The sequence below is a fragment of the Vidua macroura genome, chromosome 15 (assembly GCF_024509145.1).
Source record: "Vidua macroura isolate BioBank_ID:100142 chromosome 15, ASM2450914v1, whole genome shotgun sequence".
Classification (NCBI taxonomy): Eukaryota; Metazoa; Chordata; class Aves; order Passeriformes; family Viduidae; genus Vidua; species Vidua macroura.
This window is the reverse complement of record NC_071585.1, coordinates 1,831,144-2,073,618: the sequence shown is the minus strand read 5'-3', so window position 1 is coordinate 2,073,618 and position 242,475 is coordinate 1,831,144. Positions and strand designations below refer to the sequence as shown.

At 48.5% G+C, this 242,475-nt stretch overlaps 3 protein-coding genes and 2 long non-coding RNA genes across 7 annotated transcripts; 2 read left to right on the top strand and 3 right to left on the bottom strand.

Moving 5' to 3' along the window:
- The first annotated feature begins 255 nt into the window (after positions 1-255).
- Positions 256-99,105, top strand: SIL1 (SIL1 nucleotide exchange factor). 2 transcript variants are annotated; one of them, XM_053991168.1, is made up of 10 exons: positions 256-298; positions 22,214-22,328; positions 24,664-24,799; positions 50,135-50,255; positions 59,603-59,699; positions 61,904-62,095; positions 66,553-66,674; positions 94,572-94,668; positions 96,699-96,863; positions 98,603-99,105. In XM_053991168.1, exons 2-10 carry the CDS (start codon positions 22,224-22,226, stop codon positions 98,951-98,953), a joined length of 1,386 nt encoding a protein of 461 aa, XP_053847143.1. In that variant the 5' UTR covers positions 256-298; positions 22,214-22,223; the 3' UTR covers positions 98,954-99,105. The 2 variants fall into 2 exon arrangements, with proteins under 2 accessions (XP_053847143.1, XP_053847142.1); XM_053991167.1 differs by lacking the exon at positions 256-298 and adding an exon at positions 321-537.
- Positions 53,950-54,665, bottom strand: LOC128814875 (uncharacterized). Its single transcript, XR_008439494.1, has 2 exons — positions 54,430-54,665; positions 53,950-54,316 (listed from the first exon to the last, which is right to left on the bottom strand). It is a non-coding gene; the product is annotated as an uncharacterized LOC128814875 (long non-coding RNA).
- LOC128814874 (uncharacterized) lies at positions 56,052-56,641 on the bottom strand. The gene is made up of 2 exons (XR_008439493.1): positions 56,532-56,641; positions 56,052-56,418 (listed from the first exon to the last, which is right to left on the bottom strand). It is a non-coding gene; the product is annotated as an uncharacterized LOC128814874 (long non-coding RNA).
- Positions 99,106-103,419: 4,314 nt separating the features above from the next.
- CTNNA1 (catenin alpha 1) lies at positions 103,420-221,380 on the bottom strand. The gene is made up of 18 exons (XM_053990875.1): positions 221,295-221,380; positions 204,748-204,854; positions 202,708-202,903; positions 195,150-195,316; positions 194,263-194,382; positions 192,213-192,479; positions 189,022-189,225; positions 151,827-151,907; positions 150,903-151,055; positions 134,922-135,014; positions 124,152-124,308; positions 118,820-119,020; positions 117,595-117,746; positions 114,870-114,980; positions 113,222-113,403; positions 112,386-112,491; positions 107,044-107,178; positions 103,420-104,563 (listed from the first exon to the last, which is right to left on the bottom strand). Exons 2-18 carry the CDS (start codon positions 204,850-204,852, stop codon positions 104,276-104,278), a joined length of 2,718 nt encoding a protein of 905 aa, XP_053846850.1. The 5' UTR covers positions 204,853-204,854; positions 221,295-221,380; the 3' UTR covers positions 103,420-104,275.
- On the top strand, positions 159,300-161,883 carry LRRTM2 (leucine rich repeat transmembrane neuronal 2). Of its 2 annotated transcripts, none has more exons than XM_053990878.1 (2): positions 159,300-159,683; positions 160,468-161,883. In XM_053990878.1, the coding sequence occupies exons 1-2, from the start codon at positions 159,654-159,656 to the stop codon at positions 161,566-161,568; spliced, it is 1,131 nt and encodes a 376-aa protein (XP_053846853.1). In that variant the 5' UTR covers positions 159,300-159,653; the 3' UTR covers positions 161,569-161,883. The 2 variants fall into 2 exon arrangements, with proteins under 2 accessions (XP_053846853.1, XP_053846852.1); XM_053990877.1 differs by having other exon boundaries at positions 160,019-161,883.
- Positions 221,381-242,475: the final 21,095 nt, after the last annotated feature.

The window sequence follows — 242,475 nt, the reverse complement described above, 5'->3', positions numbered from 1 at the left end:
GGACAAGGCTCAGGCCGGCGAGCCGAGCCTGGGACACGGCGAGGCCAGGGCAGCGCCAGCGCCGCCGCCGCCGCCGCCTGACGGGGCACGGGCGGGGCCAGGGGGCGGGGCCAAGGGCGGTGCGGACAGAACGGGACAGCCCAGGGGGTGTGGCCAGGATTGGGGCAGTGCTGACTGGGTGGGGCGGGACTAGGGGCGGGGCTAAGGGCAGGAGCTGGGCCAAGGACGGCGCTGATTGGCTGTGGCGGGGCCGGGGCGGGGCGGCTGGGGCTGGGCGGAGCGTGCGCAGTGCGGAGCGGTGAGTCGGGGTGGGGGGGTCGCGGTGGGCGGCGTTGCTGGCGGCCCGTGAGGGCCGGGCGGTGGCTCCGGGTCGGGACCCGGGATCCTGGATAGAGCCCTGGTTCCGGCCCCGTGGGCACCGGCCGCTGCCTCCCCTCTGCGCTGCCCTCGCGCGAGCGGAGCCGGCGGTGAGGCCTTGCCGGTGAGACCGCCGGCCCGGTTCCCCTCAGAGCGGCCGTGGCCGGGCCGTTAGGGACGGTGCGTGCGCGGCCCCGGGGGCTCGGGCAGGCCTGGCAGGACAAACAGCTGCTGCGGCTGGAGTGTTGCTGCAGGGACCGCAAACGCGGGCCCTGTGAGGGGCACTTAGGCACACGGTCGGGGCAGGACAGGGATCCCTTACACTGAAGGGTTTAAAACAAAAATATTTACGCGTAAGTTTCCCCCAACGGGCACAGTTTGGATCCTGCCTGGAGCGTGAGGGTGGGCTGGGTGTCCTCTGGCCTACTGTGTACCCAGGCTGCTGTGGAATAAAAACGTGCTGGAAAAATTGGAATAGTTTTGGGATATTGAAATGGATGTTTCTTCAGGGTGTGGGCTCTTTAACACGAGGTCTGAATTTTAAAACTGTTTTAGTTGTTTTGGTACAAACCTGCATATAGTTCTCTGGCTGAAGAACTGGTAAAACGATGCGTTGCACAAGGCCAGGAAGGGAGTGCTGAGCAAATGGGATTTTGTATATAAACGCTGCTTGGAATGTTGCCGTAAAATATTTAAGTTACATTTAGAATGTTCAGTGGTTGACTAGCACTTGTCGACAGAGCACTGACGCCACCCGCCTTCAGGAGGGTCTGGGTTTACACCAAGTTCTGTAGACACAATTTCTTAAGGCCAAGTTATTTATTCTGCAGTGTTTTTCTGCTAGAACTAACCCAGTCCCAGTGCCGTGCAGAGGCAGAGCTGCCTGCACCAGTGCTGCTCAGTGTGCCTGCCAAAGGAGGATAATCTGCAGAGGCATTTCTGTGATGGAGCTTTCTGTGGAAGAGGCTGCTCCGTGCATAGCCCGGCAGGAACCTTTGAAGTGCAGATAAGTGTCCAGAGGGCGTTAGAAGAAGATGACACGCCCTGTCATTTACTGAACGTGCTGCCGCAGTGTTCCTGCTCCCTGTGATCATTTGAATTCATTTCTCTGGGAGGAGCATTGTTAAGGGATGGACTTCTAATTTTCTCTTTCTTTCTTTTCCTCAACCCTGCCTTAAAATGACCCAGCCTGGTCCACTTTGCTTTTCAGCAGCCTCTAGGGCATTTCTATGGTGGAAGTATCCAAAATACTGTCCCAGAAACTTCAGTGTAGGAGTCCCGCTACCAGAGGTGGGAGAGCAGTGTTGCGAGTTCCTGGAGGGTGCTGTCTGTGTGACCCTGTATTTACCATATTTGAAGGGATACAAATACGATTCTTTGGAAGAAATCAGATGGAAGCAGTGAACTGGTGAATTGCTGGTGAACTGTCAGAACAGCCTTTGAACCCACAGTGTTGTCCCTGTGTCCTGAATCAGCACAAGAGCAGGGTTGGTGCTACTGCCACCACCTTCTTCATTTTTGCAGTGGAGAATTCCTTTAGCCTGAGCAATAAAACACCTGGAAAACTTCAGCACCCCCAAACCTGTCTCTGTCTGCTTCTGCTTGGGTTGGGCAGATGGGGTTGAAAGCACAGCAGCCATACTTTGAGAATTTGTGAAGCATTGGGTTATTTGGATAAATTTAGGGATAATAGTCAGCCTTTACATGTGCTCATCCTGTGTGCTACTGACTCCCTCTGTGACTTTTATAACCCACCTCAGCTCTTACACTCTGCGTTCTCCTCTGAGAAATAACTCTCGGCTCAGGCTCGTGAGGGAGGTGAATCAGCTTTAATTAAGATCTGTCGAGCACTTTGTTGATAAGTTCTCAATAGCTGGTTGCTATTTTTTATGAACACGCAGATATTCTTAGCACCTGCAGTGGGAAGTGACACAAGGCTGGGGATCTCTGCAAGCAGCCCTGCAAAGGGAGACGGCGCCTGCTCACCAAGGATAGATCCATTCTGGCTGTGGTTCGCGAGGCAGCTCAGCAAAACCCCAAATCCCTCTGAGTCTTTGGGAAATCTGAAATGTTCCTGAGAGCTAAGCCCTGCTTTTGCATGAGATCTGTAGCTTTTGCCCCCTCGCTGGATTTCTCCCAAGCTGCTGGTTGGGTTTGGTGCAGCTGTTTTCTGGTGGCACCAGCTGCTGTCGCCTGCTTTGTAACACCTTGTGGCAATGACTTCAGTGGCTTTCAATGACTGTCCTCTCAAATTCAGGTGTTTGGGGTAGGCAGGGCTGGGTGATGGCCCATGTGGGCTTCAGACAGTCACAGAGGTCGGTGGGGCTGTGTGGGGTGGGAGGGGAGGAGGGAAGCCGGGAAGCCGTGTCTTCCCCAGGGCAGCATCCCCTTCCCTGCTGGCTTCTCTGCTGCAGCAGCGAGGTGGCAAATGAAGCTTGATGAGCTTTGTTTGTGAGGGATAAGGAAGGTGTGAATGGAAACGGTCACACTGGTGCTGGGTCTGTGTTGTGTGGGTGCCCCTCAGCAGGATGAGGAGCTCTGTTGTATTTTGGGGAAGAGAAAGCTGTTCATTTGGCTTTGTCACTGCTGTAGGAGTAGCCAGATGGAGGATGCTAAAATGAAATAGAGGGCTGGAACAGCCTCCTTGTCCGTGGCCCTGTCCTGAGCCAGGTGAGAGATACTTGGCTCCAGGGTGGACATTGGTGGATGGTAGTGCAGATCTGGACAGGGCCCAGTTCCCTCTGGGCCTTGATGGAATCCCACTCTCAGAGCCTGACAGCTCATATAACTTGCCCTTGCAGCAAACTGAGCAGCCAGTTTGTCTCTTGCCTTCATAGAGCGGGGAGCCTGTGGCTGGTTGTCCTTGTAAATAAACCCTGTTAAAATCTGGGAGCTGGTACTGGCTCTGGAGGGAGCAGGGATGGAGAAACCTCTCCACAGCTGGTATGGGGCAGCATGTTTCATACTGCTGACTGCTCCTGCTGGCTGCCCAGACCCTCTGGTTTGTCTGTAACTCAGAGCTGATACCCAGCATGGAGCCCAGAATTGGGTATTTTATGTTCCTGGATCACAGGGTGATGTTCAGCTCTTTGGAGCTGTGGTGTCACAGTGCTGGCACATTTAGTCTGGTCTCAAGTTTTCCCCAGGTTCTCTCTGGAGAGCTTTCCCCTGGACTCTGTTTGTGTGCTTGATCTCTGTTTGTGCTGTTTCCAAGTGCACTTCTTTGCATTGTTCTCCTTGCTTTTCTTTCTATTGATTTGTGGGTGTTTTGGGAACTTTTCTTCAGTTTATCAATTCTGATCATGACCTCCAGAGTGCTTCCAGCTCTTAACTCCTGGGCATCCTTTCAGGTTTTATAAAAGTGCTTTCTCTTTCGTTGTTCAAACGATTAATGGAAAGGTTGAACAGAAGCAGACCTGGGCTGAGCTCCCAGGGCCCATACACAAGGATTTCTCTTGTGCTGACAGGGAATTGCTGATAGGTACCCCTCAAGTGTGTGGGCTTAAGTTGCTTTGGTTGGTCTTTTTTTTTCTTAGTTAGTAATGAGCACTGGGCCTTATGAAGGTGATCTTGCCCAGACCCAGCTCCTCTGACTTTTGAAAGCATCAGATTGATAGAGTGAAAAGCCTGCTTTGTTAGAGGTGTGATGGGCAGGTCTCTCTAGTGGCAGACTGTGCTCTCCTTCTGAAGGCTGAGGTGATTTTTAAGAGCTTTCGTGAACTTTGTTCACCTGGGGCCTCTTGCTGACACTTACTGGCACTGGCACAGCTCGGAGGCAATCCTCAGCCCTGCTTCCCACTCAGAGCTGCCTCAGCAGTGGGTTGTGCATGGGGGAAGCTGTGTCCAGCATCTCCTGCTCCCCTTTTCTCTCCATAGGTCTCGCCTCAGTGAGAACTGGACTTGTCTGTATGTGGCTAAGATAGCAAAAATACATTTTTATCCTCAAGCAATCCCAAGTTCCTTGTGTGGTTGTTCTTCTCAGGAAAAGAGAAAACTACTTGTTCTGGAGAAATTAATGACGCTCAGTTTTAGTCCTAAATAGTGTGTCACGGTGGGTGTGGTTGCAGGATACCTCATTGCACCGGGCCTTTGCTGTCACCTCAGTGCCAACTGCTTAAGGAAGCGGAGTTACTTGAGCTGAAATAGATTTCACTGGAGCAAACGTCTCTGCCCAAGCAGGACCAGCTCTACCCTCCCTGAATTCTGTGAGTACTGAGCTGCTGGGCTCAGCTGCCTAAAGTTTAAGAATTGGTCCTTTTCTGAAGTGCTCTTCCACCTGCTATTCCATCTTTCTTTGCACATGGGTCTAACTCTGGGGTGAAATTTGGGCCCCACCGAATTTAAGGACAACAAAGGATTCCTCTGTGGTGTTTGTGTCTTCCTCCTCTCCAGGCTGGTAACTTGTGGTACCCAGCTGTTCACTCCAGCTGTGCTTCAGGGACACCATCAACAGGATGGAGACACTGTGCCCTCTTTGTTCTCCTGTCTTGGTCCATGGCTGATGGTAGAATCATGGAATCATGGAATATTCTGAGTTGGAAGGTACCTACAAGCATCATTGTGTCCAACTTGGTGGATGCCCTGACCTAATTTCAGTTCCAGGGCAGAAAATTCAGTCTCCCTAAAACATTCCTATGGCTTCTGTTGGAGTCTTCTTCACTTTTTTTCCAGGGGGCTGTGTGCTGTAGTTAAATATGGACGGAAAGGTTGTGTTCCACTCTGGATTACAGCTGAATCTCAGTGGTGGATAAATTGTCTAGTTTGCAAAGCCCTTTGGGCTTCATGGGCTGTAGGAAGCTGTATTTTATTCTAGATGTGTGTTTGCTGATAATTCTATAGGATTTGCAGACAGCAGGTTGTAAGAGCCCTGATTATACTGGTTCCCTGTGCAGTCAGACTCTGCCCAAATAATTCAAGTGCCTGCTGCAGAGAGAGGGAAAGGAAGATGGAAGGATGATTTAGAAATCTCTGGAGTAGATGGGAAGAAGATGCAGATGTTGATCTGAAGGAGATACCAAGCCACATATATGCCTTTAAACATCTAAATAAAAGTCAGGATTTTTTAAATGGTTGCATACTTTAAACCCAAATAATTCCTTTAACAAGAAGTTTTAAAGGTTTAACTTAATTTTAGAATTTTTATTTCAAGTGTACTTCCATAAAATTAACTTTTTGAATGCAGAATGCTTTAATGTCTTCCGTGTTGGTGCTCATTTGCAAGAAATCTCTGCACATTTATTTCTTATGTACCAGTTAAATCTATCAGCCAACAGATGTCAAGTGTAGCAAAAATGCTATAATAATATTATGGTCTAATAATAGTTATAATGATTCTAATTACCTGGTGCAGCTTTAAAGAGAGGCAGATTCAGAGATGAGTGCAAAGGAGGTGTTTAACCTTGAACTGCAGAAGCAGGGCACTTCCAGAGGTGCCTGTGCTGTGTGTGCCTCCTCCCTATTGGACATCCCCCTCCCTTTATTTCCTCCAGCAGACGGGGAGCAGCACTCTGGTGTGTTTTTAATGTTCAGGCCTCATTCTGGCTGTGTTCAAAGAGTGCTGGTGAGCTGAGGATGAGCACGTTTCCTGCAATACCTGGGAGAGTGAAGCCTGCTCATTTTCAGCCCCTGTCTGCCCTGCTCTTGGTGTGCTCCCACTGCCTGATGATTGTGGATTGCTCCCACCTCGGGAAGGCACGGAGCCTCAGCAATCTCCATCCCCTATGCAAGCTGCTTGTGCTGCTCTTAAGTGACAGGGGAGGCTTTGCCACAGCCTGGGAAGCACAAAGCCACAATCTCCTGATGGGAGAGCATTTGGGGGTGTGCAGGTGAGTGGCTGTGAGTTGTTGATCCCCATAGAAGCTTTGGTGTGGGGGTAGGAAAGCACTGGGCTGGTGCTTGAGTGCTGTGCTTGCCTTGCCTTCGACAGTCTGGCCCCACAGAGCCTTGTCAGAGTCTCCTTCCCCAGCTGCTCTGTGTGCCAGCTCTGTTACATCACTCCCAATGCCCTTTCACCACCATATTTTTCCTTTAGGAGGGATCCTGGGCTGCATTTGCTGTATTCCTGTGGCTTTTGCCCAATGTTGCTGAGTGCTGTTTGTATCTTGGGGTCCCAGTGCTCGTTGTTGCTGTAGTGTAATGGATCCCCTGTGGCACAGCTGCTCATTTTAATCCTGTGACATGCAGGGGTGAGGAGTCCCTGGCTCACAGACCAGCAGCCTTTCCACAGAGGAAGCTCTGCGTGGGCTGGATGTTGACAGCTTTCAATGATTATACACTGAACCTTCTTCCTATAAATAATTGATTCACAGACTGATGAGAACTACAGGAACTTGTCTCTCAGTTGCTTCTCCCTGGCACGGACAGCAGCTGGAAATCTACTGTTTTCCTATAAAATTGATCTAGAGGTGCCCTTGCAAGGTTTTCTTTATTTCCAGCCTGCTTGTAGGCTGACATGCTCTGCTTCTCGGACAAGCCCCGCCTGCCAACACCTGCAGCACACCTTGCTGAGAGCTCTGCCACCTTCAGCCTTTCCCTTGAGGAGGTTCAGCCTTTCCCTTGGGGAGGTTCAGCCTTTCCCTTGGGCAGGTTCAGCCTCTCCTTTGGGGAGGTTTGCCTTCTTGCTGGAGTCAGTGTGTGTGTGTGTGTGTGTGTTGGTGCATCACCATGGAGATGAGGCCACAGGAGCTGCAGGGTGCAGGCTTTTCCAGGCTCACGTGAAGAAGGATGCAGTAATGGGCTCCTCTTATTTAGGGAAAATGATTTCTTGGAGTAAATAAATTGTCAAAGAACATTTGGCATCAGCCCAGGTGCTATTAAGGAGAAGATCTCTTGAAGCCAGAGCTGTGAGGCTCATGCAATATTCACCTGCTTTGCTGTGTTCCACATCAGGCGTTGCCGCTGTGCCCAACACTGGCCCACTGACCCACTTGTACTTTTACTTACCCTGAGATAACAAAGCTTCTGTTGCTTTTGTCCTCCCTGAGTATGTATTTCTCATCCTGCCACAACAGCACCTTCCTGATCCCTTTCCTTGGCCACTGAGTGTCCAGGCTTTCAGTGCTTCGAGTGGTTATGAGGCTTCACTTCCCATGGCTGCTGCTGCTTTGGCTGGGTTTGCAAAGGACATGCAGGGTGTGTGGCTGCAGTGAGCTCTCCCCCATGCAGAAACACCTCTCTGGGTGGAGAGGTTGTGCCAGCACACCCCAAATGCCTGGTCTGGTCATGCAGACATTCTTGGGGGGTTGGGGACACTGCCCTTTCCATGTGCATGGCCCTGGCACACTCTTTCCTTTCTAGTTTCTGGTACACAGAGACCTCCCAACAAGGTCTGGAAGAACCCTGTGGCAACTCTGCCTCATTGCCTCCATGTCTCATTCCTGACTTCATCTGTAAACATCTCTTTGCCCTTGCTAAAATCACTGTCTCTTAATTTCTCTATGCAGGAGTATTATTTAATTTGTAACAGTTTTAGGACGTTATTTGAAAAATCCAATATGAAGTTGTATTTCATTTACTGTAATGATCCACTAATGCAGGCATATTTCAAAGGCAGGTGATGCAGTACTGTGGGGTTTAATTAAATTTTGTTTTTCAACTGAGCATCAATAGACAGACAATAACAAATGGTGGACAATATGCATACAGAACAAAGTCTCTTCATTTTCCTTTTCAAGACTGTGGAAGTGAAAATGTATAGCCCTTAAAATGGACTTGGCCTGCTCACAACTGCTGCTTTAGTGTAGTTAACTCACTTCAGGAGGAGCTTTTTCTTCTTACTCTGCCTTAATTAATTTTCTTGCTCTCTTCCTGCTCACAAAATAAACTCTTACACTGTGGAAAATTTCCAGCAGGAGCTGTGGGTGATCTTAGTGCTTCTGCAAGTTCTGGATGTAGTTTTGAATACTGTGTTGGTACCTAGTGTGTGATGGCTCCTCCAGATGGGCCCTCCTGAGGGTGACAGAACAGAAGGGCTGGGTGTGAGGTTCCTGTCTCTGGGAACTGGACATAGCATGTGCCAGCCTTGGAAAGAGAGGGAAAAATAGTGTTGCTGCCATGGTTGTACTCAAATCAGGAATCAGCAAGTGGCTCTGGAGTGCATTCTGTTCCTCTTCTCCCAGCAAGCATGGGGTAATCAAGTACAGAGTGTACGTGGGGAAGCTGGGGAAGAGTGTCCCATGTCAGCAGGAGGCTTCTGGGAACCATCCCAGTACTCAGTGTGGCACTTGGACACGTGTTCTTGGGTAAAGAAATTTGTCACTGGTGCTGTAAATGGGCTCCTTTGTTCAGATTTGGGGAACAGGGTGAGATGGGGTGGCTGAGGCAGATTTGGTTTTCTCCTGGTGTCTGGAGAATTTACCATTGTTCAGGAACAGAACCAGAGTTTGCTGAGGAACCCGATGCGAGTGTGACTCCCACTACACTCCAGCCCTTTGATTCTCAGAAATCTCTCAAAGGCAGAGAGCTGAAAAAAGCATTAATTTTTCAGAGGAAGAGTCTCCATTCAGAGATGTGAGTTCAAGCCATGTCCTGGGTTGACGCCCAAAGCTTTGCCTGCTTAACCTGCCTTCAAAGGCTGGGGGCAAGGGCTGTGCCTGGAGCTGGCACTGCTTTCCACCACTGAGCTGGGCTGGATCACAGTCCAGAGAGCTGCTGGCTGGAAACTGGAGCATGCAAAGGCTGGGAATCTGTGGGAACCTGACTCCTGATGTCTGTGCAGCTGTAAGTGCCTGAAAAGCATGGCTGGAAATGACAGTCTGGAGTCTGTAACCTCCTCCTCCTCCCTGGGATCTCGATGTAACACTTCCTGCATTCCAGGCACAGCCTGTGTTTGCTCCTTGCTGGAAGCAGTGCTATGAGTCCTTTGCAGCTCTCCTGGTGCCTGGGCCAGCTGAGAATTGTGTTCTGAGCTGGGTGAGAGCCTCCTGGAACAATGGATGGAGTCCTGTGCTTCGTGCCAGTCCCTGTGGCTGGAGAGGAGTCCTGGTACAGATAAAAGGGTATAAATATAACTCATCACCAGGCACTGGATGCTCTTTAAATAAACTGGGGAAACCCCACACAGCTGAGGTTGGTACTGGCCCTGCTAATGCTGGGGGAATGCCCTGTGCCTGATTCCTTGTTCTTCCCTTGTTCCTTGCTTTAGGCTGCTAGATTTCCCATTTGCTCACTTCTCTTTGTTGATAGGCAGTGTCGAGGGTCTGTTGCTGGGGTTTGGGGCAGGAGGTTGCTTTCTGGTGACTTGAAGCAACACCTCCAGCTTCTCCTGTCCTTCCTTTGCATCTCCTGCCTTTCTCCCTGTGGCTGCTCTCACTCTGCCATAAACTAATCTCTTTCCAGTCAGGAACCTCAGGCCTCTCGCAGACTCACTTTTATGGGGCCATTGTCTGTCATCTACAGAAGGAGAGGCTTTCCTGGCTACGGTAGGGCTCAGGTGGCTGCTCCCAGATGGAGCACACTGGAACATCTGGAGCCAGCAGCTGAGCCCTGGGCTGAGGGATGTGCCCTCTGTGCAGACCAGGGACTGCTTGAGCCTGGTCTTTGCAGGAGCAGGTGAGTGATTTAAGATCCTCACAGTACTGCTGGCATGATTTATTCTTGCAGAAGTGCCCACAGCAGTTTTAGGGGTTTGTTCTGCCCAGCAGGATCACAGACAAGGACATGCCTTGGCCCTGTGCTTTAGTGGCTCTTGCAGGACTGTGCAGCAAACGGGACTTGCGAGGGGCCTCAACACAAGGGCACAAGCCCAATGCATGGGAAACTGCAATGGTGCTTGAGAATGAACAAAAAAAAAAAAAAGTCTCTAGGACCATTTAAAATGAAAAATTAGTAATCTGTAATTCAGTTTTGAGGGAATTATTGTAGCATGTGCTAGCTGGGAGGGAAGAAGCACTTGCTCAGACAAGTGATAATCCATTGCAGCCCATTCCAGACACCTGACAGGTATCAGCCTTCCTCAGGCCTCCGTGGGATGAGCAAGGTGCAGTGCCACTGGATGAGGAATGTGGAGTTTCTGGACTATGCGGAGTGTTAATTTAAACACCAAATCCTTGTTCCTAATGGGAACTGCTGGTGGCTGCCTGACATGGGGGTGCTGCACAGGAGCTGATGGCTCACAACAAGAATTGTGCTGGGCTCCACAAGCACTTGGGCTGACACTGGCCGGCTCACTTCCTTGGATTTCTCTTTTGGAGTTTGGCAGCCGTCTGCTTCAGGGAGCACAGTGGCCTCATAAGAGTTTATTTGATCTGACACATGACAAATTGTTTCTGCTGGCGGCTACTTGAGGCGCAGTCTGTTCGCTGGCAGCCGCGGCTCTGCGGGCGCGGGGAAGTGGAGGAAGGCAGCCCTGCCTCCTCCTCTTAGGAAACATCAGCGCAGGGAGCATTGCTTTGACCCCCCCCGCCATCCCAGCCTCCCTTCTGCAGGTTGATAATGGTGCTGTTGGCATGGATTATTATTGATGTTTGTGTGCTGGGTGTGTCTGCAGGTGCTGGTTGTGGTTCCCATGGCGTGTTGGCTGTGGGGCAGAGGAGAACCTGTGTTCTGGAACCAGACCCAGTTGCCATTAAAAATGCTTTGTTAAGTTCCTTTTTTTAGGACACCCTTTTAGCTCTGCAATGAGCAGCAGAATATTACATTCCTCAGCAGAATAAAAAGTACATGTCCCCTGTGAGATAGTGTAAATACATTTTATCTGTTCTATTACCTGCAGTTTTCAGAATATGTCCCCTAAGCATTTTAATCTTGTTTTCCAGAGTTGTCTCAGGGTGAGGAATTGCTCCTATTTGCAACTTTGGGAATGATTACTTGTTCATTAATTTCTTCCCTTTCTTGCTGTCCATCTATTATTGCTTCCAAGAGGAAAAAAACTTCTCTGTAAATCTCTGCCGGAACAGGGCTGAGTGCCTGATTAGACAGAGAGTTATGTGTGCTGGGAACGTGTTCCTGGGAGATCATCCTGGAGCTGTGCATGGAGCCCTGGGTGCTGCTGTTCAGTGCCATTGGGCACACAGAGCCCACCAGGTGATGCCTTTTCCTTGGTCTTAAAATTAAGAGCCAGACACGGTTAGGGGATAAAGGGTTTTTATCTTGGTATTTAATAAGACTCTTTATGGTGCACCACTTCACCAAGGTGGAATGCGCTGAAATGCACACACACACGGTAGATCATATATACAGTTTTATAGACCTTGCAAATTAGAGTATTTAACAAAGATGCCTCAATGAGAGGCTTGAAGGAATAGCGTGGTATCTTCCTATTTTGAAGTATTCCTCACTAGATGGGCTTAACTTTAGTTTACAGGATGTATTTTAGAGAGGACCTTGGTTTCTCAAGATAGTGTAGGGCTTTCCAGCCCCCAGTTGAGAGGCCTTTAAGATGGTTAGTTTTCTGGCCTAACAGAATGCCAGGTTTATGCTAAGTTATCAGATTTAAGGAATTACAAGTGTGCATGTTAGGGGCACTGAGAATACATAAAAGGTATATAAAAGAAAAGGCAAAAAATCATCATGGCATCACAGGTGCCCGGGCTGGCTCCCTGCTCCTTGCCCTGGGATGAACAAGCCCAGCAGGCAGCACGTGCCAGAGCAGCCGGGCACACCTGGAGCACACCTGGAGCACACCTGGAGCACACCTGGAGCACACCTGGAGCACTGTGGCAGGGCAGGAGCTGGAGGTCAGGGCAGCTCCAGCACCCAAGCAGGGCTTTGCTGCTGCCGTGCTTTGCCTGCAGTGCTGGGGCTGTTACGAAACAGGAACAAGATGGGACAATGTGGAGCAGTTCCTGCTGCCACGCTTTTGTCCAGCAGCTAAAAGCCAGTTCAGCTGGTTTTGTGGAAGCCTTGTTTGCTTTGGTCTTTTTTTGCTCTTTCTTTAAGTACAGACTTAAAAGAGCTGGAGACTGGAGGCCACTGTAGTTATTATTTCTTCCTGAATAGCACAATAAATGTACCATTTGTTCCATAAATGACAGGGTCCTTGCCTCAGAAAACATGTGGCCTGTTCCCACTGCTGTTCCCTTTGACATATGAGGAACTGCCCCTGCCTGCCTCTGGGTGTGTGGAGATTTCTCACTCCCTCATTGGGGTCGGTGCCAAAACTTGTCTTGACATGTGACGTGTGTGGTCACTGGAAGTCACTGTGGAGGCTGTCACTGAAACAGCCTGGACTCACAGAGCAGCTTCATTTAGGTGGCAGCTGATGGAGGAGCTCTGCAGAACAGCTGGGGATAAAATCTGTGTGCAGGAGGGGACAGCTGAGGGCTGTGGTCATCGTGGCAGAAGCTCAGACATGTACAGATGTGGTCTGGCAGACCTGTGGTGGATGAGCCATGTCCCCAGCTGCCATGGCACCACCAGGATGTACAGGCAGCTGCTCAGGATATTCTGGTGTCTCACAGCAGAGAGGAAGGTGCTGCAGGTGCCTCTTTGATCAGAGCTGAGGGTGTGTGGGGGAACAGCCTGCTGCTCACTCTGACAGCAGATTTCGAGCTCTTGGCTTTGCCAATCATCTCACAGCAAACACCGAGACACGGAGAGTGAAAGTCCCTGTGTCCTTTGGCTGCTGCTTGGGTGTTTGCAGAGCCAGCAGGTGCCGTGACAGCCAGGACTGTCAAAGGAAGAACCCTCTGTGGACCAGTGCTGCTCAACTATTGCAATATGCCAGTCCATGAAATGGCTCTTTATAGGGTGTCTCACCAAAAGGATTTTCCTTTTGAGTGTCTGGATCTCCTGCTGTTGGTCTGAGCTCCAGATGAGCAACAGTGCATTGACTGGAAGGTACTGAGGTAACAAACAGAGTAATTGTCCCTTGGAAGAGAAAATTGCAGAGGAAACCCACTCAGTTCTGGTCACATCTCTATTCTCCTCCTTCCTCAGAGCAGGTTTTGGAGTGCTGTGGCTGAGGGGCTTTAGCTCAGGAGCTAAAGCAGTACTTTACTCCTGAGGGAACCCCACAGCTCTGAGGAGCAGGGAGCCTGGTCATGGAGCCCAGGAGGGACCTGTGGACTGGGAACTTTACTGCCTCTTTAATTCTCTCTCCATAACCCGTCCGTGCAGATCTCCCTGGGGCAGCACAGCGTTCCTGTGAGGGGAGCCTGGTGAGGCGGTGCTGTCGTTCCAGTGGCACCGCGGGGTCCCGTGGCAGTGCAGGCAGTCACAGGAAAGCTGTTTCATAACCTCTGCTGGGATTCATGAGACATTCAGAGACAGGTTCTCCACTTAGTCAACGTTTTATAAGGATTTAAGGCTGAGGAGCTCTTTGAAGCACCGATGCAGCTTGTTCTGCCATGACAAGGTGGAGATGAATGCTAGCGTGACTTCCATTCCCAAGGAAATTGCTCTTTTGCACGGATCACAAGCTGTGGCTGTGCTGCTGTTTGAAGAGACCAGAGGAATCTCAGATCCAGGCACTCAGTGCCACATCAAAGCCTTCCAGTCTGAAGTTGAGGTGCTGGGGAGCTCCAGCTCCATGTCCTTCGTGTTTGGGCAGCAGAGGGAGAGAAGGTCCCTGGACCAGGAGTCGCTTAGGGGATCAAAGCTCTGCTTAGCAGAAGCTGAGGAGGCAAAAAGCCAGGATGGCAGCAGGAAGGACACAAACCCTGTGGAAGATCTGGGCCATCTGATAGCAGACCTCCAGAGGGGCCTGGGAGACCTTCTGCTCTGCTGGAGGAGTGGGGCCAGCATCTCACCCCGAGGAGGCAGACCTGCAGTGTCCTGGGCTTGAGTGGAGCCATTCCGTTGTGCCTGAGGGATTGTTTAATTAAAAAGAATGCTGCACCATCACATTTCAACTGTTTTCTCCATACATTGCTGCAAGTAACATCTAAAATAGCTCTAAAAGGCAACAAACCATTCCCCAAAGCAGAGGTGGCAGATGAAGAACAGGAGAGGGAAGGAGTTATGTTCTCTTTCAGCTTTCTGTGTCTGTGCATTTGCTTCTGCATTTGCAGCCCCTAGGGCTTGTTTTAATTTAAATTTCCTTAGGAAAATCCCTGCTGAAGGAGTGCTGTCTGTGGTGGCTGGCTGTTCTGCTTTGGCTTTGTCTTGGGGAAGCTTTGATGGTTGAGGGGCAAGAGTTGCTTTTCAGTCTTGGTGGGAAATGCCTGGATAGAGGAATGACAACCACCATGAGAGTCACTTCTGCATGGTGAGACTGATGGTCTCTCAGCTCTCCCTTCGTGCTCATTCCTGTCCCAGGGCTTATTTAATTGCTTAACAAAGGCATCCTCTGCAACCACTGAGAAAGGACCAGTTCAGGGAGGGAAAAAGCAAACTTGTATCAAGCCTTTCATCCAAGCACAGGGAGATGTTGCTGCTGACCTCAGTGTTTGTAACTGTGGTGTCTGTGTTGGGAATGGAGCAGCTGAGCCCCAGCATGGGGATTGATGTGTCCAGATTAATGCAGGGACTGGGGACAAAGCGAGGACTGGTCCTGAGGGAGCCTGCGTGGCAGCACGTTGTGTTCATCTCCAGAGAGCTCCTTATTCCCCTTCAGGGGCGGGTTTGAGATTGGCCTGTTAGGGTTTATCCCAGGTTTTGCTGCCAGTCTGGCAGCTCCTGACTGGGTTTGACCCACGAGGTGGATCCCAGTGACCTCTGCCTTTTCAACTGGGAGCTTGCCCCAGAACTGGGAGCATGTGGGAGCTGAGCCAGGGCTGGACATCCAGCCAGGCATCCCATGCAATCAGTCCACAAGCTGCTGTGCCATGTTATTCCTGACCACATTTCCAGAGCACGCAGCAGGTGAGCCCCATGTTTGCTGCCCGTGTGCCATCCTGCTCCCTGTCCCCTGGGTTGTCACAGGGTGTCAGAGCTGTCACCACTGACTGGCGCTCTGTGGAGAGGTGAGAAAATGCATTTTTCATAAAGCTCACAGCTCATGGTTCCTGATGGATCGATAGGGCAGCTGGAAGAATACTTTGCCTGCCCACTGTTGGGGCACCTCTGTTCCAGGTGCTCTGCAGGGAGTGGCAGGGGGTTCCTTGGCTTGGCAGTCCCCATGGGAAACCTCCAGGCTGAGCTGGGCCTGGCACAGAGGGTCCTGGCTGGGACAGGCTGAGATTCAGCCAGGGGCAGGGATGGTTGTGCTGGGCAGGCGGTGTGAAGTGGGTGCTGCTGTGGGAGTCGTGTGCTGGATCCATCACTGCTGGATTTCTATAACACTGAGCAGGAATTTTTCACGGTTTCTTAACCTCTTAATTGAGTTTCTTTATAGGGAAGCTGGCATCTGACAGGGGAAGGAGGTTGTTATTCCCTATGAGAACCACGGGTGAACAGCAGGAACTTGGAAAAGACAAAAAGCTGTTTCCAGAGAGGCTGGGAATAAGCCAGTTAAATCTTTGGCAATTCGTGGGCTCAGCTGCAGTGGGATATCAGGATTCTCTGGGACCTTGCTAGTACAGGTCCCGGAGCACTTTCTTTCCTGTTAGATTCTCTAAGCTTGGGAAAGCAGAGGGGATAAAACCACACAGAATGCTGTGTGATTCCTGGGATAGTGTGAGGCAAGGTGTCACCTTGCAAACAGGAACTGATGGAAAGGATAGATCTGAATGGGGGGAGAAAACATCACTTATTGTATGTGCTGTGCTTGGGAAATTGCAGCAAGGAGTGGGAGAAGGGAATAGGTACAGGCAGGATGAGAGGTGTTTTCAGCTGGGAGTTGGGGTGGTGGGGAGGTGAGGAGGAAGGGAAAAACTGTTTCATGTGACTGAGGTCAGGCAATGTGACAGCTTTCAGAAAGATGTTTGTCCTGAAGGTCCCTGTGCATCTCTCATCTCCAGGCAAGTCCTAAAGTCCTAAATTGGAGCAAATCAGCACCAGTGCTCTGGTGTGGGCCCAGAGGTCCCTGCCAACCCCAGAGCTGTGAGGAGCGAGAGCGTCATGTGGTGTGCAGGCAGTGCAGAGCCCTGTGAGAGCAGCTGCCAGAAATTCAGATAGATGCACTGCTTATAAATAATAAATGATAAATTCAGCCTCTGATCTCCGAGGCACGCTCTGCTACTGCACACTCCATGCTGGCAGAAAAGACTCCCCCATCCTGGACTCAGCGGTCTCTCTCTGGCGTGGAGGGTCTGAGGGATGCTGGGGAGGCAGCTCGTGGAATTGGGGTCGTGCTGAGCCACGGTGGAGCGTGGCCCCTTCTGCCAGCAGCGCTAATGAGGGTGGCCCCTGTGCCACGGCTGCTAACGAGCGGTGGGGAGGGCGAGGGCAGCCTTACCCAGGCTTCAAACCACCCCAGCTCAAAGCTGTGCTCCTGCCCTCTGGAGAGCAGCGTTTTGTGTGAATGCAGCCTGCTGAACGAATTAATTAAGTCAATTTAAATGATAGACTAAACGATGCTTAGTGTTAAACTGTGCGAGTTGTATAAACAGCAGGGTCATCAGGGTTGCTGTGGCCGGGTAGAAGGGGCGGTTCTGGCTTTTTCCAAGTGATGCACAACAACTCCCTCCCCTGCTCTTGGGGGAGCTGTGGCAGTGCTGGTGAAGCTGCTGGTGCCAAGAGCTGTCCCTGCCGTGCCTGGGCACTTCTGGGCTGTCTCCTGCTGCTGAACACATCCCCGTTCTGCTCCTGGCACCTGGCAGTGCTGCCAGAGCTGTGTTGGGTGGTGTCATGGCCAAGCTGCTGCTCGAGGGGCTGATGTGAGCTGATGGCTGCACAGGTAGCCCGGAGGGGTTATTAATATTTATTGTTATTATTTGTTAGCAGCGGTTGCAAAGGTTGTGTGAGTGCTCGGTAGATGCCAAGCTCTGTAAACATGTGTTTGTGCCATGGTTATCCTGCCCCTCCCACCCTGTGCCCGTGTTACAATTCCCTCCTGTGGGCTGGTTCCAGTTTGGAACAGGGCTTCTGCTGCAGGTGGGAGCAGGACCTGCTGCTGTGCTCAGGCTGGGCCCAGCCAGCCCGGCTTATTCCTGCCAGCCTCAAAGTGTGGCTTCCTTGCTGTGTGGGTTCCCTGTAGGCAGCAAGAAGGTGTTCCCACAACTTTTCCCTTTGTGTAGGAGTGTTTTTAACACGCCAGAGCAGAGTCCTAGTAGGAGTAAATGATGAGGAGCAAGCAAGAAGAATAAATGTTTTTTTAAAAGCAATTTCATAAGTGACATGAATGGAATGGTCTGTATGGCAGCTACACCCTCTCCACTGAGATCCTGGAGGTGTGAGGGGGCTTGGAAACAACTGCTGCTCCCTGGGCTGTCCTACTGTCTGGGGCTTTGTGCCCAGGCAGGACCCTCTGGCAGGGCTTGGGGCTCTCCCTGTAGTGGGGCTGGGGATACCCACTGGAGGCACTGGGGTGCTTTCCTGAGGACAGGATGCTTGAAGGAGCAGAGCTTCTGAGATCATCACGGGCATTGACCTCAGCTAATGGTGTGTGCAGGTTGTCCTTCTTGAAAGCACAGGATTGTGCACACCTAACTAGTGACTGGGGAAGGACATTAGTTTGTGGCCTCCCAATAATCCTCTGTGGTCTCACAATAGTCCTCTCTTTGCCCACCAGCTGTTTCCTCTCCTAGGCACAGGCTGAATTTCAGTTCCAAACCTCCTCTTTCTCCTGTTGGTGTAGCTGTGCAGTCATCAAGCAGGAGGGACAGCTGGCCACAGGGTACTCCCAAGGTGCCTGTAGCATACCAGAAAACGTGAGTGCTCCTCACAGACCTGGGACCCTCTTGCTCAGAGGAGGAAAATTGCAGGTCAGGTCAGGTACATTTCCTTCTCTTTCTCTGTGGCACTGCACATCACCCAGCCTGTCACGGTGGGCTTGGCCGTGGGTGCCACCCATTAAAAGGACATTGTGTGTGAAGGGGATCTTGTCTTGCTGTGAGTGCACTCTGTGTCCTGAGAGCCTCTCCAATCCCACAGCCCCTGTGCATTGCTGGCTAGAGGTCATTCCCTGAGCGGCTGTTGCCCAGGAAACTTCCCCTTCAGCCGCAGAGGCTGCGAGTGCCGGCAGGTCTTTGTGCCATGGTTCAGCTGGAGGTGCCTGGGCCGTGTTCCTGAGGGTTCCCATCTCTGCCCTGCACTCAGCAAGGGAGCTCTGCTGGTGCTTTGTGCTGGGAGGCACACGATGTGCTGCTGGTGCTCCCATTGCCATCTCAGCGAGGCTGCCTGGACAGAAACCTGGCCTGAATTTGTTCATCTGCAGGCAGTTTTACAAGACTGTAATACCAATCCTGCTCCCTCAGGTCATCCCTAGTTGAAAACAAGGATTAGCTTATTGCTATTGCTTATTCTTAGAGATAATTGGTATTTTTGTATCAACACTGGGGTGGCAGCAGGACCAGGACAGTGCCTGTCCCTTGTGCTGGCACTGCTGAGGGACCTCCAATCTTGTATCCAGTTCTGAACTCTCATGGCAAGAAAAACATGGAGGGGCTGGAGCGTGTCTGGGAAGGGAACGGATCTGGGAAGGACTGGACAGTGCTGTGAGGAGCAGCTGGGAAAGGGACTCAGCCTGGAGAAAAGGAGGCTCAGGGGGGATCTTCTCCAGGAGGGTGGAACCACGTTGGAGTCGGGCTCTGCTCCCAGGGAACAAGGAACAAGACAAGAGGAAATGGCCTACAAGCTCTGCCAGGGCAGGCTCAGGGTGGACATCAGCAGGAATTTCTCCATGGAAGGGGTGGTCAGGCCTTGGCAGGGGCTGCCCAGGGGGGTTTGGAGTGCCCATCCCTGAAGGTGTCCTGGATAGGACTGGAGGTGGCACTGAGTGCTCTGGGCTGGGGACACGATAGGCATGGGGCACAGCTTGACCTTGATGGTCTTGGAAATCTCTTCCAACCTCAATGATTCTGGAATTTGGCTTCCAGCTGGCTGCAAAGTCAGAGGCTGATGTTGGGGCTGTGGAGCTCTGGGATGTCTGTGTTCTCTCCTGGAGCAGCAGGTCAGAGCTCAGATGAGGCTCCCGGCGGATTTGTTGGAGTGGCACAGGACGGGCAGCGTGGGCTCTGTGCCAGGATGTGAAAGCACAGCAGGAGGCATTAATGAAATATGCTCCTCTTGCTGGCTTCCTTGGAGCTGTCACTGTGACTGTGGGAGCTGCGTAGCTCCCTGTGCACAGCTCTGCCCTCAGTGGAACGTCCCTGCTAATGGGGAGCACAGCTCTGGGCTGCTGTTTCCCACAGACAGGGATTTCTGGAGCTGTGGAGCAGAACCTCGCAGCCAGCAACATCTCCTCCTCTGACAGGAGGGTTACTGCCAGCAGTGGAGACTTCTCAGAGTCTGACCCTTTGCTCTTTCCCTAGTATCTGATTTTGTTTGACAAAAAAGGATTATTAAGAAAAAAATCAGCCCCTCCACTCTGCACAAGGGGAATTTGTGGCCTCCCTAGTCCAGCCTGGCTGCTGTATGTGCTGGATCCCCAAAGATGCCCTCAAATCCAAGCAAACATTCCCTGTGCAGATGGGGTCACCATGACCACCCTTTCTGCTTCACAGGCTGCAAGGGTTGTTTCTGGACATCCGTTGTGTCCACAGAACACTCAATGTGGAAATCCTCTCCTGCCCTCTGTGTGTGTCTGTCTGTAAGGAGATGTCAGCCTGTGCAGGCTGCTCTTCAGGAGCTCCAGAGCCCCCTGTTGCACATGTTGGCTCCTCCTGCCTACCTGGGACCGAAGCAAAGTGCTAATTGTTGTGCAGATGTCATCTGCCAGGCAGGCAGGAGGCTGGAGGCTTGAAAGAGGCTGTGCTGTCATTTGCTAGCAGCCTCCTCGGTACACGTGAGCTCTATTTTTATTGGGAGTGTGCATTTGCTTTCAACCACTGCTTTGTTGAATTTCTTTTTCCTTTTTTTTTCCTTCTTTTTATTTCCAGGCTTGCAGATAAAGTTTGAGGGATACATCTATTTTTCATTATTCCAGTTTTGCTACTTGTTTTATAACTGAAAAGAACTCAGCCAAACCCAAAAACCTGTTACCTGTGTAAAAAGCAGCAGTTCATTCTGAGATGAGAAGGAATTGTGTGTTGTGGTCACACTGGACTGAGGTCATGACTGTGGGACTGTCCAGAAGGGCACAAAGATCAAGATCTGCTGGGAGCAGAGGGCGTTTGAGGCTGTGCATTGTGCTCTGGGTGTGCCAGCTCAGGAGCCTGGGTGTTGGTTGTAGCCTGGTTTTTCTTGGCCCTGTCCCAGGAGAGAAATGGAGGCTCTGGCCACCTGTTGGCTTATGAAAATAGGGGGCTTTTCTTCTACTCCAGCTGTGGTTTAATAAGGGCTTGTGGGTCCTTGAGGTGGTTCTTTGACCGTTTAGAAAAGAGGAGGCACTGAAGGGGGAAATGGGAGGTGATGCTTTCCTGCACTGTGAGTTAAGCAGGGGAACTCATTGCTCAGGGATGCTGTGGGTATCAGAAATCCAGATCTGTTCCAAAACCAATTAATGAGAAAAATCCCGTTGATGTGGTAGAGGTGGCTCAGAGGTAGAGGCTGCTGTTCAGGAAGACCCTGCTCAGGAGTTTCTGGAAGATGCAGAAGTACATCAGGTGCACTGTTACCTCTGCTCCCTGCTCTGTCCCTCTCCTGTCCACCACTGACCAGTGGGATGTGGGGGGTTGCTTTTTCTTTTTCTGGCAAAAACCGAGCAGGGAGAGGAAGAAGTAGCAAAGTGGAGTGGAGGGACAAGGTACCAGTGAAAGAGTGGAAGGACAGGAGGCTTCCCTCCATGTCCCTGAAGGCTTCTGGGGGCAGAGGCTCTTTGGGGGCAGGAGCTGGTGTTGGGTGCTGCTGTGGGCAGGTTTTCTGCTTTGTTGGGCACAAAGTGGTTGCTTCAAGGAGGGAAGACTCTCCTATCTGATGTGCCATCCTGATGGACAGCAAAGCAAGATATTTCGGACTGTGTGTAGGGGAGGAACTTCTTTAAAACCTGGATAGGAGTAGGAGCAGACTTGATGGAGGGATGAGTAATGAAGGAGTGTTTGAACGGAACTAATCAGTCCTATCTTCTTTCAAAAGACCTCATTTAGTTTAATTTAGCAGCATGTAAATTTAGAGCCAATCAAAGGAAATACTTGTGCAGCCTGTGTGCTGGCAGGCTGCTGCACTCCCTAGCCCAGCAGCGAGCTGAGGGCTGTAGGTGGATCCTGAGCCTTGCGTGAGGCACTGGGGGCACACGTGTGCGTGCTCACATGCAGGGTGGGCACACCAGCTCCGTGCCCGGGCACTGGCACCTGTGACAGCAAAACCCTTCATTTCCCCCCTCTTTTGTTCAGCAGGAGCTCTGTGGTCCATCAGGGTGGCTCTGTGGTCCATCAGGGTGGCTCTGTGCCATGGCTCTGCTCCCTGGTCCCCTGTGAGCCTGGTCAGAGCCAGTTCCTGGCCCCATGGCTGGCTGAGCCTCTGCTCTAAACAGCAGGGAAAGCCTTGTGCTGTAGGAACCACCAAGTAAACCTTGCTGACCTCTGCAAAATGTTGTTTTTCCCCAAGAAAAACCTACATATGGATTAGATGAACCCCCGATCCTTGGACAGCTGGTGGTTTTGTTTAATTTGAATTAACGCAGCTACTTCTGTGCTTAAAATGAGGCACAGGCATAAAAAGCCTTCACGGGATTGCACTGCTTTTTATTTTTCCCTATAGCTGTCATCCATTGCACTGACACAGTGATTTTAAACAAGTCTTGCAGGTCTCCACATATTTTCCAGGAGAGCTATTATCCCCTGTGGGGTCAGTATAAGCTGCTTGGCATTACCTGTCACAAACCCCATTAGCAGTGAGCCCCCCTCGAGCCCTGTGTGCTCACACCTCGAGGTGTTGTGCTTCCTGCCGTGTCACACCCCTGATCCCACGCTGCGTTGCAAAGTGTTGTGTAAAGAGTCCTGAAACCTGTGAAAATGGAAAAAAAGACCAGTTGGGTTTGTTTTGCTTTTCATTTCAGGCTGGTGGCAATGTCTCCTTGGGCCGGGCTCCTCTCCACCACTGCCAGAGTCAGCCTGCTGCTGCTGCTGGGGTCTGTGCTCTTCTCCTGCTCCAGCCTGGGCCACAGAGTGCCTGTAAGTTTTGGCTGCTCCAGCTTGACTTCACACTGATAAAACATGGATGTTTTTTGCCTTTAAGGAAATGCCCATTATTCTTTAGGAAATCTCTTTCTTCTGCTTGAATTATGAAAACAAAACAGAAAGGGTTCTACTGATTTCTATGTAAATGAAGAATCGCTTGTATGGTGCTGCCCATTTTTGCTGGAAATGCTAATGAAAATGGGGTGTTGCAAAGCAACTGTGGCCAGGCAGTGACAGCAACACTTAAATGAACCAAGTCACATCCTTTTATCCTTACTGAGCATTTAAACCCCAGCACTCTTCCTGAGCAGAGCTGGTAAACATCAGCTGTCTCCATTATGTGTTTGAACAGATCCAGCACTGGGAGGCCTGGTGGTAAATTTACAATAGCCTGTATCACTAACTCCCTCTTGGATAATCACAGAGCTGTGGAAATCAGCTAAGTAATAACTGCTCCACTCACTGCATTTTAGTCCTGTTGAGTCTTGGCTCAGAAAATGTTAACATTGATTTTCATCTGCAGAACCTGGGCTCTTATGGCTGCGATTGTTCCTGAGCTTTAACCATTTGTTATAATTTGAACAATTCCAAGCCCGTAATGCACTCAGCAAAACCAGGAGTTAAGATCTGGTTTCTCGTGCATTTCTGAAATCGCAGTCCCTTTCCACAGCTGAAACAAAAACATTCTATAGGTTTGTCAGCCATCTTTGTGTGTTACCACAATCAGGGAATCATGGAATGGTCTAGGTTGGGAGAGACCTTTGTGATTATTGAGTACAACCTTTAACCCAGCACTGCCAAGGCCACCACCAACCCTCGTCCCCAAGGGCCACATCCACACTGTCAATGCTACTCTGTGTGTTTTGCTCAGGTTGACATTTCTGTTGCTCAGAAAGACTCTTCTAGGCTGGAAACGGATATTTATATGCAGAGCATCCAAATTCTGACAGAAAATGTGCATGCATTTTTTTCCCAAAGAGTGGAAGAACTGAAGGCAGAATGTGTCCCAGAATTTCCAGTTAACCTCTGAATTTACTTACATTTTTCCCTGTGAAAACTTCCTAAGGATTAAGACCCAAACACTTCATGAAGTGAGCTGTAACTCCATCCTAATTGCAAACAATTAGGACTAATCATTCCCTGTAGGGTGGTTATCTCAAATTGTTCAGTAGTGACTGAATTGGTGATCTCAGAAGCTGAAAATATTCCCTTCAGCAGACACTGAGCTGTGGGGATGATAAGCCTGAACCAGTTAATGTGTTCCTGTTGGAACCAGAACAGCTCAGACCCAGGAGTCAATGCCTGGTGTGAGAGTACAGGTCATTTCTGTGCACTCTCCAGAGTTTTTTGTGACTCCCACCAGCTCCTTAGGGAAGCTTTCCATTGAACACCAAGGTTTCCCTCACAGCAAGGATTTTTTTCCCCTGCTGTTCTCCCCTGCCCTCCCCTTGGTGTAACGTTGAGCCGCTCGTGCTGGCTGCTCTCCCACACCTCTGCCAGCCTCGTGCTGCACTTGCCATGGAGGTGGTGATTAAATCCCTGCCTCATTGTTTTAAAAGGCTTGGAGAACACTGGGAGCGGGTGGAGAAGAGGATCCTCACATTTGTATCATGTGGGCAACTCGGTGTGTTTTTTCCCGTGTCCTATTTTGGAAACAGCTGAACTATTTTAGCTGAAATCTTCTCCAAGCCTGAAATAAATGCATTTAAGAAAAAAAAAAAACAAAAACAAAAACAAAACAAAAACAAAAACAAAAAAAAACAAACAAACAAAAAAAACCACAAAAAACCAAAAAACCAAAAACAAAAAAACAAAACAAAACAAAAAAAAACAAAACAAAAAAAAAACCCCAAAACCCCCCAAAAAAACCAAACACAAAACCCCCCAAAAAAAACAACCCAACCCCCAAACCAACCAACAAGCCTTGAGGCATTCCACTCCTGTGGAAAATTTCAGCTGAAAAAGTTAAAAGTTTGACATATTTTTAGGCAAGGGAAAATGGGGTCTTACAATGTTACACAACCCTAATAATAGCCAGGGCTCCTGCCTCTGACTGAAATACAGGTGAGGCTCTGTGAGAGCTGGTTTGAAACCTGCAACCTGCTCTGGAATAGGAAATAAGCTGCATTGCTTTGTTCAGCACAAATGTCATGCTAGTTATGCATGTTTAACCTTTAATATACTTTAAATCTAAATTTAACCATGTGGAAAAAATCTCGGATGTCAAAAAAAAAAAATCTGCTGGCGAGGGAAAAAATTTTGTATTCTCAGCCAGCACTAAATTACCCAGATGCAACTGCTAATGAGCTGAATCTCTTCTCTCCAAAAGGAGTTTGCCCTTACAAAAATAGAAGAGAGCGACATAAAAGATGACAGTGGGAAGGAGCCGGGGACAGAGGATGACGCTGATCCTGAAGACCTGGAAGTGTTTTACCCCACAGATCAGTGGCAAACCCTGCCTCCAGGTAACTGCTGCTGGCTAATTATAGCATGCCTCTGGAAGCCACCTGCCAGCACTGACAGGAGCCTTGCAGACACTCCAAGAGCTGGTTGTTCCCATAACAATGTGTGCTTTTGCTGGTGTACACATAAAGAGAAGGATGTGGTGACGCAGTGCAGGGACTGGAGGCCGTGGGCAAAGCGTCCAAGGAGGGCACTGGAGCAGGAGGAGTGGGCTGCCAGCCCCCTTGTGGGTGGGAGCTGTCTCTGTCACTGGCTCCACAGCCTTTTCTCTCTTCATTTGTCAGGGGCCAGGTTTTATAACATTTGCTGGCACGTGGATTCCCAGGTCTGTTGTGCTCTGGTGTGGAGCTGCTCAGTGGCAAACTGATTAGGAGCTGTCACTGGAGCACTGCACAGCTTTTAACAATGGGTTTTCTGTTCCTTGGCTGTTTGAAAGCTAGCTTTTATTTCCATCTGTGCAAACCACAAAAAACCTCTTCCCTTTCTTTGGGTTGGTGTCTTTCATTAGACATGCTGGGACTCTGTGGAGAGAGGAGCCCAGCGGAGCAGCTTGGCCTCTGTCTGCTGGGAAGGCTCTGGAGGGGCCAAACCCATTCAAACACACACAGACGCACGTGTGCATACATATTCCAACAATTAGCCTGTCCCTGGGGTCCTGAACGAGCTGTTTAATCCACTTGTGCTTTGGTGTCCTCATGTATATGCAGGTGTAATACCTTCCCACCTCACAAGGGTGAACTAAGTAGTAATTAATTTTTATAAAGTGCTCTGAATTTAAGAGCTTTATCCTATGCTCAGTATTATCATTGAATGAATAAGTATGGGTTCCATTTGTCTTGAAATTTCTGCCAGATATAGCAGAATGACTTTTCCAAATGTAAATCTTTATATAACATAAATGGCTACAAAAGCCCCTGTGTTCCACAGAGCTGCAATATATACTTATATTCCATTTCTGTACCATTATGTATGGAAGGCATGTGGTGTCCCTGCTCATTATTCAGCCTGGCAGATCCCCACCAGCTTTGTTGGAGCAGAACATGTACATACTTGCAATCATTAGAAACCTCATTGCAGGGTTTGTTCACAAGCACCTTCTCCACTGCTCGGGTGCCTTATTCTGCTTCATTTTTGTAGTTATTCCATGTTGGGCACATGCAGTGAAGGGTTTGTGGAAGTGGGGAGCTTGTCAGTATTCACAGAGGAGAGTAATTTTGGTTACTCTTGTAAAGACTTTAATGGTATCCTGCCTCACGCTCTGACTGCTACAGGTCCCAGCACTGGCACAAAGAGGAGCCTGCCTTGATCTCCTGCTGCCAGCCTGGGTTTCTGTCTCCTGGGGTTCCTCGAGTGAAATCCCTGTGAGGACTGGCACTCACACCTTCAGCACGTGTTAGCCAAGGCTGGGGACCCTGCTGCCAGCATGAGCCCATCCCTGTAGCCTCTGGCCCACACTTTGCCAGTGTGAGCACAGCTCTGGCTGGGCAGGGAGCTGACCTGGCACGAGGGAAGCTGCTGCTGTGGCTGCACAGGGATGCACCTTCTGGTCCTGCAGCAGAGCCACGCTCCTTGGCAGCGTGTCTCATCCACTGCTTCTGCATCTTGCCATGTTTTCCATGTGGTTGCACTCACTGGCAACTGAGCAAAGCCTGGCTGGGCTGGGCTCAGAGTTTGCCTTCTGCTGCCCATCTCTCCAAGACACTCCCACTCCCTCTCCCGTTGTATCCCTGCAGCAAACTAGGCCAGTCTCTCTGGGGGGAAGCAAATGATTGAATTTAGAACTGATCTGCAGTTCTGAACACTGGGAGGGAACTTGGAGCTGCGCTTCGCCCATCTCACTCCTGTTTCAACTTGTTCCTGTTCTGAGCTCACGCAGGAGTTTTGTGCTTCTCTACAATGGTGCAGCAGCTCATCTTTTATAGATGTATTCCCAGTTTTCCTGTGCTGAGTTTCCAGTTCCCTGTTGCTAATTGCATCAATCCACATTTCCACTGGGACTGCAGCAGTGTCATCAACCTGTAACCTGTCAAATCCACCCCAAATTCGATTGTTATTGTGTCTGTAACGCTTTGGGCGCTTGTTCCTCGCTGTCTACAGTGTGAGCTGGATTTTGATCAAGTGCTTCCTTGCACTTTGAGCACACTTCAAGCTGCTGGAGGTAGCTGGATGCAAACACAGAGAGACAGTTGCCCTAAGAGCTGTGCTGCCTGTAATCTGGAAGCAAGATCAGCTGTCTCTTCTGCCAGGCAGCTGGAGCTGACGGCTCTGGAAAGGTTGGTGAAACTTCCCAAAGCCCTTTAACACTTCGTTAGGCATTGCTTCTTTCTCACTTGGCACTAAATAATGCACCAGGTGCAGGGCTCACACTGAAAGGAGACGTGTGCCTCGGAGAGGCTTCCAGCACCTCTGCTATTGGACTTCTGGGCATCGTCTGTGGGGCTTTTCCTTCTGTCCATGGCTGGAGTCCACAGGAACCTGGAGGGTTTTTGGGGTTTAGTGAGTGGGATTGCTGTGTCCTCTGAATGAAGGTTCACAGCCCTGCTCAGACTCCTCATGGTCAGGTCACAGAGTTTGTTTGAAGTTGTGCTTCCTCTGCTCTCTTTTTTGTTCAGAATACACTTTCTCCAGGTGATAGTACCCTTGGGAGCTGGAACATCTTTTTTCTTTTGTTATTTGGGCACCAAATTTCCCAATATTTTGTTTAGCATTCCTGATGATGATTGGAAGTTGGATTGCTCTGACCATCTAGTTGTATCACTGAGCAGCAGATTTTTCCATCCAGCATTAGGGTGGGAAATTTTCCACCCAGCAGGGGCTCCACTGGGAAGACTTTGCTGTGAAGATTCAGAAAAAGGATATCAGAGACAGGGGTTTAATTGGGAAAGGAAAAGGGTGTTAATCACTACCCCAGCAGTGAAGAGTGGAGAGCTGGGGCTGCACAGGGCCTCTGCTCTGCCCATCCCCATGGCAGCAGCACTTTGCTGCTCCCTAATGTGGTAGAAACCCTCTGGCAGCTTTTCCAGCTGACAGTTGGGAGTTAATGAGTCCAGTTTCCAATCCAGATGGACAAGTGAGAACCTCCTCTGCCCAAAATATCAAAATATTTAGATTGCTCTGCAGACAGGCAGCAGTGGGGCAGAGAGGCTGCCTTTGCTGCAGAGCAGCTCCCTGCAGACTGGAGGGATGGAGCGGAGCCTGGCACTGTGACTGGCATGGTGCAGCGTGGATCTCTCTGGGGTTTGAATGGATGTCTCAGGGCAGAGCAGAGAGCTTAGCTGGCCTGCACCTTCACTGTGGTTAAAGCTCTGCCTTGCAGAGCTGAACCTGCAGTGACTCCTCAGGGTTTGTGCTGCCCAGAATAATTTTCTAAAGTGCCCGATTATTTCACAGTTAAAAACCAAGGAGCCATGGCTGCTGCTGCTGATCAGGCTGCCAGAGTGAAGCTGATGTGAACATACTGTTGGTGCTGCTTCTGCAAAGATGAAACCATCTTATGTTCAGCAGGGAGCCAGTGATACATTGCTTGGCATTTAAATATCCATGGCTGCAGCTCTCAAGGATCCTCGGGCTATCTTTGCTGCTCCTGCTTGTCACAGGTCTTCTCCCATCTCATTTGCTGCTCAAACAAGGTTTTACACCTGTGGAAACACAGTTCTCCAGGCAGCCACGTCGGGGAGGTGTTTCCAGAGGCTGCTTTGAAGGACTTGCTGTGGAAAGAACAGGGCTGAGGATGGGCAATAACTCGGTCCAGTTTCATTGGCAGTCTGTCTTCCAGGTGACTTCAGTGGCCAAATGAGGCAGCCCTGCTTTAGGCTGAGAAGAGGTTCTTGAAGCAGGGGGAGGAAGGAGGCAGGAGGGATCTGTGCCAGGCCTGTCTCTGTAGGAATCCAGGGCATCCCTGTGGCTGCCCTAGAAGGTCTAAAACCCTGGCAGGGGTCAGAAATCCCCCTGTACAGAGCCCCGAGAGACACTGTCTTTGATCTCTGTCCATGGAAAAGAGTTTTCAATCTTACAGGATGAATTACAAGCTCTGAGTGTTTGATGTAAGTAGTAATTAGTGTGGCATGGGTGCAAAAGTAGAATTTTAGGATTCTAGATAAGGGGTTCAAAGGGGGCAAGATGGAGGAAAATTGGGCATGCCTTGTCCTTTTTCTTCTTCTTCATGCTCTCCATGTTTCACTGTGCTGTTGGCATTTTTCTGTTGGTTTGGGCTGGGGACACACTGTTCAACATGGGTGATGGATATTGGCACGTTATTGTAAATATAGCACACATAGTTTCTAGTATAGAATGTTTGTAAAACCCCACTGAGGGGCAGAGCCCCGCACGCTGCCCTGCAGGACAGACCCGCTGCAGGTCAGAGAGAAAATATTGTAGATAAGAAAGAATTAACAACCTTGAAAACCAGCACAGATGAATTATGACCCCTTCTTTGGCAGCGGGGCTGAAAGACAAAGACTTCTACAATCTCGGGATCATTTAAATATCACAGATCCTGACATGTCCCACAGCCCGTGGTGGTGACGTGGGTGCTGCTGAGGGTCCCCTCACACCTTGTCTGGGGGACCTTGCTCCTGCTGGGATGTCCTGAGCTGCAGCAGCTCTTGCTAATTGCTTTGCTGGATTAATCACTGTCCAAACCATTGGCTTCTCACTGACCCGGACCTAACTCAGACAGTGGTGGGCAGGTCTCTGAAATATTTATGGCAGCATGGTCAAGAGAGGGCTGTGAAATACAGAGTGAAACCACCAGGGTATGCTCGTTTTTGCAAAGTTTGACATGTCTGATCCAGGAAATAGGAGCCTCATCAGATCAGCACAGATTTGCATATAGAGGGAAGGCAAATGGAATTTAAAAAAACCTCATCTATACTAGATGAAATGCTTCTTCTCTGGGTTTCTTTATAAAATGACTTGTTAGTGATGTGCGGAGGGGAGAAATCTTGAATCTGGGGTTGTTATAATCTTGTCTGGCCAGCAACAGGAGAGCTGGAGGATGATTCCAGCAGGTAGGAAAGGCCAGGCTGACTTGAGAGGAAATGTTCAGTGCTTGGAAGCTGAGTTATGGTCCCTGGTAGCTCTCCCTCTGCTTGTTTTCAATCTGACCTCTTGCATAGGAGGATTTTCATCTCCTAAATGTATCTCGTGCCTGTCCTTTTTATTGCCAGCTGCCTTCATGGGCTCCTCCCTCAGCTTCCTACCCTCGTGGGCTTTCCTTTGCCTCTCATCTCCACATCACAGGATGCACAGTGTCCCAAACACTGGCTTGTGCCTAATTCCAAGCCCTTGGCAGAAGTGCCAGGGCTGAAGCTTCAGGTGCTGCTCCTGCCTTGCATGTGGGGCAGTGCCCGGCAGATGTGGCACACCAAGCACATCCTCCATGCCCTGCTCCTGGTCTGGGTAAGGGGGATAGTGGTGTTTCCCTGTCTGCTCCAGGACTGGGGCTCAGGAGGTGCTGGGACAGTGAGCAGACAGCAGACAGGGGTTCCCAGCCCCCTGCTCCAGCAGGAGGACTGTTTGAAGGCTGCCAGCTCTGGGCAGGGAGACACGGCACGAGTGTCCCACCCTGCGCTTGGTTTCAGCATTTCTGTGATGAATTGGGAGCCAGTTTTTGCCCCCCAAATGCAGGTGAAACTTCTCTCATTTCCAGAAGTGGCAGTGTCCTGGCAGCACTGGTGTGGTGAGAAAAAGCCCTACATTGTTTGCTCGGGTTTAGGAGCAAGGTGAGCTTGGGGTGGGTTTTTGGTGTGTCCAGTCAGTCCTGTCCCTTACTGGCCGTGATGTTACTGGTTTCCTTAAACAAACTGGTTACAAAAGACTTTTGCAGTGATGCTCTTCTGCAAAAAACTAACTGTGCTTCTGAGCAGCCAGAATAAAAGTCTGAGCTTCTCTAACATGCAGCCATGGGCTAGGGATGTGGGGCACTGCCAAAACAAGGATGCAGTGCTGTGTTTTCATGAGCCAAGCCATTACTCCTGCTAGTGGTTTGTGGAATTCTGAGCCCTGCAGGGTATTCCAGGTGCTCTGGAGTGGTCATAAACCAGGGATGAGGTGCTGAGAGTCGAGCAGTGGCTTTAGTGCAACAGGAGGGGGTTAAGCTGTAGCTTTCAGAATAATTTCAAACTTCACTTTAATGATGCTCAGGCTGCTAGTGGTGTAATAGCAGTAGACATCAGCAGTGGGAATCATTCCCGAGGTTAAATGTACATTGTTTGGTGGGGGAAAAGTGCTTTGAAAGAAGAGGGACTGCTTCCCAGAGAAGACATCTCTCATTCCTTGCTTTTATCTCGTCCCTGCCAAGCCAGGGATGCTGTGAGCTGCTGAGAGGTGCTTAAATGTGTGCTGGGTGATGAGGAATGCCTTGCTGTGGTTTTTATGTGCAAGCAGGCTGGATTTCCTGCAATAGCTCCAATAACCTTCGCGTGGCTGTTTAGAAGGATGAACCTCATTAAAGAAGAGGTATTTAATAACAGGCCTATTTTTATCTCTGTCTTTATCTAACAGTCTGCACATTTATTTCAAGCTTGTAACAGTGCTTTGGAAGAAAAATGTTTTCCCTCCTCTAAAATGTTTTGGCAGTGTCTCCAGCCTTGGTTATCTTGAATTCCAGTTTGGCTATCATCCCTCCTCCTTCCACACCAGGCCCACAGCTCCAAGATTTCCTTGGGGAATGGGAAATTTCTATGGGCATATGGTTTCAAAACGTGGGACTTGGGTCCCAGGGTCACTGAAACAGTTCTGAAGGTTTGATCAAACATAATCACAGCAACTCCCTCAGGCTCCAAATGTGTGATCTTGGGTGGGACAAGCACTGCAAGCATTGCAGTGTTTGCTGCAGGATATGATTGACCACATGCTCTGGGAGAGGCTGGCAGCTCTGGGGGTCAGGCATTCCTGCTGAGATTTTTTTTTTTTTTTCCTAAATTTGTCAACTTTATTCTTTAATTTACAAATTAAACCCTGACCTATAGATCTCCTGCAGGCATTGTGTTTTCAGCCCACTCTCCTGTATTTACTCTCAGTTGCTGGTGGTGATGGAGGCAGCCCCAGCCCCGAGGGGATGCGCCATCTTTCCAGCTCTTTCCACATTCATCCCTTTGGCATTGCTGGCTCTGTATCCAGACCCTGCCCTGGCTGAAGGTTCGCTGGAGCACAAGTGCCTGAGCCTGTGGCCAGGATGACCATTTCTGAGCCCTTTTCCCAGGACACATGTGGCCACATGCTCCAGGAGATGCTGGATCTGGGCCCTGGGATGTGTGTGGCAGTGATTGCAAAAGAACTTGGCTCTAGGCACTAATCCCTGGCTTTTCCTTGCTGTTCAGTCTGGATCATGTACATCCCTTAGCCACAGTTCTGCAGCATTATCTTGTTTCCATAATTAAGGAGTATTTTCCATGGTCTTGCTCAGGCCCTTCCTCCCTGCAGTTTTCCCCCACGGGCTAAGGCCTGACTTACTGAAACTTCCACAGAACTGATTCTGAGTGGACAAGGTCAGAGGGTTTTTCAGGCAGTCAGCACAGTCAGATGGCTCCTGTGAGGAATATTTCACTTGCTCCTTCACAGTTCTTGCCTGCAAATTGTCCTCTTGCTCAGATGGGGCTCCAGCTTTTTTTTTTTTTTCCCTCATTTTTCTTTCCTAAGTTATTCAATTTTCCATACATTTATTTATAGGGTTACACAAGCAACAGGTCTGCTTTTTCCACAGATCCTCCCAGAGCCATGTGCTGTGCCTGCTCCATTCTGGTGCAAAAGCACCTTGCTCCTCTGAGGAAAACTCAGAATATCCATCCAGCTGTCTTGACTGAGCGAGGCATTTTCTCTGAACCCTACCCTCTGTTCATTTCAGAATCTGCAGGGAATTTGGGACATAAATTAAAAAGCTATTTGATGCTACTTGAGGTCTAGAAGCTGGTTTTGCATTTGTTCTTACTTGAACGTACACTGAGACAAATGGCTCTGTTTTACTGAAGCTGCTTCCTTTAACATCCTGAGGAAACTTCCCAGTTAAAAATGGCTCTGTTTTTCCAGCCCTGCTTTACCAGCAAAAGCTGGGGAAGAAAATGTAATCTCCTTGGGTCTGTCCTGATGTTTTGTAGAACTAATTCCCATTTATTGGAAGAACTCTTCCACGCTAGATTCATGTTTAATTTTTTATTATGTGTTTACATTTTGGAAGGAGTAAGGGTGGTGGTGTTGGAAATTCTAATGAGGGACAACATTTCTGATTCAAAAGACTCAGGCTCATCTCTCCTGATTTTTCTGCCTGCTCCTAAAGACTGCAGGAAGTTTTGCTTGGGTCATTCACTTGCAACAGGATGTCATCTGAATACAGAATTAATGTATGCAGCCTGTCACTTGGAATTGCTGCTGTTCTGCTGCTGGAGAGCTCCCGGGGTTGCAGAGTCCTTGCAAGCAGCAATAACAGGAATGTGCCTGTGATCCTGCAAAGCCAGAGGAGGAACAGGGAGCTGCAAGTCTCCCCCATCACTGCAGGGTGTGAATAAATAGATCTAATCAACAATTTACATGTTAGCCCCAGACCAGGTTTTATTTTTAGGATGTGTCATTCAGCCCAAGTGAAACCTCTGCATCTCGGGCTGGTGGTGTTTCTGAAAGCACCTCGAAGTGATCACCGAGGCTGGATTTTAAGCTGCATTTACATTTTGATAGAATCTGCTGCTTTCCTTATCTGAAACAAAGCCCACCTGATCTTCATTAATTACATGATCATTTCACCTGCTAACCAGGGTGCTCCTAATTACAGTTATCTCTCTGTTCTTCACCAGATAATACACAAAAAAATGTTATCCCAGGCTGTATCTGGATTAGCTGGAGCTGCGAGGAGGTTGCACATGGTGATGGTTTTACAGGTGGAGTGAAGGTATTTATAGACTGTCTGAGGGAACGCTGGAGGAGTGGCTGCTGTCCCGCTGGCTGTGCTGCCATTCCAACACACCTCCACGGCAAAACACACAGAAAACACTGCTTAAACATAGAAAAATCTGGTTACTGCAGGGTGACTGGGGCAAGTCAGCTCCACAAGAGAGGTGGTGGAGTCCTGGGACATCCCAGACCCTCCTCAACACAGGCCTAGGGCTGGAGGGGACACTGCTTGAGCAGGGGTTGATCCCAGAGGTGTTTCCAGCCTCAGCTCTCAGGGACTGTCTGGCAGTGCCTTTTTTAAGACAGAAAATCTCATGGTGGCTTCACAGAGAGCTGCAAGCCCTGGTGGTGGTGCCGACTGCTCCCCCACTAACATCAGCTGCAGTCTGAGTGGGGCAAGCACAGAAGGGTCTTCTCTGAAAAGAGGCAGCAGGAAATGTCTGAGCTGCTGGGGATTTGTGGGTCCAGAGGGCTGGAGCCAGGAGCCAGAGGCTGCAGGGAAGACGCCCCATGAGGGCAGAGCATTTGCTGGAAGAGAAGTCAAGGGGCTTTCACTTGACTCCTGTTTCATCATCCTTCCACACACTGATCTCTTCAGATGCTCTCTAAACCTTTGGGTTGCTTTCTGAAGGGGAAAGGACTTGTCCTGGAGGAGGAGCAGGGCCAGGCTGCTGAGGATAGCTGGTAAGCTGTCAGCTGGCAAGAGGGGAGGGACATGGAGGCTCCTGCAGCCCAGGCTGTGCTCAGAGGTGTGAACACTGCATGAGGAGATGCACACACTCTCCTCCATCCACTGCGAGTGTTCTCAGGCCAAACACACCTGCACTGCCTGTTTGTACTGTTTGCTATACTTGATAAATGATATATGCGACTTTGGGGGTTTTTGTTGCCTTTTCTTAATCTGAAGAGAACTAAACATAGTTCACATGATTTCTTTTGTGCCTTCTGCAGTGCAGGTGATGCAGGCAGGGATGGAACAACGGCATCTTTATACTTGTCAAGTCTCTATCCACACCCGAGGAGCTGCCTGAAGCTCAAAGGTGATTTTCTTGCAGGCTTAGAACACTACACCAGCAGTGTAGTGAAGAAGCTCAGTGGAGATTGTGCTCCAGAAAATCTGTTTCTGTGGTCCAAAAGCTAAATATGGAACCATGGAAGTGCACACTGCAGTGGCAGAGGAGCTGGGAATGCTGAATGGGGAGGTTTCCTGCCCTTCTTGCACGAGGAGCCAGGGGTCCTCTAGTTTTCCATGAGGATCTCTGGTTCTCCATGGTCCTCCATGAGGACCTCTGGTTGTCCATGGTTCTCCCTGAGGACCTCTGGTTCTCCATGAGGACCTCTGGTTCTCCATGGTTCTCTCTGAGGACCTGTTGTCCATGAGGACCTCTGGTTCTCCATGGTTCTCCCTGAGGACCTCTGGTTGTCCATGGTTCTCCATGAGGACCTCTGGTTCTCCACAAGGACCCCTGGTTCTCCGTAATTCTCCACAGGCATGTGCTGATGCCCTGCCCAGAGCTTGCTGTGACAGCAGGCAGTAGTTTCAGGTGGGGCTGCTCTGCTGGCAGGGTTATGGTGCTCCCAGCAGGGCAGGGCAGGAATGCTCCTGTCCCAGCAGGTCACTGGGCATGCAGGTACCACCCTACAGCAGCTGCTCCTCCTCTGCATTGCTTCCAGGGACAAAACTCCTGTCCTGGAGGGACAGGAAGCCCTGCAGAGCCAGCACGGAGGGGATGGGCTGGGCAGCACCTGGGCAGCACTGGTTTAATCATTTCTGCCTGTTCCTGCCACGGAGGCTGTGTGCTGGGTGGAGATGTGTGTGTTTGGGGAGGGTTGGCCGACCATTAGCTTGTCAGGGTTTGCAACACTGGCAGCTGGGGAGAAAACTGTTATTAAGTGTAACGTGGCACCTTGGAGGTGGAAGCATGGGGAGACAATAAATACAGCCTTCCATAATGCCATTTTATGGTGTCACTCTTCAGAATTTATTAAGACTTAGTTGCAGCCATGCCTGCAGCCTCCTGTGCTGGAATCAGTAAATTGTGTTCATTATCTCCAGCACTTGCTCTGACCTGCTGTGTTTTACAAGGGGGGAGACACTGAAGGTGTGGGGACACTTCAGCTGCTTTCTGCAGCTGTTTCCTTGGTGGAAATCCAGCTTTTCTGGGGTTTCTGGGACACCCCAGGCAGTGTGGATGGGCCCCAAGTGTGACGTGGTGGTTGAAGAGAACACTGAAGGACTGAGGACCTGCCAAAATTACCACAGTTCCACGGGGAACGGGGAAGGAGCTGGGCGAGGAGGGATCCCATGGGCACCTTGGAGCACACTGGGACATCTGTCACTCCACTGTGGGACCACTCCAGCAGTCTTGGATGTGCTGAAGATGCTGGAAGTGGAAAAGGGTTCACAGGAGCTCCCTGAACTGCAGACAGGGAGATGCTACGCCCCCGTTTGGTGTCCTCTTGCACCAGGTGTTTTCAAATGAAAACACAAATGAAACCATGCTCCTTTCTCCCACTTTTTTTGTCAGGACAAATCCCAGCAGCAGCACGTTTGTGTACCTTCATCCTTATCCCCAGCATTTAGGTCCAGGATGGAGGAAAACAAGTTCAAGCCCAACCTCCTGATAATTTATTATGTTCCTTGTGCTTAAGGGCAAAATTTAAGTTGCCAAAAGCAGATGTTTGCATGGTCTTTTTTTAGCTCTCAAAGTACTTTCTGTGTGCCTGATTGATGGACGTCCCTGTTACATTAATAGCTGGGCTTTGCAGAAAGCTGTTATTACCAGGAGAGTCTGGTGTGGGTTTCAGTTTTTCTTCTTGCATTGAAAATCCATTATTAATGTCTTTCTTAGGGGGAAAAAAAAAAAAAAAAGGTTTCAATTCAGGCATTTTGCTTTGCTTTCTCAGGCTTCTTCTCAACTGTCTTCACCAAGGTGCTTTTAAAATCAATATTACAAGTATTCTTTCTATTTTACTGGGTGGTTGAGGGTTTCTGCATCTTGCTATTGATTTCTAATTGTATTGAAGGACATGTAGGTGCACACAAGTTGCTCTGTGATGGATAACTTCATATGTGTCTTGCTAATCATCGCTGAATTACCTTCTGCATGTTCCCTGTTGCTGGATGCTGCTGCTGAGCTTGGAAGGCACCAGGAGAGTTCTGAGTGCAATCCTGAGACACCATACTTGTGGGATATTTAATTTGGGTTCATTTAATTTGGGTTTGTTTTTCAAACAAACACAGGGGTCACGTGAGGCTTGTGGAGTCTCCTCTTTTGTGTTGTCTTTGCAGAGTTCTTCTGCCCTGGCTTCTCAGGCAGCTTCGTGTTCTGCACAGTAGGAGCTTAACAAGTCATTGTCCTGGCTTTGTGTGGGGTGGTCATAATGCACCTTCAGCTTCTGGCCCTTGGGGCAGCTCTGCTGGCAGATCTCAGCATTTCAGAGGTGCAGAGTCATTGGATCCTAGAATGGTTTGGGTTGGAAGTGGCCTTAAATCCCACCTCAGTCCACCCATGCCATGGCAGGGACACCTTCCACTGTCCCAGGCTGCTCCAAGCTCCAGTGTCCAACCTGGCCTTGGGCACTTCCAGGGATCCAGGGGCAGCCACAGCTGCTCTGGGCACCCTGTGCCAGGGCCTGCCCACCCTCCCAGGGAACAATTCCTAATTTCCAATATCCCATCCATCCCTGCCCTCTGGCTCTGGGAAGCCATTCCCTTGTCCTGGCACTCCAGGCCCCTGTAAAAGTCCAAGTCTCAATGAAGTCATAGAGAAGCCCAGACTGCACTGGTAACTGCTGTAAAGTTGGATTTGCAGACAGAGGCTTTTGGAACACATCAGCACTGATGGCACAGTCTGTGAGAGAGCTTGTTGGCACCAAAGGAGCCTGTGAGGAGTGACAGGACTGTGGCCAGCATGGGTGCTCCAAAACGCCTCCACGGCTCCAGGTGGGCTGTAGCAGAGGAAGAGCTCTGTGTGTGTGGGCACAGTCCTTCCCAGTCTGCATGCCACACAGGCTCCACGTCTGCCAGGGGCTGTGGCTGTGCCAGCAGGCAATCTGGAGAGGGCTGGCTGTACACGAACCTCTGCTGTACACAAACCTGGGCTGTTTGCTCCTCAGGCTTATCCTGGACAGGCTCCTGCACCTTCAGACATGGAGGCTACACCTGGCTTCTGAGGAACTGGTTGTTGCAGTTTGTCTGTCTGTGCTGGGGACCAGGACAAACACTGGCACGGGAGCTGGTCCATTGTCCCCGGGAGCAGCAGGGCTCGGTGGTGGCAGTGCTGGCAGGGGACATGGCAGCCCAGCCCTGCCTGGCCCGGCAGAGCTGGGAAGGGACAGGGCTGGCATGCATAACAATGGGCAGGCTCTGACCTTGCCGCTGGAACTCACTTAGCAATTCTGTTGATGTTCTGGGAACGAAAATATAATTCAGGCCACCTTCTCCTCCAATCTGACCCTGAGAATCTGGGAGAAGAGCTACTGAATAATTAGGGGCTTTTTTTCCCCCTCCTTTTTGCTGGAGTTACTGCTCAGTGTTGAACTGTGCTCTAAAGTGTCATTAGTTCCCTTGAACTTACTGCTCCAAGTGTACTTAGCATTAATATAATTATGTAAATTGCAGTCTCATTAATCACCGGAGGCTGCAGCACATCCCTGTGGTGCTGTTTTGTGGGTGGCTTGGCTGGTGGGAACCCCCTGGCCAGGGGTGGAGGCTGTGGCTGGAGCACTCTCCCTCTGCTCCTGTGCCTGGTTTGGTTGAGCTTGGTGTGATCCCTGCAGGATCTGGAGCATTTGCCAGCTCTGCCAGGATTGCAGGGAGCAGCCTTGCTGCTGCAGAGGAGAAAAGGGAAAGGTGGGTCTGTCCCAGGGGAGTTTGGCTGGACCACATCCCTGCTGCTGTCACTGTGATTTGGGTCTGTGGGGTCCCAAAATGCAGAGCCCAGCCTCGTGGCTTTGCAGTGAACGCCCGGAGCCCGAGCTCTTGCGCAGGGTCTGCTACAGGGCTGTTTGATGATGCTGTGCCTCTGTCTCTGTGGCAGGGCTCTCAGCCTTCCTGGCAATGTAAATTCTCCTGGCTGCATGCTAAAATTACACTGAGTTATTGATTTATCTTTGAGAGGATTTCCTTCCCGAGGGACATTTCTGGCTCTTGTAGTGATTTAGTTCTTCTGCAAGTGCAGAATCCGTGGCAGAGCAGAGCCACCCTCCTGCCCTCGAGCCTGCAGCTCAGGGCCGCGCTCCCTCAGGCTTCCTCTGCAAGCTGATTTCTGTTCCAAGGCTGGACAAGGTTACATGGCTGTTATTTCTGTGTAACAACGGCAAACAAAAGGGCATTTTCAACTTTCCACTGCAGAAGCTGCAGTCTGGGACAAGCCTTTGTGCCGTGGCACCAGCATTATTTTGGGAATGTCTCAAACCCAGCCCCAAGGCTGGCGTGTGGGAGGTGTGGAGCCATGACAGCCTTAATACACTCGTGCTCCTGGGAACGCTTTAGTTCTTCAAAGTGGGGTATGATGGGAGCAGGAGCATGCTAACACTTCTCTCCTAAAGCTGCAGGGTACAGCCTCTCTTTGCTTTCTGTTGACTCACCATGAGCGTCTCTAAAAACCAGGCCAGGCAAGTTCCTGCTGGTGGTCTTGAGGAAGACAAGCCAGTTCTCTTCTTCTGTCACCAGTTTTCTCCCCTTGGCCCTGAAATCCCACCCCACTAGCTGTGGCTCAGCTGGTGAACACCATCAGTAGAAGGACCTGACCCTTCAGGACGTGGCCAAATGTTTCAGCTACTCTGTGGCTGGAAAATGCCCAGCTCTGTGTCCTTGGGTGCCCATTTGAAGCACATCCCTGTGGGTTCCTGTATCTAACCCCACAGTGGATTTGGCACCGATCTCAGCTGCACACTGATAAAATGTGAGGCTGCTCGTGCATGTGGTGTTATAAAACAGCATCCACCAATTAGGCCCAGGGAGATCGTCAATTTATTTTCCTGTGAACCAAGTGTGGCACAGCTCCTTCCTTTCCCAGTGATCTATCTGTGAGATAAAACACATCTTTAGTGTCTATCTTAAATACTGCAGTGTTGACAAGTTCTCTTGACAGAAATTAGGCTAATGTCCCTTACGACTGTAGAAACAAGGCTTTAAATTGAAGCTTCGCAAAGCGCTATTCCAGCGCGCTCTCCAAGGCATCTTCTTATTCCAGCTTTTATTATCCAAATTTGTTCTCACTCTGCCTTGGCAGGGGGGCTGGCAGGCGGCTCCTTCCATCCACACTGCTCGTCTCGCAGCCAAGCGGGTGGGGCCAGCACCTTCCAGAGCCGGACTGGGCAGTGCTGGCCAAACGTCTGCAGCTCCGGTGCCCTCGGCTCCGGGCTCGGGGGACGCCGCTGCCAGGACGTGGCTGCGGCTGTGGGAGAGGGGAGCCAGCTGACACACATCGAGCAGAGATGGGATCCAAGGCAATCAGCTGCACGCCCTGACAGCAGCACAGCGTGTCCTGAAATGCTCCTGCTGGGAGCTGGAGCTGGGAGAAGGGAGTTTGTGTTGTACATGTCTCATCCTTGCAATTTCAGCACTGAGTTACAGACTCAGAAGCTGAGGATAGGAACAGAGAGTGCTGAGGCCTGGTCATGAACACCCTTCTTGAGATTCCCAGCCCTCCCCTGGAAAATAGTTTCCTTTTTTGCTCCTTTGCCCTCCTCAAGTTGAGCACTTTTAGCCTTCAGTTCCTAGTTTCCAACCACAGATTAACCATGGCCGTTTTAAACCTCCTGATTCTCACACTGGTGTTGGTCCTGATGGATTATCCCTCCTTCTTGTATCCTTCCTGTGCCTCCACATTGCCAGGTTCTTTGGTGGCCATCTCATGAGTCCCTGAGAGAGGAGGAGAGGCTCTCTGAGAGTGACAGATGTGGGAGACATGACGGTTGATGATGTTCTGGAGGTGCTAACCTCCATCATAGTAAAGAAGCCTCTCTCAAAAGGAATTAAATGCCTAAAATACCACAAAATTAATATCATCCTCAGTTCCTTTTGTCAGGTTCTCAGTTTTCCTGGTAAGCTGCCTTGTCCTTCTCTGCTTACATCCTGCATTGATTTTCTCTGAATGTAGCCAAGCCTTCAGCATCCCAGATGGGCTTTCTGGAGTAACAAATAGACCTGAGGAATGAAAATTATTGAATGGATTGTAGCATTGGCTTGGGGATAAATAATGTAGTGAGTTGGAGAGGGATTAAAACTGGCTTTTGTAAATAAGCTTCTCATGGATGTTGACTTGGGGACATGGTGAGACAAAGGTCACTGCAGTGTCTCTGCAGCCTGGTGTGCCACTTGAGAGATGAAATATCAGAGTGTTTCTGGATATCTTTGGTGTCTCTGTTTCTTCTGCTCAGACCTTTGTGGGATTAAACTCTCTAAACTGCTGCAGTTCCCAGACGTCAAGCCCAGTATCAGAAGAAAAAATAAATCAAGTGCCTCGTATTGAATCCTGAGCACCCGGCTCCTGCTGCACCCGGGGCTGTGGTAACTCTCCACAGTGCCTGCCTTGAAACGGGGGAGAAGGGTTTGCTGAGAAAGTGAAAACGTTGTGCCCACTCTACAAAAGGACAACCCTTCTTCTTCCTGCCCTGTGGTTATTTTTTTTCCTGGTGTGTTTGCTGCGGCGGCACTGCAAGGCAGAGCAGCCCTCGCTGGAGGGAGGTGGGAGGGCGGAGCACTTGCTGGAGGAGCTCTTTGCCACGGGAGCTTTTTGCTGCCTCCTGCAGCAGCAGCAGCAGATACATCAGCAGATGCTGCAGCAGTGCCTCCATCAGAGGCACTGTATTTCCCTCTCGAGCCCTCCTGTGACCCCTCCTCCCCTGGCACCTCGCTGGCCTCAACCTTCTCTTCCATCACTTCGAGACTTCCCAGGGGGCCCAGGCACCTCATGGGAGGGCCACACTGTGCCCCGTGTGTGACAGGCACCCCTCCTGTCCTCGTGGTTCCCGTGCACGAGAGGGATGAGGTTTGGTGTGTGTTCAGCAGGCAGCTGGCTCAGCTCTGGGCACAAGGCTGAGCCACGTGTGCCATCATCATCACTGTCACCTTGGCTGCCAACGAGGGCGGGTGGCAGTCACAGGGACCTGCTCTGGCACTGCCAGCCAGGGCCCTGCCTGTCCCCATGGGCTCACCTGGCCCTCCTTCCCTCTTGCTGCAGGAGCTGCAGGAGAAGCCAAACGGATTTGGCAGGTGGTGTGAGGAGTGAGCCCAGCCCAGCCTCATGGGCTGCCTCTGGTTTGAACAGCAGAGTTCAGAGCACTCAGCACCAGCTGATCAGTTGGGAGAACATAAATCCCAGTGCCACAGGAGAGCCCTGGCTCAGGGAAAAGGGCCAGTTGTGAGCACTGTCCAGCCCAATGTCCAAATGGAATGGTGCTTTCACATCTCTAATCAAGGGTTACTTAGTGGGGAGCCCCTTCCTTGTGAGTCTTTGTTCTCTGCTAGCTGTGGATTGAATCACGGGAGGAGGGATTGGATTCTGGCATCATTTTAAAAACGTTTTCATTCTATTTGCTGAGGGCAACAAATTACAGAGAATACCTCTCAGCACTGTGACAAAAGAGTGGCTCTAAAACCCTTTTCAGCCAAACAATTGTTTGAGTTGAAGGCCTGATGGATGGTGCTTAAAGATGTGGTTATTGCAGCAAGGTTGGCATTAAAAATCACAGGGTGCAAGAAAGTTCTCCCCACACTGTGGGCGTGTGTCTCCCTGTAATCCTGGTGTGAGGAGCCCTTACCACCCTCAGTGCACCCAGTGAGCTCTGTGGCATCAGCCACAGGAGAGCAGTAGCACAGCAAGCACCAGTGGGTCGCTTCTCTCTTGCTAAATGAGAAACTGCAATGGGATCAGCCCTTTTGGGGTGGCATCTCTGCCTGTGGCAGGAGGGCCGGATGATCCAGCTCCAGATGATCTTTAAGGTCCATTCCAAGCCAAACCATTCAATAATTCTTTCCCTGCCCCTGTTCAAGTGGGGTTCAAGTCCAGCAGAAGGCAGTGCTGCTGCTTTGGGACCTGTGAGGAGCCTGGGCAGGAACACACCTGCTGTTGGGATGTATTAGAACAGTGTGGCTTTGGGGCTTTCCCAGGAATGCCTTTGCTGCCAGCAGCAGTGCTGGGTGTTGAATGGGGGACAGGTTTATCTTTGGCAAGCTTGAAAGCATTTCAGATGGCTTCTGTCCCTGCTCCACTGCAGCACAGAACAAAATCAGTGTTGGAGAAGATGTTGTACTTAGACATCGCCTTTTGACAGGTCGATTTCCAGGATGTTTATTAACATAGCTTGGAATGTCACAGACGGGTTTGTCAGATAAACTAACCAACTGAAGTTCTTACATGAGACTTCCTTGGTTTTGTTGAGGTGCTTTGAACTCTTCATTCAGTCTCTCAACAATTCATCCCTTTCTGGAAGGGCCTCTGTGAGGTCTGTGGCTGGGGGATCAGGCCCTGCCTGCTCCCTGTGTGTCTGGGTGCCCTGGGAGGCAGAAGGGAGCAGCAGTGCCAATTGTTTGCTCATGCTGGAAGGACAAAACTCCTCTCTTAGGGTTTCCTCTGCAATCCCAGAATAGGAGGACATCTCTGTCCTTGTCAGCCCTCTGGGCAAAGATCAAACATAACAGCAGCGATGAAACCAGGCTGGCACACCAGGGCTGGTCAGTCACAGGCAGAGGCAGCCCAGCTCCTTCAGCCCAAGCTGGGCAGTGCCTGGGAGAGGTGGTCCATGGCACTGGGCATGGTGCATCACTCCAGGGGTTCGTCCTGCATCCCATCCCCTGCAGAGCTTATGCTTAAGGGACACTTTATGAACGCGGACAGCAGACAGTGATTTTATAAAAGAGTTTTGTCTATTATTATTTGCAGTAGGTAACAGAGCCCCTGCTGTCACTGGTTACCTGAGAAATCGAGAAGCAGTGGCCAGGCTGGTGCTTCTCTGAGGAGCTGCTGCACTCAACAGGCAGCTGTGGCTTCCCAGCAGTACAGTGGGAGGAAGAGCTGCCCAGGGAGTGGATTTGTAAAGCATTTCATCCAGCATCACGGGAGTTTGTACTTGGGATGTGCACACAGGTGTCTGAGCTTCCTCCCTGCCCGAAGTGGGGAATGCTGGGGCTGCTGGGGCAGCTGCTGGGGGAGCTTCCAGGCCTGGTGCTGTGAAACCTCTCCACCAGCTATCAAGAGGAGGTGACATAAAGCATATTAATGACATTTTCCAGTGGCACTTAACTGGGAGGAGCAGTGAGTGCCAGACAGTGAACTAATGCAAAAGGCTATAGCTGAGTGAAAAAGGGACAGAAAGAAATAAAATGAGATTCAGGCTCTGGGCCTCTTCTTCCTGTGTCTGCTACATGTCTTCCTTTTCTGTGTAAAAATGTTCTGTTTTGAAGTAACAAACAATCTGGAGAGTGGTAGGACTTGCCTTTGTAGGAAAGAAAGGAAAAAAAAAAAATAAAAAACAGAGGCAGGCTTTGCTACTTCCTTGCTCAGCGGCTCTAACCAGAGTCTGGGGTCAGGGTGTGAGCTGAGCCCCCCAGATGGGCCTGGCTCCTCTGTTTTCCTCCGAGCACCCTGGTGTGGGACATCCCATCCACCCAGGCACAGCTGGAGTCAGGCACAGTGTCCCCTGTGTGTCACCAGCACAGGATGCCCTGGCCTCAGCCAGTATCCCAGCATGGCACTGGTGGCTCCTGGAGCTGGGGACGCAGCTGTGGGCAGCTCTGCTGCTCCCTGGGATTTGTCTCCTGGTAGTTTTTAGTCATTATTTTATTAATGGAGAAGGTGCGGTGCCATCAGATAAGTTATTATGGATGCTCTGGCAGTGTGATTATTTCAGTTCTGCAGCACTGCCGATGTGTTTTGCTGGAACATTCACATACTGATTCCAGATTCCTTTGTTGCCTGTACTAGAAAGAAAGTCCCTTTTCTCTCACTCCCTGTGTGGAGAGAAACAAAGAGTAAAGGAAGGTAGATGTTATCTGAGGCTTGCTCACATACCGAGGTAATTTTTGAGAGCTGCAGAGCCGCTTACTGACTCATAACTGGGGCTTGTTTTCAATCCCTTGATAGATTTTTGAATTCTCTAACAATGCCAAACAAGGTTGCTCACTTGGGGACAAGCTAGAGATTTGCCTCAGCGAGCTGGATCACCTTTGTTCTGCTTGCCCCAGCCTTCCCAGGGGAGATTCCTCTGCCACGGGGACAGGGTGGTGCTGCAGGGGAAGAGTCTCGTGTCCCTCTTGGGCTCCTCTTGATTGGCAGTCAGTGGCTGGCAGCTTTGTCCAAGGGGTGGGGATGGGATGGGATGGGATGGGATGGGATGGGATGGGATGGGATGGGATGGGATGGGGAAGGCACTGCCAGAAGTGCAGTGAGTTACTGCACAACCTTGGTGGGAGGTTTGCAGGTCAGTGTGTGATGTACAACTTCCCAGCCTGTAGCTGTGCCATGAGTTGGGGCTCAGCCCTGTCCTCATGCTGGAACACAAACCCACTTGTGGAATGTGGAATGATGTGCTGGAAAGGAGCTGGGCAGGATGAAACCTTTCTCCTTTAGTGAGGAAACACAGCTGGTCATTTGGTTGGTCTAGAAGAAGAGAGATGGGGTTCTTTGGACGTCACTGCATGCTGCATATTCCACACAGCAGCCCTCTGCTTTTAGTAATGTGGTGCACAACGTACCTGATCCTCCCTCAGTTGTGAGCCTGGTGGAAGCATGTCCTGTTTTCCATTTGTTTATTAATTTATCATCGTGTTTTTAGCCTCTGCAAAGCTTGATATTGGTATAGAGCCTGGGAAACGTGCACAGAGTGGAGTAACAGATAGTTGTGATTTGGTTACAAGGCAATAATTTAAGTGGACAGGTTTAGCTGATAACATAAAGCACATGAGAGAAATCGCTTCGGTTTATAAATGTCAGCAGAGCCCCTGTGAGGGAGCTGCTGCCTGGTGCTGCTGCTCCAGCCAATATATTATAAGGAGATATAAACAGATGTCTGAAAAAATCTGGCTGACCAAGATTAAAAGAATGGGGCTATAAATTAAAGTCTTCCTTGGCGTCTCTTTAAGCAACTTTATGGACAGAGTGCATCCAAATGAAGGAGTGCTAAAGCTCAGAGGGACCTCCAGGTGCTTTGGGCTGCAGAGGCAGCACCAAGGGGTGGGGACAGCTTGTGGGGACAGCAGTGTCAGTCAGAGCTGGCATGGGAGACCAAAGCCTGTCCTGGTGCTTCTGCAGCTGATAAAGGGATTAAATCAGGAACAGGAATAACACCATCCCTGCAGTGTCACCACAGGATCAGTGTCTCCTGCTTGGAAAATAAATGCTGTCGCTCTGCTTTGACATTTATTCCCAATAAAAACCTTGTCATTTGTGCAGTGACAAGGGTTTTATCCTCTGGGTACTTTACCTGTTGGACGCTGTCTTTTTGGCTGCAAAGCAGCTGAGTGACTGAGGGGCACGTGGGTGACACGTTCCCAGCAGAGGCACTGGGAGCTCTGCTCAAACCCTGTGGCTTTCTCTCAATCCATCACCCCAAGGCAATGCAATAACACCTATTCCAACTGAGAGCAGGTTCTGATTGGATATTAGGGAGGAATTCTTCCCTGTTGGGCAGGCCCTGGCACAGGGTGCCCAGAGCAGCTGTGGCTGTCCCTGGATCCCTGGCAGTGCCCAAGGCCAGGCTGGACACTGGGGCTGGAGCAGCCTGGGACAGTGGGAGGTGTCCCTGCCATGGCAGGGGTGGCACTGGATTAGCTTTAAGGTTCCTTTCCACCCAAACCATTTGGGGATTCTGTGATCTTATTTTTAACTGATTTTAATTTATTTTAGTTGTAGTTAAAAAAATCCCAAGAGTGAGATATTTTTTAAGGGGTCCAAACCATTTGTGGAGGCAGGAGTTTGCCCCTTCCCCCTCCACAGCTGGAGCCCTTCTGGTAGGTTTGTGGAGGAGATTTCACAGCTATTTCTGCTCACTTGTAGTTGATTTAGAGCTGAGAAATTAACTAGAATGGAAAATCTTCTTTCCCTTTATGAGGAGCAAGGAATGAGGTCTGGCAGCTGTAGGATTTGCAGCTCTCAGGGAAGAGGGACCATTCAGTAACACATCTATGCAGTGCGTACCTGTGGATACAAATCTTGTATTTGTCTGAGGTGTCAAGGAGAAAAAATGTTTAAAAATGCCTTAAATAAAAACGTGGTTTTTGTATTTTTAATTGAGTTTCATTTCCCAAATGCACCTTAATGCAAACAATAAGTAAAAAATTAATTTCTCTCGGGAAAAAGCTATTAGCAGAATGATTCTGTTTTAGCAGCATGTGAAGCTATGTAATTGCTTACACATGTATTGCTCCAGTGTGTGCTCCCAGTTGTTGAATAGTATCAAATTATAGGAATCAAAGAGAATCAACTATTTTTAAGGGAAATGTCTAGAAGCTACATACTGAAACATGATTAAAATTCAGGATTTCCATCTTACTTGTCTAAATCAGCAATTTTAATCACATTATGCAAGTCAACCCACCCTCAAACACACTGTTGACTTCAAAATACCCCAAACTAAATAAGACAGAAGACCTTCCTTGAACAGCTGTAACATTTTTAAGTGTCAATGTCAATCTTTTTGTTGAAAACAGAGATGTTTTTCATGGTTTATTTATTAAAGCAGTGCATCTGTCCTGCTGTGCCATGAACCTGGGCTGCTGTGCCGAGAAGGGAGGGAAATCCCTGGAGCACCAAGAGCTGCTTAAACACATCAAGGCTGCAAGTTTTGCTCTGGGGTTCACATGCTCTTGGTTAAATCTTGTTTAGTGTGCAGAGCAGGAGCAGGAAGGGTTTGTGTCTTGGCTGATGCAGACACTGATTTGGCTGTGTTGGATGTGCAGCTCATGAGCACCATGCCTGGGTTTGGTTTTATTTCCTTCTTGCTTATGTGACAGATGAGTGATGCCGTGGCTGACTCTCACAATTCAAAGGCAAATATCCTGTATATCTGTTAGGAGAAGTTTTACAGATTTATAGTTGTGTTTTATCCCCCTTGTGCTGTTATCAGGGGTGCCTGGGTTTGGGATATTTGGGAGGGTCGGCTCCTTACTGTGGCAGCACCTGACCTCCAGTCAAGGTGTCAGGAAGTGATCTCCAGCACTGGGCAGAGCAGGAGGAGTCGATGGACAGAACTTCGGGGGAGATAAAGGGTTAAAAGGTGAAACCTCCACTGTGTGGATGAGCACATGGTGGGGAAAATCCTCTGCTCCCAACACTGTAATATTTTCTCTCTTCAGTCTTCTGTTGTGTTTTTGATAAGGTTTAATAAACCTCTTAAATTTTTTGGAAGCAAGTAGTGTTTCTCACACTGAGAACAGGAATGGGAGGGCTGAGCCCCCCAGCCCTCCACCCTTCTGGAGCCTGCTCCCGTGCTTTCCTTTTGGGTGATTCCCTCAGAGGAATTCCGTCCACCTCCTTCCTCTCCCCTGGCAGGCGGGAGGCTGATGTGGCTGGATGCAGCTGGAGCTCAGCTGTGCTCCCTGTCAGGGGCCATTCCCGGCTGTGTGACAGCCCAGAGCTGCTGCAGTCACTGTTGGGGCTGTGACCTGGCCTGCCCAGCGCTGGTGATGCGGCCAGGAAAGCTTTGGGCTTTGGGGGGAGACAGCCAGCTGGGCCCTGGCTCTGCCCCTGAGCGCCTCGGTGTCTGCAGATGAGGGGATTGTCCTGCTGATCCCCTCCTGCCTCTTGCTCAGCACGCGATGGCATTTCATCCTACAGCAGCTTGGCCTGGAAAGGACCTTAAAGCTCATCTCGTTCCACCTCCCTGCTGTGGGCAGGGACATCTCCCACTCCACCACGCTCTCATTGGCTGTGTTTTCCTTGCTGGCAGAGCCCTGTCCCGGTGTTGCCCGAACGGTGTTGCCCTTTTCATGGAGATCCTACAAACTCCTCTCTGACCAGCATGTCCCAGCTCCACCACCAGCAAGGAGCACAGATTGGTGATGGCACAAAATTCCTGCAGAGCCCAACTTCCCAGCGTGGGAGGATGCTCCCATAGATAGACAGAGATTAAAGGTCCTATGTATCACAAGTTTAAGGAGCAGGAGGAGGTTGGGACATGTCCATGGAAAGCACTTCAAGTGTGGAGGAGGCACATCTAGCCTGTCCTCCCCTAAAATGGGGAGATAATCACACCTATCCTCTCACATATCCAACCAATGCAACTTCCAGTGGGCGGGACTGATGGAGAGAAAGAGAGTCTGCCAGAAATGCAAACCTTGTTTTCATAGGAAATCCTCCAAGATGGATTTTTCTGCATTTTCTAACTGCATTTATACCTACTGGATGACTACAGGCTTTGAAATGTTTCTGTCTGAATTGTCACAAACATCCCAGTCTTACATAAGAAGCACCAGGTCCTTTGATCAGGGAAATGTCTCTTTGGTCTTGAACAGGGAGGGATCAATCCAGTTGTTCCTGAGACCAGAGCTTTTTGTCTGCAAGTACATGTATTTATTCTACAAAATAATTACCCTTGTCTTCCCTTTGGTAGGAGATGCTTCCTGTCTCCTGCAAGCTGTTACTCTATCCCAGGTATATGTTTAGGTAAAAGGAAGAGAGAAAGGAAAGGCTGAATAAGGAATCCTCAGGAGGGAGGAGGGTGAGCAGCTATGGTCTGTCTGTCCATCTGTGAGCAGCTCTGTGGCTGTTCAGCTGCAGCCTTGCTGTCCTGGGCAGGCAGAATTCCTGCACTGAGAGAAGAAGAAATGCCATCAAGAAGTAGTAACCAAATATTGCCTCCTCTTCACCCCAGTGCTGGGCTGGCCACTGAGATGTGTTTGTGGTGAACTGCTGAAAACCACTCTGAATTTCCAATCTTTTCTGAATTTAAAACCAAAGCTTAATGTATTCTGTGTATTTTTGTTGGCAGATAGCAGTGATCATAAATTCCTTTTAATACAGTATTTCCACACCAGCGCAGCCTTGATGTGCAGCGTACCTGGCTGTACTCTGCGGGATGCTTTGATTTCCCTTTGGCAGCTTCATTTTATTCTGTCTGCCCCAATCAGCAACAATTCCCCTTTCTCCATGTAGCCTCCAAATCCATTCCTGGTGTGAAGTTTTAGTGCTCTCCTAGGACCTGGGCCAGAAGAGAGGAAGGAACCAGTGTCTGCTGGGCTCAGGGTTCCACCTCCACTGTGGATCAGAGCCAGCCTGGCAGTACAGGGACACCTTTGGTGGCTCGGGTGGCATTTCTGGGAGGAAAAAGCAGCACCTTAGGGGTGCTGCTGGATGGGAGGGGCGTCAGTGGTGAATATCCCACTCCTCACAGTATGGGATGAAGCTTTTCTCCCCTTCTCCCAGGGAGGAGCCTGTGCCTTCAGCTCCCAGTTCCTCCCAAAGCTGGAGTAATGCAGCGCTCTGAAATAACGTGACCTTTGTTTGTAGGTCAGGCGGTTCCTGCAGGGTCACACGTGCGGCTGAACCTGCAGACAGGAGAGAAAGAAGCCAAGCTCCCGGACAGAGAAAATGGGGAAAGTGACAGGAGGGAAGAGAGAAGAAGGAAAAGGTAGACATGCAAGGCATTGGGGTGGGTGGGCTGTGGCATTCATGACTTTTGTTAAGAGGCCGGGGTCCCTGGTGCAATCAGTTACTGCCTCTTCCTGGGACTCAGCTGCTGGGTTAGGAGCTCAGCAGTGCTGAAAGCAGAGCCCTGTCCTTTGTGATCCCTTTGGGATGGCAGTGGAGGTGCCCTTAGTGCACTTTCAGTGGCACCTTCATGGCTTCTCATGCGTTGACACCGGAACAAAATTGATAACATGGCTACTTTGAATGACATTTAGTCCTTTGAAATATCTGCAGCAACTGGTCTGAAAGTGCTTTCTGAGCCTCCCCCTTGGGATCAGCTGTGAGGGGCTGAGGGCTGGCCTGAGCCCGGTGCTGTGTCCCGCTGGGAGCAGCCCCACAGCCTCAGCTGCACACCAGGCACTGCCAGAGGCCCTGGAGATCACACCTGCCCTGCAGCCAGCTTTGTAAAGGTGCTTGAAACGTCAGCTGGTGATGACTTTCCCCTTGGAACCCTTGGTTTAGTTCCTACGGGGAATTTCTCCCCTGAAGTAGGTGGGATTACCCACTGCCATCTGTGATGGGGATACTTGGGGAGTGTGGGGATTTGAGGGCAGCTGCCCCACAGGGGCTGAGCTTGGGGCCCTGTTAGGTTCATGGCCCCCAGCAACAGCAGCACCCACAGGCCCAAAGCCCCCCGCCCCCTGCCCAGCACAGCCTGCCCTGCCCCTCCAGCTGTCAGCTGAGTGGGGGACAGGGGCCAGTGGCCGCTGCCAGCAGCAGGAATGGGGGCAGGGTGAGGATGCCCTGGCTTGGCTTTTGTCTCTTGATCAGTGCAGGCACAGGGCAGTGCAAGGCGGGCTGGCAAGCGAAGCCCGGAGCCTTTGGAGGCTCCAAGCCTTAAACATCAGCCCCTGCAGCAGCCCAGATCCGGGTCCCGCAGTTCCCAAGGCTGCCATGGCCTTCAGAGCACGAAGGTGGATTTGGCATGCCTGTGGCCCGATGCCGCCTCCCGGTCCAGGAGTCCCCGTGGCTCCAGCAGCAAGGGTGGCTGAAGGCTTCCTGCCTGCTTTGGGCCATTGCTGCAGGGGCCACTGCTGTCAGAGCCCCCTCTCTGCTGCTGACAGCTCTGCTCCTGGGGACACTGCTCTGGCCCAGCCCAGGAAGAGCAGCAGTGCCCAGTGCCAGGAGTGGTGTCGGTGGGACCCCCTGTGCACAGGGACCCCCAGCCCCGGGGCGGCCGTGCCAGCCCCGCCAGGGACCTCCAGCCCCGGCAACCCAGAACAAGTGGAAAGCACAAGGGTGCAAACGCCGCCTGGGCCCAAAGGCATTGCAAAGAGAACTGAGATTTTAAAAAGAAACAGTATTTTTTTCCCAAAGATAGGCAAAAGCTAGGATTTACAGAAGATGTTTCATTAGGACAATCCTTATAAAAACAACAGTCTACAGAACATGTTTACATGGGTGCTTATAGACTAACAAACTTCCAAACATATTTACATGGGTACCTATAGTCTAACAAACTTCCTAACGTATTTACATGGGAGCCTATAGGGTAACAAACTTGCTAACATATTTACATGGGAGCCTATAGGGTAAGAAACTTTAAAACATATTTACAGAAAACCTCTAAACCTAGAACGTAATTACAAAGGGGTCATATCAGTGTCCATCATCTCCCTCAGTCCTGGAGGAAAGGATGCAGCAGCGCTGGACTCTGCTGCCAGCAGTGGCTCAGGTGGGCTGGGCGTGGGAAGCATCTGCTTCTCTTGCTCGTGGGGCTCCATCTTCATCCGAGGACCATGGGCTCCTCCTCATCCTTCTCATCAACCTCCATTTCCTCGGTGTCGTCCTCCACGTCCACCTCCATGTCCTCGGCAGTGTCTTCTGTGTCCACCTCCATCATTTCTTCTCCATGCACCACCATGTCCACTTCCATCTCCTCCAGGGTGTCTCTGACCGTCTGCAAGAGGCAGCACAATCTCACGCTGGGCTTGCTGTCCCACCCCATCCATTCCCATCCATGGCTGCAGCCTGCCCAAGCAGGGTGCCCCCCTCCCTGGAATGGCACTGTACCTCCACTGGGGCAGCAGTGCCCATCCTGCCGGGATTGGCTTCAGAGCAGGTGTCAGGAAAAGCCCAGGCAGCAGCAACAGCTCGGCAGTGACGGGCAGAGCGAAGGGCGAGGGAGAACTGGCCGCTGGCAGCAGGTGAAGTGTCTGCTGTGCTCGTTTCCAGGACCTGGACCTTCCTCCTGCAACACGCTGGGAGCTGTGATGTCACAGAAGTTTCAGGGCCACTCCAGACGGAGAGATGGGGATCATGGAATGATCAAATCCTTGAATGCTTTGGCTTGCAAGGGCCCCTAAGGATCATCTGCTTTCAACCTGAGCAACTTCCCACCACACCAGGTTGCTCTGGACCCTGTCCAAGCTGGCCTTGGATGTTCCTGGTGATGGGGCATCCACAGCCTCTCTGCACTGCTCCCTGTGTCAGGGACAACCACCCTCCCAGGAGAGAACTTCTTCCCATCATCAAATCTATTCCAGCTCTTGCAGTTTGATCCCATTCCCCCTTGTCCTGTGACTGCAGTTCCTGAGAAAGAGTCCTCTCCCACTTCCCTGTAGGTCAGGCAGTTCCTGCAGGGTCCCACGTGCGGCTGACCCTGCAGACAGGAGAGAGAGAAGCCAAGCTCCCAGAGAGAGAAAATGGGGAAAGTGACAGGAGGGAAGAGAGGGAAAAGGTAGACGTGGGCCCATGGCCCCCAGCAGCAGCAGCACCCACAGGCCCAAAGCCCCCCGCCCCCTGCCCAGCATAGCCTGCCCTGCCCCTCCAGCTGTCAGCTGAGTGGGGGACAGGGGCCAGTGGCCGCTGCCAGCAGCAGGAATGGGGGCAGGGTGAGGATGCCCTGGCTTGGCTTTTGTCTCTTGATCAGTGTGGGCGCAGGGCAGTGCAAGGCGGGCTGGCAAGCGAAGCCCGGAGCCTTTGGAGGCTCCAAGCCTTAAACATCAGCCCCTGCAGCAGCCCAGATCCGGGTCCCGCAGTTCCCAAGGCTGCCATGGCCTTCAGAGCACGAAGGTGGATTTGGCATGCCTGTGGCCCGATGCCGCCTCCCGGTCCAGGAGTCCCCGTGGCTCCAGCAGCAAGGGTGGCTGAAGGCTTCCTGCCTGCTTTGGGCCATTGCTGCAGGGGCCACTGCTGTCAGAGCCCCCTCTCTGCTGCTGACAGCTCTGCTCCTGGGGACACTGCTCTGGCCCAGCCCAGGAAGAGCAGCAGTGCCCAGTGCCAGGAGTGGTGTCGGTGGGACCCCCTGTGCACAGGGACCCCCAGCCCCGGGGTGGCCGTGCCAGCCCCGCCAGGGACCTCCAGCCCCGGCAACCCAGAACAAGTGGAAAGCACAAGGGTGCAAACGCCGCCTGGGCCCAAAGGCATTGCAAAGAGAACTGAGATTTTAAAAAGAAACAGTATTTTTTTTCCCAAAGATAGGCAAAAGCTAGGATTTACAGAAGATGTTTCATTAGGACAATCCTTATAAAAACAACAGTCTACAGAACATGTTTACATGGGTGCTTATAGACTAACAAACTTCCAAACATATTTACATGGGTACCTATAGTCTAACAAACTTCCTAACGTATTTACATGGGAGCCTATAGGGTAACAAACTTGCTAACATATTTACATGGGAGCCTATAGGGTAAGAAACTTTAAAACATATTTACAGAAAACCTCTAAACCTAGAACGTAATTACAAAGGGGTCATATCAGTGTCCATCATCTCCCTCAGTCCTGGAGGAAAGGATGCAGCAGCGCTGGACTCTGCTGCCAGCAGTGGCTCAGGTGGGCTGGGCGTGGGAAGCATCTGCTTCTCTTGCTCGTGGGGCTCCATCTTCATCCGAGGACCATGGGCTCCTCCTCATCCTTCTCATCAACCTCCATTTCCTCGGTGTCGTCCTCCACGTCCACCTCCATGTCCTCGGCAGTGTCTTCTGTGTCCACCTCCATCATTTCTTCTCCATGCACCACCATGTCCACTTCCATCTCCTCCAGGGTGTCTCTGACCGTCTGCAAGAGGCAGCACAATGTCACGCTGGGCTTGCTGTCCCACCCCATCCATTCCCATCCATGGCTGCAGCCTGCCCAAGCAGGGTGCCCCCCTCCCTGGAATGGCACTGTACCTCCACTGGGGCAGCAGTGCCCATCCTGCCGGGATTGGCTTCAGAGCAGGCGTCAGGAAAAGCCCAGGCAGCAGCAACAGCTCGGCAGTGATGGGCAGAGCGAAGGGCGAGGGAGAACTGGCCGCTGGCAGCAGGTGAAGTGTCTGCTGTGCTCGTTTCCAGGACCTGGACCTTCCTCCTGCAACACGCTGGGAGCTGTGATGTCACAGAAGTTTCAGGGCCACTCCAGACGGAGAGATGGGGATCATGGAATGATCAAATCCTTGAATGCTTTGGCTTGCAAGGGCCCCTAAGGATCATCTGCTTTCAACCTGAGCAACTTCCCACCACACCAGGTTGCTCTGGACCCTGTCCAAGCTGGCCTTGGATGTTCCTGGCGATGGGGCATCCACAGCCTCTCTGCACTGCTCCCTGTGTCAGGGACAACCACCCTCCCAGGAGAGAACTTCTTCCCATCATCAAATCTATTCCAGCTCTTGCAGTTTGATCCCATTCCCCCTTGTCCTGTGACTGCAGTTCCTGAGAAAGAGTCCTCTCCCACTTCCCTGTAGTTCAGGCAGTTCCTGCAGGGTCCCACGTGCGGCTGACCCTGCAGACAGGAGAGAGAGAAGCCAAGCTCCCAGAGAGAGAAAATGGGGAAAGTGACAGGAGGGAAGAGAGGGAAAAGGTAGACGTGGGCCCATGGCCCCCAGCAGCAGCAGCACCCACAGGCCCAAAGCCCCCCGCCCCCTGCCCAGCACAGCCTGCCCTGCCCCTCCAGCTGTCAGCTGAGTGGGGGACAGGGGCCAGTGGCCGCTGCCAGCAGCAGGAATGGGGGCAGGGTGAGGATGCCCTGGCTTGGCTTTTGTCTCTTGATCAGTGCGGGCGCAGGGCAGTGCAAGGCGGGCTGGCAAGCGAAGCCCGGAGCCTTTGGAGGCTGCAAGCCTTAAACATCAGCCCCTGCAGCAGCCCAGATCCGGGTCCCGCAGTTCCCAAGGCTGCCATGGCCTTCAGAGCACGAAGGTGGATTTGGCATGCCTGTGGCCCGATGCCGCCTCCCGGTCCAGGAGTCCCCGTGGCTCCAGCAGCAAGGGTGGCTGAAGGCTTCCTGCCTGCTTTGGGCCATTGCTGCAGGGGCCACTGCTGTCAGAGCCCCCTCTCTGCTGCTGACAGCTCTGCTCCTGGGGACACTGCTCTGGCCCAGCCCAGGAAGAGCAGCAGTGCCCAGTGCCAGGAGTGGTGTCGGTGGGACCCCCTGTGCACAGGGAGCCCCAGCCCCGGGGTGGCCGTGCCAGCCCCGCCAGGGACCTCCAGCCCCGGCAACCCAGAACAAGTGGAAAGCACAAGGGTGCAAACGCCGCCTGGGCCCAAAGGCATTGCAAAGAGAACTGAGATTTTAAAAAGAAACAGTATTTTTTTTCCCAAAGATAGGCAAAAGCTAGGATTTACAGAAGATGTTTCATTAGGACAATCCTTATAAAAACAACAGTCTACAGAACATGTTTACATGGGTGCTTATAGACTAACAAACTTCCAAACATATTTACATGGGTACCTATAGTCTAACAAACTTCCTAACGTATTTACATGGGAGCCTATAGGGTAACAAACTTGCTAACATATTTACATGGGAGCCTATAGGGTAAGAAACTTTAAAACATATTTACAGAAAACCTCTAAACCTAGAACGTAATTACAAAGGGGTCATATCAGTGTCCATCATCTCCCTCAGTCCTGGAGGAAAGGATGCAGCAGCGCTGGACTCTGCTGCCAGCAGTGGCTCAGGTGGGCTGGGCGTGGGAAGCATCTGCTTCTCTTGCTCGTGGGGCTCCATCTTCATCCGAGGACCATGGGCTCCTCCTCATCCTTCTCATCAACCTCCATTTCCTCGGTGTCGTCCTCCACGTCCACCTCCATGTCCTCGGCAGTGTCTTCTGTGTCCACCTCCATCATTTCTTCTCCATGCACCACCATGTCCACTTCCATCTCCTCCAGGGTGTCTCTGACCGTCTGCAAGAGGCAGCACAATCTCACGCTGGGCTTGCTGTCCCACCCCATCCATTCCCATCCATGGCTGCAGCCTGCCCAAGCAGGGTGCCCCCCTCCCTGGAATGGCACTGTACCTCCACTGGGGCAGCAGTGCCCATCCTGCCGGGATTGGCTTCAGAGCAGGCGTCAGGAAAAGCCCAGGCAGCAGCAACAGCTCGGCACTGACGGGCAGAGCGAAGGGCGAGGGAGAGCTGGCCGCTGGCAGCAGGTGAAGTGTCTGCTGTGCTCGTTTCCAGGACCTGGACCTTCCTCCTGCAACACGCTGGGAGCTGTGATGTCACAGAAGTTTCAGGGCCACTCCAGACGGAGAGATGGGGATCATGGAATGATCAAATCCTTGAATGCTTTGGCTTGCAAGGGCCCCTAAGGATCATCTGCTTTCAACCTGAGCAACTTCCCACCACACCAGGTTGCTCTGGACCCTGTCCAAGCTGGCCTTGGATGTTCCTGGCGATGGGACATCCACAGCCTCTCTGCACTGCTCCCTGTGTCAGGGACAACCACCCTCCCAGGAGAGAACTTCTTCCCATCATCAAATCTATTCCAGCTCTTGCAGTTTGATCCCATTCCCCCTTGTCCTGTGACTGCAGTTCCTGAGAAAGAGTCCTCTCCCACTTCCCTGTAGTTCAGGCAGTTCCTGCAGGGTCCCACGTGCGGCTGACCCTGCAGACAGGAGAGAGAGAAGCCAAGCTCCCAGAGAGAGAAAATGGGGAAAGTGACAGGAGGGAAGAGAGGGAAAAGGTAGACGTGGGCCCATGGCCCCCAGCAGCAGCAGCACCCACAGGCCCAAAGCCCCCCGCCCCCTGCCCAGCACAGCCTGCCCTGCCCCTCCAGCTGTCAGCTGAGTGGGGGACAGGGGCCAGTGGCCGCTGCCAGCAGCAGGAATGGGGGCAGGGTGAGGATGCCCTGGCTTGGCTTTTGTCTCTTGATCAGTGCGGGCGCAGGGCAGTGCAAGGCGGGCTGGCAAGCGAAGCCCGGAGCCTTTGGAGGCTCCAAGCCTTAAACATCAGCCCCTGCAGCAGCCCAGATCCGGGTCCCGCAGTTCCCAAGGCTGCCATGGCCTTCAGAGCACGAAGGTGGATTTGGCATGCCTGTGGCCCGATGCCGCCTCCCGGTCCAGGAGTCCCCGTGGCTCCAGCAGCAAGGGTGGCTGAAGGCTTCCTGCCTGCTTTGGGCCATTGCTGCAGGGGCCACTGCTGTCAGAGCCCCCTCTCTGCTGCTGACAGCTCTGCTCCTGGGGACACTGCTCTGGCCCAGCCCAGGAAGAGCAGCAGTGCCCAGTGCCAGGAGTGGTGTCGGTGGGACCCCCTGTGCACAGGGACCCCCAGCCCCGGGGTGGCCGTGCCAGCCCCGCCAGGGACCTCCAGCCCCGGCAACCCAGAACAAGTGGAAAGCACGAGGGTGCAAACGCCGCCTGGGCCCAAAGGCATTGCAAAGAGAACTGAGATTTTAAAAAGAAACAGTATTTTTTTTCCCAAAGATAGGCAAAAGCTAGGATTTACAGAAGATGTTTCATTAGGACAATCCTTATAAAAACAACAGTCTACAGAACATGTTTACATGGGTGCTTATAGACTAACAAACTTCCAAACATATTTACATGGGTACCTATAGTCTAACAAACTTCCTAACGTATTTACATGGGAGCCTATAGGGTAACAAACTTGCTAACATATTTACATGGGAGCCTATAGGGTAAGAAACTTTAAAACATATTTACAGAAAACCTCTAAACCTAGAACGTAAGTACAAAGGGGTCATATCAGTGTCCATCATCTCCCTCAGTCCTGGAGGAAAGGATGCAGCAGCGCTGGACTCTGCTGCCAGCAGTGGCTCAGGTGGGCTGGGCGTGGGAAGCATCTGCTTCTCTTGCTCGTGGGGCTCCATCTTCATCCGAGGACCATGGGCTCCTCCTCATCCTTCTCATCAACCTCCATTTCCTCGGTGTCGTCCTCCACGTCCACCTCCATGTCCTCGGCAGTGTCTTCTGTGTCCACCTCCATCATTTCTTCTCCATGCACCACCATGTCCACTTCCATCTCCTCCAGGGTGTCTCTGACCGTCTGCAAGAGGCAGCACAATCTCACGCTGGGCTTGCTGTCCCACCCCATCCATTCCCATCCATGGCTGCAGCCTGCCCAAGCAGGGTGCCCCCCTCCCTGGAATGGCACTGTACCTCCACTGGGGCAGCAGTGCCCATCCTGCCGGGATTGGCTTCAGAGCAGGCGTCAGGAAAAGCCCAGGCAGCAGCAACAGCTCGGCACTGACGGGCAGAGCGAAGGGCGAGGGAGAACTGGCCGCTGGCAGCAGGTGAAGTGTCTGCTGTGCTCGTTTCCAGGACCTGGACCTTCCTCCTGCAACACGCTGGGAGCTGTGATGTCACAGAAGTTTCAGGGCCACTCCAGACGGAGAGATGGGGATCATGGAATGATCAAATCCTTGAATGCTTTGGCTTGCAAGGGCCCCTAAGGATCATCTGCTTTCAACCTGAGCAACTTCCCACCACACCAGGTTGCTCTGGACCCTGTCCAAGCTGGCCTTGGATGTTCCTGGCGATGGGACATCCACAGCCTCTCTGCACTGCTCCCTGTGTCAGGGACAACCACCCTCCCAGGAGAGAACTTCTTCCCATCATCAAATCTATTCCAGCTCTTGCAGTTTGATCCCATTCCCCCTTGTCCTGTGACTGCAGTTCCTGAGAAAGAGTCCTCTATCTATTCTCTGTAGCCCCTTCAGTCACTGGAAAGGTGCTCGTAGGTCTCCTGTGGCTCTGTGTACAATGCTCATAAGCTGAAATCTCCAGGTTGAAGCTTGCAAGACATCAGCAATGATTTGGTGGCACAGGGTTGCTTCCTGTATTGCAACATGAAATTCTGAGATATTGATTCATTAGCTCTTTGCATTGTGGTAGTACTTGAGATTTTGTGTCAGCAGAACCCCTGACTGTCAGGCTGAGGTTTCTGCAAGCCCCACAGAGAATCCAGCACTCAGACCAATCTTTTCCTGAGCATGGTGTTTTTTTCCTTCCTTTCCTCCTGTCCTTAGCCATTGCTGGAATGTCACAGTGAAAATAGAATATTTAATATATAATAGAGGCAGTTGTTCACTCGTAACATGTTCTGGTTTGTTTTGTTTCTTCTGCAAGGCTGGGCAAGGTTGATGTTGATGCAAATTCATTCACATCTAAGGAGCTCCAACAGGCCTTGGCTAAAATGAAGGAAAGTGAGAAGGCAGAAAGGAAGGTAAGTTTCCTGTTTCTAAAGCAATGCACAGTGCAGGGAGGTGAACACACCCTGTTACACACTGCAGAAATACAATGGTTAATAAGATTGCTTGGAAGCACTGTGCAAACTAATCTTGTGGTGCATATGGACCTAAAATACCTTTGCTAACCTCTTAGTGATATTGTTCCCTGGCTTTTCTGTATGACTCTAAGATTCTGTGAATGGTTTGGGTTGCACAGGACCTTAAAGCTGGTCCACCTTCCACCATCCCAGATTGCTCCAAGCCCCATTCAAGCTGGCCTTGAACACTTCCAGGGATCCAGGGGCAGCCACAGCTGCTCTGAACAATGTAATTTATCTGCAATTTTTCACTGCAGCTCAATTCACAAAAATGTCTGCAGACCCCAAAGGGAACTGGTTTGCATCTGATGGTATTTACAGAGGGTATTTCCCTTTCACTACTCTCCTTGCTTTCTGTTTCCAGCCTTGTGCCCTGGATAGCAACACCCAAATGGCCATGGTGAAGCAGGGGCTGACGTTTCATTACACAAAGCTCCAAGTTGTCCATTTAGTTACAAACAACCCACAACCCGAAGTAAATAGGTGGGATGATGTGTGACTCATCAGGTGCATCACAATCTCTTTCCCTTCTCCCCCTCAGCAGCATTTCCTTAACCCTTGCTCCTCCTGCTGCCTTGGTGTTGGCTCACTCAAATGAAAACTGAAAGAGGAGTCAAGGCTCTAAAGTTTTGGTGTCACAGAAAGGCTTTTTCTCCCCTTATGTGGCAGTATGGCATGATTTCATTTGCTGGGAGATTATTTCCGTAGCAGCATTGCTGATTGATTGCAGGGCTGCTGGAAATGAGGATCATTGAAATGCAAAAATTAGTGATACTTTATTAGGTGAAAATAAGCCATATTTTAACCCCCCCACTAGAATAGCTTTTGTCCCAGCAACTGGACTAAAAGCAGCTACGTCTAATGGACCTAAAGTATTCCACTGCAGTCAGTGGATTTGCAGAGGGCAAATCCATCCTTGAAGGCTCTGTGTCAGAGGAGATGGAATTACACTGTGCTCCGGCAGAGGCAGCTCGGGGTGGGGCGGGTTGGGTGTGGTACCTGTGGTAATTTGTCATTCCACTGATACAGCTTTCACCTCCATTGCTCACTTGGTTTTCCTCCAGCCCTTTCCGATCCCTCATGGGGAGCAGGACATGTGCAAACCCTCCAGCTGGGGCTCACTCTGCATACAAACACATCTTGGTATTTGTGACAAATCCCTTCCAAAAAGGGCTTTCTGCCTTTCTCCTGTCCTTGGGGCAGCCCAGCTCCAGCCTGGCCTTTCTGCTGCTTCTGTCCCCTGCAGCAGCAGGCTCTGTCCCCAGTGCCACCAGTGCTAAGGTTCCTGCACCTCTGGGGCTCTCTGAGATCTCTGACAGATCCTTTCCTCCTCACCACATGTTTTGTGTCAGCTCTCTTGGTTCAGGGCAGCCCTTGGGGTGCTGTTACTGTGAGGGAGATGAGCCATGCTCAGGACAGGCTGTCTGCTGGCCAAGCCCCGTGGCACAGCACGTCAGCTGCCCCCAGCTTATCACTGCTCCTCCTGCTTCCCTTTCTGACAGCTTCTGTCCCCACACCTCTCCCTGGGAGACAGAGCCTTCCTGGGATGTGTTCAGTGCTTGGAATGGTGAAAGAGTCTTTGTCTGTGTCCGAGATCTCCTTGGAGTCAGTGGGCACTTTGGGCTGGACGGGACCTCTGGAGCTCTCCAGTCTCATGTCCAGTACCTGAGAGGTTCAGCTGTAAGGTCAGGGAGGTGCTTCAGGGGTTTTTGCAGCCAGGTTTTGAGAACATCCACTTGCAGGCAAACAGAGAACAGCAGTACTGCTGCCTGTGGGCTTCATGTTGAGCTGGATGGAAATGGGATGCAAAAATGGTGCACAGATGCTGTCGAGATGTAGAAGTGGTGCACAAAGCCCTACTGCTCACTCATACTGTGGGTATCTCACAGTTAACTGGGTTTCTGGGCTTCTCAGAAGGACCCTCCAACCCTGCCCCTGCACCTCTGATGCACAGCTGCACTTCTGATGCACAGCAATAAATCCATTGGCACAGACAGCCAGGTTCCCTTTGTGAATTTGGGGCTGGCGTTCCTTTCTGTGTCTGTCTTGTCTCTCTCTTCATCTCCTATCTTCACATCTGGTTTCCTCCTTCTGTTTCCAAGGCCCGAGAGGAAGAGGTGAGGAAGAAGTTCCGGCCCATAGAGCAGCTGAAGGAGGAGTTTGAAAAGCTGAACATGAAGATAGAAACAGATTATGAAATTATGGTTAAATTAATCAGCAAATTCAACAGCTCTGCCTCCACGCTGGATGAAAAAGTCGCGGCGCTTTATGATCTCGAATATTATGTTCACCAGGTAACAAGAATGCCTCAGTAACTACTGTGTAAAATCCAGGGGATACAGTGTCATAAACGGGGTTTTATTTTTCTTATCAGTATCAGGTAATACAAATTGCTTAATTACCATAATCCTGGGACAATAACAGACAGCAGAGGACTAGTGCAGGTTTATTTTATATCCAGGTTGGAATTAATCATCGCTTGTGCCAGGAGCCAGCAATATCCTAGTGGTTGCCTGATTTGTTGTCTGTTCTCAGGCTGGTTTTCTTATCCTCACTTTTTCCTCTTTTATCTCCTTAATGTTACAAAATGGGGTTTTAGCTTCCATTTTTGGGTAAGTAGAGTGGTGGCTGCTAAGAAAATAATTATTTTCTCTCTGCTTCCATGGAAAGCTGCTGTGATTGATGGTAGGTGCCCTTACATCAGTTCACAGAGAATGTCTTTGTACCAGGGAAGGCGACAGCCACCCAAAACCCCCTATTTTGTCTTGGTGTGAGTAAGCAGTGGCAAGCAGAGCCTCGCTGTGCTAATTAGCTCTGTGTGAGGGTGAACATATTTCCTGGCATCTCGCTTCCTCAGGTTTGTGCTCACACTTTTCCCCCCTCCCTCTGATCTCTCTTGCTCTGCTTTCAGCTCGCACATTCCTTCCTCCTCTTGGATGCAGCTGCAGGCACAGAGCTCTGCTCCCCTGGGCTTGGTGCCTGCCTTGGTGCCACCCCTGGGAGGGTGTCTGGGCATCCAGCCTCTGCTCTGCTGTGTAAGAAGGGACTTGGCTTCTCCCTCCCCAGTGACTGGGAGAGTCTGGAGTGCACTGGGACAGTTTCCAGTGGCACTTTGTCATTTCAGATGGTGAATAAAACAACTCTTGGGAGGTGCCAGTGCAATCCCTTTCACTGGAACACCACTTGTTGAGCCAAATGTGGTATTTTGGGGGGCAGGTAGCTGAAGTGTTGCTGCTGTGGGAGAGGGAGTCCATGTGCCAGCTGATAGAAGTGTTATTTACAGGGCTCTTTGTCTTGAATTTCCACTCTGAATTGCTGTTGTGGGCATGCAGAGGCTTCCTTGCTGTTTGTTCTCCCTGCTTTTGTGTCACTGACAGCATCTGTGTGACTCAGAGAATAACTGTGAACAATAGGCACCCAAAGAGCTTCATATTTGTACTCAGGGCTAATCTTGCCTGATTAAGGGTGCCAGAGCATCAGGCCAGCATGCTAAAAAAGCAACCCCCAAATGCCCTGAGATGCCTTGGATTCCAGCACAAAATCCCTGCACAGGATGGGACAAACAATTTCAGAATGGCAGAGGAGCAGGGACTGGAGCATCAAAGGGAAGCACATGCAGCATCAAAGGGGTCAGAGAGGGGGAATGGCAGGAGGCTGGCGGGAGCACAGGGGCTCCTTTGTGCGCTGATCACAGCGCTGCTCTGTGCCCGCGCTGTCGGGGCAGATGGCTGGGCAGCACCTTCTCGTCAGGCAGGAAGCTGATAAGAAATATGACTTGTCTCTAAGCCAGCATGGCTTTTCCTCCTCTTTCTTCTTCCAGTCAGTTGAATGCGTCCAGAGCATTATCTCTGCTTGGGACTGACTTTAGCAGCACTGGCTTAATGTAATTACTGAACAGCAGCCAAAGGATGCTTGTGCCGCATAACCCTGGAAGGGCTGAACTGTCAGGACTCCTCGGCAGTGTGTCACAGCCCTGCCGTGGGAGCAGGGGATCCTTGCAGGTGTGGGTGGCCCAGGCCACGTGTGGGGCCACTTTGCTGGTCCCACCTTTTCCAGCCTCCATCAGAGCGGTACTGTGCCATGGCTTTTCATAACTGTTCAGCTCCCAGCCATCCTACTGCTGCCTCCAGGGCACGGGATGCCCAATGGAGTGGAAAATGCCATGCCCTGGAGGGTGTGCAAGCAAAGGCTGCTCCCTGCTCTGTCATGGTCACCCTGGAGCAGCGGGTGTAGGGCAGCTCGTGCCTCGGAGTGCGCCGTGGGAGCTGTGGCCGGTGCCCAGCCTGGGGAGATGCTCCCTCCTGCCTTTGAAGAGTCAGCCCAAGGGCTCTGCCTTTGCTCAGCTTTTGGTTGCCAGCTCTGGTTTGCTTCTCTTCAGCCACGATTCAGCTTGGCGTGTTCGGGAGCCTGTCTTGGAGAAGGAGTAGGAGGGTTTGGCTTGCTGGGTTATCTGTAACGCATAAAACCCAAATGCAAATGTGAAGAGGGCAGAGCGTAACTCATAAACAGCATTCACAGTGCTTGCACAGCAGTGTGTGGAGCCAAGACCCGTTCTCAGGCATTACAGGCTCTTTCTCTCAATTATTTACTCTGCTTATCTGCCTCTTTCCTCTCCTCTGACATGCTACACCATCTCTCTCTGCTAATTTCCTCTCCATCACGTGCAGTTGACATGCTCCTTTTCCTCGCTCTTATTTTCTAACATTTTCTCTCTCACCTTCCCTCCCTATTTTCTTTCCCCTCCAATTCAAACCTGCTCCCTGAATAACTGCTGTCATATTTGCTCTTCTCCCATCCCTCCCCTCGCCTGTTTTGCCTGTGTACTTTACTCAAGAGCTCTTTTGATCTTTGGTTTTTCTTCTGTGCTGATTTCAGTGGACTGAAGCGAGGTAGGAGCTGCTGCCTCACAGCATCCGCTGTTCCCCAGAGAGGTTAATACCTTCAAGTTGTTAAGTTTGGGGATTTTGTTAGTTTTAGAACTGGAGCTCTCACGACAGACTCTGGTTAAAAAAGATAAACACATCTTCAGAATAAGCTTTACAGCACAATTTACACAATTCTGCCATTGTGGTGTCTTGCTGATGCCGGGGCAGCACGAAGGACTCTGGTGCTGCTGAGGTTACAGCAGTGGCTGGTTTTACCTCACCAGGGGCTGGATGCAAATTCTTGCCTGTCCATACGTTCCCTCTCATGCAGAAGTCAATGTCCTATTCCAGCACTAAACCAGTTTTTATAGAGGCTGAGTAATAAAAGGACCCACTGGCAGCTGAAATTGGGTTGCTGCATAGATTTCTTTGTAGATAAAGATGGGTCTGCAGAAAAGTGAGAGATCTGGCAGGCCTGGTTTATAGGAACAGTTAAAAGAACAGCATCTGAAAGCATACAAAAGCTGCTGCAAATCCTGAATCAGCCCCAGCAGACCTGCAGAGAGCAGCTTTGCAGAGGGACAGGTGGGTATTGTCCCGTTGGGGAGCAGAGATGAGCAGGAGCTCCCCAGGTCCTGCTTTGGTTGGTAACGACAGATCCGTAGGACACAAAGCTTCTTCCTTTTCCTGGGTACCTGAAATAGCTGACTTAGGGCCAATTTTGATGAAGGTACGTGGTTGAGATAAATATAATACTGAGCATGAAGTCATTGACTAGAAGAGTGTCCCACATGCCCTGGCTTGTGGTCCTGTCCCACCCCATCAGGGGGTCGGCTTGCCCTGCTGATAACTCATTTTTATATTCTGTTTCCATCTGCCAACGATTGCTGTTGTCTCCCTGTCTTTCAGGGAGGAGAAATGTCGAATTTCTAAACCTGATTTTTCTGTGCAGGCAGTTCTGAGCATTCATGAGATCCCCTTTTAAACTGAAAAAAAAAAAAATCATTGAATACCAAAATGCATCGATTTGACTTTGGACTGAATTTTGTACTTGAAGTAGTTTGTGCTGTTTCTCTAAATTTTGTCTGTGAGCACTCAGAGCCTTTTCTGATCTCCTCTCCAAGAGCAGATGCCCGCTGGGACTAAGCCTGGCTAGCCCCTGATCCACTTAGAGCCAGAGGCTGATGAATCCCCACTAATGTGTAAACTTTTCCCTACTGGCAGTTAATCCATTATTGTTTGCTTAGAAAAGTCAATGTGGGGCTGCTCCCTGGGGAAGCTCCTGGCTGGCCCCTCCAAGCAGGGACTGGATTTTCCTTCCTTGTCCATGGGAAGTTGTTGAAGGAACTCATGGAGAACTCCCAGAACTGCCCATGCTTGTCACTCCAATGCCACCTGTGCACCCTGTTGGTGCTGACAGGCTCCTAAACATCCCTGACTCCTGGTGCTACAATTACAGCATCAATTAATTAACTTCATTTGCAAAACATGCAATTCCCTGGGTCCCCAGTAAAGGCCTGCTCAGGGGAGAGCAAAGAGCTGGAGTTTTTTGACATCAGCAGATATATCGAGTTTTTGACACCCCCTGAATTACCAAAATACGTGTCAAGAGCAGTTTTGATAGCTATAATCAAAGTATTTGAGTTTCCAGCGATGCCTTCTAAGTGTGACAATGTCCTCCCACGAGGACACTGTGCCTGTGCAGCCATGGCATCGCTGCTCGTGGGCAGGGCTGTGCCGAGCTCAGCCACAGCCGTTCCCTGGGAGTTTTTAATTCCTTGTAAAACTCCCTGCGGATCAGAGCAGCAGGGAAGGGATGCTGTGGGCGTGAAGGGAGGTTCTCCAGGGGCTGGGGGTTTGTGCTGATGGAAGCTGCTCTCTCCCAGGTGGACAATGCCAAGGATTTCCTGTCCATGGGTGGGCTCCGGCTGGTGATCGATGGGCTGAACAGCAGCGAGGCCTCGCTGAAGGAACATGCTGCCTTTGTCCTGGGAGCTGCCCTGTCCAGGTGAGACCTGCCCTCAGCTGGGCTCTGTGTCCCTCTCCAGCTGCCTTGGCTTATGTCTGATAGCAGAGACTGAAAGCTGTGTTGTGACACACCACAAAATTGTCTTGTCCCCTTCCTAGCCCTTGCAAAACCCATTTCCCCTTTTCCTCAGTGTGTCCTTATCTTGCTCATTGGACATAGCCAGAAGTAATGTGATGTCAAATCTATGATTGTTTCTTGATTTCCCTGGGCTCCCTGTTTGTACAAAGTCCAAGGGGGAATAATTCTCTTTCTCTCCTGCTGACAGCCCTCACTGGGGGAAGATGTGATGAAGGGTACAGTTGCAAGCACTCCAGTGAGCACCTTTGTCCTTCCTCATCCTTGCTCCTGGGCTGCTCCAGGATGGCAAGGTGCTGATCTGAGCAGCTCCTGTGGTCTTCAGAGAGGGGTTTGGGCCCCATGGACACGTGCCCCTGACATCAAAGGGCTGTTGATTAGACATGGGGTCAGGAATAAGGGTCAGCAGCCAGAATCCAGAGGAGACTGACCTACAGGATGTTTGAGGTTCAGGGGAAGGAGCCTGCTCTGCCTCATGCTGGGCTATCATGTGTAGTGCTGCAGGAGGTATCCCATGGGCTCCATGGGTTTTCTTGGTGTCCCCTTTTTGATTTATGGGTTTTGGGGCTTTGCAGGGGGTGTGTTGCACATTAAGAGGTGCAGAGGCTTTAGAAATGCATTGGATGGACTCAATCTTCAGGATCAGAAGTGCAGAGTGAAAATTGAAGGTCAGGACTGTTTTATCTGCATATTTCTACACCTAAAAATACAGTCACCTTCTCTAGCATCATAAATTATTTATGGCTTAGTCTAACACATGGTCCACAGACCTGCATTTATTTGGCAATCTTGTATGCAATGCAGTTGGCCCTCAGCGTGTGTGGAGTGATGGGGTCTTGTGGACAGGAGCAGGTACCCAGATTTATACCAGGAAAGGATCCAGCTTCTAGTCTGAAACAGAGCCTGACTTAGTGGTGACAGGAAGATATATCAGAAACAAAACCTGCTCTTCATATTTTGGTGTATCTCAGTCTTTGAAACAATACCGGAGTGGTTTGCTCAGGTTCTTTATGTAGACTCTTTCTACATACAGAGAAGATCATGCAGAGGGTTTGGAGACATTTGCAGGTAACTTGTGAAATGACAGGAGCTATTAAAGAGCTTCCTTCCAGATGTACCTGCCATGACTTGGTCAAGACGCCAAAAGATTCATTGACTTATGGTACCTGACAGTGTAGCAGTGGCCACGAGAGTCACACTTTTGTGTAGTATTTCTCACTCAAGTGCAAAAATCTTTGGAGAGAACCTCTCATCTGATATGACAACATTAAACTACTGCTTTGCAAACTTGTGGACCTTTTTTCTTTGAAGGACATTCTGGCAGATGGTAATTTGGAGTGGTTTGGATGATACATTGTCTGAGAGCTCTGCTCCAAAATGTGAGGGATATTATGCCTTGGTTTGAGTTTGCTTTTTCTCCCCTTGCTGTGCTTAAGCTTTCTCAGTAGACACCTACATGCCAACTTGTCTGCTGTGTGCTCACTGCTTAATTCGTTTGTTCATACATTTTCTCAGCTTACTCCATGCTCTAGTTAAACTGTTGGGGGCATTTCAGGTACTTCACACAGCATTTTGTGTTTTTCTGAGGGCTTGTTTTTTATTTCCTTCCCTCATGGTTGTTCCTGGGAGCCTTAGAGAGGTTGTAGGGCTCTCCAGTAAATTCCCAGAGGTGTCACAGCTCGCTGGGCTGTGGGGACATGATCTGATCTGTGCTTGTGTGCCTGGGGCTGGTGTCAGATCCTGTGCTGGATGCTGAGCCTGGGAAGCAGCAATGGCCTGCTGCTCACCAAATGGGTATGTGGCCACCTCCCAGGTCTCTTCAGGCAGGCTGGCTCAGGCCAGTGGTTTCAAGCCAGGCAAACATTCCCAGAGGGAAATCAGGGCATGATGATAGCAGCTCCAGAGCCTGGCAAGGGAGGTCAGTAACTCCTGGCACAGCTCAGTCTGGAAGAGGGAGTTTGGCATTGTCTGTAGACAAGTGTTTAACACAGGAGGAAACCACTGGACACAGAGTGATTCCAGACGTGCCTGGGTCAAATCCAGAACTTCTCAGCTCTCAGAAATACCCAGATCTTCTCCAGGTTTGCATTGTCCTTAACTCTGCTCAGGTAGTGAAGCAGGTAAGGGATGGAACAAGCAGCTGCAGCACCCAGGTCCTGCCTGCACGTGGTCCTGCCAGGACCTGGCTCAGAGCTCTGGCTGTGCTGGAAGCCCATTGGAATAAAAGGGTTTTCCAGGGGGTCAGCATCTTCAGCCAACAGGCCAGGAGGCTGGCCAAGACTTGGATCAGCAAAGGCGGGAGGAGGAGAAGGCACAACAGGGCCAGCTCAGGATTTCTCCTTCCTGATATTGCTCCTATTTATTTGGCTTAAAGCAGATTTGAAAAGCAGCCATGGCACAGCATGACTGGGACCTCGGGGCACAGGGTCCCAGATCCAGCTGCCAGGGTCTGACCTCCTGGCATCCATCTGCCTCTGGGAGCCTCTGCCATAGGAGAGGCAGATTTCTTCACCTGACAGGGAGAAAATCAAGGTTTCATCTCATGTTTCTCTTATATGTCCTTCACTTCAGGCATTTGGGTTTTAATTGCTGAGTCTGTGACCAAATCAAACATCGTTCCATCTGGTGGAGTTCTGTGAGCAGTGCCCTTATTGCAAGTCTAAAACCTCATCACTCTCTTTACTGTTTTTAAGCCTTTAACAAAATGTTTTTCCATTCAGCAGTTTGCAAAAGTAAACTTCATTTGAACAATCCTCAAGTGCTCTGATTGCAAATAAAAGTTAAATGCACTAACAAAAATAATTGCTAGGCATGTGGGGTTGTACATTTAGGTATCCATAATTCACTAACAGTATATGCCAATACACAGCATTATCTGGATTTCCAGTGATTGCATTAGCATAAAAGCATGTTAGAATTTATCCTGTGGTACTAACATTTAAATATATATAAGTATGAAATATTAAGATCCAGCATTTTGGAGGCAAGTGAAACTACTGTCTGTAAAATGTTCCTGCATATTTTGAAGGTACACTCCAGTATCTTCGCATGACAATCAGCATTCGCACCATTGGGTCCAAACACTACAAAAATGTCAATGTTTTATGCAAAGAGGAGCTATATTAAGCTAAAAAAGATTGCTGATGAGAGAAGTGTCTTCTGATGTCCTCTGAGCTATTTACAGGCAGCATCTCCCTTTGTTCATGGCACAGCCAGGCCTCTGTGCAATCTGTATCTCCATGTTTCACAAGACTGGAAATGTTAGCCAGAAAGGATTATGCTTGTGATTAAAACCTCCATTTTTGAAAACTTTACCAACAGGAAACATTTTTCCACACCAATAATTTGAACATTTTAGTATTTTGTAATATAAGGATTTTTGTAATCCGTTTAGAAGGGGAATAATAATTTATGTTGAATACCTTCTTGAAGCTTTATCCCAAACACTCCCCGTGCGCTTAGGGATGAGTTGGAGGTGAGGATGGAGAGAAGTTAAGCTGTGGGACCTTCAAGGCAAAGGGAAGCAGTTTGTATTTCATGGGGACAAGGCAGAAGGCTCAGAAGGTGAGATTTTGGCCTGGCCAAAGTGGGGAACTGGGAGGGCAGCCACTTGTGCAGCTGCAGTGAGAGATTTGTGGCATTTTGGCCCGGCCTTTAAAACCCAGCCCGTGGGATGGCCAGGGACAAGGATGATCTGACATCTGCCATGTGTCCTAGAAGGGCCCAGGACAGTCCCAGCACAGCCTCTGCCCACAAGCCCAGTACTGCTGGGCTCTCACTGTTCCCATTTGGCCCTGAGTGCTGAAATAATGTCACAGGGCTTGGTAAAGGCTTGGGAGTAAATTCATCACTGGTGAGAACTGAAGCATGATCATGTAGCAACACACATGAGTTTTCCATGGATTGTGTTAGCTGTTTCCCGGAGATTAAACCCCTTAAAGGATGACCATGTGCATCCTGAATATCCCATCCAGCATTATTTGTATTACCCAGCTCCAAGGCTCATTCAGAGCTTGGCGCACTCTGGTAAAGCCAAGAGAGGCACAAAACATGTGTTTGCTTCTCCAGAGAAGCCTCAGAGAAGCTCCCTGAGTGATGGGCTCTGATTCCTCCTGCTGTGCTGGAGTGTCCAACAGAGCTCAGCATCCTGGGGTCCGCCTGGTTTTGGTTCTGCTTTCCCATTGTTTTTTCTGAGGGAAGAGGGATGTGGGAATGCTGTCTCCTTGCTCTGTCCATCAGTCCCCTGGTGGTGTCCATCCTCCCAGAGCACAAGACTTTCCTGCTGTGTTGGAGAAGCAGCAGCAGCAGCTCCTCCAGGACGCCTTAAATTCCACCAGATTTAAGGGCTTTGAGTTAGGTCCAGCTGTGCACTGAAACTGGTTGGTGCTCACTGGTGTTAAATAACACAGAGGCCCAAGCAATAAACCCGGGAAAAGTAAAATTAAAGACCTTGCTTCGATGCTGTCTTGTAAGGACATAAGAATTTCTGTGCAGAGAAATAAATCTGGTTAGCTTAACAAGCACTGTCCCTACCCATTTATTTCCAATCCATCTTCATCCCTTCCTCCTCCAGCTTCTCCTTTTACATCCTGCAGCATTTGCCCATCTCTTTATCCACTTTTCCTGATTTTTTCAGTGGCCCTGTTTGCACACACCATGTGTTTGCCATCTCCCAGTTGCAGTAATTCCAGCTCCACTCCTTGACTGCTTATAATTTCTTGCTTTGTAGATTGTCTCCTCTATTTTTATTCGAACTCCTGACTTGTGTGAAGTTATCAGCCTCACTGCACTTAATTTCAAATTAATTTGATTGGGTCACCTCAATTTTTTTTCTGCAATGATAATGAACTCAGCCTATTTAGCCTTTCCCCATTATGAATAACCTTAACAAAAACTGCAGTGCAGTATAAATGGGTGTTTCATCATTGTGGTTAATTACACAGAAGAATAAATCCCTAAACATTTTTCAGCCTCTGAAATCTAACAAGGAAGTGTAATTAACAATTAAAGAGTAAACTGCCATCCTTGTGCTCTCAGGAAGACAAGGAGGGAAAAGTCTAGAATCCAAGATGTGCTCCTGGGTTCTTGGGGAGAAATTTTTGGGACAATGCTGATGGCTGGAAGTGGCAGAGGGTGGGGTCAGGACCTTGTCTCATGCCAGGTGTGTTTTCCCCAGCTGCCTGTGGCTGCTGGAGACTGGACAAGGTGGGATGGACATCTTGGCTTCAGCCCAAGGAACTGGGCTTAGGCTGAGGATGTTGTCCTTTCTGTAAAACATGGGAATTCTGGAGTGAGCTCTCTGAGTTGGGCTGGTGCTGTGAGAGGACACAGAGGTCAAGCAGTGAGGATGAAATGGGAGTGTTTGGCCTCACACCCCACGTGGGCAGTGAGCTCCCACACGCTCCCCCAGCACTGAGCTCCGTGGGCTTCTCCCACTTACCTGGGGCTCAGGCAGGTGGCCTTGTCCTCCTGAGTCCTTCACAGAGCAGTGGGTGCTCCCAGAGCCTGCAGGGCCTCCTCAGTCCACAGCTGCTGGTGTTCTAAGAGCTGTGGGAGGTGTCCTGCCCCACAAACACAGCCCCACAGAACAGCCACTGCTGCCCAGGGCTGTGACAGGCATAGGGAGCACCAGGAAGCTGCTCCAGCAGAGCTTCAGCAGGGAGGGAAGGACTCATCACAGCCAGCTCATGCATTATATAAAACATGTTGTTTCTGTCTCATCGTGTTTAGTAAATGCTCTCTGCTGAAGCCTTTGAGTTATTGTGGTGGTTTCCATTTAAAATACATGTTCAGGCTGGTTACCTAATCACTTTCTGCCAAAAAAACCAGCCCAAACTTGCTGTTTCCCAGTGCAGACGTGGTTCTGTAGCTGGACACAACATGTATTCCTCTGTCTCTTCAGCCACTATTTATTCATCCTTGCTCTCTACAATTCCCTGGCAGGAGGGTGGAGCCAGGCAGGGGTCGGTCTCTTCCCTCAAGTAACAAGCAATAGGAGATGAGAAAACAGCCTCAGGTTCTGCCAGGGGAGGTTTAGGGAAATATTTTTCACTGAAAGGGTTGTGAAGTCCTGGAGCAGCCCTGGAGGGGTTGAAAAGCTGTGCAGATTTGGCACTTAGGGACACGGTTTAGCAGTGAACACGGTGGTGTGAGATTAATGGCTGACCTTGATGATCTTGGATGTCTTTTCCAGCCTAAATGATTCTGTGATCCTATGTTTTCTGTTTATCCTTTTTACTACAGCCTGTACACTCTGCTAATGCCTTCACAGGCTTCAGAGATTTTCCTCCCTAACCACCTACATTACTTTCCTGACCTGCTGTGACTTTCCCAGGTCTTGGCATGTTCTCTGCATTCCCTCCAAGCAATAGGTGTAAAACTCTCCCCAAGAGGAGGCATCTGCCTCTGCTCTTTGCTCAGGGTGTGCAGGAGGCTGTGGCAGCCCATTGTGGTGTGTTTCAGAAAGGAGCTTGACAAAGTGCCTTGAGTAGAAGAAAGAAGGGAAGAATAGGAGACTGGGGGATGAACAACAGGAGTGGGAAATGCAGGATCCAGCCTCAGTGAGGACCTGCTCCCAGCAGGGTTTGGGGTGAACAGCACTGACCCTTATGACTGCAGCCATTGTCTGAGCCCCTACGGGAGGGTGCAGATCCCATCTCTGCCTCTGTGGGTCCTGCTGTCTGCACCCTCCTACCCCTTCCTGATGGTGGCTTTTGTTGGATTTCATTGCCAGCTGGCAGAACTGGGCTGTTAGAGGGATGTCAGAGGGCTGCCCATGCCTCTTGTGGCCTCTCTTCTAGATTTAGCCGTATTTTCTCCCCCACTCCTCTCTTTGTGCTGAGGACAGGGCAGCAGAGCTTTCACAGGAGGCAAAATAACATAAACCAGCAACTGCAGGCTCCCATGGCATCCAGGAACAGCCCTGGGCTGTCCTGACTGAAGAGGGATCAACCTTGCTTCCAGGTTGGCATCTTCCAGCCTACCTGTTCACTTAATAGAGTGCTTTGATAAGCTTTCTCTCATCTGTCTATTCATGTGCTTAAAGATTCATTGAAACAGGTGATTATTCATCCATGCAGACAGCTCCTCAGGCCTTCCACCAGATTGCTGCCAACCTCAGCTGCTTCGAGGCTCTCCAGGTGTTTGCACGGGATGATGAGAGAAAACAACAGCTTACTGGAAATTATCTCTTTCTGAAGAAACTCCTCATCACTGTTAACTACTTGCTCTTCCCTCAGGTGCTGACATTCTGTGTCTTCTTCTGAGCTGGGTTTTGATGTCCCTTTATTTTAGATTATCTTCTTTCTGCTTGAAAGGAGATGTCCAGCAGAGGCCCTCGGAGCAGCCTGGCATGTTTTGGGAGGGGATGATTCCCTGCTTGGCTGCCTGAGCAGCCGTGCAGCCCTCTGAGCCCTGATGCTCAGGGCAGCTGTCTGTGGCCACCTGATGTCCCCGGGGAGCTGGGCCGGTGGCATCCCCTCCCTGAGGACAGCTGGGGTCCCCACCCGAGCTGGAGGAATGCTCTCGCAGCCGCTTCCCACCGAGGCTCGGCCCCTCAGTGCCACTGCGGGAGCCCTGAATAGATTTGAAAACTAATTTGCTGCTCAGAGCATCAATAGATGTACGTCACTTGTCCTTTCTGCTGCATTTAATGAGTTTCCAAGGTACTGCAGCCAGTTCCAGAAGGCTGCCATCAAAGGATCTTGGCTTCCATCAGAATCCTCGTGCCCCTCAGCGCTCTGCACTTCTCACGTCTCACATGTCTCTTATGAATTCAATGCAGAGCACATTGTATAATTTCTTGCAAACATTCTTTCCAGCCTGTCTCTCCTTTTTTTCTGAATGCCTTGAACTCATGGGATGTAAGAGAGGAAGGGCTCTTCCTGCAGTGAGGTGGTGTTAGCTGGAGCCCAGGCGAAATGTGGGTCATGCTAAACATCCTGTCACTGCTGCTCTCCACAGTCATGACTGCCTCAGTTATTCCCTCCCGGTGCTCACCATAACTGTTCCTTTCTTTTAATCATCCTGAAGCTGGCTTTGGGCATTGCAGTCTCAGCTGTCACCATGTGGGACAACACCTCCATGTGGGTGAGGAGGGAGGGGATGTGCCAGTGCTGCCAGACTGGCAGCCAGGGGATGATGGGCACAGCCCTGCAGTGGCAGTTCCAAGGGACAGGTCATTAATCCTTGGCTGCATCTGCTGAGATCAATAATTAGGGCTGTTGTTTTGTATAACGCACCAGATCAACATGAGAATTGCCTTATTGAAGTGGACATGCAGGCCTGGCTGGCTGGAAAGGCCCCGTGGGGGGATTGCAGAGGAAGGAACACAAAACCCAGGTGCTAACGGTGTGCTGACATGTAAATGAGGCTTCCCGAAGCCTTGAGCAGCTCAAACCTGCCATACACGATGAACCACAAGAGTTCTTGGGTTTTATCTATTTCTGTCACTGCAACAGGGAGGGTTGGAGAGGGTTTCTGGGTGCTGGTCCATGCCTGGTGCAGCAGGGTGGCTGCTGCCAGCCTCCCTCTGCTCAGAGGCTGCACATGGGAGCCTGTGTGAGCTCCTCTGCATGTTCCTCCTCTCCTTCTGGAAGCAGGTTGTGTCATATTTCCATACATACTTTGTCATAAAAGCCCCTAAATATGATTGCATGTCTTGCAATGAGCAGGAACTCACCTGAGTTGATTTCCAAATTAATACCCTGCTGCTTTTACTTAACAAGGTGTTTTTCCAAGCTGAGAACAGTAACGACTCTGAGATTTCTTTTTAAAAAATGCATTTTTTTCTCAGGTACTTCATATTGAAATCTGTCTTAATTTCAGTTCAGCTAGTGTGTGAAAACACATGGTGTGGCATTATTAGTCCCTGAAGGAATAAAGACAGATGGAGCCCAAAATGGAATTGGCTTTATGATTAATTGAAACCTTCAAGAGTGCAGTGGAGTCAGGGCTTGGTCCTACCCTGGCAGCACCTGGGGATCAATGCAGTTGGCATGAAGAGCTCAGGGGGAGACATACAGATGTCACCTGGCAGAGCCAGCCCCAAGCTGTCCCTCCCAGTGGGACTGGTGGCTGGAGGAGGGCAGGGGTGGCCCAGGTGTGGGCCGGGGGGAGGGAGGGATGGTGGTGTGTCGGGGTCCTTGTGTGGATGATGTATGTGGGTAATGAGCTGCTATTTCTGCCTCAAGCCTCCGCAGCTGGGCACGATGGCTCCTGTGTCCCTGCACAGAGAGCTGAGCAGGCAGCAGGAGAATGTTTTGAGGCACGCTCCAAAAAAACTCGGGAATGTGGAGGTATGGGAGTGGCATGGGGTCTTGAGCTCTGCTCTGGGTTCCTGCTCCATGTGTGACTTGCACAGTTTCCTCAGGTTTCCCATCCTTGCCTGTGAGAGGGAAGGGAATAATGAAGAAACACCAGGTAGTGTTATATGTGGTGGCTTCAGCATTAGTGGATATTTCTGGGGTCTATAGCCACTGACATTTACAGCATTTTCTGCTGGATAGGAGGAGAAAAAGGTGTTGCAGAAAGGAGAGTTCTCCATCATGTTTTGGGAGCCAGTCCTCCCTGTGCAAACTGGCTTTACTGCTCATGGTGGTGCTTTCATGGTCAGCAAGTCCTGAGCAGCTCTGGAGCTGGGGAGATGCAGCAAGTGAAGGCAAAGTTGCTTTGCAAAAGCAAACTGGGATCTGTTCTGGAGCTATGTCAACACTTCTGTTTGGAGAGAGCATGAAGGGGATGGTCAAGGGCAGTAGTGGCAGCCCCAGGGGATTCCCAGTTTCCCACCTGGTGCTCACTGCTGGTCTGGCCTCTGTGTACAGGCTGTGCTGCCATGGCCCATGTGCCAAAGAGAGGCCTGTGGGTGCCTCCCCATGAGGCAGCTGAATGGGGCTGAGTGTTGAGAATAATTTAAAGAAGGATTTTGTGTGGGAAGTTGAAATTGGCTGTGGAGATGATGATTTAAAGTGTGGACGTGGCCGGGGGCCCATGGCTATGTGCGCTCAGCAGGTGTGTGGGCACTGAACTGCTCTTGCTGGGGCAAACTGGATAACAAATGGCATTCATGGGTCCCTCAGCTGGGAAGAAGGTACAGGGGACATCTCCTAGATGCAGCCAGGACAGTCTTTTCACAGGCACCAGCACCCCTTCCTGTGGTGCAGTAGCAGCCCTCCCACTTAAGAAGGTGATTGGGACCTTGCTAATCGTCCTGATGAGTGGGAGCGCTGCTGGAAATGAGCTGATCCTGCAGATCTGTGCGGAGCTGAGCTAACTCCTGGGCCATCATACCCAGCACCTCACCAAACATCCAGCGTTCGCTCACTCTGACAAATGCAGTTTGATTTTTGTTATCCCTGAGCCCCCCTAGGATGGCAGCAAGTTTGCTGAGGTGGATTTTGTACAGGGAGGAAGGCTCTGTAGCTGAGCTCTTTCTGCAGGAGCTGGCCAGAAGTCGTGGAGAGATACTATATACTATGGATTTTCTTTTCTTTCCCTGGGGACTCTGGGGATTGCAGATCAGCGGATTGTGGATTAGCGGATCAGGAATTAGAAATGCCTTTTTCATTCTTATGTTACACACTAATGAACTGACAAATTTAATTTCTTTAAATCCAGCTATTTCAGCTGGAATTGGAAAAGTCATCTTCTGTCTCTTCTGGTACCTTGAGAATGGCTGAATCCTGATCTCTCTGGGGTCACATCATCCACATTCACTTCTTTGTCTTTAGCCCGTGGCTATTCCAGAAGTGCAGAATGCTCTCCAGGAAGAGCCCATCCCTCGTGGGTGGTTGCAGTGTCCGGGCACTGCCAGGGGCTGCAGCTCTCTGCAGCCACATCTGCCTTGCCAGTGCAAGGAGGGGAGCTCAGCTCCAGGGAGTGGGGCTGGCACCAGCCTGGGGGCTCGGCTTGGCTGTCTGAGTCCAGTAGTAGCAGCTCAGGTATGTCTACCAGGCAGACACCCTGTCAAACCCCATGGCTCTGCCAAGTGTCTCCGTGGCTCAGCACAGAGTGTTTGCCCAGCTCCAGGTGCGAGGTGTGCTTGGCTTAAGTCTGGAATCAGAACATCCTGAGTTTAAGGAACTCACTGGGATCATCCAGTCCAGGTCCTGTCCCTGCCCAGACACCCCAACAATCCCCCTGTGCACCCCTGGTGTCCAAAGGCTCCTGGAGCTCTGGCAGCCTCGGGCCGTGCCCATTCCCTGGGGAGCCTGGGCAGTGCCAGCACCCTCTGGGGAAGAACCTTTCCCTGATGTCCATCCCAAAGCTCCCCCTGCAGCCGTTCCCTCCTTCCCTGAGCTCTGCCCTCGGCTCCTCTGCTGCAGCTGAACCAGCCCAGTGCCCTCAGCTCTCCTCGGGTGGCCCCTGCAGAGCCTTCCCCAGCCCGGCCCCTCCTTTGGACACTCCGGAACAGCTTTGGCTCTCTGATGTTGTGGCACCCAAAACTGTCTCAGAACTCAAGGTGAGACCACTCCAGTGCAGAACAGAGCAGGACAATCCCCTCCCTTGCCTGTCTGGTGATGCTGGGCCTGATGCCCCCCAAAAAGGACGAAAGAAAAATCTAATAGATTTTTTTTGCCCTTGGGCTCATTCCTGTGAACAAAGCTGAGATCTTTCCCTGCTCTTTTCCATCCCTCTGTGGGGAGGGTCCCGTTCCTTGGGCAGCCCCTCCACTGTCACAGGCTGGGATTTGGATGACACTGGTGGCTCTGCAGCCTGCAGTGGGCTCCATGTGCCTCTCCTTCAGCTGCACTGTTCTCCAGGTCTGAGGCAGCACCTCCCTACCCAAACCCTGTGCCAGGGACAGCAGAGAGCAGAAAAAGGCGTTTCTGCCGCTCAAAGCCGAACGGCCTGCGCTGTGGGACCCCGTCGGCGGGGGAAGAGCAGATCCATCATTACCCAGAGCTTTCAATGAGGACTAAACAAAACGGCCCTGGCTCTCCAGAGCAGGCTTTATTCCTGCATTCTGTGATGCTGAAAGTGGGTCTGAAAGGCGGCCGGCTCTCCACGAGCCCCGGCAGAGCCGTGGGCCGGCCCCCGCCGGCAGAGCCGCTCCCGCTGCGGGGCAGGAGCGCAGCCCGGGACATCCGTCACTGCCCGGCTGATGAACGGCTCTGGGGCTGTGCCGATAATATCTTGATTAACAATTAGCATGATGGAACCGGGAAATATATCTCGTTCCTCGCCCCAAGCCGACAGGTGAGGATGGATATATGTTGCCTGGTTGATTGCTGTGCCTTGTTAGAGCCTATTTAGGATTGATTGAAAAGCAGAGGCTTTGTGTGAGGACAGACCTTTAATCTCCTGGCAGAGCCAAGTGCGTTTCCCATCAGGAAGCGTTCCTTCTCTACTGCTTATCTCTAACCCTGCTTTAAACCTGAGCCTGGCGGAGACCAAAAGAAAGGCAGGATCAAAACAAAAATAATTGGGATCGCTGGCTTCCGTGGGCAGTCTGAACCCGTTATTCCTACTTATCAGCTAGTTATTCCTATATAACTCTTGCAAGAGACAATTCAGCAGTGGCAGCATTTCCTTGATGAAAAGCACTCCAATGAAATAACCATGGCAACAGTTGCTGAGGGCTGGCATGGTGAGGGACAGAGATGTGCTCTCCAAAGGACTCCGGGCCCAACTGCCCTGACAAACGGCCCTGCCGAGCACCAGGAGGTGATGTATGGACAGCTCTGTGTGCTGGCTGTTGTCCTGGTGGGGTCCCAGCTGTCCTGGGCATGCAGGCTGCCCCAGTGGACCCAGTTACAAGTCACATTTTGTTAACCTTGGGCATCTTCCCCTCCAGGTGGAAGGGGAGCTCATAACCTGAAAGCTGAGTGGGATCATGATAACACTCAATCAGGAAGAAAAGGCCAAGGAGGGATCCTCAGGGAGGGACACCACCTGTGATCCCAAAGCCATAGAGGATTTCTCAGGGTTTGGATGCCCTGGGAAAGGCTGTGTCTCTCTGCTGGTGGTGCCAGAGACTGGTATCAATAATAAACACTTGGCATGTCTAATTTCAGAGCAGCTTCTTTTTAAACCCACGCTAAGACTGTGTTTGATGCTCTACAGGAGAGGTGGCAGAGGCCACGTGGTGTTGCACATGGAGGAGTTTGGGCATTTGCCTTGAAGAGTTGGCCCATGGTGCATGGAGGAGCCAGCAGAGCCTGGACTGAGGCTGGAGAGTTTGTGCCAAGGGTCCTTCACCCCTGGCTCATGCCCTCCCCCCTCCAGGGGTCTTCTAAGTGCTGTTAGGACCACTCTTGTCCTACTGCTCTCCAAATGCTCTGGTCATAACCCTGGCTGGGGAGCAAGCATCCTATGGGATGAATGCCTCTCAAGTAGCTTTGTGGGCATGGTAGTATTTTTGTTAGGCACTATTCTCTCATTGTTGTCTTCCTTAACTTGACATCTATAAGCCTGAAAAGTAAAAGAAGGAACATTCACCAGAAGAACAGAGGAGCCTGCTGAAAAGCAGCATTTGTACAGATTTCTAAAAAAGGGCAGTAAATACTCCACCTCTGCTTAATAATAATAATAGGCAGACTAAGTATCTCTAAAAATATAAAATAACATGGGCCTATTTGGAATAGTCAATGTCCTTATCAGCCTGCTGCCATCTCTGCAAACAAGTTTCACTAGAGATTCTGGGCATGATTTTCAATGGCTCAGAGCAGCTGTAGCTTCTTTGACTTCAGTGAAAAGTCTGAGTGCTTGGCACGGTGGCAAACCAAGCCTCTTCCTTTCTGCTTCAAATTGGGGCTTGATTCTAAGTGAGATGAATTTTCTCCTCCTGATAATTCTGTGCATCTGAAGTGATTACAGCTCCGCGTGAGTGCTCTTTTAGGAGATTTCAATGCAGCGTTTTCTTCCGTCTTAAAAAGGTTCCTTCAAGCCGTATGATGCTGGAGAAGGGAGGGGAAAAAATAAATCCTGGTGGAAGCCGTTACATCTTCCTATGCAGATGAGAGATTAAAACTTGTATTTTTATAAAACACTCACGGGGGCTAAATCGGAGAAGTTCTGTTGAGGCGAGCGGGTTTTGGCTGGTGGGAACGTGCTGCTAAATTCTTATCTGCCGATGGGGAGGCAGAGCAGGGAGTGGTATTATTTGGAGTTCTTAGAGAGTGAGCTTTAATGTTTGCTTAACTCCACTAAAAATAGACACCACCCTCTTTTCCTAATAGGCGGCATTTGTCACACTTGATTCATTTCCTCTCCCAAACCGAGCTCCTTCATGAATATTCATCTCTACTCCCCAGGAATCTGCCTGTCCTCAGAAGTTGTACTCGCGGCGACCGTGCCGTAACAATGCGAGTCAGGCTTCCAGGGCTCCCGAATACCTGGCCCGGTGCAGCAAAACGCGCTGGTACCAACAGCTCCCATTGATTCCTGCCTCCTCTCGGAGCCGTGATTGCTGTTATCCCTCTCGATGAGACCCTTAACGAGGCTCCCGTTCCTGTTGTCATAGCAGCGCCGCATCGCCCGGTGTAGCGAAGTCTCCGCGGCTGCTAATTGTGTGATGGGAGGATCAGTTTGGCAGTTTTTCTAGTGGGGATTAGGCCAAAAGGTCCCTTCTGAACTGTGATGAATGCAGCTTCCTTCAGAAGACACTAAAACTTGGTAGTTAGAGGGGATTTCTGACGAGGGAAGCTTTCCACAGCAGAGAGGGAGAGCAGTCCTCACAGAGCTCTTCCATTCGTGCTCTGCCACTGCTTAAAGCAAGAGGAAACCAACCAGAAATGCCAAAGGAGGATGTGAAACGGTTGATTCCCTAGTAAGGAAGTCTGTCAGTGCCTCAGACCTTCTAATCTTGGGGAGTCCAGAGCGTGTGGAAGGTCCCTGCTACTGTCATTTGCTGCTGGAGAGGGAAAAATCTGCTCCTGCCTGGTGAGTATTGAGGAAGCAGGGATCAGTTCCTGCTCATTCCTCTGGTGCCGTTGCTCAGCACCACCAAGGAGATTTTCAGCCACGTGCAGGAAGAGTTTTATAGGGGTTGCTCTGGCGTTGTGGGTGAGAAATGTGCACAGCAGAAGGAATGATCTCATCACACCTTTGCCCCTGTGAGCCCAGGAGCGCTGTGTGGCAGCCAGGGTTGCTTAAAGAGGGCGCAGGAGGCAGAGGGATGTTTGCTGCTTGACCCTGAGGAGTGATTTATCAGCCAGGATGCTCTTGTTAACTGGTAGGACCTGTGCAAGGCTCAGCATCCCTGTCCTGGCATGGAACAGCAGCATGGGGTTTGCCTGGAGCTGGAGGGCCAGTGGCTGTGTCATCCCCAGGGATGGTGGCTCATCTGTGGGCTCCCTGCTGGCTCAGCATGGAGGCAGGAAGGGCTGCAAACAATTCACAGTTCCCACGTGCCAGGGGATGGGGATCAGCTGTGCATGCTCCCAGGGCCCTACTCTTGGGATGCAGAGGGCATATTTGTCTCCTGTACCTTTCACTATTCCACAGTGCTGAAATGTAGCCAGGGTAATCTGTGACCTAAACGTGGGCATGAGTGGTGTTCTTAGAGAATGAAAAGAGAAAAAATAATTCCTCACCCACCTCAATCTCTCTCCCCAAATTAAAAACTCCCCTGGCCAAGCCCTGCAAATGAGTTTTTGTTGTTTGTGCAGTGAGGAGCCAGATTTTTAAAGGCTGGCTTTCAATTTTACAGCCGTTTATTACAGGCATGAATAATTGCTGGCACAGTGCTACCACTGCTGTTGTTTGCTCTTAAGGTTCGGCCAATTACATATGTAAGTCCTTGATTTACAAGCAAAAGCAGAACTAAAGTAGCTTTGTGGCCTACATTTCAAGAATGAGTGATGTGTCCATGGTCAGCTGTGGGTTCCCAAATTTGTGCTGTGAAACACAGAGGTCCATGGCCATAAATGTGTGGCCCAGATTGTCCAAGGCATCCTGTGGCATGGGCTGTCACAGCACAACATGAAGGACATAAACAGGGAGCAGTGAGTGAGGCCTGGGAACCTGCCCAGATTCATCCCATGGCAGGAATGATGAAAGACTGTGCTGCATTTGGGGAATTCACAGTGAACACACAGAAAAGAGAGGGAATTGGAACTGAACACAATGGTTCTGCAAGATGGACTTAAACCAAGCCTGTCCAAGTCCTGCTTCCCAACATGAGAACTGATCTGTCTCCAGCCCCTCTGTGCAGTCTCCTGGGAGAGGAGAATCACAGAATCCCAGAATGGTTTGGGTCGAAAGGGACCCTAAGGCCCATCCCATTCCATCCCCTGCCATGGCAGGGACACCTTCCACTATCCCAGGTTGCTCCAAACCCCAATGACCAACCTGGCCTGGGACACTTCCAGGGATCCAGGGTTAGCCAAGCCACAGCTTCTCTGGGCAGAAGGGTCTCATTTTCTTCCCAATATCCCATCTAACCCTTCCCCTGTCATGTGAAGCCATTCCCCCTTGTCCTGTCACTCCAGGCCCTTGTCCAAAGTCCCTCTCCAGTTCTCCTGGAGCCCTCTACACAGTGGAAGGGTTTCCTCAGAGCATTCCATTCTCCACTCCACCTCTTTCAGCCTATCTCCAGAGCAGAGGTGAATCCACAGAATAGCTGCTATCCACTGTGAAACTTAAAAATGGCTGATTGAGATCAAGCAGAGGATTTTTTCTTGCTTTTGCACAATAGGCAGAGAATGGGAAGGAGGTAGGTCAGTGTGTGATGGCTGTTCTCCATGGGGTGATGGTTTCCAGACATCACCCACAACCCCTGTGAGCTGGACTCTGTGATGCCCAGCGTGGGGAAGGTGTCACCGTGCTGTGCTGGTGCCACTGGGTGCCATCAGCCGTGGGGTGAGGTGGGAGCCAGCCCAGCGTGAGGGAGGGTGAGGAGCTGTGCTCCTCCGCCCTGGCCTGGTGGCAGGCCGGTGTCCTTGCTGCTGGGGGAGCAGGAAGGGCAGGGTGTGAGTAAGGGCAGGAGCAGACAGGATGTTTGTGGGCACTGATGTCATTGCCACAAATCAGTCGTGGATGTTGTCAGCGGGAGGCAGCGGCAGCTCGGCTTGGGAAGAGGCCAGCGTGTCACACCCCGGGGGCTGGCCAGAGGAGCAGGATGTGCTCATGTCCTCACTCATCACACAGCAGGTGGCTTCTGAGCCCCCTCCTGCAGGGTTTGTGTGGCCAGCTGGAGGCCGTGGCCACCTCCCTCGTGTGCATGGCCCGGGCTCAGTCTGAGTCCTGCTGATGGACCTCGGCATGGAGATGCTCTGCCCCAGCTCAGCACAGGCTGCTCCCACATGGAGTCACAGACATTCATCTGGGCAGGAAGCATTGGTGCATGACCAGTGATTTCTGAAGTGATTTCCTGAAGCTTCTGAAGGCAGAGGAAGCACCCGGTCCCGCCAGGGCTGGCAGACCCCGTGGTGTGCACTCTGGCCCTGGCAGACCCCGTGACAGCAGAGCCATGGGGAGGCACAGCCAGATTTGTTTACGAGGCTGCAGTCAGCCTGGCTTTTACACCCCAGCAATTACTGGCAAGGCCTGGCTCCTCCTGCGCCTTCGCAGCACATGTGTGAACTCCTGGTTGTGTCACCTCCCATCCTCTCCTAGCGGAGTCTAGCAGTGGGAAGTGATCATCACAACTCACATTTGCCTGGCGTATGTCTTTCCACAGTTCCAGAGTGTGGAATGAATTGAACCCGCTTCCTCCTTCACCTTCAAGCTGTTCCTGGATGCAGGCAACTCAGCTTCCACAACCACGCTCAGCTCTCGGAGCTTTCTTCTGCCCTAGGGATGGAGCCCTTCTTTCCTGCCTGGCACAACCTGCCTGGATGCTCCCCCTTGCAGAAATGTTGTTCATCTCATGATCTTTGGCCTTTTCCTAACCCTTCCCTTGCCAGGCTGAGGCTTTCTGTCCACTCCTTCCTCCACTGTGGCAAAGGAGGGCTTTTTGTCTTTGCCTTCAGAGTCATTAAATCTTAATTAGCACCTTGGATTTCTTTGTCAAGGTATCTGCTCTCTCCATCCATCAGTGATGTCGGGCACGCTGGTGACATTCTCTTCCTCCTGCATAATTATCTTATTCCACTGCATCTTTTTTGCAGAATCTTCCCTCCTGGAAGTGCTTCTGTCCCTGCTCCCACTCTTCCTGAACACCCAGTTCAGCTCTGGTACCTGCCATGGCCTTGTTTCTTACACCTGCATATGAATCCTTTGAGTTATTCCTGTATTTTATTAACTACCTTGATCATTTTGGCTCTTTGAGAGCTTGATTCAGGCATTCATAGGTGTTTCCTTCACCCTCTCTCTGAGGATGGGATCTGTGTCACCCAGCTTCAGTGCTCCTACACGAGTGTCCACCTGAGCTTGCTATCCAGCCAGGGACAGGGAATCTTCCAACTGGCAAATCATTCCAGCTTAAGGCAGGAGTCAAAGGCAGCCCTATCTCCCATTAGACAAATCATCTTTTCTGCTCGCTGCTCCTGACCTTGAATTCCTCAGATGCTTTTCAGAACAGTTGCAGCCCCCTTTAGAGTGACCCTAATGCTCTGGGTAGTGGATTTGCCTCTCTGGGTTAGCCAGGGCGAGTCCCATGGAAAAACAGACACAAGGTCTCCAGGGACATGCAGACCACAGGTCAGGACATGTTACTGAAGGAGCCCAGGCAGTTTTTATGGGTTGGATGTCTTAATTGTAGCTGTCTGATGTTAATAGAGATAAATCTGACACTTGGAAAGGTTTGGGGAAATGTTTTCTTCTTCATTTGTATTTAGGAAATGTAAAGGTATATAGTGAATGTTTAAAACCCAACAGCAACAGTAATAACAGTAATTTTAGGTGGGCACAATTTGCTTTTATCTTTTAACTGAAGTTGCTAGAAAAAATGACTGCTGTGCTGCTACTTGGCAGGAACACTGATGTGAGTACCCACTTGTTTCTGAAAAACGCTGTGGGATTTTTAATGACCATCAGCAGCACAACCTTGATTTTTAAATGTCATCCTAAATGTAGCAGTTACAGCCTCCTCTGCCGTGGCATGTGGGTGGGTGAGTAGGGATGAATCAGAAAGCAGAAAGAATTGCTGGTGCTTTCTGTGGCTCCTAAGTTTTCCTCGAGGGCTTCCCACCTAGGAACTGGCTGGAATTATCTGTGGGTTGTGTTGCAGTCCCTGGTCCCATGGCATCTCCTACTGTTGCTCTCCCCTCTATTTATCCATGATTAAGTCACTTGATGTAGAATGAGTTCATCAGGTTTCTTCAGGAGCTGGTATTCCACAGGATATCCTCTCTGTTTATCAAAACAAGATAAATGAAAAAAAGGTTTCCTAGCTTTTGCAGATGCAGTTTTCCATTCTCCCTCTGGCTGACAACATTCCCCAGGCTTCACTTTTGGAGCTGAAATCTGTGCTTGGCATTTGCAAGATGGTGATTTGCTTTTGTAAATGGAGCAAAGTCTTAGTACTGAGTCATGACTCAGTGAAACAAGCCTACTTTTATCGACTAAACCGATTCTAATAGCACAATTAAACCCGCTGGGACTGGGAAGAGCCAGAAGGACACGGCAGTGGGGTGGGTCCAACATCTTCCCTGGCCTGCCAAGGAGCGGGACGGGCCGGGATGAGGCTCGGGAGCCCTGAGTGGATGGGTGTTTAAGGAGCATCCCCTCCCTCCCGCCGTGGTAGCCGGGCTGCTGCGGGGCACGGCCGGCAGCCGGGCGGGAGGGAGCGGACGGAGGCTCCGCTCGGAGCAGCGCTCTGCCTGCCCGGGGACGGGAGGAGCTGCGAGCAGATGGCAGGGTTAAAATAGGACATAGCTGCGCCGAGCTGCTGCTGCAAGGGAGAGGAGTGAAATGCCTGTTCTCACACTTCGCTTTGTGTCTCGGGAAGAGCTGCGGAGTGCCTGCGCTCCGCTGGCATTCCCAGCAGGAACGCGCCAGGCAAAGGCTTCCTCGGGTTTTTGATATTATTAGCACTTGTCTTAAAGAAAAATCAGCTCAAATGAGCAAGCAAACAAATAAAGCGAGTAACAATGGAAGGGCTCAGCCTCGGGCCCCCTTTAGCATCTCTCGGGATGATTAGTGGGATGTGTCACATCGGCACCACAGAGCAGGAGCGTTCCGAGCGAGGCTCTTGTGGTGCTTTCAGACAGCTTTTTGCAGTGTTTTCATCTCACCTAAGGCGTGTGAAGAGGTTTTGTTGAAATATCCGAGTGATTTGGTGTGCCTGGAATGATGCCCAGAGTGATTCAGCATGCTCGGGGGGAGAATTCTGTGCAAAGCTGCCTCACTGCGGGGTATGAGGGGCTCGTTGGGGGTCCTGCAGCAGCAGCAAAGGGCTGGGAAGGACCTTGGGTGTTCTGCCACCATCCCGGACCACTTCAGATTGGGAGCCGGGAGGGTGGAGGCGTGCAGAGAACAGGAATGTGAGGAAGAGGAGGAGCAGGGAGGCAGGAGCCAGCACTCACACTCGCACCCTGAGGCGGCTGCCAACGCTCCTGGGAGCGCTTCAGTCTCCCCATCTATAAATCAGGGGGTGCTTTGAAGGCTCTGTGATGAACAACTCGGAATGAGCTCGAGGCCGTGGTATTAATCCTGCACTATTGTTCTTGTTTCTTGCTGTGTTGGGATTTTTTTTTTTTTAAATCAACACAATTTTTGAGGGCTCTGGCTAAAATGGCACAGAAATAAATGAGTTCTGCTCACACTTGGAGAGCATCTCCTCATTTTTATTAATGTAGCCTCTGATGAAACATAGCCCATCCCCCAGCACCGATCCCTGTCTGACCTACAGTAAATACCAGGCTTTCAGGAATCCATGGGGAGTGTTTTGTAAGTGTAGCACATAGAGCCATAAGGTTGATTTACCCTCAGAAACAAAGCATCAGTTTGGGTGATTGAACACTGTGGGGATTTCCTGGGATGCCTTTTTCCATGCACTGTGGAGCACTTGCCTGTACCTATGTGAAAGGATCAATCACTCACCACGCTGAGCTGGAAGAGAGCTCATGCCGCTCCTGTGACCACTGCAGGTGGGACACGAGTCACCTACTCCAGCCCTTGTGTCACAGAGGGGTGACAAACCCTCAGAGTGGCCTGCATAGCCCATCCTTCACCATCAGAACAGACTGACCTTGATGGTGCTGACATGGGGGTGGCAATTGTCCTGAAAATCCCCAAACCTTTGCTTTTTATCATAAAATAGTCTGTGGAGTGTTGATTAAACCCATAGAAGCTGAACTGCCAGCTCAGGCTCTTGAAGCTGCCCCCCCCCCCCCCCCTCCACTTGCCCTGGTGTCTGGGAGCTCCAGGTGCAAAATCCCCCTGGAGCAGCCCAGTGAGGGTCAGGGAAAGCACTGGTGTCCTTGGAGCCAGGGGTTCATGCTGGCACTGAAATACAGCTCAGAGAAAAGCTGGTCAGAAGAAGGGCTCTGGGGGTGTCCTTGGAGGCCTCACTCCTGCTGGGGCAGTGAGATTCCTGCCTGGGCTCACTTTGGGGCTGTCTGTGATCTCCTGTCTGGTTTTGTGGGACCATTTTTTCCTACGGCTGTAAATAGAGCCAGTCAGTTTGTTGTTGGTGTGTGTTCAGCAGCACAATCTGGTGTGATTGGTTTTGTTCTGGCACCTGAGATTTTACTGCCAGAGTTGATATTCAGTCTACTCTGCTCTCCAGAGAGGTGAGGAAGAGGAAGGGACTCAACTCAGTTCCCGTGTTCCCATTGCTTTCTCTGTGCTTTGGGCAACTCCTTGATTCTGCTGACTCACACAAGTGCCCCAGCTCCTGCATCCCACACCTGGAGTGCTGGGTCCCAGCTGCAGGGGCTTTCTGCAGCTCTGCAAGGTGTCTTGCTGCAGCAGATTTGTTATTCTGTATTTTTATTTAATTATTTTCTTTTACAGCTCTTTGTATAAATCTAATTATCCATCTGTTACTCTGCATTGGGGCATCACAACTCCTCTGATTTTTTCCTGTTTTAAACACTTGCCCTGCCTGGGCTCAGGTGAGCTGTGTCTCCTCCTTGCAGGGCTCCCAGTGGGTCCAAGGCTCCCAGTGGCTCCTGACCACACCAAGCTCTGCACTTCCAGCTCAGCATTGTGACTGCAAAGGGCCAGGAGCTCGCACGAGGTAATTCCCACTTCCATGGCGTGCCTGGGAGCAGCATGTTCCCAGTTAAACCCGATGTCACTGTGCTCCCAGGGAGCCTGGGGCTCTCTAATGGCATGTTACAGCCCTCTTGTTTTCCGAGGGGATGCTGGAGGGCTCACAAGAAGCTCACCTCTCTCTTGCCTGGGACACAGATATGTGGTTGGAAGCCAAGCCAAGGTTCCTCCAGCTTTTCCCAGGTCCCTGCCATGCTGTTCCTGCATCTCTGGGATGATTCATGCTCCCAGCTTTGAGTATCACATCAGCCCATCAGAATCACAGAGCCACGTACTCAGCTCCTATTTCTTCTCTGCAGTTCTGTTCTCCTCTTAGCAACAAATACTCCATAACCTAATTGCTCATTAAAGGCCGTGCTGTGTGCCTGTAATCCAGGATGTCACAGGCAGCCGTGGTGCTCTCCCAGGGATGCTGCTGCTCCCCCGCCATGGTGGCGAGCGCCTGGCTTGGTAGAAAGTGAGAAGGCAGCATTGCATTGAAGTGGAGATTTTCATCTTCTTGGGGATTTTTTTATATCTCTCCTATATTCTCGGTTTTTGAACATCTAACATCTCTTTCATGCTTCACATCTTTCATATGAAATTGTTGTATTGTGTTGCCTATTGAAACCTAGTTTTCCTTTAGTCAGGTTTTCCCCCCTCACCCCTGCTTTCTTCTCTGCTGTATTTTGATCGGTGTAACGACTTAGGGCTCCATTTTTCTGGGTGGTTTTTAATCTCCTTAAGTCATATCTCTGAAGGCCTTTGTCTGTGATAAACTCAGGTCTGAGCTGGTTCTTGGAGAAGAGGATTTTTAGGCCAGTTCTGCTGCATGTGGCCCTTGGGGGAGGCTCTGGGGATGGCTGTGCCTCATCCCTCCTCCTTCTCCCTCCAATAGTCACAGGCAGCCTTGGTGGCATTGGGTAATTTTATTATCCTGTATCTCATATTGTGCATGCAAATGTCCTTTTCCATAGCTTGGGACTGTGGAAAGCCTCAGTTAAATGTGTATTTTGTAAGGGATTCACCCACCCTGTGCTTAAGTGTCATTTACTAGCAGAGCCAGGGCATCATTTTGGAGAGTGAGGAGGCTGTAGGGCTGTTGATACAGAGTTGTCCCGGTTATCCTCCTCTTAGGAAGGAAGCTAGGAAGTTCGGAAGGAGATGTGGATACCTGGCAAGTCATGGATTCAGAGCCATCTGGCTCACTGCAGCTGCTCCATGGTCATTTCCCACAGGGATAGTTCATAGCCAGAGCTTGGAATGCAGAAGGAAGCCGTGTTCTCCTTATGTGTTGCTTCTCACTTGAACTGTTTTAATGCTTTTATTTTTTTTATTCTTAAACCTGTAATCTGAAATTCAGTCATGCAAGTATTAACGAGCTGCTGATCACCCTGTCTCTTTTCTGCCCTTGTTCAGTCTCGGATTTACAGCTCTAGTTCAGGATGGAATTACTGACACTGTAATGATCTGTTTTATCTCTCTATCTATTATTTGTCAAATAATTTTAACATGACAGTGCTTACAGGAGCTGCCAGAAATCCTCCAAACACTGAGAAGGATGAAGAAGTCACTGGCCTTTTCAAGTGCGACCCTGGTTGTGTTGCTTTGTTTTCAGGGCTGACGGAAATGACCTTTTCCATTGCCTGTCAAACTGTGACCCAGGTGTGAGGGTTTGAGAGCCCCAGGAGCCAGACAAGGCACATTTCAGTCCTGCTGGTTCGCTCTTGTTTTCTCCATTAACAGATTTTGGACTGAAAACCAGGGAGGAGAAGGGAAAGAGGGGGAGGGCAAGGTAAGCAATGCTGCCTTGCTGCCTGTTTCTGATCCTCAGGTTACAGCACAAGCTAAATAGACTACACTAAATTTTTTAGGCTGTTTCACAGACTTACAGACTTTGATCCCCAGCTTTGATTTCCCAGGCGGCACCGCAGAGTGCTGGTTCTGAGCAGAGAAGAGACCCATTAAGCCCCGTCTAGCCCGGTGATTATCATGCCTTTGCACCAGCACCTGGGCTTTCATCAGAGCTCAGCTCTGCAGCCTCCGCTCCCTGTACCTGGGGCGATGCCAGGGCAGGAGGAGCACTCTGCCAGCACCCAGGCAGGGGCAGCCCCTCCATCCCACTCCCTTCCACACCCCTGCTTGGTCCTTCCCCACCTGGCTTCAGCAGGATGCCCAGGAGAGGAGGTCACCCATTCCTTCCCAAGGTCTCATGCAGTTTCTGCAACAAGCAGGCCATGAAATAAACATTCTGTGTGTGTCCTTGTCAGAGCAGTAGAGATGAGGGCATTTGCCTGCCTGCCCTGCTCTGTGCCTCCAAGTCTCTGGGTCCCTCTGCACCACTTGGCTTGCCTTTTTTTTTTTTTTAATTTAAATCTAATTTTGCTGCCTTATTGTAAGTTCCCACCTAACTCCAGAGCTGCTGTCGCCTCAGGGCTGTGTTGCTGCTTTTCAGTCTTCCCACACCCATCGCATGTGCAGTCTGCAAAAACTTTGAGAAGTCTCTCCTAAATTTGTGCACTTGGGGTCGTCCTAGGAGGAGTGGAACAAGGGTGTCTCTTAGCAGAGAGCACTCTTGAAAAACCTCTTTGTCTGCAAAGTGGGAACTGCTTCCATGCCAGAAGTTGCCAGTCAAAATGCACAGAATGTGGGCAGCATGGCTGGGAGGCACAAGGAGCTCAGATGTGTAGCAAGGGCCACATCTAGAGGGGATGTGCTGTGACCCCACAGCCAGGCTGGGCCCCCCCAGGGCAAACCGGGGCTGTTCAGCACATAGGGGTCTCTTGGGAAGCTGCATGGGCCTTGTGTTGAGTCCCTGCAGCCTGTGGCTGTTCCTCACCCAGGATAGGGGCTGGTTAATCTCATCAGTGCAGCACACCCAAACCTGTGCCATCACTGCAGCATTATGGGATGTCACCATAGGCTGGCCCAGCCCTGGCCCAGCCTCAGACTCCCATTTCAGTGAATTTTGTTGCAGATGCCACCATCCTGTCGCCATTAACAGATTAGCATGGCTGAATTTCCCATACGAGCGCTCCACAGTCTGTCTCATTGTGTTTATTTTGTTCAGGCTGCTTTTCCCTGGGCTTGACAGTGTAATTTGTACAGATCTCTGCTGAGTTTTCCAAACCTTCAAACAAGCTTTTTTGTTAGTTTGAAGCCAGGACCATTGATAGCAGAGACAGAGCAACAGGAGCATTGAGAAGCGAGCGGCACACCCACCAGCCAGGAAGGCTCCCTCACCTCTGGAGCTGCTCCTTGGCAAAAGCTCCATGGTTCAGAGATTTTAATTAGATCAAATCCTCCAGGTGACCAGCCAAGTATTAAAGGCATACCAATTTCTCAGTTGTGTCTCTTGCTGTAAGAGTTTTTATTATTTATTTTCAAGAGATGTGACAAAAGAGCTTGGATATCCCAAATGTGCCGTTCTCCTTGAATGGCACCAGGAGGTCTCCAGCCCAGGGGATTGTCCTTCCAGTGCACTTCTACTCAGCAAAGTGCCTTCCTGCAAGCTGCTTCTGCACTTGTCAGGTCTCCATTGCCCAGAGGGACTTGCATATGAAATGGGATCAGATTTTTGGACCACATGCTGTTGGGGCCATGGCTGTGGCTGCAGGTTTGGCTGGAGCTCAATGAGAGTCACAGCTGTGGGCTGAGGGAAATGGCTTTGGGCCCAGGAGTGGCCTGGGGAAAGCTGAAGTTTTAGGGCTTGTGCTGTTTGCCTCTGTTGACTCCTCAAATCAGTGCCCAGCCCATTCAGAGGTGCCATCGAAGGATCATTGCACAACATTTGCAGGAGGAGACCCTTCTGCACCTCCTGGCATGGGGGAGTTGGGGATGGACTCCTCATGGTGGATGTGTCAGGTCCCACCTGACCCAGGCACTGCAGAAGCTGGTTTGCTTCCAGGGATTATGCAGGGCTGGTACATGGGGGTCTGAGAATTGTGCTGCAAAAATCTCATCTGCAGGAGGATCCTCGAGCTCCTGGGTTTGTTCTTTCTCCCTCCTGCCCTGTCTGGGCAGGTCACAGACACCCCCACCTCAGCAGGGTACCTGTGCCATAGCTGTGCCTGGATGTCTGCTGCAGCAAGCAGGTGAGGAGGGAGAAATCAAAGGTGGCTTTCAACAAACGCCCTTTTCCTGCCCTGAGGTCAGCCTGGGAAGTCAGACATTGCCAGCTGGGAAGTCCCACACCAGATTTGCTCTGAGCATTGGTTTTAACTCCAAGCTGCTCCTTGCCCAGCTCCATTTGTCTCTGGTTTTGTTTCTTTATGACCCTGCCTGCCTCTGTGTCTCTTATTTCATGGAGGGGCTGGGCCGTGGCTGCTGCAGCAGCTCCCTGGGAGCAGCGGGAGCTGCGGGTGCTCTAGCAGGGCCTGTGACCTTTGTCTGGCACGGTGCAATTGCTGCTTCAGAGCCCAACAAAGGTTGGAGTGCTGGAGCTGCTCCTGGAGTGTGAGTGCCGGGATCGGGGATCAGACAGCTGGCACACTGTGCCCTGACTGTGAAAGCCCAGCCAAAGAGGGAGCCTGGAGTGTCTGATGGCTCCACCACCTTCCAAGATGCATTAGAAGTGGGCTTGCAATGTGTCAGCGTGGATGGTCTGTCTGTCTGTCCCTGGGCAGCTGCTGACATCCTGACCTGAGGTTTCAGCCTGTCCTGGCAGGCAGGAGGGTGGATTTATCCACAGTAGTGCTTGGAGAAGAGCCCTTGCTGTGAGAGGTGTGTGGGTGATCAGCACGCTCGCAGCAAGTGAGGAGAGGGGGAAGCAGGAACTGGAACATGAAGGCTGTTCAGGAGTGGATGTGATGTGGAGTGAGAGGATTCACGGAACCAGGGAGCCACAGGGGAGGGCTCCTTGCTAGAGGAAGCCAGGTGGGATGGGGGATGTGGTGGGGAGGACCAGGTGACCCAGTGTGCCCTCCCCACACCTGCTGCCTTCATTTCAGGTGTGTTTGAGATGGCTGCAGGGTTTGTACCTTCTCCATAACCATGACCCAGCATTGGTGGGAGCTGAGGGATTTTTTTTGGGGATCAGGCTGGATTGACCCTTGTTCATGTCCACTGTGGGGTGGAAATAAAATTAAATAGAACCACTGAAGTTGGAAAATCTTTCCCAGACCATTGAGTCCAAGCCGTGCCTGATCCTCTCCTTGTGCCCAGCCCAGAGCACTCAGTGCCACCTCCAGCCCTTCCTTGGACACCTCCAGGGATGGGCACTCCAAACCCCCCTGGGCAGCTCCTCCCAATCCCTGACCCCCCTTTCCATGGGGAAATTCCTGCTGCTGCCCACCCTGAGCCTGCCCTGGCCCAGCCTGAGGCTGTTCCCTCTCCTCCTGTCCCTGTTCCCTGGGAGCAGAGCCCAACCCCCCCGGCTGTCCCCCCCTGTCAGGAGCTGTGCAGAGCCACAAGGCCCCCCTGAGCCTCCTTTTCTCCAGGCTGAGCCCCTTCCCAGCTCCCTCAGCCTCTCCTGGGGCTCCAGCCCCTTCCCAGCTCTGTTCCCTGCCCTGGACACGCTCCAGCCCCTCCAGGGTTCTCTGGCCATGAGGGGCCAGAACTGGGCACAGCCCTCGAGGTGTGGCCTCAGCAGGGCCAGCACAGGGACAGGCCCTGCCCTGGTCCTGCTGCCACCCCAGTGCTGGTACAAGCCAGACCAGGGTGCCTCCCACCTTGCCCTGCCCCACTCTGTTGGTGACCTGCCTTTTGCTTTCATCCCTGCAGCAACCCCAAAGTGCAGATCGAAGCCATCGAGGGGGGTGCCCTGCAGAAGCTCCTGGTTATCCTGGCCACAGAACAGCCCCTGGCTGTCAGGAAGAAGGTGAGGAGTGGGGCTGCACCTCTGAGCAAAACTGGGTTTGTGCTGAGCTCCGTGTAAACCCTCAGGACATCACGGGCATCTGGGGGGTGTGGGACCCCTGCTGCCCCCCAGGCTGGGTGGGCTTCACTCCCAGGGGTGCAGAAGGGGGGCCCTGGGTACCAAACCACCTCAGCAGCACCGGTGGAGCCTGCACTCCCCTGGCTCTGTCGGTGTCCCCCCAGTGCCAGCAGTGGCTCTGCCAGCCCGCAGGGACAGCACGATGCCACAGATCCTGGGGACTACAGGCGAGGGTCCCCACGGCAGCACAGCCATCACAGGCTGACAAACATGGGAGCTGACGTTTGGAGGAGCTAATTGCTGCAGCCAGCCCTGTGTCCTGCCTTTGGCAGAGGCTTTGGAGCAAGGAGCAGCACCAAGAGCCCCAAGCCAAATGTGCAGCGCTGTCCATCGGGCTGGGGGCTTCCTCGCCCCCTCCCTCCCTCCGTACTGTATTCCCTGGAGCATGAGATCCCATTACTCTTACTTTAGTGTGTGATGCCACCTCTGTAACACCACCTGGCTGCTCCCAAACCCCCAGCCCTGTTTTCCACAGGCCCCTCCTGCATGAGGGGTCCAGCAGGGTGGGGGGACCCCTGGCTCTTCCTTTCACCTGTAATGAGCTCCCTAAAATATGTTCCCTTTAACCCTGGTAAGAGTCCTCCAGCAAGTGAAAGGCACAGGAGAAAGCTGTGGAACCCTGCTGCATTTGGCCATGGATGTGAGGAGATCCTACGGGATGCTCCACACTAAGAAAGTCCTCCCAGGAGTACCTGTGGCTCAACCCAGAGCTCCTTTAGGAGTGGGGAGGGATGGCTGGGCATGCAGGGGCTCTCATAGCATTGCTGTGAACTAGAGTAGTTCTTTCCAGTCAACCTGAGTGCATCGTGCTGGCAGCCCCTGCAGAAATGAGAGGGGTGGGCTCAGTATTGTCCACGTTCACACACAGCTGTAAGAGACCCTCCAAGGGTTGTACAGAGGTTTTAATTTCCAGTTCCCGTGCTGTGTGCAGTGTCCTGTGTCTCCAGACTGGATCCCAAGGCCAGGCTGGTGCCCCAGCCCGTTCCTGCACAGGGCAGCAGCCCCGGGCTCCCGCTCCGGTGGTTTTTCCGCCCCGCTGCTCACAGCCCTGCACGGCAGCGAGGCCAAAAGTGCATTTCTTCCCTCCGCCGTCCTCTGGCCTACGATTCAAAAGGGAGACAGCAGCATCTCAAATTCACCGGCAGCAACGCGGAAAATGGAAATAGAAACAAAGGCGAGCGGGGAAGACGCGGCTGTCAGCTCGGATCTGTCGGTGCGGAGCGGGCGCGGCCCGGCCCCGCGTGTGGGGAGCCGGGCAGGGCCCTGCCCCGGGCGGCCCGGCCGTGCCGACGCCACGGCGCTGTCAGAGCCAGCCAGGGCGACAGGCAGCGCTGGGCTGGCCCCGAATTGCCTCCTGGGCTCCGGGCCGAGCCCCTGGGGCACCGCGGGGTGCTGGGCTCTGGCTGGTGGCTCATGGGGCTGCACCCTGACAGAGCCTGGGCCGGGGCTGGGGGACATCATGGCCTTGTCCTCTGACTGTGGGGGTGTGGGGACATCACCCCTGGCATCCAAATCACCTCGCAGGGACCAGGCTCTGCTAGTGGTGCTGGACACTCCTCACCCCATCCCATGGCCGGGCTCTGTGCCTTGTGGGGGTGAACAGGGAGAAGTGATGGGGCTGGGTCTGTCAGGGGCTGGCCACAGGCCCCTCAGTGACAGCCCAGACTGGGGTTTGGGTGGAAGTACCCAAGATTTAGCAGCCTCACAGTGCTGGGGAGGATTGGGATTGCAAACAGGACTGTTGGAGAGGTCCCTGAGCAAGGAGAGGCTGGGATGCATTTTCCATGGAGCTCTGCACACTGGGCTGGAGCGTGAACGTCTGTCGCATGTCCCCATGAGGTGCCATCAGGAGGGGCTGTGCCACATAGAGTGGCCATGGCCACCATGCTGATTGCCCTCTCTCTCTCCACCAGGCTCTCTTTGCTTTGTCCTCCATGCTGAGGCACTTCCCCTATGCCCAGCAGCAGTTCCTCAAGCTGGGTGGCCTCCAGGTGCTCAGGAGCCTCTTCCGGCAGAAGGGAATGGAGCCCCTCCATGTCCGTGTGGTGACACTGCTCTATGACCTCATCATGGAGAAGGTGAGGGCCGGGGTGAGGGCACCTGGCCAGGCACTCCCCACCTTCACCCCCAAACCCAGCCAGGCCTCAACATCCTCACAGGATGAGGATGAGGAGGAGCCAGCCCAGCTTCAGTGGGGATGAGTCCCCTTCAGCCCCTTGGCCAACACCACATAAGTGCCTGGGGGAACCCAGAGGAGCTGAAACCTTTGCCTTCAAGTCACTGCCACCATTTCCTCCCGAGGATGTTTAAACAGCAGGGCACTGAGGACGTGAGTAGGGAATGCTGGCCCTGGGCTGTGGTGTCCAGCCAAGGCCAAGGGACAGGCCAGCTCTGCTGTGTCCCTGCCTGCCAGAGAGCCCTTTGCCTGCTGCACATCCCTTGCTGGAGCCCAGCCCATTCCGTGTTTTATTTTCAAATACCCTGGATTACTGCTCTAAGTGTCAGTTTAAAGCCTGTCTTTCCTTGCCATGGCTTGTTGTTCAGTCTGTGCGTTTCCCTGACTCCAGAGAATGGGAATTAAATCCACTCTGGCTCAGTTTATGGCCAATTTGCCCTGCGGATTATGGCTGCTCTAATACCTGGGTTGCAGGCACGGCAGAGCAGCACCTCTCTGTTAAATCAGTTATTTTCCAGGAGACTTTGTAAAGGTGCAAATTATTTTAGCAGGTCTGAAATCTTATCAGGTGCTGACTCTAACATGATCCTGTCAGCTCCATGGGAAAGGAGCAGACAAGGGCATTTTGACTCAAACCATTCCCATTTGATCCTGCTGCTCATCTCCCAGCTCTCCCCTCTGGCAGCCCCATCTGTTCCTACCTCTGTGGGTCTGGGGCAGGCACAGCCTGGCAGATTCTTTGGTTTCTGTTAAAACAACGATTTTTAGCTGCTCTTTGGATTGGGAATGCTGTACCCTGGGTGCTGGGGGGCTGCTCTGAGCTGGGGTGGCAGGCTTGGGATGGGCTGGGTGACTGTCAGATGGATTGGTTTGGAATCATAAAGTTCCCTGGCAGCTCTCAGTGCAAAACAGGACTCACTGGTGCTCTGAACGGCTCCTCCTGCCACATTCCTTCCTTTTCACCCCAAATCCTGCCTGCACTTCAGCAGGCAGCTCTCAAGACGACCAGCAGGCACCCCTCAGGAGTGGGGAGGTCTCCTTGGTGTCGTCCTTCCATGTCCCTGTCTGGAAATTTCATGCTATCAACAGCCTCTCCACCACCTGAGCCCCAAAGGGCTCACAGGGTGATGTGGGGGAGTTTCCCTTCCTCCCCCAGCCCCCATGCCATCTGGGCTGGTCTCTCCCATTGTAAGGGATCCAGCCCCCTGCAGAATTCCATTATTGGGGTTTTCTGGACCAGGCTGGGAGGGGAAGGTCTGGCTGTGGTTGGAGGAGACTGAGATCCCCATCTCTGGGAGGAGCAGCATGGAGCCAAGTGATGATGTTCATTAGGTGCTGCAGGCACCTGTCAGCAGGAAAAAGCTTCAGACCAAAGACTTTACAAGTCCTGCTGAGCTTCCTGCCCCTGAGTCCCCTCCCAGGTTGTGTAACACAGAAAACCCCAGTCCCTGGGAGTTTTCCAGGGTGGACGAACAGCCCCTGTGGCCAGGGAGCCAGGACACAACCTCGGTCTGGTCTTCTGCGGCAAGTCCCCGTCCACGGCAGGTGGTACAGGACACGCATCCTCCTCTACTGTGTCACCTCCTGGGAGCAGTTCCTCTCTGACAGGGACATTAATCTGTGTTCCACCACTTCCCACAGATGCTGCTTGAGGACTCCCAGCACGGAGAGCAGATGGAGGAGAAAATCCAGCAGTACCAGCAGGTCAGGCTGGTGCCGGCGGTGGTGGAGCAGGGCTGGTGTGCCCTGGTGCCCAATCTGTTGGCCATGCCTGAGCACGACACCCGCGAGAAGGTCCTCAAGCTGGTGGGGGTCCTGGTGGCCTTCTGCAGGGAGCACTACCGGGGGGACCCCGCCCTGGGCACCACCCTCAGCCTCCTGCGCAGCGAGTACGAGGAGCTGGCGGCCGAGGAGCAGAGGGAAGGTGACAAGGATGGCTACTTCAGGGAGCTCCTGGGCTCTATAAACACCATCATCCAGGAACTGAGGTGAAACTGGGGGTTCTGTCCAATTCCAGGGAATTCAGGGTGACAGCAAGTTTGGATGGCACTGGTGCAGGTACACTTTGGAATAAAATGCTGGACTAAATGAGATCCCAGCACTGTGTGCCAACAACTTCTTTATTAAAATATATTGGGCTGTGGGGAATGTCTTGTTTTCATGGCATACTGCTGGAAGAACAGAGGTGCACAGTGGAGGGAACAAGCTGGGGGCTCAGCTGGGGAATATGGGATTTGCAGAAAGGGAACAAGCGGTGTTCTGTGCCGGCCGTGCTTGTGTCACTCCCAGGAGGGGATGTTTGAATCCCTGCACTTCCTGCAGGCCTGGCAGAGCCCAGCTGGTCCCTTCCATCCCCCAGCCCTTGTAGGGGTCTGCCATCACCAGGGATGGGCACAAATGCCACCAGATCCATCCTGCTCTGTGACCCTGCAACCACCAGGCTTTGTGCTCAAATATTTGTGGCTCCCTTGTACAGTGTGTTATTTTTCACTGTTAAGTAGCAGGGCTGATTATAACGATTGATCCTTTTTTGATCTTTTTTTTTCTGGGGGGTTTCAGGCTGTTTTGCTGGCATTAATTTTTTTTTTTTCTATTTTTATCTGAAATGCATTCCCAGCCAGCCTTGCCAAGGCTTTGCTTTGTAGGTTTAAAAAAAATATATATCTGCTAGTAACAGCCAGGACAAGGATGGGAAGGGGCTTTTCTGCTGGAAACCTGAGCCTCTGGAGTGATGCCAGGCCAATCAGGGATCTAGCAGAACTGGAGGGGATCAGCACAGGGATTTCTCAGGCCCTGCCTAGCTTTGTCACTGTGTCACAGCTGGATTTAAGGTGGGGATTGTGTAACACCTCCTTAGGGAATGAGCCAGGGAGAAAACCACTAGCAGCCCTCCTTGTCCAACCCCAAAGCCAAAACCCCACTCACTCTTCCTAAAAGTCTTAAACCTGGCAAGTTTTTGAACAGGGGCATACTGGGGATGCCTGTGCTGGCCCTGAGGATGGAAAGGTGGGCTTCCAGGGCAGCTTGGGAGGGAGCAAGTGGTGGCTCCTGGTCAGTGCCACTCAGTGTCAGCCCTGGGATGGCCCCTGTGGCCTGCCCAAGGGGCTCCAGGCTCTGCAGGAGGGTCAGGTCTGCAGGAGCCCTAGGAGGGGTGGCCAGAGGGAACCCCTGGGCTGTAGCCACCTCCTCTCTGCAGCTCCTGCAGGTCTCAGGGGTCATGTCCAAACACTGACAGTGCAGCTGGGCAGCGGCACAGAGAGGTGGTGACAGCCATGGAACCTCGGAGGGCACCAAGAGCTCAGCTCTTGGGGGCCGCAGCCAAAGAGGGGCATCCTTCCTCCGTGTGTATGGCCATGTATCCCCAGAGGGTGACAGAAGTGCAGGCAAGCCCTGGGCTGCTTTCCCTGCCATAAATGCCAGCCCAGGCTGGTGTCCCCACTAATGACAGCTCTGTGTCCCAAACGGTGCTGCTGGTCCGCAGCCCAGGGTAATGACAGGGCTGCTGCAACTGCCTGGCCCTCCTCCGGCAGGGCCAGGGCCAGGGCCAGGGCTGAACCAGTCCTGCCCCAGCCCCTCTGCAGAGCCAGCCCCGCTGTGCTGGGAATCCCTCAAATTCCCACAGGCATGGAGCAAGGCAGGGCTGGAGGGGCCCCAGGGGTGGGAGGTCCTGGGGCAGATGGAAACCTTGGGTAGGGCTCACTGAACACCCTCCCAGTGCAGGTCTGGGAGGTGGGACGGGCACTTCCATCCTGAATTTTGGAGCTAACAGGGTCCCCCCATTCCTCCAGCTTCAAGAGGGGTCAAGCGTTAAGCGCTGCAGTCACACAAGTGGCCAGGCCAGGACCAGCTCCCGCTCCTTCCCCTTGCACCCACAAGAGCATCAGGAGGGACGTGCTGGCTCAGCCTGAGCTCCCCAAATCCTGGCAGCCTTTAGGCAGGGAGTGGCTCAGAGCAGAGCCCACGGGCTGTGTCTCCCTGGGACACTTCCCAGCCCCCACCATCCGCAGCACAGGCGGGGCCTGAGCCCACTGGAGTAGCTGATGTGCCTTAATGGATTTTTCCTTTTCTCACCCATTTGTTGGGGGTTTAAATGCACTCGCGCCTCCCCACCCTCTCTGCTCTCTCCTCAGTTTTGTGTTTGAGGTTTGGCTGCCGTGGCCTGGTTTGGACCCAGCAGCCGTGCAAGCAAACACAGCTCGGGGTGCCCCGCTCCCCTCTCCTGTCCCGCTCCCGACACATCCCCAGAGGCGCTGGGAGCAGGGAGAGCTCGGAGTGGGAAAGGCGCTCATTAACGGCCATTAAATCGTGGCACGGAAACTTCACACGCAATTAAAGCGGCATAAATTCAACGTGGCTCCATTCACTGCGGAATTGAATTAAGAGCACTTGAAATCTGGAATAAGACTTATCTCCTGAGGATTTAATGTGGTTTCACTAATACACTTTAGAAGATAATGTGGGTTCATCTTCCTGAGATCCCTGCACTGCCAGGTCTGCCGGGCTCTGGCACGGACCCAGCAAAGCTGCTGTCCCTGCACTGCAAAAAAAAAAAAAAAAAAAAAAAAAAACAAAAAAAAAAACCAACCAACCAACCAAACAAACAAACCCAAAAAAACAACAAACCAAACCAAACAATAAAAAAACACTGCAAAAAAATCCCCCAAACCCCTCCAGCAAGTACTCCGGCGTGTGCTCCGTGGGGAGCAGCCGTGGGCAGCTGGCAGGTAGGGAAATCCCACAGCCCTTCCCTGCCCAAAGCCACGGCGGGTTCCCCCATCTCCCCGGAGGGCAGGGGATTGAGAAGGTGGGGTTTGGCTCCTCGCTCACCGCCGGGGGGAAGCGGCTGAAGCATCCCCGGAGCTCTCCCCGCCCGTTCGCTCCCTCCCGAGCCGAGCATCGTCCTCCGGCAGCGAGAGCGACGGCACGAGCCCTTCCCCAGCGCGTAATTACACGGAGCAGTAATTACTGTAATTCTCTCCAATTGGCTCCCTAATAAAGTCACAGCTTTGCTGGCGGCCGGACCCCCCTCGCCGAGCCGCTGCTGCAGCGCCGCTTTCACACGCAGGGCTGGAATTCCCTGACACGGGATCGGCGCCTTTGGGTTTTGAACTCCTGACCCGCCTGGGTCTTGGGCTGGTGCTAAACAGCCCGGAGGGGCTGGAGGCACCAGGACCGGGGCTGGGGTCGCTCCGGGATGAGGAACTGCCCTGCACCGGTCCCCGCTCCGGCCCGAGGATCCGCCGCTCTCCAGCCCCGGTGTCACCACCACATCCCAGCTACTGAAATTGGGATTTCGTGACACAAAATCCCCCCTCTTCTAAGGGGAGAGGCGTTTTCTCCCCTCCAGTCGCTGCTGCTGCACTTCTGAACGCAGCAATTAAGTGCTACACCAATAATGATTCACCTCGATGCCCTTCTCTGCTCCAAACCCAAACGCAATTCCCAGAGGAGCAATTCTTGGGTATGAGTTGAGGTTTTTTGGCCTCCTGTCCCCATCGCGTTCCTGCTGCTCCTGCACCTCCTGGGGCTGTAGCTCTCACCAGGATAACCACTTTTAATTTCTTGATACTCAATGGTTGTAGCATAATTTAAACTAACATGTATTTAAAAGATAAATAAGTGTAAATTTGTCTGTACATCTTAAAAAAGGTTATTTTTAAAAGCTCATTAATAGATTGTATTGGGGGAAGCACTGGATGTACTCCCTAAACAGCCCAGGGAATGTCACCTTTAAGACAATACCAGTACAAAAAAAACCCCCCATATTGTATAAATTCAGTTAATAATTATCTCTAAAAGAAGACCTACAGCCTGTTAACCCCCAAATGGCAGTGGAGCACAGCTGCCCCTCCAAGCCTGTTTACATATTAAGGGTGTATGAAAATAGCCTATCATTCCACTGTTTAATAGCTATACTCAAGAGGCTAAAATGCTTGAAAACATAATACATTTGGCAAAAATATTTCAAAAACTATTTAGCTTAATTACTATCAGCATTACAGTAACATGACAGCAATAACCTTAATATAGTAAATTATGAGCTGATTGAGATAAATAAAATTATAACATTTCAGTGCCAAGGTTCAGCTCTAAAATGGAGCTGCATTTTAGACATTGACTCTAGCCCAGGCTTTTCCAACTCCACAGGAAGAGGCACCGCGGTGCTGCCCCGTGCCGGCATCGCTTCCCTGCACTCGACTCGACTGGGACGTGTGAAACACACTGAAATTCATAAAATTTAAATAAGACAGCGAAATTATACCTTGTAGCTATAGTTATCACAAATAATGTACAGTCTAAATTGCAGCCTGAGCAAACACGATTTCCTGGGTGCCTCTGGAAGCCCAAGGCGGGATGCAGAGCAATTATGAGGAATGAGCACAAAGCTGATTTGCATCTGAATGGCGAGGGGGGGACGATGGGCGGGCTGGGCCCGCTCCATTCACAGTACCACAATGCACCAGCTGGGAAAAGCAACTTTATTAGTGTCCCGCAGCAAAATACATTAGTAATTTGTAACCAGGCATTCCAATTCCCGTCCGTGTCCCGGGGAGCGATCGGCCGCCCACAGCGGGGGAGGTTTCCGCAGGGATCGGCCCCGGGAGCTCCCCCGGCAGCGGAGCCCCTCCGGAGGGAGCGGTGCCAGGAGCACAAGGGAACCCCCAGGGGGCTCCGGGGCAGCCCAGGAAAAGCAGCATCACGGCCCCAGGGCACCACCGAGCCCAATTCTGAACACGATCCTCAGCAAAGCCCGGCCCAGGCACGGGTGTAGAGTTTTTCCAGCTGTTTTCCAATTGTGCTCACACAGCCGGTGCATGCTGCAATTTCAAACTCCTCTGAGCTTGCTCCCTCTCCACCTCCACAGCAGAGATACACTATCACATACAATACTTTATCATTAATTTTTTTTGAGTAAAAAATCTAATTTTTCTCTCTCGATCACCATGAAAAACTGAGTCTCTGAGTAGCATGATCCAGTATTAGTGTTAACCGTTAGTGTTACTGTAAAATCCTCTTTGGTTATAGAATATTTCATTTAAAGCAAGATTATAAAAAACAGTTTCCAGCTAGAAATCCACCCTTGTAAACTAAAAGCCATCTAAATTACCACACTTCTGCAGGCTGAAGATACACTGATAGGACTTAGAAATTTAAGTATCTCCCCAGGTAATCTAAACAGTTATCAAAATTATATTAAGTAAATACATTTGGAGGAATAGTAAATTTTTGAAAAATCCTTAGGGTATTAAAAGTAGAGTTCTGGAAGTAGCAGTAGTGGGCTAGAGAAAAACACCCCCAAGCCAGAGCTCTCCTCTAGATACTCTCCATGGCCTTGAACTCGCTGAGGGCCTGCACGGGGTTCACGTGCTTCTTCTGGGATGCCCTCTTGATTTTCGTCTGGGTCTCGTCCTGTTTCTCCCTCTTCACCAGGGGTTTCTTCTCCGGAGCCTTCATCTTCCAGGAGACGGCCGGGAGGTTGAGGGAGGCCATGCCCTGGGACTTCTGGTACTTGGTGGACGCCACGTAGGAGGCCTTGACCGTCTGCACCACGGCGTTCATCAGGTTCTTGGCTGCCTGGATCAGGGACATGGCACTGTCCACCTGCCAAGGGACACAGAGTTACACACCACGGAACCCCCAAACACAGCGTTCCACTGACAGCACGACGGGCATGCGGGTAAAACCACTTGAAAACTGATTTATATTTTTCCTTTGAAACCTGAGGCTCCCAGTTTGAGGCAGGATTTTTCTTGGGATGTTCAGTGGTTACAAACCTGATCTGTGCCACCAACACAACAGCAGGGTTTGCCCCCCTGTATGCATTTTCCATATCAATGGCAATTGGCAACATTTGTATTCTGCCCTTTGCTTTTATGACTAAGCTTTAACAGTTGCTTATTCTCTAATGAGATTAATAAAGCTGTAGTAATATCTTAATCACTGATAATAAATATTTAAATTGCCCTAGAATACTAAATGTATTGGGAAGGAAGGATCACAACTGCATCACCAGCCAGGCCTGGAGCCCTTTCCCAGCTGGTTCCTGATTTACAAGAGCATCAAACCAAGGAAAAACATGAATTTGTCAAAACTGTAGGGCACAGCAGGGACAAAGAGCTGAGACCAGGCCTGGGTGGTCTGGAAGAGAGAGGGGAGGAGCACTGTGGTGACCTCAGCTGGGACCCCCTTCTCCAGGGGCCAGTGTCCTGGTGGGATCCCCAGCTTGTCAAGGCCAAATGGGCTGGGACAGGGGTTTGATCTGGGGCAGGGTTTGGTTCTGGTGGCTTTTATGGGGCACTGTCCCCTCCCTTCTGCCCCACTGTGCCCCAAGTGCCACAATGGCACCTGAGATCCTCTGGCAAACCCCTGTGCTCTGCCCTCCTCCTCCTGAGCCTGGAAACCACTGTGCTGGAGTGTTTCCATGAATCCTCAGAGGAGTCATCGAATGCCAGGAGAGCAGGGAGGTGCTTTTCTGAATGACCTGTCAGACTCTGCAGGTGCCAGCTCTGCCCACCTGGGCCCTGCTCTGCTCTCACAGCATTCTGAGCATGGGCAGGGTGTTAACACTGGACAGAACTTTCCTTTCAGAGTGGTGATGCCTCTGGACTGGCTGAGGTCTTCATCTGATTATCCCGTGGAGCTCACCCTCAGCCCCAGTGGACAGGCTTGAGGAGAAGGGATAAAACCAGGAGATCAGACTACAGATGCCAGGCTGTTCTATCACTAATTTATGGCAGAGGGGATGTAAATCCTGGAGACACTGAGTAACTGCAGTGAAGCCCTGGAGTCTGTATTGCTGCACAGTAACATATCTCCTGCTTTGACAGCACCATGCCTTCAGCCTCCCAGCTCCCAGGACATGAACAGCAGCACATCCCACCACATCCCTGGAGCTGCTCTGGGGGCTGGAAAGGGACCAGGGGGGGCTGGAAAGGCAGCAGGAGGGGCAGCACAGCCCCATCACCCCCAGCTGGGCTCAGTTCTTGCAGGGATATCTATTGCTGACTGCTCCTGCTGCTGCTGCCCCAAAGCTCTCCTTCCACAGCTCTCCCTGGTTTTTGGGAGGAAATCTGTGCTACTAAATTTAAACAACTGAAATATCAAACAGGGTTTCACTGGAAAATATCAGTGGCAGAGGATGCCCAGGGAAGCTGTGGCTGCCCCTGGACCCCTGGAAGTGCCCAAGGCCAGGCTGGACAGGACTTGGAGCAGCCTGGGATAGTGGAAGGTGTCCCTGCCCATGGCAGAGGGTGGCACTGGATGAGTTTTAAGGTCCCTTCCAACCCAAACTGTTCCATGATTCTGCGGTATCAAAATGGCAGAATGTGAGAAGTTTTTTCCATTTGCTGATGAGGATTCAGGGAGCAATTCTGGACTATTGGCCAATTCTGTCCCTTCTTCCAACCTCCTTCCTCAGTCCTGACACAGCTGGGCAAAAGCACCAAAAGTGACCAAATGTGCCTGTGCAGGACAAGGAAGAGGATGCCAGAAGAAATTAAGAATTTAGCTCCACTTCCTTCCCCCCAAATATCTGTCATACAGAATTGTCTTAGGAGGCAGCATTTCATGAACTACAGTGAAAAAAATTATTTGCAAAGTAATGGCTGGAATAAAAAAGCAAGCTGGCCTGGGGCAGCTTCCAGCTGTCAGAAACCAGAGCAGCTGCTAAAAATCCCTGCACTCTTCAGGGCACAGCTATCCTGAAATATTAACATCTCTGGGCGTTGCAGGACCCCAGCATGTTGCAAGGCTTTGCAGAGACAAGGGGCAGGTTTAGCTGTGCTGATAAAGTGATTTAACCTTGCTAAGAGTGAAAAGCAGTCTGGAAAACGGATTACACAGAGGTGAAGTGAATCTGTCTACAAACACTGTTGAGTAAGGAAATGTGAGGTCCCTATTTTCACAGCAAGTGTTTCTCCCCAGAACAACGAGGCAGCAGCACAAACTCTGCGTCCATGAGAAATCTGAATGCTCCAGCATCTCCACTCTCTATTCCGTGGTGTTTAACACAAAAGCTCAGTGTGGAATAACCGTTCCCTGTGGGAGCAAAGCTGCCTGAGGCAGGCGTGTGCCATACGTACCCCGGAGACGACGAGCTCGCCGCCCAGGTTCTGCACCTCAGCCTTCACCTTGCTGCAGATGTTGAGCTGGTGGCAGTAGAGCGCGATGCGCTGCAGGTAGGCCAGCAGGTCCTGCTTGCACGCCGAGTCCGGGCACTGCGGGGCGACACGGGCACGTCTGGCTCTGCAGCACCAGGAGCCAGACACACACTCCAGGCACCTCCCCTGGAGCAGGGGATGGGCCAGGACAGTGCTGCCCTCCCTGCTGAGCCTGGGCTTTGAGACAGCTGAGCAGCGAGAGAGGCATCTAAAACCCAGGAGCCACGAGCAGGGCCAGCACTGCACAGGCTCCTTCCACTGCCCTTCAGCAGCCGTCCCAGGGAGGAGGGAGAGGAGGAACAGAAGGAAGAGGAAGAGAAGGACGACTATTTACCCTCCTCAGAGCAGGTCTGTCAGCTGTAAAAGATCCTTCCTGTACTGCTCAGGACACAGCAGCAATGGTCTGACACCCAAGATCCCAAGCTGCAACTAGAAGGTGTTACCAATTCCTCCCTCAATCCTCAGTCTTAAGTATTCCAAGCTCAAAAACTATAAACCCAACAGTGACTCAATTACATGCAGCAAACAGAGATTTTCCTGACTTCTGCTCCCATTTTGTAGCAGTGGGGAAAACAAGTTCCTCACCAGGCACAAAATGACATTTTTAAGGTACTTGCTGCAGCAGTTATCCATAAGAGAAAGGCAACTTTTTCAGCTTTGCACACAAGGCTCTGCAGGAGTCCCTCTGTGCAGTTTGGGATGGTGGCATTTTCTGGGACAGAACCAAAGAATGAGCGATGGATGAGCCAGGCTCAGGCTGGATTTCCAGACCAGAGGGGAGCCCAGCTGAGGAGCAGCCACAGTCCAGAGCAGGCTCTGTAGCACAGGAAGGCTGTGGGAAGGGTTCTGCTGCTCACACCAGCCCTGCAGCCCCTTTAGGAGCAGCAGCAATGGGGTGCCAGCAGCAGGTCCCCCATGGGCCACTTCAGCCCCAGGGGCACCCCACATGCTCACACACACAACACCTACAGCTTCACATCCATGTGATTTACAGCACACTGGGTCACATCCCATGTTGCTTAAGCTCTGCTCTGAACCCCAGAGAAGCATCAGTTGTTGTACCCCACAGACAGCTCCTGTTCCATGGAAATGGTCACTCATCATCTCATCTTCCCAGCCAGCATCCACAGGCCTCCTGGACAAAACCACCATCAGACTCCCACTGATCCTTATCTCCTGCTCTGAGGCAGGCTGCACTGTGCCCAGCATTATTTCAGCTGTAGCAGTGGAATTCACCTGGCATTACACCCTGCAGGGATCTCCTCCCTTCTGGACAGCTTCACCCCATCCAGAGTGATTTAAGAGCTCTTTTTCACACACCCCTGTTCACAGCAAAATCTCATTTCACCTAAGACCCTGATCCTGTGCAATGGACCATCTGATGAAGATTCATAATGGACATGGCATGACTGGAAGATTAATCTTCAATGTGGCACCACTTCATTATTTAATGCTTCACTCCAGCTGAGGGTTGTTGCACTGGCATGCAGCTTCTCCTCCCCTTTGAGGGCAAGGTAAAAATCCCCTCCTGGCTGTGAGCAGCAGGCTCTGAGCCCTGATTCTCCCAGCAGATTTTCTCTCCTTAGCTATGAGATGGAAGCAGAAGCTCTCTTCTTTGTATGAAAGAGGAGCAGATAGTGGTGCACACACAGGGATGTGCAAGCAGGGTCCCACTCACATGGAGCATTTCCTTCTCAACAGCACTCAATCTGCCAGAACAGGCATTTCCCTCTGCAGTGAAGGCGAATGCAGCTAACACATCCATTTGTTTTTTTCCAGGGCCAGAACAAGCAGATTTTGTAAGGCAAAGTGGTCTCTGTGCTGAGCAGAGGTAACGCAGGTGCTGCAGTGATGTGCACACAGAGCTCACGCACACACACACAGGGGCACTGCACTGGGAGATCTGCATGGCTTTATGGCATCTGACCCCACCAACAGTCATGAAACCACCTTCTTAGTCCCAAGGAAAATGATGGAACACCCAAAGTAATTGCAACTCTCGACATGGGCACGCAGCTTCCATCAGTGCAGTGAAGCCCTGCCTAACAAAGCAGCAAAGCTTGCAGGTTAATTTCTTAAGCTAATCGATATTAGTCAGCAGTACAAAATGTTTAAGAGCAAGTCCACAAATAGCCCTGGCCAAAGAACTAATGAAAAGCCCAAATTACCATTTTGGAAACTGCTCTCCATCTCCCAGAGAGCTTATCTAACACAGCGAGTGAGCAGCACAGCAGTGCAGGGGCTCCAGGGCTGACAAATGCCCAGTACAGCACGTCAGGGGGATGGCTCAACAATTCCAGCTACTCTGTCGGGCTGTGAAACCCTTCAAGGAAAGACTCTCAAGGCAGGAGGCTGCTGCACCATCACCAACAGCTGAGGAAGGCAGAAAACCTTCGTGGAATAGGAATCATCACTGGGCTGTGTACATCAGTATGGTGTGAGATGGAGACCCAGATCCTCTCCTGTGTGTGCTGTTTCTGCAGGCAGGATCGAGGACTCAGCTCAAAGACAGATGAGGTTTAAATGGAGATGTAACACGAGATAAAAAAGAGCATCAACAAAAGGCACTGCGGGTGCCTGCAGGAGCCCTGTCCTTTTCTAGGCAGGAGCACTTGGATACAAATCAAAAAACCCAAAAGGCAACAATTTGAACACTGATCAGGAATTACGACATTACTGGACTAACCCACAGCCACAATCCCCATCTGCAGAGCTGATATGGGAGGATTCCCACAGCACAACCCAGCAGGGAGTGCAGTGCAGATGGAAATAAACATGTTGGGGGACACCCCACCTTCTCAAACCCCCAAACTGAACTGCTGCCACAGACTCAGGGAAGGTTACTGGCAAAAGCTAAACTGGCTGCTCCAGGTCAAATCCAGGCTCCATCCTGGACACAGCAAACACCCCCCCCCCCCCCCACTTTCAGTTCCTGCTGCCCCAGCTGAGCCTGCAGAGAAGCAGAATCACCCTTTTCTCTGTTTTTGCAGAGAAAAGGGGCAGGGGAAGACAGCAGAGCCCTGGTGGTGTGTGCTGATGCACACAGCCCATCCCCAGCGGCTGCAGGGGAGAGTCAGCAACCTGAGAGCTTCTTCCTCCCACTGCCTCTCCCTTGGAAATGGGCCCTGCTGCACCAGGATTCCCAAAACATGCCCCTCAGCCCCGGGTGTCAGTTGGGCCCAGCAGGAACTGCCAGCAGCTGTTTTGGGGAGGCAGCTCCTTGGCAGGACAGGCACTGACCATGTGTGCCAGCAGCTGCCACCAGCCTGGCCCAGGGTCCCCACCCCAGCCCCCCCAGCCAGGGTCCAGTCTCCCCAGCACGAGGCTGCTGGAGCCTTTTACTGGGAAGTGGAGCAACCCCTACTCTCAGCCCCAGCTGCTTCTCAGTGGATGATCAGAACTGATGTAACCTCAGCCTCCCACCGCTACGAAAGGAAAAAAGGAACAGAAAGTTCCTTTGGCTTTGTAGGTGTTTTGACATTCAAAAAATAAATAACAGAGAGAACCCTTGCTGCAAATCATTGTCATCTGTGTTGTGCTCATAACTGCTTCATATTCCCCTGTTCCCAGCAAGCAGCAGCTGCTTGGAGTGAGGGATGGAAACCTTGGGGAGAACCTGCAGCTGATGGCAGAACTCTTCCCAACAGACAGGGAATTCCTGGGACAGCAGCTCTTGAAGCTCCAGAGGAATGTGCTGCAGAAGGGCCCAAAGGCAGAGCTGGGAGGTGCTGGCACACTGACACAAGGGGTCACAGCTCTGGTGTCAGCCAGCACACAGGACACAGCCCCTCCATGTGCTCCCAGCCAGGAGCAGGGAGAGCAGGAACCAGTGCTCGGGGCTGTCCCTGCTCTGTAGCTGTCACACTGCTCCACATTAACACGTTTCTAAAGAGTATGGAAGCACATCTAATGAAATATGCAGGTTCAAAGTATTAGCAGAGTATGGAGTCAGGAAAAAGCTATATTCTTGTCAAAATGACTAACTGTACAGTGCTGCTCATATTTATCTTCAAACACGTGCTTAATCTGTTACATTTTTAAGGACCTTGCTGCTACTAAAAGTAGTTTTCTTTTATATTTTGAAATGGCTTGGTACAGAAAACCATATACCAACTTTGCATAAAACATGTGAATTAAATAAAAAAAAGAAAAAGGCATTGTAAACCTTCAGCCCAAGTTCCCCTAAGACCTCGAACACAAACTGCTCCTTGCTTCATTTAGCTACACCAGCAGCACACCTGGTTCTTGCAGAAACAAGGCTGTCAAAATGCTGTAGCAAGGAAAGCCATTTGAAAAAACACTTATCAAATTTATCTCCCCATTGAACACTTCTCTCTGCATCATTAATAAAGGAGGGTGTAGACAAGCACCTCTGAATGCAACATTAAGAGAGAGTCCTTCACTGCAATGATTTACTTTCAAAGTGACACCAGTTCAGTTAAAACCTTGCACTACAAATTTCCATCCTGAAAAGGCCTGGAAAGCAAGTGACCACTGGAGAAAACAAAGTTTAGTCCATGATCTCAGACTTAACCTCCCTGAATTTCAAAGTCTCTCTGGAAGGTGGAACATTATTACTAACTGTTGATGTTTCCCTGCTATTTGGGTGTGGGCTGTGGCCAAAGGTGCTCTTGCTTGCCCCAGTTTCTAAGTGGCTCAGGACAGGCATTGCATAAATCCCTGAGCTGGCCATGCTCATTCAGTCCTGTAAGAATTCCTTCCCAACACTGGGACAGCACAGCCACGCTCGGGTCACTGCAGGCCTTGCTCCAAGCCTTCATCAGCTCTGACTGGACAGTGGAAAAAACACCAGAGAGCTTTGACACCCTCCTCACTCAGTCTGTGGAAACTGTTAATCTTAAAAAGCTGCCTCAAAACCGGTATTAAAGGTTGTGCAATAGGCCAGGTGCCATTGTACAGGTGCTGTCCCTGCAGTCTGTGCTTTGGGAAGCACCAGGAGTGCTCTGGGTGTGACGTGAGCCCAGCCTGGGTCCTGCTCAGCACTGGCACTGCCCTGGCTCTACGTGACCTGAAGCAGGGCTGGCACAAAGTCCCAGGCGCTTGCTTCCAGCCAAGCTGCTGTGTCACTGCTCAGGGAGGCAGGAGAGCAGCTGGAAAGAACAGAATTTTCTAGCAGCAGATCTGGAAAATCAGTTAAAACACCCCAAAAGCAAACACATTTTCATCTGTTCATCATGCCTGCAGGATTGAAAGATCTCTTGCTCCTTGGTGCTCCAGGAGGAGGCTCCAGGACTGTGACTTACGTGGTCAGCAATGGTCCGGCCCAGCTTGTCCATCCTGGACCCGGCCTCTGCGATCTTCTTGGCTGCACTGATCACATCTGACGTGTTCTTCAGAGGACCTTTGCCCCTGCAAAACAGAGCAGACGCTCCCTCCTAGCACCAGGAAACCACAGCAGTGAATTCTATGTCCTTTTTCTGTTCCACACTGTGCTGGCAGTGACTCCTCACCCAAAGGGCAGGAAAAGGCTGGAGCAGCCATTACAGCACCTTCATTTTCAAGAGTTACCCCCTTTCAGCTCTTCCCCACATTTAGCTCAAATCTAGGAATAAAAACATCTTAAATTTTACTGCTTTGAGCAGCTTAATGATGATAAGAGATAACATTTTAGAAGACAGATTTGCAATTTTTATGGAATGGAACATGAAGTTTAAAAAACAGTGTTATATAAAATCTGGTAAATTAATTTCAAAAGGCATCAAAAACCCTCTCTTTCCTCTGCAAATAACTGTACTAGGAACTATTTCTGCAGTATGGCAATATTGAGAAGCCCATAGAATTTAATGCTGTAAAGAACTGAGCAAATATATATATATATTCCTGGGGACAAGAATCACCCTGAAGAAAGAAAGGAAGAAAGACATGCAATAACTGCTGTGTATCTGTAGATCAATTTAAACAGTTATTACCACCCAGCCACTGCACAATAATGCATCTCCCCAGTAAATATGCAGCTGGAACAGGGCACCATTTAAAAGAAATTATAAGAAGTGAGATTCTTAGGAGAACTTGCACGGTGTCTCATTGAAAGCCCAGCAGCCCAGGCAGCTCGGAGTGAGCACAAATGAAAAAGCCTCACCTGGTGAAATCTGTCATTTCCATCATGATCATACACATCTGTTTGGCCAGGACAATGATGTCATTGCCACTGTCGTCCCATTTTGACACTTCAGCATCCAATTTACTCTTCTCCTCCTGGAAGCTGGCAACCTGCTCAGCAATCTTGGCTTTCTGCTCTTGAGGGAGCTGAGCCATGATAGCCTGGAAGAGAAGAGTTTTCTCACATGGCCTCCTGCTGCCTTGTAGAGGCTTTTTGGAACATTTCACTAATAACCAATTTCAGTCATGTAGATGGGGGATAAAACGTTAATAGCAATCCTCTACCTAGAGGCTTTACAGAGCCATTTGCTTCCATTTTGAACCAAAGTTTATACTCTTTTTTAAGAAAAAGTGCCCAGAAAGACAAGTTGACACTTAAAATATGGGCCTTTGCATGATAAAGCTGTTAAGACTCCAAACAAATTTGCCACATATTACCATCCCTCAAAATAAAACTGCATGAAGAAGGAGGACTTGTCTTTTACAGAAAATTTCAACGTTTTAAAATTAAGTTCCACTTGGGTATTGAGGATAATAAGAAGTATTACCAGTCTCTTCCCTGCAAAAAGCTAGCTGTACTCTTTTGAAACATGTCTGCTGAGGAAAGAGTAAGTGAAAATAAAGAGCATGTGCTTACTCCCAAATAAAATCTCTCAGACTGGGTTTATAGCCTGTGTAAGACTCCATGGCCTTGCCTTCATAAATACTGGGAGCACAGATGCCTCCAGGAGCAGGCAAAAAGGAGCCTTTGGTACTAAAAATCCTCTGGCAGCTGCTGTGCTAAGAGGTAAATGAGCAATGTCTGCATTTAAATAGAAGGGGGTGAGGGTCCAGGCATAGAAAGTGCTTGTGCAAGGGAGGGGAGCATCAAAATACTCCCAGCTGGTGCAATTCCCAAGCCAACGTGGCCCAAGTTTGATAAATAAGGTCTGACTACTTCTTGCCTGGCAGGAAGGGCCTCCACAAAAAATCTGCCATGGCACTTTCCCAAGAGTGTAAATTGTTATCGATCCAGAGGGGCCGTGTCAAATAAAAGCAATAGGTAAGGCTTGGTCTTCTTTCAATGCACTGATTTTAGGGTTTCACCTCTTAATGATTATATATTGCCAATCAATGCTTTCATTTTTGAGTCACAGGAAATGCAGTTAGTTGAAATGATTTCATTGTTGAGTTCCTCTCAATGTTGTCTTGATAAATGCTCAGTGACCAAACACACACCAGCACGTGTGTGAGGAGACATTTTGGGAAGATTTTTTTCTCATAAAGTTAATGTTTGTCTGCTGAAAATAACATTAATCCAATGGAGTGATCTGCCCTGTACATCCCTGCAGAAGCTCACCTGATTACCATCTATGTGATATCAAAATGTGATGTAGTTTCTTGGTCCTAAAAGGAATTTGATCTTTCAGAATACCCAAAATAGAACACTGATGTTTCTCACATCCATCAGACCAACTGCATTTCACTCAGCCTCCTTTTCAGAAGAATGCTGAATACAAAGAATGCCAGTTTTCTGATCCAGCAATTTTTATCACCACCCTCCCAAATTTAACCTGGGTTTTCAAAGCAAGCTGAAGTGTGTCTTGAAGGCAGGTCTCACTTTGATAATGCTGAGGTTTGTGCCTTACCCTTGCACTCTGTCCAGCAATGAGCTGATCATCCTCAGTCTGGATGCTGGTTCTGCTTCGGACATCGAAATCCTCGGTCTCAAAGTCAGAATCATCCAGCTCTTCAGGAGTCTGAGGAAAAAGCATTCAAGCAGAGTCAAACTACAGATTTCACAGCTCTGAAAACCAACAAGAATATTATTTTTCAAGTAGAGAGAATGGAAATCAGTGGAGGTAAAAATTATTCCATGTTTTCAACAAAAAGGTAAATATAGGGATTGTATCCAGCTCTGAACACGTGTGATTTGATGTGCTTGACTGCTCCTGTTAAACACCATAGGGATCCCCAGAATCACGCAGCAGTAACTAAACAGCTGAGATTTGTTAGGACATTAATGCACTCAGCATCTGAAAGACAGAAAAAAGTTCTTGCAAAAGGAACAGTGCTTTTGCAAGTTGATTAAATGTAAAAGCTTCATTCGAGATTCTGAAGCTGGAATTACACACAGCTCTGAGGGCTGGTTCAGAAGCACAGACAAGTGTCTTCAGCACAATTATGAATCAAAGCATTGACTAAATTAATAACAGATAAAATATCTTAAAGTTTATCCTTATCCCTCGGGAAAAGCTGAAAAATTTCAGCTAGTAAGGGCCAGCTTTTATGCTGTAGGCTAAACACATCTGACCTAGTTCCTGCTTGCCTAGGATTTATTTTTGCTACTGCCAGTCTGTAGCTGGCGAACTTTTTATAAAGCCTATCAAGTTTAAACAGCATGTTTGTCAAAATACTACGTCTTTGCTAAAGTGGTACTTCATGAAAATTCTCCAGAGCTGGGTCAAAAAAGAACTTCACTGAAAGATGCAATAAATTGTGATTAACAGATAAGATGCAAATAAAGTCCCTGTTCTTAAGATTTTTTTCCTATGCTTTGAATTTCACAGACTTGTCTTCCACTACAGACACTTTGTGACACAGTGAAAATAGAGATGGACATGCAAAATAATTGCCAAAAAGCAAAGGTGAGTAGGGTGACAATCAAGACTTTGGGTATTTCAGCCTCCTCTCCAGGCCCTGGAGAACAGGGTATATCCTCAAAATCAGCAGAGGGACACACACTAAAAAGTAGCTCAGTGTATCAATATTTAAAAAAAAAAAAAAAAAAAGAAAAAGCATAAAGAAAACAGTTCTGCTGTACGTGATTTCTCAGTGACTCCTCTCTGCCCATCCCTCCCAAAGCCCAGGGACACACAAAGTGTAACTCTGCCTTTCAAGTGCCACCAAGGGCAGAAACTCCTCTGGAGTGACCAGCCTGGGCAGCAGGGAGGGGGGAAGAGCTTCTCTTCAATAAATACAGATATAGTGAGATGGTAGTTTTGAAAATACCCTGCATAAACACAAAGAGGAGGTGTTACAGTGGCTTCTCCTGCTGGTCCCTGTAAAGAGCAAGAGCTTCTGGACAAAGCTGAAGTGAATGAGCCCCTGTGAGCAGGGTTACACCAAGGCCTGGAGAGCCCTGGGATCTGCATTTGGATGGCTCTTTTATCCCAAAATAAACTCTCTGGATGACAAGTGCTAATATTTTAACTTCCTTCTAGGTGGCTGCTGTGTGGCCAGGGCAAACATCAGCGTTCCTGGCACTGCCAGCCCAGGTAATTGCTGCCCACTGGGACTGGCAGCCCAGCCCCTGTCCTGAGTAACAAGGGCTTCAGCAGGGGGGGAATCACACCCTCTGTGTGCACAGCAGGAAGGCTTTGATATCCTCAACTACCACTGTCTGTCTATAAATCCTGAGCTTGTCTGAAAAAAATTCCATGGAGAGCACAGGTGTGGTTGTCAGCTTTTCTCCTGGATTCTCATCTGATTCTTTGCTTTAAGTAGCAAACATGAAAGATGCCATTGCAATGGCTACTGTAATCACATATCTTCAGGGGCTGTACATTCTTGATTTACTGACCACCAAGCTGCATCTGCCATGGTCACCAGTCTGAAAGACCAAGGCAGTTTTTGAGAGTCAAAGGAATACAAGGAAAAGAAAAAAAAGAGGAATAAATCCCCTATATTTATCTTCATTATGCCTGGCTCCTGCCCATTTTTGCCCCAGTAAGATCCAAGAAATAGGTCCATGGATCACCTGCAACCAGAAGCATCCTTTTCTGCATCCCTTCAACCAACTGTGCGCTTCTGTGTCTGGCCTACCAGAAATTAGGGCTCCCAAGTCACACCCACTGCAAGCACACAGGAGTCAAGGCCTCTGTGAGCTGCCCCTGTTTACCCAGGTTAGCCAATTAACAAATTACATGCTCTAGGAACTACAGACTGAACTCATCTGAGCTTCCTTTTAACTAGCTAACATTAATTCTCAAAATTTACGTAATGAAGAGCCATTAGATTTTATTTCTAAGCTCTCATACCATCAACAAGCATCTATAGTTCTGAATTAATTTGCTGTTGTTAACTGAAAGGTCACTGATTTTAGCACATTAATGAGCCAGGAATTACCATGAGATTACAAAAGATGCATGAAGGGTATTTAGCAACACAACTCTGGCCATCGTGGATGCTCAGATCTGGTTAATGAATCTGAATCCAAAGGCACAGCTCAAGTGCTCCACAGCGATTAGCACATTTTAAGACTCTGAATGTTAATAGGAGCTAAATGAAAATTTTCTCCTGTCTGCTCTCCATTATCCTGACGGCTGTCAGTTGAAGAGAGGCAGGGAAAGCTGTGGGGGAAGTTGTGCTCACCCGGATCATCAGCACAGCTTTCCTGATGTCGCGGATGCCGTCGTACACCAGCCGGGAGGCGTCGATGAACTCGTTCTCGTCCATGGGCTGGGCAGGGTCGGAGCTCAGCGCTTCCACTGCAGCTTCCACTTGCTCCGTGAAGCGTGGCATGACTGGACCCAGAGCACAAAGCTGGTCACAAAGCTGGTCACAAAGTTCCCACCCCAAGCCACTCTCTGCTTCCCACTCCTGCCTTGCTCTTAACTGTCCTGGAAGCTGTGCAGTCCTTCCATTGAAATCACATTTGGTACAGGTGGCGAAGTCTTAATCCAGCTCCGTTTCTGCTTACACTGCTGCTCTTTGTGTTTTCCCCTTGGACAGCGAAGTTTATCAGACCCTTCTAATGGACAAGGAGAAATAACCTGGGAAAGCCCTTAGAAACTATGGGATAAAATATTAATTGTTTGTTTGATGTTCCCTGCAGATTTACATCATTTTTTGGGGGGGGGGGGGGAAAAGTCATGCTACCATCAGGAAACTCAAGTTTAAGAAGCACTGGAAGGGGGCAGGTTGCACTGCTGCATTTCAGTGACTCATGGTGCCCCAGGAAGAACATGCCAGAACCAGTTAGAGTCTGCAGTCTCTTCAGTGTCACCCTTGATTCCTCATCAAAGTAATTAAAGCAAAACCAGCAACGAGTGGCTAGCACTGAAGCAGCCAGAATCACCCCTCACCCTTATGGATGTCACCAGTAGTTCATAGGGAACAGCCTGATTAGGTGTTTATGTGTGGGGCATTACAACCTTCAGTGCTCTTACAACAGCTGTAAAGATACTTTAGAAAATTTACCCTAATTATTACCCTACATTTATTCTGCTGAGGGAATGTGATCTTCCTTCTGGACCCTGAATAGCTGCAGAGCCTGGTGCAATATTCCAAGATGAGCACAGCACAACTTCCAAGCCTTCACTCACGTCTGGGACTCATTCCCGGTGTTTTTGCTTTCCACAGCCCAGTCCATGACAGCGAGCACACTCAGGGACACCTTGTGCACAGCTGAGCTTTGAGCCAGTCAACACAGCAAAATCACACTTCTCACTTTGCAACAGTTTTGCAAACAAGTCCCACTAATTTGCATTACAGCAAATTGAGTCTTTAACAGATTTCACAGGTACATGGGTACCCAGCTGCCCACAAGCTTTTGAGCAACAGCAACTCAGGGCTCCTGGGAGTGAGCGACCCTTACCTGTGTTGGACAGTAACTTGGTTGCTTCCAGGACCTTCTCAGTGTACACTCCAGGTTCGTAGTTGTCCATCTCCGAGGTGACCACGTGAATGACCCGAGCAGCGCGGCCCCGGATCGCGCCGGCCGTGCGGTCTAAGCCATCCACATCTTTTTCTTGGAGAGCGATGACGCATTTGTTTACATCTTCTAAAATGTGATTCTCTGGAGGTAAAAGAAGGAGGATTTAGATGGCAATGTCTTTTCTGTCGCAGTCATCAGCATGGCAAGCGCTCAGCGTGGAACCTGCTCTACAGAAGCTCCATGGAGATGCTGTCAAGCGTTAATGTGAAGGTCACTACAACCAGCAAAGAGCTGCCCTTCCACAGGAGGTGTCAAAAAAACACCAATCCATTCACCAATTGGCCTCCAAACGTCCTGCCCCTGTTTGTACTCTATTTTACCAACAGGAAAGCTGAGCACTTCTGAGTTCTCCCCTGGTTTCTTTCCATATTTCTCCCCTGGATTGCCCCAGCCCTTATTTCAAATACCTGCAAACCACTCCCCTGCCAGTGCACGTGGGATGATGGGCACCTCCCCAGCACCACACCTACTCTCCTCAACACTGCAACAGACACTTGGTGCAGTTTCCAGCTTCCTCCAGAGTGTTTTCCTACAGCCACACACATTCCATCAGAGCACATTACACTGTCAGTCGCCCATTCCCATCTGAGACACGTAATGTATGCAGTGAATAATGTGGAAAGCATTCCAGCCACACAGCACTCACTGACTGTTCAGAAAACAAACAAAAAAAAAAAAATAAAGGCAAGACCTCTGTTTGCAATTAGCTTTTAAAATATACCTTTTCTGGTTTTGTAAAGAGATATTTTCCCTATTCATCGAGTCCAAGGAGCCCAAAATGGGAAAAACCCTCTAAGAGATTTCTGAAGATGCCTAAAGAAATTGGGATCCTTATTTGGGGAAACCTACCCTTAAGATCTCCCAAACTATTATTATAGACTTCCAAACTCTGGTAGAGAACTCTTTAATGTACCAGGACTAATATTTCGGTGTCATCATCCAACACCAGCATTTGGGCTGCTTGGTAAGAAACCAACTTGGAAACATTTCTGCTCTGTCACTTAAAATAGTTTCCAGTGTTAATTACCATTGACTTAATCTTTCCACACTGCCAACCCGTGCAAGTGGCTTTTATTCCCTCTGCAGGTAGTAAAAGAGCTATTTTGCAAGAGTTTGTAGAGACAAGAAGCTCACAGTGCTGGCTGGGAGAGGATTTGGAGGAACTGCCTGAAAGGATTGCTGTGGGAAGTTACGCCTGATACACATAAAATTAACACAGCCAGGTGCAATATTGCGAGACTTCAGTAAGTAACCTGGGCAAAAATTACACTTGTGAAATCCCTCTGAAGCAACTCAGCCTGAGCAGGTTCAGCTGAGGGCAGAATGTGGCCCTGAGAGAGCAAAGAGCAGGTTCATTAGTGATTTGACAAGTCAGTGAGCAGGCACAGGAGCCACAGCGAGCACAGAGGGTATTTAAAGAAGAGACAGCCCTGGGAACTGCAGGAGCCCAAAGAAAAAGCTTTGGCGGCAGGCCAAAACATAGACTGTTTATTGCTTCAATTCCTAAATGAATAAATTAAGCCACAGACCATTTAAAAGCCTCTTTGGATTATCCGAACTTTAATAAAAAGCATGGACAAAATGAAGGTGAATATTTAAATGTCTGCTGATCATTTAATGCCTTTTGCAGACGTGAAGTGGCCAGAAAGTCCCTTCTAGAGGGAGATAACCCACAGGGCAGTTTGCAAAGGGTCCATGGAAGTGCAGGACTGTCAGGTCTATCTGCTCTGGAGATATTCTCCAGCTGGATGATAACAGATAAGATCTGACACCGTGCTGAGTCCTTGTAAATACACCCAGTGCTCCCCATCCTTCGAGCACACGGAACACGGGTTCCCCACCGGCACCTCTGGGGATGGGAGAAGGCTGTTCCACATCCAAACCCCCCTGTCCTCCTGCTGAGCAGGAGAAACTTCCCACAGCAACACAACACAGCACAGGCAACAGCAAAGAGATCTTGTCCCACCAAAATAGCTGCAGGGAAAATGGTGTGGTTGGGCAACAGGGTAAAAGGAAAGGTATTTTTCCACAGTAATGATTTTTAGACTAAACAAGGAAATACATTAAACTGTGAAAAGCTACAGAATAAAAAGTCACCCATGACTGTCAATCTTCAATCCACGCCCACCAAACACCTTCCACCTCCACCCACCTCCACATTAAACGGATGAAGCAATGCTTTTCCAAACAACCCCAGCAGCCTGTGAGGGAGTCTGAGGGCTACAGGAGATCAAAATCAAAGAGCAACAGTCGGGAGATGAAGCCACAGATTCATAAATACAACTGTGCTTCTCTGCTGCACCTCCTGTGGAAGGTCTCAGAACCATTTCCATGCTGAACCTCTGCTGCCAAGGGGCACTGCAGGAGCCAGGTCAGGCAGCACATGGAGCAAACACTGGGGACTTTGCATTCCTGTAAATACAGTGTTCATCCTGACACTATTCACTGGGAGGCTCTTCAGAAAAAACAGTTCCACTGAGATGGGCAATCTGTGGCATAAACCTCTGTCAGCAGCAGAGGAACAGAAGGCAGCAAGTGGAATGGTTTTTTAAGAGAGTTTCAAAGGAGATTCAGGTAATTTCAGAACATTGAATTTGACAATTACACGGTGCTATCAGCAACTGCTCTAAAGAACAGAGACAGTGGGCACACCAACACCCAGAGTGCTTTGGGAAGGTACTGGTAAGTGATAAGAATTACAGAAGGTACAGGAGATCTTTGAAATGAGGAATAATGAAACAGGCAGAGACTGTGCAGTCAGGGAAGCAATGACTGACAAAGGGCATGGCAGAACTCTGCATGTTTACAAACAACATGAAGAGAAAGAAGGGGGGAAAAAAACCTCTTCACCATCTTTAGTACAAGTAGGGGCATCAAATGAACCAAACAGGCGACAGTGCAAAACAAGGAGGTTCTTCACAGGGAGCACACTTCAGCTGTGAATCTTTGCACAGGATGATGGAGGTGCCAGCAGTTTAGTGGTCGAAAGAACAACTAACACCAGCTTAAATGAGAAAAATCTGTCAAGGACTGTTCAGGAGATAGCACCTCTGACGCTGGAGCTCCCTGAGCTGCACATCACTCATGGCTGGAAGCACACAGACATCTCTAGGCTACAGGGCTCCTGTGCCATCCACCTCCCATCCTGACAGTGAGCCTCCCCCAGACCCTGCCCTAACTCAACAGGGCCCTTCTGCTGCTGTACCTAGGAAAGTGCTGTCACCTGCAAGCTCACCTGCAGCACTGTGCACTGACGGATCCTTCTTCTACATGTTCTGCTGTTACCTAAACCCAGCATCTCTTTCATCAAGCCTTTACTTGTGGATAATTGATACAATTCTGTAGCATGAGCTGAATGGTGAAGCCTTTACTTCAGCACACCACACAGTAGGGATGTGGGATGGCTTACATACATATTTATATATGCACATACTCATGCACTCACAGGAACTCCTTTAAATTCTGCTTACAGCCCAGTTAGTAACTGATATAAACATCCTAATAACTCCAAACAGCACTTGATATAAATCATACCCAGCACGACTTTATTCAAAGTGAAGTTCAGACTTTTAGCAGATGAATTGGAGTTGTGGCATTATATGGAAAACATTTATCAAAGTTCAAACAAATAATGTTTAAAAGAGTATTTATTGCTTTAATATTTTTCTACCATGTCTTCAATAACACACACATATAAAGAATTACTGAATGCACTTGAATATCTGGAGATGTCTCAAACTACATTTCCTTGGCTCCATTTTGGGTGGTGAGCACTCACTCGAGGTGAACTCCCATGAGTCAATGTGCCACCACCCCAGGAAAGAAACCTCTGCTTACTGCCAAGCTCCTGAGAGTACAGCCACGCAACAGATTTGGTCATTTAGCCAAAACCCCAGTTCTGTTCTAACCTGCATCCCTGCAGAAGATGGGGTTGTCCTGCCCACAACTCACTTGAGTCTTATGGTGCTAAACCTGGATAACAAGGGAAGGAAAGTGATTTTGACAGCTCCACGTAGGCTGTGTTTGTATGGACACCCAGCTTTTCCTTCTCACATGTTTGTACACTTGTGGGAAAGCTTCAAGTGGAGCCTCTAACTTCAGCACACAATTCCCTCTGCACAGATTTCCCCAAACCAGGCTCCTCCCAGCTGTGCAATTCCAGCTGCTGCTGCTCAGTAAGCACACACGGATACAACGAGCTGGGACACTGAACTGCCCAAGAAGTTTGGCAGTTCCTCTTTGCAATGCTCATTCATTGCAAAGAGGAATTTTACAGAGAGCCCAGGAAGCCACAATACAGTGTGTATGACAATGCAGGTGACTCATCACAGGAACACCACTTGGGCTTTTCTTTGGTTTATCTTAATAATAAAAAAAACATGATCTCTTAATTCAGAACCTTGATTTCTCATCTACATTTTCTGTTCACCTGGTTCTTCTGACTCCACACATCCTCCTGTGAAATCACTCTTTACAACTGGAGGTTTTAGGTCACTTTAGATGCCCAAACCTGCTTGCACCACGGAAATTAGAACCCCAGCTTGCACTGGTGATTTGTGAACACCGTTGTAGACACAATTCACATGGCTGCATCTCCATGTCCTCTGACTAGAGTGCAATTAAAGGATGTGGAAATAAAAATGCCCCCATTATTTTTAGGTCACAGCAGCTGGCAGTGGATCTTTATCAAGATGCTGATAAAATGGATTATCTTGGCAAGTACTTTGCCAAATGTAATTATTAATCTATTATAATGATCCAATCTCTTTAAAGAACTCCTAAAACTTTACTAAAGCTGACATGGTATGAACAGTTTTATTTTAATTAACTTGTACAACCACGGTTTGATATTCAGTTTTGTTTACATGGCAGTCTAAGGTGACCTGAGGGATAATTTTTTCTGCTAGTTCCTACCTCGGACATAAACATGTTCTATTTCCCCCCAAGTTACTGGTGAGGCTTGTCTACAGCAGCTAAATGGTAATTCATCCTTAGTTCAGCCAGCAATTCCAAACCTTGGGACATAAAGTGTCTTCTCCTTGAAACCAGATCTCCTGCTGCGCTTCCACACCTCGTTGGGCACAAGGTGATCCCAGGTGAGATGTGACAACACATCCCTTCCAAAAGCCTCACAGACTCCAGAACACATGTCCAAACCACCCCTTTCCTCTTTTAGGAGGATGATTATCTCTCAGCCTGGAGCCCTGATTACCTGACACAGCCAGGAAGTCATCGATGGAAGTGATGTCATCCACGGCATCCGTCAGCACACGGACTTGCCTCTCCCACTGCTCCTTGAACAGATCCATGTTCTCCTGAGCCAGTTTGCTTTGGGGTTTAGCAGCCAGAGCCAGTGCAGCATTGATGACCTGTAAAAGACCTCTGTATTTTTAAAACGTATCCCAACAAAATTATTACCTCCTGTGTGTTTATCCAATGAACTCAGCAGCAGACAAAGGAAGTTTATTAAGTTTTGAGGAACTTGATGTTTAAACACAGAAGTGTTTAATTTTGTTGCTCTCACATCCAACTCATATCTGCTTCCACATTTATTATGGATAGTTATTAGAAGCAAAATCACTTGGCAAGTTTTCACAAGAGCTGGTTTCACCTGTCTTTAGCAGCTCGTGGTAACAAGGTGTTGCTTTCCCACTGCAGGCTGTGTTGTTAAGTATTTTAGACAGGATGACATTTAGTACACTCAAGGCTGCATTTGCTACTTGCCAAAACCTCAGTAAAGAGGTCAAAAAAGGATTAATCTTATACAGACTGAAATAGAAACAATATGCAAATACAAAATTAAAGATAGATTTTGATTTATCGCTTTTTCTTGAAGCTTTACTTTGGATCTTGCCAGTAATTGTTATAATGACTTCAGATTTCTGCTGTGGCTGTGAGCAAGCCAGATTAGCCAGGGAAAAGGAGATGCTTCTTCAGAATATCCTCTCCTAATTTTCTTCAAACCGTAAAACCAGAATTTACACCAGATTCTAGTTTTTCTTAGCAGAACAAATGCTACAGGTGCTGCTGGGTCACAGAGCTTACGCTGTGTCCACTAACGGGTCATTTAAACGACCACAAAAGCCTCTTTGAATGTGGGGAGAAACCAATCTCAACAGCCTGGTCCTGCTCTTGCTGCAGAGAATGACCTGGAAAGATGCCAGGTGTGAGGAGCCATCCGCAGTCAGAGTGTGACAATCCCAGCCCTGCTCCCAAGCACCTGAGAGTCAGAGCTAATTAACTCACAACTTCAAGGTGTCATTTTTCTTCCCCACTTTAGGACTGTATTAATTTCACAAACTTGTCGACCAAAACATCCAAGCACCAGATGTTCCTGCTTTTCCAAAATCTACTCTCTCTACCTGCTTCATTTACAAGTGTCACAAAGCATTTAAAAAAAAATATAACTCACTAAACATGGAAATTATGGTGATATCAAATGTACTGGGATGGCACTGAATGAATCAGGCAGGAGGAGGCTGCTTCACCCAAGGAATGGCAGGAGTTAGAAGTGACAGGAAAATCCACAGAAGGGCTGGGCTGCTCCCCACACTGCCTCTGGAGCTGGGGCTGCAGCTCTGGGTCACAAACCCAGCCCAGCTCCATGGGTTTGGTGACAGTGACCTGACAAGCAGCAGTACCTGAGCCTGAGCAGCATTTGATCAGGGATGTGTGGGGATGAACACACCTCTGACCCCTGCAGGAACAGCACTGTCCCTGTCCCAACCACCACCAAGGGCTTCTCTGCTGCTCCCCTTCCTCCAGCCAGTGCAGGGTCACACCTCTGTGGCACTGGCAGGAGTCAGGATGTCCCTTTGGACTGTCCCTGCCAGCCACGGTCCCTGCCACTCTGCCGCCCTCACTCATGGAACTGAAAGTCCTGACAACCCCCAAGAAAATGATGCTTAGAATTTTAAAATCAAATAGAAATAGAAGTTTTAGAGAGGCAAGCCTGTCCTCAGCTGCTTGAGAGCCCTGATTTGCAGTCTAGCCACTGCCACCTCTGATCCCAGTCTGATGGATGTAATGAATTAACCACCTATCAGTCAAATCTAGATATCCAAGGTTTCATGAAGATGAATCTGAACAAGTGTCCTGCAAACAGGAGAGATAAACCAGACAATGCTCTAGAAATCTGCTCTCACTTCTATCCTGCTAGGAATTGTCACTACAGAGACAGAGATGGTGGCGAGGTGATACCAAGGGTCAGGACATTTTCTCTGCTTTTCCCAACCTACCTTGGCCCATATCAGATATAAAATATCCTGTAAACACTGAGACAGGGCAGCTTTAATGCTGCAGGAACATATGGCCTGGGTTCCTGCGAGATGTTTGTCTGGACACAGCAGCTGTCTGGACAATGAATCGTTACCAACAGCGCACGTCAAGCCCAGACAGATGCCCACGTTCAGCACCTCGTCACAGGTAATGGCAGAGCTGTCACATACAGAGCTCTGCAACTGCTCCACAGCCTCAAACTGTGTGTCCTCACCAAATCCAAGCACAGGATGCACAGCATCACCCTCTTCTCAACAGGCAGCTTGTTCAACCAGAGAAAGTGCATTTTTTTATATGTTACAGCAAAAATGGATGGCCAAGGTGAATGTATTTTATAAAAATGATCAAGCAAAACCAGTGTTGATCTCCCTCACAGACAGACACTCCTGCAGTAGGGAAGCAGCCAGCAGTGCTGGAGATGAGGAAACCTGGTGGGGATATCAAAGGTAATCCATGGTTCACCATGGAGCTAAAGACAAACCTACAGCTCAGGAGAGCCACACGGGTGTGAGTGTGCTCAGGGAGAAATTCTGGGCAGCAGACACAGCTCAGCAGTCCCTTTTTATAGCACACATTCCATATCTCCATGTGCAAAGTGGCCACAACAGGCAGCTTTAGCAGAGGTGATAAAAGCCATCACTCTGTGGAGAGTTTAGCATTCAAGTGGGCAAATTATCCTGCACCTGTCTCACACCTCTGCTGAGGTGATCCCAGGGATCACTGACAACACCCTGCATGTGATCTGTTCCAGGGAATATACTCTGGTATCCAGTGCAGAGTGATTGATTTATTTTCCAACAGATGCTTAGAGAGATGTGGGAAAATGACAGGGATGCTGGATCTTAAATAGTCTGTGTACTTAGCAGGACTATGATCCCTTTATTATCTAAAAATAAACACTTTCAGGGGGAGGAGGAAACACTTTTTTGGGGGAAGGGATGGAGCACAATACACTTTACTTCTCCAAAACACATAAAGCATTGGGCAATTATTTTAAAATCTCAGTAACTTTCACAAGATGGAGATAGATAGAGTTAAAACCCCAGGAAGATCATCACCGGACTATCTGAAATGTAGCCACTTCCGTGTAAAACATTTGGCAATTTCAGGGAAATATTTTGTATTTCAGAGCTTTTCAAGATGCTGCCAGAGCACTGTGATCACAATGACTCACTGAAGTTGTACAAAGAAAAGAATCAAACAGGGACATTTTGAGCCTATCCAGAAGGAAATGAAGCATGGCAAGAAAACACACTATTTTTATCGGTGCTTTGTTTCATGTAGCAGTTGCAGTGTTGGAGTCAGACAGCTCCACGCTCCGTGTCACACTTCCAGAGAGTTCCTTGGAGCCTCTCCCCTGCACCTCTCAGCTTCCCGTGGCAGCAGCCAGGGCTTGCCAACACCTGGGAAGGCTCAGCATTCCAAAGACTGGAATGGATGTCTCAATCTGCACCTTGGGTCCTCTTCTCATCTCTTCCATGGGAACAAGCTGCTGCTTTTGCCCGGTTTTATGTTCCCTGTTGAAAGCAGAGATGTCAGAGCTGGTTGTGTCCTTCCCCCTTTGCAGGGCAGGGCTCTCCAAGGCTCCCTGCAGTGACTCCTGCCTGGGTTACAACACTGCAGCTGCTTGGCCCAGAAGCTCTCTCAAAAAGCTCAGCTATTCTGGCCAGAAAACACCTGAACCTCAGATAAACCTGTGGGTAAATTACAGCCATTGCGTCAGCCACAATTTATTCTTTTAGGCTAAATTTAGGACGGCTTCCAGCCTCAGCTTTATAGCACCCCAGCTGAAAGTCAGAGAGGCCAGAAGAAAGCTCTTCCATGTGGTGGTGTTCTTACAAAGAACAATTTTGATTACTTGGCTGGCATGGCCAAAGGAAGAAACATTGCTTGGGAGAGGAAAAACTATCACTCAGCTATTTGCACTGCAATCCCAACCTGTTGTCTCTCACTCGGGGTCTGACCCACACCCATTTCAGTGGATTTAAGCACTTGTTGATTTTTGCCTCAGTCCTTTTGATAAGAAGCTTTTGCTCCTTTCAGGAGAATGCTCTTCCTGCAGCTGGTTTAGCTTTTCCTTGATTCCTAGGATTTATTTTAGGATGTTACTGTGCCCCAACAAGGAGGAGTTTTCCAGTTTCAGAAGTGCTGAGGTGAACCCCCAGTCCTCTACCCTCACTACACACCATTGCTTTACAGCCAAAACATCTGCAGCTCCTAAATAACTCACTTGGCTTGGAGTTTATTTAAAGATCTTCACTCACCAGATTCCTTGTGGCATTTGGATAATGAGTTGTAAAGTAGCTCCGTGGCCTACAGATGCAGGATACTTTGCATTTGTAAAAAGAAAAAGCTAATAAACTAATAAACCTATCAGCTCTCATCTCAGGGGCAGAGGAACATGTGGCACACAGACAGTGCCCCAGTGGGGATGTGAAATCAGTTTTACACAGGAGTACGTGAAAAGACGCCCACCAAGCCTCTCTGTCCTTGCTCAGGTGGATTTTAATCCCATATTTTCCTGTAATAAAGAAAGCATGGCTTGCTTCCTGGCAGTTCATAAGAAGATCCTCATAATTTAACTTTACACAGACAAGATGCCAGAGCTGCCTCCAGTGCTCACCCTGCTCACGCCCCTTTCCTGCTCCTCACTGTTTTGCTCCGAGTGTTAAAAATGTTTATGAGGAGGATGTTGAAGTTGGTCCCAGTTACATCCCAGGAAGGTTTGCATGCTCACATTTGTGTGTGCCAGCCCTCCACGTAGTGGAGTACAGCAAAAAGCACTCTGCAGGCTCTGATGAGCTAAAATGCCTGGGAGCAAAACACACAGCAGATTGTTTTACACTCTCAGAAGCCCTAATGGCAGTGACCAGCAATGAACAGAGGCTGATGCACCAAAAGAGGAAGGAAAAGTTTCCTTTGATTTCCAATTCTTTGTTCCCATGTACAAAAGGCACTTTGAGCACTTTCCTGTCCTGCGAGTTAGACACGGAGTGACTGCAGGGATCTCTGCAGATATTTACTGACTTGTGGCAGGGCTGGAATGACCTACAGATCCACACTTTTCCTAAGTAACTCAGAACCACAGAATGGTCTGGGCTGGAAGGGAACTTAGAGCCCATCTCTTTCCAATGGTAGGGACACCTTTAACTAGATCAGGCTGCTCCAAGCTCCTGGTCCAACCCTAACCCTGACCCTGACCCTAACCCATGCAGCCTGGCCTTGGATATTTCCAGGGATCCAGGGGCAGCCACAGCTGCTCTGGGCACCCTGTGCCAGGGCCTGCCCACCCTCCCAGGGAACAATTCCTTCCCAATATCCCATCTGACCCTGCCCTCTGGCACTGGGGCCCAATTCTTGATGCAGAGTCCCTCTCCAGTTTCCTTGCAGCCCCTTCAGATGCTAGCAGGGGCTCTGAGGTCTCCCCACAACCTTCTCTTCTCCAGGCTGAACATTCCCAGCTCTCCCAGCCCGGCTCCATAGGGGAGGTGCTCCAGTTCCCTCAGCACAAAGCTCTTCTCCAGCCCAGCATGTACTGCCACAGCAGGATTTGCTATTTGCTCTAAAGCCTATTTGCATATGTGTACAGATAATTATCCTACCAACTTCCCCATCCATGAAGAAAGCATTTTCATTTGGAGCTGAGGACTGATTTTGTAGCGCCAGTCCATGCAGAAGCTGCAAGAATTTTGGTGTCGTTTATCTTGCTCCATTTTGCATTTTACTGGCTTCAAATACTGAAACTCTGGGAGAGCCAGGGACTTTGTGTCTTTCCTGGAAGCTGTTCCACCACTGTGCTCCCCAGATCCTGTGCCTGTGATGAAACAAAGGGCCCTTACTCACTAACACACTTCTTTCTACTGAACTGAATCCTCTTCTTGCTCCCCTCCTCTCTCTTCTTATTTTTATGCACCAGTAACTGTTTGAATTTCTAAAATTGTTGCTTTTCTGGTCAGCCTTGGCCTGTGCTGGCAGTTATTCCCAGCGAGCCTGGGTGATGCAAATCTGCAACCCAAGTGTTAAGTTTTTAATAAAAGCATTTCTACTCAATGCCAATAAAATGTTTCAAGCACCTGCAATTAAACAGTCTGGAGACAGATCTGCTCGTTAGAACATTCAAGAAATCTGACAGTCTTTCAAAGCGATGAAAAAAGGGGACAATTGTTTGATGTTAAATCTTTACTGCAAGAATAATGAAGTTCTCTCCTTCTCCAACAGCCACCAGGAAATTTGTGGTGACTGGGGCCTCAATGAGAACAAAGTCTGCTGGTCACATGTGGGTTTGGTTGATTTGAGGGGTGGTCTGCAGGGGTTTTTTATTTCTCTAAGATACTCCAACTTTTAAACAAAAGTTTCTGGAACTCTACATGGGATTCCTTCTGCTTTGGTATTTTGTCTCTGTGTCAGTAGGTGTGATCACATATGAGCCATCTGCCTCATCAGAAATCTATAAGCAGCAAATGGCTTTTCAAGCAGTTCAAAATTGGAATAGAAGGATGTGAACAAGCAGTTATTAAAACAAGATGTTACTATGAGAAGAGCCAATTTATTTTTATTAAAAATACAATTTAATACAAGAATTCTCTGGAATCGGTTTGATGGGTGACACGTGTGCGTGGCGAGCAATGCCAAGCACACTCCAGCAGGTATGGAGGGGGCTGGGAAGGACCTGTGCTCCCAGGTGCTGCCTGGGGGCCTCAAAGTTTCTTTGGAGGATGAGCTCTTTGGGCTGGGGTGGAGAAATGCACCCAGCCCTGCCTTTCATGGGGTACAGGTCCTGTGTGGCCTGGGCAGGTCTGTCCTGCAGCCACTTCCCAGGAGATGCTCAGTCTCCAGGGCAATGGGCTCCAGCTTTGGCTGGCAGAAGCAAACACCCAACCTGATGGGAACTCTACCCCACAGTTATTTCTTACACCTCTCAGTCCGACTGACTTTGGGTAGGAGTCTATAGATGAACTCCATGGAGGCTGCAAAAACCAAGAAAATCAATGTATAGCTGGTAAAAAAGGAGCTTGAGTGACAGCAGACTGTCGTGTCAAAAGGCTGGAGCAATTCCTCCTCTGAGGAGCTGGGCTGGGGCATTTTCACTGCTGGTTTCTAAAACCTACAGCCTGTATGATCAGAAACACTCCAATGGTTTCAGCTCTCTTCCCAGGCGTCTTTAATGCAAAATGCTGTTACAAAACAGACTTTGCAGGCTCCCAAAGCAAGTCCTTCTTGGAGACAGAGCGCAGACGCCAGAGCTGGGAGTGAGGATCCAGGTTTCTGAGTCGAGATAAACAAAACCTTTCCCTAATTCACCACTGGCAAGCTCTGTGTTTAGTGAGAAGGCAAAGAAAACTTCCCCCTGCTCTGTGAGGCAAAGACAGGCACAGGCAGCTATTCCAAGCATTTCACAGCAGTAATTTTCCATTTCCATTAAGAAAGACAGTTTAAGCATTTTTTTTTAAATTTAACTGTAGTGATGGAGAACTTTGCTCCTTCATCTTGACCCCCTCCAGCCTGGCTTGATCCCAGCACCCAGCAAGGCAGGGCTGAGGGAACTCCTGTGAGGTGCTGGACAAAGCTGGTTCCTCCCACACAGAATTCTAGCAATTCTCAAAAGAAAGAATTCAGGCAGACTGGTAAGTCAGGGCTTGAGGAAGAAAACACAGTGATCCACTGAAGCTGCCTTATTTCTGCCCTGTAAACCCAGACTAAAATCACCTAGCTGGCTACTCTGGCACAGCTCATCCCAACAGCTCCTCCTGCACCCTTGAAGGGAGCTTTAAATATCCCATTAAGCCTTCAACTTCACATTAATTTCTGTGCTAATTGGCTGGGGACCCACAAGCAGGAAGGATGATGTTACTCCTGAAGAAGAGCTGATTTCCAGTAACAAAACCACGCTAAATAAATTGACTGCTTGTTTCTGTAGAGACCTTTTGATGAAAAATTTTCCGCATTTTCTTTTTCCTCAAAGAAAATTTTAAACCTGAGGAGGTCTGTACCCAAGGGTGACACTGGCAAGGCAAGGACTGACTGCTTGTCAATACCAACAAAACTTCCAGGTTTTCCCCAGCCAGCTTGAAGAGTTGCATGTTCCTTCCTCCTGCTGCCAGTTCAATGGTCCTGATGGCAAGGGAGCGAATTATGGCTCTATTTGAGCTACAGCTTTTATAATTAACTCTACAGATTGATTTCTGTAGCAATCATTCTTTAACCAGGAATTCCCTACTCCCAGAATGGCTTCTACTCAGATAAACTATTTAAGAGGTTACCTGGCACTCAAGTGCACTAAATTTCGTCTTTCAAGCACAGCAGAACTTTGAATTACATTTCATATATTGTATTTCTGTGTCCTACTGATATCTTGACGTTTCTGGGACTATTGTAATTACTGATTGACTTGACTCATTCTGAATCCAGCATCTTCCTGGAAAAATACCACCTGAACCAAAAAATACCCATCCAAAAACATATAGGGCATATATGTAATATTGGGTTTAACCTGTATCTTATGCCTAATTCACACATTTGTTCAGGACAGCCACCTAAGGGGATTCAAGAAGCACCTGTGAATCTCAACAGGAATAAACTGCAAAATAAATAGGTAATTGTCTAGAAAAGGAAGTAAAATCTCACTTTGTGGTTCTTGATATTGAGAATCTTTTAGAGATTGTGGAGAATAGCCAAGGTTTGGGGACAAGCTGAGGAAGGCAGCTGAGGAGGAGGAGGATGGAGAGCTGTGCTGCTTGCACTGGCACCAGACAAGCTATTGTTACCAGAAAACACAGATGCCATTTGTGAAACAGCTTAGACAAGTGCCCCTAATTATCTCTCAGGATTCAAAACATGTTTAAATACTCTTAGAGCATTAAAGAATCAACCCAAGAGCATGTAATGTAATATAAAAGCACTCTTTCAACTGCTATGAACATCTATAGTGTCATTTATTAATCTCTTGGTGACGACCCTGAAATTAAGGCAAGACTGTGCAGTGGAGCATCTCAACTGTAGGCTTGGAAGTTCAGAGATGTGACCTTTGTAAAGCCAAAATCCATCAGTTAAAGCCCTTGTGCATTTATAGATACTCAGAGCTTCCAATGTGTGTTAAATATATTGTCCATAATCCCCAAAGTCAAAGGTTAACAGCTGCACTTCAGGAGATGTGGCTACACTGGTGACTACAGCTGGGTCACTATTTCATGCTGACTACCACGGTGCTTATTTTATCCAGGAGTAGATTTATTTAAATAGGCAGTTAGTTGCTGGAAAAGCAAAGATAGAAGAGTCTGAAATACACACAGTTTCAGCAATGGGGAGAGGAAAACACCCCCACAGACTTGGACAAGCACCAGAAACATTTCAATTCAAAGAGAACCTAACTTTCTTCAGATGATTATTTTCAAAAGCAGCAGCATTTGTTTGGAACACCCTGCGTTAGACACCCATATTCTGGGAGATAACTAAAAAAAAACTTACATCAGCCTAGTTGGCTCCTCCAGGAAAGAGCAAGCCCTCGTACCAGGGAAGATGGATTTCTAAAAGCTTTTTCTTCCACATGCTTTGTTCCAACTGCAAAGCTTGACCTTTGGTTTCAGCAGCCATGTACAGCCCTTGCCCCAGGGCTGGGGCAGAGAACTGCTCAGCCAAATGCAGGAGTGGGAGCACAGAGAGCCACCCTGGGATGCCCAAAGGATTAGGATTAAACATTAGGCTTTAAATGTTTTAGGCTTTATGTTCAGGGGCCTGTCTTCACCTGTTTAACAGCACAGTCACCTGCAGGTCACACAAAAGATAAAACAGTCCTGCTCCTCACACTGCCTTCACCTATTCCCTCCAAATCCCCTCCTGCTGGAGTGGGTACACGTGAACACCCCTCTTCCTTTTGACTGGTTTTAAAAAAGACCAATACAGATGGGAAAACCTGAAGAAATTCCAAGTAATCCTGAGACAATACACTTTATTTTCATTAAATGCCATTTTGCCAATTTTTCTGAGTACATATTTTCTGTTAGTTCCTCCTTACCAGCAACAGCTGATTTGGATGTTTTCAATCTGAATTTCCTGTTGCTTTAAAAAATGTAAATTACACAAATCAACAGCACCCTGCAGTCTTCAGGGGTTCATCCAAGTATCTAGTTGTTGACATTTAAAACACCAGGCTGTCAGAAAGGAAGAGGATAGTCGAGTGCTTATATAAACTTAATTTCCTTGTTTCCATTAAAAAGTTATTAATTAAAAGGTAGTCTCAGCCAGGCTCACACTGCTCACACATAGCAAACTTCCTCTCATCCTACTCCATTGGGAAGATTATTTGGCATATTTATATTCTACTCAGGCAAAAATAGTATTTTATAATTCATCTTACAGCATGCCCAGGAGCAGTGCTAGCACCTTCACAAGGCACCTTCCTGCAGCACAGGTGTGCACAGGAAACAACTGAAGCTTCCCACATTTACTAACTGCAGGTTACTGGAATGTCCTGGCCAAATGGAATTAGAGCTATGACATAAAAACGACCCTTTCACATCAGTGATTCCTTTGCCATGGATTTTAAAGTTCCTAAGTCTTGATGCCTACGTTGCATTTCATCCTCTACACGTGTACTAAGGGAAACAAATTCTGCAGCAAGTCACAGACAGCCACTACGAGAGCAGAGCACGTCCTAAGCAGCACCAGCTGGCTGGGGTTTGTCTCCTGTTGTGAAGCCTCTCCTTACCTGGGGACACAAGGCCTCCAGCTGGCTGGCTGACATACGAACCAGTTTCACACCCTCCTCGTTGTTGGAGATGGAGCAGGCCAAGTTGGCAACCTGTGTCAGAGAGGGGAGAAAACAAAACACAACTGTTAGAACTTAGGGGTTATTTCCTTCTGTAGAAAACTTTTGCCTAATCTCAACAATGACCACTAACCAGTAACCCATCATGGAACAAAAAGATTCCACGTTTGTTCTGTTCTAAAGAGTTTTGAAAGCACTAATGCACCTGTTCTTTTTGTAGACTTAAAATGAATAATGCTTTGGATCATGGAATCCCAGAATGGGTTGGGTTGGAAGGGACCTGAAAACCCATCCAGTGCCGCTCCCTGCCATGGCAGGGACACCTCCTACTGTCCCAGGCTGCTCCCAGACCTGTCCAACCTAGCCCTGGACACTTCCAGGGATCCAGGGACAGCCACAGCTGCTCTGGGCAACCTGAGGGCCTCCCCACCCTCCCAAGGAATAATTCCTGTCCAATGTCCCACCATTCCTGCCATTTGGCACTGGGAAGCCATTCCCCCTTATCTTGTTGCCGCCATCCCTTGTCAATTGTCTCTCTCCAGGTTTCCTGGGGCTCCTTCAGGCCCTGCAAGGCCACACTGAGCTCACCCCAAAGCTTCTCCTCTCCAGGTGAACAATCCCAGCTGTGCCAGCCTTTGCTCCCAGCAGAGCTGCTCCATCCTCTGCTCATCCTGGAGCCTCCTCTGGCTGGGCTCCAGCAGCTCCAGCTCCTCCCTGTGCTGAGCCCAGGGCTGGGGCAGCTCTGCAGGTGGGGGCTCACCTGGGCACAGGGGCAGAATCCCCCCAGCCCTGCTGTGAGATCAGCCCAGGGCTTGGGGGCTTCTGGGTACTGGGGCAGGTCCAGTTCTCACCCCCAGCCAGTCAAAGAGGGCAGACATCACTGCCAGCCATGATCAGGGTAATGTAAAAGAGCAGCAGCAGCAGCTGCAGTCCCAGTTCAACAGCCCAATTCCACCAGGGAGAGACAACAGCAACCCCACAGAGTTGGAGCTGCTTTGCTGGTGTTCCATGAGGGCCCCCCTCTCTTTACATGTCAGGTAAAGCCTGGCAGGTGTTCCTCAAGCCCTCCCTCTATGCTGCAATTCATCAAATCAAACCGCTACAGGAGATCTTCATGATGCATCCACAGGCCTGCAAAATTTGAACAGGATCTCTTGTGATGCTAAAAACTTTACTCCACAACCTTGACCTGCTGCACAGCATCACCCTTAACTAGGTCAGCCTGAAGCAGGGACCTCTGTAAACACCTGCTTTTTCAGAGCACAGAGGATGGGGACAGCACAGAATTTTTTGGTAATTGAAGATATTCCTCATCCCAGAGCTACTCTCAGGGGAAGGAAGTCTGAAATAAGTTACATTTCTCAGCTGACAGGTGAATGACAAGCATGTTATTCTGAGCCATTTGAACACAGAAAGCTGTAAAAATAGCAGCAAGTCAACTGAGACAAACACCGAGTACTGTCCTTCCAGAGGCTGAGCAAAGCCCACTGTAAATGTGCCATGAAAGCATCACCAGGAGCCAGCAGATGGTCAGTAACACCACTGAACCAGATTTCTCCAGATACTTTTCTCTATAAGCTGAGGAATTTGCATTCTGCCTTTAATTAAACTATTCTTTGCATTCATGTAAGTAATTTTGAAGTAGTATCTTCAGCTCTACCACATGCTTTCCCCCTCCCCAAGCCCTTCCCTCACGGCAGATGTTCCCACACAGAATACATTACTGTCCTGCAAATCATCAAGCACGTGCCATTACACTTGAACAGCATTTCTCATCAATCCCATGATCACTTTGGGATTTGAAAAACCAAGTTCCCACTGCAAAGTACACGGCCTCTTCCTCTCTCCAGCTCCAAGCCAAGTTACAGAGGATGGAAAGCAGGGGTGTCGAGAGGTGTTTCCAGCACAGAACAAGCAAGCAAACAGATGTGCCAACACATATTTGGAGGAAAACAAACTGAAGTTGAGAGAAAGACTGAGCAGCATCAACAACACAGAGGAAACACTGCCAGCTCTCAGGAATATTTGCGTCCTGCTCCTGAAGTTTGTCTTCCACTCATGTTTGGATTCAAGTCCTCCACATGCAGGAGTGAATTGCAGTTCTGTGCACAGTGCTGCAGGCAGGGCCCAGCTGAGCCAGGGCTCTGTGCTCCTCCTTTCTGCCACCACCCGTGGACAGTGCCAGCCCAGCCCCTCTGCCTGGCACCCCAGCAAACAGAAACACCCTCTCACACAGGGGGTGTGTCTGAATTCTGCAGACTTTTCCTGTATATTTACCATGCCTTGAATCCCAGTTCCCAGAGAGCTGCTGGGATGATGTAGAAGTACATCATGCTTTTGTTTAGAGGCTCACAAGAATCAAAAGACAACCAGATGCCATGATTTAAAAGTCAAATAAAGATTTTGCTGTTGGTTTAAGCACAGGTCATATTTTTGAGAAACACCGGTTTGCCAATATTTTTTATGGTCCATATTTCCCCATCATTCCTGCCTCCACAGCAGCATTACAACCTCCAGGAGCCAGGCGAACACAAAGCTCTATTGAGTAGGGGCAGAATAAAAGCGACATTGAAGCACCACAAAATCAGCCTCTCCGATATCTGGAGATGTTGTGCTGTCTCTCAAGCCAAGTGTGATGAATCAAGCGCACAGAAACCCTGCTCTGTCTGAACACAGAGAGGCAAAGAAGTTAATAATGGAGTGTCCCCACCGTGGTATAATGAAAATTTGCTTTTTTGCACAGTCATTTTTGAACAGTCATTTTTCTTCTGAATACCCAACTGATGGCAATTCTTCTTTAGAAAGTGCCCTCCTGGCACTGCCAGCCCTCATGAAAGAAGCGTGTGTGCTTCCCTGACTGAGGGTCTTTGGCAGTTTAAGACAATCCAACTGTTGGCTGCCACATCCCATCCCAGCACTGCAGCTCCAGAGCTCCTCACTTCATTTCAGCACGCTCATCCAACAGCCAGCTACTCACTCTGGCAGGGTGCTTTTCTCTGCCAGATCAGCACACAAACTCCCCTGCAAACTCTCTGCTGAGCATCAGAGCGAGGCACAGACGTGGCAGCAGCTGAGATGACTTCAGAGTGCTGCAGACAGGGCTGTAAATTCACAGCAGTGCAGTGTTTACTGCAACCATGGGAAGGCTCTGTCAAACTACTGGAAAACACAAGCATCTTAAAATTTGGAATTTAAGAAGAGCTGTGTCTACTAATTAATCAAGTTTTAAATGACGTAACAGTGAGGTATTTTAAACTGTCAGTAATTATCAGGTGCTCTACAACATGATTTCTGAAATTGCATGTACCAGCTGAGGTGGATGGCTGCAGGACTAAGAAATTTAATTTTAAAAGTACCTGAAAGGACTCATTTTCAATAATTGCTGAGTGATCTGACAAATAACTTCAAACTCCCTCTCTCTTCAGAGAATAGGGTAGTGCTGGCCAGTTATTTGGCACATACCCATAACACATTTGATTTAGTAGCTGAGATGAAGATCAACTCTTTCAAAGCCCACAGAGCGTTTTGGAAATCATACATTTCCAAAACTTCTAAATTAAATAATGCACCTCAAGGGAACAAAAATTTCCTTTAAATCAAATGTGAATTAAATAGTTTCTCCATGTCTCCAACAAAAGCAGCTGGCTGACATAGTAAGTGGTCAGACTTGATTTGGAAAGAAGAACACTTGTGCTTGAGAGCAAAATAGCAATTGAATTCCTGCTGCATTTGTTCATTCTTACCATTCAATATCATCAAGTCCCTTTACATAAGCACTACTGGCACAGGCATCAAAGGAGACAAAACCACTGCAAATAATGTAATCAGCATAACGAGCAATCTCTTGAAAAAAGTTAAAAATACAGTGGGAATGAAGACAGCCTGAGACCGCAGCCTGGCACAGTTCAGACACCTCTCGCTGCTGACAGACTGATTTAAAAGTAGATTTCAAGGCTCTCTCTGTTCAGAGTCTACAGCCATGGCCCAGAGATGGCTCCTCAGACCCCACAAGGCAGGGCAGACCCCAAGCAGCTGCTGGTATTTAGAGGAACGAGCTTAAATTTCCCCCCGGTGACAAACGCAGTGCACAGAACTCACGGTGCCAAAAGGAACAGCTGGACAGGCTCATCTGGAAAGGGGCGTTCATGCACTGAGCAGTTTTGGAAACTCAAATCTCATTGTTTTCAGTGATGACATCAGCACACTGCAAGATGATCTGAGGTGAGTGGCTCTGGTGTCGGCACAATGCGGGAGGTGAACGGCCCTAAATCCAAGCCAGTCTCCAGTGGGGTTCCCTGGGCTCAGCACTGGGGCCAGGCCTGTTTGATGTCTCTACCGGTGACTGGATGAGGGGATGGAGGGCAGCCTCAGTAACTGCACAGACAGCACCACGCTGGGCAGGAGTGTGCATCTGCTGGAGGGCAGGAGGGCTCTACAGTGGGATCTGGACAGCTGGATGCATGGGCTGAGGCCAGTTGTATGCCAGGAGCTGGGTCCTGCCCTGGGATCACAGCAACCCCACGGATGCTCCAGGCTGGGCAGGAGTGGCTGGGAAGTGTCCAGCAGGAAAGGCCTGGGAGTGCTGTGCCAGTGGCTGGACACGAGCCCAGAGGTGCCAGAGGCCAATGGCCCTTGGGCTGTGCCAGGCATGTGGTGGCAGCTGGACCAGGGCAGGGCCTGTCCCCTGTGCTGGCACTGCTGGGGGACCTCGAGGGCTGTGCCCAGTTCTGGCCCCTCATGGCCAGAGAGCCCTGGAGGGGCTGGAGCGTGTCCAGGGCAGGGAATGGAGCTGGGAAGGGGCTGGAGCCCCAGGAGAGGCTGAGGGAGCTGGGAAGGGGCTCAGCCTGGAGAAAAGGAGGCTCAGGGGGGCCCTTGTGGCTCTGCACAGCTCCTGACAGGAGGGGACAGCCGGGGGGGTCGGGCTCTGCTCCCAGGGAACAGGGACAGGAGGAGAGGGAACGGCCTCAGGCTGGGCCAGGGCAGGCTCAGGGTGGATTTTAGAGAAAGTTTCTTCACTGAAAGTGCTGTCAAACCCTGGCAGAGCTGCCCAGAGTAGCAGTGGAGTCACCATCCCTGGAGGGATTTAAAAGCCATGTGGATGTGGCACTTGGTGATAAGGTTTAGTGGTGGCCTTGGAAGTGCTGAGGAAACAGTTGGACTAGAGGGTCTCAGAGGGCTTTTCCAACTTAAATGATTCCATGGTTTGTCTTTGGAGGAGGCATAACTTCAGTGGTTCCTTTTGAGAGCCAGATGTTACCTCAGGCCAAAGGGTCAGCTGGGAATATGTTACTAGTAAGAAGGTGTAACTCCAATATTAAAAAAAATATTGTACCATCTGTCACAGAGTGATTCCATCTCAAATTCTAGTTAACTTTGACTCTTCAGAATTTACTAATATTTAAATCAGGAAAAACTTGACATTTCTAAAGCTGTTCTTTCTACCATTAGTAACAATTTGTGGCAGAGAAATGCCTCCCCTGACAAGACACAGGTTGTACCTTTTCCACATGAAATACATTTTTCAGGTTTGGTTTTTTTTTTTAACTCAAAATTTGTTCAGATCATGACTAAGTTAAGTCTTCCAGCAATTAAAAAACTGCAGCAGCCTCAACTACACAAGTTTGGGGTCAGTGTTAAGCTTCTTAAATTACACTATTGAACATAACCCAGCAACGCTAATAATAACACCAAGGTTGTGGGTCTGACCCCCACTCACTTAAAAGCTGGACTTTATGATCCTTGTGGGTCCCTTCCAACTCAGAATATTCTGTCATTCTGTGTAACAATGCTCCAGCTCTGTACTTGCTCTGCCTTCTCTTTGCTCAGCCTCCTTGGCTTAGGCAGAAGAGTTACTTTACAGGGAACTCTTTATTGAAGGACTGGCCAATTGCTTTTCCAACAAGAGACAAAAGATGCAATTGAAAAAAAAAAAAGGAATTATAATCTCTAGGACTTTAAACCTTCCTTTTCAAGGATTTTGAAGGCTGACAATAAATGTGTTAAAGCCTCTGAGTTATGCATCTGGATTGACTTCACAGAAACACCACCCAGGTTTTCCTCCTTGTTTACAGGTCAAGTTTTTAGGACAGCTTCTTCAGGCAGCCAAGAAGGCAAAGTCTCTGAAGTGGTGCTGCTGCAGCCATCCTGAGCTGGTGCAGCCCCAAAAAGGCTCTGCAATGTGTTTATTTTTGCATAATTGAATGTTGTCAGAGCTGGCCCTGCCACCCAGCATTGCTACAGCCCAGGATTACACATCACTGTGCAGGAGCCAAACACTCACTAATTGAATTCTCCAAGGCTGGACACTCTCGTTTGAACCTGCAGTTGTAAAAATAGCATTGCAGAAAGAAGTTTTCTAACTGTCTTACACTGAGAAACTTTTCAATTTAACATTAAGCAGAATCTTCTCATAACTAGTGCTCAAAAACTCTTACACAAAAAATAACAAACCCACATCCACGTGTACACAGATACTTTGGGAATTTCAATGCCACGGAAACCAAGCTTTTCAAAGGTGTTCCTGGCATTTTCATTTCTGATTAAATTTCAAAACTTCAGCTGCTTGTTCTATTTTTTTTTTTTTTGTGCTTCACATTTTTCAATTTCTCTGGGAATGCAAATTCCAACTTTTAAGCAGCTTTAGGAAGTCACCCATTTTCAAAGCAAAAAAAAAGAAAGAATGGACAGGCAGCCACTGAACACCTTCCTCCTAGGAATTTGCTAAAGAAAAGTGTATTTGATATTCTCACAAAATTCAAACAGAGCACAGCTAATTTCTTCCTCCTCCATGTTAAAAAAACCTGTCCCGATTCCCTTCACATTGGTCAAAGCTCAGGAAATTAATTTATCTGCAGAAACAACTGTTCTGGCAAAACTAATGGCAACTGAGGACTCTCAGAAGAGATGTGTTGATTATGTAATTCCCATCCCTCTCCAGAAAGGCTTTCATTATTCACTAAGTCCATACATTTATTTATTCACCTGTACACTACACTCAATATTTAGGACGAATCTGAGCAGTTTAACATCCAGCCCTAACAGGTGCTGCATGAGGGAGAAGTGTTACAGCTATAGATGTGTTAACTCTAACCCTACAAACCCCTCATTTTGCAGAGGCAGAGCTAACTGGGAATTACACAAAACAGCTCCAGTTCTTTAATACAGGAGGACTAGGGATCAAATCCACTGGGACTGTGCTACCAGAGTCGTGCTGTCAACTGCTCTGTGATTTTATATGACTTAAGTAGCATGTGGCTGCAGCTCCACAGCAGGTACCTTGCAAGAGCTTGTTGTGGGCAACAGAATCCCCAAGTATTAACTGAAAATAGTAAGTCTTTAAATAAAACAAGGCACACGTAGACAAATTGCAGATGTAAAGCACCAGGGAGAATGAAGGACTATGAGGGACCTGCTATTTCCAGAGCTCTGCAGCCTCATGCAAAGATGAGAACAGTTTTCAGTCCAAGTCTGGTTATAAACACAAGGAAGGGAACTTTCAGTTGGCTGGAACAAAACTGGCAAGCAAAGGATTGGAGTTTTGGACAATGAGGAATGGAAGTCACAGAGTTTGCTATTTCAATAGGCTGGTAAGTGATGGCAAGAGAAATCAGAGACAGTATCACAGAATCCCAGACTTGTTTGGGCTGGGAGGGACCTTAAAGCTCATCCAGTCCCACCCCATGCCATGGCACAGACACCTTCCTCTGTCCCAGGCTGCTCCAAGCCCTGTCCAACCTGGCCTTGGGCACTTCCACGGATCCAGGGGCCTCCTCACCCTCCCAGGGAACAATTTCTTCCCAATATCCCATCTATCCCTGCCTTCTGGTGGTGGGAAGTCATTCCCCCTTGTTCTGTCTCTCCATGCTCTGGTAAGTAATATAAAAGTATAAAAATAAAGGTATTGTGCACCTTCTGTTCCCCGTTATGTTGAGACAATCAGTATTTCCATGGATAACCACCTTTTGCTTGGGATTACATCTTAGTACTTCCACATTTCTAGCCCTATCTGTGTGTTTAAAATTCTAATTAAGGAATACAGCTTTGCACTTGCCTCTCACCCTGTCCAGAGCTGTCGCCAAATACCTCTCCAGCTCCCTGGTGCCATTCCAGGTACGGCTGTCCTGGTACTGCTCCACACTGCAAGCTCCTTCCACGCCCTGAGGAAATGTTCTTCCTCAACAGAGAGCCACTCATGTGTTGTCAAGGTTTCAGAGAGAAGGGAAGTTTTTCGCATTGCTGGGCAATCCCAGAGTTTGTGCATCGGGACAAACCAGACTGGGCTCGGTTCACTGCAGCAAGGGCAGCATGGAGACACCTTCTCTCTTGCCAATGGGAAAGGTTTTCAATTAGACAGAAGAAAAGGTGTTTGAAGGGAATCAATACATCTATAGCATAAACCATAGCCACAGCAGGAAAGTGCAGCAATATCTGTATTTCCAGCCTGGTGGATTATCCTCCCTACAGACCTGAGGGAAAGCAGGGCTGCCACAGGAACACCAGTGTGCAGCGCGGGCACCGTGCCCCTTGTCAATGCAGCTGTGGCAGCAGATGTAACTGCTGGCACAGGAACTATTCCTCCCTCAGACAAACAAGCTAAAGTGTTAAATGTTGTTATAATCGCAAACCACGTTAGTTACACAAGTCTATCTGAGCTACCACGACAGCAATGACACCACTGGTGTGTGATGGAGAGCTCAGCTTTAGCTGAAACCTTCAGAGCAAACCTTCTGCTGAGATGCTCCTTAGCAACACAAATACCTTTCCTTAAAATAAAAGTGTTTCTAGTAGTGATATTTGGACAGGACCCAAATAATTATCCTTATCCAAAACTGTCTCTGTGTTTGTCAAAGTGGAAATGAAGACAGGCTGGGAGAGCTGGGGGTGTTCAGCTAGGAGAAGAGAAGGCTCTGGAGAGACCTCAGAGCCCCTTCCAGGGCCTAAAGGGGCTCCAGGAGAGGTGGAGAGAGACTGGGGACAAGGGATGGAGGGACAGGACACAGAGAATGGCTCCCACTGCCAGAGGGCAGGGATGGATGGGATACTGGAAGGAATTGCTCCCTGGGAGGGTGGGCAGGCCCTGTGAAGTGTGGCTGCCCCTGGATCCCTGGCAGTGTCCAAAGCCAGGCTGGACAGGGCTTGGAGCAGCCTGGGATAGTGGAAGGTGTCCTTGCCGTGGCAAGGGATTGGAATTGGATGAGCTTTAAGGTCTCTCCCAGCACAAACCAGTCTGGGATTCTGTGAAATTGTTCTTCTCTCCCATCTCTGTTTGCTCAGCACTCAGAACATGCTGCCTTCTGATCTGACTAAAGGCTTCCAACTTGGTGCCTATTATTAGCTGCTTAAACCAGTTTTTGGTGATTCAGACAACTGTTCATGGCAGTGTAACTGTAATTGTCAGTACACTGTGCTCTTCACAAAGACGACAAAACAGTGTCAGTAATGAGCTCCACACAGATTTCAGGCACCTCCTTGATGACATGACATGACTAATAATCCAATATTGCTAATGACTAAGATGATGAAAATCCAGACATGCATCAAGGCTTTTAGTTAAATATCAAGAATTAAAACGTTTATGCCACATCTATAAAAAACTTTACCCAAAAAGCCACTTAAAGATGCTGTTGGAATTAAGACTTAAATATCTGGAAAATAAGAGGACTCTATTGCTTTTCAGCTACCTCTGAAAACATCATGTTAACACCACCTAAACCCAACTGTTCTCACACTTCCTGACCTCTTTTACACATTTCCCTTTCCGAAAAACGTCTGTTTCCAAAGGAAAAACAAACAGCAAGCACACAGCAGTTCCTAGTGGAATAAAAAACACATTAGAATCTTCCAAACCCCAAACTCATTCAACTCCAAATTCTACCCCTCCACATGTGCCTTGGCCCAGGTGTGCAGAGGAAGCCCTTCCCAGTCCCACGGCAAGGTGACTGTTCCTGTGGCTGAGGTGTGGCAGAAATGCCTCTCCTCCACGAGTAGCAGCAAACCATGAGGATCTCCAAAGAGAAAAATTGTCTCCAGACAGCCCAATGGCTGCCCAGATTTGTGAGGATTCAATCCCTTCATCTCTCCCATCAGTTTCACTGTCATGGCTTGTCCATGTGCACTTACAATGAAATCTGGACAGAAAGATTACCCTGAAGTCTCTTATTCCTCTTCCAACATCATTTTTAAACTCTACCAGCATCCTACAGACCCTTTCATGCATTATTTGGTGTAGCATTAGGAGATTGGCCTCAAAAAATAACCTTACAAGAACAGAAGTTATCCTATTAAAAGGTCACTCGCCTTTACTTATGTATGATGTATTAAATTTGTATATCCAGTTTTGTTGAAAAATGTAGGAACATTTTTCTGCTGAGGCTTTCCTGCTTTTCTGATTATGAATGTAAGGAAAGCATGTTCTACGAGAAGAATTTAATTTATTTATGAATTAGTTGACTAATAAAATGAACTTACAAGGAAAGTGCATTGGCTGTTGAAGAGTGTCAGACTTTAGAGGGCACATTAGAGTTACACTGGTCATTTATTGGAGACATTAGTTTTAAATTGCTGCCAAGGCTATCTATAGACAAATTACAGAAAACGTGCTTGTGCTTTGGAAGAGATATTTTGCTCATTTTGATCTCCATTTTAAATGGGAAATAACTCTGCCTCTTTTCTCCAGACCACAGTGCAAGGACATTTCCCTTGTAATACAAAATTACCTTAAAAATAAAAGCAATAAAAGACAAACCTGAGTTGGCAGATATTTTTCCCTCTGTAAATGAAAGTACTGGAAAAATAGGTGCTGAAGTACCCTGGTAATAACCCTAGTCTGGAAAATGCTGGGTTTTGAGATTTAATAGAATTCAGAAAAACACTCCAAGTCAATATCTGAGTTGGGTGCCAAGTGCTTGTCTTGTTCCCCAGGAACCTCAGCCCTGCCTGGCAGCACTGACTGACCCCTGAGCTGGCAGGCAGGAGGGGAGAGCATTGCAAGAATGGGCAAAGCCACCTCCAAAGAGATTTGGAAAACTCTGTGGAAACTCTGGAAGTCAGGTGGCTGATGGACACAAAGGATAATCTTGTCAGAGCAGATTAACTTCTGGATCTGCTGGATTCTTCCATTCCATGCTTTGTTTGCAATGAATGGTACCTGGCCATGCCCAGGTAAGTGACAATAAACAGGGGACAGCCAAGACCTTCACTGTGCCTCCAGTTCAAAAACCAGTTTTTATTTTAAATCCAAGCTATGTTTTAGCTGGTTCACGTTTTTAAAAAGCCTTTCACATGTAAAAAACCTGCAGCTGTTAAGACTCACCCAAGAACACACAGGCTGCAAGTCTGAGCAAATCAGAATAATTGCAAGAAAAATGTAGCAAGTGTGCAAGGCTTCAGGCTTTGGGAGAGGGGTATTTTTAGATTTTAGACTGAAGAATGACTCCAGGACATCGGGCTAGACAGTGAGGGCAACAGAAGGGGGAAATGTCAGAGCAAGAGGCTATAGAAAGCTTATGGAGCTGCAAGTGCCCAAATGTGATTCTTTCCAAGCAAATAAATTTGCCGACTGCATCTGTTCATGGGTTTCACTGAAAATGAGAAAATCATCACTCCATATGCAAGATGCAACCCAGTGCATTAAAAAAAGGCACAGAGCAGTCTTTTCAGATAAATTAAAGCAATTAGAAAAAAAAATATCAATGCTTATGAAACACCATTGAGAGCTTTTGCCTCCTTGGTCTTACCAATATTTCTCTTGATAAGAAGAAAACTTAAAATTTATTTTGAGAAAAACATTTGACACAGGGGTAGTGGGTTCCAGAGGAAGAAGAGATCATTTGTTCTTTTTAAGGATTACAAACTCCAAATACATTCTCCAAAATATGCTTCAGCAAACAAACTGAAGGGTTTTAACCTGGACGCTCTCCCTATTTACCTTTTACTTCCTAATCTCTTAATGTCTGAAAAACTTTTCCATTAAAAATACACAGAGTTACACTGTGTCACAGTGTAACCAGAGACCAATTGACAAACTAATTTTTACTTTTCTAAAGCATTCAATAGCGTAGCAAAGGTTTCTGTTTAACATGTCTGGCTTTCTCCCTCTGCAGGAGCAGCCCAAGCATCCCCGGGGAGCGGCACAAAGGCAGCTCAGCACAAACTCTGCTCAAAGCCTGGCAGGGACAAAGAGCCAGCGTGGAGCTCGGTGACATCACTGCGGATGGGCACCACGCTGCAGGACAGCCCCGTCCTCCCTGGGAAGAAGTCACTCCAGGGATGCCAGGGCCAAGCTGTCCTTCCTCAAGAGCAAAGTCAGGTTGGAGAGCCAAGGCTGCCTCACCCAGCGGGAAAAAACACTGGAATGGAGTTAGCAGTTCACAGTCTGCAAATTGGGAAGACTTCCACAGTGAATTTAACTTTTTAAGTCAATTTAACTTTTTAATTCACTTTATAAGTGAATTTAACTTTTGTTAGGCTGGTTCCACAAATGCTGTCCTTTCTGTTATTCGTGTGTGTTACATTGAAATTGGCTTCTCAGTTCCTGAATTAAACTCTTTTAACCAAATCCAGCCAGAGTTAATGGTCTGTTAGCACAGAGCAATTTTGAAAGCTATCTTTGAAACGTATTATTCAACTGAGACAAGGCTCATTCTACTCTTTTACTGTTCTTCCCTTTTCAAAAGGGAGGATAAAAGGGTTAGGATTTTACTACATGGGAAACAAATTAGATGGGAGCCCTTTGGGATGCTCTTGGTATGGGTTCTCTGTAAGACACAGACCCAGCAGGCAAATCAGCTTTTTGTGGTTATTGCACCTTTTGGTCAAATTTGGCAGCCTGGACGTTAGGAACCACAAAAGCAGACAGTGCTGTGCTGCCAAGAAGGGAACATTTCAAAACGAAATTACCCAAATCATGTGCTTGCATCTCTTTATGGGTACTTGGAGGGCCCATAAACAGCTCTGCACTGCAGGAGCAAGCGCTCCCTGTGCTCAGCCAGGGCAAAACCAGCAGTGCCACTCCTGTCCAGCCAACACCTGCCAGAGTTTAGCAAGAAAAATGATATAAAGTAAATCTATCCCATTCTATATCTCTCAGGTGCTGGTTCACTGACTCCTCCAGCTCACAGACACAGGGGCATTAACCCAAGGTGCAAACCCTCCCAGCAATGCAGTGGGGACGTGCTGAGCTCCCCAGGGCAGAGCAGGATCTCCCTCACATTTCCTGCCCTCACTCAGCACCAAAGGGAAGGAAGGGCATGCTCCCCTCTACATCCAAACCACAGGAGCCTGTCAGGGCATGATACAGCACAGCTCCACTCAGTGCTGCAGCTGTTTGGGCACATTTGATGTCCTGAGTTGCCCAGCAGCACTTGTGAGGGCAGTTCTGATACTGCACACTCATCTCCCCTGAAAGCAGTGGAAGCAATCACTGCCCATCTCACCGGGCAAAACATCCTCAGCTCTGCTCTTACATAATCTTTTGCTGTTTCTCCTGAGTTTCCTGCCCAAGAGCAGAATCATGAGGGAACTGGCAAACATCCTTTTCCATTCTGGCAGAGGCACAAGGCATTTCAAATGCAACCCACCCCAACCCATCTTCCTGCACAGTGAATCTGACATCTCATACGACTCTGGTGGCTCTTCTGCCCCTCAGGACAAAGGGTCTGCAGGAGCACTGTTCCCTTCCGCCCAAGTTAAGTGGATATATTAATCCATCTCCATTCAGGGAAGAGGTTTATAAACCATCTACACCATGCCACTCTACAACTACAGTTACATTTCAGACAGCAAAAGTAATAACCAAGCCTTCAAAAAGCTGTTGGAGCAGCATATCATTTTAGCAGAAGCTCTTGATGTCAGTCAAAAATATTGCTGAATGTCTACTTTCAGGGGAATAGTCCTTGGAAGGCAAGAGAGTCTGGCTGTACAGAGGCTCTGGAAAACTCTGCAGCCTGGCATTTGCACACCAGGTAGGGCCAGGGCCAGTGAGGATGGAACTGTGGCTGCTCCAGTGGGACACGGCTCCCGAGGGGACAGGGAGAAAGGGCTCACCTGGCAAGGGCTGGGGAGAAACTCAGGGACAGAGCAGCACAATAATTTCTTTTTAATTATGCCAATAAATTCCACACATCTGCTGAGGAGGTAGCAGAACTCTGGCAGAAGAGGCACTGCTATTGTTACATGATTCAACTTCTCCTGTAAACAAGCCCTAAAAATAATTTTCAGGCTTGCAACATGAAGAAGGGAGCCTTTAGACCAAACCCACTTCAAAGTGTTCCCAAGGCTGTATCCTGCTGCCAAGGCAGGGCACAGCAGCTCTGCCTTCCTTCCACATACTGCTTTGCAGAACGTCAGTTACTTAAAATTTAGATTAGAATAACTTTGCAGCTTTAGGAGGACAGCATTGATGCTGAAACATGACAAGCCAAAAGAGAAAAATGGATGCCTTCAAGAAATTAAAAGATTTTCATTGCTTAGACAGCAGCTCTAAAGAGCTGGACAAACTTCATGCACCCTGGACTATGGGGCAGTTGCAAAGTGCACTCAGAACCCTACAAAAAATACATTGTGCAAATCAGAAGCTACTTGTACTGATGTCTGATCAGTCTTATTCTTGAGCAATTTAAATCTGCCCAGCTGAGTCAGTATTCCCCACAAGCCTTGGAGATACATGGACTCCACTATCAAACACAGAGACACTGAGAGAGCAGAACCACATGAAGCACCCTGGGACTGCTCCCGGGGAGAGCAGCCAAGCAGCCAGAGCCTCAAATCACGGAAGAGCACAGGAGGAGTTTTTGACACTTATTCCTAGTGGCATGTTTCCCCAACAATACCTATAGCTGTTTGTTCCGTGCCATTCAGCATCAGCTGGCACAGAACTCTCACACGACGGCGATGGCGAGGGCTCCAGAGTCCTGAGGTGGATCCATGAGCAGGGCAGGCTCTGCTGCTGCTCTCTGCAGACTCCACCATGGAAACCTGCTTCCCTCAGCAGGGCACGAACGACCCTGAAAGCAACTCCCTGACAGGAGCAGCAGCCAGGTGAGGGTCAGTCTCTTCTCCCAGGTAATGAGTAAGAGGACAAGAGGGAACAGCCTCAGGCTGGGCCAGGGCAGGCTCAGGGTGGACAGCAGCAGGAATTTCCCCATGGAAAGGGGGGTCAGGGATTGGGAGGAGCTGCCCAGGGAGGTTTGGAGTGCCCATCCCTGGAGGTGTTCTGGATAGGACTGAAGGTGGCACTGAGTGCTCTGGGCTGGGGACAAGGAGGGGATCAGGCACAGCTTGGACTCAATGGGCTGGGAGGGATTTTCCAACCTCAGTGATCCTGGGATTCCAGTTAAGAAGGTGGTACCATTTAATCTGGTTGGTACCATTTAATCTGGTTTTCTCCCCAGTCAGAGCTCTGCTCTGCAGTTCCACCAGCTGGAGAGCCTTTGGGTTTCCCTTACAGAGGGGTGGCAGGGATCAGTTGTGCTGTCACTCCAAGTGTTCTGTTTGCTCTTCACACATACACGAGCAGCTCTTCATTCTGAAAGCCTTCACACAAAAAGCCTGTTTATATTCAGTGGGATTTTACTGGAAATAAAAACCCTCCAGGCTTCAAAGCAATGGGTCAAACTGTCCAGCAGGACAATCGTGCCCTGGTTTCCCTTACTCTAACTGACCACCTCTAAGTAACAAAACCTTTATCATATACTCACATTGTAATATCCACAACTACACGGGTTATTTAACAGCTTCTTTTGATAAGCTTACATTTTCAATTATTTAAATATTAAATCATGTCTAAATTCATTCAAATAAAATTTTAAAAGGAAATTTATTACAGAATTTGCTTTATGCTTCAACAGAATTGAAAAACCTGTTTTGCCTAGTCTTGCCTTAATTTAACTAGCAACAATTAAATTTTAATTTGTACCATCTTACCTCAATCAATTTGTTGGCATGTTCACGGAAAACCTGGGCATATTCTTTAACTTCTTTTTCATTCCCATTCTTGGCAGCTTCAATCAATACTAAAAGAGGAACATTTGTTTCCAGAAAAGAGTCTGAAACATGGTCCATAACAGCTTTGCGGAGCTAAAATAAAAATAAAAGAATGAGTTATTCTTCAGTAGTGTTCCACTGCTGTTTCCCTCTTACTGTATTAATACGTACAGCTTAAACTACTTTTGTCATTGATCCTTTTTCCTTTGTGTGACCATGGCTTTCCCTGCACTAAGTCTTGTCTACACACTTTTTGCTTCAATTTAAATTAAATCTCCTTAAAAAATGGATTAGTTATAGAAGTGCAAGTCACCAGTTTGGCCACAACTATTGATTTAGCAGCTCATATTGGTTTTGTCTGAGTAAATTTGCTGCTTTCCCTCAGCTGATTAAACAACACACTGATTTAGCTTTTTATTTTTGTGCTAGAATAAAAACATTTTTCAACAAACCTGATCCATATTCTCACTTACTCAAAAACGGGAATATATTGCTTTAAAACAGACAAAAGGCTGATGCTACATAAAGATAGTTCTCAAATAAAATAGGTTGAGATGAACACAACTAGAATTATAAAGTATCACTGATTATCTTCAAAGTCCATCAAGTGAAAGTTGTTTTTTGGGGGGCTTTGGTTGGCTTTTTTAATCTCTCTTGCCATGAGGATGATTAAGACTCCAACATCTGTAGCACAGTTAATAGGGAATTAACAGAGAATTACATTCCCATCCCATGCTTCCCACTGGAAGCTTCTGGCCTTTAATTCACTGAAGACAGGCCAGCAAACTGACTGCCACTAGAAACAAATCCATGCAGCACTGCACTCATGTGTCTCAGCCAGCACCATCTCTGACCATTCCTTACCTGCCTGCGCAGGTCTCTGGTCTTCTTGGTCATTTTATCAATGGCAGAGTTCAGGGCATCACTTCTTTCCTTGCGGCCAGCCTGAAAAGCAGCAGACAAAGAGGTCAACAGGTACTCAGGGTCTCCAAGTGAAACCAGTTGTTATTCATTTCAAGTATACGATAAGCTTCTGTTTCTAATTTTGAGGTTTGTGGAGTGACTCTGCACACAGGCAGTAGAGTCTCCACCTCCCCGATACGGCAGTCACTGCTCCCTGCACACCCCACCCAAGGGATCACACTACACTGCTCCTGAGCAGGCAGCCAAAAGCCCAGACTCAAAAGTCAAATCCTTATAAACCATTTGTTGGGTAAGAAATTCAACATTTCAGGTGAGTCTCCAGGCCCACACATGGGGAGCTGCCAAGGTTTGATCCAGCACGTTTCGCCTGAGCCCTGTTGTTAGACAGGCCAAAGGGCCAGGCAGCAGGGGCAGCTTCCCTTTTCCATCAGACACTGGGTCAAAAATATCCTCATTCCTATCAAAGTAAGAGTCAGATAAGACAGTGGTGGTCATCTGGTTTTTCTGGGAGTTTTTTCTCTTTAATATAGCTTATATTAGGGTTTCAAAACACACTTTATTCAACTACAATCCAATTTCTGAAGTCCTAAGCCACAATCAATATAATTATCCAGTTGAGAAGAAAAACCATTTAGCAGTGCTGCAGTGAGTGTATGCCAGGTATCAATTCTCCAGGTGACAGGCTGGTGTGAAATATCTGGATGAACAGCCTTGAATCTAAAACATCAAGTCCACTCTACAGCAGAAATAAAAAATGGAGGGGAGGGAGTTAGGATGTTGTAATGTCATTATAGTGTAATGAATTATTGAAGATTTGTCACCGCCATGATCAAGTTATTTGATTCTCATCACAAAAGGTAACTGAAAAGTGACTGGAGCTAAACCCAGGAGCTTGTTGTGACACTGCCAAACCTGCAGCAGCCCCGGCACTGGCCTCTTCTTTGTTCTATATTCAAAAATCAAAGCTGAAGGCTCTAAATAAAGTGAAGATTAATGCACTGATTTACCCAACACTTTGCTGTTGCCCTGCTCAGGGGATATGACAGACGAGACGCCCTGAGCAATGGCTCTGCCCCTGGCATGCTGGTGGCAGCAGGCAGGGCTGGCACCTGTGGGGGACAGCGGGACAGTGACCCCAGAAGCTGCCACCAGGCACTGTCCCAGCCACAAGCTGCCCTGAGACACCAACCTGCAGCGGCAGCTGCTTCCCCTCCTGATGTTTCACCCCGGCAACGTGACCATTTTACTGAACCCACAGCACCCTCCCCACACACTGGGATTTTTCCCAGGAATATGTTTGGATCTAAGATATATGCTCATCTATTATGCAGAAAGCCAAACATTCAGCTGTTCCAAGAAGTGCCATTTTACTTCTCCCCGGGTGCTCCCACATTACCATTTTAACAAGAAGCAGGAGCAGGGATTTGAGGCGATACCACCCATCAATTCCACTTTGCTGTCCCTGGCTTCACAGCCCACAACAGCCTTTTGGATGAGAGGAAAGCCAAGAGATGGCCTCCACTAATGGACCACTATGCAAAACACCCCAACAAAGCACATTACAGCCTGAACAGCACTGATTTCTCACTGCTGATCCGTTCCTATGAAACTACATCATGTCCTAGCACAGAAAGAGCTGTAGAATCCAGCCCCACTAGATTTTAGGAATGCAGCTCCAGTTTATTTCCACCTTGCTGGCATGCAGAAGTTTTAGCACAGAAGCTTATCAAAAGCCTGACTAGAATTTACTTCAGAAGGCTGCAAGATAAAGTACCCTGCTAATTTAGCTCTGGTGATTTAGCACGTGGAGTCACTAACTGGGATCCTTTGTTAGGGCTGAATGGCGGCAGAGCAGGACAGACCCAGGACACCTCAGTGGATACACACACCCTGCTGCCACTGACATCTTAAACCATCACAGCCAACTCCAGCCAAGGTCCTGGAGACAACAATGTTGAGTTTTGCCCAGCTGAAGTTTCCTGACCTTTTTTTCCCCCTGCATAATATACACTGTGTTTCCCTGCCCCATAAACACTGTGGGGCCAACCAAACCCCATTAGACCTGGTGGAACACATGAAGGCGTGCACAGCCCATGGCAGCACAAACCCTCCTGGGCACAGAAACATGCTGAGGATCACCCCTGACCACAGCACTGTCACTTTGTCCAGGCTGCCACGCATGTTGGGAATTTTACCCATTCGTTCCACCCTACAGTTCAAAAGTCCTGTTTGAGCTGGGCTCCCTCTCTCAAGTAATAAATCATGTTTTAAAGGCTCCAAGTGCCAGTTTAACTCTTCTGGGTAATTTGTTCCACTACTCAATTAGCCTGACCATTAAAAACTGGTCCTCATGTCTAGTGTGAACCTTCACTGAGGAGCCAGCTAATGACCCGGCAGCACAAGGCAGCCCAGCCAGCAGCTCCTGCTATCCACAGGATTAGGAGGACTCACAAGAGTGAAGCCCAAATATTCAGATTTCTAATAGGATTTTTAGATATTCAGCACAAAACTCTGCTGAGGGAATCACAAACCCTGCAGCCAGCAAGTAGCTAATAGATTCAGTAGATTTAATAGGGTCATGATGACCATGTCAATCATTCTGCAGTACGATATCCAAACTCTACCAGTATCATGGATAATAAATTTAGCCACGGTGCAAATTTACTTTAAATCAGATCTTTATCAAAGGGGATAGAATTGATGTTAAAAATCACTCATTTCCCCCAATCCCATCATCTCTGCTCTTCCCCCACCATTGCTGCCCCGCTTGCAGAGCTCCACAAGCATTCCCTGTCACATCCCTGCAGTCCCAGCTCACACCACCATCCCCAGAGGGGACTCTTAATCCTCAAAGCAAAGAAAGTGGATTTGTACACAGGGAGGGGGGCAGAATCACCATTTCTGTCACAAAGCCTTCCTGCTGTAGGTGTGCCATCTGAATTCAGACAAGCAAAAGACAGACCCTTTTCCTATAGCTATGGAGGTTAAAATCTAATCCCGACTGATTTATAGAGGTACAGGAGCACGGTGGTGCTGGTGCATTCCACCAGGATCAACAGAGCATGTGCTGTAACCAGCTACTCAAAGATGTGTTTTTGTAGCTAAATATCACAAACATCTGCTGCTAATCTTAAAGGTTCATCATCAGTTTGGGTTCAGCTGAGCCCACAGAGGTATTGAGGGACACAGTGCCTCCTGCCCAGCACCAACTCACACCATCCCTGCAGAGCCCACCATGTCCCCTCCCCAAATCATCACCCAGATGTAAGCCAGATGTGCCACCTCTGAGAGCCACCACCGTCCCACCTGCCACCCCTCACACAACCACCAAAAAGGATGGTTGGAGAGAGGTTTCTGCTTCAGGTGTCCGGGAATTGACTTCTGGGCTGTCAGTACAACAGGCAGCATCCTGGTTAAGGACTGGGGCTGAACAAGTTATGAGTGAGTGCTTGGCACACCTTCCTGTGGGCAGTGTGTCACTGTGTGTCACAGTGTGTCACTGTGCCACCTACAAGCTCTGCTGCCAGGGGACACAGGACATCAGGGCTTAGGTGCATTTTGTCCCACGCTTGGTTTTCCTTGCCACCCAGCCTAATTCCATGTCTACAGCGGACAGCCATGCACAGCCCTCCATCACTGTGACAGCAGGGCTGCCAACCAATTCCAGCTAGAACAGGGCTGATTCAAGGCCAGGCAGTGTGAGCACTGAGGCGTGACCCACACGAATTCCAGCAGTGTTTTCACATCCAAGGTCTGCTAGGAGGAAGCAGGACTGTGCCCTGGCTTGCAGCAGGAGGAGTCTCCTGCAGCCAGCCCACAGCTCAGCAGAGCAAATGGGCTGCATGGCATCGTCCAGGCTTCAGCAAGAACCTGAGTGACAATAAAGCTGCCTGCACTGTCCCCCTGCCCAGCGGGCCATGCCACAGCACTGCCACCCTGACATCCCTCCCCATGGCCAGGCTGCACCACAGAAAGGGGAAGGGTGGCTCCTGCACTCACCCTGGCACAAGGAGGAATTACAACCAGTGCCAGGTGCAGAGAACTGCCAGACAGGGAGGTGACAGCCACCGCGCTATGCCACCACACGTGCCCTTTGCTCCCATGAAGACAAGGACACCCAACCTTCAGTGTCCATCCCTCCCACTGCCCTGCCCCAAAGGACTCTGCAGTTGGCCTGAAGCCCTGGGCACGACTCTGCTGCTGGGTCACCTCCACCATGCCTTTGTCCCAGGTGTCCCCTCCTAGGGCTCAGTGCTTCCATGGCAGCAAATCCAAGTGACAGAACGCACACAGTGACACAGCCACATGTCCCTGCTCACCTCCTGCCTCACAGCCCTGTGACACAGCACAAACACAACCTTCTGGCAAAAAAGCAGCAAATCCTCCCATGGTCCCCAAGGTGCTAACGCCCAGCAACAATTCCCACGGCCACTCCTGCAGGCAGAAGGGTGAGCTGGCTGCTGTGCAGTGCCACACACGTGGCTGCCTGTCCTGCCTGCTGCAGTCTCAGCTGCAGCTCCTGGGCTTGCACCCTCCAGGCCCCCAGCACAGCAAAGTCACGCAGCCCCCACGTCTCCATCCAGTAAAATTAGCTTGTATGTTGTTCTTAATAGACTAGGAAGGCTTCCACAAGATGTCAGCCTAACTAAATGACAACGCTCGCCTCAGGGTGCAATTCTACTTTCCCAGCACATGGGTTTAGCAGGAAAACCAGTTGTGCTGCTACTCCAGGAGCGGGGTAGGTGAGAAGCCCTCAAAAGGGTTATCTGGTCCTAGCAAGCTTATTCCTGCCAATTTCCCTGTCCACATCGCATATGAGGCTTCAGGCTGCCATAAAGTTCCTGCTGTGGCAGAAGTGCCCAGGTAGAATCAGACATGGTTTTTCATGCTGGGCAATGAGTATTCAGACTCAGAAGAAATGCATTTGCATGAGTTTTCAGGGGTTTTATTCCCAGTCTGTTGCACCCTGACACCCACAGCAGCTCCCAAGGAACAATGTGAATGTTACTGCAGTGTTCCAGACTTCGGAGACTGAGATGCACACTTGTGGTAATAACTGTTATTTCACAGCAAGTGCACATAAAAACATGTTTTGCTAAGAAAAGCGCCCATAAAGTTCGTGTTAACAGTTTCCTAAACAGGAAACTCGCTGGCAAGGTGCTAAATAGCCCTTGTTTGGTTAAGGGCCAAAGAATGGAGAGCTTCAGAAAAGGAGCAACTCACCGTATTTGAACATTAACTCTTAACTCTGTGCCAAATTACACAATCTTAACGTGGGAGGAACCTACCAGCAGATATTGATTAAAAAAAGCAAAATGTTTCCAACGATACCTAATGTCAGCCTCCTGGTAAAAGGGAAAGAGGCAGCACAGGGGAGGGCTAACAGTTGACCTTAAATTACACCCTTTGGAAAGCTGTTGTTAAATGTTATGGTAACATATTGAAATGTTATTAGAATTCAAATCAACACCCTGGATCAGGTGTTGCACAGAGCTGCTCCAAGAACCTTCCGCAGGTGCTGCAGAGCCGCGGTTCCGTCGGACAGCTGGAGCTGAGCCTGAGCTCTTTGTACCCTGAACATTAAACAAGAAGAATCACTTTAAATAGGTTTATGTAATTTCTTTGCATGGATTTCTTTTACACTGGAGCAAATGTGAAAACATTTACTATGGCAAAGCAATTTAAGAAATTTATCTAACATTTCCTGATTTGCTTAATCATTAAAGACAGTTACTTTCCTGATGGTTTCAGGGTAGGGTGTATTTGTTTTGCTTTAGCTTTTTTTAAGGTTTTTGAAATTTTATTCTTGTGCGTTCACGCTCTCCATCCCTTTACTTTCCATTCAGTGCTCCCCTTGAGTCTGCCCATCCCAGAAAGGAAGCACCACAGGCAGTGTCACCATTCCACCACAGGACAGCCAAGGGCGAAGCAGAGAACAGCAGGTCTTAGTTTAAGCAAGGACCTCCAAGGAACCAAAGCAAGGAACCAACACGTAATAACAAAGGTAAACAGCCATTTTATTTTAAACCCTTCTTTTGGCACAATTCATCTTGCTCCATCATCATGGGAAATTTGTTATTCTCAGCTCATTCCAGATCTTGGAGGTTAGAGGTGATACCTCGCTGCTACACAACAAACATTTTCAAGTGCCTCCTCTACATTATTGCTTTATATCTCAAGGAGAAAATAAAAAAAAAGCTTATCCAATTGCCTGGAACAGGAAACCAGTATCCCCCTGCTGCACCCACATCGAGCTATGACCAGAGCAGTGGCTCCAAAGGCTTTACCTGCACATGCATCTTAAAAACATATAAAAATATCAATTGAATCTGGTCATTTACCTTTCAGTACCAGCTGTCCCAGAGGAGAGTATATATACTCTGAATAACGGGGCAATGAACCTTTAAAGCAAGCAAACAGCCCTAAGAGCCCACTGTCCTCCTCCTGGCTGTGTGTGCACGCTCCGGCGGGGCTGGAGAGCACACACAGCTCTGCAGGGGCACAGCTCTGCAGCCCTAAACCACAGGCTAACTGTTACAGACCCATCCTGCAGCCAGGGGCTCCTGGAGGTGCTGTCCCCCCTCTCTGAGGGGACACACAGCAGCCGGACATTGTGGGTGACCACAAGGAAGCCCTCGCACAGCTCTGAGCCCCGACTGGTAATGCCAATCTCATAATTTCCACCCTGCACTCCAGTGCCCAGGAAAAAGCAAGTATAAAAGCCACCATTTGGGAGGAGAAAATAGATTTTCTAGTTTCATAACTGCACACTGTCAAGCTGGATTCCAATTAAATTTTTCCTGTGCCCTAACGCAAGCTTTGCTTTATCCAGAAATTTCTCCTGGCTTGAAGCGCTTGCTCCTGTGCCCTGCTCCCAGGCTGTACTTCCTGACACTCCAGCTCCAGCTCCACCACTGCTCTCTGCACTTCTGCAGGGACCACAGTCGCACACAGCTGTCACACAGAGCTCTGAGCTGCCCAGTCTCTCTCACCTCCATGAAAGCCGGTGCTGACCAGCATCCTCTATTCAAACTCTGCGCATTCTGCATCTAAAAGTTCCTTTCATGCAGGGAGATTTAACAGAAAAGTGGGAGCAGGCAGCACTCAGGCACTTCCATCTGCAGCTCTGCGCTGCTTTTAACCCCAGCTGAGCAGAGCCGGCGCAGATGTGGGGGGAGCAGGTGCTGCGAGTCCCTCCTGCTCCGTCTGTCCTGGGGACGAAGGACTCCTGCCGCTGGATTTTCCCCCCTCTATCAGTGGTCTTTAACACGATCACAGCATGCAGCACAATGCTTTAAAACAGCAAAGCTTCTGGAAAACCCAAACAAAAGGAACGTCACCAGGTGACGTCAGCCTATATAGAGCCCTGTGTGGTCGCAGCGCATAAGCAAATCCATTCTTGTACCGCTTCCCTGAAAAGCTTTTCAGTAAATGCACTCATGCTACTACAGGAGCTTCTCTCAGCAATAAGCCACCCATCTGCCATCAACAAGTTAGGACTAAAGGAAGCCACAGCTGCGGAAAAGGAAAACGTGAGCTTCAATTAACCAGCTGAGCAGCCACGGAGGACGAAAACTTGTATTAAGATTTAAAAATTGCGGACCTGTCAGAGAAGATCAAGGCAGCAATTTCAAAAGGAATATTCCAAGAGAGCATCGTGGATTTTGCACTAATATCAAAGGACACTAAACCCAGTCAATTATTCAAGGCTGTCTTACATTAGAGCCTTTCACAGACTCACGGCGTTGAGTCTCAAACTACGACTGAATGCACCCTCCAATGTACTCAAAAGAATGGGTAAGTTCCTGCGTTTCTCTGTTCCTTGTATAATGAATGACAGCTCTGCTTTAAAGGAGCAGTTAAGATGCTAAAGCTGATTGCTCTGCACTGAACCTTATGAAAAAAATGTTTTCCGATAGCGCCACTGTAACCCTCCGTAATCGAGATAAAGCCTCCTCCTAAGTGTAATGTCCAAGTATTCGGTTTGTCGTAGTAAGTTGTTTCTTGCATTTAGAATTAGCTTGTTGGAAATGCATGGCAATGTTATCTGCAGTGAAATCTTCCACTGTGATATTCCAAGTGTACTGATAAGGCTATCCTATCTTGTTGTTTTCCTAAATTATATTCTGCAGGCTTACATTTCAAGTGGCCATTAGGGGCTCGTATGCTGGCAGCACTATATGCAATGAGTATGGTTTTAAAAATGCTGCCTGCCTTGGGCATGGCTTGTCCACCAAAATGTCGCTGTGAGAAGCTGCTCTTTTACTGTGACTCTCAGGGGTTTCACTCAGTGCCAAACACCACTGAAAAGGGCTCGCTAGGTTTGTCACTGAGGCACAATTATATTTCTGAACTTGAAAGGGATCAATTTGCAAGCTTCAGTCAACTTACTTGGCTTCACTTAGATCATAATCAAATTGCAACAGTCAGAGAAGATTCTTTTCAAGGACTGTATAAACTTAAGGAATTAGTCTTAAGTTCCAACAAAATCTTTCATTTGCCAAACACAACTTTTAGCCAGCTGCTTAACCTGCAGAATTTGGACCTCTCTTTTAATCAGTTATCCTCTCTGCACCCCGAGCTCTTCTACGGCCTTCGCAAGCTACAGACCTTGCACTTGCGATCCAACTCCCTGCGGACCATCCCGGTCCGCCTGTTCTGGGACTGTCGTAGCCTGGAATTCCTGGATTTGAGCACAAACCGCTTACGAAGTTTGGCTCGCAATGGATTTGCGGGATTAATCAAGCTGAGGGAGCTGCACCTAGAGCACAACCAGCTGACAAAGATTAATTTTGCTCACTTCCTCCGGCTGAGCAGCCTGCACACACTCTTCTTGCAGTGGAACAAAATTAGCAACTTGACATGTGGGATGGAGTGGACCTGGGGCACCTTAGCAAAGCTCGATTTGACTGGAAACGAAATCAAAGCCATCGACCTCACCGTCTTTGAAACTATGCCTAACCTTAAAACCCTCCTCATGGATAACAACAAGCTCACCACTCTGGATTCCAAGATCCTGAGCTCGCTGACATCCCTCACCACCGTGGGCCTCTCCGGCAATCTGTGGGAATGCAGCCCAAAGATCTGCGCTTTGGCCACATGGTTGAGTGGCTTCCAAGGTCGGTGGGAGCACTCCATCCTCTGCCACAGCCCCGACCACACCCAGGGAGAGGATATTCTGGATGCAGTGTATGGTTTTCAGCTTTGCTGGAATTTATCAACTGTGGTTACCCCCGTGGCTACGACGTCGTACACAGCTCCAACTACCGAGTACACGAAAAGAATAAGCTCTTCTCATTTCCATGTGGGAGACAAAGAGATTCCAACTACGGCAGGCATGGTCGTTACCACCGAAGAACAGTTCCCTGAGCCAAACAATGCCATCTTCACGCAGAGGGTAATTACAGGAACAATGGCTTTATTGTTTTCTTTCTTTTTTATCATTTTTATAGTGTTCATCTCCAGGAAGTGCTGCCCTCCCACACTAAGAAGAATTAGGCAGTGCTCAATGATTCAAAACCACAGGCAGCTCCGATCCCAAACGCGGCTGCATATGGCCAACATGTCAGACCAAGGACCCTATAATGAGTACGAACCCACCCACGAAGGACCCTTCATCATCATCAATGGCTACGGACAGTGCAAGTGCCAGCAGCTGCCCTATAAAGAATGTGAAGTATAATACCTACAGCCCATCACAAAGTAAATCAGATAAGTAACCTACTTGAAAATTGTAGGGACCTACATCAGATTCTAATTTTTACAAATATTGACATAAAGCCTAATTTTCCAAGCTACTTAATGGAAACATTGTTTATGGAGTGGTGCAGTATTTTTAAGTTTTTTAAAAAATAAATCCATAATATTTTCAGTGTTAAAGAAGCAATGATTACATTCAACTTGCACTCCTAATGTTTAAAAGTCTAAAGAGATGCTCACCTCAAAGTATGTAAAATGTTTCATGTTATGTAATTATATGACTGTGTGTAAACATTTATACCCGAGTCTCCATATTCTACTTTTTCTACTGCAAACAGTCTTAGGGGAAGGAGACTGGATATCTGGGCAGGGATCTGTGGGGGACGTGCGCTCCGTTTGTTCCACTGCAGCTGGAGGATCCCAAACACTGCAGCTGGCTCTGGGCACTTTAAGGGCAGCCCGGGAGGAAGATTTTCCTCCTCTGAGCATTTCACTCCAGTAAGAGAAGGGAGGGAAAACAAAAGAAAAAAAAAAAAAAAAAAAAAAGAGGAACAAAGGTCCAGGTGGGAATTTCAGTGCATTGGGGTGAATTTATCTGAAATACAGTTTTGCTCTGTGCATGTTCATGGCTTGGTTTGCTGAAAGCAACAGCAGGCACAGAAAGGAGCAGTTCACACAGCACACACACGGACACACAGTCCCAGGCAGGATGTGCACACACACACAGGGCCACACAGCCCTGGGCAGAACCAGGCACACACACATGGGAGAAGGACAGGCACACACAGATGGACACACAGCCCCAAGCAGGATGGGCACACACACACACACACACAGACAGATGGACACACAGCCCCAAGCAGGATGGGCACACACGCAGCCCTGGGCAGGATGGGCACACACGCAGCCGGGCACACAGCCCCGGCAGGATGGGTGTATACATACACACAGGGACACACACACACAGAGCTCCAGGCAGGATGGGCAGACACACAGTCCCAAGCAGGATGGGTACGCCTCCAGGAACAGGATGGGCACACACACACACACACACACACACACAGGAGCAGGATGGGCACACAGCCCCAAGCAGGATGGGGACACACGCACACACAGAGCTCGAGGCAGGATGGGCACACACCCCCCCAGGAGCAGGACAGCCCTCTGTGTGTCCCCAGATTGGCACTGCAGCTTCTTTAGAGAGGCTCAGCATGCTGAGATTGATTGGAAATATTAAGTACATTCAGTCCTCGGCTCCCTGGTTTCACTTGATGATGCTTTTCATGAATTCAAGCTAATTACTTAATGATGATGAACAAACAGCATTTCAGCACCTTTTCATGTGTAAATACCCTTAATGCAAGGTTCTCTTAATTAAAAGCAAATATCAACAGCAAGGTTAAGGAGAAGAGGGAAGGAAGAAAGGAAGGAAGGAAGAAGCCTCTCTTTGTCCCCCTGCTGCCCCCCCCAGCTGAGGCTTCCTCTGGCTGGGAAGCTATTTTCATGCACTAACTCCACTGGTTTCTCTGGAGACAGAACAAGCCCCTGTAATATAAGCTCTCACTTGTCCTCCTCTTCCAAAATTCAAGATAAAAAAAGATCCCTTCTGATAAGTTAGGAGAATATGATTAGTTTATAGAATAGTTCACTGAAAAATGTTTTGTTTGTTACTCAATATGGGACAGAATCTAAACTAGTATGACTTTTTAAAAAATCATCTATAAATATATACACACACACCTCATTCTAAGGGGTAATTTGGTTTCTTTAGCCAGAAGTACCATATTGCTATTTATACTCTATTATGGAATTATATGTAAATATTTGCAGATCTATGCAGTGATGGTGGTACTCAGATGCCACGAGGGTGGGGGGGTGGGGGGGTCTGCAAAGGATTACATTATTTTTAAGTCAACTGCTCAAATATTGTACACATTCTAACCAAAGCTAAAAGATTCAGAGGGATGGAAAATTATTTTATATATATATACATGTATGTAAAACTAAAAAATGTGTTGTGTTCAATGCTGCAGTGTTAAACAATTACCAGCACACCCCGATGAAGAAACAAAATTCCTCACAGTGTTGCCATACTTTGACCAAATCCATAATTACAGTATGCTAATTGTGATGTACTAAACTATCATGCAAACTTTTTAAACAGAAAAACCACTGCACAAAAATCTGTTTGCTATTTCACTTTGCTTTTCTCTCTGTATTACCACTTAGTGAGGTATTTAGGGTGCAATTATACAACAGTTTGATGTTTTCTTGTGAGATGAACATGTCCAAGGCAATTATAGCAAGATAAGTAACTTCTCTTAAGATTTTACATAAAGGTTTTTCAATTGCTGATTTTAAAGACCTAATTTGCATCATTTTACTTTTACATACAGTGCCCTTAATATAAAACCAATGTTTTGTTTACTTCCCTTGACTCTGTACTTAATGGAAGAGATGATCCAGTGAAGCCTAATGGATTTCCATAGAGATATCTTTGAACTCTTGTTACTGTTAATACTAAGATGAGTCCATTTACACCTGTTCTGGGAAATTAACTACTGCTTTTAACTGACTATAAAAAATCCTGCGGGGTAGGTGGACAAAGAGCAGATATTCTGGATGATTAAATCCCACATGAGGCAGAAGGCCAGAGCTAAACTGGGAAACACAAACACATATTGGTCCCCAAGGGTACTTAGCTGACTGTAGGAAGATTTGCTTTGCTCCTTCCCATAACTAAGTGCTCACAGCTCTCCCGAGGCGCAGGATGCTGCTCTAGGAGCAGGTGAGTGAGCACTGAGGGGGCATCACTGTCCCTCACCCTGCACTGGCTGGCACAGGCCAGCTCTAGGAGCCTGGGGAGGAGGCACTTGGGGATGACTTCCACCTACAGCTGCAGGGTACCAGCACAGACAAAGTTATCACTGAGCTTGTTAATTATCCTGGCAACCAAATAATTTAGCTGAGCTGCCATCCCCAATCAGATGTCACCATTGAACTTTGACAGCCTCAGCTGTGTTTGCAGGAAGCAATCCCAGATACTCTGGCTATCAGACAGTTCAAGGGGTACCACCTCTCAGTCTTCCATACAGGAAAAAGAAGAGGCTGCTTGATGAGGAGCTGAGGTTCCTCCAGAGGAGGTGCTTTCCCAACAGCCCAGCTCTGTCCCACTCCATCTTTGTGAGCTTTTAATTTCACCCCAGAAGAGCAAAGACAGATGCTCCAGCAATGCTGCATTCAACCCTCTTCTCCATCCCTGCCTCTCACAGTGATTTTCCAAGCACTAAAGCACCATTCCAGTGCCCCTCCAGGCAAACCCACCCAGGCACCCAAGTTTCCATTGGTCCTGAGGTGCTTGGCTTGCAGACAGCAGAGCAGGAGGCCAGCAGGCACAGCCCAGCACCGTTCCTGTTCCCTCTCCGTACTCCACACTAATCCACAGCCAGTCTCCCAAATGCTGTGGTTTATGTCTGCTATTTCCAAACCCATTTGTTGCCAGGTTCCAGGCATAAGCAAAGCAATTCAGCAAACATTACATTTAGGGTAACAGGTATCATAAAACTTGCAGAATGTCAAACAGTAGCGGTGAAGTCAACGTGAATTCCCTGCGGAGGGACAGCGAGCACCAGGCAGAGCCATTGCTCTGCACAAGGACACAGCCAGAAGCTGTTCATATTTTTTATTTTAAAGTTACTGTCTTCCATTCGCAATTGCTTGTGACTCTTCCAGGCAAGGAGGGGATTGAAATAATTGTGCTACTCAGCAGTCCCTGATTTATTTTGTTGATGGAACAAGAACCACGATGATTTGGTTTAAATTAATCGTATTTCAGTACGAGCGCTGGCTGATGACAGGAGCTTGTTAACCTGCCCTCCCCAAACAGCATCTCTGCTGCACAGCCTCGGTTTGCACAGATCCTACACTGCTTACAGGTGCTTCAACACCTCCAGACACAACCTCAGAGGTCTTTGGGTCTTTTAGAAACAGAATTTCTTGTGCTGCCCTTGAGGTTCTCAGACCATCCAAAGATCTCCATCCTTGCTGATATTCAGGCAGCTTCCCCTGCTCTTCACCCTCGTGTCAGTGAAATGGAAACCCAGCAGCACAAGTTCAGGTTTTGAGTCATTCTCCTGGAACAGGCTGAATTAATGCTCCCAGTTAGTCTCTCTGCATTAGATCAGTGTTTAAATGCACACAAGTAAAAATGACTCGATGAAGGGTGAAATGGGTGAGTGTTCAGTCTCCAGCTGAAGTGCTCCTCTGCACTGAGCTCCCCTTCCCTATCAGATGGAAACATAATGAATGCTGCTCCATCGGTGTTTGGTTTTGTTTGTTTCTCCCCCAAGCAGAAATGATCCAATTTTTCAGTGATCAGCCACATGCAAATCTGAGCTTCTGTCCCATTACCCCCTTAACAAGACAGGGGCCTATTGCTACCCTGTAAAATCAGAAACATCCTGTGGCTTTAAACCAGAAATCTGCACTACACATTTATTTTTAATGTGTCTAAGATAATTTCTGTACTACTTTAATGGAAATAAAGTTGATTTAATTTTGTGATCTGTGTAGCTATCAAAATCCATCTGTTCAGACCTATGAAATTCACCCAGGAGCTGATTTTCATCTTTCTTATGAAGTTTTCCATAAAAATTAAGCAAGTTCAGAGGGGGATACAGTATTTCTCCTCCCCCCCAAAAGGAACAAGGAAGGAGACAACAGAAAGCAAAGGCAGCAGCTCCTCCTCCCCACACCTTCCTCCACTGCAAATGTCCCAGATGCTAAATTTGGTGCTGGGCTTTGCTTTTTAAGGCACCACATTAGCAGGATGCTTAGAGATAATTTCAGAATCAGCTGGAAATTCAGCATTTCACATCTTGTGTAAAAATCTTCTGAGAGGCATCTAGGGAAAGGTACCAGAAGCTTTGAGGGGTATAGTCAGGCCTCAGATGGGGTGAAACAGCATCGTACACCCCTGTGTAAGCAGATTGTACACCCCTGTGTAAGCACCGAGAAGCTACACCTGCCATCTCCCAACTACTCCTTTGTAAAAAGCCAAACACAACTCACCCCATTCTTCTTTTTACTAATGAAAACACTAGTAAGTGAACTATTCTACCAGCTTAGCAACCCAAGATTACAGAGAGTCCTAGATGCATTGTGTTTAAATTATGTTTCAAGAGCCAAGTTCTGGTGGGAGGGGGCATAAGTAATGGAGTAAAACAAGTGCAGTGTACAGAAGCATTTTGTTATTAAAATTGTGTATACTGTAAAACTGAATTTGCCTCTTTCTTCCTCCCTTTTCAAGCAGAGGTGCCAAAAGCTCACTCTTTCATGGTATGTTAAAAGCAGTCTGCACCCACTGTCCCAAGCGGAAGAGTCAGGTTTGGGCCATTTGCCAGTCACAGCAAATCTGGCCCCATCTGTTGTACCACACTGAGCAAAATACAACCTTCTGCTGTACCACAGTGAGCAGGGCAGCAGGGGCTCTTCCCAAACCAGGTGTCTCCTGACTAACAAAAACTGAATGAAAACCAAACCAAAGGCAAACTCCCGGCCCTTGAGTAGCTGGATCAGGATCAGCACAGGCCTGGCCCAGCCTGGCTCTGCCCCTGGATGTTTCCTGGCTCCCCAGGTCCACCTCCAGGGCCACCTGTGGGTCACTGTGCCAGCCAGGAGCTGGCATTTCCAACAGGAACGCCCTGCCAACAGTGTGGCAAGGACAAACAGCTCATAAGTTTCAGAGGTGTCACACAGTGAGACATCCCATCACGTCTGAGTCACAGCCCTCCAGGAAGGGTCCCAAAAACACTCCTGGTACAAGAAATACTTTTTTTTTCTTTACATGAGCTACCACAGCCAGCACAGCACTCAGAGCCACTGTGCCTCAATATCATGGGAAGGATTTCTGGGTTTGAGAAGTGACAAGTTCACAGACACAGTCCAAAAGCCATGATAGAGAACTGAACAAAAGAACAAGTTTCAGGATGTTCCAAGATGATTACATGCACTGAACCACCACAGCTAAAATCATTTTAGTAACTAAGCCGTAGCTGCATTTACTTTTTTATCAAAAGGTTTGGCTGGAACAAGCTCTCAAGGGTTTTAAATGTCAGTTGGCAAACTGCCTCTCAAATCCTTCTAATACTTCAAAGCAGCACACGATGTATCTATTTTCTTAAACTCTCAGAGAATAATTTTACAAGCAAAAGCATCTCTCAACTACAAACCCAGTTGTTCTCACAAGCAAAGGTAACACACCTCAGAGAAAAACCAGTATTCTGAATACATTATGCAAAACCTTTAAATCCAATTAGGAACAAGGAAATGTCAACATCACTAGCAACTTACTTTTAAATGTAGACTCTGTTAAGACAACTGCAAAAAAAAATGAGATTGAAGAATTTGACTGGAGAGGATTGCAGAAATGAACTGAAAACTGCAGCACTGGGAAACCCTGGCTCCCTCCTGCAGTGAATGTCCAGGCTAAGGGACAGGATTCAGTGAGAGTGTTCACCCACCACAAAACCCTGATGTCAGTATTTTCTGTAATCTGTTCTTAAGGAGAAGCTTTACAAAATCATTATTACCTAATCAACAATTTCATTAATACAAAGATTTAGGAAATTTCATAATAATGGGTAAAACTCTGTTTGCCATATTTGACATAGGATTCACATGCTTTAGGTCTTATTTTGGGAGAAATTTGTTTACAGTGAGGGTGGTGAAGCCCTACCACAGGTTACCCAGAGAGGTGGTGGATGCCCCTTCCCTGAAAACACTGCAGGCCAAGTTGGACAGGGCTGTGGGTGACCAGATCTGCTTGAAGCTGTTCCTACTTACTGCAGGGGGCTGGACTAGGGTGATTTTAAAGGTCCCTTCCCACCCAAACCATTCTGTGATTCTATGAAAGAAAAAATGACAAGTGCCTCATTAGCACAATCCCACGTTTGTTTCTGTGATGCACAGCTCCAGAGGTTTGGCTGCCAAGGGCACTGAGCAAACCCTTCTGGGCTGACAGGTAACCAAACCCTGATTTCAGCTCCTCAGCTGGTTTTAATCCACAAGGTCTATAATTTGACTTTTTCTTCTAAGTTTTCTAAAAGGACAAAAGTTAAACGCACACCAAAATAATTTAAGCATAAAAGCCAGGAGCAAGAAGCTGAACCACAACCAGAAGGGAGCATCCCTTGAGTTTAACCAAATTTCTTCTCTCCAGTATGTAAAACAAACACTTGCAGTATGCACACACGAGCAAAATGAAAGGGTATTGATGTTTAAATGAAGTAATCAATTGTTCTTTTATACAACCAAGGTATTTCTTTTAAATGCCATGGAAGTAATTTCCCTGTTATCCCCAGCAGACTCTACTCCTTGTACATTGAATACTCAAGCAAACTGGACACAGAGGAGATGCTGGTTTTCCTTTCACCCCTCCCTACCCCACAGCGTGGGCAGTGCAGCCACTGTCTGATAGAGGTGCATCATGCTTTGTACCAGTTAAAAAAAAAAAACAGCCATATTTCATGAGAAGTCTTGGAGTAAGTGGAAAAGCTTCATCCATCAAGAAGGTTCTTAAATAATGAATGAATCGTAATTCTTTACAGTCAAAAGCAATTAATTTTCTGTATTGTAATCAGGAGAATAAATCTGAAAAATCCATTCTAATGGCTCTGAATCTGAAGGTAGTGTTGCAGCTGAATTTTTAATTTTAAAATACAGGAGCAGTGAGGACTTCTGCTGTTTAAACATACAATCTTCTACCTAACAGAACAGCTTTACTGCATATTTAATAGGTAGAATGGGTTTTGTGAGACCACATGAGATTAAAGACAGCTTTAGGTACAGGAAATCATTTCAAGCAGAAAGGTCCTTCCAAGATACCTCTAAACTGTATAGCCACTAAAATACTTGAAATGTTCTTTATGAAGTGTACAAAATATTCAGAAAATCTTGCTGCAAGTAGTTTTACTTATATGTTTGCAAAGAGCTAAAAATATTGAGTAGCATGTTAATGTGGAATCCAGCCCAACCCTACAGCAACTGTTCCTGTTAGGAAGCATTTACTCTTTTCCCACCAACTCCTAAATAATCCATCACATATCCAGAACCTCTGCCTCAAAAGCCATGTGCTGTTAGCTGGGACTATCAATTTCTGCCCTCAAATGGATTGCTTCAGCCCTAACACCACTTTAAGTTTGATTTCTTTTAGAGAAAAAAACCTGTAAAATTAATAGAGCTCCTAGTAAAGCTAATAACAACACAGTCTGCTAAGGAATGAGAACATGGCAAAGGGACAGGGACACAATGCTACAAGGACAGTTCCATCACTGAAGGCACCACACAGCACTTAACTGGGGGAAAAACACACTCCCTGCACTGCAGCCACTCTCAGCAGCTTTGCTAAGAACCTCTGCTTTAAGGAAGGCAAATTTCAGCTGTCCAAGCAGTCCAGCTGCTCCAGAGGTGGGTCTTGGACTCAACATCCTCAGCACACACCTATCAAAGGATGTGAGCCAGGAACAAACCCCCAGGTTGGGAAAACCACCCAGTAGGGCCATGCTGCAAGCCCCCAGGTCTAAGCACACACGTCTGACTTAAAGAGCAGGAGATATTAAAGCAGCATCTCTGCTGTCCTCAGGAGAAGACAACATGCTCTAGTAAAGACCTGGAACTACTTACTGATCCTGTCCAGCCCTGAAGTACAACATCCCCACACAAGCTGCTTGAAATTCTGGCTGAATAATTGAAAGGTTAAAGAACTCCTCCTCAAGCTTTCCAGATAGTCCTGAAGATGGAAACATGTGGAAATAGATGGAACTGCTTCCAGGTAGGACAAACACTGAGCTCAGCACCCAGGGGAGCAGCAGGCCTCTGCAAGGCTGACCAGAGCACAGGCAGCCAAGCTGGGGAGCTCCTAATGACAGCTGGAAGCTCTCTGGGTAGCAAGGGTGTATCTGCAGAGTCCAGGCCTTCAAGAATTCCACAGCCACAGGGCAGGTAGGCAGAGAAAGCCATCTCTAGTTTATATTCTTGTCTGTGGATGACCAGTTTAGCTCTGTGATGTCCATTAGCACCATAGCAGCTGTGGAGCTTGGAAGTGAGGGAGCTGTGTCTTCCGATGCCTTCCGCCTGCAGTTAGCATCCAGAAACTTCCAAAAAGGCTAAGGTTAGACATCTGATTGGGATGAACTAGAAAAAAACCCAAAACCAACCAAACCCAAAAGAAAACCAAAACAAACCAACCAACCCAGTGAGCTTTGGCAGGTACTGCATCTTTAACATGACATTACACTCAGAACAAAAATGAGATACTTCTGACAAGTTCCTAGAGTCTCTGGCGACTTCTAGGAGATGCCTGTTCACCCTCTACTGAACTTTTAGGAGTTGTCTGTTCACCTTTGTCCTGACTTTGCCAAAACAGGACAACTGTTTACTGAACCTATGAAGTATCAGCCTCAATGGCTCAAGGTGCAGTGAGCTGTTGCCCGGTATTCCCTCCTGGCAGCGAGTGCAGAGCAAGTCTCCAGACTGGCTACAATACCACCCATAGTTAAACCCAGCAACACCCACAGAGCTCACTTTGTAACAATGCATCAGCATCAGGACTAAGGAATTCCAGTTATTTACAGACCATTCAAAATACCCTCAGTGCTGGGAACTGCTGAACAAACTGCAATGCCTCTTCCACAACAAGTTTTGGATTAGTCAGCATAAATAAATATTTGTAAATATTTGTTGACAAATTTGAAACTTTGATAAAACCACTGCTTTGTTCCACACCCAAAAGGTGTTTCTGGAATGAATTCCAAGCCCTTGTCCCCCTGCTGCAGAGCTGTCCCTTCCCAGCAGAGCCCAGGCCAGCAAGAAGGAGGCTCCTGAGCACACAGCACTGGCTGGAGCTGTGGGATCATTGCTGGAGCTGTGGGATATGAGTGCTCCACACCTTCCCCAGCCCTTCCTGTCTGACAGCACACCCTCAAACACAGGGACAAATGGAAACATAGACAAGGAGGAGGCAGACTCCAGTGCACCCAGCAGATAAATCCCAGGGATATTGTCCCTTCATACCTAGAGCTGTCTGTGGACAACAATTAACTTGACAAAGGGTGCCAGGAGAGTGTCCAGAGATACATGAAAAAGGTTTATGCCACATTCAAATGAGCTGATGCCACCCAGCTGCAGACTGCTTCTTTCTTCTTAGTGGGCACTCCATCATTTGAATATGCTCCAATAAAGCTGCATCATCAAGAGAGGAACTTTCTGACACCTACTTTTACTGTCCATTTATTCAAAACCAGTCTCCATCAGGCAAATTAGAAAGTGATCATCAGCTTTAGAAAGCAATTTCAATTGTTCATGCAAACATAGCTCCACTGTAGAAAACAGCTCACTGACACTACCCTAACCTCAGGCTGTGCTGGCACAATCAACAACAAAACCCAGTCCATCCTGCCTGGCCATCAGGCACTCATGGGAAGCAGGAAAATCCCACAAAACCACTCCAAAAATATGAGCTTATACAAATAACAAAACAACTCAACCACCCTATCCCTCTAAAGCGTTCATTATGCACACATATGCAGTTAATTAAATATATATAAAACAGAGACATTTCAGGTGGATTTCCTGTGTCACATTACGCAATACATGCAATCAGTGATCCTGGGGAACTAACTGATATCAATCAAAAATATTTAAAAGTCAAAAGTAAACCTCAAAACAAACCCTTTAATGGGAAGTTTACTCATGGAAAGAGTTCTAAAAGGGTTTTTTTTTATAATTACTCCATCCTGTTTGCTACATTTGCTTATGCAAGAGAAGTATCTTTAATTACTGACAGGACTAGGATTAAATGACAAGTCCACATACTTGATCCAGATTTTTCACAGGCACAAGGTGAAAAATATGATAAAGAACATGAACAGGTTTTAGTGAGCTGAGCCAGGGAAAAAAATCAAACCCACATTCCTTCTGAGCAGAAAATAGGACCTTTTTGTGATTATTAAAACAATTTCTATCAAGGCAAGTACACAGGCTGATTTCTACTCTGACAAGTGGTTTGGTCACTTCTTTTTATGTAATGCAGTTATAATCAAGAGAGGTCTGCTTTACCTCTGTTATCAAAACCACTGCCTTCAAACCAAATATTTCAAGTTAGTAACATACTTCCAGTCACTTCACTAATATAAAAAAAACCTCCAAAAATCTTATTTTCTCACAGGAGAGCTATAATTTGCAACTTTAGTCTTGCAGTCAGTTCCCTAATGAAAAAGAAAAATCAGGAGAGCACACAGGTCTTCCTCCACATTTCACAGCATCTTTTAACTTCAATAGCAACTGACCAAAAGCTTCAGGACTGCTCCAGGCTAAAAATGATTCCTAATCCCTGAAACTGAGTCTGGAATTCCCACTCAAGGGCAAAACTGGGAGCAGCTAAAAACACTGGGACTGGTTTGTAAGAATTCACATCTTAAGAACAACCAAATGCAGCTGCCCCAGCTCTGGAAGTGTCCAAGCCAGGTTGGAAATGAGGCTAAAAAGGAAGGAATGTGCCCAGTGAGAACAGGGTCAGGTGACATGGGAAGAACAGAGCTGCTGCTCCCCGCACTGTAGGCAGAAAATCCGTGTGGACAAAGCTCAGCTGGAGCTGGAGCTGCCAGAACTGGGGAATAACAACAATTTACAAAGATATTAATGGCAAAAGGCAGTGTAGAAATGACTTTGGTGTGTTCCAGGATGAGGACGATCATCTCACAGACAGGGACAGGGAAAGGCAGAGATGCTTAATGCGTTCTTTGCCTCTCTCTTCAACATGGATCATGGACCAAAGGGGTCCCAGTGCCCTGGGCTGGAGGACCATGACTGTGACAATGATCAGCTCCCAGCTGACCCTGAAATCATGCAGGATCTGCTGCTCCAGCTGGATCCCTACAAACCTATGGGGGCCTGATGGGATTAATCCAAGAATCCTCAAAGAGCTGCTGATATCATCACAAAGCCTCTCTTGATGATTTTTGAGTGGTGTTGGGAATCTGGAGAGGTCCCAGCTGACTGGAAGCTGGGGAACATTGTTCTGATTTTCAAGAAGGGCAAGGAGGAGGACCCTGGAAACCATAGGCCTGTCAGTCTCACTTCAGTGCTGGGTAAAGTTAGGGAGATTATTCTGGGAGGTGTTGGAAAACACCTGGAGGACAACACAGGCATCAGTCACAACCAACACAGCCACAGGAGGGGAAAGTCCTGCTGGTCAAACCTGATTCCCTTCTGCAACAGGGGATCCCACCTGGTTGATCAAGGAAAGCCAGTTGATGTGAGCTTTTTGGGACTTCAGGCTCAGGGTGGATCTCAGGGAAAGGTTCTTCCCCAGAGGGTGCTGGCACTGCCTAAGCTCCCCAGGGAATGGGCACAGCCCGAGGCTGCCAGAGCTCCAGGAGCCTGTGGACAGTGCTGCCAGGAAGGCACAGGGGGGATTGTTGGGGTATCTGGGCAGGGCACTGGAATCCTTGTGGGTTCCTCCAAGTCAGGATATTCTGATCCTGTAAGTCTTCTTTCAAGTGATGGTGAAACCAAATCTTTAAAGTTACTGTCTAGTGCTATCAATGTATTATTTCTTAAGGGGAAAAAAAAAAACATTATTGCAACAGCAAAAAGTAGGTTTTTTTACTATTATTTGTACCTGTGGTGTGGGGGAGGAAGGGAAGGGATGAAGAGAGGTGTTTGTCAGGTCTGAAAAACAACAGATTCTCAAACATTTTGTACTATTTTTATACCACTTCTAGGTAACAGTTCTATCTATCAGTGTTCTCTTACGGCTTATTCTTATATCTAGCAAGTTAATAGCATATGTTTTACGATATATAACACAAAGGCTCTACACCTCTGCAGCACATTTCTATCACTGAAGCAAAAATATCTATTTTTAAGGTCAGTAATGGTAGGAAAGTGCCAGGGTGCCAAGAAAGTTATCCTGTAACAACATACATCTTTTCCCTAAAAGCGCAAAAGAAAACCCAAATTGGCAATAATACATCACACGCTAAACCTGACTTTTCATGGAATCGAGATTCCCCAGTTCCCATCACATCATGATGCTGGGGCTCTGCAAGCCAGACCAGACCCAGCATTAACCAAGCAAATGTACCTGAAACCTTGTACAAAATGGCAGAGGTTTCTATTTCTTGTTACCCTGCAGGTGTTTCTTAGCTGAGCTCAGAGGCAGCTGCAGGGCTCTGGCTGCGCTGGCACAGTGTGCCAGGCCCCTGTTCCAGCAGCACGCTCAGAACACAGAATATCCTGAGCTGGAAGGGGCCCACAAGGATCAGAATCCAGCTCCCAAGGGAATGGCCCACACAGGGATGGAGCCCCATACCTTGGGGTTACTGACAGCACACTCTGACCCCCTGAGCCCACCTCAGGGTCACTCTCTCCACCCCAGGGCAGTTCCTGCCTCCATGTCTCAGAGGCAGGAGTGCTGTGTCTCTGTCCCACCCAACTCCAGATGTAAAGGGGTTACTTTGCTGTGGGTCTGGCATCCTACTACTGCAATTTGCAATCCCGTGCTCCTACCCCTCCCTGCTGTGAGATGTCAGGGCTTAGGACTCCAGCACACCCAACCAGGCTGCTCCTTCTCCTGGACCACAGCCCTCAGCTCAGACAGGAGCACAAAACCTGTGCTAGAAAAGGAGCAGGACAGCACCACATCACAGCCCCCAAAGGCCCTGGAACGGATCACAGCTGCTGACAAAAGCTCAGTTTTAAACCTAGAGTGTGTTCATGCAGCACCCAGATCAAAATAACGCTAGATCTCCCCAGCCAAGTACAGACAGGTGAGATGTGACCCAGGCTGCAGCAAGTGACAACCAGGAGCTCAAGGGGGGCTGCTCAATATTTTGTCAACACTTCCAGCTGTTGCCTCCCAAGGGATTTTGCCAAGTGATGACTGGTTAAGCTTGGCTACAGGTCAATTCATCTCACTTCCAGCATGCCTGGTTAGATGGGAGAAGCAGGATGGATGGGGGAATGTCTCAGAATACCAAATCAGGGGGACGAACCACTTCTAGCAAGAGTCATCAGAGAGCCGCTGGGGCAGGTGAGTATTCTACCACTGGTGCTGCTTTTTTACAGGCTTGGTTTTTCTTTTTTATGTTAATTAGCAACCTTATCTAAGGAATATCTCAAGCTTTTCCTTTGCAGATTACATGAATTAATAGATATATCCAGAAGCACAAAAAGCAGGTTGAAGTTTACACCTGCAGTAATTGTAAAAGCCTTGAGATATTGTAGTTTTTATCAAATTTTACATGTGTGCAAAAGGCTTTAGAAATAGAACTAAAATTGGAACAACACAGACCCCTGCAAAACTCAAAAGGAGTGAGCCAAGGCAGCATATGCCCTTTCCAAGAGGAAAAGAATGCATTATAAATCTGGGAATAAAGCCACCTAACTCCTGGCAAGACAGCTTGGAGAAACAGATAATAAAGCAATCCCACCAATATGGTCACAAGACATTCAAAGTTAGAATTAATGTATCCTTTATTCATTATTAGAAATAGAAATAGGTTTAATTTGCAACAGATTTAAAAGCATTTCCTGTAGGGGGGATTCAGCAGCCTCAACCTGCCACACACCAACAAAAAAAGTAGGTATGAAGTTTCCTTTGACAGGAAGCAATAGGCATTAAAAGCTAGGAACAGCAGGAAAAGCTGACTAATTGTTAAGAACCTCAAGCCTTGGCAGCAGCAAAAGCACCAGAATCTCCTCTCCATCACAGAATCCCAGAATGGTCTGGGTGGGAAGGGACCTTAAAGATCATCTCATTCCACCCCTGCTATGAACAGGGACACCTTCCACTGTCCCAGGCTGCTGCAGCCTGGCCTTGGGCACTGCCAGGGATCCAGGGACAGCCACAGCTGCTCTGGGCACCCTGTGCCAGGGCCTGCCCACCCTCCCAAGGAACAATTCCTGCCCAATAGCTGATCTGAAGCTACTCTGGCAGTGGGAAGCCATTGCCCCTTGTCAATTGTCTCTCTCCAGGTTTCCTGGGGCTCCTTCAGGCCCTGCAAGGCCACACTGAGCTCACCCCAAAGCTTCTCCTCTCCAGGTGAACAATCCCAGCTGTGCCAGCCTTTGCTCCCAGCAGAGCTGCTCCATCCTCTGCTCATCCTGGAGCCTCCTCTGGCCAGGCTCCAGCAGCTCCAGCTCCTCCCTGTGCTGGGGCAGCTCTGCAGGGTCAGCATCTGTGGAGTCAGGTGAAGTCCCTGAGAAGCCAAAAGGGCTCAGAAGCAGCCCTGGCTGCCCAGGAGGGGGATCCCACTGAGTGCAACTCAGACCAAGCCAACCTCATCCACATCACCTCCATTCACCCAGAGCCAGTGACTCACCGGGGCACCGTGGGGGATTAAAAAGCCCAGAAACGTGGTGTGCATACCTTCATCACCAAGCTATTATTTACTAAGCTAACTAATTAGCCAGCCACCCTTGCAGATAATAAGAATGTATTAAAGTACTTAGAATTCCAGTACAAGCCTGGCACATACAAAGTGGCTGTCCTTCTTCAAAAGAAAATGAATGTCAAAGGAAATAAACCATTTAGGAACACTCAGCACATCTGAGGTGCAGGGGAAAGGCAGCATCACCTCAGCATCCAGGAAAAGAAAGGAAAACAAAGCTGAGTGCTATGGGATGCAGAGACATTTCAAACTTTTAATTGTATCACCTTCTAAAGAGATCATTAGATACACAATTTGAATTAGCATTAGATAAAGTAACAGCTATTAAAAATGAACAAAATTAATACACAGAACTGCAAAAACTGGCACAGAAAAAGCAGGAGATTGGAGGTAGTTGAGCTGACAGTAATCTGAAAAACTCAGCTGGTAAATTCAGTTTTACACCAAGAAATAAGTTGTAACTGAATCTACACTTCACTGCAGTCTAGCACTGAAAGCACCCTTCCCTGCACACAGGCACTGCTCCAGGAGTGGGTAATAGAATCAAAGTCATAGAGCAAGTTTACACAACGCATAAAATAATCAATCCACTGGAAATAACACCAGGAATACTCCCAGGGGATACAAGTGCCCTGTGTACTTGAGTGCCCTGCTGTTACAAGAAGAGTTCCTCAAGTCCAGCTGAGGATACCCATAACTTGGAGGCATGGAGGAAATAGGTTTCCACAGCACTACAAAACTGACCGGAGATTAAAATTTAGAGGAAGTTTGGAGAATTCAGCATCTGCCACTAAAAAGGCAGTTTTACTTGCTCTGTGAAAATGCCCTCATGAGAGCATTGGTGGGGGTGCACAGCACAGGAAGATTTGCATAATTACCACCTTCTTCTCTCCACACACATTCTTGACAGGCTCTCCTCACTCTGCAGGTCCCTGAGCACCCGCACACACAGGAGCAGCCCCTGGGGTGAGCACAGCTGTGACTGACCACAGTGGGGAGGAGCAGGAACCCACCTCACCTGTGGCTACCAGAGCCACACCTGCAAACCCACCCTCACAAGAACATCAACATGGCCTGGTAAAGACCCTGCAGGAAGGAACATGCTCATCTTATAGGCCATTAGCTCCAAAGGGGTCACCTGCCCAGGCACAAGGCTGAAGGGCTTTCAACTTCTTTCTCTTCAGTTATTTCTGCATTAACTTCTTGTTTTCTTGGCTTTTTTCAGTCCACTGACCTCTAGAATTTGGATTCTTTGACTCCTGGAGAGATGCCCAAAAAACTCATTCTGCCTCTAAGGAAATTCACAATTTGGCATTTAAGGGGAACAGTATCAAGTGATATGGCTGCAGTCTTATTTTGTACTTGACATCAGAGCTCTCCAGTCACCTTCTTCCCCCAAAATGACTCAATAAAGAGTCCTCAAAGGAGAGGTTCAAAGGCACAGTACGGAAGAGGAAGCCAGCCCCACATCCCACAGTCCTCCCTGCACAATCCAGGAGGCTGAGTGCTGAGGGGGAGATATACACACAAACCCTTTGAAAAGGGAAACGAGACTGAAGCCACAGATGCAGAAACCACCTGGGCGGTATCTCACAGCCAGTTGCTCAACCTCTAAACAAGCAGAATTAATTGCATTAATTCTGGGGTTTAGTCAAGATAACTTGAATAAAAAGAATGCATACTTAAAAGCAGTGCAGAGTATTGGGTTAAAAACCATGGGGACAGCATGTACGTGGAGGGATCTGACTTGGGCACCACTGACATTCACAGCTGCAATTCATCTGCTGGGAAGTCTGAAAGGCAAAACATCCATCAACTTCCAACACCAGATACAGGACAAAATGTGTATGCTACAAACAAGTCCCAGGGTTATCTTCCTACTCAGCAAACAAGGGCTTTTTAAAGCATCATATACCAATGCTGCAGGTAGTATCAGAAAAGAAAATAAACTCCAAAAAATAGCTAAAATCTCAAGCACATAATGAGATTGGTGTTTCAAAGAAATTGCTTAAGTATCTCCAGCATTCCTTAACATCTCAGTATGTATTTTAATTTGGGAAGAAATTATGCAACTACATTCATATATCAAGACAACATGAAAAGAAATTTAACAGTATCAGGATTATTTGAAGTTTTGAGTAGTTTAGGATAGTCAATGCTCCAACTCCCCCAAACAGCTCCTGTGTGCAGCCTCATGGCCAAATCTTCATCTGTCATCATATTAAAAAAGCTGCCTGCCACATCTGCAGGTGGGAACCTTACTCCAAAATTCAATCAATCAAAGGCAGCAAAAAAGTACTTTAAGGTTTTGGAGTCTTTTTTAAGGAATCCATCCTTTAAATACAAGGTCAAAACAAATTCCCTAAACCCCAGCAGATGAGAGGCAAGCTAGAAGTAGTCATGGAGGATGCAGCATGCAGGATTGGTGCACCTGCATCCCCAAGATGCTCCTCATCTCTGTGCAGTCAGTCCCCCCCACACTCCCTGTGCCTTACAGACTTCACTCTCAAGATACCACACCTACAAAGTTGAACTGGTCCTAAACCAAGAACCTTCTGTTTTCAGAGCCTTTTCCCCCCAGAGAAGTAGTAGGCCTCATTTCCCCACATCACTCCGCAAGTTTCAGGAAGTAACGGATAACGTCAATTCACGTTATCATATTCAGCAAACCACAGCTGACAGCACCTCAGGCACATCAAAGAGATTCTGAGCTGAGAAGCAATTTTTTTCTTCTGGCCACATATGGCAGCAGTGGAGCACCCAATGAATGGCAAAAGCCTTGTTTCTTGACAGACGTTACCAGGAAGGCAGTGGAGTCGATACGCCACGAGTGGCTGCGCTTCCCACAATATTTGCATTCACTCTGACACAGACAATAAAGAAAAACACCCTCCATTTGTGGAAGGCACAGGTATTTGTGAAAACCAGCACAGAACTATGTGGGTTTGATCTTTCACTGCCTACTGCTAATTTTGCACAAGCCCTGGTTTTCCCTTTGTGGCTCAATGGCAGTGCTTTTTTTAATTGCTGCTGAGAAAAATGCACCTTTTAGCCCACCTCTGCAAGGCAGCTCCTGGCCTGACAGCCTCTGGCTTTGCTGCTCTTATTGTAAGGAAACGACTCTTCTAGAATGCCTGTTCAGCAAAAATTACTTGTGAGTATCCAGTCTCCAAAGTCGTGAAGTGTTTTCACATAGCCTGAGCAGGTTTTAACCCTGCCATACACAAGCTGGCTCTGCTGCTTCCCCTCGAACTCCTATCCCTCCTGCTAAAGGAATGTGTCCCTGTGTAGGCCAGGAGGAAGCCAAAGTTCTCTCCTCTATTTCAACAGTGTTCCAAGATACAGCTTAAGCCTCATCCTTTTCTCAGACATGAGAAGGATTAAGTCACTCTTTTGCCTCTATTTAAATTCCAGAGGGCTGCCACTATTTGGATAAGCCACAAATGCTAATTATTCTGTATTGATTCTGCTGACTTTCTGGGACAAACGAGGTCTGAACCTCCAGGACACATTAAGAGCATTACAGAACATCAGCTTTCTTACACAGGATAAAACAGGTTAAGCAAGAGCAGAGTCTGGATAATAAACACCACATCCAGAAGATAATATCCCAGTTTCCATCAAGACCTCTAATGCTTGCAGCAGGAGCTGTAGAAAAGATGAAGAGATACTGGAATGGAAAAAAATGAAAGAGCACAACAGGTTTTGCATGTCATGGGCGCACTGGAGAGGAGACAAGTGGTACCACACAGCCACAGGGACATGTGTGTACATGGACAGTGACTGTTCTCCTCTCCCTTCATTATCTCCTGAATCCCATCTTGCAGATGGAACTTAATCCAGAGTTTGTATTAGATCAAGGCAAAAGAAAAAGGAGAAGTCGAGGACTTTAGAATCAAGTATGTCATTGCAATACAAGAATTGTGGTATTCCAGCTTTGTAATAATTCCATCAGCCCCTTCCTCCAACGAGAGGAACTGAAAAGCCCAGTTGTGTGTGTAATACTTCTGCACACTGAGAGCATGATCCTGCTGGAGGCTAAAAGACTGTTTATCCACAGATCAGCAGTCACTGTGCAAACTTACATGCTCCATTCCATCCATACTCCTCGAATTTGACTTTGAGAGACTACTCAAGTATCACGAAATGGAGCTGCATTAGGGGTGACTACATATTTGATCATATGTAGACAGATAAAGTTGAAATATTTACCTACAAAACAGTAGCATTCAAATTAAGCCATAAACCACAATGTTAAGGCAGAATCTATGCACAGCATTAGAGTATATTTATGTAAAACCACTTAGAGTTCAACAAAACTAAAACACTGCAAAATGCCAACCTCCATATCACAAACAATGCTGTACACATTATTATTGCAGGTTTTCCCTGCACCAATCTTAAATGTTATGTGATCAACATGAGATTAAGAAAGGTCAAGATTCATAATGCATTATCAGAAGATCAGAATGTGTTAACATTGGAGATGGACACATGCCTGACAAGAAAGGAAAACCCACACCAACACAAAAGCAAAGGGTGAAGGGGGAAAGGAGGGACCAGGTAGGATGGGAGCCTTCACTGCCACTCAGAGTGTCCACAGGACTCAATTCCTGTTCAGAGCCAGCACTAGAGCTCAGCTCTGCTGCACAGCTGGCTGCAGTGAGCACTGTAAGTGAGGGCAGCCACCTTCCTTCTTTTACATACATTAAGAGTCTGTAACAAAAATGCTGCAAAGCGTGGAAAGGCTGCAAGGGTGAGTTCTGCTGTACAAGGCAGTTCAGAACAAGTCCCAGCCGCTGTCAAATCTATTCAATTTAAGAGAGTTCTCATTGGCAGCTCTGCACCAAACAAGCAGCAAAGGCTGAAGGCAGTGGATGGAGCACAGAAGTGATTTAAGACTTCAAGAGACTCCTGCTGAAATCAGACCTGAGGTGTGAGTGCTGGGCTTTGCTGGGATTCTCTCAGGAGGCACTCAGCCAGCCATATGCTTCTTTAAGAGATGCATCTGCACAGCACAAAAACTGTCTTGGGTCTGGAAAAGCATCCAGGACTTGCAAGCTGTGCCACTGGCATCAGTGGCTGCACTGGCCTGTGTCCCCACCCAGGGCACACAGCTGGAACCCAGATGTGCTGCCATGCCTCCCCTCTAGGGCTGGGCACCTCAGGAGTTTGGGGTCTCTAGAACAGCAATTCCACACCAACATTGGGCCAAGTTCAGGGAAACCACTGGGGGTGACAGAGAAGACTCTGATGAGCTTCAAAACCCGAAGACCACAAGGTGCACAGAACTTTGCATGAGCTGGACTCTTCAGAACGTATCTTAAATTCCATAAGTGCTTCTATTACTCCCTAAGAAACAGAAGGTACCAGAACATCTCCTGAAAATCCCACACTGAAGTCCCAAACCAGGATGGTGTTGGGTGAACACCTGGAAGCTTGATTCAGGCTTCCCAAAAATGCCTGACTGACACAGTGTGAAGCTCTCACCATCTTCATCTGGCTTCACTCCAATGATGCTGAAATATTTACGCTATGGCAGCCTGCAAGCATTAAACTTAAAACTCTTATCACTTCAGAAATGTTCTGTTTCTAAAAGCAGCATTTTTGTCAAAGCAATAATGTCTATGGAAATTAGGGCCCAGCATAACAGCACAGCTCTCTACTGAGCAGCAAAGTCCATGACAGGAAAACCCATCCAGGCTTTCAAACCACATCCATCACGTCAGCACTCAGGCATCTTAAACTGACAAACAATATTAAAAAAGAAAGAGTAGATTATCTCAAGGCAGAATTTTTATCAGCATCTTTATCATCAACACAGATCAGTGTGCCATTTTAATTCACATCTATCCCCACAGAAACAGATGCTTTCATTAAAAGGGCTATGCAAGAGCCCTTTCAGTATATAGATACTTGCTATAAATGAATTTCAGCGTCATGTGAAAATTCACGTGCTCCTTTCCAAGCTTGGATCCTTGATGGGCATACAAAGCTGTGGATCAACATTATTAATAGGCAAATTCATCATGAAAACACATCTCCATTCTGTAAATTGCAAGTGTGTCAGGAGAAGAAATATCCTTTGCTGGTAGTTCTGAAGACAAATTATTTTTCCCAGCAGATATTGAATAGATAAGCCAGGCACTTTCCTGCCCAATCACTTTCCAAGCATCAGAGATGTTCAGAGAAGCTTAGGAAAGAAAAGCAAAATAGTACAATTAAGGTTGAGCAAACAGCACTTGTGTGCAGTATTACATTCCCCTAACTGCACTGAACACAGACACAAGGGTGCAAACTAAGCATTTAACAAGTTATGGGTCCACCAGGTCCAAATCCAGCAGTGTTGGAACCTTCTCTGGAGACCTCGACATCCAAACCACGCTGGCCTGCAAGAGTTCCCTGAGGCAGAGCAGGGCCACAGCCTGGGCTCAACCACCTCCCTCACCTTGAAGTTGTGCCATACCAGCATAGGTCAGATTAAAACCTAAAACAAAAAGAAACACAATCCCCACCCCCAAACAGACCCTGTTGTGGTGCTCAAGCACTTGAGACCAAAGAGAAGATGGAAACCAGGGAAAATAAAAAGCCATCCTGAAGTGATGTGTGTCTGGAATGCCTGCTCTGAACCAGCTCCCAATGGCTTTTCTCCATTTGCTGCCAAGCACCTCTAATGCAATCCAGACAGTCAAGGACACAGTCAGAATGTTAATATGAAAGCATTAAAATTCCCATTGAAATGGGACCTGTCAGGCTACTTTATGTAACATGATTTATCGTTTCCAAATGTAGTAACAAGGGATTTTATTGTACAAGAGCATGTGGTACACAATGGGGCTCCAGGTCCACATTCCACACTCGCCAAACTACAATTCCTGACAATGTTTCTGCTGGTACATGGCTGAGTTACCGGTGTGTGCATGAAAGGGGAGCTGAATGCATTAGAAATTGATGGGGTACAGAATAGACTGAAAATGAGAGCTCTCTGCACTTCCCTGTGCAAACCAAACAGAGCCGAACACCTCCGACCACTGCTGGCTCATGGAGAGGACCCCAACTGCCCCCAGCCCACAGGGCTTCTGCACCAGGCAGTAAAAATGGATTGTCAAAAGCTGAAGAAAGCTTTTATTTCCAGTATTACACATCAGTCAGGTAAATTATGTCACCTGCAAGTTCAGGGCACACTGAGAGCACACTGGAAACTGCTGTTTTCACTTCCAGGACATGGCCTGTGCTTTCTACTCTGCTAAAACCCAAAGCCCGGCCTCAAAGGCACCAAATCCAGCATTTGCCATGAGTAACACAGGGCTGACAGCAAGGCAAGCTGCCCAAGTCCTGTGCTAATGACACCCAGAGGGTTACAGCACAGAGCAGGTACCTGTCACAACCAAGTTTGTGGATTCCTGTGCCAGTGACACACTTTCTTTCTAAAAGAGAGAAATTTTTCAGCTGTCAGCCCACTGGGCATTTTTTAATGCATTTCAGTAGTTTAGATATCCATGTAGTCTTCATTGGGGCTATGTTAACTTTGAGGCAGAGCTGAGTAGCACAGAACAGAAAAAAAGAGATGTTGGCTGTATCTACAGTGTGAGAAGAATCTCACCAGCTGCCAGTGCAAAGGCAACGCCAGGATAAACTGGTAGCAGTGTCAAAAAATATACAGCTTCATCCTTTTTACTTGGAGCAAACTGCAACAGGTCAACATGTAGCCGCACAAGACCACGGAGTTAGACCCAAAAGACTGTTTCCGTTGTATTTTCTGATATTTCTTATTAACTTCTTCATTGATTGTACTATTCGTCTTGACATCATTCAGTTTGATGCTTTGCTCTGCCCTCTTGCCCTGTCTAAGTCTGGAGTCAATGTTCAACTAAAGTCAAATATGCTTTGAAATTTCTTTGTTTAATTAATAAAATACACACCAAGAATGCCTGACTGCTACAGATCATACAAAGATCTGGGTCTTGCCATCTGTGAGTTATATTACAAACTTAGCTGCAACTAATGTGGTGAATTTACTGCATTCCAGGCAGTTGATCCCAGAACCAAGACCTTGGACTACACTGCTTTCACAAAGCTACTCAGAATCAATAACGAATTTAGGCCTTCCCCTCCCAGCTCTGCCATTCAGCACCAGCACCAAGAATCAAGCTTACTCCAAGTAATAAAACCCAAATGCAAATAGGCATCCATGCTATTTCAATCCAGGAGGGATCTGCAATGCAAGTTTAAAAAGGAAAACTATTTTCTGCTGGAATTGTGAGAAGTGAGCAAAAGCCATAATGGAAAACAGCTCTCCCCAGGCGAAGTGGGAGAGGAGGGGGAAAAGCCAGAGAATCAGATGTTATAATTAAGGGATGAACAGTTGGGATTTCAAAGAATGTAGCTTATAAACCAAGAGGCTAAGTGATGAAGTGGCCAATGACGTTCAGTGGATGCAGGTAATGGAAGCCCATCTCACTTCCTCCATAGAAACAGACTCCTGCCACTAGCCACGACTTCTCTTGCCATTTTCAAGAGCAGTCCAGAAGGTCAGAAGCGCCTGAGCTGCACACTGCCAACACTGGGGGGATACTTGGGGTAAGAGAAATGAAACAGCTCCCTTGTTCCTATCCTGCTTGCAGGACCCACTACTGACCACTGTCTGACACGATGCTGGCCTTAATGTAAAAGATTTAGTCTGACCAAGCTGCTCTTGAAAATGGCAAGAGAAGTCGTACTAGATGAAAAAGGAAATCATACACACACCAATCTAAGAAAAAGGGGATTCAAACTTCTGTAACAAACTACTGAACAAGCAAATCTTGCCCTTCTTTTAAGGGCATAATCACAGGATTCATCACCTTACCAGCAAATGAAGTGGGGTCAAGAGATCCTACAATTCAGTTTATTGCCAAAACCTGTTATTCAGCTAAAAACTTCTGCCACACTTCATAACACAGCTGCCAATGCTTCCAGACTTACAGACCTTCAAGGACAGGCACAGGGAAACAGTTAAATTCTAGGTCCAAAACACTAAACTTTGAGTTATAAACTGCCTAGAAAAGTCTTGTTATTGCCAGAGATCAGAAAGAAAGCCTGAAAGCCAGAGGAAGCCACTGAAGAGAAGGCATTTAATGTTAAAAAGGAAATCTGTCTCAAGGCAGTCCTGTGCTTCAGCCTTTCTAGTCTATTCCTCATCCAATCTTCTCTGAATTTTTACACTTGGCCAATAAATACCTCTTACTCTAGCACTTGGATAGGATTTACGATGCACTGCAAGTGCTGTGCAATTAACAGATTTAATGCCCAATTCACTTCCTCCTTCAAAGGGAGACTGGAGAAAAGCATCCCAGGAGCTGTGGGTATATCATACATATACATGAAATGACATTTCCTCTGCCACTACTCTAAGTCAGCACATCCCTACTCTTCCTGCAGATGTATCAAACCATTTTCACTGTTTAGATTCCCAACTATTAGTCATTCTTCAGCTTAATCACAGAGGGGTTTACAGGATGGATTTTTACACACCATCCCACATTTTCACCATAATTTATCAATTGCTTTTTCCACTCCATTTCACTGAATTTCTAATCTCATTTCCCCAACTACACTGTCTACAATCATAACATAACAGTGACTTTAAAAAATGCAGTATGCTCCACTAATTTCACAATGTGCCAAAGGAGATAACAGAGGGAATACATTCTTCCCATCTCAGCGTGATTACTTTAACTTGCCTATCAGAGACAAAAGCACATGGCTGAGGAGGAGGACAGGCATTGCTGTGAGAGGAAGTCAAAGCTTTGCACTCTCACATGGCTATTTGACCAACTTTCAATGAGACAAATGCCACCAACTCCTCCATGCAAGACCGAGCATTTACCTCTTGCACATGTTTAATTACCCTTTGGTGGCTGCTCCATTTGGAATCATGCTGACAGGGCTCCATCCAATCCAGCAGCACATTTGAGGGATTATTGCTGATGCTTCACAGACTCATAAAACACCCTGCTCAAAGGAGTTTTGAGTGGCACAACTTCATGCCTTGCTTCCCAGCTGCAGTCTGAAGTTCTACAAAATGTCAATGCTGAGCACAAGTTACTTTCACAAGCAATTAAGACAGACTACATGAATACCTAGCTCAGCCCGCAGGCTACATCAGACTTGCCTTTCAGTTTTGTTCAATTACTTTGCCCTTCTCTTTGGTAAACAGAAATCCTTGTTTTCTTTTCTCTCTACCACACACTGCATCTGTTCTCCAAATTCCACCACTCCAACCCACACATGGCAGCCTCTGGACCACTTTTGCTCTATGTTGAAATCACTTTGGCCAAAAGATTTGAAAGTAAGGTAACTAATGCAGCAACATTCCTAAGTAAGTGTTACCGTCTAAAAAAGGTATCGCTGAACTCAGTTGCACCTCAAACAAGTTCAAAAGCATAAATAAGACCTCAAGTCCCCCCATTAAGATTTCTTCACATAATTTTACTTGCCACAGTGCTACAAGCCACACAGTTTGCTTAAGTTGTTGCCATTTTTGCAACTTTATTTCTGAAATCAGCTTTAACAGTATTGAAGTTTAACAATTATATATAGTCTCATCTATGATATTAGGATATCCTGATCTCACCTCTCAAACACGGCAAGTTCTTCAGCTTAAAAACCCACTGGAACAAGAGCAAAGGGGGAAAGGAGGGGAAGGAAGTTCAATATTACACCGTGATGCCCTCAAATGCAGAAGCTCATCTGCATGACATGACACTCCAACAGTAGAAACATGCTCAGGCTTCAGACACTGTGTGCACATTCAGCGCCTAAACACTGAAAAAGAACTGTTCTGAGCCCAATATTTACACCAAACTGCTCTCAGATTTTTTACTACATATTTAACTTCATACATCACTTCTACTCAAACCATAATAGCAGCAACAATAATCAACTTGAGTCTGACAATTCACGCTTTCAGCTACAAAGACAACACAGATAAAGTTTCTAAGAGACAACAGAACTGAAGGAGAACTTTTTGCATAAGCCCAGTTACCTTATGTAAACCGAGGTTTGAATTTCTCTGCAAAACAATGTCAACAGTCATAAAAGAGAAATAGAAGCAGTGCCAAGGAATTAACACTTTATGACGATAACATTTGTTTGGAAGACTGGAGATCAGTTTTAAGGTAAGTACCATTGGTGATTTAAGAAGGTTTCATCCCACCTCATGACAAACCTTTCAGGACCACTTGTTATTGCTCAAATTCTGTTTGGGGCAGAACAGAATTCACAGAATCGCCAGGCTGGAAGAGACCTTCAAAATCATCGTGTCCAACCCAGCCCTAACAACAGTTTGCCCTGAACTCAACCCTGGCACCCAGTGCCACATCCAGTCTTTTTTTAAACACACCCAGGGATGGTGACTCCACCACCTCCGTGGGCAGCCATTCCAGAAGTTTATCACTCTTTCCGTGAAATTTTTTTTCCTAATGTCCAACCTGAATTTCCCTTGGCGCAGTTTAAGACTGTGTCCTCTCGCCCTGTCAGTTGCTGCCTGGTGAAAGAGACCAATCCCACCTGACTCCAACCAACTTTCAGTGAGTTGGAGAGAGTGATAAGGTCATCTCTGTGTCTCCTTTTCTCCAGGCTAAACAACCCTAGCTCCCTCAGTTGTTCCTCACAGGCCTTGTGTTCCAAGCCCCTCACCAGCCTCATTACCCTCCTCTGGATATGCTCAAGTGTCTCAATGTCTTTCCCAAACTGCGGGGCCAGAACTGGACACAGCACTCAAGGTGCAGCCTCACCAGTGCCGAGTTCAGGGGAACAAACCAGCTTTAAGGGACATGGCTTCAATTCCATATTTTAGCTGACCCCATGGAGTTACACCTCCCACGGGAGCCAGCAGAGCGGGGTGCTCACATTGCCCATGTACTCAGAGCCCCAATTCTGTATTTCAGCTGATCCCATGGAGTTACACCCCACAAAGTGAGCCAGCAGAGCGGGGTACTCACGTTGCCCATGTACTCGGAGAGCAGGTCCTGCAGGGCCTGGCGCACGGCGTTGCACTCGGCCACGATGCGCTCGCGGCGGTCGTCGCGTGTGCAGGACGAGTCGGCCATCAGGGCTGCCCCGCTGATGATGCTCTCCAGCCTCTCCTCCAGGGACGGCCGGAACCGCTCCTCGCTGAACGTCGAGGGGTCCACAATGATTTGTTTCTAGCAAGAGAAAAAGTTCTGCAAATCAGTCACTGGCCCAAGTGATGCCTTAGGATTCAGCTTTTATATTTTTCAAATCCTGTAGTGCTTTAGTGTTTAACTTTTAAACTCCTTATAGAGTCTTAGCTACTGTCTTTGCATTTTGGTCAGACAAACCACTTCCTCCCTGGGCCTGAAACTCAAGGACATCTCACTGTTTCAGGCCCTAAGAGACATAAACAATAGTGAATTGGGGTGGGGGGGGAAAACTTAAGAGTAAATTACTTCATTATCTGAAAGTGTAATTGGAGGATTAGCCCCTGATATGTAAATGGACCAAACTTATAATTACCTGAAAAACTTGTGACTATTATCCATCTTGGGTGTAGCCCCTCTCTGAGGCTTTTGACTGCCCAAGGTGTATCTACTGAAGGCCTTCAATAAATATCGACTTTTATTCTCTTAATCTTGTCTAGTCTCTGTTCTAGGTAAGCACTCTAAGGCATCAAAGCAGTGTATTACTGTTAAGTCATGCACACAACCAACACTTAGAGCAACCCCCTGATCAGGCATTAAGAGGCAAATGACACCATTTTGGCACTGAGGAGGATTTTCATGAGTAGTTCTGTAAAATTACTGAGAGGTTTCCCAGCAGATTATATTGCTACTCATTTCTTGTGCTGCTTTGACAGCTAAACAAAACTTGGCCATACGAAGCCTTGTTACATGAATGGCAAAAACCAAATGTGCCAGCAAAAATAAGGTTCAAAGTACAGAACTCTTCCTAATGACATGTCAATTTGGACAGGCCTTCACTAGTTAACTTGTCAGATATAATTATCTCATCATGAACAAGAAAACAAATATCCAAAATTAGCTCTATGTATTGTGTTCTGTTGCCCTACTTTGCACAGTCTTTCTTCTCTTCAGTGTTAAGCAGGTAAATACAACTGTGTTCTCAAAAATTCTCCAAGTGAAACATCAACATAAAGGTTTCAAACCACACAGAAATCCATTTCTTCATGGCAGAAAATTACCACAGGTTTCTCCTGCCAGGGTGTTAGCAAGCACAGCTCAGGGACCAAGAGACTCAGGGCTGAAACAGCAGCATTGATGCATCTGCTCTCGAGGGGCCAACACCACCATGGAAGTTCCCCAGGAAGAAACTGCACAGTATTTGTCACCTTTGAGTCCTTTCAGGTGATTTGTTTAAACAGATCTGTAATTTAATAAAGAAAAATAATTTGGCCATTTCATGGTCTGGTCGTTTGTTTACAGTTAGGCTGGGTTATTTTAGGGGCGGAATTTTGTAATTCTAAAAGAAGCCCCAAAGCTTTTTGAAATGGGAATTTTTTCAGCCAGTTTGTGTTCAAGCTAACCTCAGCAGCCACATCACAACCACCTCCTTCTGCCAGCCAGTTCACTTCATATCCCTACAGAGTAACCATGCAGCCACCACAGCAGGATGAGAACATGGCATGTGCTCTCCAACACATTCCCTCCTCTTTCTTCCTGAAACTCTTAGCCATTGGCTAATGGTAACACATGGTAGTGTGTTACCACTCCTGCACCACCAAAAAAGAGATAACAATCAGCTTGTTATCTTCTGGTAGCCATTTCATATTTTACCATCACTAGAACATCTGAGGGCATGTGTGCTCAAAGCCTCTATTATGGGAGTGTAATAACACTCAAGCAGTAGCAGGAAATGAAGTGCAGGGATAACATCTGCCAAGAACCTCAACACATTTGTTTTGTCAGCCTCCTTTGGCAGGGATGAGACAAAGCTATCGTGAAGCTGGCCTGCTGATCAGGCACTGCTGCTATTAGAGAGCCTCACAAAGGGGAATTAAAACCTCGAAAAGCTTCATGTGAGCTGCAACACTCAAAAAGTAGTCTGCAGCTGTATATTGGGGAGTTTGTATAATAAAATAGGGTGATTTATCAGAAATCCCATTAGCTGGCTTGAGTTGTACAAGCCAATCCACCAACTTGCACTGAATTGCTTCTTCACTGCCAGCCCCTGCCAGGTGCTGCTGCTGCAGGGCTGCTTTCCCCTCCCACAGGCACCTGTGAGAACCTGCAGCCCACTGGGGCTAACCTGAGGCATGCTCCGAAGTCTTACTGAGTATCTGATGGAATTTCAGAAAGGCAAACTCAAAACTGAAATCAGTCACAAAGATCAAGACAGCCATAACATCCTCTTGTTATCCAAGAGATCATAGGGAAAAGGCTTCCTAACAGACACAGGGAGAACTCAATGAGAACTTTATCCTGGCAAAATACATGTGGCAAAGGGAGGAACAAGAGTGGCAAGAGCAAAAAGGAGAAAGTGAGCAAAATCTGGCAAAACCACAACTATTAAATGCCTTTTGAGTGATGGCTTTGCAATATTAAATAAAGTTCTAGAGTAAGTTAGTGCACAGTGTTTAAAATTCAGCGGCTGAATCAGGTAGACACCAAATCCTGGCTTCAAAAGGAAAGCGATCTCAGTAAAAATGCATGACTGTCCTCAGCAACGTGCTGAATGCAAGATAAAGAACATGACAGATCAGTACAACCTATCAGTATGAAATGACTTCATTTCCAACCAAAGATCGTATTAAAACTTCCCACTTCATGTTCCTCTCAAGAGGTAGTTTCAGCAATTCCAAATACATGATTCACTTCTAATAAATCACTTCTGTCACCTCCAAGAATACATTACATAAATATATTATGAAATAATCAATTTCAAACAAACCATCTAATGTAGCAGTAGGCTAACTGCTATTTCAGAGCTAGTTTAACTTGACAGCCTTCCATCACTAAGAAACACATATATAACTTTCTACATTCACTCAATCCTAGTTTGGAAAATGGCTTTTTTTAAAAAATCCTACTTTGCCTAGAATTTGCTGCACTTCAGTAGAAAATGATCTTCCAGGTAATATCAATAAAAGCAAGCTGTGGCTAAGAAACCGGGTGAACAAACAGGAGGGGTTTTTCCCAGCAGGGCTCCGACTCACATCGAAGTTGTTGAGGGCGTAGGCCAGCTCTCCGCCCCCGCCCTGCTGCTGGGCAGCGTCGTCCGAGGCAGTGGCCTGGGCGGCGTTGGAGATGCCGCTGACTGCCTGCTGCAGCTGTTTGTAGATCAGGTCCCTGTTGGCCTTGTAGGCAGCGACATCGGGGTGCTGCAGGCAGGCCTGGGACGCCGTGTACAGGATGGGCACATTCTTCTGCAGGATTCCTCTGGCTGCCGCCATCTGATCGCGGTGACCCACATCTTTCAACTCCTGTTAGGAAAATTAAAGGGGAAAAAAAAGCATTTGAGAGCATTGTCCACATTCAACATCCATACACTGTCTCCCCGCATCTTCAAGGGACAGGCAGGTTCTTTGCCTCAAATCTGTCTGCTGAGTATTCCTATCCTTAAGGGATCAACTAATTGCAAAACACGACAGCTTCATAAATCCAAAAAACAACAACACTCCAGGGCAATTCACAACACCACAATTCAAAATCTGACATTGGATTTTTTTGTTCCTCTGCAGCATTGGACCAGCATTTAAAAAGCTGTCCTGTCTTGCACTTGCAGATGAGAAGCAAGATCATCTTTAATTTAAACTCTCAGGCTCACAACCAGAATGTTTTCTTTAATCACACCTCAAAGATGGCATTTACTCTCCTCAAGAGACTCAGGTACTTAATTTCAGAAGAACAAATATATCATCTCATTCAACTTCTTGTTCACCTCCAATGAGACAAAATTAATCCAATGACTGTAATTACCACTAATTCAAGATTAGTGAGCAAGTCCATAAGTCTTTTCCCAAACACTCTGTGCTGTAATTCTCTAAAGCACCATCACCTCTGTTTTGGAACAGAGCGCCATGATCAGATAAAGCCTCTGAGTCCAGTACAAGCAGGAAGTTTATAAAAGGAGGAACAACCACAGTTATTAGCAGCAGCAGCATTTCAAAATTACCTCTTAAATCTAACAAAGAGGCAGTGAAAATGAAGACAAGGACTGCCTTACTGAGAAAAGGGAAAAAAATTCTGTCAGACTCTCTAAAATGAATGGGCAATAGGTGACCTCTGTAAGGTACACACTGAGCAGGGAGGGCACTCCAAGCAGGCACAGAGATTTACAGATTTTGTACAACCACTTCCCATAGCGTGGAACAATCCATCACAAGGCAGTTTTAGAGCATTTATTGCATTGCCATCACAACCCTATCCCATTTACTGCAATCAGATTTGAGATACATAACTAACTGGCAGTCCCTTTTTGACTGTACCCAGCTTATTTTCTAAGACAAATCTGTGCAAAAAAAAACCCAAGCAGTGTCAGAGGTGCTTAAGCAGTTTTGGTTTGTACATATCTACAGAACAAAGAGGGGGAAAATGCTCTAAAAGAATTATGCTATTTCTGATAACTTAAACTGCCCACACCTCTGCTTTCTTCTGAAAACTTTACTCAAGAATGAGTCACACCAGTGCTGTTGAACAAAACAAATTTCACACGCAAATTAAGGCTAAGCACAAGCTATCCAAACACAAAACATACCCACAACAAACAGGAATTTAAACCCCCCCTCCAATGGACATTTCAGTGCAAGACCAGTGAGCAGCACCACTCACTTTCTCAGGAAGCTGTAGCTGAGCCCAGCCATAGCTTTTACTCCCTGTGAATGTGGACATGTTCAGTCCATCTGTGTGAACCACAACAGCAACAGGGCCTAGTGGAGAGCGCCCCAGGACTGAGATACATCTCAGCTCCCTGTCCTCAAGTGCAGCTCTTGGACAGCAGCATGGCTTTAAGGCACTAAAACACTGACATAAACAAATGCAACTATGAACAAATTCCACCAGAAGCAGCACCCTACAGCCAAGCACGCTTTTCTTGCTTACCAGGCAAACTCACAGTTCCTTAGCATGGCAGAGCAAAACAAAGTACTCAGCAATAATGTAAAAAAATAAAGTAAGAAGTATTAACAGAACAGGCACTTTCCAAGAGCAGCAAGCTATTTTAGAAAAGTAAGAATTAATATACAGAAGAAAGTGGCCACACTATACCTGTTGTCTTTTGGCTGCCATGATGTTAAGCTTGTCCACTTCTGGTTTGAGGGCTTTGTATTGGATACCCAAGTCCTGCTCTGTACCAGCATTTCTTAGTTTCAAGATACCATCTTCCACCTAAAAGAATATATATTCACATATTTTTTTCCAAGCATTACAGTCCACAGGTCAGGAGGTAGTTCAGAATGTATTTCATGGCAGTCAGAGAAAGCAATCTTCCTCTGCCCCATTATTTTTTGGAGAGGAGACACTTTAAAGGCTAATCGGATACAGTGCTTAGCTACTATTTCACAGTCACCAGCTACCAGAGACAGTCAAGAACACACATCTGAAAGAGCATGAAGAAGTTGAGGGCCCTGGCAGGGCCATGTCAGTGGCCAAAGGGCACAAGGAGAGTCCTCAAAGCTCGTTTGCAAAGATGACCCAGTATCCAATGTCATTTCACTTCAAATTCTGCACAAAGCACTCGCCCACCCTGCTGCTCATGGGAAGGAAAGGCTTCCTCAAACAGTCCACTTTCATTTTTATTTAGCCTGCTGAAACTACTCATCCCTATCAGCTGCAAAGGAGTACTGGTTATAAGAAAGCCAGATTCTCTAAGATGAAAGGGCTGGCTCTCACCTGCAGCTGCAGACCAAGGCTCACTTAGTTTCTGTACTAAAAGTTCAGAGCAGAGTGCAGCTCAATGTCAAAAGCTACTGACAGTGAGTATGAAAGTGAGTGACACACACCCACTGCACACTTTCTGCTGAGAGCAAAAACCCCCAGACCCTCCCCACTGCAGAAGGAAGCTGCTGCCAGTGCACGCCCCATCGGGTCACACACACGGTGGGCACCTGCAGAGCAGCCCCAGCGTGCCAGGCACAGCAGAGGCCCACACTTACAACTTTGAGCTGAACAAGCAGCTTGTAGACGTCGGCCATGTCAGCCAGGATGAGCAGGCGGGTGACGGCGGAGAGCAGGGCGCGCGCGGCCCGCACCATGTTCCCGCGCTTCACTGACGAGCAGGGGTCATCTGCAAACTCCCCCGACGCGCTCTTCATCAGGTCACCTGCATGGGGGGACAGCAGGGGCTGCCTTCAGCATCACACAGCACCGCATCAGCCACTGGAAAGTTCCTAAGCCAACCTGAGTCTCTAAAACAAAACCTTTGTGAAATACGGCTGACAGCTAATGCTGCATGTGGCTACCTCTAAGTATAGCTACCGCCTGGCATTGGGCCAGGGGGTTTGGTGCAGAGGGGTTTGTGCAGGGAGGAACGGCTGGGAAATCACACTTTGGTCCTTATTTCCATTTATACAGGTGTTTCAGCATGCCAGAATTCTTTAGAGAGGTGAATTCAGCACACCTTTGTAGGGCGGCAGTTATTTCCCAACCTCCGATGCTTTCAAAGTCTGAGCAAAAGCTTTGATTTGTGTGCGTGTAAGAGTTAAGCAGAAAGCAGCAGAAAGCCCTGTAAACACACAGCGAGCTGCCACAGCTCCTGGGACCGTAAACAACTCGGAGCAATGACCTGGCTGGATATGCCCTGGTTGGAATTCAAAGCCAGGCAGCGCTTCGTAAAATGCTTCAACATTTCATAGCCTGTGGGGCTGCATCTGGTGCAGGAGCAAAGAATTTGGGTTTCAGATGCTAACAATGCCATTGGTTAACTATGAAAAGCAAAGGCCACTTTGCACAGCTAGAGCAATTCCTCCAGAAGGCATTCACAAAGCATGAAAGTAATGCCTGCATATAGTCAGAGGAGTAAATTTTGGATTTCTCCCTCACTTTTCGGGCCAGCTTCCAGTACCACAGCTCCTACACGACAGTAAGTTTTGGAATCCACATTGTTATCCTTGGATCTCTCTGCATCTCAGAAACACAGAGAACAGCTAGGACTTAGTTTAGAAAACAGTAGGGCCTCAGGGTCAGGGATTTGCAGGCAGCAAGAGATGACCAGAAAGCAGATTGCTATAGCTAGGTGCTGTTTCAGAGGCTTCCCAAAAACCTGTATGAAAAAATGTCCATGTGGCCAAATGCCAAAATAAAAATAGCCTGTCTCAGATGAGACTAAAAAACCTCCGCCAGCGCTTGACAAGTGACAGCTGACAGTAAATCCCATGGAGCTCCCCACACCAAACTGGGCAAGGGCTGCACCAAAATCTTTGCCTGATGCGGTCCCAGGAGGTTCTACTTATTTAACACCTTATTTTTAACTGCTCAGAAATGTCAACAGCTGGAGAGCCTGGGGTTAACCATCCCCATACATAATATCTCGCCCAGGAAATTTTTCCCACCCAGGCACTCTACACCTTCACAGCTAAATTCAGCCCAAGCACAGCTGCCAGCCTGCCCAAGCAACCACACCAAGATAGTCGATTTTGTTCAAATGCTCCCCCCTATGTAACACCCTTCCATCATCTTAAATAATACAACCAAGAGTGGCACGTAACATTTTAAGATAAAAAAATATGCTACTTCTGTACTGGGACACAGCAAAAAAGCTTCTGTCCAAGTACAGGCCAGCTCTGAGTATCAAGCCAAAGCTATCCCCTACCCAGCTCTGGGGAACACAACTCATTACTTTAACACAGGTTAAGAACTCCAGATTTCCAGATGGATGAGAGATGCTGTACTACCAATTCTGTGAGCTTCAAACAGCTAGGAGATTACAAAACTCCAACACAGCTGACATGAACCTTTCTTTACTCTTTCTGGAACAGGCTAATAATAAAAGTCATCACTACAAGTATGAAATCCATTGACAACCTCAGGATTTAAGCATATATATTTACAAAAGCATGAAGTAACACAATAAAAGGGAATGGCTTCACACAGAGTAGGGTTAGATGAGATATTGGGAGGGAATTCCTCCCTGGGAGGGTGGGCAGGCCCTGGCACAGGGTGCCCACAGCAGCTGTGGCTGCCCCTGGATCCCTGGAAGTGTCCAAGGCTGGGCTGGACGGGGCTTGGAGCAGCCTGGGACAGTGGGAGGTGTCCCTGCCAAGGCAGGGGGTGGGACTGGGTAGATTTAAGATCCCTTCCAATCCAGGCCATTCTGTGATATGCCAGAACCAAAACTGAGTACAAATATTTCCTTATTTATTGATATATAAAATTCCCACATTTTCAACTCCCAAAATATTGTTTTCATTTATTTTCTATTTAAAACAACTTATTGAAGAGGCCACTTGCTTCACGTGAATCTCAAAAATTGCTAACAAAGTTAAAAGCCAAAATTATTCTCTACCCATCTCTTAAATTGCAACCTTTCAAGCCAGTCCTAAAATAAAATGCTATTCCTTTTTATTTTAACAAGAGATTTTAAAAGACTTAGTGAGTTTCAAACAGCTTGTCAGGGTGTCAAAAGATAACCAGCTTCCCAAAATTAAAAGCAGATTATATTTAAAGTTGTTGCATATATATACATTTCTGCCAATTAAGGGAAGCTGACTTTCAGGCTTCTTTTATAAAGAGAAAGCACCCTGGGGTAGTTCTTTCAGCTGGATTCAAAGGGCAAGAGGGCACTCTGGCCTGGCCTCAATATGCAGGTACTGCATTGTGCGTGCACATCAGCAGTTGCAAGGGTATCCAGCACAATCTTCCTGTTTTCAACACTGAACACAGGTAACACAAGCACTCTGGAAGAAGGATTTTAAGAGTTAAAGTAACACAGTGGAGAAGAGTCCAACTGTGAGACTCGGATTATAAAGCTGGTACAAATTCTTACACGAGTAGTCTGTTTTTCCAATATAACCTTAGCTCTTCATTAGATATTAGAAGGGAAAGAAAATAAAACAGAGCTGAGAAAAGAAGAGGCAACAGGAGCCATCCTATGATGATGTCAATAAAGCACTAAGAATTCAATGAAATCTAATGGAACAAAGCCCATTTTAGAAATGGTCAGATTCCAATCCATCAAAAGAAAATCCCCATTTTCTAGTCTCTTTCCCCCAGGCCCACAGGGTGTGACAACAGCTTCAGGCAGCACCATTAACCCTGCTCCCAGTGTGGAAGACGATGAGCATGGACAGAACTTGCTCCACACCACCACGGACAGGAGGGCACAGCAGCAGGCAGGGCAGGCTAGGCAGGGACAGCCAGGACACACCGGCACTGCTGCTCCTCTGCCAAGCTGGGGATTCGTGCCCACACATCACCTCGTACCCTTCAGCACTTCAGCTCAGAGCTGGCCCCAGGCTGCTTTGCCAGCAGCACCTAGGACACAACAGTGCCACCAGGCCATTCCCTCCTGCTCACAGTCCCCACACACTTCCCCAGAGATTGCCATTCCCCACCAAATGAAGGCAAGCAGTAAATCAGCGTTTCAAGTCTCTACTGCTCTCAAGTCTCTACTGAAGTCCTATCTTGCCAATAATGCCACCTTCAACAGCCACCAGCAGGGTCACAGCAGGCTGTCCTGACTTTCTGCTCTCAAGGATGAGGCCCCACACCACCTTTGGCCATATCAACACAGGAGTTGATACTTATGGCAACAAAAGCTTCTGATAATTCCTTAATTTTGTTTTCAATTAAATCCATATACTGTCTACAACACTCCCTACAGTTTGCAAAGAGCCACCTCAGAGCTTCCTCAGGTTATGGCTTTTCAAAGTGGCACACTCCTAAAGCTGTGTTGCAGGAAACCAACTGAACTCATTGTACCTTTCTAATAAATTTAGCTAACTGGTCACAATAGAATTTTGAAGTTGAATTTTCCAAGAAGAATGCAGTATTTACTTCAAGATGTTCCACAACTGGCCTCCTCCTGCTCCTTGGAAATCCTTAAGCCAGACATCCTCTATGATGTACATTTGAAAAAACTGATTTCCCCTTTCATAATTCATCCCACTGATCAGTTTTGAAGAACCCTTCACTTAGAAGAATGAAGCAGAAGGACAGAGCTGAATCAGCTGGCTCATTCCCCTGCATTTGCAACCTGAGCCAAAGCATTAATTCCTTCTCTTACCTCAAACCCTATACACAGGCTTAGACTTTTCAATGTTAAGTTTTAATTTTTGGTCTGTTATGTAAAGTTACCATAGAAGACACACAACAGGAGAGCACAGTGAATTCCCTGGACCTCCATGCTCATGTGCATATACAGAGACAAAGAGCTGTAGCCATCAGCATTCCAGGGAATCAGGAAGAGCTTTGCCAGTCTTACCCAAAAGAAATTTCCCTCTTGAGCCCTGTTGGGAAGCTGCCTCAGTGCCAAGCACCTGGTTAAGGGACTGGTTGAAGTTCCAACAGCACCAGAGGAGCTGAGCACTCCAGCATACAGTGAGATGCCACAGTGCCACAGGGAGCCTGCAGTGGGGAGTGAGGCTGGGCAGGACCAATGCTGCACCTTCTGTTACCCAGCAAACCTCTGATGGCAGAAATGCCTGTAACAAACACTACAACAATGCTGAAATTCAAGATGTTCACATCAAATGCTTTCCAAATACAAAGTCTTTTCAATAACCACAGCGGGATCTATCCTGAAAAACACTTTGATTCCTTACCCCCACTTTTCTGCTCAAAACCTTAAAAAGTTTCATTACTTTATAAGAAATCAAAAGTACAAAGCTTTAAAGGGCCAGGAATCTTACTGTAGGATATTTCATTAACTTGCTTGCTGTAATTTATTCTTCCATTGTAAAAAACAAGAAGACTTTGAAGATCCACTTACATTGATTTAGTAGGCAGCCATGCTATTATTCATTCAAAATAGCTCTTTCCAGTTCTTTGTTTTTACCCCAACAAATGGGATTTTATGAACAAGCACGCTCACTAAAATCATGTACTCTCTCAATCTTCTTCTCTCTCGCTAGGCTAAAAAAAAAAATTTAATTTTCTATGATGAGACAAGTTATCTGTTGTCCTAATCATCTTCATAATCCCGGTCTACATTCATTCATCTTTATTTATTATGGTAACTAAACCACTCCCTACTCTAAATAGAGGCATTATTAATGCTATTTTCCTGACCTCCACTGAATATTAATTATGCTCTATATCTATAATCCCACTGCCAGCTCATCACCCTGCTGCTGACCAAATTCTCCTCTCCACTCATTCCCATTGAAAAAGATTTGCTGAGCACATGCACAGGCTTTGCATCACACATTCCTTGTTTCTCCAACTCATAAATTCAACTGGTCTGACCCAAGGCGGGGAGGCTTCTGAGGTGCACGGAGCGTACACAACCACATGCATTAGGAGGTTGTATCTCCCTGCTGTTACTAGCACTGCTAAGAACTGCAATCCTCCTGGGCACTGGTAGCAATAACCCTTCCCTCTGTTCTAGCTAATTTTTCACCACTTGCTTCTCATTTCCTCAAAGGCTGGTTTGAATTTAATTTCCTCACCAAGAGCTGCCCTGCTAAACCCAGCTGTCTTAGGGTGACGTTATGGTGCTTGTATCCCCAATCCTGTGTTCTGTTTATGCTTGATGTTATGTTTCGTGCCTTCAGGACTGGCTCCGAAAAGTGAAGGTTTGTTTTGTCTTGTTATCAGCCGGCTCACCTCCCCCCACGGTGTGTGTCTAGGAGAGAGGCTAGGGCTTGCTTGCTTTTGCTTTGCTCTCGCGCCTGCTTTTTGCTTTTGCCCTTGCTTTTGCTTATTAGTTAGTTTAGCTAGGCAGTCCAATTTTTTCCCTGGACTGTTTTTTTCCTTTCCCTTTCCTGAATACCATTCGAACCTGCTCCAGACGGGGACCTGGGAAATGCCAAGAAACACCGAGAGCCTGCATTTTGTGATCTGCAGCAGCCATCCCCAGTGCTGGAGACCGAGAACTGGATGACCACTCCCAGGAGAGACTTTCTGAATTTGTCATCTCTTCAGAGCAGTAAAAGAGTTTTTGTCATCTGGTGTTGTTCATTTTTTGTGCTGGGGAGTGCTTTGCCTGTTCAATAAACAGTTTTTTTCCACTACTCTCTAAGGAAATTCTTCCCGAACCAGGTTGGGGAGGCACTGTGGGGGGTTTGCTTTCTGTGGGCTCCTTCCAGAGGTTTTCTCCCAAATTTGCCCAAAACCAGGACATGGCCAAACACTGGCCCCGTCACGGGGCACAGCTTTAACCTCAGGTTTTGTTGGAACTGTGTCCCCACAGAGGATGGTGGGCACCACTTGCGTCCAGGAGATTCACTGCAGTTTGACCACCCACCAGCCCGAGGAAACAGGCACAGCCATGCCTTTTACACCAGAATCCACACAAGCTGCAAACAGCAAAAAGGGAGGAAGAAGTGAAGCAACATTAAGGTGGGAAGTTATTTCACTTCAGCACCTCTCAGTTATGAGCTTCACCTCCTCTGTCAAAGCCAACAGAGCAGGGAGGTTTTGGCATCAAGCCTATGTGTAGTCTCAGAACCAAGAAGGAGCCAAGAAACATGGGAAAGGGTCATCTGGAAGGACTTTTTATCAGTCTCTCCTTCCCACCAGCTTCTCACTGCAATATTCAGCTACAAATCCAGCTCAGGGAAGTTCTCAATCCCAAGAGCTGAGCAGAGCTCTCTCTCTCTCCAGCATCACTGAGCCATTTGGAGGCACCCACAGATGAGCACTAACTCTTGACTGAGCAGTCGAGCACCAACAATTAAAGCTTGGAGTCAAAGGGGCTCTCTTGCTGTTTGTTGTTGTTAAATTAAGCCAACTCAATTAGCCCCTTATATTGCAGCCTTCTTACCTTGATCTTTCTTTGGTCTATCAGCCAGGCTCATCCAGAACTTAGAACCATTTCCAAATAATATTTCACCACTCTGCAACTTCAGCTACAAACAAGTAATTAATGCTAATGAGTTTTCCCGTTTTTGCAGCAGCAGCCGTCACCATTAATACCAGTTGACTGGGTTTCACTGAAGCATAGAAAAGACTCATGACTGGAAGAATGATAAATGATTTATGAGCAACAATATTTACTAGTGCATATTTTAGAGTAAGTCAGCTCCATAGGCTTTTCTTGCAGGAGTGCTCCAAGAAAGTAAAAAAGAAAATTATAAAAATCAACATTAGATGTGAGGAAGGAAGCCTGGAATATTTAATCAAGGTCTTCACATTCTGTTTGGTGCTGTTTATGTTTTACATATTCAGGAAAGATGTCTCTATCGAGTCAACACTTGGCTCTTCCTCCTACAGTGCTGGTCTGTATACAGTCAGATATGGAAGAAGTTGTTGACGAACTTCAGATGTAGTCCATAAAATTCATAGCTGCAGGGAGCACATTTTGAACCTAAACTGAGTATTTAAATGCTCTTCAAAGAATCAGCCCTTCTGCTTATCTTCTTAATCTCTACTTGGGCCATCCAATTTCCAGACCTACCCAGTTACATTACTGCTCAGGGATGCCAGCCAGGCAAGCTGAGAACCCACAAGTTGAGAGGCACAGAGTCATTAGAAAGAGCAAAAAAGGGAAATGGGAATGGTTCCACTTGCTCTAAAGAACCATAGTTTGAGAGGCCACCAGATCCACACTCTTACCTTGCTTGCGAACATCCTCCACAGCTGCCACCAGCTCCTCTTTCAGGAACTGGCTCTCCTTTGCAATTTTGTCGCCTTTCTCCAGGAAATTCTCTGTTGCTTGTTCAACTGAAGCTGCCAAGACATGAGCCTTTTTAGAACGGCCTCGCTTTTTATTGGAGGGGCCCTTGTTGCTGGTGTTAACCAGTGTTGTTACCTAAAGGCATAGATGGAAGGGAAAAAACCCAACATCAAATTTAATGTTTATCCATTCGATAGTAAGGCTGCATGTATTTTTCCAGATAGTATATTGCTAATACCTGCACTATTGCCAGCTCCAAAAGTTAACCTAATGAGTGTTTTTCACATTTGAACGCTACCATGCTTCTTGATTCTTTAGATGAGCAAAATAAATGCAGTTAAACAGCTCAAAGATTTCTCTTACCAGCAGCACACCTCAAAAGTTGATTTTAACAATGGAGATCTATTTATATTTTGGATAAACTGCAGTCTCAGTAACAGGCCAGAGTTTTGGTACCACATAAAAGAAAACAAGGTGGGGATAATTAGTTTGGGATAACTCCCCAAGCCATAAGAAACCCCAGACAAAGCTGAAGTCTGTGCCAGTAGAAATGTAGACACACGGTATCTTTTCAGTCCAAAACAGTGCTATAGCCAAGGGGCTGAATGCAGAGCAAAGGACTTGGTAGAGCTCATTATTTCCCTAAAAAAAAAAAAAAAAACAACAACTGAACTCTCACAATCATCCTGCAGTCAACAAGTATTTCCAAGCTCTGTGTCTTAGACTGAAACCCTGCTGGGAGCAGAGTCATCACCAGAGGCCAGGAGACCCTCAGGTACTCCCTGAACTCAGGATCAGGATCCATCCCCTTGCATCCAACACAGGCATGTCACAAAATCCACACGCACTTCTCCATTTGCCTTATTTTTTCCTCTCCTTTTTGGAAAGCCTTGGAAAACGCACACAAAGCTGCTTCAGAGGGACATTAAATTACAACACTAAAAAAATTACTACTCTGGAAAGCCCAAGGACTGCTGACATAAAGGTCCTCAGAGCTGAATCCATCTTCCCAGCTGGCTGATGCAGAGAGGGAAAGCCATCAGTTGGGAATATCGAGGTTGGTTAATGGGGAGTATTTGTACCAGGTACTCTCAGTTCATCGTGTTCTACAAATAAAGAACAAGTTGCAACAAGGCAATTTGCTCTAGTTCCCTCTCTATTTTCCCAGTCACATCATTTAGAAAACTGGGGATTGCCAGTACAGCCTGTTGCGCTTATTCCTTGAGGAGTAAGTTACAGACACTGCACTGGGTGAAAAAGGTCCTGTGAACAAGTTTGCTCAGTTAAGTTTGCCAAATTAGGACAATTTCTCTTAAGCAAATACTCCATCAGTAACTTCAGCAAAAAAGCCTCATCATCCAACTGCGCACCTGAGGACCCAGAGGAAACAAGCGGCAAGTAAAGACAGCAGTTTGGTGACTAAAGGGGATAATACTGGAAACAAAAATTGATCATTCCCATCTGTACTTAGCAGGAATTGTGTCCAGCTCATTCTGTCATTTTAGACATTTCACATTCCAGGAAAACAATGCTGAAGACAACAAGTGAACTGTCTCCGTGTACCTTCTCTTCCAGGCCTCCTAGAAAGTCTCTTCCAAGAATTTCCAAAACACTCAATACACACAGCTCTCATTTACAAGACTTGCTCCAGCCTTCCTGTGCTCTTCAGTGCTTTCCACTGGGGCATATACACCACACAGAAAGAAGTTTTTATTCACAAATCCAGCACAAAGTGTAGGCATGGAACATCATTTCAATCATGTTAGTAACTACTGTGTCTAATCAGGTGCTGAAGCAGCACAGTCTCCCTGGATTCATGGCTAGTGACTGTCCAATGAAACTGAGCAAAGAAACTGCTTGTAGACTTTTTTTTCTAGTTTGTAGGGTTTTACACCTAGAATTTAAGCTTTGTGACTTAATTAAAACACCAAAACAGGCACTCGTGTTTATGACTTTATTTTACCTTGTCTTTTTCCTACCTGTGTAACAAGAGGCTCAAGCAGCCTTTCAACTGCCAGTGTCCTTATCTCCAGGCTTTTGGGGTCCCATTTGAAGTTCACGTTGGCTGCAGTGACAGCAGTCATTTCTGCCAGAAGAAAAGAGCTACGTTAATACAATTTTTTATTGTTAATGCATCTTAAAATAAACTAAAATGCAGCCTGTTAAACACAAAACATCCACTTAGTGTAAGTGAAGGTTACAGCATCTCCAGAAACATCAGCTTTGATTCAAATGGCATGAGTTGGAGAAAATATTATGACAATATATAGATATTACCTGCACATTTTAGTTAGAAAATAAAACCAAAAGCAAATAAACCCACAGACAAACCTACTACAAAGCCTCACTGTTTTATCAGAGCAATGACAAGATCAGCAGTGCCTGGGTTACTCACTGGTGGTCCCCGAGCAATAAAGAAAGACCACAGGCAGTGAGGGCACTTTGCCCATGAAGATGGGTACCCCCTGCCCAATTTGCGTCGCCTCTCTTCCAGGGCCAGCTCTCAGACACAGCCCAAGGCCTGGGGGAGCAGAAAGGAGCCCCTTGACTTCAGCAGCTCTGGATGCTGCCCATGTCCTCAGCTCCACCACCAGTCACTGCCCAAAGGCTCTACCAAAGCAGGAGGCAGGTTTAACCCCATCCACACACCTTCCTCCTTCACCCAGTTCACCTCTGGGGAATACAAAGGTAAAGGAGTGAATACAGGCCTCACAAAGCCAGAAAATCCAGCTGGTTCATACTTAACAGCTTACATATCTATTACACTTCTCCTTAACATTTGCATAGGAGGGAAAAGCAGATTTGCATGAAAAGATCTGTTCAAAGCTGTCACTGAGCCGTTCTTCCCGTTACAGTTTTATATCAACATCCCAACGGAACAGCAAACATACTTGTGGGAAAAGTTGAGTGAAACTACTAAAACAGCTCTGCTGGTGAGACCAGCAGTCTAAAAAAACAGAACTAAAAATAAGGAACTACAACAAATCACTGGGTTAACACTATGATGCTGCACATTACAACAAAAGAATAAACTGAAAAATAATTTCAGTTAAAAAAACAGATTTAAAGTACTGGAGATCCATAAAACCAATTCATATCACTTCAGACATAATAGATTCTAGCTCTTCCTGCTTTGGGCTGACCTCAAAATTCAAGATAAGACTAAACCTATATTTGTAACTTTTTATTTTTCAAGAAGTCAGGAAGATAAATAGGTTTCCTAAATCTCTGTCCACCCATCTTCCTCAACACCTACTGTTGAGGTAATTTTAAAGCTTATTTGCTGATATTTTTAATCTTTCTCTGGCCAGGGCATTGCCTGCACAGCATCTCAAAAGTCACTTTGCTCTGACACACCAGATGTCCCCAAGCTGCCAGACGAGCACAACATCCCGTTATTTTTAAAAAGCAGGAGGCAAGGCACTAATTTTGGTAACCAACAATGTTTACAACACGTACCAACAACCGACTGCTCTCTCCCGACCCCAACAGCTAATTGTGCACAGGAGGGCTGCTTGTTTCCCAGGGAAGAATGAAAAGCTCTGGGCACTGGAGGAGCTCGGCCAGGGCTCAGCATTGCCTGGCTCAGGGCTGCTCCCTAGCCATGCCAGGGGCTCTCAAACCATGGGCACCACAGCAGAGATTGAGAACTCGCTCCAGCACTGCTGACCGAAGCTGACACACTGAAGTACAACTTCACAAGGTGCAAGGCAGGAGCATTCACCCAGCTGAATTCAGCTCCCCACTACACCCACACTCCAAGTGCCCCCACTGCTGTGAGAAAAAAACTTTAAAAGCTGAAAGCTTAAAAAGAGAGAGAGACTAGAATGAGCCTGCTCAATGCTCACATACATGTAACCCTTCTGATGGTTTGCACTGAAAAACCAGTGGGTGCAGATGAAGGCTCCCAGCTCCAGAGCCCCCAAGGAGCCATGGGGGGGTGGAAGGTGGTCACCTCCTGTCCTCCCCTAACTCTGACAGCAATCGCTAACCACTGTGAACTCACTAATTAACCTTCTCTCTCAATCACCCCCCTTTTTATTTCACTCACCTACTGGCTTCTGCCACAGCCCAGATGCTGGCACAGGGCATGCTGTGAAATGCCCTTCACCCCCAGGTAACTTCCCACCCTCCACAAGGAATTTCACTGGTTTATTCCCTCCCCATCAGCTCAGCACAAATGCTTCCTACATAAGAAGCCAAGAAAAATACACTGACAACCTTTGTGGTTTCTGAGAAACAGAGCCAGGGCTCTGGAAAGCCCAGCAGGTTTCTAAAGAAAGGCTTTTTCTATGCAGTTAAAGCTGTTACACCTCTTGCAGAAACAATGTGCAGGACGAGGTAACCATGAGAAGATACACTAATTGTATTAGTAGGATAATAAAGGCAATTCATCTGAAAACACGTTAGTATGATAGTTCATGAATTGGCCAAAAGTAATGATCTATAAAAACCACTTAGTAGCAGTGCTATTGAAATTTATCTAAAAAGCAAAGCTTGATATCAAATAGCCTGTTTGGCAGCAAGGGCTTGGATATCGTTTGTACATTGCAATAAATATGTTTATTCAATTAAATTAAACCTGTGGAGAATACAGGAACAGGCTATAGGTTACCAACACATGGGTGAGATGGGTTTAGGGGATAAAAGGACAACTGTCAGGGCTGTAGTATAGCATTGTTGTGATTCCCTCTAGTTCTCTGGAACTTGCTTTTTCCCTGTGACTGCTCAAGCTCTCCCTCAGTGAATTCAAGTGTGGTAACAGGTAGCAAACTACATCATGGGATATTGGAGGAGAGTGCTTAATCCTCGGCTCCTGGAGAGCACACCACAACTTCCACTGCAGTCACTCCAACACCTACAGGGAAAGAGGACTCTTCTGGAAGAGGAACCCACAGCAGAGCAGTGCAGCATTGGTTTGACAGCTGGGACAGCCCAACTGACATAGAACAGGTTCTCCATGCCCCAGCCCCACAAATTCAAAGGACAAAGCAGCACGGACCACAGGCATAAGAGTGAGCGGTGCTGAATCTCAAGTGCAGGAATATATAGAACACCACCACTGCACAGGGAGTTGTGGTTGCCTAGCCTGTGGTTTCATAAGTAGCAGAAAAGCTGCTTAAGGACCAATGTTCATCCTCCCACACCCCTCCAGGAACTCATTCCCGTTTGCACATCACACCCCCTCCGTACTGGCACAGCTTTCCCCACGCCTGAGCGATTAACCAGATGGGGAAGGACTGATTTGGCTGAAGGGAAAGAAATCCATTTTTGCAAGGTGGGCTGAGATGCCCATCTGGCTCACTGTGCCACCACATATACCTCTATGGCAAGGGGAGATGGCACCATCAGCTGGCACCCTTGGCAAAGCCACTGCAGTGGGAACACATGGCAAAGCTGGATGCCACAGCCAAGCTGCACCAGGAGCCACTGAAAACTGAGCATCAAGCAGAGCTTCTGCAGGGAGCAGGAATGCCCTCCCCACACATCTGATGCTCAGACATGTGAAGCTCTAACCTCTAACCATGCTCGCCAGCCCAGCACGTTAACTGCAAACCCTTTGGTTTATTTTCCTGTTCATGATGGTGCTCATTATTGCAATAGAGATTTCAATAGTAATGCAGTGTCTTACTGGGGCTTAGTGCACTTGCAAGAACATGAGGGCAGGGGAAGCACAGGGGTTTAAAGAAGCCACTTTCAGAGCTCTGCTCCATCTGCAAGCAGAATCACCCCTGAACAACTCTTGCTTGCTTTCTACAAACAGTCAAGATCTCATCAGCAGCTAAGGATTAAGGACAGGTCTCTATTCTGCTTCAACCAACCACTGCTGCCATCCTACTGCCCTTCTCCCTGCCCAAAGAGACCCACACTGGCAGAGGCCTGATGGGGTGAGCCACTGCAGGGAGCTCAGTCTCAGAGTAAGCTGGTAACTAAAACTTCCCTTCCCAGGTTCCTGTCCTGATGGAGGAGGTGGGACTGCACAGGGAGGGAGCAGCATGGAGATGAACTCTGCTTCTGAAGTGCCCCCCAGGGCAGGCCCCAGCCCTGCTTGGAGAGAAGGATGAGCAGAGGGACATCTGAGCTGCTGGGGCTGCCAGGAGCACATCAAGGGTGATGAACACACAGTGCTCCTTCCAAAAGCCACAACTGAACGTCTGAGTGCTCTCAAAAACTGGTAATTCAAGGTTTTAGGAATAATTTCAGATACTTACTTCCATAATACTGGCATGCAAATAATTTTTAGATATTGGCAAGCAGAGGAATGCAGCTCTGCAGCTGCTTTGTAGAAGTGCCCTGAAGGCACCCAAGGCTTTTCCAAAAGCCCATGAAGGAGCACAATATGAACAGCAAGCTCTGCACCCCAACGAATCACAAAAAGGCCTAAGTGCTCAGGGTCCTGTTTTTCCAGGTTGCACTCCCACACACACACGAAGGCAGTGCTGGCTGTATCTCAGACACTACTGAGTGAGTCCATTCCTCCTGCCCTGTACCAAGCCATCCTGCAGTCACCCTATCTCCTGGGCAAGGGTAAATCTCTTTGGGTTACACAGCAAAAAGTAACTGCCCATCTCCTGTGCTTCAGTCTCACCACCTTGTGCTACCTGAAAAGTCTTTAACATAATATCTGCTGTCAGTCTTCACATTTTAACTCTCCTGCCAGGCTGCTTTCTAAAAGCTTTTAGCTGTACTCACTGATTTCTTGGTTTTTCTCAGGGAAGCCAGTATTCAAGGAATAGTCTGACTGGCACAGAGAGGAGCTGACCTTGCCAGGCACAATAGACAACATGCTGAATTCCAGCACTGAGCTAGCCAAAATACCTAATACAGAACATTTTATACCTGAGAGGACATTCTCTATCTGAACACCCTTCCTGGACTCCTCAGCTGTTCCCCATCCTGCAGGGCCAGTGTGCCGAGGAGCAGCAAGAGGTATTTCACTGCAGTGTTTTGCAGCTTCTTTCTATCATTCAAAATGAGTGGGATATATGAGAATCTGGTCTCCTACCATGCTTCCAGACATTCTGTACTGCACAATGACTCTATCAACCAGGTTGTGGGGATGGAACATGGTGGGATTCACAACACAATGACCCAGCTTTATCTTCCAGACAGAAAAAGAACCAGACCCCTTGTTACCAATGGAATCCTTTTGCTTGGCGTGTTACCCAAATACCCAACCCACTTGACAACCAGCAGGGATCCTTGACCCCTGCTGAAGGTGGCAGACAAGAGAGCAAAGATCTTCAGGAGCTGGGTATCCAACACACACCATTAATACAAACCTTCTGAACAGTTTTGTTTTCAAAGAGATTAAGGCACACTTCAATAAAACTCAGCTCACATACTGGGGCTTCATATGGCCCACCAACAATTCAAAACTGGTTTTCATATACCTAGGAGTATCCATAAAATAAAAAGTTGCATTCTTTCCGTTCACAGTCTCCAAATTAATTTGTCTCCCCTGTTCCACAAATAAAGCAACACTCAGCAGACAAATAGCTGCAAGTCAAGGATGTTTGGTGTATGTGATGCTTTTCAAGGAGGATCTAAGCAGGCTTTATTTAAGCTGTTTTTATTTAACATCAAGTATACACAACCAAAACCAGAGAGTCATCCTCTTCTAACATAGCCTTCAACCTTACACTCCATCTGCTCAGCTACCAAATCCTGTCCCCCACCATAAATGCCATGTAGATACTACCTTATTTTAAATCCTTACTGCTAGAATTTCACAGTCTGAAATATTAATACAAACTCAGGTGTCATGTTATGGCAAAGCTCCTATTTGTATGTGCAGGATGAGTTTGAGTTGAACCTGCCTTATGAGACCCAGGTGTTGGTGGCAAAGGTGGGATGTACTGCCTGTGTCCATGTTACTAAACTTTGGAGTGCCTCCAAGTTCTGAGGTGTGAGTAGGATACACTGGCCATGTCCAGTTTGGTGTCAAGGTAAGATCACCTCCACCTCATCCCAAACTCTTGGTTTTCATTGAATACAATTTTACTAAACTTTCAAGTGTAGTATCTATACAAAGCATGGAAAAATATGTGGGAAATAACTTCACTGAATAAAGCAACCTTCTGTAGAAACCAATGACCTTGTTTTCCTGGATGCAATTTCCTACCACTCAAGTATATTCAACTTTGCTACAGCTTCTGTTTAGGGTTTTTTTTTCCACAAACTACAGTAACCACCCAAGAAAAAAGACGATATTCAGGCTCAGATAAGCCTGCTCCTCACCAGTGCCATCCCAGTTCCAGGTCTCTTAATCTGCTTTCATAATTTTTTCTCTGCTGCTCTTGTGGAGAAGACCCACAGAGGCATCAGGCTCAGACAGCCTGACACTGCCAGTAACAAACAAATGCTTCTCTATTCTCCACATATTTTGACCTTGCTACTGAATTGAGAGATGAAACCTGATCCAGTGTCCCTACAAAAATCCAGGAAATTCCTGACTCTGTTTTCTCTCCCATGTAGGTTGTTATCTCCCCACAGAGCCAGCAGCCACAGGGAGCCCCTCACCTTCTCCCTGTGGCAGCAGTGCCCAGCCCAGCCCACAGGGGCACAGGGACACAGCAGCAGATGAAGATGCTTCACTCTCCCCCAAGCAGTCTGTGCTATCTCCTAGCAGCTTCCAAACTGTCATAGTGCTGGGGATTCAAGCCATTCGTCTTCAGTAAGAACCAGGATCATGCTCTGTCACTCCAGGTTTTCACTCCTTCACTGAGGTTCAGCTGCTGCTTAGGGGATGAAGGCATGCTCTGCACAAGCAGCTTCACTGTGCTGGTCCTGGGACCTCAGCAGAGATTTCACAATGGCAAATAGAATGTTTGCTTGGGAGATGCTGGTGCCAACAGCAGCTTCTTGCCTCCAGTTATGCAAGTGTTCAGCTCTGATCATTTTCTTTCTGACAATTGTTTTACTACAAAGGATCTAGAAAGGAGGTGCATGGAAGACAAATCACAGGCAGCACAAGCAATTAGTGACTTATTTATGTCACACTAAGGCTCCAGTTTATGGATAACACCCTGAAAGAAATACAGGAGCCAAATTCAGGCTTATACCCACTTAACTGCTCAGATGGATAGCCTGGTACGTACCAAACTTCCACTTCATTTCTGCAGTTTTCAGTTTCCAAAACTCATGCATGATCCCAACTCCATAAAGAAGACTGACAGGGAATCAAGAGTGCTTTAGAAGACACACATGCTCTTTCTAAAAAAGAGGATATCCTCTATAACTAAGATTCATTTTTATATTCTGGTTGCAAAACTTTGTATTTGGAAAAAAAAGGATGCGTTATGACCAGCCAGTTATTGCTGTTATGAATAATAACCACTCACTCTGCTTTCACATGGATGTTTGTGCATTTTATGCTGAAGACCTGCACTAACGCCATGAAAGATAATTTCCCAAATCACAACAAGTAACTACTGGATCTGTAACTGCTGTATTTAGCTGCCCTGTGGGTCAGCACTGCGAGGCTCTGGCCACACAGAAGGACACCACCTGCATTTTCAGCAAACAGCAGCATCTCTCAGGAGCTTATCCCTGCAGTGATGGCAACTTCAACCTCCCAAACCCAGCCCTTACTCAGCCACATCTCTCACACTGAAGCTGTAGGCTCAAACTGTAGGTTCACACTGAAACACAACAAAGGGGCTCAGCCTGGAGACACAGGAGGGTCTTGTGCATCTGCTGGACCACTTGAACTCAACTACCAAGGGTCCTTCCAACCTCTTTCTACTCTTGAGGCAGAAAACTCCATGAAGCTTCCCTAAAATCATTGAGAAAGAATTAAAGAACAGCTTTCTGGCACTCTCCGAACCACAGCACACATTTCAGACCCTAGGGACGCACAGTCAGTGCAGATGTAATAACTAGGCTGTGGCTTTGGCTTCAGAGCATGGCTCTTCAAACCCCAAACTACATCAGCACAGGTTCCAATTACCAACCTTAAGTTAACAATGAATGCAAGAAGGGGCAACCTTTTAACAAGATAACCTTTTTCTTATTTAACGTGTAGTTGTGGCAAAAATTGTTATAAATTAGTCCACTTTATCAGTTGGCAGAAGAATTTGCCACAGCTGCAAAATTGTTTCTTGCTTAGCCTGCAAAACCTCACTGATGGCCAGCAATAAAGGGAAAAGAAAACCTGGGGATTTTTGTTCTGATCTTCTTCAGCACTCAACCTGCAATAAAAAGTGCTGTTTATGCTAAAGAGTCAGAAATAACCAGAATCTGACCCCACTCAAATTGCATTTTCATTCCTAAATTGATATGTTGTTATGCAATACCCTTCAGTGCTTTTAGCTGACCACATCTTCGAAATCTACACCTTCATTAGCAATTTAAAACTGTCAGGAGTCCACAAATAATGGAGCTGTTGGAGTTGACACATGTTTTGGAAAAAAAAAAAAAAAAAAAAAAAAAAGAAGACTCCTTATAATTAGGGGATTGATGAAAATTTACTTGAACATGGAGCAAATGGACAGACTTGCATTACCAGAGACTAAATACCATATTCTTTCCCAGTTGCATGCTCAGCACAGCAGCAACTAAGGACTACGTAACAAAAACTTCCATGTTTTAAGAATGGGAAAAGTTTCCCAGTTTTCTCCTTTTGCAAAACCTACTAGAAGCACCTACTGAAGCAAAAGGAGAACATGAGTGTAAAGACTCTTCAAAGTAAAATGCTTTCTGTTTCCTATGAAAAACCCTTCAGAAGTCCTTTTGCAGTCCGCCACTTTGATTCAGGAACACTCTGTCAGTCTTATCTAAAAATTACAAAGCAGGTTTTTTTAAAGACAAAGTAACAAACCCCACAGGTGACGAGGCCGAGATTTTCACTTTATGCTCAGGGCAACCTTCAGCAACGTCTCTCAGCTATAAACAATGAGTTCCTCTGATAGGAAGAATTGCACCATCACCACATGCCCTGAGACAAGTCTCAACTTGCAGCTCCAGCTGTGAGTTTGGGAGGGGGAAGGGGGAATTCACAAAAACAAACCCCAGAAGAAAGACTGACCACGGATGGGCTGCACAAGCATGGCTTGGAGGAGTGCAGCACCTCTCAGTGCCTGCACTAAGGCAGGATGCTCTGACACCCCATCCCCTCAAGGCTGCAGACACTGGAACTGGGGCACTGACAGGTGAGAATTTCACAGCTTCTCCAGAAGAGCAAAGCAAGTCATAACAAAAACAATGTGATGTGATACATTTTTGGATACTTCCCAGAATTCCCACATAGCCATAACCACCTTCAGTCAAGTACAAACTCACTAAGGGCGCACCACAGTGCATGGTAGCCAGAGCTAACCATGACCTACCTGGGCAGGAATCCTTTTGAGTCACTGCCTTCACAGATAGATGACCAATTGAAGCCACTTCTGCGGGAAAAAAAAAAAAAAAAAAAAAAAAAATCCACTGTCCCACCCACATTCCACAGAAGCAACATGAATGAATTAGGTTTAAGAAAAAGAAGTCACTGCATTTTTCTCTCTCCACCCCTTCTCTTCACCCCCAAGAACAGGAAACATGACAAACCTACAGAACAAAAACCTGATGAGCTAAAAAATCCTGTTCCATAGGCTTTGCACCAGTGCTTTGCCTCTGGTTCTGCTGAACACTGCATCTTTCACTGACACCAACTGACTTTTCCCTAGGCCCACAATAATACTCTGCTAATCAAATAATCATATTCAAATTGTCTTAACCAGTTCTGTAAACTAAGCAAACCAGCTTAGAACACTTGATGCTGAAGTACTGATGCATAAAGACCAGAAATTAACTTTTTCTCCTTGAGGTTATAAGCTTTGAACCCTGCACAAGTCATCTGCATTATTCTGTTTTGCTACAAATAAACCCTCTAGGTTTTTTTTTTTTTGTGCTGCTCTTATTGGATTTCGTGTAATCATTTTTTCTCCCTAACCCCCAGCTAGGAGAGAGGGGAAAACCCCCCTGCTCACAATCATACTGCACTCTTCTCTGTACCTGTACAAAGTCAGAGGGCTGTGACTGAGAACTCTACCAGCAGTGAAGTGTCATGGATTAACAAACACAGGCTGTGCCCACTGTCCAAAAAGCCTTCTCTACACCTCCACTTTCAGGATGCACTGTTTAATGTTACTCAGGAAATATGTTTCCAGCTGCAAGGGTAATGGTTTCTAATTAAACACATCTTCCAAAGAGTGGAAGTGGCAGGAACTACAAAGCCATACTTTGTACCAACATTTAAACCAGTCCAGAGCCTGTCATAGAGCCAAACCAGATTCTTCCTTTTCACTCAAAAAATATTCCAAAAAATCTTGCATTTTACTTGTAGCTTGTTTGAAGTCGTTTGACTCACAAGGTTTCTAAATTTAAAAGCCACAAAGCCATTGGCTGAACACGATGACAGGAGAGCTGCTCTGCACCTGCAGCCAGGATTGTCAGAGCCAGAGGCCATGTGGCCTCCTGCCAGCACTGGCCACTGTGGCCACTGGACACATCTGCAGAACAGCCAGTCCAGGCTCCAACTCCTGCGTCAGGAAGCTCCCAAACTGCTGGACCTTGGCAGAGAACCTCAGGGAAGCAATGCTACTTTGTTTGCTCTTCTCTCATGGTTTTATTGCTTGTTTTACTGCCCGCCTGTTGCTTTCCCTTTCAGGGATGGCTTTACACACTGCCACCACCCAGGAAAAAGGTGGGGGAGGATATGAGGGAGGGAACATAAATGATGATAAATGATTGCAGGGATCCGTAAAAAGAAAAGTGGCAGGGGTCGGTAATTACAACCAGAGAACCAGAAGGAGACACCAAACCCCATCCTAGAGCATCCATCACTCCACAAAGGCATCAAAGAGCTAGAGGATACTGCTCAAAAGTGCTACAAGCAGAGCTCCTGCTTTATTCCCTCCTTCAGTTGTTGCTACCAGTCAGCTCAGCCAAGACCAAGTGAAGGGCGTGTAACTTAGGGCCTCAGACAAGGGCTAGACTAATATAAAGTTGATGGGACCAGTACAACCAAAATCTCCTGATGAGGGTCACAGCAGGACAGACCTCTCAGCCAGAGCAATCAGAACACATCAAGCCCTCTATGCACCACTTACACTTCATTGTTCAACTTCTCACCTTTGAAATTAATAAATAATTGAAATTTCAGGATGCTTAGACTCCAAAACACCTGGGTACCAGGTACCGGTTGGAATGAACACTATGGTTTGTAAGTGAAGTTATTATGAGATGTGTCACTTGCACACACCTCCACGGCCCATCATGAATTATCCAGGACCAGAAGCAATGCTTCAGCATTGAGCAGCAAGACTCTAGGTCTTTAAGCCATGCTAAAAGAGATTCGTTCTACAAGTATACATTACAAGGACATACTTGCAAGAAAGAGGGCAAAAACTGGCAGCTTGTACATCTTGATTAGTTGCACTCACACCCACTTTCACCTCCTTGCTTCTGAGCAAACCACAGCTCTGTCCTCTGCTGTTCAACAACACTGGCTCTAAATTCAATATTCCAGTCAATTAAAAAAAACATTTACCCACCTACAGCTTCAGCTGGAGATCTCAAGAGCACTTTGCTAGGATGAATACTGACCTGCTCAGTGTTACGCAGGTTAAACACCGTTTTATAGGCACACAGCTCAGCCCTGTTTACATGAAAAATTCAACTGACCTTTGTGGCTCTGTAAAGCTACATTGTTAGTGCAGTCCTTGTGCAGGCCATTTATTTAAGTGGATCTCCTGTGCTCAGGTTGTATCAACCAGAGAAATATATAGAAAAAGAATCTCCCTCCTAGAGCCTTAGATTTGCATAGCTGTCACCTCTATAAGTGCCCAGAATAAAGTGAATGAAAACTCCGAGACCCCGAGGAAGCGGGAACTGCAGTGGAGGGCGGAGCATGGAAAACCACACAAGCCATCAAGGCCACATATTCCTGATAGCATTGACTCAGTGACTGAAATGAAAAGCCACAAATTTAGTATTTACCTAAATGCCCTCTTGACCTTCTGTTGAACAACAGCAATGACAGAACTGTGGAGCCTACAATCTCCCCTCAGTTAACCTCCAGGTTATAAAAAAAAAAAAGTTTTTCTTCCCCTGATCCTTCAGCACCTAGCCACCTACTAAGCTCATTAGTTTCAGCCTCTTCCTTAAACTAGCTATTGAAGGCTCTTTAGAACAGGGTGAACCAACAGTGCCTCTTCTACCCTAATTTGCACCAAAATCTCATTTGTCCCACATCAACTCCTCATTTGCTCAACATCATCTCCACACAGAAATTCTTCTTAAGCATATACAGTCATATGCAGATCTATTCCATAATAGGGCACTGATTGCTGAGAAACTGGGTGTTCTTTGGGAAAAACAGCACACCACAAGCTGAGGATCCCACATTATGCCCAATGCAATCCTACCTGCCACACTGGCACCAGCTCCCTGTCTGCTTTGCTCTCAAGCCCCTCACTACCAGGAGTTTCACTCACTCTCGGGCTGTAATATCAACATTCATCTGTTCTTGTGCCACTCCGTGCACTAAAACAGAGCTAACCAGAGAACCAACTGGCCTCCAGATTGGCTTCATGGGCACTGTTCCACTCTCTGCCTTGGTAATGGTTACTCCTCTAGCTACAGCTGGCCTCATGCTTGCTTTTTCCATCCCTGAGTTTATCAGAGAATGGTTTGGCTTGGGAGGGACCTTAAAGCTTATCTCATTCCACCCCTGCCATGGACAGGGACACATCCCACTGTCCCAGGCTGCTCCAAGCTCCAATGTCCAACCTGGACTTGGGCACTGCCAGGGATCCAGGGGCAGCCACAGCCTCTCTGGGCACCCCGTGCCAGGGCCTCCCCACCCTCATAGCCAATAATTTTTCCCAATATCCCATCTATCCCTGCCCACTGGTAGTGTGAAGCTGTTCCCCCTTGTCCCGTCCCTCCATCCCTTGTCCAAAGTACTTCTCCAGCCCTCCTGGGAGTACCTTTAGGCACTGGAAGGGGTTCTAAGGTCTCCACAGAGCCTTCTCCTCTCCAGGTGAACAATCCCAGCTGTGCCAGCCTTTCCTCCCAGCAGAGCTGCTCCATCCTCTGCTCATCCTGGAGCCTCCTCTGGCCTGGCTCCAGCTCCTCCCTGTGCTGGGCCCAGGGCTGGGGCAGCTCTGCAGGTGGGGGCTCACTTGAACAGGAGGTGGAGAATCCCTGCCCTTGATCTGCTGCCCACAGTGCTTCAGATAAGCCCGGGATATAGGCATTGATCCCTGAATTTAAAGCCTTTCAGAAGAGGCTCTTGGGAGTCTAACTGATTAATAAGCAGCTGCCTTGTAAATTAGAGAAATTGTAACAGAAGGGAACGTTAGACTGGGGGAGAATTTCACTTTGCAAACTGTGTTAGTTTAGATCTGTGTATTGAATAATTTCTATCACTTCACAAAGCATGGGGAAAAAAGGTTACTCCTTTAATTCCACCAGAGATATTTATAAACACATATCAAAGGACTAACAGATGTTTTCTGTAGTACATCTGGGATTAACAAGCAAAAATATGTAATCATATTGAGAGAAAGGGTAGCTAGCTCTTTAAATCCATCAGTCATAAGGAATTACGAATCATATTTAAGTATCAGATTTGCCAACAGAAGAGTCTGGACTAACCAGAAATCACAGTTACACCCATTCTCACCGTGACTAGCAGATAAGGAGTCTCAGTCACTAGAGGAGAACAATCCCACTTCCAGTTGCAGTGACCTCATTCCTCCTGCAACTCCTTCACCTCAGTAATCCATCTGCACCCAGTTCTGCTTCGTGACACAGCAGGCCACTCTCATGGCTTGTCTTTCCAGAGGAGCTCATCCAGTCAGGGTGCTAGCATACAATTTTGTGGTAGCTCTATTTTAAATCCCATTTTCTGGATTAAAATAGTATGGAGTTAAAAGTAGTAATTATCAAACATCTGCACTTTCTCTAAAGCTGCAATGCTGTTTAACCAACACACCAGCTATAAACTCACTGAACAGAGCTATTCCAGATTAGCTGTAGAACAGTTCGGGTGAATTCCCAGAGCAGTAACAGATCCCATTCCTCAAGGTCATACTTTCAACACTGAAGTTCTGCAGCACAAGCTTTTGAGTGATGTCAGTTAAGGCACACCAGCAGGAAGCCCCATCCCAGGAAGCATTCAAGGCCAGGGTGGAAGGGCTCAGAGCAGGTGCAGGGTTTCCCTGCAGGTGTCCCTGCCCACGGCAGCGGAGTGGAACCAGAGCTTTAAGGTCTCTTTCAACCCAAACCAGTCTGTGACTCATCATTATGCTGAGTGACTGTCTCATAAGGTACTGTCCTAACAAAATGACACTCAGTCCTCTTTTATTCACCACGTTTCCTTTGGTGTCCAGCAAAGCTGAGAGAAACCAGTAAAACAGAACCCAGCAAGTCCTGAACAGAAGCAGCACGGCCACGTGGGCCTTCGCTCCAGAGCAGCCCCACTGTCCACCTATGACGAGCAGGCTGGTTTGGCCACTGAGTATTTTTGTGATCTTAACTCGTTCTCTGCATAAGAAAGGCCATTTAGAAATCAAACAGTAACAGCAGATGTAAATTCAAGGCAGGCCTGAAGTCCCACAAAAGTGTATTTCCAGCTCATAAACATTTCTACTTAATGTGGATTCCTTTGCAAGATCAGTTTCTGCATCTTACAGCTGCAGAAAGAAGATATTCATGCTGCTGAAAAAACACAAATTACTCTTCTATTACATCTTCCAGTTAAATTTATTAGACCAACAGAAGCCCTACGAAGAAGCTGCACATTAATGTCTGTCCTGACACATATCAGCACAGAAATGCTGATGTCTCAAAGCCTGAAAATCAATTGTGAGAAAGTATTTACATTTGTATTTTAAAGCATCGATTTGAGCACAGGATTTCTAATCTCTGCCCACTGCACTCCCCCCGGCCACCTTGTATAAACTTTAAATCTCCAATGCAGAGGCCTATTATTAGAGCTGGCTGAAAAAACCCGTAAATACTGAAGGCACAATTTTTGTTATGGAAAAGGTTAGGGCAAAGCCTTTCTAAAAACAAAACCTACTAAACCTTTGTTTCCACTGAGAAAAGTCAAAACATTTCTGTGATGTTTTAGAAATTGCTTCTTTGAAAATGATGAACAGTGACTCAACATCAAAGTATGTCCTTTCAAACAACATGTTTCGATTCAGAAGGGTGAAATAAGTACAACAAAAACACTTAATGTGGCCTTGCTGCCCCGAGACAGAGCAAAGGCTACACCTAGCGTAAAATGAGCTGGGCTTTCACCTTCATCAACAAAATCCTGCCTACAAACCAACCCAGGAACTGAACTAAACAATCCAAGAACCTGGTGTAGCCAGCGGGACTGAGGAGTGCAGCCTCTCCAACCTCCCCAGTCCCAGTGCAGGAAAAACACAGGAAACCAGTAACTAGAGCACAAGTGACTGAAGCACCCAGAAAACACCTTCTGCACAACTCCCATCCCCAAAAAAACAATAGACAAGGCCAAACAAAGGGGGAAGGGCAGCAGAGAGCTCCCAGACTAGCTCAATACAGATAGTCCAGACACGCCTGGAGTCACAACTCCGAAAGCTGGGCTGAGGACGCGGTCATGGGGCTCGCAGCCCAGCAGGGCGAGGGAGCGATCGATGACCCTCGCCAGAAGACACCGCCCGGGCACGGCTGGCGAGCCAAGGACACACAGGCAGGGAGCCGTGCCTTGCTCACATCTGATTCGTCACTAAACATAGCTGGAACACACACTTTCCTGCAAACTTTCGGTCTGAAATATTTTAAGCGTTCTGAACTGGCAGGAGCAATGAATAACCCACGCTGCCCAGAGACCCCACGGCCACAGGCAGCAGACACAGGGGCCGCACATAACCCAGGAGCGGATGCGCTCTCCCTCCTTTTTGTTTGGGAAAAGTAGCACGAAACTTTCTGTCAGCGAAGGAGAGGCTCTCGCCTTCCAGCACAGGAGGGGATTAGCGGTGTGTGTCAGAAAACGTGGCGGAGCCAGGCGGGGCCACGGGGTGTTCCCGGCTGCCCGTGTATGGGATCAGCAGCACGGCCGGGGCTGGAGGAGGGCTCGCTCCGGCTTCGGCTGCGCCGCCCGGACAGACCGCGGGCCCGAAAGGCACGGAGCGCTCCCAGGGGGCTCCCGGCCGCGCCCGGCCCTACCCGCAGCCGGGGAGCGGCGCCAGGGCGGCCCCGGCCACGCGGGGAGGGGCCTGGACACCGCCCCGCCGCACCGAAACTTCGCCGGGAGCGGCCCGGCCGCGCTTCTCCCCCGGCAGAACGCGCTCGGCGGCCCCGAACACCGCGGGCCCGCCCCGCTCCCACGCGGGCCCCGCCGCTCGGGGCAGCGCAGCCTCCCCCAGCCGGGCCCGGCCCCCTCCCCACGCGCGGCCCGGCCCGGCCCGCTCCGCTCCCATCCTCTGCCCCCCCGCCCCGGCCCCGCGGCAGCACGACCCGGCTGGCACCCAAAAGTTTCCAAGTGCGAGAGCCGCAACTTTACCGGGGCAGAGCTGGGCTGGGATGGTGGCGGCCGCCCTGGCTGCGCTCGGCCGCGCCGCTTTGTCCCGTCCCGCGGAGGAAATGGGCTCTTCCGGCGCCTCCCCGCCCGGCCCGGCCGCTCTTCCCGGCACCGCCCGCCGCGCCGCCCCCGCGCCCTGCCGGCGCCGCCCGCCCGCAGGTGAGGGACGGCGGGGACCGGAGCGGGCACGGCGGGACCGCCTCACCCCGGGCAGGACGGGGGGCTCCCCTCACCCCGGGCAGGACGGGGGGGCTCCCCTCACCCCGGGCAGGCACCTCAAAACCGCCCAGGCTCCGCAGCGGAGCCTGGCACAGCTCCCTGTCCCCCTCGCCCCGTGAGCCGACGGGCAGCCTCCCTTCACAGCTCTCCACCGGCCGCCCCCAGCCCAGGCTCTTAGGATGGCACTATTGAGGTAGAATAAACAAATTCGACGTTAAAATCTGGCCTTGTCCTCCTGAGCGCAGCTAACCGAGGGTCTTTGTAGAGAGGGGAGGTGATGGATGCAGGGCTTTGAAGGAAACAGAGGGAAAGTTATGGGTTACCCCTGGGTTTCTGAATTGGTGTTTTGTTTTGAAAACTCAGATATTTTCACCCTCCTGAGAGCTGCTGCTTTTAGGAAACGCCTTGTTTTCATCCAAACGTCTCTAATAACAAGACTACAGGTGAGAGGAGATCCCAGAGTACAAGCAGGGCCACAGGAACCCCTCTAAGAAGAGAGGAAGATTTTGGGAACCTAACCGTGACCTACGGAGGCAGGTCTGCAGGTGGAGAAAGTTGTCTTTATGTGGTAATTTGTTTCAAAGTTTTCTTTGAAAAGTCTCAATGAGCGTGTTGTGAGAAAGAATGATTTTTTTCACTCTGCAACAAATTACTCTGGGACTTTCTGTGGTGTGTTTTGAGATGGTTTTTAATACAAATCTCTCCAAAGAACCTACACTTGTACTGGATTGTAAAGACAACGGAGTAAATTGAATACATTTCATGACTCATTTGCCAGCACTTCTGCAATACCTGAATCTACACACTCCATCCTTTGTTATTAAGCAAAAAAAAAAAAAAAAAGAGAGATTGAGTAACCTACAAGGAAGATTCATTCAAGGTATGTAACTGAGTGAGGGCCTGGCCCGAGGTCAGTGTCACAGCACAGGTGACCACACCGTGGTCAGGACTGTGCCTTTCCTCCAGATCCTGGTTCAATGGGATTTGCAGGGCTGTGTTTCCCATTGTTGCCATATTCCTACAAGACTTTCCTGCTGGAACACTGTGTCCTGCAGGGAATTAGATTGCATTTTTCCTTCCTGCAGGTTTAATCCAAGAAAGGGATCCAAGACAAGGAAGTAAGCAGAGTACTGTTGTTTTATAATCCAGAAAGAAAATAGGGATCAAGAGCCCAGCCTTGTCAGTGAGTGAAATTAGTCTAAAGAATGTGAGATCTGTAATTATGAAACTGACTGAGATACAGGTTATTAAAAAAATACACGTCTTCAGTGCCTCAAGAAATAGACTCTCGTATGGAAATATGTGGAAAACAGATTTTTTAACTTCATTGTGTTTCCTGCTTATACCAAACCATTAATATTTGGTGTCAATTGCACCAGGGATCCAAATTACTCATTTCTGTCTGTAGCGTACTCTCAGTAAAAATGGAGTTTACACTTCAATAGCTTGCTTTCTTTCATTACTCGTTTTAATATCATGTCTTGGCCTCCTGTGGTGCCTTCCACATTCGGCAGTTCTGTGTGCTTCACGTCCTTTCAGGACAAAATGTCAGATTAAAAAAAAAATCCTTTTTAAACCTACAGATTCCAAAGTTGTAGAGAATCACATGTTCTGCACTGCACCACTGAAAAGTTAAGGGAAAAGTAGGAGATCAGCTGGCAGCTCTGTTGGTTCATGGAGCGAGTTAAAAGGCTCAGCAAACAAAACATAAAATTATGTAAAAATAGAGCCAGCTAGTTTGAGATTGGACTTTGTCTCTTAATTAACAGCTCTCTCTGAATCACAGCACTGGGCTCTGTCAACAAGACTAAAATGCAGGGAGTGTTCAGACAGGCACCCAGCAACAGCAGCTCACACCTCCCATCCAGCCCCATGTCATTGGCAGCTTGAAATCTAATGCATTTTCTGAAATGAGTTACAAGTCTGCTGCTTGACCTCAAATCTTCCTGTAACAGCGTTTGTGGTTTTGTAATCCCATTTTCCTGGTGGTTTTTAAAATGTTTTTCTTGCCCTTTTTCACTGGTGAAAATGCAGGGTAAGCCAGGGGAGAGGACAGGGAGAGAGGTGAGGTGGCCGCCCCGATACTGGGGGAGGTTGTTTGTGTAGAATCAGCAAATGCTCCCGTCCGATCCAAGGTGCAGCAGAGGAGAGCGGGTCTGGCGGCTGCGCACTCCCGGCAGCCTGGCCCTGTTCCTTAGGTGTGTGCACAAGGGCAATCCCTGGCCAGGGCCACCTGGAGATGCCGTGTGGGTGTAGCTAGCGCAGGGGAGCTGCATTTTCCTGTAAATCCTGGGCTGGGTCTGTGTAGGAAGGGGCTTGTTTATCTAGCACCTGCTGGAGCTCCACTGTCTGTCAATCTCAGTGTATACGGGGTCTAAATGATGTGCCTCTGGATTTTCTATTTCTGTAACAATGCTGTTGAAGGGAAGTAGTTGCTCCATGCATCCGTTTGTGCTCCATTTCAAAATCCTTGTTTGGTCTCTGTGGTTTTGTGTTTTGTTTTGTTTTGGGGGATTTTTTTTAAGTGGTTTTGTTTAGTTATTTGCAAGATGTAAGCATTGCACCTCTCACGTCAGTTTCAAAGACAGGACTGCTGGAGCAGGAGGTGGTGAGGGGATTGAGAAGGATGACAGAAGGAAGAAAAAAAAAATAGGAAAAGTAATATAGAGTGTTGTAATGGCAAGCTGAAGGTCCTGCCGGAGGGGCTGAATGGGCAGCAGGAACCAAGAGAGAGAGGAAAAACTCCAAATGCTCTAAAGGATTCTCCAAGTTCAACTAGCAGCCGGTTGAGGCTCCCTGCAGGCTGATGTCATGCTGGGCGGTGGGGACAGCCCCAGGGCAGCCATGCTGTGCCACCAGCTGTGTGACTGCGAGCAGCAGTCACCGGGCACAGCCCTGTCACCTCCTGTCCCTGGGCTGCCAGCAAGGGGCAGGAGCAGGGCAGGGACTCGCAGCCGATGAGCTTTGCTGTAGGAGACACCCCAAAATGCAGCCTCCCTCGAAGACTGGAGGCTCTGATGAAGTCAGCAATGTAGCAAAGTGACAGAATGAGGGCCTGGCACCAACTCCTGGGGGCTCTCCAGTGCTCAGCTCAGCGTTCCATGCAGCTGGGAGGCATCACCATTCCTTTTTCAGGGCTCGGACACATAAAGAACTAAGATTGTCTTGCAATATCCAGCTTGGAATGAGCATGTGTACAGCCAGAAACCAAATTCCCGTGTCCTGGGGCAATGCAATGGACTCTGGAAATGCTGGTATGCGGTGCTCCTGGGGAGACTGCAGGTACACAGCCTCAGCTGTGACTACAACACCTGCCTTGGTGAAATAAGCCTCAGTCAGTCAGGAGGAGAAGGGATTTACCAGCACACCTGCAGCTACACTGGGGCTCCCTGGCACTGCTGGCAGCACAGGGATCAGACCCAGCTGATGCTGCAGTGCCTCTGGGGTCAGAACTAGTTCTCTGGGAGCCTCAGCCACAATGCTCCTGGTGCCAGGGCTGTGCTGCCCATCACTGCCACCCTCGCCAAGAAAAATTGTCTGCTAGAAACATGCCCCGGTTCCTAATTGAGAAGCCACTGGATCCTAAGTGAAACACTCTCTTCCTGCACTGCCAAATGCTCCTGGGCCCTCCAGAAAGAGAAGCAATCTATAGCACCAGCATGGCCAGGAGCACAGGGGCTGTAGCACGGAGCCTGTGCTGCCTGAAAAAACAGGCAGAAACTGTAATGAGGGGAAATTATGCCATCCCAAAAGGCTCAGCATGAACTGGGTTCACTGGTTGCTGTTCCTAGCCCGAGTAGTTTGCATTCACCTCCAGGTTCGCACAGCCTTTGTGTAATAAACTGTCATAACCCCGAGAAGGGAACATTCAAAAAAGCGCCCCGAGGCAATGCATAGCAGAAGCCTGAGAATCCTCCTGCATGAGTCACTGACCTCCACACACTGCATCTATTTCAGCCTTTAATTAATAAGATTTTACATTTCTATGGCACTTTCCATCTGGAAAGATCCGAAAATGCTGTAAAGACTAAGGGGTGTACAGCACCATTGAAATGTGGTTCCTGTAGAGGTGGGACTGTGAGAGCTTAGCCAAGGGCACAGGGGAAAAAGGTTCTTCATTTTAAATGCAGCCTCTGTTACGTCACTGAGTATTTCATATCTGTGGAGAACAGACAAAAAGATTTTAGTTTCTAAGGCACTGCTTGAGTAAATCACATTGTCAATTGCTTTTGTAATCCAGGAGGTATGCAGTGCAGAACAAGTGCTGGGTGATTTTAATTTGGGGTGTTAAAGGGTCACAACTTAAGCTACAAATTTAAACCATTATTGGATCAAGGCTTTCCTGCCTCCTGATAATTTATTCCCAAATGTTAGACACAAAGCAGAAGCCAGTGGAGGAAACAAACCCCATGCTGACAGCACCTTACCCTGCATCCGGAACACCGAACCCTCGCACATTCCCTGAAAGCTCAGCAGGATCGTGACGCTTCAGCAAGGTCAAAACCAGCCCCAAGGAGCAAGTGGGGCAATGGAGAAAAGGAAAAAGAGCCCTCCTGTCCCAAGGCTGACACAGCCCCCGAGGAGAGCCAGGGCTTTGCTAAACCAGCACAAATCCCTTCATTTTTATTTCTAAAGATTAAACAAGCCCGATCACTCTGCTCAGCAGATGAGCAGGGCTTGGCTTTCATGAGGGCAACCGAAAGGACTGTCAGCCACAGCTGGCATCCCTCTTACTAAGTACTTGGCCAAAGTGGGCTGGGAGCACTTGACCACAAAGAGTTTTCAAAGGAATGTGAAATTTCTCTTTTTCTCAGTGTGATTCTAAACTATTTTTATCTACCTCTTTCTGGAAGAGAGACACGGGCATTGCCACGACTAGTCGTAAACTTTCATTACTTCCCGAGGAGAAATTGCAGGGAAATTACAGGCTAGTGCACTCTTTTTATGTCTCTCCTGCTCCGGGCATGTCAGCACTGCTGCATTCCAGTCTACCCCAACACATTCCTCCCTTCGAGTCTTGTCCCCTCCCCGCCTGCTGATGGACATTAATGACCTCCCTCCGTAATTAACACATTGAGCACCTCTGTCAGCACGAGATGAGTCCCCAGTGCTGGAAAATCACATCTCTATGTGCAGGGTGGAATCAGTCCCGACTGCCCCTCTGCCCCAGCGTGCCCCTTGGCACCTGAGCTGCACCTGAGCTGCACCTGCCCCCTTTGCCGTTCAGTGCAGGGCAGTGGGGGCACACGGAGCCTGTGGCTGCACCATTCCTGGTGTTCCCCGTGGGAACACCTGAACTCGCACATGCCATGCGGAGCTCCTCACTGCTCCTCCAGGCACGCAAAGCTGTGTGGAGAAACACCCATAATCCTTCTTGTTTCAGCATTTATGAGGAGGTGCCAGTAGCAGATATGAATTATCCCTCTCCCATAAAGACAAACACCTACAAGCAGTTTCTGTACTGTTGTAGGATCAGGGAGACTGAGGCAGGGCAGATGAGTGCTCCAATCCCTGCAGCTCCTGCCCCCAGCTCATCTCCCTGCCACTCCCAGCCCCAAGTCCAAGCACTGTCTGCAGTGCACCAGAGCTCCCTGAGCCTGGAAATCCCACACCCATGTGGCTTTTTAGGCATGGAAACTTCATCCAAAGGGAGAAATTCTGTTGTCAAGGTGAAAAGCATTGCTACTGAAATATGATCAAAGAGAGAGTTATCAACTTAAGTGTACTCAGGAGTTTCTGTTCCAGACAGAATTATCAACGAGAAACCAGTCTTATAAGGTAGCTGCTATTGATAGGGAAATAAAAGGAATACAGTTCTTACCAGACAGACCTAAGTTGCTCCAAATTGCTGTCAGCTTGAAATATCTTGCTGGTAATTTGTTTCCAAATTCTTTCTCCCTAAATTTGATTTGTTGCTGTACAGTGGATGATCTATTCTGCGCAGCACCTCAAAGAGCATTCCCATTGTCCTCTCCCTGATTGTTTGTGAGCTATCACTTCTGGGAGTTGGCAGCCTTTATTATAAAAAGGGACATCATTGCTTGAAAAGCAGACTTTTGTCTGAGGCTGTAGTATCTGCTGCCCTTACAAATAGCAGCTGAGATTACTGGGAGGAAAGTCATCAAGGAAAAAACATTTTTCCTCCCCATCTTTGAGCATGTCCACATGGACAAGCGGCCACTCACTGTGTCTGTACCCTGGGGCAGGGGAAGGATGGGGCAGCATTTTCTAACAAGACGTGAATAAATCCTTTCACCAGGATCCCTTTTAACCAGGATAAAATCCCACCTCCTGTGGTACAGTAGCAAGAGCAGGAACATCACGCCCAGCAACTTTTTTCTGCTGATCTCTTCTCTTTCTTATGTGAGGGAGGAAGAGAGAACTCTGACTTATGAAGTATCCTGCTGGGTTCAGTGATGTGTCCTGCACTGTATGTCTGGGGCTTTCCCAGGCCTCTGAGCAATCACCCTCAGCTCTCCAGAGGATTTATTTCTGCACACTTGACACAGAGGCAGAAATGTGAAACTCCACCTCACCTCTCCATCAGGATGCGTCCAGCCTGCCTGTGGGTGACAATGAGGAGAGCAGTAGCCTTGCCCTGGCTTTCTCTTTCAAGAATATAAATGTGTTTTCTCCTGTCCTTTCTCTGCTTAACCCACTCTGTCCAATGGTTTAAGCAAATTCAAGGAAATTCTAGTTTGGGGATGAGGAGCTGCTTTAGCTTATTTACATGGTTTTAAGGTGTGGGCAGAACAGAGAGACTTGGCATCCCAGAAATAAAGGCTCTCACTCATCTTGTGTATATGGCTACATTAGATAAAAAGAAAGAAGGTATTTCTGGATCTTTCTGGGAATGTATGGGCAATTATAGCATAGTTCTGCTCACCCATAGGTGACATTGCTGTGGGTAGGGCACTGCAGGCACCATGTCAGGCACTTCAGGTCACCCCAAGAGCTCGTGCTGCACCTTGGACAGGTCTTGGTGCTTTCCAGAAAATGGAGAGAACTGGAGAGTTTGGAGCTGGTGGAAGGATTTCACTCTACCCACGCAGGCACTGGAAAATTAATAATAGTTGCACACGCTCGAGAGCAGCACAAAACACAGTGCTAATTCAGCTGGCTGTAATTTTGCCACACAGTTTACTCTGACATCACATCAGGGAAAGCTCCACTTAAGCAATTGTAACATCACTGAAAGGATGGAATTAAGAAAAAAGGAGAAGGAACATAAACCTCCCACTATTGTTATTTTCAGAAAGCAATAACAGGAAGAACCAGTTAAAAGGCCTTGAGGCTCTAAGCTGTTATTCCTCCCTGGAAACCAGCCACGTAATACACAGAAAAACTCTGGACTGTGTGTGGGGGCTGCTCCACGCCCACCACGGGGATGTGGGCCCGTTCCTGGGGCACATGAGCCCATTCCCATGGGTAGGGCCCCCCAGAGGGCTCCCTTCCCACCCCAGCTGTGGCCACCCTGGGCATTTCCTCTGCTGTGGGATGCCCTGGGCAGACAGTCCTGCAGCTGCTCCAGAGAAGCTTCTCCCAAGTGCCACTGGCAGGGCTGGAACACCTCTGTCTCCCCACACACAGGTATTGCAGCAGGGCTGCTCAGGAACCAGCAATTTTTCCTCTTCGCAGGAGCAGGCTGAGCCTTTCTGAGGTGACCGAATGCAGGTGTCAGGCAGGCAGGAGCAGCACAAATCAATCTCTCACTGCTTAAAAATATATATGTATACCAGATCTGAACCCTTTCCTCCAGAGTCTCATGGCAGAAATGAAGTTTTTAAATGCTCAATTATTTATAGCTGAAATGCTGGGGAAAAAAAATAACCTCATTTGTCGTGCTGGAGCAGAACGTGCTGGTCCCCATCACCCACTGCTTGCACAATGCCTGACAGTCATGAGATCTGGACAGGGGGATGAGGAACAAGGAACAAGTAATGCCTGAAAGCAGGGTGCCAGTGCTCCAAAGCAGAGACACTTCACTCAGAGACATGGTCAAACCCAAATCGTGGTAAGTCTGAGGTGTTCCAGTTGCTGCTCTCATGCCTGGGTGTTAATTATCACCAGTTAGGTGTGGTGGGTGGTTCCTTAAGTACAGGCTTCTCCTGGCAGATGGGGCGGGGGGAAGGAGAAAGGACAGGTTTTGTAGACCCACAGATGCTGTGTCAAAGGGGTGCTTTGGAGAATTAACAGGATTTTAGGAGGGAACCTGTGGGAGTTCCTCCAGAGGAGGACTGTCTGCCTAAACTTGCTTTTGTTTTTCTCTCCCTATGTCTTGGAGAGCTGCTGCTTGCCAAGGGCCTGGCATGGGGAGTGGGCACTGCAGGTCCCTGCCTGGTGAAGGAACACACCACAACCTGCAGTCACACATGACAGGAGAAGCAGCAAGAGGAGAGGAAAGGGAAAGCAAAAATCAGAGACCAGGGGATGTAAAGACATCAAGTGTCACATGGCTTCTGGATGGGGAATTGGAAGAATTTTCCATGGCTTTAGAACAGAATGGAATCATTACAGCTCTGTAGAGCCTTTCTCCCTTACTGAGTTCCTCACTGGTGCCCATTGCTCATAGACAGGCAGGAGCATGGGGACAATGAGGTGGAGGGATGGTTTGGAGCCCAATTAAGTACCCTTATTTGTGTGATTTTATCCAGAAGGTGAGAACCACCACCCCTTCTCCCTGCTCCCTCCTGGGGAACAGACTTCATTCTCCCTGTCCTGGAGAACATGGGCATCAGGAGGGCTCTGAAATCCTACTGCCTTGCACTCAGCTGCTTTGTGGTGCGTTGCACTGAGCAGTGGTTAAAAACCTCAGGGATGATGAGGAAAGTATCTGTAACCATGGCAATGCTCTGCAGCCATGTTCTTTCCCCCTGCAGCCCTGACCAGAGGACCTGGAGCCACCCCTTGTCCTGCAGCAAGCAGGAACTGGTCCTGCCACCTGTATTGTCCAGTGGTAAAGGACACTTCCAATCTGAAGGAAACAGCCCCTGATAGCTTGCAGCTGGTCACCACCATCTGGATCACCTCTCCCAGGGGTTACAGATGAGCAATGAGGTGGTTGGCTCTCACAAGTAAGGGCTGAACATTATGTGTATGTCAAGAGTAGTTTTGTAGATGTATAGTTGTGTTACTGTAATGTATCCTCCCCTTGCATTATTATGGGATGGCCTTGGTACTCAGGGCATTTGAGAGGGTTGGCTTGTTACTATGGTAACACCTGACCTCCAACCAAGGTGTAAGAAAGTGATCTCCACCACTGGACAGCGAGGAAGGAGTCACTGACAAGACTTTAGGAGGGGCTAGAGGTATAAAAGGTGGAGCATCCATTTTGAAGATGAGCACAAGGCTGGTAGTCATGGGGGCTCCCAGCACTGTAATTTTTCCTTATTCAGTCCTTTTGTTGTAGTTTTTGTTAAAGTTTTATAAAATTTTAAAAAATATAAGCAGTTGTTTCTCACACAGGGGTTAAGGACAAAAGTGCCATAAGAGGATCTGCATGAAAGGCCCTTTTGCTCAAGCTCTGAGACAAGACTTGCCCTGTCCCTGGGAGCATCACCTGTCTCTGAGGCCTCTGTTCCTTCTCACATGCAGGAGATTTTGGGCCACATCATGCAGTGAAACCAGTAAAAGTTACAGCATTTGACTGCTGAGGAACTGGTGGCTTGGCCTTCAATTAGGATAAAGCTGTTTAATTCCTTCCCACCTCAGCGCTACCTTCCTGCACAGCCCCGTTAGTGAGGCTGGCATACAGAATGTTAGGGATTAATGAGACAGGTGATTAAATACAGTTCTGATTACATCCAATCCTGGGAGGATGGACATGGAACTGCCCTGCTGTGAATTAAGTAATAAAGTGGGAAAAGGTGGAAAACATAGCAGGGCAGTGGTTCTATTTCATTAACACCTTCATGCCAGCCAGTGCTGGCACCTTTGCCCAGTGCAGGTGTGATTGCAATGTGATTTTGGGAGCCTGGAGACACCTGGCCCTCAGCCAGAGCCAAGGACAGGTGCTTGTGCAAGGACCAGCAACACGATCAGGAGGGAGAAACAGGGAAAAAAACGGCTATGCACTGAACTACTGCCACTTCCTTGTGCTGGTATTCTGAATAAAAATCCCATCTGTGCCACACTTTCACCCCCAGCACCTCCTGTGACCACTGTAGCTGATCCCTGGAAGATGGTGCAACAGGTACCTTGTGGTGCAGAGCAGCAGCACATATTTTTAGGACAGGCAGATTCAAACAGTACCTCCATGACTTTGCAGAAGCTACCCAAAATCCTGTGGAAGTCTGAAAGCAGGGAGGTTGGTAAGAGCGATAGTCAAGACCTTCCAGTGAGAGCACTTCAAATCCATGGCTCTCAAAGGGCAGTGGCAGCCAGCACCATTATCCCCTCCTTACAGATGGGAAAAGCAAGGAAATTATTTGCCTTGTGTAACCCAGAAGTGCTGGGAATGCAGCAAGATCCCAGACCAGAGGAATCTCAGCCCCTGGACCATAAGTGAGTCCTCAGATGTCAGCACCAAAGGCTATAAAACCTGAGCCCTGCTGGCAGGTGCATCTGGGGATGTCTCAGTGCTGGCAGGTCTGACAGGCAGTTCAGACTGCCCAGCCCCAGGCCCTCTACTTCACTTTTATCCTTTCCAAGGATAAAAGCTTCCTGTGAGCACCACTAAGATCGTTGAGAGCAGATAACTCCAAGCCATCCATCTGCCTGCAGGCAGGCACAGAGTGCAGAGCCCCCTCCGTGAAGGGGCTCTGAAACACCTGCCTTTGTGCTCTCCAAAACCTCCTGCTGCATGAAGCTGCCCCGCATGCTGACCACAAAACGGCTGAGTCTTGACTGCACAGCCCCTGGAGTTCAAATTCCCATTTTTTGCCTGGCACTGGGGCACTTTATCCACACCCTCCTCCTGCTGCCAGCTCTAACGCAGTTACAAGGGAGCACTCAGCCCACTCAGGAGCAGAGCAGCCCACTTGTAAACTTAATATTACTTGAGGTTTGCTCAGAGTTCATGCCCCAGGTTGCAGTTAGATGGAGTGAAGGAGTCCCAAGTGCTTCTGATGGATATAAAAAGGATATGCAATCAGACGTGCACTTAAGCAAGTATATTACCAAGTTAAATGACTACAGTTTTACTAAGCTAATTAAAAATGGAACAAAGCGATGATCAGATTAAGGTCATAATTAATAACTCTATAGGTTCAAATTATCCAGTCACCCAATAAATTCTCCATGTAATCAGAGAGAGCCACAGCTGATAACTTGAGGGAATTTGTGTCCTACTCAGAGGTCTTCAGGAGGCAAGAGCTGCCTTTGGAGCAGTGACCTCAGCTCTGAGATTATGTGCTAACCCTGCTGCCTAGGAGACTTTCCCTGCGGCTTCTGTGTCTATTCCAGGTTGCCTCCTTCAAGGGAAGTAAGTGGACTCAGGAGGGGTGAGAGTCCCTTGGTCCCCACCTCCCGAGAAATCAGGGCAGAGTGGTGTCTTGCCATGGTTCGTCTCTGGTTTTTAGCAGGGATGAAACATTCTAAAGAGCCCAGCATTTGGTTTGTGCTATATTTGCACTCGGTGGTTTAAGACCCTCTCTTTGGGTGCTCTCCAAGTGGTTGAGCTCTGACATCCTCCACCAGCTGATGCCAGGCCCTTGGGTACCCAACTGATGGAGACAGAGAGGCTGCCCAGCACTTCCCTGAAACTTCCCCAGCTCCTCATTAGCTCCTGGAAATGCCCAGCATGCTGCTCTCCATGTTGGGGTTTGGACTCTTTCCATCGTCAATGCCCAGGATTTGGCCAAGTTAATGTTTTAAGAGGGTTGTTTGTCTTCTTGTTGCTCAGAACCTGGAACAGCTGTAAGAGCAGGAGAGTTTGCCAATTATATGATCCTATTGTTAATTATCTTAATTATGAGTATGCTGCTAGGTGACATCTCCACTGGAGGCTTGTGCTGCAGCATTCAGGTCCTGAATCCCTGGGGTCTGGACATGGAGACTCATGCAGACCCTTTCTGGAGCTCACAAGCAGTGGGGAACGAGCCCTGAGAGGTGCAGGGAGAGCTCCATCACCCAAAAGACTTCCCAAAGCAGGAGGGAAAGCTGGGAGATGGGGATGCTAAGGGTGCTGGGGACACCTTTGTGCCAGGACTCCCTGAAGCTGAGACTGGGGATACACCCAGCACCCCAGGGCATTTCTGATGGATTCAGGGGAAATTGGAAAGGTCCCCTCTGGTTCTCCTCCACCCACAGCCCTGGGGCAGCTCTGGCTGGTTCCCTTCCCTCCCAGACTCTTTCACAGCCTGAAGCTGCTGTTTACAAAAAGCAAATGTTTTACCGTTGGCTAATCCGTCTTGTTTGCAAAAGCCCTGAAGGCTCATTTTAATTGCAAGTAAATGATTCTTAACGATATAAATCAGAGCCAGGGAGTGTTTGTGATATCTTGCACTGTAACCAGAAGTCAAGAAATGAATTAGTCTCAAATTGAAAAGGGGAAGGTTTCCATCTGAAATTGGGCAAATATGAGGCTTCATCAAGGAAAGATAATCACTTGGCGGGATAATAATGAGGCTTCAGCTTATCAGTTTTGCATGGAGAATCCTTAATACGCCTGTAGCGTGGTTTGCTGCCACGAGCAGTGTGAGAGACAGCTCAATAAGAAAGGTAATGGAGAGAGAAGAGCTGTGGCAGCCCCCAGCTATTCCCCGGCCCAGAAGCTCAGGCGCACCTGGCTTCAAAAAAAGAAAGTTGGGAAAATGAAAGCAGATCACACAGGTGGCAAAGCATCTGGCTGGGCAGCAAGGCTCTTCTTTGGTGGGTCCCCCTCTCGCTCTGCCAGCATGGCCCCAAGCAGGGCTCCCAACTTGCTCTCTACCAGGATCCTGCCCGAGCTCCCAGCCTGCCTGGCTGGGACCAGCAGGAGTTTTTCTGTTGGTCTCAGTTCCAGCTGGATTAGCCCCAGACTGTGGATGTCCCAAAGCATGGGGACACCAGGCAGCTGAGGTCTGGCAGGTTTGGGGGTGCTCTTCCTTGTCCCATTCCTCTTCGGGAGGTTCCCCAGGTGCAAGGGATGGGTTCAGACTTGCAGACACTCAGCATCCCCTTCCCTCCCTTTGCCAGTGAGGACCCTCAGCCAGGACAGCTCTTTGGGAAGCAGCTGGCACAGCTGCTTGGGATGTTCCCAAAGGCAATGGGGGTCCCCCAAAGGGGACAGGGATCCCCAAGGCCCGGCCCAGAGGCTGGGCAGGAAGCAGGACCAGCAGGATCTGCAATGGGAGAGCTGTCACAGCAGAGCTGCTGGACCTGCTGGCCAAAGGGCTCCTGTGTCCTGCCTGCTGTGTCCAAATGGCAGCCGGTAATGTGTGTACAATTAGCAGTGGGCTGTAATTGCTGTCTGTAACCTCTTGGGCTGTCGGGAGGATAAACCCAGCTCAGAGAGCCTGGCACTGGGCCAGGCTCTGGGTTTGCAGCCAGCAGGGCTGTGCCAGAGCCGAGCTGTGCCCTGACCCCCTGCTCAGAGCCCAGCACAAACACAGCTCCCCTGGAGCATCCCCCAGGCCGGGCCGGGGTCCTGACCTGGAGAAGGGGCAGAGGCCGGGGCAGGGGCTGGGGAGTGGGTGCAGCTGCTGCTGAGCAAAGCTGCGAGTTCATTACCAACCTTTTCAAAACCAGAGCTTAAAAATATCCCCCGCTCGCAGGGGCTGGCTCAGCTGCACGGCTGGTCCTCATCTCCCTCTCGGGATATAAATAGGCAGCACTGAATAGCAACGCTGGCCCAGCGCTTTTCCCGCTGCTGCACAGGAGGGGACGGTGGCACCAGCCCCGTGGGTGGCTGGGGACACTGGCTGAGCAGCCTGACCACGTCCCACTGAGTTGGGCTGTGGCTTCAGGTGGCACAAAAGGAGTTGCTTCCAGCTCAAAGCAAAATGCAACCAGGAGAGCAGCCAGCAAAAGAGGGGTGCAGTTTTGGGATGAGGATGAAGGAGGAGAACTGTCCCTGCTGGCTGGGGTCTGCAAACCCCTCCTGGCCCCACTGGGCCACCCTGGGCATGGTGCTGGCAATGGGAGCTGCTTCTGAACAAGCTTGGCTTTTCTTTCACAAGGTTTCAAAGTCTTTTAGGGGAAATGGGTGATTTTGTGATGAATTTTGTGGCAAAATTATAAATTTGCATTTGTGAAAGAGGAGCCTCCTGCATTATGGTCCTTTGGTGCACTGGATGAAGATGTTCCCACATCATGTGTCCTCCAGAAAACCCTGATATCAGAGCAGGAGGAGTACCCAGGATAGAAGGAAATAAATGCTAAAATAAAAGAAAAAAATACTACTTTTCCTTTTTCAGCTTCTAATAAGAGCCTGGTATTTAATAATGAAGGAGAGTCAGATGTCCAGATATGTCCTTATTAAATGAAAGGTGCAAATGTCTTTGCTTAATCCACAGTGCAGCTCTGAGACTAAACACAGGGCAAAAGATCTTAACACCTCTTCTGAACAAGTGGATGCTCTTGTTATTCTCCAGTGCAGCTGCAGCTTCTCTGTTCAGGAAGCTCCTCAACTGTTTCATCACAGTCTCCCCCAGACTAATTCCTCTGTCCTGCCAGGAATTCATCATTGCTCTCCACATTTCTAGAAGATGATCCATTACACAAAGGGAAGTGGAGGAAAAGCTCACATGAAGCCTGTCCCATCGTGCCCTTGGAAGCAAATTATTCATGGTGCCACCAGGAGAGGCCATGAAATAACCCTGGGTGCTCAGAGGGCTGAGAGAAGCAGGAGGAAAAATTCATGCCCAAAGGCAAGGTGAAGAGTTTCTTGGCTGTAAATGATATTTTTAAATTGGCAATGAAGTCTCTGCTGGGAAAGGGTTGGGAAAATCTGCCACAAAGTGAGAAGCCCCTCATAGCTCCATCACTGTTTATCCAGGCTGGGGCTTGGCTGCAGAGAGCCACCAGTGATGGCTGTGGTGACACACAGCTGTACTGGAGGGTGCTGCTGCAGCTGGGTGTCCCTTTCACCTGGTGTCCCTCCAGGTCAGTTTCTCTGCTTGTGTCACCACACGGAGGCTGGGGACAGCCTCCATGGGCTGATCTTTGCACCCCTCAGGATTCCCACAGTTGCATGAGGGCCTGGATGTTTGATCTTGCTTTGTCTCCTATTCCTTTCCACCAGCAGCAGAAATCTGCTCTGTGTTCTCCTTGATTTGGAGGAGAAGGACATTTAATAGCTCCACTGAAAGGCTCTCTCCTTCCAGCACCTGTGCTAGAGAAAAGGGGATGCTCTGAGCCAGCTGCCTGCCTCAGTGGCCTAGGAGCTGTCATGAACACTCGCAACCACCCCTGTCGTGTTGGCCATGTTACTTACACCCTTAAAAAAGTCATTTTCTGTGGAAAATGCTCATCTCATAACCATGACAATAAGGGAAAGCTCAGTTTTGGGCATCCCTGCTAGAGAGGGCAGAATCAGTGCCCAGACTGGGAAAGGCTGTCCCAGGATACTGTACTGGGAACGGCCACGAGCCCCTCCAAGGGCAGAGATGGCCTTTGCCTCTGTCCCCAAGCCAGAAAAAGCTGTGGCTCAGTGTGATTTCATGAGTCATCCCCAGCATGAGTCACTGCTCCCTGGGCTATCATTTTGTTGGGAATGGGCTCTTGCTGGTTCCTCTGCAGCAGACAGGGCAGGGTGGGAGCCAGAGCAGAGCGAGGGGACACTGCAGCCACTCTCCAGAGCAGATACCTCTCTTCCCAACTAAGGCACTGGGCCAAAATCAGCCCTGCCAAAGTGACTCTCCTTCGACTCTCCAGCTGCTCTTGGGGAACTGGAAATAGTGGTGACACTGCCCTTGTAAGCAGATTGTTTCTGCTGGGTGCTGGGCTCTTTGCCTGCACACCATCAGTCACTAATCACATCTTTTTGCCAGTTAACTTGGGATTTATCAGTCTGAGCCCTCGCCTTTATCAGATCTCAGCCTTGCTGGGCCAATGAGCATCTCTTATGCTTCCCAGGCTCCCTGGAAGATCTCTGCCACTTATTTAAAACGTGCTGAAATAATGCCAGGCTTGGTGAAATGGCCTCTCCTGGAAATCCCCACAGCTCCGTGAGGTGCTCCCAGCTCAGTGCACAAACTGGAGGGAGCGGCACCCAGAAGCCTCGTGCCCACCGTGCCACAGCCCTGGGGGAATCCATCCCATCAAAACCTGCTCCCGGGGGATGCAGGGTCCTCACAGAGGACTGATACAGCTGCTGCAAGGGCCAGTGGGAGAGGAGAAAGCTGTTCCTGCAGCCCAGGCTGCCCTGTGCACAGTCCCCATGTGCACACACACTCTGTGTAGGATCCAGAGCTATCATTCCTCTTTCTGTGCCCCAAGTGATGCTCTGGTGTCCTCTGTGACAAGGTGATGCCCTGGGTGATGCTCCTTGGCCTCGGGACCTCAGCAGGGTAAGGTGAGGCCCTGTTTCATGGATGACCATCGAGGAGGTGGAGGAGGAGCTGCACCTCAGCTCTGGCTGCAGACCTCCAGTCCAGGGTCACAGTGAAGCCACCAGCCCCACATCTCCCCTGGGCTGCAGATCTCCTCCAGCCCAGGGTCACAGTGAGCCAATAGCCGCACATCACCCCTGCCAGAGCCTCGTCCATGGCAGCCCTGGCAGTGCCAGTCAGGAGCTGCCATTTGTTTTGCTGGCTCAGCATGATACCAGTGGCTCCCAGCACTGCATCTTCCCTTAGTGGGGAGAAAATTACCCTGGAGCCTGACAAGTAGGTCCAGCAAGAGCTGGAGCTCTGCTTTGCACCCTGGAGCCTCTGGAAGTCCCATATCCTCAGGTGGCTCCAATGGGCTGTAGGGAATGAGCGGCTGTGCTCACCCTGCCTCAATGTCTCACGTGAGAAACAGAGATGAAAAGACCTTGGAACATGGCCAAGGAGCCGGGAAAATGGATGGGCTGCTTGAGGAGCACCTCAGAGAGCAATGCTCAGTGCCATGGAGCAGCCCAGGAGCAGATCAATACCCTGGGCTCTGCTGAGCAGTGCAAACCCGGGCACGGAGGGATTCTCACTGTCCTGCACCCTTCACTTAGGGCCAATCCCCGTGGCACTCAGGCAGAGCAGCACGCAGGAAAGGCTGGATCTCACCTTACCTGGCTGTTTGTTAGCTTGGCAGTGTCTGTCTCTGCGACTGAAGAAATCCTTTTAGGTAGGAGAGCATGTGGATTCAGTGGGGGCATCCTCACAGCCAAGCCAGGGCTGGATACACTCAGGATGTTCCCTCTGCTGCAGGTGCCAGCCACACTGTGGGATGCAAGGGTTAACCAAACCCTGCTCAGCTTGTTATCTTAACTCAAAATAAGCTGTTTCACAAAAAGCAGCTGAGTGTGTGGAGCGAAACTCATCACTCCAGGGATGCTCAATGCTGCTGAAGCCAATTTCAGGAGTAAATACGTATTTTTAACGTATTTCTTTTTATGAGGCAGAAAAGTGACATGGCTGGATGGTGGAGAACCTACCTGAGTTAATGGCCCAGCTGGAGCTCTTCCAAGCAGTCTGTTTAAGGAAATGGATAGTTTGGGGCTTAGCTCAGGCTTTAAATGCTTTTAAATACATCTGTGCTGTTTTCCTGTGTCCCTGTCCCTGCCATGGTGAAGGAGATGGGTTCTGCTGGGTTGGTTCATGCTTAGGTAGGAGAAGTCCAGAAGAGGCTGAAGTGGACCTGGCAGAGGGCTTGCTCCTCTGAACGGTGTGTGATGCACAGTGCAGGAAAAGCCACCAGCTCCTGGCTCGTGTTTGCCCCCAGGGAAATGACTGTCCCCGCCAGGCAGAGACCGACCAGCTTGTCACCTTCTCTGGGTGCTTGGAGTGGGACTTTGGGCTCTACAAGAGGTTTTGAGACCCTGCCGTGGCTTCCCAGCAGCTCTGAGCCTCCACCCGAGGGAGGGAGCAGCACTGCCAGTGACCCAGAGTGGTAATTAGCGTTTTCATTTGGGTACTGCCACAGCCAGGCCAGTCCATGAACTATGTGATGTTCTGCCAGGTCTGACACACACTGGGAGTTTATTCAAACGCCAGCAGCTCCTGTTGGAGCTGGAGAAGTTCCTTCTCTCTCAGCTGGAGAAAAGCCTGTCACCAGCCCAGATGCCTGATCCCAGGCTCCAGGCTGCCATGCCCTCTCCTCTGACCTCACCCAGAGCTCTTGCCTCCTGCAATGACTCCTTGTTCCTGAGCAGCTCTGGGGAGCAGCTCCTCTCTTGATTGCCGGAGTGGAGCCGACAGCTCTGAGTCAGCAGAGCTCTGCCCCCGTGATGGCCTTGGGGAACTGAGGCACAGAGCACTGGCCAGCCACATGCCTGAGCTTTTTGGGAGAGTGCTGGGCATTTGCTTGGAGAAATCTCTCCAAACATCATGGAAAAGGTGAATTTTGGAGCTGTGCTTGCGTATGATAACATGGGGCCAAAATCTGGGTGGGCTCTGAACTTAGACCTGCATGAATGAGAGCAAGGTTTAGTTTGATGGGGAGAGCAGTGCCCAGGGGATTCCTGGATGGAGCTGGTTGCATGTGGTGGGAACAGCCACCATTTCCCCATGGAAGAGAGCCCTGTGCAGGCACCAGAGTCAGCAGTGCTCTGTGACACGACATGAACTTTGAGCCTCAGCGCTGATCTCATCACAGAGATGGGAGATGAAGGTGCTGTCTTAGAGAAAGCAGCTCTTGAGCTAAATTCCCCTGCAGGGCAGCATCCAAACAGCTTCACAACCTTTTCGGCCGCATGACAGGCTTGAAAATAAAATTCCAGTAATGGATTTAGGGGAGCGTGCCTCTGTCCGGCGGGATGGTGAAGCAGTGCTGTGCTGTGATCAGCTCCCTGACTCATGCTCTGATGTGGCTTCCAATTAGCTCTGGCTCAGGATTGGCTTCTCCTGCTGCGCTGGGAATGAAGGAGCCAGGATGAAAGGCCTGGGCCTCGTGCCAGGTGGGCTGGGGACACAGGGGGAGCTTCCTGGGCCCCTCATGGAGCCCTGGCCAGTGGCTGGGTTCCCCCTTCTCCTTGGTGTGAGCTATGTGTGTTCACCACTAGTCCACAGAGCGGCTCAGAAACTCACTAAAAAATAGAGTATTTTATATGTATTTCTAGATTATAGAAGCATTATATCATGGAATCATAGACTGGTTTGGGTTGGAAGGGCACTTAAAGCTCAGCTCATTCCATCTCTGCCATGGCAGGGACACCTCCCACTATCCCAGGCTGCTCCAAGCCCTGTTCAACCGGGTCTTGGGTATTTCCAGGGATCCAGGGGCAGCCACAGCTGCTCTGGGCATTCTGTGCCAGGGCCTCTCCACCCTCACAGGGAAGAACTAAAGATGGATACATATTTCTATATAATCAATATATTTCTATATAATCTAAATATTTCTATAGCAATATGTAATGATAGACATGTCTATCTATACATTACTATAGAAAAAAGAATTATTATATTTCTATATGATCTATATATAGAGGAAAACCCTGTTGCTTACCACGATGTGCCTTCAAGCCTTGCCACCCTTCCAGCAGCAGCTGCAGCTGCAGGGACACACACGCTGTGCCTGCTCCTGCTGCCCACCCTGGGCTTCTCACGGGCCCAGAGCCATTGCCAGGGTTCTTGGTGTGCCCTTAGGGTCAGGGGCTCTGGGGAGCTGACATCCAGCCCATCCTCACCATCCTCATCCTTCATCCCTCCCAATGCCAGTGGGCATCTTCTGGGAGCAGGGACACTCTGGGAGCAGGGACCCTGTGGCAGCAGGGACACTGCAGGAACAGGGACACTGTGGCAGCAGGGACACTGTGGCAGCAGGGACACTGCAGGAACAGGGACACTGTGGCAGCAGGGACCCTGTGGCAGCAGGGACACTGCAGGAACAGGGACACTGCGGGCTGTCTCACTTTCCCTTGGTGGCCACAAGGCAGCTGCTGGCCGTGGCCAGCGCACGGCCCAGCTGTGGGGCTGGGTAGCGCTGTGCTGGTTGCGTAGTTCCAGGGACAGCAGCAATGCCAGAGGGCTTTTCCCAGGCCGGCCAAGGGTGCCGGCTGTGGCACGGGCACCGCGGGGCTCTGGGGGCCGGCAGGGCGGTGATGCTCCCTCACAAGCACCGGCGGAGCTGCAGGTGCCGGAGCCGGGACGCGGCCGAGCCGTGGAGCGGCCCCAGCCCGCTCCTGGCTTCCATCCACGGACACGCCGGGGCTGCGACGGGAAATCGCTCTTTAATGCCTGCAGAGCTTGGTGATCACTGAGCTACAGGTGGCACACTCTGCTGGCACCTCGCAGGGCTTGGGAATAAATACAGGAGACGGCTCTGGAGGCATAGGAGGGGGCTCTTCATGTGCGGGGGGTTTGTCCCGTGGGCTCCCAGGCTGTGTTGGGCTTTGTGCTCTTCGTGTGTGAATTGACATCAGCTGAATTTGCTGCTTTGTGGCCGGGGTGCTGAGTTATTGCCTGGCACAGGGCATTTGCTCTTTTCCCCTGCACTCCAGGAAGTCCCTTTGATAGAGCTGCACCTTCCCTCTCCTCCCAGTTCTGCAGGAAGCTGTGACATAGTGATGGGGACACCATTCCTAACCCTTCCCAAACACCCAGAGGTGCCCCAGTGCCACCAGACCCCATCGATGACCAGCAGCGATGGCTCAGTACAGGTAGGAACACTTACAATAGCCCTGCCAAAATGCAGTGGTTTATTACTATTATTATTATTATTATCATCATCATCATCATTATCATTACCATTATTATTTTCTTTTTATTATTTCCTTTCCTTTCCTTTCCTTTCCTTTCCTTTCCTTCCTTTCCTTTCTTTCCTTTCCTTTCCTTTCCTTTCCTTTCCTTTCCTTTCCTTTCCTTTCCTTTCCTTTCCTTTCCTTTCCTTTCCTTTCCTTTCCTTTCCTTTCCTTTCCTTTCCTTTCCTTTCCTTTCCTTCCCTTCCC

What these genes read in the sequence shown, in the direction of transcription:
- CTNNA1 (XM_053990875.1), bottom strand. Translation starts at nt 204,852, where the DNA reads ATGACTGCTGTCACTGCAGCCAACGTGAACTTCAAATGGGACCCCAAA. An exon ending in TCTCCGAGTACATGGGCAAC is followed by an intron (nt 151,908 to 189,021) that starts GTGAGTACCCCG and finishes GCTGCTTTTCAG; the next exon opens with GCTGGCCGCAAGGAAAGAAG. An exon ending in AAGCTGTGCTGATGATCCGG is followed by an intron (nt 114,981 to 117,594) that starts GTGAGCACAACT and finishes CTTTTTCCTCAG; the next exon opens with ACTCCTGAAGAGCTGGATGA.
- SIL1 (XM_053991168.1), top strand. Translation starts at nt 22,224, where the DNA reads ATGTCTCCTTGGGCCGGGCTCCTCTCCACCACTGCCAGAGTCAGCCTG. An exon ending in TCGAATATTATGTTCACCAG is followed by an intron (nt 62,096 to 66,552) that starts GTAACAAGAATG and finishes GCTCTCTCCCAG; the next exon opens with GTGGACAATGCCAAGGATTT. An exon ending in CTGGGAGCTGCCCTGTCCAG is followed by an intron (nt 66,675 to 94,571) that starts GTGAGACCTGCC and finishes TCATCCCTGCAG; the next exon opens with CAACCCCAAAGTGCAGATCG.